General features: G+C 41.8%; 1 protein-coding gene and 1 long non-coding RNA gene across 6 annotated transcripts; one reads left to right on the forward strand and one right to left on the reverse strand.

The window, feature by feature from the left end:
* Positions 1-38278: 38278 nt before the first annotated feature.
* Positions 38279-216228, reverse strand: PLCL2 (phospholipase C like 2). Of its 5 annotated transcripts, XR_011527144.1 has the most exons (8): positions 215644-216228; positions 106688-109174; positions 103904-104107; positions 78653-78728; positions 74884-74952; positions 72858-72937; positions 55847-55956; positions 38279-39139 (listed from the first exon to the last, which is right to left on the reverse strand). XR_011527144.1 is itself a non-coding variant. In XM_008514215.2 (7 exons), exons 1-7 carry the CDS (start codon positions 215980-215982, stop codon positions 38960-38962), a joined length of 3465 nt encoding a protein of 1154 aa, XP_008512437.2. In that variant the 5' UTR covers positions 215983-216228; the 3' UTR covers positions 38279-38959. The 5 variants fall into 5 exon arrangements, 2 of the variants coding, with proteins under 2 accessions (XP_008512437.2, XP_008512439.2); XM_008514215.2 differs by lacking the exon at positions 72858-72937; XR_011527145.1 differs by lacking the exon at positions 72858-72937 and having other exon boundaries at positions 38757-39139; positions 75394-78728.
* LOC103547156 (uncharacterized) lies at positions 114273-118729 on the forward strand. Its single transcript, XR_543879.2, has 3 exons — positions 114273-114378; positions 117314-117533; positions 118475-118729. It is a non-coding gene; the product is annotated as an uncharacterized lncRNA (long non-coding RNA).
* Positions 216229-288358: the final 72130 nt, after the last annotated feature.

The following is a 288358-nucleotide window of genomic DNA, read 5'->3' on the forward strand; positions in this document are numbered from 1 at the left end:
ACAGAACCCACCCCGGCAATTTGACCCGGGAGCTCTGTCTCCATGTGGCCAGAGCCCTGTGCTGGGTGCTTTCCTCAACGACCTCGTTCAGTCCTCCCAGCAGGGCAGAGGGTGGTGCTCAGTAAGGACTGAGTCCAGCTTGAGTGACAGGCACCTCAACAGTAGCTCAAACCAGTGCTTCTCAAACTTTATTTTGCACACAAGTCACCCGAGGATCTTGTTAAAATGCAGACTCTGCGGGCCAGCCCGTGGTGTAGTGGTTAATTCAGTGTGCTCTGCTTCAGCGGCCCAGGTTCACAGGTTCCGATCCTGGGCACAGACCTATACCACTCACCAGCCATGCTGTGGCGGTGTCCCACATACAAAATAGAGGAAGATTGGCAGAGATGTTAGCTCAGGGAGAATCTTCCTCAAGACAACAAAAAGAGGAAGATTGGCAACAGATGTCATCAGGGCAAACATTCCTCAGCAAAATAAATAAATAAATAAATAAATGCAGACTGCTTCAGCGGGTGTAGGGTGGGGGCTGAAATCTGCACTTCTAACAAATTCCGAGGTGATACCAGTGCTGCTGATCAAGCATCAGAGGCTTAAATGAGATGTGGTTAATTTCTCTGCCAGGTAAATGATGTTCAAAGGGAAGCAGCCCTAGGCTTGTATATGTCTTTACGGTATCTTTTTGCTCTGCCATCCTCAATATCTAGTATCTTCCTACTAGCACAAGATGGCTGCCCAAGAACCAGCCATCACATTCATATTTCAGCCAGCAGGAAGGAGGAATAGTTGAAGAAGGGCACACTTACTTCCTTGAGACCCTCCCCAAAAGTTGCATATGACATTTCTGCTTATATCCCATTGTCCAGAACGTAGTCATATGCCCTAAGGAAGCCTGGAAAATGTCCTCACCATCCCAGGCAGCCATGCATGCAGCTACAACTTGGTGATGGTGGTGGGAAGTCTATTAGGATGGAAGAGATGAAGCACAGATACTGGGGAGAGCTGTTCTCACCCCACTGTGCAGATGAGGAAATTGAAGAACAAGGAGCTTAAGCAACTTGACAGAGGATGAAATGAGTGAATACACGAGCCCACAGTCATCATTAGCTGATGTTTTTATCCGTGAGTCTGTTTGCGGGGTTGAAAAATAAAACAAGCAACATGGGCATTGAGGAGCCTGAGAAACCGGCTCAACGGCCCGTCAGAGCGAATGTTTGGAGGAGGTGCCGGGAGATCCCAGGTTCCTAGGAGCATCGAAATGGTCAGCTGACATGGGTGGGGGGAGGAGGAGCCACCCCAGCCCAGGGCTTCCAGGTCCAAACTGCAGAGCCCCAGACCGAAGGAAACAAGATAAGGGGACATGGTTGTCTTTTTCTGAGTTCCCAGGAGGCCAGGTGCTGGGGTTCTGACGGGAATGCGACAGCTTGAGTTGCTTGTGGCCTGGGGCACGTCATGCCGTGTCAGTCAGGGTGGGCTGGGTTATGCTGCAGTAACAGACAACCTCAGAGGCATGAGACAGCAAGGGCTTGTCACTCATGCTCCTCACCTGGGGGCCAGGCTCATGGAGCCTCCACTCATGGCTGGGGGCCTGGAAGGAGACAGAGCGAATCATGTACTGGCTCTTACAGCTTCCACCCAGACAGGACACGCACCACGTCCACTCACACTTTAGGGGCCTAAGCGAGTCAGATGGTCACCTCTAACTTGAGGGAGGTGGGGTACTGGAAGGAGAACTGGGAAAGCTTTGTGAATGGCACAACCAACTACCACAGATGCACAGGGTGCCTTGCCTACTCTGGTAGCATCAGGGAAGACTTCTCGGAGGAGGAGGTACCAAAAACAAAATATATGCTGTACATAATGAGAAATGCATATATTATTACTGTTATCTTTGCTTGAAATAGAAGAACACAAAAAACTAGACTTACACTTCCTTCTCCTTCAAGCTCCCTGGGAAGGGAAGCGGCAATTATGATCAATCTCCATGTGCTGGATACTGTTCCAACTGGCGTGTCGCCCTCACGGAACCCCTGTGAGGGAGGAACTGTTATTGCAGATGAGGAAACTGGAGCTCAGAGAGGTAAATCAACTTGCCCACGGTCACACAGGATGTAAGCACAGAGCGCAGATTTGAACTTGGGTCTCTCTGACTCCAAGGTGTATGTGTTGCTTCACAAACCCCCACCTCTAACCCCTGGGGAACTCAGCTCCCAGCTTCATTCCACCCACCTGCTGCTGTCAGAAGGTTCCCTGGCTTCTTTTGAGTTTCAGAGACGCCAAAGACACCTCTGCTCAGGAGTCTGACCAGGGAATTTTCAAAGCCCCTCTCCCCAGAGGCAGAGCATCCTCAGCTCTCTCTCCAGGCCTTAGCCCTCCTGCTTCTCCCACAGCCAAGTAGCTCTGGCCAGAACAATCTAGAAACCACACACTGTGGACTTAGTAGGAATTGATTCATAAGGAATTCACTGAGTTATAAGAAATGAGTCTTTATGTTGATGTGAAGAATATTTAAAGAAAAAAGAAAGCCAAACTAAAAATCAAGTTATCATCAAATTTGCACTCTGGTTTTCCAGACTGTCCTATTTGTAGGATAAGAGGAGCCCCCACTGTGGTTGAGGGCCTACTGTGTGCCAGGACTGTGCTGTATGTGTTAACTCGTCCTCACCACGTCAAATCGGCAGGTGCCATTATTAGCCCACTTTCCAGAGGAGGAAGTAGAGCCAGGACAGGAATCCAGGTCGTCTGGCTCCTAACCACTGTACTGGCTCCCTGCCGGGAGGCCCGAGGAAGCCACAGCCTGACAGCCCCGGAGAGACCTGCGGAGGATCACAGAGGCCAGCAGTTAACGTCCCCCCGGGGGAAGGGTTCCCCGAGGTTAGGGACACCAGAGCGGGGACTTGAAGGAGGAGTAGCAGTTTGTCAGGTGGTCAAGGAAGAAAAAGATGTTCAGGCAGAAGACAAGGAAAGGATGAAGACCTGGAAGCTTGAGACAGGCCTGTCACATTATTGCATTATTCATCACATGAGGAGAAACAGCAGAAGGTGGTATCGCAGAGACGCAGAATCCAGAGGTGAAACTGACAGCATGGCATGTAGAGATGTTTGGGGCAGGAAGGGGAGGAGCCAAGAAGGACTCCCAGGGCCCTGCCTGGAGATGTAACATTATGTGATTTACTTGTTTGATAGCTGATTTTAACCATTCATTAATTCACTCACAGTGTGCCTTGCCTGGCAGAGGGGTTGAGGCAGCTCTCAAGGTCCCCTCATCAGAAACTCAAACAAGGGGCTGGCCTGGCAGCGCAGGGGTTAAGTACGCACGTTCCATTTCCTGGCCCCGGGTTCGCCGGTTTGGATCCCGGGTGTGGACATGGCACCACTTGGCAAGCCATGCTGTGGTAGGCGTCCCACATGTAAAGTAGAGGAAGACGGGCATGGATGTTAGCTCAGGGCCAGTCTTCCTCAGCAAAAAAGAGGAGGATTGGCAGCAGATGTTAGCTCAGGGCTAATCTTCCTCAAAAATAAAAGAAAAGAAAAGAAAAAAGGAAAAAAAGAAAGTCAAATAAATAGCAGAAGGAAATCCCTCCAAAACACGCACACCTGTGGAACCATGGACTCAAAGAGAAGTGACATGTCCAAGAGAAACAATCAGAGACACGTCCACATTCCTCACACTGTTGTCCATGTTGGAAAACATTCAGGTTCAGAGAAATGCCAGAGGCAAGGATGATTAGCGTTGATGACACATTTGTACAGTGAAATGCTTAAGTTATGTTAAAAACGTTAAATGATGTGGGAAATTTAACTGGAAAAATTCTGAGTGTTTCTATACAGTATGATTGCAATAATATGCCTAGAAAAAACTCTACAAGGAGATATATGAAAATATTCTCAGCTGTTTGGCCTGTGGGGTTATGGGTAATTTTTGGTTTTGCCTTTATTTTTCCATCCTTTGTTTTCAAAGACTTCAAAGTCTTTAGAATGTATGACTTTTATAATCATGAAGAAAATAAAAAATTTTTAAATTAAAAAGTGTTTTCTAAAACTGTTGCAATCTATTATTTGTGCTCTCAAAATAAATTCCTGGAGTCACAAAATATATAGCTGAGAGAAATGGAGGGAAGAGGGAAAAAAGAGGGCAGCAAAGAGAACAAAGCCAGGCATAAGAGTCCTCCACAGGACTGCCTGCCGCAAGGAACTAGAGAGAAGCCAGCTGTGAGCTTCCCAACAGCCAAAGCAATGAGAGAAACTCAGCTCACAGGGTCTTTCAGGTCAACACTAACAACACCGCCACAACGAACGCATGCCTTTTCCTGGAACTGAGATTCAAGAGAAACTGCCCCCCATAGAGAGAACAGTGGTGTGATGTGGATGCCAGCCATGACACACACAGCCGCTCTTCATTTCACTAGCCTGTGCATGTGAGGAGAGGAAGCTCTTGCTCAGGCAGAGCCGTGAGGTCTAATGTCCAGCTATCTTATGATCTGACTCCATGAGAGCTTGGGTCGCCCTCACCATTGTGAGACAAAGCCATGGAGTTACAGCACAAACAAAGGAAACTGCAATAAATTACTAGAAAACTGACTTCAACAGCACATTAAAAGGGTCACATACTATGATCAAGTTGGATTTATCCCTGGGATGCAAGGATGGTTCAATATACACAAATTTATCAATGTGTTGCATCACAGCTGCCTCAGTGTGGGTGGCCTGCCCTAACTCCCAGCACAGACCAGGTGCCAGGCAGGGCAGCCTCCCACAGCTGGCACAGTGGGACAGCACCAGGGCCCACAGTACTTCCAAGGGCCCACGAACATGTTTTCTTTTCTTTTTTTGGTGAGGAAGATTGGCCCTGAGCTAACACCTGTGCCAGTCTTCCTCTATTTTATATGTGGGATACTACCACAGCATGGTCTGATGAGCGTATGTCTGTGCCCGGGATCCGAACCTGCAAACCCTGTGCCGCCAAAGTGGAGAGAGCAATCTTAACAACTAAGCTACCGGGCCAGCCCTGATGTTTTCATTTCTTTTAAAATTGGAAGGGAAAAAAACTGAACCTTTAGGTCATGAAAATGTTTCAATATACAAATTAACATAGCTATCTTTATAGCAACACAATTGTCAACTACAATTTCTAACACGTTTTGTGGAGGAAGGGTCCACAAAGGCTGTAATGAGGCCCCAGGGCCAGGCTCTGTGTAGATGCTTTCCATCCGCGATTTAATCCAACACAGCACCCGCTGAGTGGGCGATGGATCACCCCAGTTTACAGATGAGCAAACTGAGCCAGACTGGTGTTAACTGACCTGCTCTGGGTCACCCAGGCAAGCGGCCCAGCCATTCTGGATGCAGTTTATCTGACGACAATCCTCGAGCTCTTTAGACCCCACAGAAGCAGTGGTCCCATGAGCTGACAGCTTGAATCCCTGTGGGATGCATGGGAGGTGACGGCAAGTGGCCAAGTCTCGGGGAGGTGGATCTGGGCACAGGAGAAGGGAGAGGAGGGAGCTGAGGGAGGGCCTGGGCTGGGTGGGCATGTGAAGAGGGCTGAGGTCCCCGTTACGAGTGAACAAGCCTTGGGTTGGGTTCAAAGTCCTTCAGCCTTGGGTGCCAGTGGCTGTTTGACCCTAGGCAAGTCACTTCACTGACCTGATGTCCTAAGCTGTAAACGCGTTGGGGTCGGCACCTCTGTTGTGAGGTCCTTATGTGGACAGAACTAGGCGGTGTAGCAGTGCCTGGCACAGGGCAGGCATCCCATAAATGCCATCTCCTCTTGATATGATGACCGCGTGCCAGAGCCAGAGCCCAGCTTCCTGGGGGTGAGCTCCCCTGCCCTCGCTCAGTCACGCGCAGCATCCCGATCATCGCGCTCATGTAGAGAACACGCTGCCATCTTGAACCTGTGCAGAGATGCTGGAAGGCTGCATAAAGGGTAGTCCACATGCAACTTCTCCCACCCATGGCAGCCACTTAAGGAATTCTTTTTCCATCGCTAAGTTACTTGACAAGTTCAGAAATACAGGTTTGGGGGGGTCTCTCCAATAGCTTCTTGAAACTAAAGTTTAAACAGAAGTCACTAAGGCACAGAGTGGCTGGAAGTCCGTCCATCCAGTCTCCGCATCCTGGGTGAAGCGGCCTCCTTTCCTAGCCTCCTCGCAGTTAGAGGCAGCCGCGGCTGGAGGTTCTGGCCAGAGCAACGGGAGTGCAAGGGAGGCGCGCCCTTTCCAGTCCTGGCTGCGAAGGTTATTCGCTTGTGCTGGGCCAAATGCAGAGGCTGCAGCGGAGGACTCAGAGGCCCCTGGAGATGGCGGTGTTCCGTTGGCGCCCCACTGTGTGCCCTCAGCATGCCCCTTTCCTGAACACGCCCGCTCACAGCACCTTGTTCCGGCCTGAGGGCTCTCGTGGGCTGCGGATCTCAGCCTCCCTGGGGCTTCCCTCAGCAGTGGTGGTGGAGGGAATGTGGTGGATGAAATGGACGCCCAGCTCCCACGTCCCTCAGGCGGGGTGACCCTGAGGCTGAAGCCTGTTGTAGTCTCCCAGGCCCCCAACAGGATGAGCCTGCCACCCACAGCCCGACAGCTCGTTCACACATTCTGGATTCGCTGCTTCTCCCTGCCTCGCCTTCCCAGACCCCATGGGGCTTCCTGGGGTCATCAGGATCTGCTTCTGGTTGGGGGTGGGGGTGGTGATGCAATCTGAGTCACAGCATCAGATGGAAAGAGAATCATAGCACCTGAAAGGCTCCCTGTGAACCCAAATGGACTGTGACAGGAGGGAGAAATAAACCTTGCGAGCAGGGTCAGCAGTCTCTTCTGAAAAGGGCGCAAGAGTTAGATCTGTAGGGTCTATGCTCCAACGGCTCAGCTCCAGGCCAGCACAGAAGCAGCCCGAGACCGGACATCAGTGATGGAGCCTGGCTGCGCCCACTGACACACTTCCCACAGCACGCATGGGCGAGGTGTGGCCTGTGGGCGGGCGTTTGCTGGCCTCTGCGTTAGAGCGTTATGCCACTCAGGTTTCGAGCTTAGTGTCACTGCAGCTAGTGTTAATTCCCTTAATTCTCGAGGTCCAATCTTCCCAGAAAAGGCGGTAGAATTGATTTTGCCCTTCCCAGCTATGCACAGAGGTGAGTTGGGATTTTCAGCAAGACGAAGACGTTTTTCTACTTATTGTGGTGATTAAATCTTCCTTTAAAACAAATTTGTATGAGTTTAAAAGATGAGTCAACTTAAATAAAAAGGGTAAGTTAATAATTGTATGAGGAGAGGAATAGTGGTAAAATCCTGAAGCCAGGAGGACGTCTGCTATCTGAGAAAGGCTGGAGGGAGCTGGAGAGTCGAGGAGGTTTGGGCCAGGAGAGGTGGGGAGAGCAGGCCTCTAGAAGCCTTAGGGGAGGGGGGGGGCAGCTCTTTCAAGTGCTCAGCTGGAGACCCAGGCACCTGCAGGAAGGCGTTTGATCAGAGGGTTTCCTGAGTCCTGGAGTCAGGGTTCATTTCTGACAGAGCGATGAGAGACGCCCAACTGGCTCACCAACGTGTGTGAGCAGCTCTTGTCGAAACAAACAGAAGCCAAAGCAAACAGCAGGTGCCCAGTTCGGCCGTAACTGGCTCCCATCTCCCCACCTAACCCAGCTGACGGGCTAGGGACAAGCCGGTCTCTTTTGGGTCTGGCACACTCCTGTTCTCAGCCTCTGCACTGTTACCAAGGTCCTCGTGTCTCAAATGAAGAAATGCCCTTCCTTTCTCGTCTCCTAGGAGGTAGGTAACGTCTTGTCCCTGCCCGTCGTAAGCCGCCTGTGTGTCCACCCAGGTCGGCGTTCACCTCCGCTGCCCGCAGCTCTGTCCTCTCGGAAAAGTCGTTCCGTGGACTCTTCCCAGCCCAGATTCTGCCCCTGGTTCTACAAACTTAGCTGCCATCATCTGTCTTTGGGGCTCCCGTTCTCAGTTCACCCAGGGCTAAGCTGCGGTGGAGGGTTCCCTGGCTTCAGGCCCTTAGTTTCTCAAAGTGCTAGGCAGACATCTGCTCTTTTATTAAAAATGATACGGTCTCCCTCCCTCCCCCATTTTATGTTGAGCCTCTAACTTATAACAAAACGTACTCAGGTGGGCCCTGCCCCACTCCTGGCCAATCAGACATCCCAGTGTTGGGACAGAAACTCCATTTTGAAAAAGTTCTTCAGGAGGTGCAGTGGTTAGAGTTCCACGAGCTCTGCTCTGGTGGCCCAGTTTGCAGATTCAGGTCCCATCGCAGACCTACTCCCCTCATCAGCCATGCTGTGCTGGCATCCCACGTACAAAATGGAGGAAGACTGGCACAGATGTTAGCTCAGGGCTAATCCTCCTCAAGCAAAAAAAGCATTCCTCCTGGACAACCTTTCTTTCTTATCGTTGGAAGGGTTTAAGGGAGTAGAGAAGAAAAGAAGGAAGGTGGGAGAGGAATCACGGAGAGGAAGGGCTGTGGGGCAGGGAACAGCACAGGGTGGCTGAAGGGGTCCGAGCTGAGGCCTCCTCGGGAGCAAAGTCTGTGCAGCAACGGAAGACACACGGGCCCTTCAGACAGCCGTCCGTAAATATGCATAGCTCCCTCCCCCATCTGCTTGGCTTCTGTAATTTCTCTCAGTCATGTTATATAGTTATATAGTTTTCTATTTAGAAGTTTCTTAACTGGCATTAGGTTTATTCCCAGGTATTTGATGTTTTTGATGTTATTATGAATGGTATCTTTTAAAAGTTGCATTTTCTAGTTTTCTTCTAGGACATAGAAATATAATTGACTTTTGTATATTGACCTTTGTAACCTCACTAAACTCCTCTATTGATTCTAATAATTTATCTGTATATTCTTTTGAATTTTTTGTGTACGAAAACGAAGCTTGACCCCCTCTTGCATACCACATACAAAAGTCAATTCCAGGTGGATTGTGGCTTTACGTGGAATGGCAAAGCAATGAAACTTCTAAGAGACAACACCGATATATTTATGACCTTGAAGTGAGGCAAAGATTCCTTAAGCAGAACCCAAAAGTACTGAAAACGAAGGGAAAGACTGAGAAACAGGACTCCATGAAAATTAAGACTGTCAGTTCTTCAAGATACACTTTAGGGAACACAAGTAAAGCCACAGAGTGGCAGAGGGTGTGTGCAAGACACACAATCCGGAGAGGGCTCATATTCAGGACACACAGAGAGAGCCTATAAACCAGCAAGAAAAAGGCAGGGCCTCCGGGAAAATGTATCTTGATCAGACACGTCACAAAAAGAACATCCAAATGGCCAATAAACACGAAAATGGCTCAAACTCACTAGTAACCAGAAAAACGCAAATTAAGACCACAGGAGAAGAACCTGTCCTACCATTGCGTGGTGTGAGGTGAGAGTAAGGACTGAGGGTCGACATACTATTTATCTAAATATTTACATGTTATCCATCAAGCTAGCAAAACTCTGGAAAAATATGTTTTATCCTTTTGCCCAAACAAATATTTCTTACTCATATATCTGTGAATAAAACTATAGTTTTTATATGACTGAAAGTCATTAAATATCAAAGATAACTGAATTTAATTAATATTTTTACATCTCTCTTAATGGGCCAGTGGTCTTTGAATGAGTAGTTAAATAAAGGGATCATAATTCATAAATGATTATATATTTATCCCATAAAAAGCTATTTTTCTTGCCTTCATTTCAGCAAAATTACTAATTATGTTGTTATAATCAAAATTTTCACACAATTTTTATTTAATTGACAATAACCTAAAGGACTAAAATATATTCAAGGTATATGCAATTTTATTAAATTTTTATCAAAAATTTAAATTAAAGCAAATGTTAAAATTATTTTTAGGTATGTTTTCAAAATTTGTTTCTTCAAAAAGTTTCAAAATTATCTATTAAAATTAAAGTCAAGGTAAAAATTATATGTTGAGTATCAAAATCCCTAACCAAAATTATTTTTAATTAAAGCCAAGAAATTTTAATTAAAAAATTTTAATTGAATCTTATTAAGTAATTTTTATAAATTAAATTTGCATCATTCCAGCATTCAGTGTCCACCTCATTGCCCATGTAAAGAACCGGAATCCCACATCATGCTTGTTATGTCAAAACCAGTTTTGCCCCCACAAAAACATCTGGCAATGTCTGGCGACATTTTTGATTGTCACGACTCAGGAGGGTGGTGCTATTGGCATCTAGTCGGTAGAGGCCAGAGACGCTGCTAAAAGTTCTATAATACACAGGACAGACACTAGCAATAAAGAGTGATCTGGCCCAAAATGTCAGTATTGCCGAGAGTGAGAAGCCTTGGTCTAGATTTACATACATGCAAATTTGAGAGGGTTAACGTTTGGTTAATACAGCCAAGGTTGCTCCTCTGCAGTCTGCGGTGGTGCGGACACTGCACTAACCCATGAGCCCTCCAGAACCACAAATCAGAACAGGAAGAAAAGCAAGAGCTGGATGCCCAACGTGACTGAGAAATGGAGCTCCATCATACAAGCCTCCACTGCACCCCTACTACTAGAGAAGATGTGCTTGACAGGTTCATTAATTTGCGTTTTCTCTCGCTCGGTGCTTCCTCCATTCTAATCCTCCTCCCTCCCAAAGCAGCTCTGGTCTCTGAGGTTGGCTGTGGCACAACTCACACACCTTCACAACATCTGCATGTAGTTGCATTTTGTTGAAGACGGAGGGCAAAACACGTAGAGAAATGGTTCCCTGAGGCCCTGACAGTCTCAGGAAGAGATGTGGGCTCTCTCAAATGTGGGACACACAGCAGAGCCCCGTCTTGTCCAGGCGTAAGGTTAGTGCTGCAACGTGCAGGCACCACACACCCACTAGAGCGGCTAAAACAAACAACACTGATTGTACCAAGTGCTGACAAAGTGTGGAACGACAGCCCTTCATGTGCACTGCTGGCGGGAGTGTACATTTTGTGTTAAACTTGCAATGCAAAAATATCAGTGAGGAAAAACATGCCATATTTACTGTATATTTCTTTGGAAACTGGCAATACCTGCTGAAGCTGAACATACATACACCCAGCAATTTTAATTCCAGGTAGATACCCAACAATGTGGATGAGCCTCACAAATATAATGAATACGTTCTTCTGCTAACAAAGGCAGTATGTGCTCTTTGTAGAAAATTCAGAAAATTAAAAGGGAAAAAATTCGTTATCTCCAACTCTCAGAGATAAATATTATTAACATTTTCATACAGTTTCCTTCAGGTTATTTAATGGATTTTTTAAAAAACTCTATATGTATATGTAGAAAATGTAGAAAAATCTCTTGCCTTAAAAGTATCTTTGTATATCATTTAATAATTTGCTATGACATAATGTTAACAGCTGTATAATATAATTTATCAGTCTCTTTTTTAACAGACATCGAAGTTGTTTCCAATTTTCTGCTATATATACGTCTTTCTGAACCTCTCTGATTATTTCCTGGCATACTTTTTACAAGTGACAGGGCTGGGTCAAAGAGTTATGAACGTTTTTAAACATTTAAAGTCCCTGATACATACTGTAAATTGCTTTTCCAAAATGCAGCTCACATTCCCTTCTGAGGCATATTAGATTGCCTTTTTCACAGCACTTGCTCCAACCCTGAGCATTATTGTTTTTTAATCTTTGCCCATTTCATAGATGAAAAATGGTCTCTTGTTTTAATTTACTTCCCTTTGATTACTAGTGATGTTAAATATATTTTTCTGATGTTTTATTATTCTATAGAAAATTTGGAAATCACTGTTCTGAAAAAGCATAGTCTAATATTGAAATTTAAACTTAAAACACAAAAATATTAACAACAGGAAAATATGTATATCACTGCATGGTTTTGCAAATCATTCTACAATAATTTCTGTCACTGCAAAGAAGCGTAAAATATTAAAACTGTAATTGATACAGTGAGCACATTGACACGTAGGATACAACAAAAACACAAGTTCACTTTTTTCTTTCCCCTATCTCTTTAAAATGTGTTTTTCTCCCCCTATCTCTTTAAATGTAATTGGGGGAAGTTTTTGCATTGCATGGGCTGAAAACTGCAGTGTTACTTCTCAGCCCGTTCTTAGGTCCGAGACAGTCTTACAATCACAACACAGGCTCAAGTTGCCAACTAGATCGCCCATAATCATGGAATAATCACAACTCCAGACTTGATTTAGAGTAAAATCTTCCCCTCCCCCAGCCAGCACAGCTCTGGGGGGACCGTGTGTGTGCGTGTGTGTGTGTGTGTGAACATTGCACCCTTCTTCCTCATCCTTCTTCTCTATCGGCTAAGGAAGTGGCTTTTGGCCTTTTCAGAGAGTTACATGGGACAGCAGATAGAGAAAGTTCTTGTCTGACACTGTCACGAGATGGTTTTTCACACTCTGACATTCTCTGGGGTCTGGCAAGTATTTAAAGCTAATTCTTTCATGAGCACATTCAAGGGTCTAGCAGATTCTCCTGATGGGTGCCACCAACTACAGCTCTGGCACGAGAGAACGGAAGTCATGTCCCTCCAGCTGCTGTCCCCTGCCCCCACTCCTGGTTTTTTGGTGGTCTCCTCAGCACAGACCTCTCTCTGTTGGAGCCCATTTGCCCCTTCTGGCTGTCCTCTGGGAGAGCTTCAGAGGACCTCCCTTTCTTAGGTGGCCCACCAGTAGCTCATGAGAACATGCAAATTCTTCACCCTGTTCTTGGTGGTCGTTCAGTTACTTCTCAAAATCAGCCTTTGACTCCCTCCCTCTCTCTCTGTCTAGTGACTCAGTTTGGTAGCCATATCCTCTAACCTTAAGATTCCTTAGTCTGTGCGAGAAAATAAATCAAATGTCCCCCCAGAACTGCACCATTTCAAGCTCACTGAAGACTCTTGGAAAATGGGTCCCAATTCTCCACCCCTCCCAATTAGCCACAGCTCTTTCCAATGTGACTTTGATGATTCTCCCTCCAAGAGGTGGAGTTCATTTTCCCTTCCTTGAATCTGGACTGGTGTAGTGACCTCACTTGGCCAATACAAAGCAGTGGAAGAAAGGATGTGCCTTTTCCAAGCCTAGACCTGAAGAGGCCTCGTACACTCATGCTTACTTTCTGGGACCCCTGCACAGTCTTGTGAACAAACCCAGTCTAGCTTTCTGGGGATGAGAGACAACATGGAGCAAAACTGAATCAGCTGATTCATCTCAGATTCATGAGAGAGCTCAGACAAAACCAGCAGATCTGATTTGCTGACCCGATGGTTAACTACATGTTTATAAACAGGATCATCCTAGACCAGCTAATCTGCATGTGAGCTAAATGAATGCTTATTAATCTTTTGAGGAACCTCTGTACTGTTTTCCATAGTGGCTGCACCAATTTACATTCACACCAACAGTGCACAAGCCTTCCCTCTTATCCACATCTTCGCCAAAACTTCTCTTATCTTCTGATGATAGCCATTCAAACAGGTGTGAGCTGATATCTCATGGCGGTTTTGATCTGCATTTCCCCGACGATTAGTGACATTGAGCACCTCTTCATGTATCTATTGGCCATCTGTGTGTTTTCTTTTGAGAAATGTCTATTCAGGTCCTTTGCCTATTTTTAAATTCAGGTTATTTGTGTTTTTGCTATTGAGTTGTTTGAGTTTCTTACACATTTTGCGTATTAACTCCTTATCAGATGTATCGATTACAAATATTTTCTCCCATTACATAGGTTGTCTCTTCGCTCTATTGATTGTTTCCTTTGTTGTGCAAAAGCTTTTTAGTTTGATGTAGTCCCACTTGTCCACATTTGCTTTTGTTGCCTGTGCTTTTGGGGTCACATCCAAAAAATCATTGCTCAGACCAATGTCAAGAAGCTTTTCCTAGAGCCAGCCCCATGGCCCCATGGTTAAGTTCACGCACTCTGCTTTGGTGGTCCAGGGTTTTGCTGGTTTGGATCCTGGGTGTGTACCTAGCACCGCTCATCAAGCCATGCTGAGGCGGCATCCCACACAGCAGAACTAGAAGGACCTACAACTAGAAGATACAATTATGTACTGAGGGGCTTTGGGGTGAAGAAGGGAAAAAAGAAAAAGATTAGCAACAGATGTTAGCTCGGGGCCAAGCTTTAAAAAAGAAGCTTTCTCCTTATGTTTTCTTCTAGTACTTTTACACTTTCTGGTCTTATGTTTAAGAGTTTAATCCATTTCGAGTTGATTTTTGTATATGATATGAGATAGGGATCCAATTTTTTCTGCATATGCATATCCAGTTTTTCTTTTCTTTTTCTCATTTTTAAAGATTGGCACCTGAGCTAACAACTGTTACCAATCTTTTTTTTTCTTTTCTGCTTTATCTCCCCAAACCCCCCAGAACATAGTTGTATATCTTAGTTGCACGTCTTTCTAGTTGTGGGATGCGGGACACTGCCTCAGTGTGGCCCGACGAGCGGTGCCATGTCTGCGCCCAGGATCCAAACCCTGGGCCGCTGTGCAGCAGAGTGCGCGAACTTAACCACTCGGCTATGGAGCCGGCCCCGCATATCCAGTTTTTCTAACACCATTTATTGAAAAGACTATCCTTTCCCCATTAATATGTTCTTGGTACCCTTGTCAAAGATCAGTTGACAGTAAAGGTGTGGATTTATATCTGGATTCTCTATTCTGTTCCATTCTTCTATATGTCTGTTTTGATGCCAATAACATATTGTTTTGATTGTTGTAGATTTGTAATATACTTTGAAATCAGGGAGTGTGATGCCTCCAGCTTTGTCCTTCTTCCTCAAGCTTGCTTTAGCTATTCGAGGTCTTTTGTGGTTCTATATGAATTTTAGGATTGTTTTTTCTATTTATGTGAAAAATGCCATTGGAATTTTGAGAGGGATTTCGTTGAATCTGTAGATTGAATCTTTGGAAATTTATAGTTAGTACGTTACGCTACCTCGGTCAAAACTTCCAACACAACATGTTGTTACATATCTAGAAATATGTTTGTTGGTTAAACTTTACTTTTAGCTTAATACAAGTAAGATTTAACTTATGAATGACAACGCCTGGTGGCTTCTGCCTCATTACTGTCATTGTAACTTGTGAATCAGGTGTCTAGAGTGGCCTTTGGACACCTGGAAAAGCTACTCTGTTTTTGGGAGGCCGAGAAATAACCTAAGAAGGAAGTTCATCCTTTCTCAAGTATTTCACACCTAATATCTCAGGTATGGGTACAACACGTTGTTTCATGTATGCAGAGCAGTTATGAATATCCTCGATTAACAGATGAGAAAACTGGGGCATAAAGAGATGAATCGACTTGGCCAAGGTCAAAGTGTGGGCCAGAGCCCAGGCTCTTGACTCTTGGCCAAAGTGTTTCTTGTTCCCCTCTCATTTCACCCCTGTGCCGATTCCAACTTTCTGGGTCAAGGACTTTGTGACCTTGAAATCTCTTAATCAAGAGAATACAATAAAAAACATAGACAGGTGCCTGGCTTGGGGCTTTCCTTAAGAAGTCTGGGCTAACCCTTGATTTAAAATCCCTCAAAGGCAAGGACTAGACATTCTCTTCTATAAACAGTAAACAAGCTGACTATAAAAGGAAAATTACAGTCACATGGGGTTATACAGCCTATTTATTTGAATTTCAGTTATTGTTATGAGAATTTATGGCATATTTATCATCATGAAAAGCATTTATCTTTGGGCAACTAGAGCAATAAGAAAGGCATAGCATTTAATTTTACCCACAACATTTCCTTTAATCCAATCTGACACCACAAAAAAGAATCACTTAGAATTTACTGGCTCAGGATAATTCCTAATTCTCAGATGGCAGCTGCCAGAAAAGCTAATTAATTCAGATTCACTGCTGGGCTTCATTTTTATTTGGATTTTTAAAAAAATGAATGAGGGTAACAGATCAATAGCATATGTGCAGCCTCGACTCACATTCTAAGATGTTGTCTGCCAGCTGGGTCCTGTGCCCTTCTGAGGCCACCTCCCCCTCTGGGAGGACAGTGTCTTTCAAATATTAGCGAGAGCCAAAGCCGTCTGGGTTGGGCTTGAGAACAGGGCAACCAGGGAAAATCTAAGCACTGAATTCAGACAGGTCTGGTCTTGTTTGTCACTTACTAACTGTGAGTAAGTTGATTCACCATTCTGAGCTTCAGTTTCCTCATCTGTGAAATGGGCACAATGCAATACTACCTACCGCACAGGCTGTTAAAGGGAATTAAGTCGCATAGTAGGTGATAGTTGGATGGTAAGAGCGTTGGTTGCATACAACACGCCCTGTTACACCAGGTCTTCAGCATAGATTATTGCCTTTCAGAAAAAGTTCATTCTTTTGTGCATTTGTTCACTTAATACTACTGAGCACCTATAATAGGGTCATGGCACTGGGTGCTGGGGACGCACTCATGAACAAGATGGACCAATCCTGGCCGTGATGGTGTTTACATTCTCACTGGGGGAGAGAGTCAGTGTACAAGTAAAAAACACATTTTTGGAAGACATAATTAAGATGATGAGCTGGAGAGTGAGGAATGGGATTGTGTGACCAAGGAAGGCCTCAGGGACATTCGGGTTGAGACTGGAATGATGAGAAGGAGCCAGTCTTGTGAAGTGCTGGGGAGAGGCAGAGAAAGAGCGTGTGCCCAGGCCCTGAGGGGGAGTGAGCAGGTTGTGTGGCCGGAGCGCACAAGGGAGGGAGACAGAACCTGAAAACTGAGGCTGGGGGTCGGGTGAGGCAGGGGCCAGATCATGTGGGACCTTCTAGTCAGGAGTTGGCACTTTTTTCTGTAAAGGACCAGAGAATAAATGTTGTAGGCTCTGTGGGTCATATGGGCTCTGTCACAGTTACTCAATTCTGCTGTTGTCGCTGAAAACGGCCATAGATAACATGTGAAGATTAGGCATGGCTGTGTTCCAATAACACTTTATTGACAAAAACAGACGCAAGCAGGACTTGGCCCACAGGCTGTAGTTTGCTGGCACAGAGTCTGAAGTCTTTCCAGGTACAATGGGTTACCATTAGAAGGCTTTAGGCAGGGGTATGACATGGTCCGACCATGTTTATGACTTCCATCTAGGGGTTCACACCAGTAATACGCTGAATTATAGAGGGCCCCCAGGTGGTCTGCTCAGAGTCCCCAGATGCATCCAAATGCTACTCAAGCCAGCCAGTGAGAGGAATTAAAAGAAGAGAGAGGAAGAGGAGGAGGAGCAGAAGGAGAAAAGAGGAAGCAGGAGAAGATGGGGAAGGGAAGGGAGAGGAAGTGGAGCGAGAGTGTGAAAGTGCACATTCCTGTGTTGACCAGGAGAGCTCTTTGGGTCTGGCTTCTTTCTCTCAGGGTGACACTCATGAGACACCTAGTGTGGTGAGATGCGGTATTCTGTTTCTTATCATTGCTCTAAGCTATTCCACTGTGTGAATATATCACAATTTATTTACACATTCTCCTGTTGGGTATGTAACAAGAAATATCTGGGTACCCAGGAACCCTCAAAGGTTTGCTTCAGGTGTCAGCACCCAGAGCTGGTCTCCCCAAGCCAGGCCTTGGGTCAGCATCTGGTGCTGGCTGGCTCTGGGGTCTCTGGAGTCCCCCTCGGGTTCTGTAGGTCCTAATAGACAAGGAAGAGCAGGCATGAGAGTGGGAGTTCCCCATAAGCCCTGCCAACCCGCCCCCTGTCCCCCGCCAGCCCCGCCTGCCACTCTTGGAACATGAGCTGACTGATTTCAGATAAATGAGCATCAACAATCTAGATTTGTGCACAGGTGGCAGTGTGCCAGTGATGGGGAAGCGGGTACTGTCAGTGTTTGGCTCATTTGTCCCCACTGGGCTGAATGTTACCAGACACCTGCTGGAATGATCATACCTGTTGCTAGAACATTGACATATTTCCATAAAAGCAGGAAAACAGCCCCACCCTAATTTCCCCCCTACCTCCCTCCTCCCTACTACCCAGGCCCTGCCTGGGGCTCCCTTGGATATCCCCTAGCCCTCCAGCCTGCCACAGCTCCTGTGCCCCAGCCTCTCTCACTCTGGCCAAAGCAGGCCTGGGCCTGGTGGGAGGGAGGGGTACCCTACTGGCGCTCACACCCCAGCCTGCAGACCCATGGCACCCAGCAGGCCCCCAAGGCTGGGGCCGCTCACATCCCCGCAGCATCCATAGTGCACTGTACCAGTTGTTAAGCATTTGGAAAACCACATCTGCCCTCAGGACCTATTTTCTCCCTCAGACAGTTGGAGTGAGAGTTTCTTTGACGGCTGACTTCGATCCTTGATGAAAGAGCTATGGAGAACAAGAGTAATAATCATCTTAATAGAGATGGGGATAAGGACAATAATAGCTAACGTTTACTGAGCCTCACGTTGTTCCCGGCACAGTTCTAAGCACGTTACATGGCCGAGCTCACGCAAGCGTCACAGTGGCATTCCGGGGTAGGTGCTGTGGGGACTTCTATTTCACAGACACTAAGGTCAATGCAACTGCCCAGGACCACACAGGCAGTCAACGGCCAAGCTGGGATTCAAACTCAGGCCATCTGTCTCCAACACCTAGAGAGCAAAAGAAAAGGAGAGAAGTGCATGCAGTGTTGCCGGGGCATTTGTTTCCCTGACCTTCCTGGACAGTAGAAACGGCGTGCAAAGACGGAGCCTACAACCTGAGCAGGGGTGGAGTAAAACACTTGGCCTTAGCCGCTTCTCTTCACCTACAGTTGTCTTTTATTCATGCATGCGTTCGTTCATTTGATAGCATTGGTTGAGTTTGAAAACGGTGTCAAGTATGAGACTTTGCCAGGCCCCGGTGATACCTTTGTTCTCAGTGGGAGTGGCAGTCAGCCAAGCACAGACAAGCAAGTGGCGATGTCTTACCACTGCCCAGCTCTGGGCAGATCCAGGTGCAGGCGGGAAGTTTGCCCTCCACCCCACCCCCTGTGGGAGTCCAGAGTCTCACACATCTGTCTTGGGCTTATGGCTGAGCTGGGACCTTGCAAGGGGCATGTCCACACAGAGGTCCTGTAGGGATTGAGCCTAATCTGGGGCACAGAGTTCTTCCCATCTTGCTGGGACTTGGGCCCTGGCTGGTTGCTGGTAGCAGTTGGGAAATATGGCCACTAATTCTTTGACATTCTTTGCATTGAGAGGTTGGGTCTATGTCACTTCCCCTTGAACCTGGTTGGGCTTGTGACTACTTCAAGGAATGGATTATGGCAGGAACACTGCTGTGTGACTTCTGAGACGAGGTTGTAAGGGCCATGCAGCTTCTGCCTTGTCATCTGGGAACACTCTCTATTGGAGCCTTGAGCAGTTCGACCTCCCTAAAACCAACATGTGGAAGAGGTCTCATGGAGGCACTCCAGTCAGCAGGCGAACTGAGCCCAACCATCCTCCACCCTAGCCCAGGAGCCAGGTGTGTATGAGGAAGCCATCTTGGAACTGGGTCCCCCAAAGCCCCAGTAGTTTGATACACCTAATCAACTGAATCACCCTCAACCATTTAAGTCATCCCAGCAGAGGCCCCTGACATCACAGAGGAGACGGAAATGCCTGCTGTGCCCTTCCAACTTCTTAACTCACAGAATCCACAAACAGAACAAACTGGTTGTTGTTTCAGCCACATACGGTTTGTGGAAGTTTGTTATGCAGCAATAGATAACTGGAAATCTGCCTGTATCAGTCAGGGTTCAACCAGAGAGACAGAATTAGGAGGAGATGTATATGAAGAAGTTTACTGCAAGGAATTGGCTGAAGCGATAGTGGAGGCTGGCCCGGCAAGTCTGAGATCTGTAGGGCAGACCTCAGGAAGGGCAGGCAGGAAGTGGGAGCAATAAAAATTCCAGATTTGAATCTCAAATACATCATCCCGCCTAATGCAAGGCGCCCAGAGTGACATGGTGGGGCAGAGAGAATGCCCAACCGCTGGGCTAGGGTTTGGGGGACGGAAGGGGTGGGAAGGATGTGTTCCCCATGGAAGGCATGCTGGAGGGCCGAATAAAGGGTAAGTAGAAGGTGGCCAGGTGTTCTGAGGGGTGGGAGACGGGGCAGAGAGAGAGACATGCCCGGAGAGGGTGCATCAGTATCTCGGCCAGTGCTGCTGGAGGAAAGGGTGCTCGAGAGAGGCTGGTGGGAGGCCGGGCAGGGGGTGCACCTCATGGAGAGTGATGCCTGAGAAGGCTTTTGGGCTTTATTCTGAAGGAGACACATACCACATGCTATTTTATATTGTTGTTTGATTTCACTGACATGCACAAATCTTGCCCTGCCTCATTTCCTCTCATGCAGCAATGTCAATGGGGAAAGTGGTTGGGAAATACAAATGGTGCCGGTAACAATCCATTGACATCGTCAAGTACCTCTGTGGTTTCCTGTCTTCTACACAGTCTCCAAAATGATGCATTTGGTTCTCCTGGGTCCTCTACTTTATCAACACCCTCTCCCCAGATGTCCTCATCAATTCCCTTGGCAATACATACCATGGATATATGCTAATGACTGCCGAGTCTGTCTTTCCAGTCTCACCTGTCCCCTACACTCCAAATTCACATATCCAGCTGCCTGCCTGACGTGTCCCCTTCGATGTTTTTAGTAGGATCCCAGTCTCAGCATGTCCAAGAAGGAGCTCTCGATCTCCCCAAAACGTGCTCTCTCCTTAGTCTTTCAGGTATCGTTCCTTCAGCCAGAGTCCTAAAGTTATCCCTGATTCCTCCTTTTTCTCATCCTACTCATCCAATCGCTTGGAAAGTCTATCACCAACATACATCTCCGTGCACCCTCCTCTCTCCATCTCTATTGCAACCTTTGTAATGGAGGCCACCATCCCCTCTCGCTGTGGATTGTTGCATCAGCACCCTGGCTGGTCTCTCTGCTAAACTCTTGCAACCCTCCACTGTTTCCTCCTCGGAGCAACAAAAGGGATCTTATAACATCATCTGAATCAGACCCTTAAAACCCTTCAATAGCTGCCCAGTCATATTTAGAATAAAACTCCTCTCATCCCCTTTGGCCTACAAAGGTCCCAAGTTATCAGGTTCCTGCCTCTCTCTGCAGACTCATCTAATGCCACTCTTCCCTTTGCTCTCATTCTCCAGCATACTGAGCTCCTCCCAGCCTCAGAGCCTTTGCACGTGTTCTTCTCTCTGCCTGCAATGCCATTTCTACCACTCTGCATATGAGTAAATCCAATCTGTTCAACATCACATTTTCAGAGAGACCCTGCCTTCCCTGACATCTGTATCTGGAGCAGAATCCCTCCTGCTGCTCTTGATGGTAACACTTGACTTGTTTCTGTAAGACTCCTGTTACAACTTGCACTTTATTTAGATGTCTGTTTCCTGTTGCCTGTCCCCCTTAGTAGCATTAGCTCATGTTCTCTTTCCCAGCACCTAGAACGGTGCCTGGCGCAGACATGTGCTCAGTGAATAAGTGTGGAATGGATGCAGACTGTGTAATGCCTTCCTTTGTTGCTGATGAGGAAGAACATGGATCCTGTCACCAGCACGCATTTATGAGAAATACTTTGTGAGAATTTTCTTCTTGCTGATACATTTCTTCCACAAGATGTGTTCCATCTAGGTCCAAGAAATATCCAAAGAGAGAGGGCTCCAAAAATTACTTAGGTGAAGAAGATAAAAAGCTCTTGGCCAGAGACGCTGGGGGAAGCTGCTGTGTGTGTGATCAGCCTTGAGGGGCTGGGCTGGACATACCAGGTCATTTATAAAGGTCTGTTATGTGACTACAGCGCTCAGCCCTGATCGATTACGTAAGTCAGCTCAGCTAAATCACCTGACGCCCTGGGGAGCACAAACGTCTCCTTGCTGAGCCCCAGCAGCAGGCCGTCTTGATCCTAGGATACAAAACCCTTTCTTCTGGACCGTTGTCCAGATTCACACTGGGCAGTGAGGAGTGGGATCCATTGCAAGGCAAAATCAATTTGAATCCAAAACTCTGGTCATGTGTCTGGGATAGTATCTGTTTTTCAGAAAGAAATGCCAATGACAACAAAGAGACTGTGAGATAGTTTAGGGAAGCATGGTGCTGTGAGGAGAGAGTTGATCAGAGTGTTGGGTGCTGGCAGGTCTGGGGCTTAATCCCTCTGGGGAAGTCACTCCACTTCTCTAGGCCAGAATTTCCTCCACTGGAAGCCAAATTTCCCTTTTCTTTTTCTTGGTGAGGAAGACTCCCCCTGAGCTAACATCTGTGCCAGTCTTCCTCTATTTTGTATGTGGGATGCTGCCACAACATGGCTGACGAACGGTGTAGGTCTGCACCCAGGATCCAACCTGTGAACCCTGGCTGCCAAAGCAGAGCTCGCAAACTTAGCCACTACACCATGCGGCTTGCCATCAAACTTCCCTTTTTAAATATTCACCGTCTTAAAAATGGAGGTATAATTTACATTTGCACTTCCCCCATGGTAGCCCCGAGTCACCTCTGAGGAACCCAACAGCTTCTGCAGTTGGTGGCTCCGGCCAGCCCTCTGTGTGGTTAGTCTGGTCTGCCTGAGGGCCCCTGGGGCTCCCTTCTCTGGCCACAGGCATGGGGACACCTGGAGAAGCTTTCTCTTACTCACTTGAGCCGACACTAAGATTTTCCGATCGTCAGAAAAATCCAGGATACCAAAGAGCATTTACTAATGATTTATCACAAATTATGGTGAGTATACATGGTATCGCACAAAAACTTATAATAAATTAATAACTATGAATGTCATATACTCTCACACAAATCCACTCAATTTTCCCAAAACTTTCCATTTTTCCAGTGAAAACTATTGGCGAATTTAAATACCTTTTGTATACTGTTGGTAGAATGAATTCATGTACCTGTTTTCATACAGATAATCAGGATATTATCTGGACTCTCACTACTCCAAATGTGATGTGTGAACGCACAGTGTGGGTATCACCTGGGAGCTTGTTATAAATGCAGCATCTCAGGCCCCATAGTCATATTTACATTTTACTCCTTGGATATTTTTTCTAAATACTTCTCTCTCTCTTACTGTCTTCACCACACTCTGTAGCCAAGTCTAGGGCAATTTTTGTACAGGTTCATTTTTGGAGAAAACTTGGCAGGTCACAGATAAGAAACTCTTTTGTGTTGTTGGACAAACATGCCAATGAAAAGCGCTCTCTATGTTTGCTTTATTAGGTGAATTTTTATCAGTGTTTTCTGGCTGTATTTTACCTGTCAACGTTATCTACCTTTTTCTGCTATATTCAGAAGCTGAACTTAACTTTCTTATACATAAAGTTCATGCCTCCTAGAGTTGTTTTCAGAGTCGATATAATTTACATGGTGGAAAGATATGTATACATGCTAAGCATATGTGGATTTTTATTTTTTAGACCAAAATCTCTACTTCTTGGTTAAGTGAGGTAGCAGACAATATGAAATTTGCTTCAATTACGTCATTTTTCAGAAATTATATTCTTCTATTTTATTACTAATAAAAATGCGCTATTAAAATTCTTAAGTGAAGACGGATGCAAGGTTTGAGAACTGAAGTTTGCCAGACAATAAGCCATGTCTACGTCTACTGCCTAGGCACCGGGCTCAGAACCACCAAGATGACAAACATCTAAGGCACATCCGACACGTGACATTGCTCTGACTAATACAGTCCAAATGGCCAACCTACACGTCCTGTGGAGTCCTTTCCATAGAAAACACAATTGCTAACAGGCATCATCTCAAAAATCAAACAAAATTATAAGAACAGAGTTGGAAAAGAACTGAAATTGGAACCGGAAGACCCAGGGTCGGGTATTACATGTGACCGTGGCTGGTTCCGTGGCCTTGAATATTCTCTCAACATCTCTGGCTTCAGTTTCTGCATTTTGAAAAAGATAGTGGATTTGATGACCCCAGAAGCCATCGCTAGGTCTGAAATACTATTGTGCCATCAAATTCCTTTGCCCAAGCCCGAAGGAGACACATTTTAACTCTTGATCTGCTCCTACAGAAACTGCAAAATTCCAAGATTCAAGTCTTATTGAGCTCCCCCAAGTCTTATGAACATGATTTCAATTTGCCTTTTTCATTTAATCAGTATTTGTATCATATTCATATGAATATTCATATTCATAGTAAATGCCATGAGCCAACAGCAGATGTGGGAGGGAAATTGCAGCAAGATCCCCCACCCCAACCCCACTCCAATCAGGATAATTCTTTTCCTTCTCTTACATGTCTCTGTTGATATGCTCTTTATATTGAAGGTAATTTTGAAGTAAATTGGAAAAGTGAAAAAGCAGCATTGCAAAACGACAGTGGCTTGCTAATATGAGCGTTATCACAACTCAGAGGTCTCCCGATGGTGTATGATTGCTACAGCCATTAATGATGCAAAACTTCTCGAGACAGGGGCTGCTGATTGCTCATGATGCCAAAAATACAGTATCCTGTGGGTTCTGAGAGATTTCTGCACGACTGGCCAGTATGTTGTTATTATTTTCTAATCTGAATTAGAATGTCTTCAGAAGTGACATTAATTTTCCAGTTGGCCACAGCCCTCACCACTCCCCATTATACTCCCATCCATTTCACACATTCATGTCACCAGCCTGGCTTCTGGGAGCATTTATGTTTACAGCTCTTGCCCATCCTGTGCCCGCCCCCCCCGCAATCATCATTTATCCCACCATCACGCTTCCCTTTAAATATTTCTGATTAACATTTACCCTCACTGACTCGTGAAGCTGTGACTGACCCACTATAAATTTCTGCAGTGGGCACCCTGTTAAGCCTGCATGAATCAGGCCTGGCCCATCTTGCATTTCAACTCTTCATTCTCCCTGTGTCCATTCCTCTGAATTTTTCCTTGTGGATATAAAATGTTGACACCAGTCCCCTTTTACTAAAGGGACCTTCTTAAAACATTCAAATCTGTCTTTCCAAGTTGCTAATGACAACATCCAGTTTATTTTCTTTTGTAGGGCCAATAAATGTCTGTCTGCCATATCAGCCGTTAACATAGCATCAAATGCAGTGAATTCTGGTTAAATATGTCTATGGACATAACAGAAGTATGTATATTCCAAAAATAACTTGCATCTAGCAAGTTATTGGAATATAATCACTTACCTAGTCACACACACACATTTTAAGACTAATGTACACAGCCACTTCATGGTCAAACTGATTTCCTCTTGGCTCAGCCCTCCTGTTGGCAATCTAACGATGGAGACCCCAGTAAGTTTACATACATTCAACTGTGAGATAGCGCTGGATAAAATGATTGTCATATGGGCCCCCGACCAATTCCTGGGCATCTCCTCCAGGCTGAGTCTGAACTACTGGCTCCACAATTATGACCCTCTGACAGTTGTGTGGTCTGAAGCAGGAACGGCACAGGAGAGCCTCCAGCTGGGAGCCTTCCCCTCCCACACCCAGGGCAGACATCAGTAATCGATCAATGACTCAAAAAGAGCCTTGATCAATTGGTAATATTTGCCTGGGCATGTGTTTTCAGAGAGGAGTAACTTCTGTTCACATTTCTCATCTAAATTATAATGTAATTTGTCTGAAAACTTCACACTACCCTAAATTTAAAAGCATTTGAGATAAAAGCTTGACTGCTAGTTCCTGTGTGTGCCCTACTGAGAAGCCTGCTACTAGTGGAAACCCTCCATCCTTTGAGTCAGTCCCTCATGCAGAGGAAAGACAAAGAGAACACACACTTGCATGGAAACCCTCCAAGCCATGCTGACCAAGCTAGTAGCTTTTCATTCATAAAAATTAACAGAGCACTATGGGCCTCCTGTCGATCGATGAAAAACATTGGTACAAAAGAGAAGAACCAAGTTAAACAAACAGAACAACTGAGCAGGGAGGAAATAATAGAGGGAAAAGAAAAGCACTTGTGAAGGATCTAAATAGAGTCCTAATTACAGTCACAATACAGAACAGATTGCCAAAAAAAATAAGCAATCATCAGAAAACAAGAAAGAGGTCTTGGAAATAAAAAACATTGAAGCCAACATCACAGAGATCAATGTAACAGCCAGACAGAAAAGACTCAAGAAAGCTCCTAAGACCTGGAACAAGAGCACAAAAGATGAACAAAATGAGGGAAAAAGTAAGAGATCCTGAGGATGGATCCAGGAGGTTTAACATCCGTCTAACAGGAATTCTGGAGAGAAAGGACAGACAGAATGGAGAGGTCATAATTAAATAAATAGTAGGAAAAATGTCCCGAGATAAAGACATGAGATTTTATAATGAAAGGGCCCAGCAATCATGAAGCAGGGCACTAAACACAATCTACATGCCGAAGACTCTCCAGCCTGTCTGCCTCACCTGTCGCCTGTCCAGGCCACCTGGTGTGTACGCTAGACTCCAACGGTCCCTCTGGTATCTCAGTTTAGATGTGTCCAAACAACGCCTTTTACTTTCTCCTCCAAACCTGCTTCTCCCCAAGCCTGTCCCCTTTCAGTTAACGACACACCATTCACCCCGTTGCCCAGATGAAAACCTAAGTGTCATACCTGATTTCATCTTCTCTCCTGCCGCGTCCAGTTAAGACCCCAAATCGGATCTCGTCTCCCCATCTCTACTGCGACACTCTCTTCCAAACTCCATCACTGCCTGCCTGCTTTACGGTCAGAGCTTCCTAGCTGGTCTTCCTTTTTCTACTCTTGACCCTCTATAAGCGCACATTTCACACACAGCCAGAATGATCTTTTAAAATAGAAATCAGATCGCATTACTCCCTAATTTACCTAGAAAAAGATCCAAGCTCCTTTGCCTCTCGGACGGGCCTCACCTTCTGCTGTCAGCTTTACTCACTAACTCTCCAGCCCCACTGGCTTATTTCTGTCCCCAGACACTCTGAGTCCACTCCCGCTTCTGTCCCTTGCGGTCATGTTCCCTTTACTGTGATGATCTTTCCCAGACCTCCGCATGGCTCCTTCTCAGTGTTCAGGGCTCTGCTCAAATGCACCTTCTCAGAGGGCCCTCCTCTGACCACCTCCTCTAAAGCACCCTCATCCTGCCTCTGTTTATCTTATCCCGTCTCCCTGTTCTATTTTCTTCTCGGTATTTGTCAATACACACAGGGATCTCATCTGCTTATTTGTTTATATTTTGTTTTCTATTTCTCGCATCAGAATGTAACCTCCACTAGAATAGGGAACTCACTGCTCTATTTCCAGCCTCTAGGGCTCCTGGTAATCAACCTCTACAATAAATATTTGTTGAATGAATGAATGAATGAACTTATATATATCATCACAACGTTTTAGAACACCAGAAATAAAAAAACAAATCCAAAAAGTGCCCAGGAAAATGAAATAGGTTACTTACAAAGGAATAAGAGTCAGAATGGTATCGGTCTTCTCATAAGCAATATTGGTACTGGAAGAAAATGTAGTGATATTTCCAAGTTCCAAGAGAAAATGGTTTAGAGGCGAGAATTCGAGACCCAGCCAAACTTTCAAACAAATAGGAGAACAAGCTCAAGAGTTTTTGAACTCAGAAAATTTGCCTTCCATAAATGCTCTCTGAAAGAATTACTCCCAGACATCCTCAGCTAAAAAACAAAAACAAAAAGCCCCCAAAATAAAGCACAGAACCCAAGAAAGAGCAATAGACAGTAAAACTAAGTCGGCATTGTAATAAAAACATTAATCGCAGAATTAAATCTGTGCAGCAGGCCTGGCAAGTAATCAGTCCAAATTGAAAACAAGAAGTCAGAGGGCTCAGAGCAAAAAAAATGTCTTCCAAAGAAAATAATCTATACAAATTATATGATTAAGAAACAGGGAAGATTTTACTGATAAGAGAAAAGCATAAAATAATAACAATAATATATCATGTTCCCTCTTCCACTCCTACACCCAATTGTTTTCCTCTTAGTTTTTAAGTTATAGTGTCCTTTTCAAAATATAAAATCAACTTTACTGAAGTATAATTTATATACATAAAGTGGACAGATTTCAAATATACAATTCAATGAGTTTTGACAAATATCTAGTACATGGTGACTACAACCAGTGTAACTACAATCAATCAAGATGTAGATTTATATCTAAATTTCATTTCCGTTACTCCAGAAAGTTCCCTTTGCAATCAACTCTCACCATAACCCACCCCACCGCAGGCAACCACTGACAGGATTTCTCATACTGTATCCCAGCTCTGCCTGTCCTAGAACTCTTTATGAATGGGTAGTCTTCAGGGCCTGGATTTATTCTCTCAGCATCAGGCTTTTAGAGTCACCGTTTTTTTTTTTGTTTTGAGGAAGATTAACCCTAAGCTAACATGTGCTGCCAATCCTCCTCTTTTTGCTGAGGAAGACTGGCCCTGAGGTAACATCCGTGCTCATGTTCCTTTACTTTATATGTGGGACGCCTGCCACAGCATGGCTTGATAAGCGGTGCGTAGGTCTGCACCCGGGATCCAGGATCCAAACCGGTGAACCCCAGGCCACCGAAGCAGGATGTGGGAACTTCACTGCTGCACCCCTGGGCCGGCCCAGAGTCAGCCACATTCGTTGCAGGTATGAGCAATCTAGTTCGCCTCACTATAGTTAGGAGCATTTGCTGTTGTTAGTGCTGTGGAGTCGAGCAACTCTGTGGACAGCAGAGTGGAATCCCGCCTGGGCTTTTTGCACCATCCTTCCATTCTGGTGCTACATCACGCGATGCTGCTATTCACAGGGTTTCCATGGTCAATGTTTCCAGAACTGGGGGGCAGGTCCTTCTTCCTAGTCTGTCTTAGTCTGGAAGCTCTGCTGAAACCTGTCCACCAAGGGTGAGCCTGCTGGTATTTGAAACACCAGTGGCGTAGCTTTCAGCATCACAGCAACTCGCAGCTGCCACATTATGACAACCAGCAGACGGGTGGTATGGTTCCCTGACCCGGAAACAAACCTGGGCCGAGGCAGTGAGAGCGCCGAATCTCAACCACTGGACCACCAGGACAGGCTTGGAGAGTTTTACATTTCATGAGAATAACACAATTTTGTTTATTCATTTTCTTGTTGATTGTCATTTGGGTAGTTTAAGTTTTTGAATATTATGAATAAAGGTGCTGTCAACATTCTTGTATGAGTCTTATGGGGGATATAAGGTTTCATTTCTCTTCAGAAAATCTAGGATTGGAATCACTAGTTCACAGGTTAGGTATATGTTTAACTATATAAAAAGATGTCCAACTGTTTTCAAAAATACATTTTACCTTTCTACAATAATGTATGAGAATTAGAGTTGCTCCATATTCTCATCAACATTTAGTATTGTCAATCTTTGTAATTTTAGCCATTTTAGTGGGTGTGGAGTGGTATCATGGTGTGGTTCAGATTTGCATTTCTGTAATGACTAATAATATTAAACATCTTTTCAAGTGCTTTTGGCCATTATGTTTTCTTTTTTTTTTTAAAGATTTTATTATTTCCTTTTTCTCCCCAAAGCCCCCCGGTACATAGTTGTATATTCTTCGTTGTGGATTCTTCCAGTTGTGGTATGTGGGACGCTGCCTCAGCGTGGTTTTGATGAGCAGTGCCATGTCCGTGCCCAGGATTCGAACCAACGAAACACTGGGCCGCCTGCAGTGGAGCGCGCAAACTTAACCACTCGGCCACGGGGCCAGCCCCCATTATGTTTTCTTTTATCTATTGTCCTTTATCCATGATTTTTATTATATTGTTTGCTTTATAACTATTGAGTTGGATGAGTTCTTTATATATTCTGGAAACAAGTCCTTTGTCAAATATAGTGTTGCAAATATTTTATCCCAGTCTGTGGCTTGACTTTTAATTCTCTTAACAGTGTCTTTTGAAGAGCAAAAGTTTATTTTAAACTCAAATTTATGGAATTTTTGTATTTATCTTGCCAGTTGTTTTCTATTTGCCCATCTATTTATTCTTTGTTCCTTTTCCCCTATTTTTCTTCTTTCTTCTGAGCATGTTTTATTGTTGTATTTCACCTCATTTATTGGCTTATTAGCTTTAACTCTTTGTTTTCTTATTCTAGTGGTTTCCTACTGCCTATATTTACATCAATAACTTATAACAGCCTACTTTTAAATGCTATTATACCCCTTCACATAAAGCATAAGAACCTCATAATAATATGCTTCCATTTCTCACTTCTAGGATTTTATGCTATTGTTGTCATACATTTTACTTTTACTTAGGCTATAAACCCCACACCGGATTATTATTTTTGAAACAACTATTTTCTTAAAGAGATTTAAATAAGAAAAAATCCTATATATTTATATACATAGTTATCATTTCCAGGACTCTTCATTCCTTGGTGCAGATCCATATTTCTATCTGGTATTATTTTCTTCTTCCTAAGGACTTCTTAAAAAACTGTGTCTTGTAGGGTGGGCCTGTTGGTAATGAATTGTTTTAGCATTGGTACGTATGAAAACATTTTTTTTTTTTAAAGATTTTATTTTTTCCTTTTTCTCCCCAAAGCCCCCCGGTACATAGTTGTGTATTCTTCGTTGTGGGTCCTTCTAGTTGTGGCGTGTGGGACGCTTCCTCATCATGGTTTGATGAGCAGTGCCATGTCCGCGCCCAGGATTCGAACTAACGAAACACTGGGCCGCCTGCAGCGGAGCGCGCGAACTCAACCACTCGGCCACGGGGCCAGCCCCTGAAAACATTTTTTATTTTGGCCTTTTTGAAATATATTTTTGCTGGGTACAGAAATCTAGGGAGACTGTTTTTCTTCTAGTCAGTACCCTAAAGATGTTGCTCCACTGACTTCTCACTTGCATTGCTGTCCTCTGCAAAATCTGCTCTCAGCCTTTTATTTGTTCTTCTGTATAAAATGTCTTTTTCTTTCTCTCTGCTTTTAAGAGTTTTCTCTTTCTCACTGTCGTTTTTGAGCAGTCTGATCACGATGTACCATGGCATAGTTTTCTTCATGTGTCTCATGCTTCGGATTTGTTGAGATTCCTGGATCTGTGGGTTTATAGTGCTCATCACCTGTGAAAAATGCTTGAATCTTACTTTTCCAAATATTTCTTCTGTCCCTCCCACTCTCTCCTCTCCTTTGGGTGCTCCAATTATGCGTGTATTAGACCGTTTGAAGCTGTCAGATAGCTCACCCTTTTCTCTCTGTGTTTTATTTTGGAGAGTTTCTGTTATTGCTGTATCTTCAAGTGCACTAATTTTTTCTTCTGCAAAGTCTAATCTGCCATGAAATCACATTCCTTGTATTTTTCATTTTGCTCTAGAAACTCAATTTTGGCCTTTTGTATGTCATCTGTGTAACTACTTAACTTTTTGAACATAAGGAATAGAGTTTTGTAGTAAGTGGTGTAATACTCTTGTCTGCTAATTCTAACATCTGTGTCAGTTCTGGGTTGATTTTGATTCATGGATTTTTTCTCCTCATTATTGGTCATATTTTTCTGCTTCTTTGTATGACAGGTGATTCTTTTTTTGGATACCAGATGTTGTAAATTTTACCTTTTTTGGGCCCTGGATCTTTTTATATTCTATAAACATTCTGGAGCTTTGTTCCGGGATGCAGTTCAGTTACTGGAAAAATTTGATCTTTTCAGGTCTTGCTTTTAATATTTTTAGGTGGGACCAGAGCAGCGTACAGCCTGGGGCTAATTCCTCCCCAGGGTCCTTCTGAGTACTCTCACCAACGTCCTGTGAATTAAGTGGATTTCCGGCCTGGCTGGTGGCAAGCAACACTATTGCTGGCCCTGTGAACACCACACACTGTTCTCTCTAACCCACACATTCTCAGTGGGGGGATGGTGCCCCCAAAGGGGCAACATTTAGCTTTGGGAGAATACTTTTTATGTTTACCTGTTTTTAGAGAAAGCAGAGATAGACATAAATTTATATATACATATGTATACATACAGACAATACAAAGCTATACAAATGTACATTAGTACCCGTGGTATTAAAATTTCATGAGAGCACGTGATTATGAAAAAAAAGGCTCACCTGACTCCATAGGGGGCTGACAATCTTAAAAAGGTTGAGAAATGCAGTTCTAATGATTCTGAGTGGTTTTTTTCCCCCGCCTCAGGCAGTTTCCTCACACAGCTGATCGGTACTCTGCTGAATGATGGAGGGTGACCCTCTGCAGATCTCTGTTCTTTCTCCGTGTAGCGCTCTCCCCTCCGGTACCCCGTCCTGCAGTCTGTTGCCACCTTGGTCTTCCAGGTCTCAGCTCCGTTTCCTTGACTCAGAGAGTCTGAGCTCTGCCTGACTTTTCTGTCCTTGCACCACGGCCTGGAAACTCTCAAGGCAATCAGCTGACGCAATCACAGGGCTCGCCTCGTTTGTTTCCCTTCTCTATGGCTGATGTCCAGGGTCTTGAAAACCATTGTTTCATACATATTTTCTGGCTTTGGGTTGTTTTATGCAGGAAGGCAAATCTGTTCCCCATTAGTGTATCTTGGCTGGAAGTGGAAGTTAGCGATATTCACCTTTGAATGACACAAGTTTGGTGGCACAGGATCACACGTCTCCTGCTAAGCAGGTTTAGTCACACTATTTCTGTAACGAATTTAATTCTTATGCAACTATAGTATTATAAAGGCTGGTTACTACTTTTTAATTTTAGAACTATCTTAGCCAAAGCATGGGAAATTTATAGTTACAGGACAGAATATCAATGCTATCCAGAGACCTTGCCAAAGCGACAAGTAGTGGTGTGGAGGTTGGGAGTGGCAAGTGGAGAAGTTGTGGAGGGCAACAATGGAGAGCGTTAATTTTCTAATCTAACGTGGTGGATCGAAGTAGCATAGTCAACAATTGATGTATCAAGAAACAGTTTAAATGTTTTACTAACAGCTATAAAGGTAAACTAACAGAACTAACATTAAAATGTTCCTAGTGGGGCTTACAAATGGAGGGAGGGCAAAGAGAAGGAGCAGTGAAACGAGCCGTGTTCTTCATCTTTCCCAGTGTGCAGTCACAGACCTTTTTAAATTTGATAAAGCAGAAGCAGAGGGATCAGCATATTCTCTCTAGCTGCACTGTCCTTTCTGGTAGCCACTAGCCACATGTGGCAACTCAGATATTGAAATGTGGCTGGTGTGACTGAGGAACCCCGAATTTTTACTTTATTAAATTTTTATTAATTAAAATTTAAGTTTATAGCCACTTGTAGCTGGTGGCTATCACATTATATAGTACATATATAGCTGTTTCTATCGTCATAGAAAGTTCTGCTGGACAGCACTGGTCTTGAGTTTGGAAGACAACTATCAGAAGATTCAAAACCAGAAATGATTAAGCATGCTAAGTTCTTGGTCGTGAGGCTGGGGGAAAGGGGAGGAGGGCCTTACTTCTCATATCATACCTCCTCTTGCCTTGGATATTTATCTATATCCTATTTTCTTGTATGTCCAGAATGCTCACCTCAACCTGTCATCTCAATGGCCATAACACTTCATTCCCAAAGAATTTTTATGATTTTTGGCTTAGAGTAAAAAATATTTTTAGAGGAGAAATATTTGTTCTTATGAATTCTAATAGTCATATTGAAACATATGTTGTTAAGTTGTTAATCTCTATTTTCTACTTAACATCTGTGGCTTTGAGAAAACATAAAATTACTCTTTTTCATAGAATGGAATGGGTATTCATCACCTTCCAGGCCACAGAGCTTTACTTCTTGAATACTCAGTTCTTGGATTTCTGCGATCCTTAAAGAGAGTCACACCTCTTCTTGGCAGTAAGTCAGAACTTCTCAGAGAGTGGCGAAGGGCATTTGTTGGTGGCATCTGAGCATCTCACGTAAGGAGGAGCTGCCGCACCGTCTCCCACTGGGAGCAGGAGACGGGCAGTGAGTGGCACATGCACTTTTTAATTGACATTCTTTAGTATCTTACCTTTTTGGTAACAACGAGCATGTATTTCTTTTGGTTAAGTAAAACCCATTCAAGGTGGATTAAAAACAATAAAACCAAATGTTTGGCACTAAGGTTTAGGAAAACACACCAAAATCCTTGACGAGGTGTACAGAAGCCTTCACAATGGGCTCCACACCCTCTCCCTTCATTCTCTGCATTCTGCTCTCACTGTCCTTCTTTGAGGTCCTCAGGTATGCCACCCTCTCTCCCACCACTGGCTTTTGCAACATGCTAGGTTCTCTGCCTAAATTGCCTGCATCGCTTCACTCTCCGCTGCCCATTTTTGCCTTTGGGTCTTAGCTCAAATACTAGTTTCTCAGGGAAACTTCTGTGGAAGCTTGTAGTTTCCAAAGACAGTCTTAGCAATATCTCCTATCCCATCTCCTCTTCTGCAATGTGACCTTGCTACTCCCCCACCAAGAGGAGGAGTTGATTTCCCCATCCCCCTGAATCTGGACAGACTTTGCGTCTTGCTGGGATAATAGAATGCAGCAAAAGCGACGTTATGGGACTCCAAGGATAAGCTCAAGAAGCCTCAAGCAGACTTGCAGCTTCCATATGGGGCTTCTGGAATGCTCACTCTTGGGATGACCCCTCTTGGAACCCAGTGCCCTGCTATAAGAAGTCCAAGCCACATGGAGAGACCAGGTGCAGACGCTCTGGTCAACAGCCCAACTGAGCCCGCTGCCAACAGCAATGTGACTGAGCCATCTTACATGTCCAGCCCAGCCAGATGACCGCAGCAGCCTCAGCCGACATCTGCCAGTAACTGCACAATAGACCCTAAGCAAGAACGATGAAGTGAGCCCAACCGACCCATAGAACCACGAGAGATAACAGATAACCGTTTCAAGTTCTGGGGGTTGTATTTCAGAGCAGTAGATGCTTAGTCCATCTTCCCAGGAGGGTGAGGCCCCCATTACACTCTCACAGCCCCACCTTTCAAGAACTAATGGTAGTAATACAATAAGTCCCCTGTAAGCCAGGCTCTGGTCCTAGTGCCTTACAAACACCATCTTATTCAGTCTTCACAAGAATCCTGTGAGGGGAAGCACCTTCATTTTTTTAATCCTCCTTAAGTTCCAGAGGCAAGGTAGGTTAAGAACACCTCCCGTCTTCCCATGGTTTGTACCCATGCCTGTATCGTTGTAATTGTGTGGATTAACATCTCCCCCTTTCCCCCAACTAGGCTGTGAGCTCCATGGGGGTTGGGACCATGTCTGTTTTTGTTTGTGGTAAATCCCGGAGCCTAAAATGTGCTCAATAAAATTAGAGTGAGTAAATCTCAGTGGCTTCTAGGGAGCTCACATTCAGCATGAAAGAATAAAATGCCAATTACCTCATTATTCTTTACGCCACGTAGTTTAGAGATGAAACGTGTATTTGGAATTCAGAAGAGTATCTAGATACAGAGCTTGGGCACACAGGCTTTGGAGGAAAGATCTGGGTTCAAATCCTGGCTTGAGTGCTCTGTGACCTTGGCTAAAGTCATCATTTCTTCACCTGTAATAGTGGATAAATATCTTGCTGGCTGTTGACAGGATGAAATGACATATGCAAAGTACCTTGAACAGAGTCCTCAGCATGCATCCCCGACAAAGAGTTCCACAGTCAAGCATAACGAGTAGAAAATTCTTCCAACTTATGGCAAATGTCTGCTCACATCAAACATTAGCTCAGACACGAGCACCCACTGAAAATCGTGGAGAGACATGTCCAGCTTGGGCATTCTCACTCACTGGGTGCAGCAGAGCTACGCTGTGACCGCACTAAAATTTGCATTTATCAATTTTTTTAACCCTTGATTAAAGATTCAACAAAGTCAAAAGATTCCATATGCTAAATGAGGCCACATGATGAAGACCACAAGCTGGAGGAGTTCCCCCTTCCACTGCTTGACAAGCCCTACTCCATGCAGGTGGATAGCATCCTCCCCAGCGTGTGGGACACCCAGCCTGAGAGGAACCCTACCCCCAGCCCTGGCTCCAGGGCCACCGCCTCCCCAAGATGGAGGAGATAGGCATTGCGGGTTTAGAGGCGTGCCTCCCCTCTTCAGAAGCCATAGCTGCTAAAAGCATAGACCAACACCTGCAACGGCTTAAGTAGCTGAGAGGATCGATATAACAAGCAGGTGCAAAGAGGAGGCAGAAGGTCCTTAGTGTGTCAGAGATGCCTGGGGTCTACTCCGTGGACAGGACAACACTTGTCAGGACATTAACACGAGTGCTGGAAAGCTGACACACTGACCAGCTGTCTGCCATAGTCACTGTGCACTTTTCTCCAGCTTTTGATTGTCCTCCGCTGAGCTTTAGCAGCCGTTAGCGTATACTTCATATACAGACATGTCCCCTAATTAGAAGTGATGCACAGTGTGACTAACAGACACGTTAATCAAGTTAGCAAGGCATTTTTTATATTTACAATGAGTACGTTAACTGGGTGCTGCCCCCATTTGAGGAATGTAGGCGACGGCAGGAAGCCAGCATGTTGCCCTCACTGTCACCACGCCCTATGAACCCAGGAGCAGCTCTCTCACTTTGATGTGGTAGCAGGGGTTATAACGAGGCCTTCACAGGTTCGATCCAGGGTGGGCCAGTTAGTCCTTTGCAAGAGAAAACTGTTCACAAAGGTCATAAATCATAATCCTGGCCCCAGCCTGTTTGATAAATGTTTTCCGTTTCCATTTGAATGTGGAAAAGCGAAGAGAATAGCTCAACCAGCCGCGAAGGTGTGCTGTGCTGATCTGGGTCCTCACCTTAATCGAAGGAAGGGGCGCCCACTGAAGGGTGATTTTTTAGCAAGGAAATGTGGAGCGAACCCTGGGCTGGGCCAGTGCCAACACTACCCCTGACAGACTTTGTGACATCGGACAACGCATGTTATTGTTCGTGTCTGCAACTTCTGCCTCTAGAAAAGAAGGTGTCAGACAGAATGATGTCACAGACTCCTCCAGTTCTAACGTCGCCGATGCCAACCCACTGTGAACAACAACAAATTACATGCACCTTGCTCTCATCATTCAAGTCACATATTAGATGACGCCTGCCATTATTATAAACGTAGCAATTTTTTCAATTTCATTATATTCTAAAAGTTATTTTTCATGATTTCTGGATTCTCACTTTAAACTGAATATGGCTATTTACTTGCCAGCTAAGTTCAAAGAACGCTAACAGTAACCTAAATTACACATCACTTTATTTCTCGTTCTACAAATCTACTTTTAATTCTTTGCTATTTTCTATTCTTTTTCTTTTCCACGTAGAGTTCATTTCAGAGCTAAGAGCCTAAGCTACGGGCTGGCTGTTCGGGGCTGTGTGTTAGGGAACCGTACTGTGTTCAAGTAAGAGATGGGTTTCATCTTCTAACTGGAATCACACCCAGCAAACAGCAGGGGAGATGCATACCTTAATTCAAGCACACTATCAGAATGCAAACGACAAGAAATGAACAAAGGAATTGTTTTTTAAGAGGATATTTAGGAGTCTGACCAGAAATAACTATATCAACTATGAGCACTCTTTAACTGTAAGGAAACAATTAATGAGATACCAAGTTGAAGATTAAATGCTGTCAAGTCAATTCCGACTCCCAGCACCCTGTGTCCCGCAGAGTGAACCCTGCCCGGGCTTTTTTCGCCATCCTCTTATTTATTGGCCCTATATCAGAGATATGCTCCGCTGCGATTCACAGGGTTTTATGGCCAATGTTTTCAGAAGTGGGTGGCCAGGTCCTTCTTCCTGGTCTATCTTAGTCTGGAAGCTCCACTGAAACCTGTCCACCATCGGTGAGCCTACTGGTATTTGAAATACCAGTGGCACAGCTTTCCGCATCACAGCAATTCGAAGCTGCCATAGTATGACGACCAACAGATGGGTGATGTGGTTCCCTAACTGGGAGAAGAACCCCGGCCACGGCAGTGAGAGCTGGACTACCAGGGCAGGCTAAGTTGAAGATTACGCATATTTATCTGGCTCACATACCTGGATCAATGGGAAGAAAATGGACAAATCAAAAAGAGGTTGTTGAAGATTTAGACAGCTTTCACTCTTCCAAAATTTGAAAGTGATTTTGGTTTGGGAGAAGCAGTAATTAGGCTGCAGTGTCCGGTATCTTTTCAAAAATACCATGAGGTTACGCTGATTTGGAAAATGAAAGCCTGGATTAAAAATGCAGCTGGCAATAGAAAGCTACATCTGCTTCAGCCCCTCCAGCTGCCTCTGACTCAGCGTGTGCCCTGTCTGAAGGCGCACCGCCACAGAGCGAGCCGAGAAGCAGAAAGGCGTGTCTGGGTTCGCGTTACCATCAGCTGCCATTATGTAAAGGTGTGGACACCTTACCAAAAGCAAAACTGTAAAGCTGGACAAGCAACTTAATTTTGACTAAGCTGTTCAACAAATAATTGGCTATTCTTAAGGGTAGAATATTTTGAAGTAGAAATTTTAAGTTAAACTTTCATTAAATGCATGTACTGCTATTGGAGAAATATCATAAAACATCTTTTTAATGTGAACACTACTTCATACAATGAAAAATTATTTACAATGTGTTGCTTCCAGATTGGCTGCTTTTACATCGTGTGTAGACCCAGTGTATGTCCTCGGCTGGGCGCTTCAGTCCAATTGCACGTTCCTCTTGTATGCGATAGCTCTCCAAGGTCCCTGGGGATTCAGGGAGTCTGTCCACGCACATTCTCCTTAGAAATTATGGCTCAGCAGGCATGCCACCAAAATCATCTATAACCCAGAGACTCTGGCAATCACACATTAAGTAAAATGCGTAGATTAGGTTTTTCTCCAATAAATACTAATTTGACAATACAATCCATTTCCATCTTAACAAGTTGTTTTCAGCCAGGAAAACGTTTGTTTTTCAATGGAACTAGAGTGAATAGTCTCTTGTTCACGCTGGAACTGAGTTATGATGTCTTTGTATACAAATATAGCATATTTTGGCCAGGAATATAATTTCTTGTTAAAGAGTTTATTTGCCTTCACACGTAGGATTGCTACATACATTCACAGTTTTAATAGACTGTAATTAGCTATTCCAGTTGTGCTTTAAAATCCCAAATATTATTTTCAATAGTGAGTGCAAAGCAAATGTCCCATTTGACTACAATTGGTCCTAGAGTTATAAACTCCATAATGATTTCTAGAAAGTTCCCTCATTCTCCAGTTTCGTCGTTTGCTTTTTCGGGGATGACTTCCAGGCTCCGGCGTGGCTTCTGACCGTCGGCATTTTCTGTGCCTGGTTTATTCAGCCCGCATGAAACAGCAGCAAAATGGATTTGTTTCAAGTTCTCCAAAGTCTCGTTCTTAGCATATTTCAAAAGATCCGCTTGTCCCTGTAACAAAACATGCAATTAAACAGTGTTAGATTCGACATGACTTATTGTGACAGTTTGACAATATAGGTCTTCCACTGAAATGGAAATATTTTGATGCTGCAAGAGGGCATATGTATTTCTTATTGGCACTGCATCCAAATAGGTCAATTTTAATAAAAACCGTGTTTGGCTTCCCAGTTTTCAACCCCATACTGCAAGAGTGTGTTGCCTTTTCAGTTCTTTCCATTTATAAATCTGAATAGAGTTCTGCGTGTGTGGACCATTCCTGTCAATCCTGTTTAAAATTACACCTTTCGCTAATTGTTTGCCCAATCTTGTTTTTTTCCTTTTAAGATTTGCTTTTTTTTAAACTTTTTATTCTGAAATAAGTATAAATTCACAGAAGGATGCGACTATAGTGCAGAGAGGTCTCGTGTGCCCTTTCCCAAATGTTCCCCAGCAGTTATATCTTACACAACTCTAGTACAATATCCGAACCAGGAAACCGATGGTGGGACTGTGTGTGTACAGCTCTGTCACTTCACCCCATGTGGAGATTCCTGTAACCACCACTGCAATCCTCACAAAGGGCTAGTCTACCATCACAAAGATCTCTGGTACTGACTCCAAAGTCACACACATCCCTTACCCCTCCACCACCATGAGCCCCTGACAACCCCGATCTGTTCTCCGTCTCTAATGAAGCAAGGTTTGGCATCACAGGCACACAGCAGGTCCTCACTGAGCACCTGCTAAAAGAAGGAATAAAGGAAAGGATTCTCTACTCTGGATGAACTCTCTTAGCCAAATTCTAATTTCTTTTATGGGGTGTGACCATCAACTTGACATGTATGCAACCTAACACGTATAAAGCATCAGACAACAGTGGGACGGACTGCAGCACAGTCATCGGGAGTCCGGAATTTGAGCTGATGATGGGCCAATGCAGAGTGTGTCAACCTCATCATTCTTGACACTTTGTCCAGAGAACTCTTTTGGTGGGGGGTGGGCAGTCTGTCTTGTGCATCTTAGGGTATATAGGAGTATCCCTGGCCTTTACCCACTAGATACCAGTACCACCCTGAGTTGTAACAACCAAAGTCTGCAGACATTGCCAAACGTGCCCTGGGGGTGAAACCGGCCCTGCTTGAGAAGCACGGGGCTAACAGATCAGTCAACGATTTCAAGCTTACTGGGTAGATGAGGTGCCGTGCCGCTTCACTGTCACAAATTCCAACATCCCTACTTTGCTTTTTGTTCTATTTTTCCTTCCGATAATTAACCTGCTTTCTACTGATGGATCGGTCTACTTAGACTTCTTCTGGCTACTTAAGACCTTTCTTTCTTTCTTATTCTCCTATTATTTTTTTTCCTTCCCTCAGGCTCTCAATTTACTCTCTTATTCTCTTTATGTCTCCTTCATGGTTTGGCTTTTCCTTGCCATATTTACATTCTTTTTTTTATTTTTTGAAGTGCCTCCCAATGTGCATCCCCTTTAAGTACACCTGCACAACAAAAGCTTGGGGCCAGCTGCAGAGGCTAACGGGCAGGGACTTACCTCAGCAGGCGACTGGACTATAATCCAAGCCCAGCAGCTGCTGAGACCAAATTGTAATGCAATTTTAAGCCACCACGAGGCCTGAATCCACAGAATGGTCTGCAGCTTACCACTTACCGCTTATGATTTTCCTTCTGTACAGAGACCTTGAATTAGTAAGTATAAATAGATATCCCACTGCTTAGTTTAACTGCAGGAGTTTCATTTTTATTCATTCTTACTAGTCACTGAACTCATATATTGAAATTTTACAAGTTGTGAGGTCTTTGTATATAAATACAGCATATTGTGCCAGGAATATAATTTCTTGTTAAAGAGTTTATTTGCCCTCGCATGTAGAATGACTACATACATTCATGGTTAATACATTGTAACTAGATATTCCATGTGAGCTTTAAAATTCCAAATAGTATTTTTTTAATTAATCAAATTTATTTTTTAGAGCAGTTTTAGGTTCACAGCAAAAGTGTGCAAAAAAATACAGCAAGTTCCCCATAACCTGTTCTCACACAGGCACAAGCTCCTCCACTGTTGACATCCTGACCCGTGGTGGTACATTTGTTACAACTGATGAACTTACACGGACACATCATTATCACCCAAAGTCCACAGTTCACATTAGGGTTTACTCTTGGTTTAGTACATTCTATGGGTTTGGACAAATGTATAGTGACAAGCATCCACCATTATAGTATCATATAGAATAGTTACACTGCCCTAAAAATCCTCTGTGCTCCACCATTTCCTCCTTTCCTTCCTTCTAATCTCTGACAACTACTGATCTTTTTATTGACTCCATAGTTTCGCCCTTTCCAGAATGTCATATCACTGGAATTATACAGTATGCGGCCTTTTCAGATTGGCTTCTTTCATTAGCATTTAAGGTTTCTCCACGTCTTCTATGACTTGATAGCTTATTTCCTTTTAGCACTGAATAATCATTGTCTGGGTGCACCACAGTTCATTTATCCACTCACCTACTGAAGGACGTCTTGGTTACTTCCAAGTTTGGGCAACTGTGAATAAAGCTGCTAGAAACACCCATATGCAGGATTTTGTGTGGACGTGAGTTTTCGATTCATTTAGTAGATTCAGTTCAGTTCATTTGGTAGGAGCACGATTGGCATATCATATGATTTAAGAGCATGTTTAGTTTTGTAAGAAACTGCTAAACTGTCTTCTGAAGTGACTACCATTTTGCATTCCCACCAGCAATGAATGAGAGTTCCTATTGTTCCACATTCTCAGTGTCGACAGTGTTCCAGGTTTTGGACGTTTCAACAGGTGCGTACTGGTATCTACTTGTTGTTGTAATTTGCACTTCTCTAATGACATTTGATGTTGAACGTCTTTTCATGTTTACTTGAAATCTGCATAACTTCTTTGGTGAAATGTCTGCTCAGATCTTTTGTCCCTTTTCTTGGGGGGGGGGGGTGAGGAAGAGTGGCCCTGAGCTAACATCTGTGCCAATCTTCCTCTACTTTGTATCTGGGACACTGTCACAGCATGGCCTGATGCGTGGTGTGTAGGTCCACGCCCAGGATCTGAACTTGCGAACCCCGGGCTGAAGAAGGGGAGCACATGAACTTAACCACTACACCTCTGGGCTGGCCCCTCTTTAATCAGGTTGTTCATGTTCTTATTGTTGAGTTTTAAGAGTTCTTTGTATATTTGAGATAACAGCCCATTATCAGATGTGCCTTTTGCAGAAATTTTCTCCCAGTGTGTGGCTTGTCTTCTTATTCTCTTGCCTTGTCCTTTGCAGAGCAAAAGTTTTTAATTGTATTGAAGTCCAACTTATGAATTCTTTCTTTCATGAATCATGTGCCTTTGGTGCTGTATCTAAAAAGTCACTGCCATACCCAAGGTCATCTAGGTTTTCTCCTATGTCATCTTCTAGGAGTTCCATGGTTTTGCATTTTACATTTAGGTCTATGATCTGTTTTTTGTTTGTTTTTTCGTTTTTAAAGATTGGCACCCAAGCTAACAACTGTGGCCAATCTTTTTTTTTTTCTTTCTGATTTTTCTCCGCAAATCCCCTCAGTACATAGTTGTATATTTTAGTTGTGGCATGTGGGACACTGCCTCGGCATGGCCTAATGAACAGTGCCATGTCTGCACCCAGGATCTGAACCAGCCTAACCCTGGGCGCCAAAGTGGAGCACGTGAACTTAACCAGTGGGCCACGGGGCTGGCCCCTATGATCTGTTTTGAGTTAATTTTTACGAAGGGTGGAGGTTCTGTGTCTAGATTCATTTTTTTGCATGTAGAGGTCCAGTTGTTCCAGCTCAGTTTGTTGAAAAAGCTCCATTGTATTTGCGCCATTGTATTGGTTTTGCTCCTTTGTCGAAGATCAGTTGACCTGTGGATGTATTTCTGGGCTCTCGATTCTGTTCCGTTGATCTATTTACCTGTTCTTTCCTCAATACCACACTGTCTTGATTGCTGTAGCTTTACAGTAAATCTTGAAGGCAGGTGGTGTCAGTTCTCTGACTTTGCTCTCCTTCAATCTTGCGGTGGCTGTTCCGGGTCTTTTGCATCTCCCTCGGAGCTTTAGAATCAGTTTGTCAATATGACTTGCTGGGATTTTGATTGGGGTCTCATCAAATCTACGTATCAAATTGGAAAGAAATGATATTTTGAAAATATTGAGTTTTCCTATTCATGAACATGAAATATTCCCCCATTTATTTAGTTCTTTGGCATCTTTCCTCACAGTTTCATAGTTTTCCTCATATAGATCTTGTACACATTTTGTTGGATTCATATCTAAGTACTTCATTTTTGGGAGTGCTAACATAAATGGTATTGTGTTGTTAATTTCAAATTCCACTTGTTCATTGCTGGTGTATAGGAAAGCAATTGACTTTTGTATATTAACCTTGTATCCTGCAAACTGGCTATGATTGCATATTAGCTCTGGGAGTTTTTTGCTAATTCTTTTGGAATTTCTATATAGTTGATCATGTCCATCTGTGAACAAAGACAGTTTTATTTCTTTCTTCCCATCTGTAAACTTTTTATTTCCTTTTCCTCTCCTATTGCATTAGCGAGGACTTCCAGTACAGTTTGAAAAGCGTGTTGACAGGAGACATCCTTGCCTTCTTCCAGATCCTAGCAGGAAAGCTTTGAGTTTTTCACCACAAGTCTGATGTTAGCTGTAGTTTTCTGTAGATGTTCTCTATCAAGTTGAAGAAGTTCTTCTCTATTCCTAGTTTGCTGAGAGTTTTCATCATGAATGGTTGTTGGATTTTGTCAAGTGCTTTTTCTACGTCCACTGAGATGACAGATAACAGAGTTCTTTACCTGATTGAATCTCACGTTTCCCAAGTCAGACAAGTCATATGGCATCTTGCACAGACCAGGCCTTCAGCCATCATGCAGGTGACACACAAAGAACCAAACTTTGGGGAGCGGCCACACTTTGTCCACGTCACTTTAATTTTGTTTTATGTATTTAAAACTACATGTCTGCCACGTCTTGGAGTTCTGGCATTTAGCGTGAGTGAAGAACAATTCTGAAAGGGGTGATGGTGTTGGCTGTAGCAGTGTTCACATCTCATTGCTTCAAAAGACTTCAAAAGAGCAAAGGCTATTTAAGATGCTGCCGCCCACTGACACAGGGTGTCTGGTTTTGAAGACTCCCACGAAATGGGCTTTGCAACGTTCAGTTGAGAAACTCAAACCCTATTTGGTTTCACATATTTCGTTTTGAATTTCATAACTTAGCCTATTTGATTTTTATCTTGAAAGATTTATAACAATCTTAGGTCAAAATATTTAAGGTTCTTACTTAGACTCAGAAAATAATCTTTAAAAGATGTCGCTCCGGGCAGGGCTGGATGCCAGTGGCTCTTGCTGAGAGTCTGGCAGGATGTACTCCTCTGGCTCTGCCTGCGGCTTACCTGGGATTGGATCAGAGGCTGGAGCAGCTGGGAACGGAGTGATGGCAGGGCCAAATGCAGAGCCAGAACCCCAGCCACACTCAACACTTGGCTAATCACTGAACTTTCTGTCTGACCACAAAAGACATCCTAGTTTTTAATATATTAAAAATATTTCAAGGCACACCTGTTAGTGCTACATAGTTTTTGAAACCAAAATTAGCAGTCACAATTCACTGCTTTTATTTAGACCTACAGCTAAAACAATAGGGATTCTATACTTTAGTTAATCTTTTCAAAGCTTTCTCATCAAAGTGAAAAACAGAGAAAAACAGAGTTGCCTTACTTCTGAGGTGAGTGACCCAGTGTGGCCACAAAGACTGCCCCGACCTTTGCCACCAACCTGTGCAGTGGCTGCATGGCTGAGAGCCAGAGAGCAAATACAGCCACCTGCTGTTCCCTGGGGGCCAGCAGACACTTTTCTTCCAAGTTACATGCAGTGGGAAGGAGAAGAAAGAGGAGGATACTCACACCATTTTGAGATTCTGAAGGAGGCACAGAAGTAGTCAAATACTTTTTGTTTTAGTGCAAACAGGAATGTAAATTACCTGTTTGTGGTTTGACGTCAGCATGTCTGGGGCCCATACTGACTTTTGGGTTTTTCTGGGGCCAAAGATCCCAACTCGAAAAGGTTCACTTGGAGGGGTGTGGACTAGGCTGCCTCCTTCCTGGCTTCCTTATCTACTCGGGACAATAGAGAGGAACACAGCAGACTTTAGGCACCTTTCTGATACCTTCTGCTCCCCCAGGAGATGAGACTGACTCTGGGATACAGGAAAGGTAGCAGATGCCTGGAGAGCACACAGGCCCAGCAGGAAGATAAACTGTTGCCCTGAGTGAGCCTAACACCAACCCACAAGCATGTGTCCTCATCTTTCCTGTCACCTGCAAGTCTCCAAGAGGCCTCAGGTACCCTCAGTGTCACTCTGAGATGACGGCACTGGGTCTAGGGTTCCTCTGCTATCTGAGCGTTTTCTGCAATGAAAACCAGAGACTTGAACCTGTAAAACCCTAACATAATCTCATGACTACGAAACAAAAGCCAAGTAGACAGGAAGTTAGTTTCTTCACTGGTTATTTATCAGGCATATTAATAGTATGTGGTCATAAACATGGTACCTTTAAGTAAATATTTTGTGGTTAGTCACTGTTTTGGGTGATGCGAGACTCATATAGAAACTAAATATATTTCAACCTAATATTCCGTAAGTACTCAGAATCACAGGCCAAATGCACAAACCTCCTTTAAGACTGCTATGGAAACTACTTAATATGTCCTATTTCTTACAATCACAATTCAAATTGGCACAGAAGGACTGCGAATGTAATTATAGTCCTAAATTTGAAAACACAGAGCCTACAATATGTCCAAAATTAGATGTGTAAGAAGGTGAACCAGCAAAGACTTCTGGGAACAGTGGTCACCATTTACTGAGTGACTAGTATGTGTCGTGCTGCATTAAGCCCTTTACAAAGATGGTCTCTTGAGAGTCTCTCAAGTTTGTGAGAAAGGTGAGATTACTATCCCCATTTTATAGACGAGGAAACTGAGTCTAGAGGACTAAGGGCCTCTCCCGAGGCAGAGGCTGCACAGGAAATTAGCCTTAATCCCCACGGCTTGCTTTCTGTGTGTGGGTTTTGTTTTCTTCTTGGATCAACTAAACCATAGGGCCCACACTATAGAGAGTGGAGCCCCACATGTTACATGAAACACTTTAAAGCAAAGTGCCCTCAGCATATTGCCAATGTGCGTTCACAGGTTTGAAGGGAGTGGAGTGTGAGGTGCAAACATGCTCGTCTCCTGGCAGCAGGAGGACTGCTCCCCTCTCCTCCGCCTCCCCCGCAGTGGGTTCAGGGGCGCTGACCAGGTGGCTTCTGGGGTCTGTGAGAGTGGGAAGAGCACTGTGAACACGGCTCCTAACCCTTGATTCTTCTCTTAATCCAAAGAGACATCTCAGTTGTACCATGTGGTGTCTTTGTTAGGCAAGGACGGTGGACTGACCTGAGGACTACCCTCGAGTCTTGATCCCCCCAACTTTTTGCCTCTATTTTGGCTATTGCATCACATTTACAGTTATTCTCCAATTTAACAATGGTTTTACTTAAAGGTTTGTACAAAAGTTAATAATTTAAAAATTTAAACATAAGATTCAATTTAATTTAAATTCAGAACGAATGTCTTTCATCTCAGAAATAATTTTATGCTTCATTCAACAAAGATGGAGAGGGTGGGGGACTCCTGGGCAGCTCCATGGAGGAGCTGGTTTCTGAGCTGTGCCTTGACCAGAAGATCAGGGACGGATGTCAGCCGGCCCAGGGGCTGTGGAGGACGCCGCCTTCCACACATGACGCCACGGCGCCAACAGATGACACCTTAGGGTCCTCACCACGGGTTAGTAGTGTAGTTTCTACATCACAAACACTTCTAAGTTCTGACTGTGACTACATCTTCCTCCGTTACAGACCTGGCCGTGAGAAGGGCTAAATTTCACCCTGGGGGTGAGAGCCGGCCCCTGCAGTGGGAGAGAGGGCTCACCAGAGGTGGGGTGAGGGTTTTAGGAGCAGCCATCAGCATCCCCAGCCTGGAAGTGAGCCAGACCTAAGTACAGATGGTAGGAGGTCAAGAGAGGGAGAGGGAGCAGGGCCTGAGGGGAGGAGAGTGTGGCCCCACTGCACGGAGAGGAAGTGGAGAGCTGGGGGCTGCTGAGAGACAGGCAGGCCAAGATCACGATTTGAAAGCTCCTGAAAACAGTACATGCATCAGCACTTCCTTCATATTACTGATCTTTTAAGCACGCCTTTTGCATAACTATATGTTAGCTGAGTAATCACAAATTCCACGTTAGTGGGACCCAAATGTCTGAAGTTTTACTGTGTTTTAAATGGATCAGAAAGCACAGCCAGCCTAATGACAAACACTATTGCAGTTTGATTTTCTGAGCCATTCTGAGTTTTCACACACAAAACGGAGAAATGGCTTTCAGTCAATTACAGCTTTTCAGGAAAACAGGCAAAATAATACATTCATCTATAATAAATAAAATAACTAAAGGATATTAGCATCAACAAAGAAACTGAGCTACACATAGACTACTATAGCAATTCTTGGAAGGAAACAAATGCTAGCCTTCAGGTCTTCCAGACAAGCACTTCACCTCAGGCGAAAACAAAGAAAATCAAGATTAATACCTTACGAGGTGCAAAAACTATCTGGCTTAATTATTTACTTTTGGCAGAAGACTTATGTTCCTAAAGAGAACAAATCTCTAATTCCTTTCAGGTTTTAGCTTTTAGCCTTATTTCTGAGGGAGGAGTGGCACAGAAGGGGAGAGCTGGTTGGGCAGCAATTCATCTGGAAAACATCTTGGGTTGTAATAAGCTTCATTTAAGTCTATGATATGACACAGGTGCTATAAAATCCAACATAATTTTGGTCTATTAACAGGAAGATAAATTCAAGTCTATGAGCAAAGTCAGACCAACAGGTCTCACTCTGCGTCTGAAGTGTGGGATAATTCTGGTCATTCCATCTTATGAAGGACACTGTCAAACTAGAGCCTTCAGAAGAGCGAGGGACCAGATGGGGAGGTGGCTAGGAGCCATCTCATCCTAGAGTCTGCAGAAGGGGCTGAGTGAGCCTGATCTGAATCGGGGATGTCTGGGAGAAGATACAATGGTGCCCAAGCATAGGAACGGCTGTTGACAGAGATGGAACAGAACGATTCTGCGCTGCTTTGAGGGCATTACTGTAACCAGAGGGTAGAAGTGAAGGTACAGAGAGGTCAAACAATATGTGTTGTACGACAGAACATAACACAACTGCATGACAATGGAGTGGGCTGGCAACCCAGCAGAAGCAGCAGGAAGTTGGACTTGATGACTTTGCTGACTTGTGAAGCCAAGCCTCACAATGCCCCACATCCCTCTGGGGGAAACTGCTTCATTCACAGATTCTGCCACTGTGGTAGATTATCTGCAAAGATGGCCACCAACAATTCCTTCATCCCTGTCCAGACACGCTGCCCCATCCATTAAGAGGTGGGGTCCATTTTCCCTTCCCTGGAATCTGGACTGGCCTTGATTTGCTTTGATCAACTAAACTTGGAGGAAGTGACGCTGTGCTAATTCTAGCTCTAGGCCTTAAGAAACCTGGCAGCTTCTGCTTTTGCTTTCTTAGGATCCAGCAGCCATATAAAGAAGCTTGGACTGGACTACTGAATGATGATGCACTATGTTGGGGGAGGGAGGGAGGAAGAGAAAGGAGAGAGAGGGGGGAGAGAGAGAGAAAGAGAGAGAGAGAAGAGAGAGTCCCAGCCATTCCAGCCGCCCCAGATGAGATGCTAGTCATGTGAGTGAAGCCTTCTTGGATGTTACAGGCCAAGCTGAGCTCCCAGCTGAACTGAGCCTTAGGAATGATCCTAGTCAACACCACATGGAGTGGAAAACCATCTGGCCAAGCCCAGCTAGCCCACAGTATTATAAGAAATAAGAAGTCATTGTTTCAAGCCACTAGTTTTGGCGCAGTTTCTTATACAGCACTAGATAACTGAAACAGCCAGTTAAGCTGGCAATATTTTGTGCTGTGTGACAGTACCTTCCTGGACACAGTGGACTGAAGCAGGGAGAGAATCCAACCCAAGGAGACTCAACACAAGAGAAGGCTTATAACGTCACGATCGCTGGTCTGAGCTAACAGGAACGGCTGAGCCAATCAGATTTCCCCTCTTTGGAATTTGAACTAGGAAATACGAATAGATTGAGCACTGGTGATAAAACCTTTAAGATACAGCCAGGGTCAGACCAAGGTAAGACCAGGTTAAAAAGCAGCAGAAACTATGGGTGAGCGGGAGGAGCCACTGGCAGAGGGTGAAGAATGGAGCCAATGACCACGGGCCCACAGAGAGAAGAGCTACCTGGGGTGCTGCTGGGCTCCTGCCGGCTTCCCAATCTGTGAGACTGGATTGCAGTTCCTAGTCTCTGAGTTCCCCAAGACCCCTGCCCCCCGACAATCCCTGTGTAAGCTGGCATCTCTCGCCCCCAAGCCTGTCAGCTAGCCTGAGTTCGTGTTCCGTATAACCAAAACAGACCAATTAAAACAGGACTCTGCTACTATGAAATTCTACCATTTTAGGAATGGTAATAAAGAGAAACAGTGAAAATTATCAGCAGCACAGTGAATATTTTAGCAAATGGAAAACAAAGGGAGAGTAACTTCTTGATTAAGCTGGTGGGTTGAAAATGCGTTACAGAATGTCCTTCCCACATTCCTGACGAAATGAGCAAAAAGAGTAAAATTGGCAAAAACAAAAACAAAAACCCACAAACAGCAGCCAAACAAAGAAAAGAGTACAACATAATTTAACAAACTTCTAAAACACACAGAATTCATACTAGCAATTCATACAAATCCTGAAAATGCTAAGAGCCAACCCAACTGAAGAGATGCAAACTAAGTGAGCGCCTTTCTTTCTTTCCCTGTTTGATGGAGCAGAGAGGTTATGGGAGAGAGTGTGGGAAGAGAGAGGTAACACAGGAAAGGTAGGAATGGGGCTGACACACAACTAGAAAACCAGACACAATATGTAAAACAATGACCTTCAGACAGGGCAAGACAGATCCCTGAGAGAAGGGAGGCACCACGAGGTCCAACTCACTGCCTGGAGAGACTGCAGGCTGCAGTGCAGGGCGGTGGAACCCAAGCAGAGCCCAAGGGCCCCACCGAGCTGAGGAGACAAGAGTTTGGAGTTGAGGGAGGCCAGGGTGGCTAGAATGTGAGGGGTGGAGTGGTGGGGCAGGGAGCTCTGAAACAGCTATTGTAAATGTGTTAGGTATGTTCAAGAAGGGAAAGGATATGATGAGCACAAAGAGGAGAAGAGTGGGAAATTGGAAATAAAAAATACACTGCATAGGATTAATGGTAGATTAGATGCTGTGGAAGATATAGCAACATTGCTTGAAGACACAACAATGGAAAGTATGAAAAATTTTAAAAATGACATAGAAAAAGGACCTAAAAACAAAGGAGTAGTGCATCTGTGACTTGTGGAATAATATCCAGCAGTATGTATGTATAATTGGAGTTGCAGAAGGGGAGGAGAGAAAGGGTAAGACAGAGAATTGCTTAACAGAAATAATGGCAGAAAATTTTGCAAATTTGATGAAAACTATAAACCTACATATCCAAGAATTTCAACAAATGGTAAGCAGAAGAAACATGAAGAAAACTACACCAAGGCCCATCGTAATTTTTTTAAAAAGCCAAACAAAAAGAAAAAACAAAAAAACTCCAAAACAAAAAGATACTCAACCTCTATACACTTACTACACTTGCTAAACGGACAATAGCAAATGTTGACAAGGTTGTGGAATAACTGGAACTCTTATAATGCCACTGGGGGGGGGGGATGTGAAATAGTTTGTAAAGCAGTTCAGCAATTTCTTATCAAGGCTGACACTCTTACCCTATGACCCAGCAATTCCACTCATAGGTATTTACCCAAGAAAAAGACACACGTATGTTCACACAAAGACTCACATGTATGTGATGGTTCACTGCAGTGTTACTCATAATTTCTAAAAACTGGAAACAATCCAAATGTCCATCAACTGGTGAATGTACCAACAAAGTGTGGTACATCCATGAAATAGAGTACTATTCATCACAAAAAGGAATGGATCACTGAAACACATCGACCAGATGAATCTCAAAAGCAGTATGGTAAAGGAAAGAGGCCAGGCACAAAGACCATGTACTATACATACCAGTCCATTTATATGACATTCTGGAACACGTGAAACTGCAGAGATAGAAACCACCTCAGTGGTCGGCAAGGTGGGGGAGTTCACTACAAAGGGGCACGAGGGAACTTCTGGGGTGAGGGAAATGCTCTATCAGCATTGTGGAGGGGTTGCATGACTGTATACATTTGTCAAATTTCATTGAATTGTGCAGTTAAAACTGGTGAATTTTATTTTATGTAAATTATACCTCAATAAAGTTGACCAAAAGAAAAGAGAGAATGATGCTGTCTAATGGGAATGAGGTCTTGAGGGTTGGCTTCTGAATTAAAGCAGCAATCAGAAGCCTGCGGGAAAGGGTTACACTCTCTCCCCAGTTACGCAACAGAAACCCTAGAATAGGTCATTGACAGATGCTGAGAAAGCTGGGTCCAAGTATCCAAACAAAGGCTCCTACAACCCCAGTGGATATTTCTCTTCTCTCTGCCATTCCCTCAGCCTACAGAAAAGTGTGGGTGACTTCTTGGACTGGTAGTAACAGTGAACCAATTTAAATATTGAACTTATACCAAGCAATATGGGAATTATAGTCTTGGGACCAAATGGGACTATTTAAGACAATGGAAAAAATAACAATATGCCTAACTCCCCATCCAGCAATATTAGAGAGTGCTAACATTCTCAACTTTCATAGCATAAGGGCAACCAACAAAGCTTCTAATTGAAATGTGTAGCTTTAAAAACAAAACCCAACAAAATGACTCCTACTAACATTTTCCATAATCTCTTTTCTTAACCTCAGAGAGATTTTATAGGAAATACTGCTTACAGTAAAAATTGTTCAGCAATTTAAATGAATTGCTAAATAGCTTCTTTATGGTTTACTTTTCTTCTGTTAAGTAAAGTGAAATTGAGTACTTTTTAAAAAATTAAAAAGAACAATTATAGTAGGATTCTATCTATTGACATACGTTATTTCATATCTGAGACACTAAAGCTTGTGAGATGTACCACTATTTTATATACAACTAAGAGAGAAAAATCACTGCCAATTTAACCAGGATACTATGCAAAGATGCCATTAATTATAAGATAGATACCAATTTCAAAAATACGAAAAAACGGAATGACTCAGAATCAATAAAATGTACCTCCATCCATCCATCCATCCATCCATCCATCCATCCATCCATATGCATATAGAAGGTTTCTGGAATAAGGTCACCTACATTTATTAACAGTAATTTCTCAGAGGGAGGATCCAAGGTCATTTAAAAACTTTTATCTTTTCTACATTAAAAAAGTTCTTTATAATGAAGATGCATTTACAAAAACAAATGAATGGTTTTTATTCACAGAAAAAAAAAGACTGGAAGCAAATATGCCAAGATGTTAGCAGTGAATCATTCTGGGTGTGGTGATCACGGATGACATTTCTTCTTTGTTCAGTTCTGCATTTTACAGCAAGTCTTAAAAATTGAAAAACCAAACAAAGCAAGAAAAGACTCAGAAAAACTGGATGCACATCCTTAGATTAAAGGAGTTTATGGCAGGGTCCCTCCTCTGGGGATGGCCAGTCATCCCTGGTTTGCTTGGGACTGTCCCAGTTCTCACACTGAAAGCCCCACGTCCTGGGGTGACTGGTCACCCTGCCTCCTTTCTCGTTCACATGAGTGGGGTGATACATAAGGAATGATATCTTTGATTTGATTCCAGAGCGGTGGTACTCGATTTTTTAGGGTGCCTCAGAATCCCCTGAGGAACGAGTTAAGCAGATTCTCGTGTTCCACCCCTGGAGCAGGAGGTCTGGGGTGGGGCTCAGGAGACTGTATTTTAAGCACCTGGGGTGCTCCAGAAGCTCAGCTCCAGGGCTCCCTCGGCACGCATTCCTGTCCTCTGCCTCCTCTCTCCATACCAAGCGTCGTCTGAAACCTCCCCAAGCCTCTGTGCCCACTAGCAGGGCACCTGCTGCCTGCCCCACACCACACACAGCCTTGCCCCGCTCCAAGCTCCACAAAGAAGCAGTGGTGAGAAGACTCAAGGATCCCATGCCGTCAGGAAAAGGCTGGGGGCTCGACTCAGACCCACGCTCACGTCCAAGACTCGGGGGGCACTGATTCTTCTAAAGGAAGTTTAAACCTGTGAAATACACAGTAGTGAAAAAAGCCCTTCTTGTATACAGAAGTGGCACACACATCTCTCCAACTCTTCCCTGTTCCTCGCTCAGGTTCTACCATACTCAAACACCATCTGAGGCAAATGTTACCCTGGAAATTTTAAAAAGATCGATTATCCTGTCCTATACATTTGTTTCCATATGGACATAAGTCTGAGGTGTTAATTCTCTCTCCTGGACGTAATTCAAAAGAAAATAGGTCTCCTAAGTGTAGCTATTTGGTTCAATTACTTATTTCTAAAATCTGGTCCATCACTTTATGTCAGCTGGTTTTCATCAATACGTGCGCCAGGCTCCCATTTTCATGGCTTTTGGCCCAGTGCTTCTCAAACTTCCATGTGCATAAGAATCCCCTGGGATCTTGTAAAAAATGCAGGTTCTGATTCAGCAGGTCTGGGGTGGGGCCTGGGAGTCTGCATTTCAAACAAGCTTCCAGGTGATGTCCAGGCTGCTGGTTCCCAGACCACAATGAGTAGCAAGGAGAGCTGACAGATCAAAGTTTGGTCCCTAAGTCCATTTTTGTCTATAATAAAATAAAAGCCAAACGAACATTTGTTCCTATCACAGGGACAAAAACTATAGCACTATTCTTTCCTGAGGTTTGCAGGAAATTTGTAGCGTCCCTTCCACCTCTGGTCGGGAGGGAGTCAGCAAGTTGTAAAGCCAAATTCTTCTTTCATTGTAAATTCTTATATCTGCTGTTTAGTGAACTGCAAACAATCTGAGCTAAATACCAAGCAGGAGATCTAGAGATTACAAAAAGTACATGTGTAGGAAGGGAAGTGTTTGAAGAAGTTAAGAAAATGATTTTAATTCTAAAAATGAGTAGGGGTTTAACATGAGAAAACACAAGCTGGCTAGCTTTGGAAGGGTGACTTTTATTAAATCGAATCAGAAAACTGTTGTCAGCTGTGGGGATGGGACTCTGAACTTGAAGGGGAACAGAGAAATTAAAAGAGGCAGCTGTGATTTTGTCTTCACAGTTTTGAACTCACCCGAGGAGAAAGTCTGGAGGGTGAATACGAGAGAGCAATTTTACATTTTGCTGTCCAAGATCCGGAGTGAAATAATGTTTCTCTGTTATTATTATTCAACTTCCCAAACACCGAGATGAAGAAAAGTAAGGATCATTGAGACGCAACTCAAGACAGTTTCAAAGTACATATGTAGCACTATTTTAAAACCCAGCATAGGGGCCGGCTCTGTGGCCAAGTGGTTAAGTTCGCGCGCTCCGCTGCGGCGGCCCAGGGTTCGGATCCTGGGTGCGGACATGGCACTGCTCGTCAGGCCACGTTGAGGTGGCGTCCCACATCCCACACTAGAAGGACCTGCAACTAAGATATACAACTATGTACGGGGTGGGGGTTTGGGGAGATAAAGCAGGAAAAAAAAAAAAAACCAAAGATTGGCAACAGTTGTTAGCCTAGGTGGCAATCTTTAAAGAGAAAAAAATAAAATAAAAAAAACCAAAACCCAGCATAGAGAAGAAGACAGGGAGAAAGCACAGCAAAAGGTCAACAGTGGTTGTCTCTGGAGGGTGGGACTAGGGTTACCTTTAGTTATGCTATTTTGACATTTTCCACAAGGAAAATATTACTTTTATAATAAAAGTTAATTTTTTTAATTGGTCATGCTGAGATAGATAGATAGATGGAAAGAAAGGAGAGAAGACGGGAAGGAGGGAGGCGGCGGGGCGGTAGTGGGAGAGAGAGAGAGAGCGCACAAGCAAGCGCGAGAGCAACAGAGAAACAAAGAAACAGATAGGTACAGATGACTTTTCCCTTGAAGGAAAATTTCTTTCAAATGGGAATTCCTTTACCTATTTCTTTTGATTATGTCCCACACAATTCTTTCCTATTTTATCCTGGGATCCTATTAATCATTCTACTTTAAAGTGTTAAATGAAATCTGAGTAACTAGAATCTTTAAATTCCCAATCATTCCCCTGTAATCAATATTTTCTATTTCACTTATAGCAGCCGGCATTTATGAACTCTACAATGCTTCAAGGAGGGAATGCAAGGTCGTTTCCCATCCCACCAGAATCTACCATGTGCCAACCATCAGAGTCCCCTGTTCTCCCTCCAAGCCCCCCACCCAGCTATCCCCACCCCCTGCCACCCAGTTATCCCCCCGCCCAGCTATTGTGCCTGCAGACTCTGGAGGGCAGAGTTCTCACAGATTTCTGTGACCACTCTCTAACCTCAAGAGCTGATGATGTACACTGCAGGATATGTTATCCCGACAGGAAGAAACAGGCTGAAAAAGACGGCAAAATCGCTAGCACGGGAAGCAGTTCGGCAGGATACCTTTAGGATGGTGATATTCCAGGTAAAGCTCTCCACTGCTTTCTGTAGCTTCCGCTCCTTCAGACCTTCTTTGGTGCCTATGCTGTGCAAGTGTTCATGGAATTCCATGGCTGAAAGAAACAGAAAGACAAAGCCTTTTACTTCCCCATCCAATCTGTGGTAATGAACTGGCAATATTTATTTTTCTAGGTATAGCTAAAACGATTCCAATCTCCAATGGAATTTTGTAAACATGCCTATTTAAGAATGTATTAATGGGGGAAACACTGAAAATCCACTGTCTCAACAGGCAGAAGTCATCTCAGAGGCCAGCGATGGTTCGTCATGGTTTTGAAGGGCGAACAGGGATCGTTCTCCTCGTTTGAGAGCTGAGGAATATGAGGCACAGAGAGCAACAGAGACTGAAGGCTGTGGAGAGAGCAGGAGGAAGAGCTCAGACTAGAACCCGGGTCTTTGGACTCCCAGCAGGCAGATTTCAGCTCTGCTGAGGACATGATGCTGGTAAATAGGGATGAAAAGAATGCATTTCGTGTCACAGTAAGAGTCAATCTGAGGTCAGACTCCAGGCCATTGTAAAGGCGAGAGGATGGGGAGAAAGACCATGAACTCTAAATGGCATTTGTATCCTGACTCTTTGCTATAATTTACATAATCAAATGAATATTCTCTACTGTGATTCAAAATAGTCTTTAATACGTTCCTCTGGCAGCAACACAGCAACAAAGCAGGAGTGAGATGATGGCCCTTTTACTGGTTTAATATCATTATAACTCATGGATTTCTTGCATATTCATTGTAGTCAATTATCTCGTCTCTGGCCAACGGGAACCCTTAAGCCAGGTTCCTACGTCCTTTTGAAATGACCAGATAGCCTTTGATATGTCCCTGGCTTTCCGGCACGAGATCCTCTAGACTCACCAAGTACGTTTCCCATCCCAGACATGGAACCAGGCATTTCTCCAAGGACCTCTGGATTCTGTGAGTGGGAACGACGTTTAAAGGCCAATATCCGGGTGCTAGGAGTGCTCACTATTACTGAGTTTTCACTGGACAGACCTCGGACACATGTATTTTTTTTAAAAAGGGAAGAATAAGATCTTGTTAATACTTCTAATTCAAATTTAAGTGTACAGGGTTTTTACATATTTCGAAAAAATTTTATGCTTATTTCTTATCTCTTAGGTAGAAAATCTTAATTCCTAACCATATCAACATCACTATCAATAGTAAGACTGCTGAATCCAACTTAAACTCTTTGCATTTTTTTTTTGGCCTTAGAGTATATCTCATTGAGAATATACAGTAAAAATACTGTGTTCTAAGGTCAGTGAGAAGAACTCTTTTCTCTGCTTGGTTATGTCACTAACAAAGTACAATCAGGTTCATTTGCTTCTTTCAATTTTTCATGCGGTGTGTGGGGTGAGGGGAGTGACTTCTGGATGTAATTTGTTTTATGATTATGACAAAACTTTACATGATTCCCAAGTCAAACCACATCTCAAGGTGCAGTCAGGTAAGTCTTGCTTCCTTCCTCTACCCTGATCCCTCCCTCCCCCTACAGATTTTTATCAGTTTTTAATTTATCTTTTTCTTTCTTTTTTATTGAGGAAGACTAGCCCTGAGCTAACATCTGCTGCCAATCCTCCTCTTTTTGCTGAGGAAGACTGGCCCTTAGCTAACACCCATGCCCATCTTCCTTTACTTTATATGTGGGAGGTCTGCCACAGCATGCCTTCACAAGCAGTGTGTAGGTCCCCACCTGGGATCCAGGCCGGGGAACCCTGGGCCGCCGAAGCAGAACATGTGAACTTAACTGCTGCACCACCAGGCTGGCCCCTTCTTTCTTTCCATTGTATTGTTTCCCCTTGAAAATATAAGCAAATGTATACACACATCCATAATCCTCCTCTCCTCGCACAAAAAGTAGCACACTGTGGACACTGTTTTGTACCTTGGTTTTTATTTTTTTCCTCTTGTAACTACAACATCACTCCACGTCAGTGTGTAGAGCTCTTCCTGACTCTTTTTTTGACAGCCACACAGACTCCACTGTGTGGATGAACCAGCGTTCATTTAACCAGTCCCCAGCTGAGGGACATCGGGTTGTTTCAAATCTTTTGCTATTACAAAGAAGGTGGAACAGTTGTAACTTTTACAAGACATTTCTTGTGTTCTTCTGTACACTTCTACTGTTCAGTTGGGCATTCCAGTTTCCAACTCCACTTCTGTGCAACACCATTTCAAAGCAACTCTTTACACAGTGATTGACAGCAACTTCATTCCATCGTGTCTTTAAACAGTAAGCAAAAGCTGACACACATATGATAAATATAGCAAGCTGCCAACTTAGTCTTTTTTCTTTTCTCTGTATTTTTTTCCTCACTGAATAGAACTATGGTCCTAATTCCTGTCACACTAATAAGGCTTAAGAACCTCACTGGTTTCAAGGAAGAACAGTAATTAGTAAAATTCATTACATTGTCTAGGAAACTACTACACCGACCACTCTACTTTTCTCCAACCTCTCTTTTGCCAGTGATGGTACCTAGAACATCTCAACTTGATTAACGAACCCCTCCCCTCCAGTGCTGGTGACCTGCCTCTAACAGTGAGCTGCATCCCGTTTCTAGTTCTGACTTTCACTGAATGTGCTAGAGCATTAAACCACACCCACACCCACACCCACACCCACCCACACACACAGTGCCCCTGCTCATATCTGGGAAACTCTGCAGTGTGACGCGATTACTCAGACCCACTTCCTAGAAGATGGCCCAGTGAGGCCCCAGTGGTAAGACCCTGATGTGCTGCCCTTTCTGTTAGGATTTAATACTGGACTTCAACAAGATCTGATTTCAGGACATGAATCATTAACACTCAGACTGTTTATACCTCTGGCAGTCAGGAGGGGCTATAGTCTTAGAAGTATCACCAAGGCTTGGGAGATGGAATTCATGACTGGAAAATGGGAAAGAAAAGAGACACAAGAGAAGTGGTAGGGGAGCAGCTCTCTGTCAACAAGAAGGTATACAACGATATGGTCTTCCAGGTGCATAGGAAAAGAAATTGGGAAGGGAAATGGAAGCAATATTAACGTGGGACCACACACTCCAACTGCTTGAGCAGACGCAGGCTATTCATGATGCTTTTTTTATTTCAAATTTAAAAACTGACACAACACTGCTGGGGGGATTTTTCACCACCCAGGCGTCAGCTTGGAAGCCTCACTCCACTAGAGGCAGACTGTTTCTCCTGCCTTGCTGAACGTTTGATCACCTTACTAGCTGATTACCTTACTAGGTAATGAGGCAATGACAGGATCTGCTTGCCTGGGCTTCATTCCAACTCACAAGTAAGAACCTTCAGGTCAGACAAGCATGCAAGAGCAGAAGAAGGGAGTGCTGAGCTTGGATGAATATCTATCCCAGATTTTAAGAAAGGAGCTTTCAGAAAGTTCAGAAGCCAGGGCCAGAGCCGGTGAAAGATAGGCTGCCTTGAGAAAGATTGAGGACTCGAGGGAAAAACAGTCAAGATGATAAAAAATGACATTGGTAAGGATGAATCAGGGAAACATTTAAAGAAACAAGTATAGCTGTCTAAAAAGATCATATTTTACATGTCTATTAAAAAGTGAGACTAGACAATTCTCTCTTATCTTCCCCCTCTTAAAATATCTGTAGTCCAATAAAAGTCCAAGGGGAAGTACAAAATGTATTATTAACGAAGTGCTTTAAAAAATGAGTACAAAAACGGTGGTAAGTTGAAAACTGGAAAAATTATGTTAAAAATATAAAACTCAAAATTTTAAAAAGTGACTAAGACTATCAGCCCCATTGTTATTGATTTCACTATATGGTTTGCTGCATAACACATCTGTTTCTTTAAAAAGATTTTTATATTATTAACTTACAGACTAATCTTTGCAAACATTCTGCTAATCCACTGATTCAAAGCATATGTTGATATTATTTTTCTGTGGTTTTCTTTGGTGAGGAACATTGGCCCTGAGCTAACATCTGCACCAATCTTCCTTTATTTTCTATGTGGGATGCTGTCACAGCATGGCTTGGTGAGTGGTGTGTAGGTCCATGCCCAGGATCTGAAACCGTGAAACCCAGGCCGACAAAGCAGAGTGCACAAACTTAACCACTACACCACTGGGCCAGCCACTGTTGATTTTGCATTTAAGGAAATAAAAGGATTTCCACCTTGGCCTGTACAGCATGGCTGTACTGTTCACTGCTCCCCTGTGACATGCAAAGTCCAGGGCAAGGACTAGGCGCACACAACCAAGAGGAGCACAGGCAACCTGCTAGACACTTTATGTTATTACACAAGAAACTTGGAGAGGCTACATAACTTTCCCACAGAAATGTTAAAGAAGGACTTGAATATTGGTTTGCCTGAGCCCCATGTCCCAAGGTTTCCCAACTACCATGCATTAGTCCCAGCCCTTAACACGAGCTCATGACAGGATTCTGTGTATCAAACAGTTATGCTGTGAGGTCGAACACTGTAAGGTCTCTGGGATAGGCCCTGAGCCAGTCCTAAGGGAAGACAGAGGAGAGAGAAGACTACGCATTTGAACTGGGTCAGTCCATACATAACAAGGAAATCTAATTATATATCTAAGATGCAAATTGCATTATTCTCTTGCTATTACATTACCAGGAAATCTACTGAAACGTGTCACAGAAGGTCTTTTCAGTTCTTTACATGAACAGTCAGTATAAAGAATTTGTCTGGGTTAGATGTTAAGTAACTTTCTCCCTATTTTCCAAATTATTTCAGTAAAGAAATATTAGCCCAAGGAAAAGGTCCTTATCTTATTAAGAAACTTAAAAACAGTATCTCTGTAAGTCATACCATTCTGTCTAAAGAGCAGAATGAGTTTTAAAGTAGCTGGTGAAAATTAGATAAGCAAAAATTTTAAGACTAAGTCACTACCTCCATTCACCCTCTACGAAGAAGTCAAGTTGTTTTTGTTTTAAAACCTCTTGTTCTTTCATTTCTGTTGGGGGGGGGGGCGTTTAGGAGCTAGAGGAAGGTGAAAAGATTGGGAGCTCCCACTGTGGGGGTGAGGATGGGGCGTTAGCCGGTGCTGGGAAGAGCCCTGGGTGGGCAAGGTGTGAATCTGTGACTGCGGAGGAACAGGCAGATGTGGTGGAGCCCGGGAGACCAGTCAGGAGTCTAGGAGGCTGTTACAGTACTCAAGAGAATTTTAAGAGCACGTGGTCTTGACTGTTAGAGAGTGTGTTAGAATGGTAACGTGACAAGGGATTTGGGGGAGCTTGTAAGAGGATCATGGGGACAGGTTCACAGAGAAGTCAAGAGGAGACAGGAGCGTGGATCTCGAACCTGTGTGCAACAGAATCACTGGAGGTGCACGTTTAAAATGCAGATTCCCTGCCTCTCCCCTGGGACTCTGATCCACAAGGTCTGGCACGGTCCCAGACATGGATATTTTTAGCAAGCACTCCAGAAGATTTCCATGCAAGAGGGCTACTAGGGGTCACTCAGGAACGCCAGACTCGGAGGATGGGGAGACAGCACCGAGAGACCGAAAGTCATGATGTCGAGCAGTGCTAGAGGGCATTTCAGAAAATCTAAGAATTATGATACTGCCAACTCTGTCTAACCTAAAAAAAGGCAGGATGAAAGGAGGGGAGCAGGCGAGAGAGACAGAGAGAGCAAGAGAAAGGCAGGGAGGCAAGAAAGTCAAGACTCTACTTTTTTTTTTGACAACTGGCCTAGCTCACATATACAAATATTTATTTATTTTGTTCATCTTGGACAAGATTTTTTTCCCATGTTTTCTAGTTTCACTTTCATTTAAAAGGATCTAACATGAAACTTAGCCAGGAATATTTACTTGAAGAAGTAATACTGAACTATTACCGAAGATTTCTTTAACATGCGGATTTTTCAGAATAATTTTATTTCTGTAATTAATAGTCAATATACATAATATTGAGATACCAAAAGTCTCATCATTTTGGATAATGAAAGTAATTCCTGATTCTTGAAGTTAACAACACTGATTAGTCAGTCAATAACATTTATTGACCACACATAGACAGCTGTGTTGAGACCCATTAAAACCCATTACTTAACTATGCTGAACATTCTGTAAAAAGCTACAGATTTCTAGAAGCATGGGGAGCTAAGTATGGGAACTAGTGCTTATATTATCAGCTCACTGACAACTCTTTCATAAAAAAATCTTTATAATTTTGTTCTGGAACACAATGGCTGAGTGGAGAGCTGTTAGTATAGAAAACAGGGCAACAGTATTAAAATGATGATGTGAGAATACACAGCAGATGCTGCTTTTTAAAATTTGATGTCAAAACAAATTCTGTAGGTGCAATATCAAATTAGGACTTTTGTTCCAGCAAACGCATTATATATGGGAGAATTAGTAAGCACAGAAGGACTTATATTCTAATGTAAAACTTGACAGAATAAATTACGAACAACTGGTAATTTAAGATTAGATTATTTAATCTTACAAAATAAACTAAAAATAATAAATCAGACAAGTTTAAATTTCTGAAAACCTGAGGAAACCCATCCTGTGTTTTCACTTAAGTGACTAGATAGAAAATGAGAAGACAGTAAATGCCTCCTATGATGGAGTTGATTGCCCCTGCACCTACTGTAAAATTGAAAGCAATTATATTAGAAAGTTACATAACAGGAAGACAGGAGTCCTCTACCGCTTCCTGTGATTGACCTTTGCCGTCCTCGGTGTCCTCACTGGAGTGACAGGAAAGCTGAACTCTATTAAAGAAAGGCTGTGTGCTTAGCTCCCGTCCTCAGCAGACGTGGACCACACAGAGCCTGGGATGCAGGGCAGCTGAGCAGCCAGCACGGCCCATCGTGACCTTGGGATGCAGGCGGGGCTCAGGACGCCTGCGCCCCCTACCACTGGGTTCAGAAACAAAACCTGGCCGCTTCTGGTGGCTATTGTTCTGGTCAGCTTACAGAGGGTAGTTCTAGCTCCCACCTTCTTATTAACTACACACCATTAACCCCGCTGACATGCGATTATCCCTTTGTAAATATTACACAAAGTATCTGACTTTTTCGCATGTTCCTAGTTTACTAATTATCAATGTGTCTTTTATCTCCCTATCTTGCCAATATTTCCACTGGGAAGGGGACTGTTCATTTACAGGGGTGCAGTGCCTAGAAGCAGCCCTCACAACAGGCTTTTAATAATGCCTGTTAAGGGGAGGCTTTATATTCTCAAAAGAACAAGAAGATGCAGGAGAACTACGGAAATCAGCATCTCCTGGGCAGGTAAACAGAACAGAACACTGCTGCTCTTACCCCTCAGCGAGCGGACACCAGTGAGGGCGGCCCCACGCAGGGCGCTTGGGCACTGTGGGAAGATGCGTACCGCTGCAGCTTGCTGTGGAACCTCCGTTTCTTCAGCTGTGGCATTAGGGGCTGACACGGAGGGTTTCCCAGCTCTAAAATACAACTATTTTTTGTTGATGAATTAAAGGTAAGAAAAACCTACATACTTCTGAAAATAATTAGAATTTTGCTGATCCTGAGAAAATTTCCTTTGGAGGACCATCTGCAGAATCAATATTCAGAAGTTTCTGAATTACAGATTTGAGCTAAGAGAACACGGCTCACGTGGCCCGGGCACTGCCTAGTGGACTCAGGGAGCGGCACCAGGCAGATGCTGGGAGATGCGAGAGGGAGGGGGGTTCTTGATTGTGTTGCTGCTGCTGCTGCTGCTGCTGCTTAGTGACAGAACCCCCACTGCGAAACAATCCTCAGGTTCAGAAATAGAAACCGGGCCGATAACAATGAGGGACTAGAAGCAGGATTGTTTTTCTTTCAAGAACAAGTTCCATTTCCCTGTATGTTTCCAGTATCTTCCAAACACTATGCTAACACACATTCATCATAAATTTGCATATTTTAGAGCCACATGTAGTTTTTTTACATCTTATTGAAGTTAGTTGTTTAACAAAAATAATTGTATTTTTTCTATTAGTCAGTGTCCCTGATACTAGTCTGATCTAAAGTAAACGGCATTTAACAGCCTCACATACAGCGTGGCCTTGCCCGTGTTTTCTCTAAAGGCGAAATGTCACATTTTGGGGCCACTACTAATGAGGCAGCGGAAGAAAGTAGGATTCCTTGATTGTACTATGACATTGCCACTCAAGTAAGATGAGGTGACAGTTAATTCTGGCCAACGAAATTGAAATCTTTCTAAGTTTTGGTAAATTTCATTTGAAAACCAATACTTAATAGTCCTCTGAGAAGTGTGACATGCTATATAACTGCAAAGCGCTGTAATATTTAACAGTCAAAATACAAAGTGTTTAAAGGCATGCAAGTTTGCAGTCTGTGAACATATTACACGAATCCAATGAAATGCACAGGAAGATGGATTAGAGCTCGGGGTGAATGGTGTCCAGAAGGCGGTGCACGGCCACGTCTCTTACTAGAGCTGGCTGGGCCTGCTGTGGTTGCTCTTTTGCCAAAAGGACTGTCTTTGAGCCTTGGCTGCTCTGGGCCAAAGAACTACAATTAGGTTCCTCCAACTCCATGGTCTCGAGTTCTGTTACCAGGGAAAAGCTGCGGCTTATTTTTCTCTTGGAACATTCACTAAGGAAAAAATTTGCTCAAATTCCTTTGCGGTAATGAACTTGAGAACTAAGGAAATAAATAGCAGGTCATCAAACAGTACAGAAAGGACAAATGGAAAACCTCTCCTAGGTGATTTCTACAAGAGTTTGGTTCTGTTCTGGTCTAAAGGGAATGGAAGACACAGGCCATGGGTCCATGGTGGGGACAGCACAAATCATTTAGCCTTTCAATTTACAGCTATAATGTTAAATTTTAAAAGTTGGTATGGCCACACAAAAGCGTATTATTTTATTTTTATGTCAAGAACTGTATTTTAAGAAGTTATTGCTTCTTTTGATGTCATCTCTCAAAAATCTAAACAGCTCAGATTTTTTATATTGGTAGGCGTTGGTTTCACATAATTTTCCAATTATTATTTCAAAATACTTTATAACAAATATTTTAAAGGTTTTTTTTTGAGAGGATTAAAGCTTTATAACAAAACAATGAAACGTAATGCTAATAGATTAAGTATCATGTTTTATTAAATTAACATAGGAGTGTACATTTTCCAAGATGCTATAACTCAATTAACTAAGGACATTAGTAAAACGGCATATAATGGAGTGTAGTGAAGAGAAATTTCTAATTCTATCAAGTTTCCTGCTTCCCATCACAGATAAGCTTAGAGGAAAACCAAACAGTCATAAAAATTAAATAAAAATTTAAAAATATGTGATACATACAATACTAAGATATGAAAATGAGGCTTTTGCTTCGAAGGAAAGGAGGGCTCAGTCAGAAACATGGCACCATTGCCTCTTCGATTAAAATGAATGCCATTTATTCTTGCCAAACGTAAAGCAGATGACTTTTCAAACATTCTGGTTGAGATTTTCTCTACCAATCTAAACGATATGAATCTAAAATATACCATGCAGTGCATGGCCAAAACTTTTTAGAAGCAAAAATAATTTTAAAAAGTACTCATAAGAGAGACATATTGATCTTAAACTGATATACTTAAAGATTAGGTTTTCAAATGAAAATTTACTTTGCTGTCTAAAAAGTTCTTTTACCACAAACACATCCAGTGCAAAAATATTTTTGTGTTCGCTGAAAACAGAAAACAAAAGCACAGGGTAAAATCTTTCAAATGGTGACAAAACAAATATATATTTATAATTTTAATTTATTTCAAATTTCCCAAATTAGGTGCAGTGAGTATTTCCTGAAAGACGGAATTCCATATAACACAGGTCTATGTGGGACCTCATTCAAGAGGTCAGTTTATCATTAGTATGAAAAGTACCTCAATACAACATGGCCTGTGTGTATCTTGTGGCATAACCTCAAAGTACCCTGAGAACAAAATATGGATATTTGATCATTTTTACAACTAATTTACCTATAGCACCTGTTAAAACATACAGTCTTTGTAAACTATACACTCTGCCCCAAAACTCCAAGGGTCTGAAGTTTGGGTTTGCCGCTGACACGTGGGTGTTGACACCATAATCCCCATGGAGACATGGAAATGCCTAATTACTTCCATAAAGTTCCAGTTGGTAGTCTCTTTTTCTTGGCCTTCTTCCCAAATAGTCTTGGCATTAACAAGAGCCAAATTATTTTAAGATGGATTTTGAGCTGTTAAGTCCCATTCCACATGAGGTGGAACAGATAAACCAGGTCTCTTAAATATATCCATGAAAGCCAGATGGATGACAAGATCCCTGAGATGCCAAATCCACAGCAGCATGGTTTGTGAATGAATGATATGAAGGAGGTTTTCCCTCCTCTGCCAACATGCTCCATCTGGGTGAATCCAGGTGAGCTGAAGTTGCATAACTCAAAGTCTTCTGTGGAATCTAATTACCATGCCACCATTCTAAACACTGGCCACGGGACTCACTTGGGGTGGGATCCTATGGGGAATAATGCATTTAGCAAGACCCTCCTTACTTCATTTCACTAAAAAATAAAGAGGCCTTCTTCACCTGACTATACTCAAAGATTAGTTTTTATACCCAGGACATCTTTGTTTGGATTGCTACTCTTCAGTCGGGTCTTTCCTCTCCACCTCAGTTTGGCATGATCACCGTAACACACCAGGCCCTCATGACTGGCCTGTCCACGTCTTTCTTCCTTTTTACAGCTCTTCTTATTTTCATTTTTGAATAGATAATACGTCATATGGCTTAACAATTTAAAAAGTAGAAATTGGTATAGAGAAATTATCTTTCCCTTCCCCATCTCCCCTCCCATCAGGCAACTGCTGTTACTCCCTCTTAGGCCTCCTTCCAGAGACAGTGCCCCGCTCACAAGCACACAGGGCTCTATTCTCCTGCTCCACCTTGTAAAATAAATATTAGCAAATAGCATACACTGTTTGCTTTGCCTTTTAAAACTATATACATATTTTTTTACCTATATCTATATATGAGATCTTCCTTATATATGTGTATATATGGTGTGTGTGTGTGCGCAGGTGAATATACATACACATATATACATTTCTTTATTCTTTTTTATGGCAGCATAATGTTCCATTATTTGGATCTACCATAATGTATTTATCAAGGGCCCTCCTATTGAACATTTAGGTCGTAACATTTAGGCTGTTCTCAATGGTACAAAGAGAATTCCATAAATACGCCTTTCCCCAAGTATGTGGTCATATCTGTAGAATAAACTCTGAAAAAACGGAATTGCAGGTCAAACTGCATATAGTTTTAATTCTGAAATTTACTGCCATTTGGCCTTCCCTAGGTGTGGACCCAATTTACATCCCCCAATAGTGTGACAGTTACCAGTTTCCCCTATATGATCACCAATCTATCATGACCTGCGTGTGATAGAACTGTGGCGTCTTTGATACAAATGTTTGGATCTGATGGTTGAAAAATGGCCTCTCCTTGAAATACCTCATTCACTCAACTTCCAGAAGATGAGCGTTCTCCTTCCACCCGTCCGGCTGCATCTTCACCCCCGTGCTTGTTCTTTCCCATCTCCCTGACACCTAAACACGAGAGGGCAGGGCTCCGTCTCCTCTACACGGTCTCTTCTTAGATGATCTGTCTCCAACCTTAAGAGACCACCTCTGCGCCTATGGATTCCAAATTCATTACCTCCAGTCTGGACCTCTCTCCTCAACTTTAGACTTGGAAGTCAGCAAGGCACGTCAAACTGACCATGCCCCAAACCAAACCCCTGATCCTCCCTCTCAAAGCCTCTCCTTCGCAGTCCTCCCCACCTCGTAAACAGCAGCGTCACCTTTCCAGCCACAAATCCTGCAGTCATACTAACTCCCCTCTTCCTTCCCTCCGACCCTGCATCCAATCTGTCAATAAATCCCAATAGCATGACCTTCAGAATATCCAGACTGTAACCCTTTCACATCACTTCCACCCAACCAGGCCAGACCAAGACACAGCCATTGATTGGGCTGGACTGTCGCAAAAGCCTCCTTCTGAACGGTCTTCCAGCATCCGCTCCTGCCCCGTCCCTCTCCGCAGGCTCTCTGACGTAGCCACTCCAGCTCAGACCCCCAGAAAGACCTCCCATCTCACTGAGAGCAGAACTACATCCTCACCATGTCTGGCCGGCCCCTTGTTAACTCTGGCTCCCCTCCTGTTGCTCACGGCACGGCAGCCATCCTGGCCTGCCAGTTCCTCTTCTGACGCAGCAAAGGCTCTCACCTCAAGGCCTCTGCCTCGGTGGCCCTCGTCCTGGGAGAATCCTTTCCCAGATATCTGAAAAGCTTGCTCTCCATCTCCAAACACGTCTGCACAAAGGTCACCCGTTCACCGAGGTCTTTGCTGAGCACTTTATTTAAAAGTGCCACCCTCCACTCCCACCCGGGCGCCCCATCCCCTTCTCTGCCTCATTGTTTCCAAAACACTCATCACTGTCTGATGCACTGTTTTATTTATTTGTTCTTTTGTTCCTTTTCGGTCTCCCACAGCTAGATTTCAGCTTCATGAAGGCAGGGACGTTGACTTTGTGTTCGTAACTGTATTCCTTGTAACCGGAACAGGTTTGCATCTTTTATAATCCAGGCTGAACATCTTTTCATTTCACTGTAGACTCTTTTGAAGCTCCCTTATTGTGAACTGTGTTCATATTCTTTGTAAAGACTACAAACGTTGCAGTTGCTGGCCTTCTCCTTCCTGATTGTAGGAGTTCCTTACATGTTACGGATATTAGCCCTTTCTGATATGCATTGCTAACATTTTTTTTCAGTTTGTAGTGGTTTTCTTTTAAAGATTTTATTTTTTCCTTTTTCTCCCAAAGCCCCCCGGTACATAGTTGTATATTTTTAGTTGTGGGTCCTTCTAGTTGTGGCATGTGGGACGCCGCCTCAGCATGGCCTGATGAGTGGTGGTGCAGTGCCATGTCCCTGCCCAGGATTCAAACCGGCGAAACCCCCGGCCAGCAAAGTGGAGCATGCAAACTTAACCACTCAGCCACGGGGCCGGCCCCTCAGTTTGTAGTTTTTGTTGAGGCTTTGCTTCTGATAGTTTTTGCCACACAGAATTCTTTTCATGCAGTCTAATACGTCAAGGTTTTTGGTTTAAGGCTGTATGAAAGCATCTGGGTTTGTGCTGTTTCTGTGCCTGCCTCCCCAGCCCCATGTGCTGCTTCCCCCATCTCCGTCTGAACGTCTTTGTCATAGCCACGGTTAGCATCGACCTTACTGCCCTGTGTGGGCTCTTCTCTCTGCCCAGAATTCCGGTCCCCACTTGCCTTGCTCCCTGACGAACCACTTTCTTGACTCAGTTCCTGTTCTAAAATTTGGTTCAACCACCACCCCGGACAGAGTCCATCACAGGGTGTGCTGTCATGGCCACATGGCAGGGCCCTCTCGCTACTGGGTGGAGTACCCCGGGCAGGGGGATCTCCTCATCTGCCTGTCTCCAACCCTTGACCTGGAGCCCAACAGGGCAGAAAATGAAGTCCCCAGCTTCTGTCAAACTGAGAGTAAGGACCTAATCAACGTCTAGTGAATAAATGAACAAATAAACGCAGCACTCCACGTTCAGTTCAATTCAACACATATTTACTGGGTGCCAGCTTTGCGCCGGGCACTGCTCTTGGCGTTTGGATGTGTTGTGAATAAACAGAGATCCCTGTCCTCAAGGAGTTTGCATTCTAGTTGGGAGAAGACACACAACAAGTGGGAACACAGTAAACTATGTGGTAGGTTAGAAGATGATGACTGCCGTGGGAAAAAGAAAAAGCAGAGCAGGGCCGGGGATCGGGGGAGCCGGGGTGCTTTCACGCTTAGAGGTTGAAGTAAAACATTCAGTTCTGAACTACAGACTCATAATCACATCCCAGCATTTTCTGTATTTCCTCCCAACCCGTTCTCCTTAGAGAACTCATCCACCCAAGGGACTCTTCCATTTGGGTGACACCAGTTCCACCTGTAGGCCTGACTCCATCCCAGCTTGACTACAGTTGCTTCAACAACTCACCAGTTATTTCCCTTTGACCTTCTGCCATGGTCGGAATGTTTGCATCCTCCCCAAATTCCTGTGTTGCAATCCTAATGCTAATGTGATGGTATAAGGAGGGGGCCTTGGGAGGTACTTAGATCATGAGGGGGGGGACTTCACAAATGGGATTAGTGTTCTTGTAGAAGAGACCCCAGAGAGCTCCCCAGCCCCTTCCAGCATGTGAGGACACAGCGAGAAAGCGGTGTCTGTGAACCAGGAAGTGGGCCCTCAGCGGCCACCACACTGAATCTGCCGGCACCATAATCTCAGACTTCCCAGCCTCCAGAACAGTGAGTGATAAATTTTTGCTGTTTATAAGATGTCCAGTCTGTAGTATCTTGTTAAAGCAGCCTGAATGGACTAAGACAGCATCCTACTGTGATCTCACGCTTCCACACCTGAAACAGCCCTTCACGAAAATCAACTTCCTCCTATTCTAAGTGTCAGGCGTCCACATTCCGTTGCTGGGAGTAGTATGTGAACATGGAGGGCAAAGGAGAGAGATGAGTCAATCAGTGAGTCCCAGGCCTGTTCTGAACTATTTAGTGACCCCACTGCCTATAGTAGTTTCCTAAAGTGTTCACGACGTTGACAGATAAAACCTGAAACAGGGGCTTTCTAACCAAACATTTTTGGGAAATGCTGCCTTAAACTGGGGGATATTTAGCAAGCTAATGTGGACTGAGAATCTCTAAAGTGGAATAAATTGTGTCATAAAGATTTGGTGAAGAAATCCTTTGCCCCATGGAGCAGGACTAGCATTTCTTGACTCAGGCTTTGGGCAACGTTGGCCTAGAAAATCAACCCCAAATAGTTTACCCTTGAATTAAAAGGCTTCCATCATTTGACCCAACCTGTATTTCCAACCCTATCTTCTGCTGCTTCCTGAAACAGACATTTCCTTTTAGCAGGACAACATACCTCATGGGCATGGAAAGCACACCTTGAGAATGAGGCTTCTACGCCCGGCCCGCCTAAAAAGCCCTTCCCTTCTGCTCTGCTCACAGGGAGCCTGCCCGACCTGCAGCCCCAGCTCAGGGCCCACCTCCTTCCCTACAGGCAGAACCCTCCAGGCTTGCTCCTTTCTTCAAACTTCATTTGTACCTACTACCTGCACCACATGCTTGGTGGGGTTTTATAATTTTCAGTGACAGCAGAGATCTTTCATTATTTTTTTACATCTCCAATAAGCAATTAGTACAACATCTTGCCATTGAACACATTCCACAAACGCATGACTGTGTTTTTCCTCTAATATGTTAACATGTGTAATGACATGTTTTTGACATGCCACTGACTATAATGAAAGAAGGCAGGTTAAAGTTGTTTTAAATTCCTTATTCCTAGAAGAAGATTTATCTCTAAATATTGTTAAAACATTCTTAGAATGCATTTATTCACTTTACCCACTAGAATCCCTTATTCCTATTATATTACAGGATTCGTAGAGCACAGAATTTGAGAGCTGGAAAAGCCTTAGAGATCATCTAGGCTATTCACTTCATTTTAGGATATTTATTAGGTTATATATAGAGAGATATAAAAAACCTTCTGGTATTTGTCTGAGAAAGATGATTTAATTTATTTGAGGACTTGACTTGAATTGTAGTTCTTCTCAGCTTTAATAAACAAGTATAATAGATTAATAATCAGAAAAATTTTTATGGGCAAGCCAGAGTTGAAAGCAGCCCAATTCCTCCCCAGCAGAGCACCTGCCGAGAGGACCCTGAGAGTTGCTATTTAAGAGAAAAGTGATGCTTTCAGAGACTCTGTGGGTTTACAAAGGAAGGAGGGAGGAAGAAGGGACAAAAAAACACAGCTCTGGGACTTGCTCACAGGATAAGTACCCCAGGAAGCTCAAGCATCCCCCCCGAATTTCCCTCCCCTTCATTCGCGGCCCTGGGGAAATTTCACCAGTGAAAGCTATATTAGGAAGAAGGAACACACTCCTTGAGAAAGACAACTTGGCTGCCCATTAATCCCTCAAGCCAGCACTCCCTGGAGTCTGAACGGGTCACCTGTCCCTCTGAGGGACAGAGGAAAGAGGCTCAGAGGTGAGCATGAACCCAGGAGGGGCCTTCTCTGCTCCACCCTCTAAAGAGAGGTTCACAAAACCTGACTGTGCTCACTCAAGTGCAAATTCCCGAGCCCCAGCCCCAAAGATGCAAGACTGGGGGTGAAGCAAAGAAAGTGCATTTTAAACAAGCGGCCGCAGGAGGTTCTGACCACACTTAGGAGAAACACTGTTAGGATGACAGTCGATGTGGGCATCTTAAAGCCAGAGGGGTGCCAGATACAGGAGATGTGGGTTGTGGTGAGACAGCGGGTTTCTGGAGACCTGCTGCTTGTTTTGAAGCTTTTGACCTGAGTTGGCCTAGTTGTCACCTTTGTGATCCTTCCCTCCAACCTCCCTTATCAGCCATGGATCCTCAGGGGGAATTAAAGGGAGGAGGGCAAGGTGCCGGCCATTGAAGACCTTGCTACTTCTTGGCTTCCCTTGGCTTCACTAACTGTTACTTAATTAAAGTGCGCAGGAGAGGATCTGGTGATTCAACACCCGTTCTTTAAGGAGAGGAAAGACGTCGAGGGTTCCAAAGGAGTTACGGGAGTGCAACTCAGGTTCGGAGGTCTCACCTTCAGCGGTCACTCTTCACCTTCAAAGTTAGGCATTCACTCTCCCCCTCGAAACCCATGCTGATGGGCTGCATTTTAGGTGTCCTGGACCACTCGAAGGGATTACTCAGTTCATCTTGGAATCTTTTTAAGTAACTGCAATCAAGCCATTCCAAAATGGCTGCTTAGGCAACTGATCCTAGGTCACTGCATTTTAGAACCCATGGGGCCAGCAGAGAGTCATACCATCTAACGTGACTTACAAGAAGGAAGATGAGGCAGGGAGGGGTCAAGAGACTAACCTAACATCACACAGCAAGACATGGTACCGGTGGCACAGAATATGGGTCTCTGGATCCCCACGGAAGAACCTCTTACTGTTCTGTAAAACAGAGCCGAGAAAACATCTTGACACAAATAGACAAACGTCACAGGCTCCCAGGTTTCCTTTTGCAAATATTTTCACACAGCACACTTGGAAAGGAAGTGCTTTCAGGATGAATCCTACAGATGATTTAATGTTTAATGTGTTGGGTAAGACAAGGATGTGAGCAAACCAAGTGATGGATGGTGGCACATTACTTATCTGGTAACCTCGGCTCCTAAGAACGCACCGAGATGCGAGGAGTTTGTAAAATAAGAAAGGTCTCTGAGCAAGCAAATCCAGGCCTTGTAGGTCTGGCCTGGCATTCTGCTTCTTCTCCCCATATGGGAGTGCATCAGGCTCTCATCTGCTGTGAGGTAGCATACATCTACCAATCTCGGTTACAGGGGAGATGCCAACTGCCCAGCAGACTCAAAGCAGCATGTCAGAAAGGAAAAAAACAGAGTGGTGTACAAATAGATGGCCGGGAAATACAGCACAAATTAGCAGTAGGAAGTGAAGGAATGAGAGGAGATGGAATTAAACTATTAAGTCTGATCTGAACAGGCAAAGCAAGGCCATCGAGAGTGCAGGTCAAGGATCCTCCAAAATGTAAAGGCTCCTGGAGGAATTGCTGCATTAAACCACAGAATAATAATAATGCCTCTCAAGATGACCCTGAGTCATCAGAATTTCCATTTACTTTCGGCAAACTAAATTTAAGAAAGCAGGGATGTATAGAATCCATCATAGAAAGTTTTCCATTAGGCTGATTAAAATGAAGGGTAATTAAAGCTTTCATTATCTGGACAGTTACCTAATATCCCAGTGTCCTCAGTAACTATACAAGCCTGCCATGCGTGAGAATCCTCAGAGCTTTTAGAAAGAAGCTGCTATTTAAATAGGCCTGGGGTGGGCTGGGTTTTCTCTCATTTAGAGCTTGATCTTCCCTCGTCATTCTGAGACTGCAAAAGCAATTCTCCTGCCAGAAGAGGAACCAGGCTCTTGCCCACCCAGGCACAGACATCATCTCTGCACTGGGCCTGCCCGCAAAGCCAGGGAGGCCGGCAGGGGGCCCGGCAGACCTCAGCTAACTCACCTAACACTGTCCCCAACCTTGTGGGTATGGCTCACGTCTTCTCAGGAAACATCCACAGTCAGGGATTCCCCAAGCAGCTTCCCATCCTTGATTCCTTCCTTCCTTTTTTTTTTTTTAATTTAGTAATTTAAATTAAATTTAGTAGTAATTTAACTTTTATCAGAATTATGTATGCACACAGTTGAAAGAGCCAAATAGTTGTCACCAATTCCCCCTCTCCAGAAGCAGCTACATTCAAACCCTTTAGCTGAGTTTGTTTCCTTTTTTAGTATTTATGTCCATATTTCTAAGTAACATGCTTATATTGTTTAGTTAGATTTTTTTTTCAAGCGTTATCTACTGAATTCCCCATATGGGATGAGAATATTGCTATTTTTAACCTCCCCACTGTCAGGACACAAGCAGGTTCTCGGCCATCTGGGGTCTAATTGCTTCTTAATCCAGGTTTCGGGCAGTTCTTCTCTTTTATCCCCACCTTTACGCCAACTTCCAGAGGCACCAGGTGCCACCATGTTCTGAGCTGGTCGGGGGTGGTCTGCAGCGCAAATCAGATGCCCGTCAGCCCCCCGCCCCCGCCGCCAGCTCCAGCTCTCCTCACTCAGCTAAGTCAATTAGCACTTATTCAGCTGGGTTTCAGTTTCCAAAATTTTGTTGCTCCCATTTTCTTTGTCCTTATGGGTTCATGCCTTAAAAAAACAACAGCAACCCTTACTGTCATTTCAATGAGGCTCAGAAGGGAGTGGAGATTAAGTGCAGGTGTTAATTCACCATCTTTGACAGGAAGTATGTCATTGATTTCTTTTTTCCTTTCCAGAGAACAAATTATTTTCCATTTAAAGTCCCCTGATGAAAACACCCAACTCACTGAAGCAGAGCAGCATGGTTTCCTTCCAGGTCCTCCTCCTCGCCTTTAGGAAGCAGATCAATTCAGTGACTAAAAAAGCAATTCAAATGCAAAGACAGGCTGCTGATTTTGGCCATTGAAAGAGAGAAAGAGATAGATATTAGAAAGTGGAAAAGACTGTTTTCCCCTGAAAGAATCTGGCTAATTTTTTATCAACTTTTTAAAAAAGAACTTCTATGAACTTTTATGATGCTTTTCCCTCTGCAGATTCCGTTTCAGCTCCCTTACAAGTACTCCTTACCAATCACCTCCTTCACTATATCTTGGAAGAACAAGCATTCGTTAGATTCAGGAGCATGTGTGCGTGTCAGCGTATTCGCCTGTGCTCAGCGATTTAACACACTCATTCGTGGATGGCCCTGCCATTTATCACTTATCTTTCTCATTCACATGGCAGCCCAGACCCACTCATCCCACATCACTCCTGCACCACCTCACATCCAATCAGTCCCTTCCGCTGGCACTACTGACCTCTGACTGCGAACAAACGCTCCCATACGCCGGCCGGTCCTTCGGCTCCTCTTCCACTTCCTCATCCCAAAGCTGCTGCTGTTCTCCTATGGCACTACTTCCTTGTCTAGCTTCTAATGGAAAACACTCCTTTCTTTCTCAGAATTTCTCTGAACGTCACAGTTTTCTGTATTAACTGGGAAGAAGAGGGGTCCTTCCCCCTTTCCAAGGTCAAGTGTTTCACAACTGTACTTGATTCCTGCCCTCCTCACTTCCTCCAGCCTCAGTCCCTGTCTTATCTGTTAAGGTCTCCTCTTCACCTCTTCACTGGATCTTTCATATTCCTAGGAACACGGTTTTCCTATTAAGATTTCCCTTTAACCCTTCAACCTTCTGTGCTGCCATATTCTCTTCTTAAGAGTGCGCTATGCAGGCTGCCCGAACTGCCCATCGCCTGGTTGTTCCCACTGGCCCCCAGATGCCTCTGGGTCATCTGCCGACTGGGTGGGGCCTCAGGTTCCCAGCCTACCTTGGCTGGCGGTCTTCACTTCTCAGCACTCCTCTCCTGCCTCACTCCCTCTTTCCAATAACAGTGGCATACACATTTCTACGGCAAAAAAATCAATTACATAGCCAGGAGTCCAAACCTGTCCGCACTGGGCGCACTTGTTAACATGGGCCTGGAGGTGGGAGCATAACTCTTTATTTTCACTTGTTTACATTAAGGTTTATCTAAGAAGAATATAAATTTGTGTTTAAAAGCTTGAAATACATCTAAAATAGTGCTCTCTCGCAGCACTTTGGTGACCTATATCTTCATTTTGTCACTGCAAGATTAAAGTTCTACAAGCAGCATAACAATTACTTATCAAAGCTAAAATCTTATGCAAACGTTTTTGAGCCCAATACAAATTAGCAATTCTTCCTGTGACTAATGACTATATGCTCTTACGATAACTGTAAACATGAGAAACAAAAGATCAAAGGACTCTAAAATAAGCACTCAGGATAACAGAGAGCTGTGTAGGCGCTCAGCTAACTGTGAAACCAAAAGATGATCGTTACATGCTTTTAAAGGTCTTTAAAACCAGAGCAACACGAACCCGGGGTTATTCTTTTTCCTCCTCCCAGCAAAATCCTTTATAGACAAGGCTCTTCAGCTTTTTAAATACAAGCAAAAACATCCCTTATTGAAATCAAAACAGAACAAGATAAAGCTGCACTATGCTAGAAATTACCAAATTTCATAAACCAATGAAGTTGCAAAGAATTGACAGTAACTCAAATTGTTAAATTAATCAACAGTTCTTTTTTTCCTGATAAATGTAGTTTCAAATTCTAATAGTCCCTAATTCTCATAGCAATACATGCATTTAATAGAACCGAATACTTAAAGGTCAGATCACATTTAGTCAGGTAATATTTGAGTGACTGCTTTGTGCAGAGTGTTAGAACAGATGTCAGAGGTAAAATACAGAGAGTAACTCAATATGCAATCCTGGTGCCATAGGATGTTACTATCCTGTCTGGAAGATGGAATACATTAATAAAATACACAGTAACTGAAGAAGCTCTATCAGTTGACCAAACACACGTGCGAAGGGCTAAATAAAATGGTTAGGTAACACAAATCCTGGAATCATAAAGGTCTCCTGGAAGACTGTTGAGACAAAAAGAAGAAAAGTACAGATTGGCAGAGAGGAGCGAGAGAGACGAGAGCGACGGCTTGTGAAAATCTAAGTAGGAACACTCAGGAACTCCGGAAGGGCAGTCCAAGGCCAGGCTGCATGGACACCATCACTTCCTTTCCTTCCTCAGTGCTCTCAGCAGCCTCCCAATCCAGTTCAGCCCATGACAACCCTCTGTACACAGCTATTACGATCATCACCTTAAAGCTCAATCTCTTTGCCATTCTGCTCAAAAACCAATGGCTCCCCTCTGCCTCCCAGGTGAGTTCAGCCTCCTGAGTAACACTCAGTAAGGACTCAGTACATGTGATTGTGTGTGATTACTTTCACATCTCCTGTTTGACTGGAACGTTCTACGAGGCAAAAACCAATCTTGCTTACTTTTTAACATTTTGGTCTGTAACAGCTCTTAAAAGTACCTTATGCATAGTATAAGTTCAAAACGTATTTATTAAATGAACAGATGAGTTAATTAATAAATTTTATAAAGTACTGGCAAGATGAGGGGAGCAGTTGGTAGATGACCTTGCACGGGAATTTAGAAGGTTATCTTTGACTCCACAGACTCTAGTAAGCTACTGATGTTGTACAGGGTGGAGACATGATAAAATGGTGTTTGAAGTAACTTGTTTTAGTTGTGGTTGTAGGGAATATTAGCCCAGAGAGGACTAGACATAGAAAAATCACTTCGCTAATAATATTTTGCTAACAAGATGAGGACTTTTTTCTGATTAGTCACTAATGTGCACATTCCTGCAATAAACACCAAAAAAGAAAATTGTCGCACGTATCCTTGTCTTTAATCTATTTTAAACAAGTTCATTTCTGAGATAAGAGATGATTGTTTTTTCAGGCTAGGTAATAGTTATTAGTCTCTTGATTTTAAAGAACAGAAACCTAAGACTTAGAAATGAAGGACAGGTACTCTTATTTATGAATTACAAATATTCTCCATATTAGAATCTTCCAAATTGACACAAACGAAGTTTAAAAATTGAAAGAACTCCATTTCATCTATTCTAATTACAATGCAGAACACGTGATTTTGTGGTTTTATCACTGCTAACGTTAGTTAGATGGTTGTGTATGTAAGCAGAATTTTATAATCTAGTATAACAATTGGATGTTCAATTAATGAATTCATCAGCATTTGAAAATGCCAGTGCATTTTGAAGTGTCAAGAGGTTGTAACTGATGCCCATTTTCCTTTCTAAGAACTCATTCATTCTCGGCTCAAGCCTCCCTTTTCCTACCATGAGCTGAGAGTCACGGGCGACGAGGGGAGTTTGGCGGCACAGGAAACACCGAGGAAAGAGATGGGTGCAGAGGTTCTCAGTCTTGCTGCCCATCAGAAACACCTGGGACATCAATTCTTAGGCCACACCCCAGACCGATGTCAATATATTTTAAATGCTCCCCCGAGCTGAGTTTGTTATTCAGGCTTGAGAACCAGTGAACTGGCATTTTCTTTAGCCATGGAAAAATAATTTTTATATCTGATTTTCTTGATATAGTATCAAAAAGATGAAATATTTAGAGGCAAAATATATGATGCTACTAATTTTAAAGAAAAGAAACAAGCTCGCACTTACCTGCCTTCTGACAATGTACAATCTTTTCGTACACAGCATCTGCATTTTCAATCAACGCCTTGAGGGACTGGATCATCTGCAAAGGGAACATCCAGACACGAGATGACACCTGACAACTGGACACCAGCCTACACACGTGCACCGGGCTCTTCCCCTAAAAACAGGCTGAGGTGATGAGGCAAAACGCTCTTTTATCTGACTTTCCACTACTTAAGTTCAAAAGTATATGTGAAAAATGATAAAATCATGCATCTCCCTGTAATGGTTTACACAAGGCTGTGAGTATGCTGTTTCCAGTGGAGTCAGGCTTGTACAACACTGAATTTGAACCTTGAACCAGCACCGAACTGAGTTCGTTTCAGTGTGAAAACCTTCAAATAAATATGTGTACACATCTGGTCTGTGTTTTAAATCATAAACACATTATGACATTTCGGTCATTCATTTTAACAAAATCTTGAACTTCTTCCTCTGATAGAAAGCTCCAACATCTACACACCTTACCATTTCAGCCGAAATGCCTTCATGTGAAAATTGGTTTAAAACTTACAATGAGGATTAAAAAACAGCATTTATTTGATACATCACTAAGGATAACACTCAAACTTGCATTTTTAATGTTCCTATCAAGGATTTTAAAACATTCTATTTTGAGTTCTTGTTCTAAATTGCACGTGCTTGTTTTAAGAGCCAAGCTTGAACAAGAAAAAGGATCAGGGCACAGCTGATCAATTATTTTACTCACCAAAATGTCAGGAAAAGATCTATCTGAAGTAATATTTTTGGCTCTAAAATCACTATGAAAATGGGATAACCAGATTCAGCTCTCATGACTCATATGGTACATTATGATGCTTGTCCTAAATGTAGATTCTAACTTTCTGTATTTAAACATCCAAATATTTTGCATTATGATATTACTCATCTATTTTACATGACCCTTCTATTTTAAATAACACCAATCTATCATTCTCCATTCCTTTAAATTCCGCTTTGTTTTTCTTTACAGCATTTATCACTAACTGTCATGGTAATTATTTTATAAAAACTAAATATACGTAGGTTGAATTTTTTTATATAACTCAAAGAACACCATATTTTGATCAGTTATATTAACTAAAGCCTAATCAACATGCCTCTTAAGAAGTGCACCAGTCTTAAAGTGAGTCTCACAGCATTTATCACCTTCCACTGTTCTCAGAAGAGTATAGTAAACACCGAGAGGTTTGAAGGCCAAAGCAGGTGTTCACTGAAGTCTTCATTCATGATTCATGGCAGGTCTACCATAGGCAGACCCTGAGGAGGAACTGGGGACACAGTGACCTACAGAATACAGCCCTTCTCTTCAAGAAGTCCATAGCCTAGCGGCAGAGCTTGCACAACGAAATTCAGTATTTGCACATTCATTCTTCAAGATCTGAGTCATTCCTGTAGATTAAAATACTCTATTTTACAGCTTGACATATTGAACAGGCAGTGATAAAAATGAATCGTTAAGAACTCGATTATACTGATATAAAGTCATTTGTACCATTACATAATTTGCATACTAAAAAGGTTCATAGCGTCATCAGTAACCTTTTTCAGTTTTGATGTCAAGCCAAATGAGAGATATGAAGCAAGGACTTATTCAAGCAAGGATGGTGGTTGTCACAGCTCAGTATCAAAGAATTGGCCAACAGTGCCTCCATCATTCAAACAGCAAAAAGGAAAAAAAAAACCACACAGGCAATGAAATGAACCTGGTCACGAAGCAAATGGGCAGGACAGGGGCAATACCAGAAGGCATGTAGGAGAACAAAACAGTGGCATTGAGCACAAGCTCACACACATAGACAACCAGCAGGGGAGAGGAAAGGCGGTCAAACAGATTCACACTAGGGGTGGTGTGGGGGAGAAAAAGCACAGATTTCCATGGGTTCAAATCCTGGCTCTGCTGTTCATTAGCTTTCTCATCTAGGACAAGATATTAAATGTCATGGAGTCATAACTTCCTACCTGTACAATGAGTTTAATAAAAGACAGTACCCTCGTAATGTTGTGCAGATTAAATGAAAGGATACTTGTGACTGTCACAATGAAAACACTTGCAAATGGACGGTGTCACAGCTCACTCCCCATTTATTCAGGGGGCCTGGCAGAGCATTTTCTGGTAGCCCAAAATAAGCTGAATGAGTATGGTTTCCTTTCATATGTTCACTGGCAATGTTTCAAACACCCAGTACTAATTTTAGTCTTACTTGGAAAGCCTGGTGTGATGAAGATCAGAGAAACAACAAAATGCATTGCTATTCTTAGAAGCATCTTCCAGCTTAAAAGTGTCAACAAAGGTTAGTTATGCACCTTCCAGCTGTAAAATACATGCAAGGCTTAAGAAATGCATATCCACCCCCAGGGTCTGGAGAGGGACACTCCCCTGCCTCCTGTGCTCTGTAATCCTGGGAGGATCAACCCTGTGTTCTTGGGACAATCATCTACTGAGAACCCCCTAATTGTGGGACCCTGAGCTAAGTGCTGAGAGGGAATAAAGAACAGTTGCTGACCCAGGACCATGAGTAAACAATAATCACAATAAAACATGGCTTTGCCATTATAGCCCACATGCTATCAGGTGTGACCAAGTTAAATACTCCTAAGCCATGGCAGGTTGGTGGGATATTTAATGGTGGGGTACTGGTGGTGTCACGGCATCCACGTCGATGCTCCATTTGTGGCTTGGGCTTTGATATGAAAGTTCTTCTCCCAACAATGGGAGTGAATACACACCCCCTCGCTTATGAGCAGTGGATAAAATATGAAGGTGGCTAATACACCAGGGTGGAGAACACAAACAGAGTGACAGCCATTCCCAGCAGGTGTGGAGGTACACAGCAGCAGGTATTTGCAGACTGTAGCAGAGGGGAGTTCGGAGGGCACCAGCCTAGGAGAAGGTAGGCACACAGTAAACAACCAGCAGAACAGAGACAAGGCAGGAAAAAAACACATCTAGACCTGAGTAGAGAGGATTCACTTCACCACACCTGTTACTAAATGTGTTCACCACCTCCTTTGGGAGGACCTGCCAGTTTATAGTTCATATCTTTTTATAGTTTTAGGGTATATATTTATAGTTTGGGTATGTATTTATAATTAAATTAATGTATGGTAAACAGTTTATAGTTCTTGTCCATAGCATGAGTTCATTAATCCTCAACTCTTGCAGTAATTACCTAAATCCTCCCTGAGTGAGAGAAGAGCCCCTCCCGGGGTTATTAAGGAAGCTCCCAGGAGAGCACTAGGTTAGGGGCCCAGCAACCTGAGACGCAGGGCCAGGCAATGCGCGTTCCATCTGCCTACCCAGCTGGCTGATGTCTTGCTTTCATTCATTCAGCTGACACCATGATTGAACGGAGAGAACACGGCACTGAGGATATAGCAGGGACAAAATGGGGGCGCCACTGGATCTAGTGGGAACCAATCTCTGTCTAGCTCTGCCACTTGATAACAAGCTGTGAGTATAAATAGTACAAGTGTTGGCTGAATGAATCAAAATGAAAGTAATTCAACGCCTCCTCTGCATCAGGTACGTACTTGGCGCTTTCTATTTCATTTAATGCTCAAAAAACCCACATAAGATGGGTACTTACGGTTTTAGCTTTACAGATGTGAACACTGAAGACCTGAGTTAAGCAACTTTCCCAAGGTCATCTGCTATTATGGACAAAGGAGGGGCTGTAACTAATAAAACAATGGAATTGGGGTTGTGTTTGAGCTCAAAGCCCCTGCTTTTTCCACAATACCACAATAGGTCTTGACATGAGTAGCAGTTGCCCAGACAAAGAACAAGAAAGGGCATTCCAACCAGAAAGATGTACAAGAGCAGAAGGGACTTAGGAACTCCCGGCAGGTACTACACACGGTACAGTAACATCACCTCAACTACTGACACTGAGCCAGAACTGTTTTTTAAATAATGTTTCTTTATAAAGCACTCGGGGAAAACATTTTTAAAAAATGACAACAAACAATTTACTTGGTTCCACTTAACAATTCATTATTATAAAAGATAAATCATTTATATTTAATAAGAAACTACTAGAATAAGCATCTCAGACTACGTGGGGCGCAAGTGCAAGAGATGAGTCAAAGGGAAAAACTGCCTTCAGTTATTTTCTCTGTATCTGTTACGTTAATATGTCAATATAACGCAAGGCCGGGTAGAGTGGTTGGTTTCATAAGCATTATTTGCATTAATGCAAATGCATTAATTTCATCGATCCCTTTTAAATGCATAGGTGTAAGTCTTGGCACAGCAATCAGACATCCTCCTGCCAGACCTAGTAACTTACCACGTGGACACCCATATTGTGTATGAAGTATAAGATGATTTTACATAGTTGTCGCTAATGGGTTTCATATTAGTGTCCAGTTACCAGTACCTCCTAAATTTCTGGAACCAATGCATTAGAAAAATCTCTGGATTTAACATAGCCCGGAAATCCATTTCATAAATTTGATCAACTCTAATAGAAGGTTTTAATACAGGGCTCAAGCAGATGTAAAGCAGGAAGCCTCAAATAAAGGCAAAATAAAAATTAAAATTCATATTTTATTAAGCTGGAAAGAAACCAGCAACGCCTTTCATAAGAATGCTCTGTTTTGAAAGTAACTCCTCATGTTAGTATAAGGCAAACTTCTCTGTTTATGGGTATGGTTATGAAGGACTATTACTATACTAATATATTTTATATTACTAGATTTCTATAGATTGCTTCTTTATTTTCTGCTCTGAAATTTGCATATCAAGTCAGAAAATTCTGTTTTCAGAATAAGCCAGTCTACGGTTTTATGTAAGGATCTCATGTCTGATTTCGAACAATACACTGAATCTCCTTTCATCCTAGGAGCACAGATTTTGATAATTATGAAAGTAATTTGCCAATAATCTTAAGTCCTTGGGTGAAAGAAGTTTAACCATAACAGTAATAACATCTTCCGAGTTCCAGATTTTTTCCCTTCATCTTGCTTTGGCCCTCAGTTTCAGATAGAAAATGCCCTGCTGTTAACTCCTTCCTTAAAACATGGCTGCTGCCTGTGCTTCATTGTAGCTGTTTCTAATGAAGGTATACAGTCTGAGAAGGGCTGAAGTTGTTAGAGAAGAGAATGGCTAGATAGCAAAAACGCCTTGTTCTTTTACATGGATTCTGTGACTATGTGATGCATACAAGCAAATACCTTCTCAAACTCAAACAATTGAGCATCATTCTCACACTTGCCAATGGACTTATAAAACTGATGCACCTGGCCCCCACCACTGAACACCCCCAGAGTTCTGAGGCCGTCTTGGAGATCCATGGCTGGCCTTGGTGGACAGTGAATGCCCAAGTGGCAGGTGTGGCTTCAGGTACCACCGGGCTCAGGAAAGACCCTGGGAGGATCGGACCAGAGCAGGACTTGCTCCTCAGGACTCCAGGATGAGTAATGAAACAGCAGACGTGAACCAAGGATCGAGGTCTTGAGAAGACAAACTAATTCAATCCAAAGGAGTCCTCTCCTCTAATCAGAATGATCTGTATGCAGCCTCTAAAGCTCAGCGTCAGTGGAGGACTGTCCCCCTCGTGCTACACGGGCATACAGAGCAAGCTGATTCACTCTGCTGAGAATGAGACAGAAAATAAGAACGAAATTCCCTCAGGAAGCAGTAACCTTTGGTGCTTTTTTTCTGTGCTCTTGAAAGTGACAGCTCTCTGACTTGACAGCACTATCTTTCTTGTTAACACTTTACAATAAGCATTACTACTATGTGGGTGAAGAATTTTAGAATCAAATGCAGGATCCAGGACTTCTAAACTGAAATTCAGAGCTAACATTTTCTTTCACTAAAGCTTCCAAGTATAGCAAAATGTCACAAAGTTGAAAGAAGGGAAGAGAAACCATTTACAAGGTTATTGTTGGAAAATGCAACATGGCTTTTAATACTTTAAAATAATATAAAAATCACACATTTGAACTGGGGTGCATAAGTTACATCTCTGTGGGGGTCTTTGCCCAGCTGCATGCTACAATTAAACCTAGCCCTCCTCTCCATCTCCCACAGGTGAGGGCTGTGGCCACACTCTACTGCGTGGGGGAGGGCAGGGACCTGGTTACTATCCAGGGGCCGCAGTGTGCCATGTCATTAGTGGCTGCGCTCACCCTCCCTTCCAGCGAGGTCACTATGAAAACATTTTCTGAATAACAAATCGTTTCCAGAGTAACTTGTCCTCATTTCCTCACGAAACCTCGCTTCCACTTCCACATTTTCCACTATGAAAACTACAGAAAAACATATATAATGCAAAAATTAAAGAAAGAACCTAAAGCTCTGCCAGATAAAAAGCAATACTGAATTATTAACAAACACGTAGGGAGGGGCATATTTGGGTGCTAGTGCATGGGGGACCCCATTGCAGGCTTGATGGGGAGGGGACAGAATACAAATCAATGTGAAATATGGTTACACTCTCTAGGCATTTCCATTCACCTTAGAGGAAAGAGGGAAATGTGGTTAGAGGAGTGAGGGGCCAAATTGGATGGGGTACAGAATTAGGATTTTAAGGAGAGACGCACTGTGATCAAAGTGGAATTTCAGAATTACGGGCAAAGTGTGAAGGAAGAAATGGAGGTGGGGGGCGGTGCTGGGCGTGAAAGTGGGTCGGTAAGCAGGCAAGGAGCCACTGCTATAGCAGAGATAAGGGAGGCCGCAGAGGGGCTGAGAAAAAGAGGATGGAATTGAGAGATGATGTGGGGAAGGACAGGGCAAGACTGACTGATTTGCTGTGGGCACAGAAGCAAGGGCCAAAGACACAGCGGGTGAACTGGGTAGATAAATCTGGAACACACCCTACAGTTATAAAGCATGTCACAGTTTACAAAGTGACTTCAATATGTTCACTCATTCAGGACGCGGAGTCCCACCTCAGCTGAGCTGAATCGGTGCTTACAACAGGGCAGTCTTGAGCAAATCTGCAGCAGCAACCAGAAACTGTACGAAAACTTGGTTCTGGCATTGAAAATTGGAAACGTTCTGCACAGAGGTAGTAGCTGAGATGAAAGAATGTTCATATCTCCAAGGGAGGAATTTTAAAGTTAAATCAGACCAAAACATCATAGTGATGCTCCAGGATCACTCAAATTAATGAGCAGAGAGAGCTAGTCTGAAAGACACAGAAGGAGAGGTCAAGGGGAAGGAACAGACAAGGATATTAGACATTTACAGATGTGTGAGGAGAATTTCTGGAAGGACGGTGGGTCTATGGTACGAGGAGCCCCGGATTCGGTCACCTGGTCATTGTGGAGAATACAATCGCAGTACTGACAGTTCTGCTAGAACGCGACACACGTGTCCCTAAAATCACTGCACTGTACAAAACTGTGCAACAAAAACCACGAGGGCTGCGGGAAAAATAAGGCTAGGGGCACAACATTCAAAAATTTTGCAGTGACATATTTAAAAAAGACAGGAACCGAATAAAAGTGATTGCACAGTTCTGCATATGTTAAATAGCTAAGGAACGCCAAACACCACAGTGAATGCGGCACTGGACCTTGAGAAAGATCCGAAGTTTGCTTGTGGAGGTGGGTATCAGAAGGGGTGCAGCTTGTGTGTGACTGTGAAGGGGCGGAAGGAGAGGGATCTGAACTCTGAGGACAGGCCGTAACACACGATGAGGATGGGCAGAGCTCCTAGCACTCTCAGGGAAGCGAGGGGGCTGGCAGGTGCTGAGGTGTGCATGTGCGCGTTCAGTTCACAGGTGCAGTCTTCTGCGCTCACTAGTGTTTCTTGTGGTCAAAACTGTGCACAAGAAAACACAAAATTCCCATGAGGTTAAAATTATTCCCTAACACATCAATCACACTCAAAGAAATCAGCATTTTCAAAACAAGTGTTATAGCAGAACTGACTATAAAAGGGAGAGTATATCAAAATCTTTCTGAAATTCTTTTTCAAGGTCTCCTGTGCAATTTTATTGTGAAGTATAGTGAAACTCTCAGTTTCTATCATATTCAGCCTAAGTATGGTTTTGGCATCATATAAGCCTGACACTGTACTCAAACTATTTTAATAATCATTTCTGGCCAGAGAAAAGATGCCAAGTACTATAGAAATCTGGAGCGAATTATGAGTTACGAGTGACCCAGGGTCCACGTGCAGGAAGCCAAGAATTCTCTAGCTTTTCAGTATGCTCGAACTTTTCATAAAGTTCCCTTCAGAGCTCGGGTGGAATGGACCTAAGGATGAACGTGGCTCTCCTGTTACATAACTTTTATCTAAACACTGGTACCATTGGCATCTCTTATGCACTGAATTTCAGATCAAATCCTGTAAAGTGACATGCCATCTCATCTGTAGGTAGCCGGCTGAATTTTCACAAGACAAAACGCCTCCTCTACCACAATCAACGTCTCCATCTATCGCTTCTCACTCTAAATTAATATATCATCAAATCTGCACACTTAGAAGGGCCTGCATTTCACAGACTAAACTTCAAGTTTAAATTAAACTGCAGTTTCTGACGTGAATCACCATGTAAACATAAGATAAAGACATTATGCTCATTATACACAGCATAATACGGGTTTCTCTTTTACTCACCTAAATACCATTTGGATTCAGTATAAAATTCATGAAAATAAATAGTGTCATGTAGTCAAAACAACCAATTTATTGCCCTAGGTTCTGTGGAGGGGTTTCCTCCTGTCAAAGCCAGGCCCCCCATGTTGTCATAGCAACAGCCCTTCTAAGCTGGGCAGCTCATGAGCCCGAGGAGCAGGGGACTGTCCCTTGTGCTGGGTGGCAGCTTGCCTCCAAAGCTTGCCATCGATCCCTGCCCTTTTTGAACGTGCCTATCATGGCCCTATGGAGATGGGGAGTCCATTCCTCCTCACTGTCTCCCAGGTGCTGTAGTGCTCAGTGCGCACGGCATGGACCAAATGTTTGCCCTCGTGGGTATTTCTGAGAGGCACTTCCAGCGTCAGCCACTAGAAGTCCTTAGTAACACACATTTCTTAGGCTGGAGGAGAGGAGAAAGGAGCAAAGACAAGAGAAAACACCACGAAGAGGAAATTGGGGGGCGGAGTGGGGAAGGAAGCACTATGTAGAGGAATAAAAGAAAGAAAAAGACAAAATCACAGAGGCAGAGCTTAGAGCAATTAAAACAGTATATGCACCGGGATGATGTATCTTATCGAAAACTGTATTTTTAAATCAGATAAGAAGTTTTTATTTTACGCAGACAACTGGATAAACTATAAAGCCACAACCAAACTTTCATTTGAAAGGAATTCACTCCTATTTCTCGATTGGGATTTAGCATTACCAGAAATCTCCCTATGTCTCCACACATATTTAAATAGACCAGGGGCTGGAGGAGCTCCACTGTGCAAAAGAGCTCAGGGGCAATAGCTGAGGGCTCTGGAAAAACAGCAGTTCCAACACACTAATGGGTTAGTTAGGAAGGCATTGTGTAGATTTTAAATGTTTATCCTACTACAAATTGTTGGCAAAGTTTTAAAACTTCTGAATAGTTTTAGTTTCAAGAAGTACACAGAATTTCAAAAAGTTGGAAAGATTTTGGTTTTCATCTTATACTGTTTCTGGTCCTGTACAACAAAATATTCGGAGAAAACAGAAATTGTTGAAAACTGAGTAATAAAACAGAACCTAAACTACCCTAAAAAGGAACGCCACTGCAATAATAAAACTATCCAGAAAAACTAAATACGAATTCCTGCCAGTTCCTGTGATGATGTATCATGCTGTGCTTCTGTGTGGAGAGCATGTATACAGTATGTTCACAGGCACTTACACTACAATAATCCTCTTACTTCTCCATTTATGATCAACCTTATGTGATCAGAAGCCTCGTTACGGAAGAACTCGGTGTGTTACACACCATCTTGTACATGATCACTGTGGGAAGACTTCTGCAACAGTCTCACACCAAACAGGCTCCTTACAGCACAAGATGAATCGCCGTGCACCACGGTGACCTCAAGGACACACCCCCCCCCCCCCATCCTCTCCGGGGCCTTCGGTCATGCCAGCTTCTCAACACTGTCAAATGCTTCTCCGCTTTCCCAAACTATAACAACAATGTGCTTACACGACACTCTCACACCATCTCAGATGGCACGAAATTTAAGCACAGCTTGTGCTCAAGTGTCCTCTATGGTTACGAGAGTAGAAAGGGGTATGAGTAAGGGAGGGCCTCAGCAACCTGGAAAGGAACTTTTTACCAGGCCTGTGGTCAGCCAGACGCAGTCCAGCAGGGATGTAATCTACAGGCAACCACTCACTCCTGCCTCCAGTAAACGCCTGGAAAGAGGGAAAGAAGGGCCAAGGTACCCCGGGAGTGTCTCCAAAGAGCTGATGAGAATGGCCTCAAACCTGGCCTGAACCATCCCTGCAGGAGGAAAGGGGAACTTGAGCTCATTAAACCCAATTATTCAATGAGCGAGCTATTTCCAGAGAACAGATTAGGAACTTCCGGATGCTACATTAACTCTTTCAAGTCACCAAGGACCATTTAGAGTTCTGACATGCTCGTTTAAAACTATTATTACTAAATTAATTAAATTTCAAAAGATACAATTTGAATTAAACATAGTACCGCTTTTATTACTGCCTACTTATATCCAGACTTTTCTCCAAGGGGAGCAAGGTGATTTAGAAACTCCTAATTAACAGAAGGTAATTCAATCATATAAAGTATCATTAGTTTCTCTCAGGCCTGTGGTAACTAAGTATAGATGTTAGTTAAGAGAGAAAAGCAGTGGGAGACTTCTCCGTAATAAAAAGCAGTATTTTTGAGCACAGTGAAGTGTCCACAGTATTCCAGGAATGGCAGAGCTAGAAGGAAGATGAGGATGCATTCGACCAGCTCCAGTGTTCACTGTAAAACCCAGGCATTCTTCCTGCTGTCGACCGCAGAACTCACGTGTTCCTGTATCTTCCCCTTTCAGAGTAAGAGACCACTCACCTAGCAAGGCAGTGGGAAACCTTACCTTCTCCTTTCACTCTGTAGTTTTGAACCTGCCTTTATGAAATGGAGGAAGCACGCTGCTGCTCTGAAGTTTGGGGTGAGGTTAAAGTATACTCATACCAAGGTCTTAAAGCTCCAAGAGCTGTGTGTCTCTAGCTTTTGAAAACTCATAATGACATGATAATGACCACTATTTATTGAGAACTTACTATATTCTGGGCTATTTACACGTAAAGTCATACCCTTTGAGGTGATGATACTATGCCCATTTTACAGACAAAGACATGGAGCTGCCCACAGTCACAGAGCAAGTGCCTGAGCAGGGACCACCTTGTCACCGAGGCTCATGTTCTTTGCTAGCACTGCCTCCTGAAAAAAATCTCATCTGCTTCCTAGGGTACAGCCAGGTTCCTCCTTCAGCCCCTGAATTCTAGTCACAGTGTCTCTGCATGAGAACAATTCTGCGCACATGTATTCACCTTTCCATGCATACCCGCCTGCATCGTCTCTGGGAATTCACAACTGTACTTACTGAGATGTGCCCTTGGCAAGATACACCGTGACACAGTTCTGTTGGGCGCCTGCTGCCCTGGGAGTCAGTTCACGACGGCAGGTGAGATAAAGACAAAGACAAGGATTTCCCAAGGTGGGATCAGAGCTGGTGGATATTATGTGTGTGTGTGTGTGGGGGGGGGGCTCCAGGTTTCTTCCCCCAGGAGCACAGGAGTGTGGTACCGCTCACTTAACAGGGCCAGTGAATGTTGGAGATGAGATGGATGGGACAACTGAGAGAAGGTGGCTGTCTGGTCGGCCCACTAGGGCCCCCTGCCCACCTACTAGTTCATAGACCATCCATCTATGAGCATGCTTAGGAAAATCATAAAGCACATATACAGTGATGCTTCCATCTCAGCGTGGCTTCAGTAAATCAAGCTGCTCTCCTGTCTGGCCACGTAAACAACTAGGAGCCCTTACTTCTTCCTTCTCTCCCCTCCACTCCTTAACTCTGCCATATTTTCTTCTTAGGGTCTACGAATCTAAGTAAGCAATTTCAGACAGAGCAAAGAATCCTTTGGCAAAGGATAAGGGAGACTTTGAGAGTCTGAACAAGAGGTAAATGATCTGGGGGAGCTGGGACTCTCATACCTTCCTCCAGCCTGTTCTAGTCCCAACCCCTCCTGCCTCGGGCCCCACCCTTCCCACAAGCATCTGGAGCTGTCCAAGTACCCCAGGCATCCTCCTCCTCCTGGACCAGCAAAGGCGCCATTCCCTGACTTAGGACGTGGGTGCTACCATCTAGTACTAATACTGGAGGGCAGCCGCTCCACCCTCCAGCCCCTCGCCAGCCCCCAAACCTAACCCTTTCAAGGAAGGCTACTTGTGATGAAATAAATCAGTCAAGTTTGGGGAATGTAGGCTCTGTTGTGAGAACACAGCGGTGAACAGGACATGCACTGTCCCTGGCATCCTGGAGCTCAGATTTGGGGCTGGGGGAGACATATACCTTAAGAAAAGGAATCAAACCAGTGAACGTATAATTACAAGCTGCAATGAGTGTAAGAAGGCAATGAACAGCATAAAGAGCAGCAGGGTGGGGGGATCCACATAGGGGCTTGGGAGCAGCTTCCCACTACCCCTGGCGGGGGGGGGGGGGGGGGGGGGGCAGGGGGGAGAGAGTTCACAGGTTTGATCTCCGCCCCCAGTCCCCTTTATAATCCCTGCCCTTCTGAGCCAGCTTTAAATAGAATGTGGTTAGCACAGGCCAGAGTTTATGATTTGAGAGAAGGCCCTCCTCCCTGCTAGGGGAGGGTGAAAGGAAACAAGGGGTTTTCAGAGAAGATGCAGAGCCTGCCTACTAACTCCACCCAATTCCCCTTTCTCCACCCAGCCCTTCCCCCTCCCTAACAAGAAATGCTCGAGCTGACTGAGAAAAGGAGAACAGCGGCATTAACTCAGTTCTTTGGCTCATTTTTAACGCCTTGTTACCAAGCAGCACAAGCATGATCTCACTGAATATGTGGGAAGTTAAGTTAGTTCTACACTTAATTGGATTATAACACAAAACTCTGGTTGATTGTCACCATCTTCTCCTGACATAGCACACCTGCCCAATGAGGACTATGAGAAATCAGAGTAAACTTCGATTTTCATTGCCTTTCCTCTGCTATTTCCGCCTCTTGTGTCTTTAGGTTCCTGACCGTGGATACTAACAAAATGCTAACAATTAACAAAATGTAACAGTTGGGGCCCACTGCTTTTTCCAAGACAGGAGGACTCAAGGATTACCGCACTGTCCTCCTACTGGGTTAACAAGTAGAATGATGTTCTTATGGATCAAAATACAAAAGGCACTGAGTACAATAGTTAAAGGAAGAAAGAAGAACCTTTAAGGTCATAATGTAAGCTGGCAAAAGTGAATTGCATCAAAATACTCTAAGGACTTTTTTTCCTGATCCTCTTTTCGAGGGTTGGCAAACCTTTCTGTAAAGGAGCAGGCCATTCCTAGTTTAAACTTTTAGACTTAGTTTCTGTTGCAGCTGCTCAGCTCTGCCGCTGTAGCGGGAAAGCAGTCACAGAGAATATATAACGGATGGGGCTGTGCTCCACTAAAGCTTCGTTTATGGATGCTGAGATTTGGATTTCTTATGATTTGCACGTCATGAAATATTATAATTACTATAATTTTCAATTATTTAACCTGTAAATGACATTCTTAGCTTGCAGACCATACAAAAACAGGTGGTGCCAAATTGGCCCACGGGCCACTGTTTCTCTGCTCCTATCTAACATGTCACATGATGCACCATTTGGTAACATTGGATTAAAAGTATTCAAGAGAATATAGCCTGATATGCTGCATGCACATGTAGAAAAGAACATGAAAAATCAAGCGCAGTTATTAGTATTTTAAAATGATGAACATATGTTATGATATATGTAGGCAAAGGAAAAATTTGGTTATAGAGAATCCTAACATTAATCAAAGACTTTCACAGACTCACAACAAAAATGGGGCTGAGTTTTAGGAAAATCAACTAAAAATTAGTAAGTACCATCTCAATTACATTTAGCTAAATATTCAAACAGCCATTTCTATTCACAAAGATAGATTTTTCTTTTTTTTTGCTTTTGGCACCAGATAAGTGATTTAAAAGCTAAAATTATTTTGTGTCATATAATGACATAAATGATGGTATAACTGCATTTGGTGACTCTCCAGTGTAGGAGTGCAACAATCATAAAGAAGACTAGAATGATCAACACCAATCTCAAAGAAAACACTTGCACGAAAGATTTCTATAAGTAGATAAAGGATCTCCTATATAAAATCTTCATATAAAAATCTATAACATTTAGCCCTAAAGATTTGGCTAATACTAAACATAGTACGGAAACAAATATTTTAAACTACTTAACGTGTTTTTTTAAGTTAATTGGTAATTAAGCTTGCACAGTTAAACTTAACTCTTAACACATCAGATTGTCCACCCACTCAGTTTACTGTGAGCGTAGTTTTCTTATGGTTCAGAATTTAAAATGCCTTAATTAAGTTAGAAAAGACTTTAAAACCATTATTAAGTGCTATTTTCATTCCTGACAAATTCATGTGGTAGTAAAATCAGATTTCTTGTATTAAAGGTGGTTATTTTAGCGGGGTGAGTGACATTAATTATTTCTCAGCAATCTGGGGGAATATAAGAGAACAGAATGAAAAACAGGAGCTGTTAAGTGTTATTTATAGGAATACGTCTAGCTGTGGAGAAAAATCACTACCTCCTTATTCAAACGGCTGTGGAAAAACACCTTGAAAATTTTTTTTTCCAGCTCATGACTAAAGACATAACATACAGGAAAAAAGGTCAGAAACGAGTACATCCTACCGTCCAAGAAAAGACGCCAGTGGGCGGCTCAAGTAAGTGTATACAATTACATTTTCTCCAAAACATCTGAAATACATGATTTTTCATATAAGCTGGTTATTTCAATAGCTTCATTTTTATGGAGTTGATTCCATCCAAATTATCCCATTTCTTAGAGAGTTATCTTCTAGAATGTGATTGTACTTCCCAATAGTCCGTGTCCACAAAAACAGAGGAGCTCATCATTGCATTTACAAACAAATTTGTATATCACCACTAACAATTTTATACAAGTATCTGACGCAATTTCAATCTTTTCAACTCAACTCCAAATTGGACTTGCAACACTGCCGAATTTGTAAATGGAAAAGCACACGCTGTTCTAAACCACACAAGAATGGGCAGCCATACATCAAGCTAATCCATGACGGATGGGTCCTGCATTTACAAAGTCAGGGCGAGACATCCAGAACATCAAGATTCTAAACAATAACATTATTTCACTGTAACTTACATGCTTTCTACGCTCTAATCTGAACATAAACAAGGAGACATAACGAAATATTAAAGGATTCATCCTTTTGATGAATCTTTGACAAAAACTACTTCTGAAAAGAAATCCACATGTGTGAGTCTTACTGGTTAACTGCAGCCAGCACTTTGAAGCCAGCACTGTTAAAATGATCACTCAGGCCAAAAAGCTCCATTTAACTGTCTGGAGAACATTCTGAACCCTACGCGGAGCCAGACACCAGGGTGAACCGCAGGCTCAGATAGCAAAGGCAGCCATCTTCCCAGGTGGAATACAGAACCACCACAGGCTTCACATCCCCAACTCGCCACCTGGTCAGAAATTGCCACTAACAGGAAAACTACGTTAAACAGTGCGGGTGCGTTTCCTGGGTCCTCCAGGGGGGTGTGGCCCGGAGAGTGCTGGTGTTTCAGCGTGAAGCCTATACTTGGGGAGCTGTGAGGTTTTTATCCCAGGTCTCAGCAAGCTTACAGTGATGAAGATGAACAGGTTCGTTTCTCTTTCAGAGTAGCCAGCACACGCTGGCACGGCCCCTCTACGGGTCAAGGAGACAGACAGCTCTCCTCTGGGTCCCAGGGAAGAGCGAAGCCAGAGGGCTCCCAACGCAAGAGGAGAAGCAGGCTGCATGCACTAGTGGCGATGAAGTGCACGTTCTAGGTCAGCCAATCTTCATTCTTGTGAATCTGGAAGGATTTGGCACTCACAAGCTGCATAAAGACAGACACATTATCATACACTGAAAGCCAATTAGGCTCTTTGTTTCTTTGATCATTGCTTTTCTGTTTGAAAAGGATTTCCACAAAAGAGGACAATTGCATCCACAAAACTAGATGTAGGGATGATACTACTTTGTGGACACTACAAAAATAATAACAAACTTGAAGATGTCAAACTGGTTCTGGATGCTGTAAAAAATCTTTTTGTAAAGGGCTGTGTAGTTTTGATAGTGTTTGATGCATGTTTCAACATCAAATAAAAAATTTCCATTCTGGAAAACTTCAATTACTAGAGGAACACATGGAGGAGGTACACGTCATTAAAGTTATTTCTCCCCCTTTTTTCTCTCTTAGCAATCATGAGGCTTAACATACATCCTTCATCACTGCAAACACACGAAAGGGATGCCCCTGTTCCAAGAGGCTCCAGGAAGAACGTTATTCACTTAGCAATAATAGTCAAGGTACCAGAGAGCAATTTGGCTCTATTTCTCTTGATGCTTCTCATATAATCACTTTAGCCAGTCTAGCTCTTAGAGCTGTCACATCATACTACTGACTCTACCTTCTCGCTCTTCTCTCAAACACGCAGGTCTTTCCCAAGGTAGTATTTCAGGAAGTCTGTCTTCACAGCAGTCCAGAGATGAATTGCGGTGGGGAAGGAATGCTGCAGGCTGAGTGGCTACAGCAGTAACAGAGGTGTAATGCGGATGGTGTAAGGCTATCTTTTTCCCACATATGTTGCCATGTTTTATAAACCATTTTGCCCTGGGGGCTTTCCACCTATTCAAACAGCAAGTTTCAGAGCCTGGGTGAAGAGCAGCTATCTTGTAAAAACAAAGACACTTCTCAGTTTTAAAGGTCAAATTAATTTTGGGGGGGGGGGTTCCCACTAAAACGAAAGGCTCGAAAGTCAGGATTTGTCAAGGAGAAACTATTTTTTTAAATTATTTTAACATATCAAGAAACAACCTGTAGATCAGAGAGCTCCGTCCCTTAGGGTGGAGGAGACTGCCCTTCCACCTACCAGGCTGGGCCAAGGTTTCCAGCTCTGGGACAGGAGGAGGGAGGGAGCAGGGGAGGAAACGTCGGAAGTCCACCTCTTGCCGTCCTGAGTGGCTGGAGACGGAGCTGGGAAATTCCTCCATGGCCCAGACCAACCTCAAGGTGAATGGGAAGTGAAGGGGGGAGAATGGTGAGGTTTAGAAAGACGTTCGTCAGCAGGGACACAGAAGGAAGACTTCTGCAACCACTCCCCTCTAGGCAACCAGTAGCCACTCTGCAGAGGAGCAGAAGGAAGGAGAGGAAGTCTGAGAGACCGAGCAATTTACCTAAAGAGCTGAGCATTTAAAGTCCAAAATGGATAACGTAAATTAAAGCGGTAGATCAAGTTTACCAAACTGAACTAAAATTTAGTACTACCCACCTCCCCCCAAGAGAGATAGGAAAGCTACATTTTCTTTACCATCTAAGTTGAGTGCGAAGTCTGAACTCAACTCTTTCACAGAGGCATAAAGTGAGGAGGGGCTGAACGCAAATGACAGCCATGGAAATGGAAAGACAGCCAGCACTGCCTCCTCCTCTCAATTAAAGTTTATTCATTCAAAGTCTACTGGAGACAAAAAGTTTACTGAAAAAACTAGGATAAGGAAGCTAAACACTTCCTCACAGCTTTGAAAAGCCGCCAGCACACATCGTGACTGACCAACAGAACTGCGTATGTTATTTATAGAACAAGTACAGAATTTCAAAGATGTATACAGTCCTTTTGTTTTTAATTTGCTGTAGAGGTCTTTGACAGAAAGAACTTAGCAAACGCCTTTTAGCCACTGCAGAAACATAAACAAAATACTTCCGGTAAGGAAGTGAATGTATCAAAAATAAACTTAGAAGGAATTTACAAAAGCAAAATCCAATATTCAATGTGGAATTTGGTGGGAACATAAGAAGTAATCCCTGTGCTCTTGCATAAGATGAAAAAAGACTATAATACTTCAATGATCTTAGTTTCATCAAAAATGCAATAGTGTTCTTTTGCATAAAGCACAGGTTTAGAAAGAAGTTCCCTAACTTTTCTGGAGCTTTAGGTTTCAGATATAGTTTAAACATATTTTCCATCAAATTCGGTGAAATCAAGGGTTTGAAAAATAAGCAATCTTGCTCTTCCCCTTTAAAAAGCAATAAAAAGGCTCTAAGCAGAGAGGTCAAACAGCTGAGACGCCACCAGATGCCTGGTCCCAACCACTGTACTATCAGTTCCCCGGGTGGTTTGGTTCAAGTGACATCTATCCAGGAATAGAAGAGATGCCCACAGCAGGCTCCCATTTCTCATTGACCAGTATGGTTGGACAGCATCCTAGTAATTGTTTCCTGGCTTACTTAGAAGTTTCAAATCTGACTGTTAGTCTATCAGATGATAGAGTGGCTTGCTTAATATCATCTTATCATTCTTTGTCTGAAGACACCACCTGACAACATGCTGAACTCCATTAAGGTTCTCATCTCTCTCCTCCCAGAGACTCTGGAGCTGGGTATGAAATTTAACTGATAAAAACCGCTGTATGATGAAGTCTCTTTCAAGGGGATTGCCAGCCACCAGAATGCTACTCTTTCCCCAAGTGTTCATTGCTTAGTATCTGGTATGTGTGTGTACGTGTGTAAGAAGACTTCCAAATATGTGTTCCTCGACGGTTTCTGTGGAGCATGTGAAACTAGAAAACTGGATTAGAAATAGTCTTATAACCACCACCATGTGCACACCCTGCAGCGCTATCTTCCAGAGTTTCCAAACCTCCCTGCATCTGATGGCTGAGTGGCAGCTGCTACATCTGATCTGATAATACACGTCACTCTGTCATGCGCTGTATCTTTTAAACATTTCTTTTCCCCTTCATTGGCAGCTTGAACCATTTTGGCTCTGCCGTATGGTTCTGATGACTCCAGAGAAATCGTTTTAGGGAACGTCACTGGCTGGACCTCCCCCATCACCGAATTAGCCACAGCCTTTGCGTTTCTGATCTTCCCTCTGCAGCAGGACGACACCCACCTTTCCCCAATCTTTTTTCTCTTTTTTTTAGCTCAGTCTTATCTCAAAGCATAATATTCTATCTGCCCTTTTTTTATAGTTATAAAAGTTGAGAAAGATGACACCTCCAATTAAAAGAAACTTTTAATGTCACGTTCTGAGGCAGTAGAGGGATAAAAGGAGCCACAAAGGAGAAGGGGATCAATAGTAACCTTATTACAGATCATCTCTGGCTCGGTCCAGACTGGCAGACTCCATTAATTACAAAGTGTGATTTATCTCTTCATGGCATTAAGCAGTGGCAAGACAAAGCACATGAAGCCATACCAACAACATACAGCAGAGCGCTCCTGATGCCATGCTGACTGCCCACCTGTCTGTGGGAGAAAAAAAACTTGATTTCACACATTTTATCTAAAGAAGCTTGTGTGGTTTTTTTGAGAAATATTTAAAGTAATGAGTTAGAAGGGACTACTCAGTAACTTATATAAAAACATTCACAGAGAGCAAATAACATCTTCTTAGACAAGCATCTTGTTCCTCCCTTTTAACACTAAAAAATACTTTTCTCTACTGGATAAGTGGATTCCCCAGAGTATGCTTTCTTAATTAAAAGGGAAGGCAATTAAAATCAAGATTTTTGCAAAGCTGTAAAAGATCAAAACAAATTAGTTTCAAATAGAAAGTAGAGTAAAGGAACTGCAATGCTAAGAATGAATCATGTGTCATCTCCTCTGAACAGACGGGGGCTGTCTGAGAGTCCACCGCTGTGCAGGTGAACAGCCAAACTGCCGGGAACAGAGTCGGGCATCATTCCTTTACTTTTACAAAACTCTTCTCTCCTTTCCCTTCCCTACGACTTCATCTTCAATTTAATTACAACTGAAGCATATTCCATAGAAGAGAAAAATTGTAGCAAAATCAAGGAAAAAACATTTGTTGCTTTTAAAAAATTTTTATCATGGGGCCAGCCTGGTGGCTTAGCGGTTAAGCTTGCATGCTCCGTTTTGGCGGCCCAAGGTTCGGCGGTTTGGATCCCAGGCGCGGACCTACGCACCGCTTATCAAGCCATGCTGTGGCAGGCGTCCCACATATAAAACAGAGGAGGATAGGCACAGATGTTAGCTCGGGGCCAGTCTTCCTCAGCAAAAAGAGAAGGATTGGAGGTGGATGTTGGCTCAGGGCCAACCTTCCTCAAAAACAAAATTTATTGTGATAAAAACACAACATGAGAGCTACCCTCTTAATGAATTTTAAGCATTGAATACATTCCTGTTGACTAACGGCACAATGCTGTACACAGATCTCTAGAGCTTACTCATCTTACTTAACAGAAACTTTATACCTGTTGATTAATAAACCCCATCTCCCCCTCCTCTAACCCTGTAACTACCATTCCAGTCTTTGATTTTATGAATTTGACTATTTTAGAACCTCATATAAGTGAAAGCATGTAGTACTTGTCTTTCTGTGTTTAGCTTATTTCACTTATAATACTGTCCTCTAAGTTCAATGAAAAAACGTTTAAAGAGAACTTTCTTTTTATGCAATACTACACAAAATAATAAAATTCCCAATGTTTTTTCTCAGAGGAAGAATGTTGACTCCTTGCTCTCCATATGTTAGCAGAGATTTCATAAAAATTTTAAAAATTCAATTCTAGAACAGATGGTCAATCTGAAACTAATAAAGATATCTAGAGAGCTGAATTATTACTTTTACCAACTCTAAAAGGATGGTGAAAATCAATTTAGTTTAAAAGGATGATGAATTAGTTTGCTTACACTGACAGGAGAGGGGGGATACAGTACTGAAATGCCAGCGCACTTAAGAGTGCTGCGTATTACAAAGAGCATCCAGTTAATCACTGGAATCTCGCAAACTCAGCTTACGTAATCCTTATTTTCTCCCGCCAGCCTTTAATTATATGAGAGAACAAGCTCAATTTTGATCTCTGATTGTGAACAGTGGATGCATTCAAGTTCACTTACGTAAATTTTAAGTAAAAACTTTAAATTTCCTGTTTTCTGAAGTAATAACATAAAAGATATGTTCAGATACTTATAATCAGATTTCGTTGAGCGGAATTTGATCTATGATTATAATCTCCCTTATTTTAAGATCATTGAAACTGCCTTTTAATAGACACCAAAGTATGCAAAATGAATTGTTTTCCACCTTCATGGGAAGCAAGAATCAGAAACAAGGTACCTATGATTTCAAGAGCCCCACACAAACAACTTTAGATTATCATTATTGAAGATATCCAGGCTTCAGCCGTATATCAACATCATTCATTATTCATCAGCATCATATCATTCATCAACATGAACCATATATTGATCATTCATCGACAACCACACACAGCTAATTTTCCTGATCTGGATTGCAGAAAAAAACTGCACAGAGAGTCTACTTGGGATCTAACCCTGGTTCTGCCATTAATCTGATGTACCACAGGGCTTCCATTTTCTTATCTGCAAAATGAAGGTGCTCCACAGGTGGTGCCCGAGCTCGCCTTCACTCCATCCCTCCCATGGCCCATAATGCCTAATTCTGAGCACGACCCTTTATCGCTCAAAAATGTGCAAGAACTCCCACAATCCAAACTTGGACTTCCCAGAATATGTGCTTCCCATTTCTGAGTGTGTTTCACACTGTGAATTCAGCCTGCAACAGCACCCTTCTTACCTTTACCTGTTGAAGTCTGACTCATTCTTAAAGGTCTAGCTCAAAGGCCAAAGATTCCTTGAAGTCTTCCTAATTTCTAAACCTGAAACTGACCATTCTCTCCCATGAACATCCAAATAGTTTGTTTACATGTTTTTAAAAATCTGTCTATCTATTAATAATCCAGTATCTTACTATCTATGGATACATTTCATCTCTTCTATTAAATTGTAAACTCCTCAATGGAAGAAAAGTCTTATTTGTCTGACAATATGTGGTCATTCCCACTCTCTATACCAGTCCCGTTCTCATTTTTAACAGCCCCCTGCCCCCAATCTGCCTAATCTAAGAAGATGTCTGTACTTCTCTTCTTCCTCTATTCCTGAACGGCTCTGATACCTACTTTCCTGAGTTAGGTCCCAGGCTCGAACCTCACCACTTTCAGGACCCAAGTGGGTACCACAAATAGCGTAAAACCACAAGTGGGCAGCTTTAAAGATGTGTTTGCTGGGTGGGAATCACAGGAGCCATCAGAACAACCTAGGGGCCATGGGCAGGGTGACCATATAACTAATTACCTGAACAGAGACACTTTTAAGGGTTAAAGGGAGAATTAATAATTACGCTGGGACAACAAGTGTATCAATAGGGTCTGTGCCAGGAAAGTTGGGATGTGCAGCCATCCCACGCATGAGCACCCTTTTCCAGCCTCCATACTAGATTAAGTGTTCGCATCCCCATCATCAATTCCTTCTCTGCACTCTCCCTTCTCACAAAGAAACTGGCATATTTCTGACATACCAGTTTATTAATAAGAACGTAGACACTGAAAAGTAATCACAATCTTGATAGCATAAGTATCTACCTGTAGACTTAGGAAATATCACGGTCCTGCCCTCACCGGAGGGAAAGCTTCAGCAGTGTGGACAGGCAGCGACACGGGAGTTCTGGAGGAGAGTTCTCAAACTACCCTTACTTCTCATTTGGAGTCTTCAAGTCATAAGTGGGAAGTCAACAAAGTGAAATAAGATCTTATTTCTAAGGTTAGTCTTGGGTTAAGCTCAACATAACATTACAAAAATAAAGAGCTATATTTAAAGTTACAGGCTGTCCAAGACCTCAGTACATTTCCCATAAATATTTAACCTACTCCTTTAGCTAGCTTTAGTAAATTAATTGTCACAGGTGAGAAACCATTAGGTCACTAAAAAAAGGACTGAAAATATTACAAGAGTTATAATATTGCTGTAGCAAAGGGATAACTTTAAAAATTCAAATTATAATAATTTAATTTTAAATATTTTATAGCTTAGTTTATCAGAAGGAATTAGAAACAGAACAAATCAATAAAGCTAGCAGTATAATGCAGCACAGTTATTTCAATTGAACATTAGTAAGAGTAATTTCACAATTTAAAAAATTTAAACAAGCTAATACATTCTGTCTTATGACTTCCACAACAACACACATTGTTAAGTTATATGCAAACAAGAGTTACATATAAAGTTATATACAAATAAGAGGTACGTAATAAGTGTCACCATCTACCAGTCCAGGAAGAGGAAGGGGCAGGGAACCAAGCAACACTGAGCGATTCCTGTGTCAAATACTGTGGCGGGTGACGTGGAGGCTGTTGGTATCCATGAGGCTCTCTAACGCAGACCCTGGGAACCTAGCCACGATCACACTCCTGCTCTGGATTGGCTCTCAGCCCCCGAGCTAGGTCCTGGGTACTAACCCTTGTCCAGACTATTCTGTTATCACCTACATGGGGCACCACCACCCCTCTCTCAGGAAGTTCTTGTTTCCATGAAGAAATGTCACTGAGTAAGTGCTACACAATCAGTGCAACACTGAAGAGGGTAGGTCATGTTAGATTTTGGTCAATAAAATAGGTCTGCAAAATGATTTTCTTTGTGGCTTAAGCTTAAAAAGCGTTTACAAATATCAGCTAGTTACTCTGGCTTCCCTCATAAAACTTAAAGAACTGGGAACTAACTAGGTGGCCTGGGTCACAGAACGCAAGAGCTCTTCAAACTTTTTTGTTTTTGCCTCCTTTTCCTATCTTTCCCTCTTTTTCCCCAAAGGAATCTCACTGTAAGCTTCCTGTTGATTTAACTCCCTAGCTGCCTCCAGTAACTTCTAGTCGACTGGACGGCTCCCTGAGGTCAGGGGCCATTCACGCTCATCTCTGCGGCCCCTCAGCACCCAGCACGGTGCTTCCCCCAGTGGGTATCAGATATATTTGCCCCTGCTCTTCCTTCTTTCTGCAGGTTGACTGTTGCTCTCTGTAGTCTGCCCACAGTGTCCTGATTAATTTTGTTCAAACCAGTATTTCCCCAAATTATTTCACCATGGAACCATGTGACATTTACCAACATCCTAAGAAACCAAGGTTCCTCAGAACAGACTGTGGGAGATGCTGACCTAAAGCGCCTCTTCTTTTCCTTGAATTGCACAAATCCTCTGAAGTGCAGCTTTCCGAGCAAGTTACAAAACAGCCAAAAATATTTCTAAGGCGTAGGATGCAATCCCATTTTGTCTTTGACCACGGCAGGCTACACCAGAAGAAGCCTAGTGTTTTGCGGTCTTAGCTCGTGCTGTTAGTGTGGAGGAGGTGGTGGGTGAGGCCTCTTACCCCTGAGCACCCGAGCGGTCACAGTCGATGGCCTGGCCCATCTGGGAGGGGTGTGCCCAACACCTCCCTTAACCCTGACAGGCTGGAGGGTAACCGCCAGCGCTCACACCGAGTTCTGACAGCTTTATCTACGTTGTGAGCTTGAAATGGGTGTTGTTCATCCACTAAACGCTCCCTTGCAGTTATAATAAATCAAAAGGTACAATAAGAGCAGGATGCGATTAAGAAAATGCAAGATACACCTTAAGTACAAATATGTAATATTCTAGGTGTCCTGAGGATACCTCATGATTGTTAAGATGATTACAAACTGAGGTGCCTCAAAGCAGCTGCCGTTAGGAAGGAAATCATGGCACAGTAGAGAATCACATGATGGAAGCATCTGCCCCTTATAGTACTTGAATTTATTTTTTTAAAAAAATCAAATTTCTCATCTTTACCAGTTTCAAAAATGAAAAAAAATAAAAATGAGTGAATCAATGGTTGGTTGCAGGGGAAGATAAAAACTCTTTGCTACATATATGTGGAAAGTAGTGTATCCTTTAGAAATCAATTCAGATATAGTTCTTGAAAAGCTAACTACTGTTTAATCCAGCTGAGGCACGCGTCTCTGAATCCTGGTTTCTAAAACAACAACAAACACTAAACTCTTTCAAATGCAGCAAGGTTGGGGGATAATTTCCCCAGCACAGGTGAATGAAGGATGAAGGGGGAAAGCACACTCTGCAAGAGCTCCTGAGGACGCCCAGTGGATGGTCCTCGGATGCCTCTCTCGCTCGCTACATCAAAGTACAAAGAACTACTCACCATGTCGTAAGTTGTCACAATCTTCTTCAGAACCTCAGGCACGATGCCCTGAAGCTCCATGGTGGGATACTGCTCGCTGAGATTCAGGACCACGAGGGGTGTGTTATCAGGCCCCAGAAAGCGGGGAGACACCGCCAACATGCACTGCATGAGATTGGCCACGGAGGAGAGGCCACACAGCTCCTTGAATGACACCACTGCATTCTGTTAAAGGGCAAGAAAGGAGACACTCTGTAATTAACTGGGGGCTTTAATTTCTCATGGGTGTGATATTTAATATACTCGGCTATACCTGAACCGCCTGGTACAACAGTTGTTAGCAATGTTATGACAGAACTGGCTAATGATTATTTCATCCTAGGAAAAACGGCTATTCTCCAAAGTCAATATAGTTATAGATATTTGTAATACCAATTTATCAAAAGTGCAGAAAATGCAAATAAGTTAAATTCTTCCAAAGGGCAAAGCCTCTTTTCAAAGTTCACAGCAAGTGCTAATGCTGATATGCAATTATGAGCAAACGGAAAAGAATGGCTTCTGTATTCAAGAAAGGTAAAGATGAAGAAAAAAAATCAAACCAGGTTTAAAATAAGTCTCAAATATGCCAGCCATCCAAAAGGGAAAAGAATATTTGTGAGGCAGAAACTTGAATCTCTCTCACCTGGATGCCTGCTGGTTCCAAATCTAGAGGAATTCTGAGGAGGCTGTGCGTTACCGGGGCCGTCTGCCCAGTGGAGACCAGGGTTCCCACGGTCTCCCTATGAGTGTCTCCACTGATTTCAACGTTTCTCCCCCTTTCTTTTTCCCTAGTCACCAGAGGTATGCCATCAAACATCCATTAAAGACAACACTTCACCCGGTGAACGGCCAGAGCTAGCATTCTTTCAGCACGGCCTGATGCTGAGCTCCGGCTGGCGTATGCATCAGACCTAACCTCATCTAACCTGCTCAGCCAGCCCGGCACAGGTGAGGAAACCGAGCCTCGCTACGACCTCTGTGTGTCACTCGTCTAAGGTCACACAGCTGCTAAGTGAAGGAGTCAAAATTTTACCTGAAATCTGTTGATGTTGAGACCTAGGCTTTTAACCATTATGCTATAATAACAGGTAAATTCTCGTTAAAATAGGAGCCAGGCGTATTATTCCAGGCACACAGGTCCAACCTGGGCTGAGCCAGGCGGCGAGAGTGGAGGGATTCAGGCCCTCCAAGCCCTGTGCCTTCTGCTGTCAGATACCCTGGTTGTGGGAAATGAGTAGCACTTTAGGTTTAAAGTTAAACATTTTCTTTTTATTAATATTGCTTTAAACATGGACATCAAACTGTAAGTCATTTTGCTCAAAATCACTTCGATGCTGACTGCTTATAACAGTAAGTCACTGCCGTGATGTCTAAAGAGGGGTCTCGCATGCACTCCATCACACCTCCGTTTGATTTTCTTCACAGCACCTGCTTGCATCTGCAGTCGTCCTATTTGTTTATTCATCTGCTTAGGCTCTGTTTCTCCTCCCCACTGCTCACCCCCAACCAGAGTCATCTGTTGGTTCACTGCTGCATCCTCACAGCCCAGACCGCCTGTGCATGGCACGGCAGGTGCTCATTAACAGAGCCACCAACCCCTCTGTTGGGTTCAGCGCAGACACGAGGCTCTGGAAAGATGATGCTCAAGTTCCGGAGGATCCTCAAGGGAACTCTGTGTCACATGCACACAGCAGCCGCTGGGCACAGGACAACGTGGCCTGCTCAGAGCTGAGGGTTTACCAAACCATTCTCACCCTCAGAACAGGAAAAGCCCTTCCCGTTTCTGTTATGCATTTACTATGAGAGAAAGAGAATAAAATATCTCTGTTGTGGGAAGGTCTTCTTATTAACGGAGTATCCATCGAATCCGCAGAGGAATGAGCTATGTTGAATTCTCTGAGTCAGATTTTTACTCGCTGGTGGCAGTCCTCTCATAATATTTATGTGTTTTTACATATATAATCAGCTAACGTTATATGATTATATATATATATTTTTAATAAACTCACACTGAGCAGCTGTCACTCCGACAGCACTTCTCACACTGGGACAGGCTAGGGCCGGTATCTCTGGGGGGTGGGCCCTTGATGCCTAGGTCTGTATCACTTGTGGGCTGTCGAATACTGCTAGACATGTGGATGATGCTTAATTACACACATAATTCCTAACGGATTGCTTTAAGCCATTATACAGTTCAGAGGTAATTATTATCTTAGACCTCTAATAAATACTGACACCACATCTTTTACTTAAACAATTAAATAGCTGTCTTCTAAAGCCAAGAGGAGGCTCCATGTAAACACGCTGGCTCCTTTAAGGGCTTGCTATTTTCCCAGCATTGTAGCTCCCTGAGAAAGGACTAAAATATGCCCCTTTTATTTTGATAGGCCATTAATTTGTGTTCCAGCTGAGGAATATTCAGAAATACCAGAGATTCCCCTGTACATTATTAGAGAAAATGAGGAACTGTTAAGCAGTCATTAACAAGCACCAGGATGTGGCATGTGAGACAGCAGCAAGACTGGTTTAGTATAACACATTATCAGCATTTTTGTATTTATCAATACCAACTGTGGTTTTGGAAATTTAAATGATAAAAAAAAGAGAGACGACTAGTAAAATTCTAATAACCAATTGGAATGTACAAATTATTTAAAATCAAACATACTATTGTAAAAAAAAAAAACCCCTCCAATATATTCATAAACTATGCACATGCACTAAGAAGGAAAACCGCTGAGTAAATACTTAACCACAAGAACGTACCTGCATGTTCTCTCTCAGATCTGTGGCATCGCGTATAGGGGGCTGGGCATTCTTGAACACCTCATCTACAGTTTTAATCCACAATGTTCTCAAAGATGCATATTCCCTGGATTTCTTCCCTTTTCTCACAGAGAGCCCCCTTTTATGAGGTTTCCCTCCTCCTCTTCGGTTAGTAATAGCCACATGGACAAACAGAGAAGCGTGTGCTAGGACCTCTCCAGTCAATGACTGGAGGGGGACGTGGCGGTAGCCCGTTTGTAAACACTCAAAGGGAATGGTGTACTGACCAATAAATTCGTCCCCAATGTAGTCATCATCTAGTACTACAAAGCGCACCATGGCCAGTTCAGGCAGGTTGATCTGAAATTCAAAGCTTTCATCAAAAATGGGAGCGTCTCCATTCTGGTGCACTGTTTTTGTCCTTTGTTCTGCACAGTCGGCAGGGATCCCGTGAATTTCAACATAGACATAAGGATCCACCACGTCCCCTTTGGCACCGGACCCTTTGGGTTTGGGAAAGTTCTGCCCGCTGATGATTTTAATGTGAAGAAGTTGAGGCGAGACTCCTGGGACAGAGTCCTTCGTATTGGCGCTGAAGAAAGAAACTTCCTCCCTCATGATAGCTGGCCGAAGGACATAGCCACAGTTTCCATTCTGCCTAAACCAGCCAATATTCAGGTCCATCATCAGGCCCGGGGTCTGAAAATTCATGGCTACGATCTGACAGCCACATTTCCAAAAATCTTGAGGGTTCATATTACTAGAGTCAATTCTCATTGGACTGGGAAAAACCCTAGCAAGAAAACGTTTGTTGTAATTCACAAAGTCCCCTGGATTTTCATTGGCATATTTGCTGGCAAGCACTTCATTAAATGAACAGACTTCCCAGTACTTCTGAACCTGAAATGACACCTGAAATTCTTTGAACTGAACGGACTTGCAGATGCTCACCAGTTCAGACAGTTCTTTACAGAGCTGAAGCCGCTTCACAGGCACGTTGTTGGGCTGCTCCACGTTCTCTTTGCCCACCCTCTGAGACATTTCAGCTCCTTCGTCTTCATCAGTAACATCTCCTTCGACTCCAGAGCAATTTGAGGACAGCTTTTTTGCTTTAATTAGTATCTTCCCTTTCAGGACATCTGGGGATGGCAGATAAGATTCCTCAACATTAGGTGATGTTGTATAGAGCTTGTCACCTAAAATTTTCTTCATGTGTTGAACCATTACCTTTTGTTGTTTAATAGAACAGTGATTTTCTAAACACAAGATAAGAGGATACTCTGAAGCAAAGAATGCATACTTGTTAATAATATCAATGACACTGCGGAAGACTATCTGAGACGTCATGGTGTGGCCCGTGTAAATCACAGGTTCGTTATCTGGCCCATCCCATACATCTAATTCAACACTCCGGCAACCCATTTTAAGAGCTCGAATGTATCCTGTGATATCAGAGGGACCTCGGAACTGATCCTCTATTAAGTATGTATTATGAGATGAGTTTATAAAGTAATGAGACAAAGGTTGCTTCATATCCTGACAGACCTTCTTATGTTCCGGATCAAATATATAACAGTCAGGTGACATAAGGTAATTAGTGAACCCGTCTATGGAGAGCCAGCCCTTTTCCTGACCCTCTTTGGATGGCTCATATTTGTGAATAATTTCAAGGCTTATTTCCTCATTTATATGTGCCACACCCTGTTCTGCCTCAAGAAACATCATAAGGTCCTTGGTATCAAGGAATTCTTTATTGCTTGAAAACTGAACTAAAAGGAAATAAATTTCAGGTCTGGTACAAAGCTCATGGAAAACCTCGACAAATTCTTCCTTTGTGACTTCAGTACCAGCTTTGTCCTTGGATTTGTGCAATTCTTTGAACTTAAGCTCGATTTTGCTGGTTTTTAAGCCTGGATTGAGGTTTCTGATACACTGCACAGCATTACACAGAGTTATATGTCCAAGGTTATCTACATCAATTTCACTAAACATTTGTGAAACCCAAGAAGTCCTCATGTTGTCTTGGCTACTTTCTAACATATCAAGTGTATGTTTTCCATAAGAAATTAGGTACCGCAGTCCCGTAACCCAGATGTTCGCAACGTCTGCAGAGTTGGCAACCAAATCAAGTGACTCATAATTCTCTCCGTATATGACCGAAAACGCACAATCTTCAGATATCTGGTCAGAAATGCCATTGCTGCGGAAAATGTCTGTATTTTTTCCTGTTCTCACTTCCTTGATGGATTTAATATCAATCTTGGCTTTCTCAGAATCCTTTTTAGATGGTTCCCACCTCAGGCTCTGCATGTCGGCATCCAGTAAAAAATACCTATGGTAAATTCTAGAGTTGGAGCGAACCTTTTTGAGTTCTGAACCCTCAACCATTGAGTTGATGCAATCACTTGCACTGCTGATTTTCTTCTCCGTTGGCATGCTGCTGAAAGAGACTGTCTTCTTCCGTTCTCTTTTCTGTTTTGTACCATCCTAGGAGAAAAAAATTAGTGTATTAGAATAACATGAACATTGGTTTCTATGTTCAAGATGAGAAATCAAAATTTAACTTCCTTGAAAAAAAATCATACTATTAGGATTTCCTATTGTATGTCCTATAACGAATGATACTCATTCGCTTCTAAAGCTAAGTAGCTTAGAATTTATAGCTTAATACAAACAGGTAAAAAAATCATTATTGAATAACTGTAAGCCATGAGTGTCAGGAGACACAATTTCAGTAACATTCAATAAAATCTTGTATAGAGAACAGGCTACACAATTTGCAGGGCTCAGGGAAAAATGAAAATGCAGGACTCCTTGTTCAAAAGTTATTAAGAATTTCAAGGGGCCGGCCCGGTGGCCGAGTGGTTAAGTTCTCGCGCTCCGCTGCGGTGGCCCAGGGTTTCACTGGTTCGGATCCTGGGCGCGGACATGGCACTGCTCATCAGGTCATGTTGAGGCAGTGTCCCACATGCCACAACTAGAAGGACCCACAACTAAAAATATACAACTATCTACTGGCGGAATTTGGGGAGAAAAAGAAAAACAAAACAGATTGGCGAGTTGTTAGCTCAGGAGCCAATATTTAAAAAAAAAAAAACACGGGAATTTCAAGAAGGTGACAGAAGAACCTTAAGCCAAGTGCGGGGCCCTTCTGAATGTTGGGCCTGTATAACCGCACAGGTCATACACCCACGAAGCAGGCCCTGCCTGCAAACACAGCTCCTACACAAGTGTTTCTCCAAGGATTGTCACTCAACCACTTGCCTCAGAATCACCTGGGTTACCTGGCTAAAGCACAGACTCCTGGGCTCATGGAATCAGAGCTTTAGTGGGTGGTGACCAGGAATTTGCATTCTAGGCAACACTCCAGGTGATGTGGATGTACAGTAGTTTGAAAACCACTTCCTGACCACTTGGACTCACTAAGATGCCTGGGCTATTTCTGGAAACTATATACATATACCAAATGACCAGAAACAGCTAAGTACGAACCATTAAATTGTGTGTTCAGTGAGTAGAGACTGGAATTCCAGCAGAAATTCCTGGCTCTTAGTCATGGTCCTAAATACTTCAGACAGATACCATTGTACTGTTGACCATTGCAGTTGTATGAAGTCTAGGTGGGAGGCCTAGATTCCAGCTGAAGGTGCTTCTAAAATCTCAGAGTTGGATTTCTTAAAGCCTGCTACCAGCCACCAAGTCCATGCTTAGAACAGTGTCACCAGGTCCTTCCAATATTGACAGATGACTAACACCAAGTGAAAACCTTCAGGCAGCATCTATTTCTAAAGAAGTCTGCATCACCAATAACGCAGTCCTCAACTTTGCTGCACAACATAGCAGGTGCCCACCTTAAGGAGCTGACGCCACATCTGTGCACGGATTTAGGTTCTTTCCCGGCACAGATGTCTTTATTATTACAAAAGAAACTGCTCAAATATCTCACAATATCTTTCACAATTTTAACCTAAAACATGATATTGCCTTTCGGGAGGAGTGTGAAATTTGTGATAAATTTTCAGTAAGTCATTATATTCATAAATTAGGGATAGAGATGGAGTTTGGGATTCTATAACTTTCATGGCAATAAAGAAAAGAGCATGCAAAATATTATACAAAGGTGATTCTAACTTTCCTGCTCTGGAGAGAATCTATTTTGAATAAAATCTCTATACTTTAAAAGGCGATTATGCTGCTCTCTATGTACGAAATTTAAAACCACTTTTACTTTTTGACTACCTATACTTCCAAAGCAATTTGCAGAAGGTAATTAAATTTAAACTTTAAATCATGTGGGTATCATTTCCCTGAAAGTTTCAAAATGAACCACAGAGACTTTCGTGATCTGAATGCCAAGATAAAACACAAAAGCCACCAGCCAGAGTATTTCTTTACAACCATATCCTCAAAACAATAAGATGCAAAAGATGTAAAAACTGTGGTAATTGTATCCATAAGATATACTGCATTGTAGCTGTCCCAAGTCCCTAAAGCATAGATCGTATTCCTTCTATCCAAGCGAGTCGGCATGAAATTAAACGTCAGCCATGCACAAGGGCACGAAACAAATGTATAAATTCCCTGTTTTTCAGAATGAAGGTTGTCTTTACCTTTAAAAACACATATTTACCTTTAATAATGACAACATACTAATTAAGGGAATTTTATAATCTTTATAAATTATATCTCAAAGTGCCCCTAGTGAAAATAAGTCACAAAGGTAAATGGACGTGCCTACCCATTAAAAAAATGTATAGCATTTTCTCAACACTGTAATCTTTTATTCTGTCACTTTTAACGTATTGATTAATATTCGACTACCACTTTCTAATTTATTATACCTGATATGTTTCAAATTCATAGATCTCTTTGTTATTGAGAGGGAAAAGCCGAATCGAAAGCAGGTTAATAACACACATATGTGCTCACACACCCACATCTGTGGGACAGGCGGCAGCTTAAATATCATACTTGTGGCTTTTTAAACATCGTTAAACATTGCCTTGCTTTTCACGAGCCAGTCCAGGCTTTGATTGGTGACTTCTGATCACTGACTGCAGACACATGAACATGACAGTCACCCAACCACAGGCTGCTGTAAAGACAGCAGGGACTCTCCTGACCAGAGACTTCCCGTCTCTTCTTCCCCCTCTTCGGCTGTTGCCTAGAACCATCTGTCCTCTCATAGTACACCGAGGCCTGAATGAAAAGGTCTGTTTCTCCTTCCTCACTAGCAGATAAAGCTATTAGAAAACATTGATAGAGGAGTGTGCTTGCTTAGAGACCACAAAGGAGGACAGGTGTGAGCTTCCACTAATCCCTGGATGGACCAGAATCACTGGCTGGAAGCAACAGTGGATGTAAAGGCAAGCTGGTCCCCTGCAGCCAAGAGGCAAGGAACAGGAGGCCAGAAGCACTTGTGTGGAGGGAAGGAGAACTGAGGTTCAATAGCAGGAGCTCCAGGACCCCAACTTGCCTGACTCCCGGAATCTTTATCCCCCTCCTGTTCATTTCTACCTGTCTTTCTCTTTTTAGCCCAGTAGTGATCAAGTACTTGCATAAGCTAAGACGCTGGTCAGTAGCAGAGTTGGAATCTATTTAACTGTATTGCCCTTAGTGTCAATTACTTTAAATTTAATAACGAAAACTGTGATCAAACTATTTGTGTTATACATATAGTTTTTTTAACTAAAAGAAAACTAAATGCATATAACTTACATGCACCAATCACCTAAAACCAGAGGAAAAAACACAAGTTTCTGCTGAGATAGAGGTGCCTCAAAATATTTTTAAAAATAATATAAATTATGTTTCAGAGCTGGCTCTTAAACTGTAAGTACTCATCACCTAAAGCTTCTGAGTGGTGAAAACAACAAAATGCAAGCTTGCTCCACTGTGCATTTCTGCTACTCCCTTAGCTCTTATTAACATCCAAGCAGGAACACAAAACGAAAGTCCAGTCTGGAAGGAAACCAGCTTCCAAAAGAACCCACCTCCATATCAAGCCTGAAATTGTGAATTCTAGATAAAAAAAATTATAAAATTTTGAACTGGAAAAAAGATTAAAGATTCATTTATACATTTAACCAAGATTTATTTACAGATGAACAATTTTGTACCAGGAATGATTTAAGAAAGCAATGAACTAGAAAGAGGCTAAGCAAACTTTTTTGCACCACAGCAAATTCAGGAAGAATAAAAATGTTTATAGAACTTACATGTAACATTAAAAATGGACATAGCCATATTGAGCCCCATGGAAAGACATACATATTTCTAACAGACTGCTTACTTTATTTAACAGAAGCTTGCCACTACCTTTTGGCTAACAATATTATCATCTGGGATATTTAAGAGGTAATAGCAATTTCATAAATGGGCGTGGGCAGTTTCATAAATGCTCATCCTGAAATGAGGTAACGAATAGGTGGCCTCATTTCTTCTGCTGGCAAAGTGCTTGGCATTGATCCACTCAATCGAGCTCACATGGAGAAGAGGAAGCCAATCTGAGGGGTTGGAGCCTCGTCTCAGGGCACACGGTTAGCATCCTGCTGGAGGAGAATGGCCTCCAGTGTCCTAATGCATTCCTCTCGTATTTCAAATTTGATTGGCTTCCATTTTCTGTTAGATTATTTCTCAACAAAAACCAGGAGAAAATGATGACCCAGTATCCAGATTCCAGACACTGGCAACACTAGTGACGGCGTCGAGGCAGTGATGCTGGGGCGGGGGGAGCATCGCAGATGGGGAAGAGGATGTGCTGTGAGAACAAAGCAGCTGTTTATCCTTCTGGATTATTTTGAGTCAAGTTATTTAATTTGACTTATAAATAACATTAAAGTAGGGTATGAGATCTTTATGTTTATTGAAGGGGGTCTATGATTAAAGAGAGCCGAGAAACACTGAGTTAAAGAAATTTCTATCCTTAACAAAACAACATCAAACAAAACACCCCCAGAAAGGACCTGAGGCCGTTGGAGCGAACACCGCAAGGCCTGCCCTTTCTTCAGCTTAGTGCCAACAACTCTGAATGGCAAGAAGTCATGCCGGGCACATCGGGGTCACCTTGCAAGAGCTGTCATACATCTTTACAACTTTGATGTGCTCTCCAAGATGAGCAAAAAGGAAAAAAAAATGGATCTGGAGCAAAAACGGTCACTGTGAAGGTCGTTTTATAAAATCAGATGAATAGAAAAAGAATCAAATAAGTTGGAGAAAATCGAGGTATGGTCAAATGCTGCCTCCCACTCACAAGGCACAGCCCTTTATTACAAGTAACAGAAAGCTCCTTGGCCCGTGGATGCCTCTCCTCATGCGCCTCCTCCTCCATGACGCCCACTACTATATTCTAAAAGCTCGCCCAGCCCAAGTTTGGCAAGACTCTATGAGGGCACAGATCTGCTAACGGCTTCAGAACCTGTGGGTGACTTGAAAGTCACAAATGTGGGCCCGTACAGTTCAGATGATAGCTTAGAACGCAGAAATCCAAAAAAGAATGTCACTCCCACTCTAACAAGAAAAAGCCAGACTATAAAATCATATCTTTTCTTGTATCCATCAGAGAACTGTGGTCACAAGGTAACCAAGGGAACTGAATTCCAAGAGTGACAAGCCCTTCCAGGGAAAGACAGGACGTAGAAACTGTTCCATGTCTGGCAGACCATGGGAGGAAGAGGCCACCATGGAAGCAGGTAAGAAGAAATCAGCCAAAATTTTAAGGAGTTCTGGAAGCCGAGTGTGGGCTAGCACATCAGTTTAGAGTAACTGGGAGCCCCGGATGCAGGCAGAGTTTGTACTCACTTGTAGCCTTCTTCATGAGTGCGCCTGAGAAAGACTGGGGACAGAGCAGGAGAAAGGGTCCTTCTCCAGGGCACAGGCCTGCAGCAGGTGACAGCTGCCACTGGGGAGAGCATCAAACTCTGCCTACTTCCCCAACCACTCTCTCACATGAAGCAAACACCTTAAGCCACTGGGGGAAGGGTAGAAGCAAAATCCATCTACCTCTACAGCCAGGCAAAGATCTACTGCCCCAAGAGATGGAAGAACCTCTTAGACTCAGGAGCCTGCACCATGCAAAGCAGAACTGTGCTACCACCAGGAGAGAGGCAGAAAACTATCTCCTGCCCAAACTCACCACAGATCCAGGCAGAGTTTGGCTGCCTTGGGGAGCAGGGCAGAAATGCTGGGAAGGTCCCGCCCCCGAGACCCAGGTGCAGAGGGCTGCCTAAGATTGAAACTAGACCAGGAGGACTAAGAATTCCCCGACTCTACCAGAAGCCTAGCACCAAGTAGCAAGCCGTGTACCACGGAGGAGGGGCAAGACCATGGAAAGAGACCCATTTCTAACACAGGCATTCGCAGATGAAAGCTAAGGGTAGAACAGGAACAATGGGTAAACACTCCAGGACCCTAGCCCCCACCCAAACACAAGGTTATGGTGGCCCTCTGGTTGAGGAATCTGAAGTCAGTGGTATACTGAAAGTAACAATAGTAATTCAAAACACAAACCCAGCTCAATTATTGACTAGACTGACTCAACTTCCTCAACACCAATGACTTGGAAGAAGAAGAGGCGTGTTCATGTCTGAGCATAAATATTACTTACCTTAGCCTCTATTAAATATGATGTCTAGCATTCAACGAAAATTACAGGACACACACACACACACACACACACACACACACACACATGCACACAAACACACACAACATAAGGAAAAAAACCATCATCATGAGATAAAGCAATCAACAGAGCCAGACTCTGAAGTGACCTAGATGTTGGAACTATTGGACAGGGACTTTAAAACAACTATTATTGGGGGCTGGCTCAGTGGTGTAGTGCTTAAGTTCACACACTCTGCTTTGGTGGCCCAGAGTTTGTAGGTTCCAATCCTGGGCACAGACCTAGCACTGCTCATCAAGCCACACTGTGGCAGCATCCCACACAAACCAGAGGAAGAATTGGCACAGATATTAGCTCACTGACAATCTTCCTCAAGAAAAAGGAGGAAGGTTGGCAACAAATGTTAGCTCAGCAGCAATCTTCCTCAAGCAAGAAGAGGAAGATTGGCAACAGATGTTAGCTCAAGGGAAATCTTCCTCACAAAAAAACACACTACAAAAAACAAAAAAACAACTATTATTAATATATAAAAAAAGGTCTAGTGAGGAAAGTGGACAATATTCATGACCAAATGGCCTATTTCAGCAGACAGATGGAAAGTACAAAAAACAGTCCAGTGGAAATGCTATTTAAAAACCCCACATATCAGAGATAACGAATTCCTGTGATAGGCTTATAAGCAGACGGAACACAGCCAAAGAAAGACTCAGTGAACTTGAAGAGAGGTCAACAGAAATTATCTGAACTAAAACACAAAGAGATAAAAGAGTGAAAAAACACAAAACAGGGCATCCCACAGCTGTTGTGTAACATACAGGAAAATAGAGTCCCAGTAGGAAAAGAGGGAGAGAGAATATGGCAGAAGAAGTATTTAAAGAAATAATGTCCTAGAATTTTCCAAAATTAGACTCAAGAAACTCAAGCAGGATCACACACACACATACACCCCTACATGTATCATAGTCAAACTGCTGAAAAACAAACACAAGGAGAAAAGCTTTAAGGTAGCCAGACTAAAACAGAAAGTTACATGCAGAGGAACACGGATAAGAACTATAGTCCAGATGGATTATAGGTGATGCACCTACATCTAACCACCGGTTGTCTACTTGACCCAGCTTGCAAATGTACTACATATAATAAATAGTTTTATGGGAAAAGTTATTCCCTTTTTAACAGACGATTCCTTTTTCCCCTGTTCCTAAATTTCCCCATGCTTCCACAGACAAAGGTGCCCCTAATCTAGATGTAAGTCTTCAAGGGGTCACAGCTGGGTTTCAGAGGCCCCACAAGACTGTGATTGGATTCTGAAAGTAATTTGCAAACCCATCCCTCTTGCTTTAAAAGTCATGAATCATGGCCTTATTAACTCAACTTTAGAAGGCAAAGAAAAAGATTATCATTTCCTAAGAAAGAATGTCAGCCTTAAATGTTAAAGGCAAAGGATAAATGTTTTACAGGGTCATAAAGGAAATTTTAAGGCAATCCTAACGAGAAATGACAAAGTGACAGACAGGACAGAGAAAGGAAACTATATAATTTATGGATATAGGTAATAGAATTTTACTAATAAAAACAGCAAAATCAATCAATCATAGAAAGAGCTCTTATTTACAGCTGTGAAATGGTTTTCTTTATTCCAAGGTAGAACAAAATAATCCAATAGTTTATAAACTTTCTAGCTTAGAAATCACCCACAGAAATACTATGGGCCACAGGATGTGAGCTAGCACTGCATAACTATGCCTCAGTCTTTCCACCTGTAAAATACAGATCAAAAAAATTCCTACACCCTCCAGACGCTATGTACAGTTCCTACTTCATAGGGTTGTTATAATGATAAGTTGAGTTTGTATTTGGCAAGTGCTCTAAATGCTGCCTGAAATTTTGTACATTAGACCCTGTTCAGTAAACACATTTCAGGCTGAAATTATTTCTCCATGAACGAAAAGTAAAAGGAAATACTATTATAAAGGTCTAAGTGCAATACTCTGATCACTTAGGGTTTGTTGAAAGTCAGTCCCATCCCAGAAGAAACGGAATGAACGTCACTCTCTGTGGGTCTTGTTTAACTGCGGCCCTTACTTAATACTACCAGAGAACTCTGGAGCACAACCAAACAGATGTGACGCCCAAGATATACCGGGAAACTGTCAAAGATGGCCTGATGCCCTCTCAAAATAAAGCTTCATAAGGGTGTTTCCTCACATCTATAGGGAACAAGTAAGTAAAGCATTTCTTAAAGTCTTTGTTAATTTTATATCCCATCAATTTAGTTAAAATTACAATTTAACTCATGTATAAGTATCCATATATAAAAATAAAAATTTAAAGCAATGATCTCCATAGTATTTTTGTCTAAAAAATAACCAAATGACTTCACTCAAAGCACTTTCTGATCAGAATTATTCAGATGATTCCTTCTACTTCATACTACCATGCTATTTCTCACAGTGTTCAAAACAACTATACATAAGGAAAACAAATTTCCAATTCCTGTAAAATGAAGTTTTCAAGGCCAGGTTAAAGCTTCCAAATCATTTGATGTAATGGGTTACACCTGCTTTTAAAACAATGGGATCTTTAATTATGAAATTTGAGGACTGTAATGGAACATAATATATTCATGACAACACTCTTTTGGCGAAACATTTTCACTACTACTGAAATATGTACTCAGAGTAAATTTACAAAACCATAACGTACATCTGTGTCCAATGTCAAGTGCAATAAAATTCGTTGGTTTTCTTCAGTAATGAAAAACTTAATGGTGAGCACTGAGCTCCTATAAACTACACTAGCACTACTTTATATTCCAGTGAAAATATTGATGCTAATGAACTGTAATTTATGATCTATAATAATGGTACTTAAGTGGCCCACTTTGGTGTGAAAACTGTCAGTGTTTCTCACCTGTGTGTATGGTAACTCCTTATTCAGCACATTATAAAGCCTGTTGACTTCCTATACTACAGAGCTATTGCAAGATGTGGTTACATAACTTTAATTGTTAATAACTGTCTGGTAAATCATACTGAATTTTAAAAGCTATGCAAGTCACATCACATACTATGAATTCTTACCTATAAATATGAACAACTCTAAGAGTAACTTCTCAATCATAACTTTTCCCCCTAAATTGTGCTCTTTCTTCACTATTTCAGGATATCTTAGGAGGAAGAATTTACTTTTCTCGTTTTTTTAATCCTTAAATCTGTCATCGCATGGCATTGAGGGAAAAATGATGACAATCCAGGGGTAGTCAGAAGTCAGAATGAAGCTTCCATAGAGATCCAGATGCTGGCAAAGCCGCTGCCTTGGGCCACAGACACCAAAGAAAAGGAAGAATACTAGCTCTTTCAGTCAGAAATTTTAACATTTCCACAATTATTTTAAAATTAAAAATTTTTAAGGAAAAATGCTTCACTGACAATTTATTATGCAATCATATTATTATTATTGTCTTTCTATCTTGTCCTGCAGGGAAAACAACTTCTTCCTGGGGCATTTTTTAATGCAATGGTTTATTTGCATATGAAATTAGTATGCGTGTATAAGAACAATTAGACCAGGAAAACGAAAAAAAAAAACCACAAAATAATGAATCATAAAAAAGGGAACAGCTTTATACAAAATATTCTTTTAAGTTTCAAGCCATTCATGAGGCTGTACTAGTCCAGCCCTCAATGTTGTCTCTTCTCCTACTAATACATATTTATAGTCTCTACCCTATAATTTAACACTTAATTATAGTCTTATTCAGTTCTTTAATTGTTTCATGTGGGTTAGCCTTATCTCCTCAAGTAGAAAGTGAACTTTCTGAGGAGATGGGCCATGTCTTACATTCTACAACCCCTGGCTGGACCGATGCTGGCAGTCAGAACAGTAACCCCTTTTGATGAAGTGATAATTTAAATGATAAAGGAGTCAATCCAACAGGAGAATATAACATTTGTAAATATTTATGTACCCAACATAGGAGCACCTAAATACATAAAGCACATATTAACAGACCTAAAGGGAGAAATAGCAATATAATAATTGTAGGGGACTTTAACACCCCACTTTCATCAATGGATTGATCATCCAGATAGAAAATCAGTAAGGAAACACTAGCCTTAAACAATGTTAGACCAGATGGACTTAACAGACATATATACAATATTCTGTCCAAAAGCCAACAGAATACACATTTTTCTGAAGTGCACATGGAACGTTCTCCAGGACAGATCATATGTTAGGCCACAGGACAAATCTTACTAAATTTAAGAAGACCGAAATCACATCAAGCACCATTTCCAACCACAGTAGTATGAACAAGAAGAAACCTGGAAATTCACAATTGTGTGGAGACTAAACAATGCAGTATTAAACAACCAATGGGTCAAAGAAGAAATAAAAAAATACCTTGAGACAAACGAAAATGGAAATACAACATACCAAAAGATATGGGATGCAGCAAAAGCAGTTTTAACAGTTCATAGCGATAAATGCCTACATGAAGAAATAAGAAAGACCTCAAATACACAACCTAATTTTACAGCTCAAGAAACTAGAAAAAGAACAAACTAAAGCCCAAAGTTAGAAGGAAGGAAACAGCAAAGATTAGAGTGGAAAGAAACGAAATAGAGACTAAAAAGACAATAGAAAAGATCAATGAAACTAAAAGCTAGCTTTTTGAAAAGATAAACAAAACAGACAACCCTTTAGCTAGACTCACCAAGAAAAAAAGAGAGAGGACTCTAATAAACAAAAGCAGAAATCAAAGAGGAGACATTACAACTGGTACTAGAGAAATACAAAGGAAGAGTCTGAGGAGGACTGATGTTAATTCTTCTTTAAGTGTTTGGTAGAATTCACCAGTGAAGCTGTCTGCTTCCAGGCTTTTCTTTGTTGAGAGGTTTTCACAACAATTTTAAAGCACTTACTTTTTAGCAAAGTGCTTTCCATACACATCACATGCTGCTATTATTGAGATGCCTCTAAGATGTGTTATTTACTTATTATACATTATATACATGTGCTAGCTACTAACAGATTGTGTACACAGGAAAACATCCACAAAACTAAACTGAAGGTCTAGTATTTTCTTCCAGCCTCATCCAGCACGGCAACTACAGCTCTCAACCATGAGCCCCACGCTCAATGCTATGGCCCAGAGGGCTTCACAGGCCCCTCCTTGGCTTGGAGCTCTCAGTCAAAAAAACCTTGCAGGTCTTCTCCACGGATCCTGAGTCTCCACCTCAGAGAGCTGGTCCCAGCTGGGGTGGATGCTCCATGCCATCCCTTTCTTCTTGTTCTTCACCCAAACAGCCCTCTGGCCAGGTCCCTCAGACCCCCTAACTCCTGGTGCACTCTACCACTCACTCTGCTCTGCCTTCCAGGAAGAAGAAATAACAAGAGCAAAGACCCCGAGGCTCAAGCGAACTTGAGTACTCCAGTGCTAAATGGAGACCAGGGTGGCTGAAGGGTAGTTAGCTGGGTGAGACTGGAAGGAGAGGAAACCACAGAGAGAGGCAGAGACCAGATCCTGCAGAATCTTATGGGAAGGCATTTGGATTTCATTCTAAGGGCAACTCCATGAAGGACAGTGTCGTGATCTGATTTACCCTTTTAATACAGTGCCAAGTGGAGAGTGGATTAGAAGGGGGTAAGAGTGGAGGCAGGGAGATAGTTAAGAGAAAACTACAGTACCCCAAACATGGGATGATGATAGTTGGGACCACAGTCGTGACAGCCAAGGTGATGAGAGGTGGATGGCTTCAACATAATTTAAATGATAGAGCTGACAATATTTGCTGATGGACTGGATGCAGCACATGAGAGAAATGGAGAAATTAAGATAATTGTCAAGTTTCTGGCTTGATTAAATGGTGCCAGTTATTTAGATGGGGAAGGTTAAGGAATAGATTTTTGGGGGGAAATCAGTACTTTTGTTTTGAATGCGGTAATTTGGAGATGCCTCTAGACATTCAATTGGGGATGTCAAGTAGGCAGTTAAATTTACGAATCTGGAAATCAGGAGAGAGGTCAAGTCTACAGATATAAATTTCGAAGCCATGGTACATTGGTGGCCACATGAGCTTACCTAGTGAAGGAGGAGAGAGGGAAAGAGAAGACGGGCTGGGCTTGAATCTGGTGCTTCCAATATTTTAGGCTGGGTAGAGAAAGAAAGACCAGCAAAAGAAGCAAGAAAGTAGAAGCCAGAGATGTAATAGTGACTCCAGAAGATTGTGGTGTTACAGCAGCCAAGAATAAAGTGTTTACATAATAATAGAGTAGTCAAGAATGCCTCTGAGAGGTCAGGTCAGAAAAGTGAAGTATGCTTAATATTAGCATAGTCTCTCCAGCCTTCTTATGGTTGCTGTTTGCATGATACATCTTTTCCCGTCCTTTTGCTCTCAACCTATTTGCATCTTTGAATCAAAGTGTAGACAGCATACAGTTGGATCTTTTAAAAAGAAATACAGTCTGACAATCTCTGTCTTCGATTGGATTATTTAATCCTTTCACATTTAATGTTATTGTTGATATAGCTGGATTCACATCTGCTACTTTACTTTTTCTTTTCTATATGTCTCACGTCTTTTCGTTCCCTTATTCCTTCTTTAATGTATCCTTTGATGTTAAGTTAGTGAGGTATGTTTGAGATGTGGCAGGACAGAGTTCTTTGGTGACCCTGGCAGGAGCAGTCTCCGGGTAGTAAAAACTGACAAAAGGCCTTCTGGAGCGAGCTGGAGACTAAAAGGGAAATGAGGAATGGAGACAGTGGGCGTAGTTAACTCTCTGGAGAAGGAGCCAGGGAAAGGAATTGGTAGGTAGTGGGAGAGAGAGAGTGTTTTTCTGTTTATTCAGATTAAAGATATCAGAGCAGGTTTCTATGCTGAAGGAATCTGTCCAGTAAAGAACGGGAAATTAATGATACAGGAGAAAAGGAACAGATCTCTGAAAGAACAAAATCCTTGGGAAAGCACGAGGAAATGGGATCGTCATTCGCTTTCCCCAGGGCGTGACTTTTGAGCTGGATCCTGATGGAAAATGAAAGGGAAGGGAAGGCTAATCAGAGGGAACAGCATATGCAAAGACATGAGAGAGGAAAGAGCCTACACTGTTTGAAGCAGCTCCTGGGGCCCAGGGGCAGGGAAAGGGGAGGCTGGATATGAACCCTGCGGGCCACACTGCGGAGTGAGGCCACCAGCCTCTGTGGGAGAGGAGTCAGTATCTCCTCTGAGAGTCCTCTGCAGCCTTGGGAGGGCATGTTCCTGAGCCATAGACAGAAAAAATCAAATATATACACAACTGATAATCATGTGCATTTTTCCTGTGTGCAAATACAACTCACCACTTGTTTTAAAAGGTCAACAAATGAAAAAGGCCTCATTTGTTTTACCACTTTAGGAATCACCAGCCCATTCATGTAGGTATTTATTTTGTTTCTGCCTTAACTGTCTAATGAAACTGAGCTATATAATGTTTAAATGTTATACAGTTTATCGACCCTCTGAATGAATGAATGAACTCAAAGATTACCACTTGAAGGATTACCATTTTAAACACTAGAGAGAAACCTGTATACTTTTTCTGTGTGTGCGTGTGTGTGAGGAAGATTGACCCTAAGCTAACATCCGTTACCAATCTTCCTCTTTTTGCTGAGGAAGATTAGCCTTGAGATAACATCTGTGTCAATATTCCTCTACCTTTGTATGTGGGATGCCGCTACAGTATGGCTTGATGAGCGGTGCATAGGTCCACGCCCGGTATCCAAACCCATGAACCCCACGCTGCTGAAGCAGAGTGCATGAACTACACCACCAGGCTGGCCCCGAAACCTGTATATTTTTAAAATAACTTTTCAAAACAGTTACAATTATCTCAAAGCATTTAGCACACATTTTTACAATCCAATTTTTTTTAATTATTGAAAAATTTAAAAAATTATAGTCAGTTCCAAACCTACTGCTTTTCTACTTAGAAGTGTTATGTGCAAATAAAGATTTTCTAAAACAAACATCTGCTGAAGGGGCACAGATATTCACAATCTTTGTATCTACTCGACTTACAGCAACAACATACACACACTTTGTCACGCCCACAGTAAGCCCCTTTTTCTTTTTTAAAGCCACATTTGTGTTAAGAAATCAATAAAAAGGCCAATGCCTACGTGGCAGGAATCCGTAAAACCTGAGCAACTGATCTAGAGCCTTTGCAAAATAGAGCAATGCCAACTTGGATGCAGCAGGTCCGGTTGTGCCATTTTCCTGAATCATTGTATACCCTTTGAAAACCACAAGTCCCTTCCAAATTAATTAGCTCATCAAACTGAAATGAAAAGCAGTTTTAAAACCAGCGAAATCTCATCATTAATGCATTTTTAAACTGTCTATGCTGACGGTGACTAAAGCAATTTAACTGCTTCGATGAAATGTTGTGTCACCATTTCCAGCCCTCATTGCTCTAAGTCCTAACTATCGAGAGAAAACTACAAGCACCAAATGTGCAATTAATTCCATGCAGCAGGTACAAAACTCATTCTAAACACAGCTTCCTGAACCTAGCTCATGTTTGAAATAATACAACACAGAACACATTATTAATAGGGGTCTCTAGCCATTTGGTGTAGAATAAAAACCAAGCAGCTCAGGCAATCCTACAAAGTACACACTGTAAACTTCAGTTTTGAGAGTTGGAACTAGAAGTGCTTTTTATTAATATGCTTCAGGATCCTGGTGTGAGAATGAAATATAGGCACTTACAAGGCATGCTTAGATTTCATCTAAAGGTATTAAAATGTAAGCTTAAAATGCCACATTTAATTATACTGTATTTTATTTCATTAAGCTTATCCAGGAGTAAAAACAAGGACTAATTCTGAGTCTACTTGCCAACTAATCACCAAAAGCCCTTACTAAGCAGGATGCCGTCCTCATTCCAAGAATCAGGCTGCTATACCAACTACCACTTCTAACCAGCACTTTGATCTCTGAGAGTTTCGAAGCTGACCTTTCGGTCCATTATGCAACTCTGCAGTGACTCGCTAAGGCCCCAGCTTCTCGTGAAGGGCAGAGGAGCCCTTCGGAGAGAGAGAGCACTGGGGAATGAAGTGGTGCCCCAGCAGAAGGCTCTAAGGAGAGCAGGCAAGACACAAGGCCCCTGGCACCCAGAGACTACAAGGATGTCTGGAACTACCAGCAACTGGTGGACTGCATTCCCCCAATGTAGAGTGACATCTAAACTGGGACACTTCTGGAAATGAAAGTGGGAACTACTAACAAATACGCCACGATAACAGGGACTGTCCTGGGCAAACTGAAATGTATGGTCACCCTACTTGAAAGTGACCTTATTAATAACGTGTTAAGTCCTGGCAAGGGGAAGACACTGGAGATTCAGGTACAACCAAAGTCTAATCTCAGCTAATTCCCACTCTGACTGGCAGGCAGGCAGGCTGCCAGTTTGGTCTGTCCAGACACTTCCAAATTGCAGGCCTCACAGTGTCCAGTCTGAGAGCCCATGCTACCCAGGCTGGGAACCCATCTCTACCTGTTGGCGAGGTCTGGCTTAGTCTTGCTGCCTTGACCCAGGGGACAGGTGTACCTTGGAGCACAGTACCTTGGAGTACCTAGGGCCTAGTGCTTATGGTTGCTCCTTATTTATTTCCTGAAGCTGCTGTAGTTCTCCCCACCCTCTGTCCCTTTGCGGGGATAGACCCTTAGCCCAATCTCCAGCCTGCCTGGCTAGAACTGAGTCCTTGCCCAGCTCGCAGCTGGAGCTCCCCTTTCATCCACATGGACCTTCTTGGGATCCCAATGAGACCACTTGCTTGGCTGTGTAGAATCCTGCTCTCCCACAACTCCCATGAGGTGGAGCCCTGCAGGCACTGGCCTGGGCTCACCACACACCCTTGGACATTGCCATTCAGATTCCCATTCTCAACTCATGCCTCTCCCACAGTCTCGCCTTCCTGCAAATCTCGAGGCAATGCCTATGCAGCCCAGAAGAGGGGAAGTGATACCCAGATGGGGGTTATGATCTGCGGATGTGATTAACAGACATGTAGGTGAGCACCATGGAGAGCAGGCAATGGTAGGGAGCCCCTCACAAAGGGGATACAGTTGTCAGAAGGGATACTGGAGGCAGAGTGTGCATTCTCAGAGCTGGAGCAAGGAAGCGAGGTGCGAGGCAGGGCAAAGGTGTGATAGCTGGGCTATTCCAATTGACCATCTTAACAGCCCATGGACGACTTCTTCTGGGGATCAAATCATTTCCCCCTCCCTCCCAAAATATGCTTGTGTATTGTAGCTCTCATTTTATCAAAACATGAATGTATTACACACATATAACATTATCGCTGTCATATGAGTCACCTTTGACAATATAGGACTCTCTATCCCACAGTCACCTCAAAACTCAACTCTCCAAGTTCAGAAATCCTTTGTAAGGTTGCTGAGATGAGTCTGTGGCTCATGGCATTTAAGAAATGCATCTAAAAATTAGATTAGCAAAAAGTTTATCTTTTAATCTGATTTGATGCATCTCCCTTCCTCCCCTAACCCAAATATGATATAAAATTCACTTGGGTTTACTGGAAATCATAACGGCAACACAGAAATCACATTTTGTCCTTTGGAAAGAGCTGGAGTTTTAGCTGAACCATGTTTATTTCAATTATAAATTTGTTTTTCAAGTAATTTAGTTGTCTTTTTAAAAGCATTACTGTAGAGCAGTTTTTAATTTAATAAGACTAAAACTTGAGACCAAAGGCTTTTCAAAATTAGATGGGACTAGGAATATGGGAAAACCAACTGTCTACATGGCCTGCATCAGCTCCCTCTGAGCAGTCTTGGCTCCTGTGGTCCACTACCACGAGACAAAACAGGAAGTGCCCTTGATTTAGACAATGTAATGGATTTTCTCTATGAATTAATTTTATGAATTAAGGGAGAAAGAAGAAAACTTCAAAAAGAATGAAGAGAATGAAGTGTGGAGCATAACTAGAATAATCCACGATTGCTCGCAGTGCTCAGGAAGACTATCAGGATCTCATTCATTCTCACTTGTCACGTACCTAAGCTTTAGGCCACATGGTAACTACAACCCACCTCGCCTGCAGTGGTTCCCATGGAAAGGGGAGGTGGGCTGACCTTTCCTGAGCTACTCTTACACACAGGCACTTTATAAACGTTATGTCTGGATCCTCACCTCTGGGAGGCAGGACCTATCATCTCCACTTCAGAGGTTACACGGTTTGCCCAAGCATATCGGGTCCTTCTCCAAATCTGCTCTGCCCTGCATGGCCAGAGAGCTGGCCCTTGAGGCAGATTTCCTCAGATCCCAAGTCAGCTGGAGGCTCTGGCAGAGGACTGGCGGCTGGCCAGGAGGAAGGGCGAAGCCCGGTGGTGTTCCCTCCTCCCCTCTCTGCAGGGGCGAGGATGGTGAGGCTGCATCCCCTCTGAGGTTCCCATGGCCCCTGGGCTCTGGGACCAATCTGCTCCCCGTCTCTCCATCCTGCAGGTAGGGATGGTATTCCGCTGTTGCCAGTTTCTGGGCGGCTTTACCAATCCCCCGTTTGGCTCAGGGTTCTTTCAGCACCTGTAACAATTCCCTAGATTAAATTCTAAAAAAAAATACTGCTTTTCGGATTGGACCCTGAGTGATTCATGGCTTAAAGATGTAGCTGCTAAGTGCACAGCCAGGTCCTGAAGGTGGCTTGGCCTGGTCCTTGCACTGCCTTGGCTGGCCCACTCTGCCAGTCAGAGCTGAGTTCTCCCAGATCCCCCGTTACTGGCTGTGTGACCTTGGGAAAGTCAATAAACCTCCTGAAACCTCAGCTGCTAACTTTATAAAATGAGGAAAGTAATTACTTGCCCTTAATTACTTTCAAGGGCTTAGTAAGGCACGGATGAGGTAACAAACGTGAAAGCACTGTGGGCTGACTTAACCAAGACTTTGACGTTACAAGTCCTCAAGTCTTACTTACTGGGACTACTGGACAGTGAAAAAGGAGTTCACCTGAAATTAAGCCCCAAATTAACCTCATGGATCTAAATGGTTAAAAGTTACATAAAGCTGCCTTCTAAGTGCTCACTGCGAGCTTACAAACACTTCCCTCTCTTAGAACAAAAGGGAAGTCGGTTGGCCATGATCTCTAAGGCTTCCACAGGTACCTGTCTGAGCTCCACGGCTGAGGGCTGACTTCTGCACCACCGCTTCCGGCGTACCTAACCCCGGACTATGAGGACTGTGCCTGCTTCCTAGGATTGTTGCTGAGTGTTAAACAAGATAATGCAGAAATGCCTACTGAAGTTCTTGATGCTCTCAATAAACGTCAGATGCAGTTAATGTGGTTGATCTTATCACCACTATTAGTATTAGCTGCAGCATCATTCTCTCCTATAACGAGCATTTTACAAGGGTTTGATCAGAGCTTTCTCTTCTGCCTATATCATTCGCAGACAAGCGGCAACCTCAGTGACGCTCCCGGACATCTTTATGTACTTAAAGCAGTCATCACTACACGTTTATGGCTTCCCCCACCTTTCCTTTCTTTTATTTCTGTTCTAAGCACCTGGGAAGTTTGTTTTCAGTATTATAATTTTTTTTTTATCATACTGTGAAAGAAGAAACTGTGCTATCTAGCCACGTATTTACATAACAATGGACCAATTAAAGGGCTAATAAGAAATCACATACTCAGATTTCCTATCCTGCTATAATTTGATTGCTATTGTTTGTTGCATTATAACCATGAGTATTTATGGGGAAAACACTGCATTATCTTTGGGTAGATGGATACTTTCCCTTAGTGATAGCATTGGAGGGAAGCAGAGACAGTGTCTAGATCAGTGGTGCCCAAAAAGTAGGAGAGTCACATACGTAACTGAAAATTTTCTAGTAGCCACCTTGAAAAATGTAAAAAGAAACAGATGAAATGAACTTTAATAATTTATTTAACCCAAAATACTAGCATTTCAACATGCACTTAGTATAAAAATTAAGCTATTTTGCCTTCTTTTTTCATACTAAGTCTTTGAAATCCAGCATAGTGTACACTGACAGCACATCTCAATTCTGACAAACCACACCGTGGGGCTCAGTAACTACAGGGCTAACATATCAGACAGCGCAGGTCTAGACGACAAGCTCCGTAAGGGTAGCGACTTGTCATATTTTATTTCCAGATCCCCCCTGACATTTCTAGTGTGGCGCTTTGCCCAAAGCAAGAACTTAGCAAATTTCATCTTTGAACTTGGGAATGAAGGGCTGTCACTCAGAAATGTAAGCACGGCCAATATAAGTTTTTTGGAAGAAACAACATTTTGTGGGTCTTATACTTTAAAAATTACAAAGGAACACCATTGCTAAAAAATCCCACAACGTTCACTCACCCTCATATCACCCCAAAAGTCACACTATATATAAAAAGAAAGAAAGGTTAACTGTCCTCCAAAAAACAAAAAAAAAGGAAGGAAGAGAGAGAGAAATCAAAAAGGGCCCCAATTAGATCCCCGTAATAAATGACCATAATGAATCATCCAATACTATTTAAATGACCTCATATGTCTGATATCATGTTAGAAGCTGGAATGTATGCTAGGACACAGGCATAACTTGAAAAAGAATTAAAAACTAATATTGCAACCAGGTAATCTATGAAAATGATGAGTATCTTTTTTTTTCTCAGTATTACCAAAAGCATATTTTACTTGAAAGTTTAGAGGCTGAATAAATGTAAACTACAGCTGGCTTCCACCTAGTTGATACAAATCAACTTGCTCAGTGAGGATAACCACTGAAAAATAATCTGTAGTTCCTGAAGGCCGCAAAATTAGACTGTTTATAGAACAATATATAGACATAGTCAAAGGAAAGATGAAGTTCCTTTCAACCTGTGGTAGAGAAATTATCAATGTCAAGTTCCTTTTGACTCCCAATGCTGTTGTCTGCTGAAAGACGACCCAGGCTGCGGCCACTCGTGGTCAGCAACGGCTCTTCACAAAACTCAAGAGGCATGCTGTTCCCCTCAAGAAAGGAAAAGGTCAGTCTCGACAAAAGTTGTATGAAATTGCAAAATACTTGGTGTACCTTCACTAAGACTGTGAAACGAATTTCTAAGGAAAAGTCAACTCGCACAAGGCACTTACTTGGAAGGGCGCTGTCTCCCTTACGGTGATAGAGTTGGTTTGTGCTAGTTCTGAATACACTTGAACCAAATGGATTCAAAGGAAAAGGCATCTCAATGTATCTGGCTCTCTGTTAATGGTCCTGTCTACCGGGGAAGGCGGAACTGAGGTGAGTTGACCAAAGGCAATACAACCATGTGGAGGAGAAGCTCCATGGCTGCAGGAGTTGCCTTTTTTACCATTAGCGAAAAATCCTCCTTTAACTAAAACTTGATTTATTCAACTTAGTAGAATTTCTATCAGGTTCCAGGCTTGACAAATCCATGGTTCTATGGTTTCTAGTAAAATATCCATGTTCAGCTAGTCCTTTCCATTTTCATCACCAAAGTTCTTACAAAACATACAGCTAATAGCTTCATTTATTTGGCTAAGAACTGGTATAGCATATTTACTTCTTAAATTATTACATTTACTTTTAATTTTCAATCTGATTGAAAGTTATTTGTGCTGTCCTTACTTGAAAATAAACAGTGTTTTTTAAAATTTTCATAATGGCAACTTTGGAACATTTAAACTTTAAGGGAAAAGAAGTGGAGAACACACCAATAAAAATTTATATCATTACTTTTTAAAAGATATTTTTAGGCTTATCAGTTTACTTTCTTCCAGAGGCAGCATGTGCCTTTTTAGTCATTTAAAAAATTGCTGACATCTTTGAATGCTATTTTGCGTCAATTTTTCACATATTGTCCAATTATAAACACAGATCTTTAAATTGCTGGATGGCCACTTGAGTGGAGCCTGTGTTAATAAATGTCACATATTTTTCAGTTATTTGATAATGTTGATGACAAATTTCATATTGCTGACAACCTGTTACTTGCTGAAATAATTAGTTTTCTACCTTAACTTCTGACTTCCACTCACTCAGTAAATATTTACTGACGGTCTGCCATGTGCCAGACATTGCTGGGCCCTGGGTTTACCAGGCAGACACAGCAGTCCTGGCCTTCCAGGGGCTCACAGAGCGGAGGGGCTGCTGTGTCTGTCTTTGAAACCTTTCCTGCCAGCTGGCCTTTCTAGATTTCAGCAAATGTGGGAGGATGAAGAACACTGGCATTAACACCTGACAGACCTGGGTCTGAATTTTGGCTCTGCCTGCTAGTCGCTGATGACCTTAGGCTACTAAATTCGTCCTCTCTTAGCCTCAATTTTCTCACCCATTACAGAAGGATAATAATTTATTCTATAGGGTTGTGAGAGTCATATGAAATAATGGAGGTAAAGGGAAAGAATCTGGCACTCAGAGGCCCCATAAATGTCAGACTCCCTCCTCTCATTCCCCTTAAAAACACACAGCTTTCATACTAAATGGGCACTCTATTTTTAAAGCAAAGAGACAGATGAACTGTAAATCTTAAACATGTATTGGTATATCAAACATTCGGGAGTTACACGTAATAAGGGCTCTTGGTAACCTGAGGGTCTCTCACCAGCTTGATCCCCAATCCGGAGCTGCTCTGACAGGTGACCCCTTTTTGCTCAATTGATAGGTTATCATTTGCTCTTCCTCCATTAGAGCTTTAAAAACAGTTCTATCATGTCCATAATGGGAGCTAAAGAAGCCCCAGGGGTGTGCTCCTTCCATCTGTGGGGTGATTCACACTAGAAGAAGAACTGTAGGGTCAGGAAGGAACTGAACAATTACCGTGTGCCAGGCCCAGTGCTAGGTGAATCACATGCATTATCTCATATAAACCTCACAACCCCTCCAAGATGCAGACATTATTATCTTCTACCTTCCATGAAGAAACCCAGTACTCAAGGAGGCTAACAAAGCTGTCCACAGTGACACAGATACAAGTAGCCCAACACCATTTCTCATAACCTCTGGTGTGCAGGGTCATTACACTCCTCGGCTTGGTGGAATGGCTGGCTGCTCCCTACAGCCTCCTCTGCTTGTTCCTGTTGGCTGGACAAGATCTCCATCCTGCAGATTGGAATTCCCTATGTCTGGGCTCCACTGGCTGCTCCTATCAAATCTCCAAGGTCATTCAGACTCATGGACAGCTCATGATGTCATGGTTCCATGGATCATCTCATTTTTTTGTTCTCCTTCTCCTGGTACCTCCTTGGGGCTGCCAGGAATGTTGAACTGTCCCTCAATGTGGATGACCAACTTTGTCTCTTTTGCAAAGCCCTCAGAAGTTGCCACTGGAAACAAGCATACACTCCCCATGCCTAAGTCTCATCTCTTCCTACTAGGAGTCAGGGTAGCCCAGCTACGCCCCCCGACTCAGCGTGAGTCAACAGAAAGCGAGAGGTGGCCTTCCAGGGCTCTGTAGAACAGCTGTTATCACTCCTCTGGGCAGTGCCCAAGCACAGGTAACCGAGAGGCAACAACCTAAATCCTTTCATATATCCCCTTTGTGGAGCCAGAAGCACATGGAGGACACAAATGAAGCGCAGACAAAGCCATATGACTCTCAGTTCCCTAAGAAAATAAACTAAAAGTGACACTGGATTAGAGTAATAAGCCAAAAGTCTCCCTTACCTTTACCCTTTGATATTTCGATGTGTGTAATAATGGAATATTACACTCATTAAGTATATTAACTTCAGGCATAAGACAGCCCATTTTTATGCTTTCTATTTTGGCTTCTAGTTTAGCTCAATTCAATAACCAATTATTGAGCATCATCAGCCAGGTACTGTGGAAGTGCTAAAAAGGCTTACAGTCGAGAGGAGATGGCAGAAATAACCATTTCAAAAGTACGTGATTAGAAGCTAATATAGAAGCATGCTCAGGGAGCCACCATTCCCAGCCAAAAGGTTCAGAGAAGGCTTCCTAGGGACTCCTGAGCCTTAAAATAACTGAGACACACAAAGATCAAGTTACTGCATCCTCCACTGAAGAGAAAAAGTAATTAAAGGAATTCCATGAAAAGTTCTTGGCAAATGATACAATCCTACAACCAAAAATCAGGAATGAACCTACTTAAATTTGTACTTCCCCAAAGCAATCAATTTTAGTTTCTTTAAATATTCTATTTATGCCTGAAATTGCTAGGGATGGGTCTGATTCTTAAACCACAACCCTTAACTCATAACCCTTTTTTTTTTTTCCCTACTGGTGACATCCTCTTCTGACTTCCCATGTCAGTTATGAGTTATCATTACTCTCATTTTCTAACTTATGGAGATCAGAAGTTGAAAAGATTATCCAAAGAGGTGAACCCTAAAAAGATTCACACAGAAACCACAAACTCTAACACTCCTGTTCACAGAGAAATCCTAATGGTCAAAGAACTAGGAAAATAATTTATTATTTAATAAAACTTTATTTTCCTCAAATTTCAGAACTTTACAACCAATTACAAGTCTACTAAACAAAATCAATAGGTGGAATAGAAAGGAAGCACCAGTGAAAACAACTTGTGGTAAGTTACTTTTATTCTTAGAATTATTTGGCCCTTATTTCTTCTTTAAAAAAAATCGTAATCTTAAAAAACAAATTCGCTCTGTTTATATAATTTCCCATTTCTTTTAAAAATAAATATCAACACCTGTCAACGGGGGCTTACTATTAAATTTTGCATATTAGAAAAGAAATACCCTTCATACATTCAAGAATGAAAAGACATAATAACATGTCTTTTGGTAGAAACCGTAGAATTATCCCATTTCCTGTCTTGGTTGTAAATAACAATTTACCTAAATGGCTGAAAGTAAATAGCTTTCATATTTTGACTAAGTGTCTTCGCAATACGTAGTTTGCTACTGACCTACAATGAGGTATAAAATCATTACATTTGACAATAAGACTCTGAAGCACAATGGAAGCCTTAAACACATTCCACATTCATTAAGGAACAAGAATTTGCTCAAATGGTATCTTATATATGTTTTGGAATACTTTTCCAGATAAAGTAGAAAAAGTCTTTACAATGAGAATTTCTTTGCCCCTATTAAAATCACCTCAGTTTAAATTAGTCATTAGTAGCAGTACAAAACGAATGAGTCAGTGGGGGACAGTTCTGGCCACCTCGTGTGGGAGGAGCATACAGACACTGAAGCCCTTATCCCATATGCGCCATTTTATTCCCACAGGACTCGTTTAGCTCTGCTTTGAACCATGGCCACAAATCACAGACTTTTAAACTTGGTTGGGCATTTTATAAACCCAAAGGAGAGCGGATTAGAGACTGTGTCTGAATCGTGTCAAGTCAAACCCCAACCAAACCAAGAAGCATCCTTCAACAGCAGCTGTGCTAGATGTGTGCACCACTGGAAGGCAATACGCTCTCTCGAGATAGCTGTGTGGGAGGGAGGAGAGCTAAGGGACTTTTCCCCCCAAACATTCTCTAATATATGCTTTATGTCACCCTTAAATTAAGACAAAAAAATTAAAGACACTAAAAAATATGCCACTGCCATGGAAAAACAACTCAAAGCAAAGGCCCACTAATGGTAGATTAACAGATTAGTATTTACACAGAAGGCAAAAATGTATGTAGATATGGGTGAAGACAATTATACAGAAATAAAAATATGCGCAGGGATTAAAGTAAGTTTATTTTTGTCCTTAACTAGGGAGGAATAGATTTCATCTTTAGAAATCTCCTCTATGGCTTTCTTCTTTTTGCTTTTTAATGTTCTGGTAAGAAAACACACAGCTGTAGGACAGCTTCTGTCCTTTGAGTAAAGGAAAGAGAAGAAAACCTGGTAACGGAGCAGGGGTGGTCAACGCTGTTAATAAAGGGAGTCACTTCCCCTGCGCCAAGGGGCTCATGGGTAAGAGGGGGAAGAGAGGACACGATTGCTAGACCCTCAACACTGGATTAAACCAGGCAGGTCCAGGCAACATCCCGTCCCAGGCTCTGCTTCTGACACTTGCTTTTCAATTCAAAATGGCTGGAAAACCCTCTGCCCAGAAGTGTGCATTTCTGTCTTGGCTTTGGGCCACATTCCTGGGTTTTGATAAATGTGGTAGGTGCCAACTGCTGCATTTCTGATGATAAACAACATCCCCTCCACCCAGAAACACATACACTCCAAAGCAGGAAAAGAAAACAAAAGTGGTAAACCGTGCAAATACTGCAGCTCAGGAGCCCTCATGCAGTCCTCAGGGGGACAAACAATAGCTCCTAAAACTTGCAAACGCCTAAACAAACTGGTAAAACGAAAAAGAGGATAGAGGCCAGATGAAGAAAAAGAGGCACCAATGGAGAAGTGGTCTTAATTTTACAGTTAGGGGAATGATACACGTGGTAGATCCACTTCAATCTGACAGATTCAAGAAGCACCTCCCAGGGGCCGGGCACTTTTCTCGTGTACTCTAGGTTTTTGGACATGAAGCAAATGCATTCTCTGCCTCAGATGTCCCTCTTCATAGGGATGAAACTATTAACCAGAAAACATACTTTAAGAAGTGCAATCCTTGCCTACTTCACAGAATCTGAAAAGGCATGTGGTTATACCATAAGATAAAGGAGGATAACTTGGGGTGAAGAAAATAGAACATCTAAAGGAAGCTTTAAGATAAGATGTCACCACACACCTGAGGTGAATAAACTGCTTTAGTCAGCTATTAAATTTTTGTGACAGAAAAGTCACAAATGGCAAGACACAGGGTTACACATCTTTTACTGTCCAACAAAATTAAGCAAAGTCCCTGCTGAGACCAACTTTCAGAAACTAAATTCAAGATGCAGCTCACCACATGGTTCACGTACACAGAGCACTATGAGATACAGTGGACAGCAATTACTTCTCTACCTAGGAAAGAGAATCCCAAAGGAGTGAAAGCTAACATTAAATTCACCTTTAAGTACAGTCTCTGGACAGACTGCAAACAAAATATAAAGCTTTCAGAAGATGTACCTACATTTGAACCAAATGACCAAATCACAGAAAACTTCATTACTGTTTGGAACCTCATATAGTGCCCCAAAGATATATATATTTCAATATAATACAGAACCTACTCATTTCTCATAGACCATGAAAATGAAGATGGATTCACAATTTTAGTTACGAGATTACTACTGGCTTTCTTTTTCCAAACCCTCAATATAAAACTTTAAAGTATGTTATTATTTTTAAAAATCTGATACAAAATTTGCTTAAATTAAAATAGAAAGTGAACTGGAGGGGAAACATGCTTTTTTTTCACTTTGGCTACTTGATCAGTATATTATCAATATAATATATATTATTCAAATAAACATATTTCCAACAAATTATGACAATTATAGTTGAGTGGTTTGATAAATTCTACTTTTTCAAAGTTGTAGCTCAAATTAAACCAAATTGCAAACAGAGTTCACATATGCAAAACACCCTGGAGGGAAAGGGGAACATATCCATAGGAACTAACAGAACCAAGAGTTCACGGCTTAGACTTAATTGAGGCTTTTAATCACAAAAGAAATGTGGCTTGTGCCTCCTATAACATATAAGTCACATGATAAGGTGATTTTGAAATATTAGTCAAATTCAGAGATTCCTAGTTGGCTCATGATGGTCCAGAGGCAGTCCATCCCAAAGTAAACAAGGCAACCGCCAAAACAAATTGCTGATGCTGTGAAAGAGCAAACATTCCAAAAACACGACTGCACCATTCCCTAGAATTGTCTTTTCTGGACAATTACTCTCTTTGGGTGAGTATCTCTGCATCAGCTAAACATTCTAACAGAACAGCAACACTGACCAAAAGAAAATTACACACAAATTTTCCTCTGCTTTGGCAAAGGGCAAGATGTGCTTTCCTCTCTGCCAGCAAAACTTCCTAATGCGAAAAGAGTCATTTTCAATAAGTTTCCAACATTTAAAATTGTTGCTAGGATTCTGGGCTTGTTGCATTGACACAATGTCGTCTGGCATCTGAGCGTGCCAATGCCTCTATGGCGAGAAAACTAATGAGCTTGTAAGAATGTCCTTACATCATTACATCCCCAAGAACACTGGCTGCCAGTGCTTCTCCACAGTTAGAACATTTTCCTCCCTTTTAGTGGTGATATCTAGGCCAGATCCAAACTCACTGAACTGCAAAAGAAATGAAGGCAGGCTCCTGCCCACCCACTTTTCTACAACCCATTATACCATTTTCCTTTCTCTCTCCTCTCTCATCTTACTGGACTAAGAGTTCCTAAGTGGCAGCTAACTGTGAGTAATAAGAAAAACGACGTTTCAGGCTGCTGTCACTGGCCCCCAGAGCAAAGCAGCATTAACCAATCCGTGAGTGTTGATGAGATGAGGCTCACTGATAAAGAAGTCACAAATAATTTTCAATCTGTTTTGTGGCCATTCATTTTAAACCATCAAATGTTTGTAGCCTTTTTTTTGGTTAACTACCCTCTTATCAATAATAAAAGAGGTAGGAAGGATTTTCACTTATTTTTCTGTCCTCTAACCACATTCCAAATACAAAAAGAAAAGCAAAGTTTCAGACTGTCCAGAAACTGGATAATCAGCTCAAAACAATAATGTAGTGGCTGAATAGATTCCGAACATATATATCAAACATAGTGCAAGGACTGCTGGAGGCTCCAGTGAGTTCTACTCCATTAACACTGCAAAGTGCAGGGTACTGAGGGGGATACAATACAGAACATGACACAGGCCCTGTCCTCCAGAAGCTTTCAATACAGGGACTGGAAGAAAGATATAAGTGGTGAGTATCATAAGAGACGTTTATGAAAGGGCTGTGATGTTCTGAATACAGGGAGCATAGGGTCCTGGGGAGGCAACTGAGCTTGTTGTCTATTGGATAATGGATCTGAATGGGGAAAAATGGAAGGAATTGGCAAGAGAGGACATCTCAGGTGAAAGGAACATCCTAAGAGCGGAAATGCTCTCGGGGTGTCTGTGAAGGGCAGCTAGCTTGGAGTGGCCTGAGTGCAGGCTGTGGGAGGGGAACAGTGAGAGCTGAGGCTACAGAGGTGAGCTGAGGCAAACCACAGGAAACGTGGATGCCAGCCAAGGAGTAAGTACTTACAGCACTATGTTCTAGGATACACTAGTTTGAAGTCATTCCCCTCTAATCAGAGGGAAAAGGAAATACAAATCATAATGTAAAGTGATGTGAAATAAATCACTCAATAAATACATTCAATGGCTATTCCATTGCCCTAGCACAGTGCCTTGAACGTGGATGACTTCAATATTTTTTAAATGAATAATGGCCATTATGTATGAGGATCAGTACTAAGATACTAAACACTATGGGGCTACCAAGATGAACAAATGTGGATTCTGCCCTTAAGGTGTTTCCATATCTCTCTCTCTCTCTATATATATATGGGCCCCAGTTGAGGACCAGGAGTCTGGGACTCTGGCTGGTACCAAGGAGGGTAACCTTCTAGAAGGGAGTAATCTATGGTAAGCCCCCTCCCCCAAGTGCTACCCCAGTGTGGACCAATGGAAGACTCAAAGTTCAAGAAGTAGCTGAAGACTGAAAGAAATAAGCCCCACAAATAAGGACAACATTCTCCTCTCTCTCCCCTCTTCTTCCACTCTCTCTTGAGGGAGAAAGGCTTACCTAATGACTGTCCTTCCTTTAAGAGATGACAATGTTCCATGAGAATTGTGGTGATGGTTAATTTTATGTGGCAACTTCGGTAGACTATGGTGTACAGCTGTTTGGTCAGACACGAGTCTAGATGTGGTTGTAGAGGTATTTTTTAGATGTGATTAACATTTACAATCCATTGACTTTAAGTAAAGCGGATTAGCTTGCATCATGTGGCTAGGCCCCATCCAATCACTGAAAGCCTTAAGAGCAAAGACTGAGGTTTCTGGAGAAGAAAGGATTCTGCCTCCAGAAGGCAGCACAGAAAATCTGCCTGAGTCTCCAGCTTTCAGGCTCAAGGCTTCAACACCAGCTCGCCTGACTCTCCAGCCTGTTGTTGGCTTGCTCTATGGATTGAAAACATGCCAGCCCTGACAATCACTGGAATCAATTCCTTAAAATCAATCTCTCATTTTCTCTCTCTCTAAATACACACACACACATACATATACACATATACATATGCACACACACCCAAACCCTATTACACACTCATACTCTGTTGATTCTGTTTCTCTGACTCATACAATTGTGATCTGGACCATGGCCTCTTTTATAACCATCCCCCTTTTCCTCAATAGCTGTTTGAGATATCCACTGTGTTCCCTTGCCCATTTCTTTCTCAGAGCTAAGCACCAGGCTGAGCAAGCTTCAACTCTTTCTTCTCCTGTCAGTTCATTCTAAAATGGGACTTGAGGCACTGTCAGGTACTGTCTGTTCCAGCCAACCTAATACAGTCTCCCACCAGCAGCTCAGCTACACCAGACTTGAGCCAAGGAGAGCCAGGCCTCCTGAAAGACTGGCAGCAGCCTTCTGACTGGCAAGTGGGGTTTTGAAGAGGCTAGCTGCCTCAAGGCTAGAGAATGGTGCCCTGGACAAACTTTGCCCCAACCACTCAGAGCACCTCAGTTCAACAGCTTCCTTTTCCCAATTCAGCCATCCTGAACTTCTGCCCAACCAGTCTCTACCTGTTCAGTTAAGGGCACATCCTCCCAGCCTACTCCTACCCCCAGCCACCTGGAGGAACCTCCATGGTATGACTCCAGGGTGTGCCTGTGTCCGATCATCACATGGCCTAGAAGCCCTGTCAACAAGGCCTCCCAACCTGGGCCTCTCAGACGTTTCTGCCAGTGTGAATATTCAAGAGAGCTACATCCTCTGGACTGTATAATTTGGAAGTCTGGTCCTTCACAGGAGTCCAAAACTATTATAATGAAAGCTCCCGATAAGCTGCTATTGTGCTCCACACCAGGTATTTCAAAGCAGCCGAACCCACCACCTAGAAGAGCACGGGCCTGAACTCAGAGCGATTCTATGCTTCACTGAGCTCTGCCTTGAATAAGTGAGTGAGGAACAAAATCTTAGCCTCAATCTCTCCTGATTACTCAGGAAAGGCCGCTGGGACTTCGCTGGGGAGCTGGCCTCAAACAGGCCCTGTGAAAAGTCTGTGTTTATCCAGAGTCCGTCTTTCTACCTCTGCCCTAGTGTAATCTGAGGCTCGGGGGAAGGACAAGTCTTGTTCTTTGAGACCTTTCAGAGGAAGGCAGGACTCTAGGAGCCCAGGCTGGGACTCTCCATGCCTCACTGCCCATTCTGGATGAGCCAGACCTGAAGCAAGCACCTTTCTTCCACTGGAGCAGACCTCCTCACGTCAGAAATCTGTAATCGAGGAAAAAGGGCCAGCACCGGAAGTGGAACCAGATGGAAGCAGAAGCCTCTGGAGGAACTCTAAGTGCCTCAGCCTCAGACTTCAGCCCTTTCCCTCTCCAGACACTTAAGAGTTTCGTGAGGACAATTTTCGAGACTATTCAATAAGCACCTATTCTGCAAAGTGAGACATAACTGCATTTTCAGAGGTTATTAAACCTCTGGGCTATTGGGCCAAGACTCTAGACTTAGATTTCACTTAGCAGATGGTACAAGGCACAGAGAGATAACCGCGACCCAAAACAGGAACTCTTAATAGTAGCAGCAGGAGAGGAACAAAGTACTGTGGGAACTCAGGGGCAGGAGGGGTCAGGTCCATCCGGGTGACAACAGTCTGGAGCTCTCAAGAGCACCTGACCTGCATGTCCAGCTGCCTCCCAGACATTTCTTCTCGGTGATCTCAAAGGCACCTCAATCTCAGCATGCAGCAAACTGGACCAAGCTGGTCCTCTGGTGATGTTCCCACCTCAGCAAGGGTTTCACCATCCACAGGCCAGGAGCCCAGGAGCACCTGCGGCAAAACTCCCTTCTGTTCTTCCTGTTTACGTTCTCTCCTAAATCCGGATCAAACCCGTTGACTTGTTTCCTCTCCACCACCATTACTGTGTCTCCAGCTTCCCCCAATGGCCTCCTAGCATGCTACTGCACTGAGTCCTGCCCTCTAACCCATTGTCCACTGCAGCCATGGGATATGATCTAGATGCCCGCCTGCTTAAAACTCTTCCACGTTTTCCCTTCCCTGTCTGGATAGAGACAACACTGCTTAAGGTGGCCCACAAGGCCCTGCAAGGACTGGCCCCTACCTCCCAAGTCCCAGCTCATGTTGTGTCTCCCTCTCCCCACCACTCTCTGGGATACTTTCCGAGCTCCATCATTTACTGGGCCTCTGCCTATGCTGTTCCATTTGCCTAGAATGCTCTTTCCTCTTCTCCCTTCTTTGCTTAGTTTAACTTCTATTCAGTTTTCAGATTTCAGAACAATTGTTCTTCCTACATCTTAGTAATTATGTCTAATTCTCCTGTTAGAAGTTCCCTCATTTCCATGTACCTCTCCCATCCAACACTTGTCATTGACTCTCCCACCAGACTCCAAGCTCCTTGCAAGCAGAGACCTAACTGTTGCTACTCCCTAGTGGCTAGCACAGGGTTGGAATTTGGCAGACCCTAAAGAAAAATTTGCTGAATGAATGAGTATACAAAACTTACAAGCCCAACGTCACAAGAGAACAGTGACAGCAGCAGCAGCTGAGCTGAGACTCTTGTCACTCCCACGTGACTCTTCCTGACCACACAGTAGGGCTCTCAGTGTTTTCAGAAAGAATACCCTTTAAAACTCATGTTTTTCTTTTCACCATCTTAAGCATAATTTTAAAATGCTTAAGGGATACAGAAATTCCTGGTAATTTACATAGTTAAAAAAAATTCAGTAAATCTGGGTAACTTTCAATATTATAACTTTTTTGTTCTTTATTTCAAACATTTTCATTGACTAACTACAATGTTTGAGCACAGTGCTAGGTATTAAGAATATAAAAATGAACATAACACATTTCCTGCCCTTCGGAGCCCTGGTATCCAGGTTCAAATTCCTGACCAGCCACTTAGGAGCGTCACATTAAAAAAAACTGTTTAAACTTCTCAGGCTTCAGTTAACTCACTTGCAGCATGGGGATACAATAATACTACGCCATAGGTTATTGCAAGGCTTGATGTTCTGTGTGTCAATATTATTGTCAGAGGGCCTTCTGAGTACTTTTGTGGGCATCTGCTGGAGATGCAAAGTTAAATAAGACTGCTCTCTGCTTTCAAAGAATTCACAGTCAAAAGGGCAAGTAAATGATTAGTAAACTAATAATTTTAACATAGAGTCATAAATGCTGTACCCAGGGATGTACAAGTTGCTGGCATAGGCTCAGAACACGCAATTTTATTATCTGATTTTATTATCTATCCATGAATTAATTCAGGAATTACTAATACACAATTTACTCTTCTCTCAGGATGAGCTATTTTTTCATCTTCATGATTATGATGGTCTGTTACTTTTTCAAAGTTTGATAAGATACATTGCCTTGAACACTTATTTATGTGTATATGTATACACACGTATGTGTGCGTATAAAGACACATATTCTTTACTTTTTACGGCTGGATCCAATTATCTTTAGAAGTCAAGAAGAGGGAGATTTCTCTCATTCGCTAAATTTTTTTCCGTTTAGAAAGGCCCTAGTAATTCCTTTTCGTGTCAGTTGCTCTTGGTTTTATTTTTCAAAGCAATTTTAATTGCTCTTGTTCTCTTGATATTTGAGTTTCATTGCACAAAATTTTTACAATATCAAGTTTCATCAGTAGTAGGCACTGCCACAGTGCAGGGTAAGGATTATGAAAATATCAACGAGTATATCCATTCCTCTAATTCGCTTCACTAATTATTTATAGTTAGGTTATTAAAAATAATTGACTCTGAATTATTAGTATTGAAGAAATATAATAGCACAATAATCAAACATGAAAGGTCCTTGGGGAAACAAGAAGATCCAAGATGGGGCTCCTCCTGATGGCAGAGAATCCAGAGGACTTAACATTTGGGTCGTGAGGCACGCCAGTAGCTAAGGTCTACCATCAGTCAAGGATGGAGACGCCTCATGTGGGCCACACTGATCAGTGTGTCTATACTAGCTTAGCTCTCCATTTCAAGATGAAATGAACCTACCATAAAATTTTGAAACAAAAGTCTTTTAAAATAATCTCCTCTCTAACATCCCTTCCCCTTCTTCCTTCACTCGATGTTCTACTCCCTATACATCATCTGCTGCAAAAGCAAAGTGTCTACTTATCCCTGTGGTCAGAGCCACTCTTGCCTGTCCCTGGGCTTCCACGCTCCCTGAGCTGACCCATGAACACACAGATCTCGGACCCTTCCTGCAGAACTGCCACTCACCTCACTCATCAGTGCCAGATTCCTCCTGACAGGAGCTGAGACACTGGGCACCCTGGAGCACTACAAACATCAGAGGGCTTGGCTCCTGCCAAGCAGACCCCTTATTCACTTGGTGGTGGCCCTCTGCTGGGTCTCTACAAAGGCTGTCTCAGGCCTTTTCCCCTCACCTTTTCCCCTCACCATCTTTACCCATCTTGGGCAATGGATGACTCTGCTCCCTACATTCCTGAGAAGGTCAAGACTCTTATATTTCCTACAGGGAGGTTTCAGACACTCTTTATTCTCCTCCTCCTCCCTCCATATTCCACTACCCTCAGTCTCATCCAATTTGTCCCCTACTTCATCTGGAAAACAGAAGGCATCAGATGGGAATGCTTCCTCAGCTTCTGGTGCTCCTTCTTCAGTTCCTTCTGGTTGGAAACTATCCCTCTCTGGGCTCAGGCTAATGCCCCCATCTGCACTCTGGACCCTCTTTCTTTCACACAGCCTTCAAAGGGACATCACTCCACCAGTTACCCTCCAGCCAAATCTTCAGCCTTTGCCCTGCTGTTGGCATTTTCCCTCAGCATTAAACTTCGTCAAATCCTTTTCATATTAAAACAAAGCAACATAGAACAAAAAACTTTTCCCCTACCTCATGTCCCACTACATTTCCACTTTACGTTGACTTGTCTATCTCCTCCAGTAGATGACGCTCTTTGAGGGCAGGGACCATGTCTTATTCTTCGTTATATTTCATTGCCCAGCATGGCCTGGCACATGGTAGGTGCTGGCACAAGTATGTGCTGAATGAAAACATGAGTGAATGGAATATAGGGACATACGCAGTGGAAAGGTCTTTGGATTTGATGCAAGAACACCAGCCTCTAGTCCCAGCCTCAGCATTTGCTAGTGCGTAACCAGTCCCTAAATTTCCAATGGCTTCAAGTGTGCAGAGAGAAAGTTCTGCCAAGACCATCTCTAAGGCCCCTTCTAGTATTAACCTTCTATGACTCTAGTACCTTAAAGCATGAGATGATTTCATGTTTTAAACGTTAGAAGGCTATCCTAAGGAAAGTGGCAGGCTTTCCATCTCCACTGAAACAAGAGGACATACACTTTAATAGCGAGTATTCCACTTAGAAAACATTGTTTTTTTAATTCCAAGAATGTTAGACCCTGGCATATGTTACTAACAGAAACTTTTGTATTTCACTGAATATAGATGATTGGACTGTTTGAAATCTTATTTAATTTTCTTAGCCTGTTAAGTACTCAAACTGTGATGTCCAACAATGAATCAGTAAGTAGTTACTGAAATTATCCTCCACATAATGATGGTCACCAGAGGAGACAGAGAAGGGGATGAGATAAGGAGCTTAAAGTGCAGTTAGGAAAATAAGACTAAAATATGTTTTGTTTTTTAAAGATTGGCACCTGAGCTAACATCTGTTGCCAATCTTCTTTTTCTTCTTCTTCTTCTCCACAAAGCCCCCCAGTACCTAGTTGTATGTTCTCGTTGTAGGTCCTTCTGGTTGTGCTATATGGGATGCTGCCTCAGCACAGCTTGATAAGCGGTGCTAGGTCCACGCCCAGGATCTGACTGGCGGAACCCTGGGCCACCAAAGTGGAGCGTGTGAACTTAACCACTCGGCCACAGGGCTGGCCCCTAAAATATGTTTTAAGAAATGGTAGAATACGGAAATGCTTCAGCAAAGGTTTCTGAGAGAAGGTGAGGTTTATGCCCAGGGGACTGTTTATCTATCCATATTTAAGACATATATGAGTACTATTCGATTAAAGTATAGGGTACTGACTTTAGATGTTGTAGATTCAGAGAGATTTTGGTGGTCCTTGAAAGCAAGGTAGGACTTTGAATGGAGTGAAGCAGCCAGTTCCCATAAGGAGGACAATGCAACTAAAGGCGTGAATAAGAGAATGTAACTGAACAAATGTCAAGTGGGAGGAAGCAAGGAAGCGGAAGACAGAGGGGGAGGCAAATGCTGAGGGTCCTGAGAGTCAGGTTAAGGAGCCAAAACCAATGTCAAAGTAAATAAGGAATGGCTGGATGATTAGCACCTTGATTAAAGCAGAGTTTAGAAAGCGCCATCAGGCAGCGATGACCCGGAGGAGGAATTAAGGGTCAGAAGGCCAGGCAAGGTGAGACAGAGCAGGTTGGTGGCACCGTGCTGGGAGAACTGACATAAATCAGCACATGACTCCAAAAAGGGTAATGGAGTGGGTTAACTTAAGAGAGACTTCCAGATTTTTCAGCTAAATCACTGGTAAAGGTGGTGCCATTTACAGAGATCTGAATAATGATGGTGATTTGTTGAAACAAAGAATTTTTATGAATTAACTAGTTTTATGGAGAAGATGACTTTCTTTTCATCCAAAGAATCACAGGTTCTCAAGTCGGAAAGGACATTATAGTGGGACATCTAATTGAAAAAGTTCTGAACACAGATGGGATACAGTACTGACGGTCAGGTAAGGGTTCAAGGAGAGGACTATGCTGAAGAAGCCGTTAGTATAGAGGTGATATCTACCGCTTATGAGAGCTCTCTGAGGGAGAAAATATTGCTAGCGGGGAGTATGGCCCTGAGGGCAGAGCCGTGATGAATGTCCACTGTCAGACAGCAGAAGGAAAAGGAACCAGCAAAGCAAGCTGAGAAGAACTGGCTATAAAGGTAGGAGAAGAATTGTGATGGATAATGTGAGAAAAATCAGGAGGGAAAAAAATCCTTGTGAAGAGCAGAGTCAGCAACATGAGTGCTGTGGAAAGGCCAAAGCGAGAAATAATGAACAAGAGATCTTTGGATTTTGCAATATAAAGATCAAGGGCAGCACTAAAGAAAGTTGTTCAGTAGATTGGTGGAAATGAAAATCAGTTTGGAGAGGCTAGGGGATAGTGGGTATGAACCACTTGTTCAATATGTTTCATAGTAAAAAGGAGCAAAAGAGAATAGGAGTCAAAAGGCACATAATACTACGATAGACAGGCTAGGCGTGTGGTTGAATTCAGAAGGATGGATGGAAGATCCTAGACAGACTGAGGATAAACGTGGGAGCAAGAGCTGAGGAAGGTAAGAGTGATGCCATCAGGCCCCAGGTGCAGGGGCTGGCCACGGAGCAGAGCTGGGGAGCCCCTTTCTCTGCATTTGGATGGGAAGCTGGAAGGACACATATAAAGCCAAAGATGGGCTGAGGTGCTGAGGAGGCCAAATGTAGAAGGTAAGCTTTGGTAGTGGAAAACAGACTGCAAAGACATCCAATGCCACTAAGGGGGAAGGGAGTGGGGGTGAAAGGCCTACAGTAGTCATAGTATCTACCCATGGGGGCAAAGCTAACAGGAACCAGAAGCCTCATCTGGCGGCGCCTTCAAAAACCTAGCTTTCATCACTGTCCCCAACAACACAGGTGTGCACTCTGAAGAGTTTATTGAACAAATACTTATTGGAAACAAATCACCAGCTTAGAGGTTAGAGGCGTGGAACAGAGTAAGACAAAAACTAATGCATTAGTTTAAAAGTAATTCAAAGGGGAAGTCTTGGCAAAGTTACCCACAGTGACCTTACTTTCATAATTACCTACAATTTTAATGGTTTATTGTTCACCCTTTTCTAAGGTTGGTTTTTAGTTCAAGTTTTATGGTCGCTGGGCATTTAAAGAAAGGATGACAGAACCACTCAATAAATATAAATGCCACTGAATGAAAATTATAGCTTAATATTATGTGAATTAACAGGTATTTTAAAATTCATCAGGTACATTAAACGAAAATGAGAAGTCAACTCAAAACTCAAATACCTGCACTGGGCTTTTTAACTTTATATGATACATATGACCCATCATAAATGACAGATTCTCCTAAGCCTTACTTCTGTGTCTACTATTTAAGACACAATGGTGTAAACATTACAATTTGTATTATGTTTCCTAAGAACTCTTAAAGGTTTTTCTAAAGTTTGCACTAATGTTATTAATTTTACTCAACGAATTCCTTTCTTAGACAAGTTAAACATCCACCTTGGGATGATCTGACCTGCATAGGACAAACGTCTGTGGATTTAGCACTACCTCACTGAGGTAAAAAATGGCCAAATTCTAATTATTTGGACTTCTAGCAAATTAATTATCATGCTACCACCTATTAAAATAACAACATGAATGTTGTGTACCTGCAAAAAAGACAATTTCAGAGGACAAGCTCTTCAGGGGCAGCGAAGCTGTCTATTTTACATGCTTACTACACTGCGAGGCATACGACCACACACAGAAAGGAAATACATAAGTAGTATCTGATGACAGTGATATCATTTTCTACCTTTTAAAATTTATTTTTATTAAGATTTGTTTAAAGTAATTCATGTTTATTGAAAAAGTTCAAAATTATAGTAATACATTAAGCGAAGTCATCGTGTTCTGCCCCTCGCTCACAGACAGGCAATAACTATTTCATCTGTTATTTCTCCAAAGAATTTTTAATGCAGGTGTGTGTGTGTGTGTGTGAATGTGTACACACACATCCCATTTTTTTCCAAAAATGGGATCATGATATACATAGTATTTTGCAACTTGTTTCATTCACTTAACAATATATCTTGGAAATTTTTTCATGTCATTATACATAAAGTTCCCCTTTCTTATTTTTTATTTATTAATTTAATTTTTTTTTTTGATGAGGAAGATTGGCCCTGGGCTAACATCTGCTGCCAATCTTACTCTTTTCGCTTAAGGAAGATTGTCCCTAAGCTAACGTCTGTGCCAATCTTCCCCTATTTTGTATGTGGGACACTGCCAGAGCATGGTTTGATGAGCAGTGCGTAGGTCTGTGCTCAGGATGTGAACCCACGAACCCCAGGCCACCGAAGCAGAGTGCACAAACTTAATCACCACACCACTGGGCCAGCTCCATCCCTTTCTTTTTAAGGATTGTATAATATTCCCTTTTTTAGGTATTACACAATTTATTTGACCAATTCCATACTGATGGATATTAGGATTTTTTTTTCAACTTTTTTACTATTATAAACAATACTCACTAAAATCCTTCTGTACTTTTATAGGAATTGCCACAGGATTAATTCATAGCAGAGAACTTTTTGGGTCAAAGAACATTAAGACTCAAAATTTTTACACATAGCTAGATGGCTCATCACAAGTTGCCTAACACAACTGCCAGAGATAAGAATGCCTACCTCCCCCAAGCACTCTCCAACACAAAATGCGTCTGTCTTTTTACTCTTTATCCATTGATACCAGTTTAAGTTAACCTTCATTGAGTATACTTTAGATTAAATCACCATAATCATTTAAAGTGCTTCTGCTTTTATAATTAGATACTATTCCGATATTAAATTTTAGCATTCACCTGATTTTAGGTTACATACATTCGAGAAAAAAGAAGTTATCTGGCTAAAGATGCTTCCAAAGACATACATTTTATTATTAAATAAATCATCATCATAAAAATTTAGAAAAAATAGCCAAATATAAAGAATAAAGTGAGATTATCTATACTATCATTCAAGAGATAACTGTTAAAAAATAACCTTTGGGGCCAGCCTGGTGGCGCAGCAGGTAAGTTCGTACGTTATGCTTTGGTGACTTGGGGTTCACTGGTTTGGATCCCAGGTGCGGACCTACACACCGCTCATCAAGCCATGCTGTGGCAGGCGTCCCACATATAAAATAGAGGAAGATGGGCACAGATGTTAGCTCAGGGCCAGTCTTCCTCAGCAAAAAGAGGAGGTTTGGCAGCAGATGTTAGCTCAGGGCTACTCTTGCTCAAAAAAAAAATAATAATAACCTTTTATTCTATGCATATATTTAAAGTACATATATTATTTTTCTCAAAGTGTAATCATACCATATGCTATTTTATATCCTGCTTTATTAAATAAAGATATCAGCAATAATTCTCCCCAGAATCTTAGATATTCTTTTAACAACATGATTTTTAAAGCCCACATAATATCTCTTCATTTATTTAACTGTTACTACCGGAGATTTACTTCTGATTTTTCAATATTACAAATTGTGCAGAAAAGCATTTTTGACTGCATCTCTGAGTATTCCACTAGCTTAGAAAGATTCCTAAAAGTGGTTAGACCAGGCTCTTTATTGTAAAATAATGAACACTATCTTTGCAATATCAAGTCCTTAGGTTTCCGTTATCTGTTAGTTACAGCCTCATCTGCATAGCTGACTCGTCACTTCCTAGGATATGACAGGTACCATGATTGGACTGAACTTTATATTTGTAAAACCAGAAATGTGTCCTTTCTTATTTTTTGCAAAATCGTTCATGACTTTGAGTAGCAGCATATTTGACTGACAAAGCAGTAATCATGGAAAGAGACTTTACCACACTTCTCAGAAATCATCAAATTAAGGACGTTATTAGCAAGGATGTCAAACACAAGATCAAAACCAGAAATTATTAGTTTTTATACACATCAGTAATAAGCAAATAGAAAAACTTAAATAGAAATAAATCCCATTCAAAATAATAATTAAGAATGCCTGTTATGCAAGACTGTTATAAAAAAATATAAAACTTTACTGAAGGATATAAATTAATTAAAGAAGAGACACATCTTGTCCCTGGATGGGAAGACTCCATATGACAACAATGTCATTTTTCCTTAAATTAGTTTATAAATTCAATTCTCTTACAAATATCAAATGGAATTTGCAAGGAATTTGACATGCTGATACAAAACACTAAAGCAAATGAATAAGCATACAAGAGAGTTGAGGCAATCCTAAAAAAAGAAAGAACAAAGGACTTGCCTCACCAGACATCAAAATAACACTGCGAAGAGACAGTAATTAAAACAGCAGGACACCAGCTCGGGAATAGATGGCCAGACTAACAGAACAGAACACAAGCTGCACAACAGTCCACCGAATATGAGGGAATTCAAAATATAACAAAAGTGGCGTTCCAAATCATGGGAAGAGGACTAACTGCTCAACAAACGGTGTTGAAACAACTGGCTGTTCATTTGCAAAAAAGCACAAAATAAAAAATAACAAAATCTCTTCTTCACACAAGTCACACACACACACACATAAATGTTACAGAGTAATTAAAAACCTAAACCAAAAGTAACATATAAGCAGGATCGACTATGTAATTTACGGGGCCCAGCGCAAAATGAAAGTGCAGGACTTTCAAGATGGCAACAGCAGGGAGTTAAACAAGTGTAACTCTCCACTTTGGGGAGGGAGATGAAGGGGCTTCTGAGTACAAAGAGAGAGAAATTTGACTACATCTAAATTTAAAACTCCTGCTTCAGGGGCCGGCCCGGTGGCACAGTGGTGAAGTTTGGGCTCTCCGCTCCAGCGGCCCAGGGCTTGCAGGCCCAGATCCTGGGCACAGACCTAGCATTGCTCGTCAAGCCACACTGCGGCAGCGTCCCACATAAAGTAGAGGAAGATTGGCACAGATGTTAGCTCAGCAGCAATTTTCCTCAGGAAAACAAAAAACAAAATCTTCTGCTGGACAAAAGATACCATACACAAAGTTTAAAGACGCGCCACAGAGAAAGAAAACATTTACAACACATATGAGACAGAAGATTAATATCCAAAGTATTTAAAGAATGCCCACCAATCAGTAAGAAAAAGATAAATTAACCAATATTTTTAAAATGGAAAAAAGATATGCAAGAATTTGCAGAAGAGGAAATTAAAGTACAATAAAACATGAAAATCTGTTCAGCCTCTCGAATACTCACACAAATGCAAATTAAAACAAGGAGTTTGATTGAACCACAAATAAAGTTTGATGATATCAAGTGTTGGCCAGTGGACAAGGAACCTGCTGACAAGAGAGTTCACCGGCACCTTTGAGGCGCAATTTGCAGTAACAAAATGGCAAACAAGGGCCGGCCCGGTGGCGCAGCGTAAGTGTGTACGTTCCACTTCTCGGTGGCCCCGGGTTTGCCAGTTCGTCCCGGGTGCAGACGTGGCACCGCTTGGCACACCATGCTGTGGTAGGTGTCCCACATATAAAATATAGGAAGATGAGCATGGATGTTAGCTCAGGGCCAGTCTTCCTCAGCAAAAAGAGGAGGATTGGCACCAGATGTTAGCTCAGGGCTAATCTTCCTCAAAAAAAAAAGGCAAACAGGCGCACCTTCTACCTAGCAATCCTCTCTCTTGTTTACTACCCTAGAGGAGAGCTTCCCACATGTATGTTCACAAGATGTCATATCCTGGGATTTTACTGCTGAACCATTCATAACAGCAAAAATTAGGAAAAACTTAAATGACCATCAGAGGAATGGTTAAATAGACTATGATGTATATGTTATTTATTATACACGCATAGGATAAATGCTCTGCAGCAGTTCAAAAGAAAGGTGTAGAACCCTATGCATACAGACATAAAACGCGCTCCAACATAGATATTTTTTTAAGGGAAAAAAATTAAGTTACAGAAAAATAAACATAGTATGCTACTATTACGTTGCTAGATTTTTTTTTTTTTTAAGAAACCACACATCCAAACTATATATATATATATATATATAACACACACACACACTATATATATCCTTTTATTTCGAATAGGAACATACAAGAATATACAAAATACACAGAAGACCTAGAAAGCCCGGAACAATACCCACCCAATCAGTAACAGCAGCTTCCTCTCTAGGGTGGTGATCAAAGGAAATTTTAGCCAAACCTATAGTGTGTGAGGTATTTTTTTTACAATGACATATATTCACCAATTATTTAATAATTACCAATAACTTTTATAACATGTAAGGATAAATACTGCCTACTTTGAAGATGGGTTTTACCCTACAACGCTCCACTTGGACAGCACGAAACAGTTTCAAAGCTCCCATGCTAAGAAAGTTTCTTCCATCTTAGAGCAGAAGAAAGGAAACCCAAATATTTTCCTGAGACTTCTCTACAGCACACCGATTTCTCGTTTCCCCCTACATATTAGCAGAATTACTTATGAAGTGACTTTAACTTCCCAATTCCACACAACAATTTGCACTGCCTGAACTGCCTTTTATGGTTTATGGCAAACTATGATATTCCAATTGGCCTAAAGACACCACGGAGCAAGGCCATCTCTACAGCAAACACAGAAATTATTTATGTGTCTTCATGAAACAGTAGATTATTTCAAATAATCATTCAGACTTTAAATGAAAATTTCAGTATGTGCAAACTCTGAGATCTGCAACCCGGTACCTAAGCACGATGATATTTTCAAGTTCACGGAACAGGGAATTTGTTCTTTATTCATTCTCAACTGAATAGAGTTTCAAAGCGATGTTGAGAATTTTCCTCAGTAGATATCAAATTCATTGACTCACTATACATTACGTGTAACTCTAACTGAATGTGTCATGTCCCTCTAAAGTCCCTTCCATTACACCATATGAAATCAGTGAATGAATTACTAACAAGATCTTTTTTTAATAGTAGCCTTGTTGAGATATAATTCACATACCATACAATTTATCTATGCGAAGTGTATAATCCAATGACTTTTAGGACACTCAGAGTTATGCAACCATCACCATAATCAATTTCAGAACATTTTCATCATCCTAAAAATAAATCCTGCACCCATCAGCAGTCACTCTTCTTGCCCTCCAAGCCCCTAATCTACTTTATGTCTCCATAGATTTGCCCCCTGGACATCTCATATAAATGGAATCATAAATACGTGGCCTTTTGAAACTGGCTGCTTTTACTTAGCATAATGTTTTCAAGGTTCATGCATGTTATAGCATATATCAGTACTTCATTTCTTTTTATTGCCAAACAATATTTCATGGTACAGATGTATCACATTTTATTTATGCATTCACCAGTTGATGGATATTTGGATTGTTTCCACTTTTTGGGTATTATGAATAATGCTGCTATGAACATTCATGTGTAAGTCAAAATACTCTTTTTAAAAAGCTGAACAATTCTAAGTAAATGTGTGCTGGATGATTTGGAAAGTAGAACAATTAAAATACATGTTTTTCTTTATTCATCCCTAATAAGTAATTTTTAATGAATCAAAAAGAGACATTTTATAAACAAATGGGACTTCATCAGACTAAAGAGCTTCTGCAGGGTAAAGGAAACAAGGAAGAAAAAATGACAACCCACCAACTGGGAGAAAATATTTGCAAATCATATATCAACAAGGGGTTAATTTCCAAAATATATAAAGAACTCATACAACTCAACAACAAAAAAATAAACCACCTGATCGAAAAATAGGCAGAGAATGTGAACAGACATTTTTCCAAAGAAGATATACAGATAGCCAATAGGCACATGAAAAGATGTTCAACATTACTAATCATCAGGGAAACACAAATCGAAACTACAATGAGATATCGTCTTACACCTGTTAGAACAGCTATAATCACCAAGACAAAAAACAACAAATGCTGGAGAAGATGTGGAGAAAAGGGAACCCTCATACACTGCTGGTGGGAATGCAAACTGGTGCAGCCACTATGGAAAACAGTATGGAGATTTCTCAAAAAATTAAAAATATAAGTACCATACGACCCAGCTATCCCACTAGTGGGTATTTACTGAAAGAAGTTGAAATCAACAATTCAAAGAGACTTTTGTACCCCTATGTTCATTGCAGCATTGTTCACTATAACCAAGACATGAAAGCAACCCAAGTGCCCACTGACTGATAAATGGATAAAGAAGATGTGGTATATATTAACAATGGAATACTACTCAGCCATAAAAAAGACAAAATCGTCCCATTTGCAACAACATGGATGGAACTTGAGGGTATTATGTTAAGTGAAATAAGCCAGACAGAGAAAGGCAAACACTGTATGATTTCACTCATATGTGGAAGATAAACAACACAAGGATAAAGAGAACAGACTAGTGGTTACCAGAGGGGAAGCAGATTGGGGGGTGGGCATAAGGGGTAAAGGGGCACATATATACGGTGACTGACAAATAATAATGTACAACTGAAATTTGACAATGTTATAAACCACTATGATCTCAATTTAAAAAAATACAAAAAAATTAGTAGCCATTTTAGGGCCAGCCCTGGTGGCCTTGGTTAAGTTTGGAGCACTCCACTTTGGCGGCCAGGGTTCAGTTCCTGGGCATGGACCTACACCACTCATCTGTCAGTGGCCATGCTGTGGCAGCGGCTCACATATAAAAAGAGGAAGATTGGCAGCAGATGTTAGCTTGGGGCAAATCTTCCTCAGCAAAAAAAAAAAAAAAGTCAGAGTCACTTTATAAAAATAATGAACAGGAAACAATTATTGATATCATACTAACTATAATTAACTTCCAAATTAACCTTCTCTTAAATGCTAAATTTTAAGAAATGAGTTTTTGTAACTGGAGAAATACTCTTGATCAGTAATTAATTTATTAATTAGAATTTCCTGAAGAGAAAGGAATGAAAGAGCTGTCTGGAAAGGCGTGGGGGGCAGGGGGAGGAGGCTTTAAATCTTGCCAGTCACTGGGGTAACTGAATATTTTCATGGCAAAGTATTTTGCACTCTGACTTGGAGTGAATTTTTATAATTACATAGCATGACAAAATAATTGAAGACAAAACTATTGAAAATCAGAGGATATTCTGGTTTTAAAACAGTTCTTCCCCATGGATGTAACGAATTGCCTTTCAAAAGTACAAAATACCAAAAAGCTCAGACATATCCATCCAAAGGCTTTGCAGATGGGCCTTGATTTCTGACTGTCTCAATAAACATGGTTACTTCCTCAATCCCCTTTACTGAGTGTGGTTCTAGGCACGGAGGCACCCTCCCTTCTCCTGAGGAACTCACATCTTAATCCCACAAAGGTGAGAGTTTGAGAAAGTCTTTAATTTACGGCTCTTTTAGCAATTTTGTTTGCGCTCCCATACAAAATAATGATGACTCATAGGAATAAATCTTTACTCTTAAATTCATTCACTTACTCTTCTTACTTGGGAAAATTAATATAAAAGAAAGGCTCTACCTGATTATTATCTGATTCAAAGGCAAAAGAAAAAACTACTAATCACTTAAAAATATTTGAAATAAAATTGTTTATGACAGGACTTACACCTTGTTCTACATTTCTGACGAGCTGCATAGAGTCCCTACGGAAGCAGAGGGAAGAGCCACACTGGATCCCATGTACAGACCAGAGAGGCAAAACGCAACCCCAAAATCAAAACCAAAACCAGCGAAAATCAGTCCACCATTAAGTCTATTCCAGAAGTTTCTATGTAAGTCAGTTGTCTGCAACTCTAAATTCCTCCTCTCATAAAAATTATAATGTGAATATTGCTTATAATCTCAGATCTAGTCAGAAAAGCTCTTTGAATACATGTAGCTGAAATAATGTACACAGACAACATAAAAAGGGGAAATAACTGTTGAAATACTAGAAATTAAGCCAAACAGAAAATAATTTAAATTCAATAAGAAATAATTTTAAACCCTGATTTTGATCCTCTTACTCAATATCACACACAAAGAAAAGCAGTGTTAACTGAAGGAAAAGCTGGCGAACAGGAGGCGAGCTCCCTGCCTCCTCCTCTTTGCTTCTTATTCCCTCTACTTCAACCACCTTTCCCCTTCTTCTCTTCTCTCCAAATCCTGCCAGTTTTCAATCTCCAGGTTAATCTCCCTATTTCGACGAAGGCCATCTCAGTCTGAAAGGATCTTGACGGAGACGAGAAGCCTGCTGCTCCTACCCGTTTACTCCCTTCCTCTGGTGAATAACATTTACGGACCAGCACGGCTTCTGCTCTTGCTCATCAGTAAAAGCTATCTGTTGGCTAACAAAGGGATCCCACGTGAGGGGGGAAGAAAGGAAAGGACCTGAAGCTCTTCTGAGGTAACTGGAGAAGAGCTCTAAGAGAAAGAGAAAGGAGGGGAATGTAGAAAAGATGTGCATCGTCAGCCTGTAGGGGATGCAGGGAAGTGATGGGTAAACAGCGATGGGTCAGAAGATGCCCACTCCTTTCATGAAGTGGAACCGCAGGCTCAGGGTCTACCAGTTTGCTCTGGATGGGTGGCTATATGAATGCTGCTGATGTCAGTACCTATGCATACTCATTAACTGTTTACTGAGCATCTACTATACGGAGGGTACCACTGGATACCCTAATCCAAAATTGAGGAATTTTTCCTGCTCAGAGTTTACAGTCTATGGTGGGGAGAGAAAGGACACAAACTGTAGTAAATCCAGAATATATTAAGAACCACAGGAAACACGTTGCTATAGGAACACAAAGGAAGAGAGGGAGACTGGAAGAGAGCCAAAAAAAACATCCATTCATTCAAAAAACATTTATGGAGTGCCTAACATGCACCAGGCAATGTCCATAGTGCTCTAGATATATAGCGAATAAAAGAGACAAAAACTTTAGCCCTTGTGGCACTTATAATAAACAACAACACAATACTTAAAAATACAAGTAAAGTATATGACATGTAAGATGATGGTAAGTACTATGGAGAAAAATAAATAAAGCAAGAAAGAGGAAAACAAGTGCCAGTGTGTGTGTGTGTGTGTGTGTGTGTGAGAGAGAGACAGAGAGAGAGAGAGAGACAGAGACAGAGAGAGAGAGAGGCAGAGAGAGAGATTGGATAAAGCCTCACTGAGAATATGACATCTGAGAAAAGACCCTGAAGGAGGTGGGACCGAGCACACAAACATCTGCAAGAAGAGAGTCCCAGGCGAAAGGCATCTGTAAGCACAGCAACGCGCCTGGTACAGGAACAGCAAGAAGGCGGGGTGCTGAGCAGATGGCGATGAGGAGAACAGTGGTGGCCGATCACGTAATAACTCATGGGCCAGAGTATGGGCTTACGCTTTGATTCTACATGAGCTGGGTTTTAGGGAAAAGAGTAACATGATCTGACTTACACCACAACATCTGGCGCTGTAATAATCCAGGCTAAAGATGACGTTGGCTTGGACCAAGGTGACAGCAGTGGAGGGTAATAAGAAGTAGTCAGATGCCGGACATGTTCTGAGGGGGAGCTGATAGGACTTTCTAATGGACTAGACGCAAGATGCAGGCGGAAAAGAGGTGCTGTGCTAGTCTGCTAGGGCCGTAACAAATCCTACAGACTGGTGGCTTAACCGACAGAAATTCCTGTCTCACGGTTCCGGGAGCTGGAAGGCTGAGATCAAGGTGCTGACAGGGTTGTTTCTTCTCGGGCTTCCCTCCTTACCTTGTAGAGAGCCGTCTTCTCCGTCTGCCTTCACGTGGTCTTCTTAAATTTCCTCTTCTTATAAAGACACCAGTCCTACAGGATTAGGGCCCATCCCAATGACCCCATTTAACCTGAATTCCCTCTCTAAAGACCCTGTCCCCAAATACAGTCACAGGGTAGTCGAGACTTCAATAGATGAATTTTGAGCACACAATTCATCCCGTAACAGGTTTCAAGGATGACTACAAGGTTTTTGGCCTGACCAAGTAGAAAGATAGAGAGCCATCTGAGCTCACCGTTGAACGATGGGTAGGCTTCTGACGCTTGGAGAAGGGCATTAGAAGTACAAATTATTATGGTAAAAAGATCAACTGGCATGTATTGAGTGCTTATTACGTGTAAGGCACCACACCAAGCACATACTTCATCTAATCCTTACAACAACACTACACTGTCAGGATTACCATCGCCATTGACAAATCAGGAAGCCTAGGCTTAAGAAGGTTACACCGCATGCCCAAAGTCACACAGCTAGAAAGTGGAATAAAAGAGGTTTGGATCCAGGTACTCTGACTGCAGCAGTCACGCCCTTAACCACTGTCCACGGCTCCTCTGCCACAGAAGCCACGAGTTGAAGGCATGAAATCATAAACACAATCAAAACTAATCTTAAGCATGATACCCAAGTGATCATCAAGTTCAACTCTATCCTTTTACAGAAGTAAGCACGGATCCAAAAAGTGAGTAAATTATCTGTCCAATTCAAGCTACCTAGAACAGATCTTAATTAGAATATTCTTTATTTTATAATACTAAAAAGATAGAAACAACCTAAATGTAATTGGTTAGAAAATGACGGAATAACCTTACAATAAAACACCATGCAACCATTAAAACAATGATGTCGAGCTACCCTGATTACATGGATAGGGATCTGTGTTATAGCAAGTTTTTTTAAAGGCAAGTAATAAAATAATATTTTGGAATAATCTTTTTAAGATATATATATTATATGTATATGAAAAAGTCTAGATGAATATACACTAAAAAGGGGAGACAGTAAGAAAGTGGATAATTTTCACTTTCTTTTTTAAACCTTTATACTATGTCTGATTTTTTCTATAGTAAATATGCACTGTTTATAAAATCAGAAAAACAATAATGCTGTTGCCAATCTAGAAAGATTTTTTTTTTAAGCTATTTCCTTTATACTTTGCTGCCCAAACCCCTCCCCAGCTCCGGCCCTCAGGACAGGCTGCATTCGAGCTTCTGGGCGCTCCTTCCTGTGGGGGCTCTGACTGCACCCAAAGCTTCCAATTGGGCAACAGAAGCGCTGGGGAGCGGGGGCAGAGGGTGAGTGTCCTCACAGCTGATAACTCACTTAGACTCAGAGAATCCACTTTTCACAAATGAAGTGTCTCATCTCAAGAAGTGCAAGCATATTATTCAGCTGGTATTTTTAATAATACCAAATCTGTCAAGATTGTCATATATGTCAAGTCATTTATGTCAGGATTTTAAAATAAGGTGCTGATAATAATGTTGGAAAGGAGGAGGCAGACAAGGGCATGAAAGAGAGAGCAAGGGAAATGCTCACGGGCAAGCCAACCAAAAAGCAGCGGTAACATCATATTTACTCCTTATTAATTCAAGCTAGCTGGACAGCAAACTATTACTGAGCTCGTTGTCCTTTGCCTGGCACCATGCTCTGCCCTACAGTGATAAAGAGAAGGAAGCCATGGCCCCTCAAAGACCACTCCAGTTTTCTAACACGTGGTTGGCAACCCCATAACGAACTCCTGTCCCCTTCTAAGAGGAGGTGCCCAAATGAAGGTGAAGTCATCTGGGAACACTGCTCTTTTTACCGGTTTTGTTTACAGTTTCTTTTATTCTTTGCTATTGAGGTGGTGGAGAGGAGGGATGGGATAAAATGAGGAAGAAAAAGGCACAGTGAGAAGACAGGTGGCAAAAAGATGCAAGGAAGCAGCAGAAGTACTGAGAAGAAATACTGAATTTAGAAGAAGAGTTGTCCGAAAAAGAGGATAGAATGACCCAGAAGAAGGGGAAAGTGGCATGTGTAATAGAGCCAGGTTGACTCGAAAGGCAAGGAGGGAAGACAAGGAGGGAAGCGCAAGCACTCCAGGAACAGCACCCCGAGGCTCGGCTGTGTCTGGGTCCTGAGAATGACGTCAGTGCGCCCCAGGGAGGGAAGGATGACTCCTCTCCCTCCGGGCGTGTTTTCTGGCCTGCCAGAGGGACAATGTGCGGGAAAGACCCTATGGAACCCTTCACCTGACCACCTTCCTTCCCTCCCTCCGCTACCCTGGCTGCAGGAAAGCTGGTTCAGCCTGACAGGGTAGGAGCTCAGCTTCTCTAAAGAAACCAAAGAGCTGCTTTCCCCTAAATACTCACAGAATCTGCTCACATGCATTTGCACAAGAGAACAAGGTACTCTGCCCGGCAGATTCTCACCTGAGATTCCTAGAGAGACTGAACTGGCCCACAGGACAAGCAGGCTTCCGTCCGGGGCCAAAGCTATTAACTCATCTAGACTCAGAGCAACTTCTCCACGATCGTTTCACGCAGTCACTTACTTCCTCCTCCAATCCATGTACTCCACTCTTTGCCCTCGCCTTCGCTTCTTTGAGAACGAGCAGATTCCATTTAACAAGCTTTTTACTTGACTACATACTTTGCTAAACATTAGGGCTAATAAGATAAGGACGGTCCTTGCTCTTAAGAGGTTTACAATCCATGGGGGACACACAAACAGATACTTTCAGTGGAGCACGGCAAATCTGTGTTTTTCAAACTTTTTTATTGGGACCCTGAATAAAATGTACAGTTTACCCTGCAACCCTATGTACACTTACACACAAACATGTGAAATAGTATTTTTCTCTTCTAGTCTATTCTCATCAGTTTTATTTAATTTTTTTAAAAAATGGGTCACAGTTATAGCTTGAGAAACAGAGAGGGTGCTGTGGGAGGACAGAGGGGCCCTCAGCCCAGCCAGGGTAGAGAAGCCCTTATGGAGATGAAGTCTGTGCTGGGGACAATCGAAGCGAGCTAAGCAAAGACAGGAAGATATTCTGGGCAGAGGAAACGTCCTGAAACGCGGAAGCAAAATATGCACAGTGAGTTCGTGGACTTCCTAGCATCAGATGTTGTCAGAGCATAGCCTGTGACGGGGGAGGGACAATGGACAGGGTGCTGAGCAGACAAGAGCCAGGAGAAGAGGGGTCTTGAGTGTCACGGTGAAGTGCTGTAGACCGTGCTGCCGGGGCCCGGGGCTTGGTTGAGGGGTTTTTAACAGGGAATAATCTGATTTGCCTTTTCCAGAAATCACTCTGCCTATGAGACAACTAAATTTAAGGAAGGTAAAAACAAAAGAAAAAGGAATAGTTAAGAGGCTAATGCAACAGTGGAATTGAGAGGTAATGGGGTTTTTAACAGGTTACGAGTGAAGGGGACGTAGCACATCCCAGTGATAAAGTCAGCAGGCAAGAGAGAGAAACACGCGACCACGAGCAGGCTGCAAGGAGCTACGACTATGAGTGTGGCCAGCACAGTGGAGAGAGGAGCAGGAGGTCGGGTGCAAAACCCTGGGCAGCCCCCTCCTCTCAGCCCTGGGAAAAGGCCGGGGAGGCCACAAAGGAGACTCAAAGCTGCAGGAAGGTCAGAAGCAAACCTACAGGGCACCCACACAGGAGCCAAGGGACAGGAGTGTGAAGAGGACTGTGGGCCCACAAAAGCAAAGGCAGCCGCAGTATTTGCACCAGCTCTGTTGCAGCGGCTATCTCTCACCAAGCATTGCCCGTGGGCTGGCACGGTGCGTTGCAGACTTTATTATATACATTATATTCTTTATCACATTTGATTTTATTTTTTTGAGGAAGATTAGCCCTGAGCTAACATCTGCCACCAATCCTCCTCTTTTTTTTTTATTGAGGAAAATTGGGCCTGAGCTAACATCTGTGCCCATCTTCCTCTACTTTATAAGTGGGACGCCTGCCACAGCATGGTTTAACAAGTGGTGCCATGTCTGCACCCAGGATCCGAACCGGCGAACCCTGGGCTGCTGAAGTGGAGTGAGCAAACTTGACCACTATGCCACGGGGCTGGCCCCTTGATCTTTGTAATAAAAGAAGCTATTATCATCCCATTTTATAACGTAAGGCTCAGAGGGGTTAAGTAACTTGTCTGATGTCACTCGATTAGTTTGTAGCAGAGCCAAGATTCAAATCCCCACCCACGTCATGCCAAAGCCTATTGTAAAAGGACTAAACTTTACAATATAGAACTTAGCTGTGGCCTTTGCAAAGGTAAACACAAGATTACATTGTTGTGGGAACACAGGGACAGACAGAGTAAGAAGAGACAGCTGGCTCCTCTTGCAATAAAATTGACAAGGAGAGAAACTAAACCGAGCATGTGGTCCCTAAAAGAGGACTGGATAGTTTAGGATGTGAGAGAGGCGACCATGTTCAGAAGCTGCAAGAAAAGCTACTTAAGAGAAAGCATTTGAAGATGAGGCAAGGGACCAGAGGGACAGTGGCACAGGAGGTGCTGGCCCACTGGAGGGACATCTCAACCCTGAGGCTGGAGGGAGGGCAGGGAAGGAGGGTTCAGCTGAGGTGCTTTGCATATGAAAGTAATCCAGAAGTTCCCTGTCTTCCTGTCATTTAATGAGTCCTTCCCTTATCCACTACAGTTTCCCTCAAGCACACTCATTTGGGTGGGGTTTTTTTGTTTTTGAGGGTTTTTTTGGTGAGGAAGATTGGCCCTCAACCGACATCTGTTGCCAATCCTCCTCTTTTTGCTTGAGGAAGATTACCACTGAGCTAACATATGTGTCAATCTTCCTCTATTTTATGTGGGACGCTGCCACAACATGGCTTGATGAACTGTGTGTAGGTCCACACCCGGGATCCGAACCTGTGAACCCTGGGCCACCAAAGCATAGCCCATGAACTTAATCACCTCACCACTGGGCTGGCCCCTCATTTTGGGTTTTGAATGCCACTCTCAATTATGGAATATTTTGTTTTTATAGTATGAATCTCTTTCTTTAGACCTGAAGGCCTCAGGTACCACCCACCACCCACATGCTTGGGTATTCCCCCCCTCTGCTCCCCGACTGTCCTGCAGAATGGGAACCACCTCTCAGTTTCTTCTCCTTCTATAATGTCTGGAAGCAAACATTTTTCTGAGGTTTTCTAAAATATGTTATTTGCAGGGAAACAGATGGGGTGAAAATAACAAAAGTATCACCCCAACCAAAGCTGCCCCCAATATTCTGTATAATATAAACAGAACAAGACCCTGGACTTTCATATTCAGAAACTCTACAATTCTATCACCATTTTTGTCCCACCAAGGTCTAATCCATCTTTATCTGTTTTATTCTAGAAATAACTAGGTTTTGATGATTTCACCCAGTTTTAATAATCTGCATGCACTTATCTGGTAATTTTCTCATTTATTTTTATTTATTTTTTTACTTCTTTTTTTTTTTTAAGGTATGCGTTTTTTTGGTGAGGAAGAATGGCCCTGAGCTAACATGGGTTGCCAATCTTCCTCTTTTGTTTTTTCTCCCCGAAGCCCCAGTATACAGTTGTATATCCTAGTTGTATGTCCTTCTACTTCCTCTATGTGGGATGCCACCACAGCATGGCTTGATAAGCGGTGCATAGGTCCACACCCAAGATCTGAACTGGCAAACCCCAGGCCGCCGAAGCAGAGCACGCAAACTTAACCACTTAGCCACAGGGCCAGCCCCTTTTCTCATTTTTGTGGTCTGCCTTGTTTACTGATGTGTGTCTAGCATAACAGACACCCACAAACATCTGTGGAATGAAAGGATGCTCTCGTTGGACCTAGTCTCTGAAGATCACCTCTTTAGAGGCAGGACAATATAATCGTGCACTCTGGCAAAGCTAAGTGCTAGAAACAGATCTCAAACCCATGATTTAGCCTCATTAGTTCCATGTCCCAATAAACTCAACCAACAGACTTTTCTAAAATAAGCATTTAAAAAAAAAATCCAGTCTAAAGACTTGTGTTTGTTTCTAAATCAACAGACCTAGAAACTCTGGAAGACTAAACACTAGTAGTTTGGATCTATCCAAATTCCAAGAGCTATTAGACTGTTGCTCTACAAGAAAGCGCGACAAGAAAGAGCACGTGGACCACTCTCTCTGGGTGCTATCTTCCGCGAAAACTTTATTTTCAACATTTGCACAAGCACGTGTGGGCCTTGGCTGATTTTCAGGAAGCCAAAACATAAAGCTTGGATTCACAGTATTCCTAGAAATGTCTATATTTAGACAGAGACACGGTTAGATGATTCAAACTATACAGCTAGCTGTTAGAAGCTTTTTAATTGGATAAAAGTTAGATACGGGACTGATATCCTCCCTCAAAGACTTGAATAAATTTTCCTCACATTTCTGAATTCTTTTGCTCTAATTTTTAGAGCGACAGTGGGCTGCCTCTCTTTGTTTCAGGCACAAATATGGAAGCAGTAAACTGCACGTAATTCCTTGATCTAAAGAACTCATGCCGGGGTGGGGTATTAACAAAAGGAGAAGAGGTACGGGGAGAAGAGGCCATGAAGACATCTTTTGTTTCAGGCGTTTCCAAGGAGGCATCCAGCTACTACCGTTCCTGGCATCAGTCTTGTTAAAATGCTTCTAAATGCTACCTTTGCACCACATATGCAACAAAAAATGGGTTACTATTTCCTGGTTTCACATAGAAATGTGCTCAGACAAGGGCCAATCAAAACCGGTGAGGATAAAGACCGTTACGGGCTCTTCCGCAAGAGGACAGCTTTCTCTGAGGCTGTGGCTCCCCCTTCTACCGGTCAGTCAACTCCGCCTGCAGATGAAACATTAGCTGGACAGAGTCTGAGGGTGGCTAGGCTTCTTGTATTTCTTTCCAAAAGCTTTTTTTGTTTTCTAGAATACCTCTTCTTCCCTCTATTAGCAATGATCATTTAAATGATCATTGAATGTTGACTCCAATTCTAAGGTCTAATTACTATTTTATAGTCCTTTAAAAACGCATTAAAGGGTATTTTATATAGTGCAGAAACAGTTCATCTAAGTCTAATTAACCAAAGCTTTATAAAATCATCAAACCTTTTTTAAAAAACAGATCCAAACATGATTAATTGCTTGCCCAGGATAAGCAAAACAATGTTTTTGGCAGGAGATTTATAATTCGCTCCAGTCAAGTAATTAATAAAAATTTATTTAACAGTGAATTAACACAACTACATTATATAGGCAGTTATGCTTGAAAGCAGTACTAAAAATGATGTAAGACAAGTAAATTTTAATATGGAACATCAAAGTACACATCAATTGCCACCTTTCAGGCCAATTTTTCACAAAGTAATTTCTATCGCATTATCAAAAAAATCCGATATAAAACTGAAACCTGTTACCCAAAGTTAATGCAAGTACAACATTCTCTGCTCCAGCCTGAGTCTGTGACATGGCTCTGTGGTCTTTTGCTTGATCCGTACTGTCAGTGTTAATAAAAAAGGAAGTAACTTTAAAAATCAGCAATGTGAGAGGGAAACTGAACCACACGGGAGGAAAACACACGCCACTAATTTCTAGCCGAGTGTATAACCTGTAGTCATTAAAACACGTAGTCAAGTAAGGGTTTTGCAACAGGCTTTGTCGATTTTCCACAGCAGGGGGGTGTTTCCTGTGAACAGGTCAACTGTCCACTGAAGGCCACAACCTGCAAATCTTGCATAGCCAGGCCAGCCTAGAGGGGCAGGTGGAGATTTTAGGAAAGAAACATCCTGTTCTTTGATTTACGCCATTAGCACTGCAAATAACTAAATTTAACAACCGTTACTGCTTCGCCATAGAAGTACTATATGATTCCTGCCATTCGCCGGGAACCAGTGGAGAGCCACTGCAGATCAGAAACACCCACCCAGATCCTCAAGCCTATCCTCAGGTCTCAGTTCACTGATTACGTTTTCAATATAACCAATCTAGTTAGTGACTTTCAGTGCTGTGAAATTTATGAAATTGTATTTCCACTGAAATTTACGTAAAGGGTTCCTTCCAGTAGCCTATTACTGCCCTGAAGACAACTATCTGAGCTGAAAGTAGACTATAGAAAAGTCACACATAAATCCTGATCTGACCAATCTTACCTTGTCTGCATTGATGACACCAGTGGTTCTCAACCAGCGACTATATATATGCCCCCGAGGGGACACTTTGCAGCGTCTGAGAGGACATTTTTTAATTGTCATGACTTGAGGGGACTGGGGGAGGGGTACAACTGTCATCTAGTCATTAGAGACCAGGGATGTTGCTGAACATCCTATAATACAAAGGCCAGCCCCTCACAACAAAGAATGATCCAGCCCAAAATGTCAGTAGTGCTGAGGCTGGAAACCCTGAACTATAAAGATAAGATTTAAGGGTTAATACCGACACCTGGACAACACCAGAAAATCTGTGCCATAATAAAAAACAGTATGTTTTCCAATGCTCATTCTTTTCCTGATCTCTGATATGCAAAGAGTAGTCAATTAAAGCCTTGCTTTTTGAAAAAACATTGCATAGTCTGCTGATAAAAATGCATTTACAAAGTCATATACTCAACATAATTAATATTCATAGCTTTTAAAAAGAAAGACCCAATCACCTCAAAAATAACTCTCCAGGGATCAACTTTCTGTTCTTTCAGAAATGCAATTACACTTATATTTTTCATAAATTCATGTAAAATGATAGACACAACATATGCTTGCCTGCTCACTTTTCTTTCTTTCTTTTTTGTTTAAACAAGTTGGCAAAAACACAGAGAACAGACAAACCACAGAGTTTATCAAACAGATACACATGGAACTCTGGGTGGCCTGAAAGCCACTGAACCCCACCTAAGTAACGCAAACAGCATTTACTGGGAAGCCAGGCGTCACTGGAGAGCCAATGGTACAGGCTGAAGTGGACAATACAGCCCCTGGGAGCCAAGCACACACAAGCAGTCCCGTCGCCAGACTCGACTCTACATTTCTCCTAAACATGCAGAACAGGGCAGCGCTTTCTCAGGAGAAATCAATCAAGCTCCAGAATGTAAATTAAAAAAATTTATACTTCCATTAAGAACCCAAATTATTTCTAAAAGTTTAGGAAATGTTTATCTTGCTGCCAAAACGATAAATGTCAGGGACTGTGGCATTTCATTTCCTAAGATTCCTTGAGTCATTGCTTTAGTGCTGTGTGTGGGTCAAGACTCTACAATCTTTCATCTTGCTCTGATTTTCCTCCACCATAGTCAAGAAAATGGGTTGTCTTGAACGTTCTGCGTATAAAGGAACCTAAGAACACACAAAAATTAGAGCCACCATCCACCTGAAAAGTCATTCTGATGTTAATTAGCATTTCAAAGAGGAAGGATAAATTTGAGCTTTAAGTGAAACGCAGGTTGCAACCATGTAAACCATGGGCAATATTTCATGACTTGAACTTTCTCAAACACTCCCAATTTCAAACATTCTATTCTTTTGACCATGTATAACATCAAAGGGCTCAGAAATCTCAATATTTCTACATCTAACCTCTGAGACTGCCTCCCCACACAAATTGCATGAACATTCTTTGTTAGACGAGGTGTCCCGATTTTTGGTTTCAGAAAAAAAATTTTCTTTAATTAGTGGGAACCAAAAAGGTAGATTTCTACAACACACCTTACACCAGAAAAATCCTGATTAATTAAACATTTAAGGTAGAAAATAAGTGTGAATATTTATACAAATCCCAATATTTATATAACCCAGGGTTGAAGGACTTTCTCAACACTAAAATAAAGGCAGACAGCACAAACAAAACATTCTTCAGGGCTCAGATGAGCAGCCGCTTCCTCCAGGAAAGCTCTCCCGCCTCTTCCCGCCTCTCTCCCTTGGACTGAGAGGGAGCTCCTGAGCACGCCCTGCCTCAGCAATCACAGCACCGCAGCACTCTACTGGAGTGATGGGGTTAACAGTGGGTCACCCGTTAGCAGGCATCTCAAGCCACCTTTATCACTGCTCCACCTTTTCAGAGGCCCAAAATTCTGTGCACACCCAACAGCTCCCTCCCTTATTCACACACCAGGTCCTTCGAGGTCCACAACACCAACACTTCTTTTACACACGCTCAGCTACTCCATGATACAAACACCTGGGGGCAGTTGCCTGGGAGCACAAGATACTGGGCAGATGCACCGAAGCTGCACATTTTATAGACAATTTTTGTGGTTCTTGGGTCTTTATTGTTTCTCTTCAAGCCTTATCAAATGGGGTTTTTGTTGTTGTTGTTTTGGAAATAGAGATCCTACTTAGTTCCTTCTATTCTTTTTTCTAGGACAAATTATTAATCATATCAACAGAACACATTATAATAGGACAGCTCTCACACACTGAGAAGAGAATTTAAAAAATCGTTCCTTCATTCTAGCACCTTTCATGGGTAATAATCAATAGATGAAAAGCAACCTAAACATCCCTTATGAAGAAACTGATTAAATAAATTATACATCAATACAATGGAGTACTGTGTGGCCGTAAGAACGAGAAAGTCTTTATATACCGACTTGGAAAAGGTCAGGAAATAGTGTAAAGTGAAAAGAAGCAAAGTGATGAACACTACGATAATGCTGTGTGTGTAACAGAAGCGGGCACATGCATCTGTGTGCTGGCTCATGCACCACGCGTCTCTGCGAGAAGACACTTAAGGGAGGGAAACTGAGTGGCCAGGGCCGGGGTGGAGAGAAGGAGTTTTCCCTGGATAAGCTTTTACCATTCAGCCTTGTAAGTATATGACATATTTCAATGACAGCTTAACTTCGGATTTTTATGTAACTAAGTAGTATGTTTGACGAAATTCTGCATATGAGATGCACAAAGCTAATTTTAATAGCTCCCTTTTCCCTCAGGAAAACCTTACGATTTCCAGTGCTCTTGAACAAGGCTGCCAAGTGGCAGGAGTAGCACCGCCGTCCTTGCCAGGCCATTTAAGGTCTGTCTCGGGGAGGGCTGCTGCCTTCTCTCTTCCGTCTGCTCCGCTCCTCTTCCTCAGTCCTTCACCCTAGAACGTCCTCAGCAGCAGCCACTGCAAAACGCGCCCGCTCTCTAACAATACTTAGATTAGATACTTTCAACCGCCATTTTCTCGGAGGCAGTGTGAAACGAGGATGGTTTCTTCCCAGCAAGCGGTGCTGAAATGAGCCTTAAAGGAAAAGCAAAACTAGGAATTTGTACAGCCAAACAGCATTAACTACAAATTCTGCTTTTGTGGCCCACACTACTATAAAAAATGAAAGACTAAACTAAAGAAAAGATAAATGGATAGACTAAAGAAAACAAGAAAAGGAAAAAAAAGAGAGGAAACACTTCACTCCAGTGGGTTTTTCCTTTCCCTCCGACTGGGCACGGCCCACGTGGCAGTATGAACTGAGTGGGCTGACTTCCTCTGGATGAGTACTGGCTTACAAACTCTGTCTACAGCTAAGAAGTTGTAACTCATGCCTTACATTTGTTTTTCCTACATCTTAAAGATATGTGCAAGAGAGTAATATGTCCTAGAGCTCCTCTATTTCCCAGTGCCGACCAGGAATCATGCTCTCCTCACATGACCCAGCATATGGTTATGCAGAGAAGGCCCTTTCCCAAAGGAGAATTGCAATGGAGAGAAAATTCAGTAGAAATTCCAAAGTAATGATAACCACTAGACATCTTACTTCCTGTCTTCATACCAATAAGAAAATAAGTACCTCCAAAACAAAGCTGCTAAATGTAATTACCAAGTTTTTAAAAAAGACACCATTAATTCAACATCATCCAAAATATGGGAGAGAAATAACAAATATTCCAAAAATTTTTAAATGAGAAGAAAAAGTTCAGTCCAGTTGTCTTATGAAACCATTAACTAAAATAATATTCATAAGTTGTTATTACCAAAAAAAGGATGCTACTAACATGACAGAAAGCTAGAGTTTGAAGACTTAGTCCTTGAGATATCACACACACTCACAGCTGATACTACACAAACCATAGAGGAGAAGGATTATCAAATCTAGACCTGACAAAGATATATATAAAAATCCAGATTCAACTAAAAATTAAGTGAGAGCTTATTCTATTTCAGAACTTACTCTATGTCTTGCACCTTACAAAGCTCTTTCATGTCCAATATCTCATCGAATCCTTAAAATAGCTTTGTCAGGTAGGTATTACCATTATTCTCATTTTGCAAAGGGAGAAACTGAACTTTAACACCAGAGACTTGCCTGGGGTCACTCAGGTAATCAGTGGCAGCAACAGGCCTGGAAGCTGGACTCTCAGACTCTGAGAGCAATGCCTTTCCTGTATAAATATCATTTGTGAGGTTTTCTTTTCTATTCCTGAATGTCAACAGATGCTAATTGAACTGCATTTTGACAGAACACTGATAATGCAATCAGGTTATTTTATCTGCTGATACAGAAAGCCTGTATTTAAATTGTTTTTATCGGAACAGACTTTTATGTGCTTTTTTCTAAGGGAGAGAAGCAAATGAGGAGGGAAGAGAAAGAAAAACTAAAAAGAGCTCAAGTAAGAAATAATAAGTATCGTTTAATGGTTCTTCTTCTATTTCATATATCTTTTTCTAAAGTCAAGTCAATTAAATTTAGCCACTAGTTTTTGCGATGACATAGCCAGGCATGGATCTAAGTACAAAGTAGGTCCCTATCCTCAAAAATTTCATAATCTAGTAGAAGACCCAGACCTGCACGTAAAAATTACCAAATAATTTCATGAGTATTAGAGTAAAAAAAAGAAAAGGCAATACAGAGGAAGATGGGAATGCATCCTCCTGGGGCTTGGGGAGCAAGCGCTCTGCTGAGGTCGTGACATCCTGTGGAGGAATGAGAACTGGCAGGATGGAGAGAATTTGAAGCTCAAGCATTAATGTCAAGATATGGGCCCTACCCTACCTCCTGCATTTATAGAGGAAAAAGTACAGACTGACTTGACTAGAATATACATCTCAGAAAATGGGGTAATCAACTGTTCAATGGAGGTGGGCAAAAAGGGGATAAAGATGACTCCAAGCTTTCATGGTCAGGTCATAAAAACACTGCCATTAATGACATAGGAGCTATTAGGGAAGAAGCAGACTTAGGGAGAAAATCATGAATAAATTTGGGACACGCTGGACTTCAGGCGCTATAAGACAGTTCCATGAGGCATAAGAAAGCAAGGGACTCAGGTTTAGGAGAAAGAATGGGGTTCAGAGACCTGAGAAGCGGCCCCTCAGGGAGTTTATGCAAGTATCACTTGCTTACTACTCTAGGCTCAATTTCTTAGAAATGTCCAGAAGCTGAAGAAGGCTGTGTCCAAAGGAAAAAAAACACTGAATTGTGGTAAAGGTTCTAGGAGTTTAAGAAAACACTACACTATAGCTCTTTTATTTATAGCAGCTCTGATCAAAACAAAGAGAGATGATGAGCAAAGGTCCTATTCATATGTTTGTTGGACTATAGATCCACAGATAGAATAAATAACAATTAGGGGACTTTCAAACACAGCTGTTCCCAACACTGGCTCTGCACGAGTGGAGGACGGGCTATTGTCTTCTCTCAGCCACAAGTATTCATGCACTTGGAGCGCTCCCTCAAATCTGGGTGTTGTTCCATCTACTCTTGAAATCTTGCCCGTCTTCAGAATGAGAGAAACAAAAATAGGAACCCATGAGGTTACTTCCTCAAGTTAAATGGAGAAATAATCAAAAGCATACTCTAACCCACATTACACATTTTTTAGACTAAAAGAAAAGGGAAGAAACTAGGCGCCTTTATCACAGAAGAGCACTGTTCTGGGTTCTGAGAGTGAAGGGACACCAGGCACATTCCGGCTGGAAGAAGACTCTAAACTAAGAGCCATGTGACTCTTCTGCATCCTTGAGCAAGTCACCTCCCACCATATTTCTCCATCTGTAGAGAGGGCCTCCGCCTTCCTGGGAGTTGCTGAGAGTCTGTGTGAGGTGCCGTGCAGGCCTTACTCAGGGAGTCTAGGGAAAAGCCTGGAACCAAAGCCCAGGACGTCGGGTTGCTTGTTAAGCATCACACAGCAGCCAACATGTGCAGGCGCGGTCCGCTTGCTCCTTTTGCATTCCAGCATGGTGGACTCGCCCTACACTCCAGTAGTTCCTATGTCAGCAAGTAGCCAGCATTCTCCTCTTTCAGTTTGGGGAGAACTAGGCTTCCCCAGTCCTCCAAGACTTGGGGACTTCCTCCTGCCTAGTACAGGAGACTGGTGGGGGGAGGAAGGGTTTGCTATCTTTGGTCAGAAAAACAACACATCAGTGGCCCCCAGAGAAGGAGAAAATGCTGGCAGATGTGTCTGAGCACAGAGAAATCAGAAGCACAAGAGCCAAGGCTGCAGGTCAATAGGGTGAGATTTGAGAGGCCTTTTTCAAAAGTTGAGACTGACTACAAAGTGAGTCTGCGTCCCAACGTGACTACCAGGGTGTCTGATGACTTTCCCAGGATGCTCCGATTCTTGCCTGTCTTCTCAGGAGCCTTTTCAGGATTTGAAAACATGGTATCTTTAGGGAGATAATGCCACAACGGTACAGGAGCCTTTTCAGGATTTGAAAACACGGTATCTTTAGGGAGATAACGCCACAACGGTACACTAAACCTTGATTTGCGGGAACCTACAAATCTCAATTCCAGCAGTATCTAGATGCCTCGAGGCAAGTCTTGGTGAAGGCAGTTTCTCTCCTGCTCCCGTGGTCCCATCCCCTCTGTCTTCTTAAGCTCCTTGCTTTCCTAGGTGTCCTCCCCCACGCCCTTGCTTAGCAGCACCATCTCCACCTCTCCTGGCTCCTTACCCTCGGCATTTAGTGCTCAAACCTCTCCCATCTTTTCATTTTAAACCTGTGCTCAAAATCCAACTCTCTCCAGCAACAATCCCCCCAAACCATTCACAGCTAACCTTGAGGCAACTTCTAAACTCCAGCCTCTACGTTTTCACCTTCTGCTCACTCCTCAAACTGTTACTCCACTGAAACGGATTTTTGCCCAGATCACCCACAACCTCCAAGATACAAAATGCGATGCTTGTTTCTGGGTCTTCACCTTATTTGGTGATAGTAATGACGATGTCACCCACTGTTTACTGAACACTTCTTATATGCCCGGTATGATACTCCCTCCTGTCGTACTTTATCTAGTCTTCACTACAAGTTGATGTAGTAGGTTTGACAATTGTACCCCTTTTATAAATTGCACCTTTGAGAAGTAAAGCAACATGAACCCAATGTCACACAACCTGAGAGCAAGGCAGTTAGGACTCCAACCAGACAAGCTTAGCTCCAGAGTCCAGCCCCTCAGCCACTACAGCTTGCTACTTCCTCTCTGCAGCATCGGACTGCAGCCATTCGCCTAGCTCCAAGCTCTCTCCTACCTCCTTCTCGGTCTCCATTTTGGAGTTGCTCTTTGTCTATATACCCTGAAACACTGATGTCCCCAGGGTTCTTTCCTTGGCTCCTATCCCTGAGGTGCTCTCATCCAGTTCCCGGCCTCAGTTATTATGCACAGGAATCAAAATCTGTCTCTCCAGCCAATCTACGGACTGGTCACTCCAACTGGTCCATTGTCACCTCCACAGATGCCTCAGGTTTCAATGTGTCCAGCAGGACTTCAGCTCCTTTACCATATTTGAGTTAAACGCACTTCCTGTTGCTCTCTCAGCATCCCATACAGCCTCTCTCCTTGCACTAACCACCCTGTGTTGTAGTCACGGGGTCTCTGTCTACCTATCCCGTGTATTGTCCTTGTCTCCCCAGTGCCTAACACTGGGGCTAAGATGTTGTACGTGCTCATTCAGGAACTATGAAATTAATTAATGTAGAGTGTTTGGTTGGTCAGATGACCTCCCTAGACCTCAGTTTCCTCACCTGGAAAATGACGGAGTTGGATCAGAGGAAGGGAGGTGTGTTACATCCCGCAAGCTGCCCTTCGACAAAAGGTCTGCAGTCAAATAAGTGGAGACACACTGCATGTTCTCCTCTTGGCAATTCACATTAGATAGCATATTAAAAGCTCTCACAATCTTTTATTGTTGTTTAAATAAGGATCTCCCAAACTTATTTGACCACAGAATCTTCTCTCCTGGAGTTTCTCAGACCCTCCAGAGTGAATGGTGCTCCATGGGGTGCATGCTTTGGTGAACAGTAGCCAGTGACTCTCAATGGGGGACAATTTTTTCTTTGTTTTTAGGAAGAGTGGCCCTGAGCTAACATCTGTTGCTAACATCTCTTTTTTTTTCCTCCCCAAAGCCCCAGTATATAGTTGTATATCCTAGTTGTAGGTCATTCTAGCTCTTGTATGTGAGATGCCACCATAGCATGGCTTGATGAGCAGTGTGTAGGTCCACGCCCAGAATCTGAACTGGTGAACCCTAGGTGGCTGAAGCAAAGAGTGCAAACTTAACCACTCACCCACGAGGCCAGCTTCAATGGGGGGCAATTTTGCTGCCAAAGGATATATGGCAAAATCTGGAGACATTTTTAGTTGTTACAAAGGGGCAGAAGGAAGGGGAGGAGGTGCTATTGACATCCAATGTGTAGAGATCAGGAATGCTGTTCAACATCCTGCAATGTACAAGACAGCCCCCACAACAAAGAATTATCATCCCAAAATGTCAATATGCCCCAAATGTGGCCAAGATGAGAAACTCTGAACTAGACTGATCTTTATTATCAAGGTCCCTTCCAGCTCCAAAACTGCTGATGCTAGCAAGCCACAAAAACTTATCAAGATGCTCCAGATGTAGATAATGGGATATCCCAGTGAGAACAGAGACTGAGAAAAGATGTATTCCTTTTAACTTCCAAAGAGGGTTTGACCAGAATGTTCACTAACCACTCTTGGCCGTTTTCATTTTGTCTTCAATTGTTTATTTTCTAAGTTTATTTTCAATTTTTTCATTTTATCAATATTTCATTTGTATTATATTTGTCATATTACATTATGGGGCAATAACTGGAAAAAATTCACTTTGTTTGATTACTACTAAACAAATAAAGCAAAATTAAAGGGAAATGTGATAGCTGACACCTTATTGCATAATCAAATGTCTTGCAAACATTCTGTGAAGGGTTTACGCCATTCTTTCTTAAAGAATAACTTTAAAGTGCTAAAAGGGATAATGACTTTAACATTTCATTTTAGCTAAAAAAAAAAAAAAAATTGTGTCCAAATTTCATTTGTTTCAGAAAAGAAGGAAAAGAAAAATGAATTGCTTTAATTTTACATACCTCAAGAAATGTACAATAACTACCGAAGAGGAATTGCAAATTGATTTTCTTCAGCTGTTCTCCCCATTCTTCCCTCACCTTAAAAAGTTTTTGATTATAAATTATTTTATTTGCTAGTACGAAAATCTGATCACTATAGTAAAAATAGTTTCATCTCTAAGCAGTTTCAGAGAGCATTTTTTTAAAACATTCTTTAATTTGTTCTTCCAAAGAACATCTTTGCAGTTAAGTAATGATATCACAGTAATAATAAAGTTAACAACAGCTAACATTTGCTGAGCACTTGGGAAGTGCCAGGCAAGTGTTTTTCATACATGATCTCATTCGAACACTTAGAGGAACACCTAGAAGTAGATACTACTATTAATCCCATTTTACAGAGGAGGAAACTGGAGTCCAAGAAAGGGAATTATTCCCCAAAGTGCCACCGCTAGAAACCTAGTAGCAGAGAAGGCCCTCACATTTGGGTGATTCTGGAGTATCTGATATTATGAATAATGGGCCATTTTTTGTTTGTGAGCAATTTAAAGCTACTTAAACCGAAACGCCAGCTATCATGAAGAATTAGCAAAAGACTTAATTCTGATGAGCACGCCCCTCACATGGAGAAGTCCTCGGGAGGGTAATCTAAAGAAAATAACTTTCATTGTTTTCATGCAGACACTCTCCCTGCAAATCGTTAGCATTTGAGACATTTAGTTTATAGAAGTGTGAGTCAATGTGGCCCACTCCTTTGTTCTGTGAACAGTCCCCCAGGAAGCAGACTGGGCTGCTTTAGATAACATCTGGTGGTTCCTCAAAAAATTAAACACAGTTACCATATGACTTATCAATCCCCATCTAAGTATACGGCCAAAGAGAAATGAAAACATGCCCACACAAAAACTTGTACACAAATGTTCAAAGCAGTATTATTCATAATAGCCAAAAGGTGAAAAACCCACATGTCCACCAGCTGATGAGTGGACAAACAAAATGTGGGAGATCTATACAACAGAATATTATTCAGCCGTAAAAAAGAATGAAGTACTGATACTACATATTATAACATAGAGGAACCTTGAAAACATCCTGCTGAGTAAAATACAGCCAATTGCAAAAGAACACATACTGCATGATTTCATTTATATGAACTGTTCAGAATGGGCAATTCAAAGAGAGAGAAAGCAAATTAGTGGTGACCAGGGGCTGGGAGTGACTGCTAATGGGCATGCTGTCTCTTTCTGGGGAGATTAAAATGTTGTGGAATTAGATAGTGGTGATGGTTGGACAACTGTGAACATACTCATTTATATATACACTAATATATATGTACACTTTAAAAGGGTGAATTTTATGGTATGTGAATTACATCTCAATAAAAAAAGCACATTGGACAACTGCAATAAAAAAATGAACAATAAAGTTCATGTTTATAACTTGAATTGGCTAAGATAAATACGTGTGCCCATAGATTCCGGAACTTTAAGTAGACATGCTGATTAGTCATAATGACTTAGGTCACTCACATTAAAAAAAAAAACCTGTGTTCTGTAAATTTAAATTCCATACATACCTGAAGTAAAGCTAAATAAAATCTGAAATTCTGACCTGGAAGTATCTTCTAACACCTAGTATCATGGTTACTCCCAAGCACTGACTTACACTGAAAAACGCTGACAAACTACACTCCACCTGACTGCCGGAAACAGTGGCCCTTGAACAGGTGAGGAGGAAATCTATCGTCCTCCATTTTCCGGGCCAATGTGTCTGAACTGGCACAATCAGAGGTTGACTGTAGGCTGTGGAAAAGTGAGTTTGCTGACACAGCTGACAGTTCCAATGCCTAGAATGCGAAAATCCTAGACTTCTAATTTAGATCCTACTGTTTGTGTTAAAGATGATATAGCCATGTGCCACTTAATGACGGGCACACGTTCTGAGAAATGTGTTGCTAGGCAATTTCATGGCTGTGTGAACATCATAGAGTGCACTTACACAAACCTAGATGGTATAGCCTACTACACGCCTAGGCTATATGGTACTAATCTTATCGGACCACCATCATATATGCAGTCTGTGACTGACAGAAACATTGTTATGTGGCATGTGACTGTATATGACCTAAGAGCATTCTGTATTCATTTAAATACTAGGGAAAAAATTTGTTCTGACAGGTCCAACTGGAAGCCACTGAAAGAGGGTCCTAAAGGATACGGTTTTTAGTACTTGTGAAGTAAGCCAAAATAACTAAGGATAAAACCCAGAAAGCTTTCCTGTAACTCCATTATTTCACTTAACTCAATTTAAAGGTCTAGATAATTCAAGTCATATACTTCTTCACTCCATAGTCTTCTTCTAAAAGCCCCTGTGTTTATTCACTCATTCTACACATGTTTCTTGAGCACCTGGTGCTAGGGGTAGTCAATAAAAACAGAGATTTTCCCTGCATCAGAAAGTTCTCAGACCAGTGGGCAACACAATCATCAAGCAAAGGATAACACATATAAATGTGTGTAATGATTACTATTTATTTAGAAGTTAGATGAATTCTGGGAAAGTTGAATTTTATAGTAACTGTTAGGATTCTCCAAGCTTTATCTTATTTATTATCAGGCAAGGGATTCTTATTTTATTAAAATAAGATATTAGATTTTAAAGTTTTATTACATTAACTTGGGAAAATCAATAAAATTGCTCTAGATATGTCTACAAATTCTAGAAGGTTCTAGTATAGTATTAAGAAAGTATAGTATTAAGAAAAGCAAACGTTGGAGCCAGCCCTGATGGCCTAATAGTTAAAGTTTGGCACACTCCTCTTTGGCGGCCCAGGTCCAGTTCCCAGGTGTGGAACCACATCACGCATCTGTCAGTGGCCAAGCTGTGGCAGTGGCTCACATAGAAGAACTAGAAGGACCTACAACTAGAATATACAACTATGTACTGGGGCTTTGGGAGGAAAAAAAAGAAAGAGAGAGAGAGAGAGGAAGATTGGCAATAGATGTTAGCTCAGGGGGAATCTTTCCTTGCAAAGAAAAGAAAACATTGAAATATCAAATGCATAAGTAATAAAGAATTTATCTGTTTACATATTTCAGTAAAAAAAATTCATCAAGAAAGGCTGAGAGGGGCTGACCCAGTGGCATAGTGGTTAAAGTTCGCACACTCCTTTTGGCGGCCCAAGGTTTGCAGGTTTGGATTCCAGGTGTGGACCTACACACTGCTCATCAAGCCACGCTGTGGTGGTGTCCCACATACAAAATAGAGGAAGACTGGCACAGATATCAGCTCAGGGCTAATCTTCCTCAAGCAAAAAGAGCAAGATTGGCAATGGATGTTAGCTCAGGGCCAATCTTCCTCACCAAAAAAATAATTAATTAATTAATTAATTAATTAATAAAAGAAAAAGAAAGGTTGAGAGTTAGATGTTAAATTAACCAGTTACAGTTTGACATTAATGGCAGCCTATAAAGCCAAAGGCAGCTGGTTAAGTGACATTAGTGAAAATGGCAGAGTAGAGAACTCCAAAAGTACATTCTTCCACAAAAGCATTTTGTCAAAATCAACTTTTTTAGAATTATGGAAATAACCAAAAGGTTGCAGCAACCAGGGAACACATAATCAATAAAAAACAGCTGAATCTCAGTACAAACAGCCAACTTCACAGTATTATAACTCACCCTGATCCCATCCCCCACTCCCCAGCTCAGTGGGGGGCCTTGAAGACAATTTCCCACATTCCCAGATATCAATACAGATCCCATTACCAGAGGGAGCTAGAACACAGCTTATTCTGAAAGAAATGAGGTTGTTTGTTTTGATCTGTCTAGCAGCTCAGCTCAAAGGGCTTAGCTTAATCTCTCCTAACTTGGAACTCTACCTGCGTTGAGGTGGCTATCCAGGGGGCTTTTGTTAAAAACACTTAAAAGCAAATAAATTAGTTGCTGCTGCCTGGGGCAATGGATAACAGTTGAGGTAAATAATAAACTAACCAAAAGGCTTGGGAAGAAAGGCTGGGGAATGAGATGCTTTGGCAAATAAGGACTTTGAAAAGAGCAGATATATTCCTGGGGATCTAGACAATCACATGCATGCATGGGGCTAAGTACATGGTCAGGAAGGCCCTGAGAGAGCCCCACACTCTCACTTCTGGCTGACCTTCAGATTCTGAGCAAGCAGGAAGTGAAGGCTAAGGCAGAGTTGTAAATTTCTGTCCAATCACTAGTTGATCACTAAACTAACAGAGTAGAGACATCAGTGGCCACACATAACAAGAATACAGACTTGACAAAATTGGTACAGAAAAGTCACTAAACAAACAACAACTAGTAAAACAAGCAGCAGCAAACCCTGGGGAGTGGAAAGAACCTGATTTCCAGAGTTGCCACATTATAATATCAAAAATGTCCAGTTTTCTACAAAAAATTACACAGCATGTAAAGAAACAAGAAAGTATGGCCCATATACATGAAAAAAAAGCAATTAATAGAAACCGTCTCTGAGGAAGCCGTCCCACTGGACTTACTAGACAAAAACTTTAAAACAACTATTTTAAATACGCTCAAAGAGCTAAAGGGAACCAGGTACAAAGAACTAAAGGAAGTCATGAGAGTGATGTCTCATCAAGTAGAGATTATCAATAAATACATAGAAATGATTTCTTTTTTAAAAAGGAGCCAAATAGAAATTCTGGATTTCAGAGCTACGATAACCGAAATGAAATTTTCACCAGAGACGCTCAATGGCAGATTTAAGCAGGCAGAAGAAAGAATCAGCAAACTTGAAGATAGGTCAATGGATATTATCTAGTCTGAGGAGCAGAAAGGAAAAAAGAATGAAAAAAATTGAAGGTCTCAGAGACCTCTGGGTCACCATCAATCATACCAGCATATGCATAATGGGAATCCCAGAACAAGAGCAAAGAGAGGAAGGAGCAGAAAGAATATTTGATGAAATAATGGCTGAAAACTCTCCCAAATTTGATGATAAATAAGAACTGACATTTACTTAAGGGCAAAACTAACAGAAGTGGTTGAGTGAGGCAACTAAATTTAACCCCATGCCACTGGGTGCTTCTGACACAGGAAGAGAGACAGTTGAACAGAACAGAATTCCTTGTGAACTGTGGTGGGCTCTATCAGCACTATAGGCTTAAGAAATAAGAGGACGCAGGAGACACAAACCCAGGCCTCCATCCAGGCAGCCATGGGCACCCTCACCAGCCTTTAGACTTCTCTCTTGCTGTGCTCCCGTTCCTTTCACAGCTGTGAGATGCTAACTCCCTGGTTTTCCCCACTCCTCGCTGCCAGATCACCAGATGTGACACCCTCTCCTGCAGACCAGCTGCCTGCCTCTACCCCCAACTCCAAATCACCAGGTGGTGAGCAGCCACTGTGATGGACCGAGGTCTGCAAGGAGCAAGGGGCTGAGAGGCCCACCCGAGATATGCAGGGAGTCTGACTGCCCTGATGGTCAGAGAGTCCAACACAAATCACCTTTCAATCACTTGCTGGAGGAAGGGGATGGGAGCTGAGCTTATTTTGAGCACTTACAATATTTTATTATACTTAGTGATCTTTGAAATTCATTCTTAGAGATTGCTATATTTTAAATATTTATTATAGACAGGTTACTGTTTTCTTCAACGAATCCTTTTTCACTTTGTCCAACAGGTATCAATAGGGAAATTAGGGTTCCATTTTGCAAAATTTTGCCTCCAGAAGCTCTGTTTGTTGACAGTATTAATGGATGCCTTGACGGAGGGGGGATGCGGGAGAGGGTGTCTTAAATTAAACCCCATAACTTTGATGCTCCCTTCTGAGGCAGCACATTTAGCTGTCTCTAAAAGATTTTTTTTTCTAAAATCTAATATTTTCATTTTAATTATTGTGAGCTAAGAAAGGATTCTGTGTCCGTTCACAGATGGAATGTTTCATTTGCCTGTTGCCAATTATGATTTTTCTATTGACAGAAATATACCTGCAGGATATATTTCAATAGCACCTAATATCATAGTTTCTAAACCCTCTGTTAAACATAATAGACTGTTAACAAATACGTGCATAGGAAGATTAATTTCTCAAATTTGGGCTCCTTCATAGCTATATTTGGTGGAATTATAAGATCTTAGGAAGTAGTATTTTATGAGAGTTAAGAGACAATGCATTATTAAAGAAAGTTCCAACCAGTTAGAAAAACACGAAGAAATTTCAAATCTTTGACGTTACCATTTTTAGACCTTCATAAAATTTCAGAATTATTTTAAAGTTTTGAAGGGGGTTATATGCTTAAAATAGGTTTGACTTAGCATTTCTATTACAAATTCTAAATCGCAGTGCTGAATTCTGAATAGTAAAATTCTGCCTAAGTTTTAATATAACAAAAACTGCAGAGCCAAATTCTTCTAGCAGAAAAGTTCTCCTTTGCAGGAATTAATTTTAAAAGTTCATAACTATTAAAAAGCATAAATTTTCCTCCACCCCACCACAGATTAAAAATAGTTTTTGTTGTATCACATTCTTTTTAAATAAGTGCAAGCAACTCTCCCTCTCTTTTTTTGTCCTGCTAAAAATACATATAATTCAACCAACCCACTAAAATCAAAAGCATCTTCAACTTTCTTTTTCCCATAGCTACCAAACAGCTTCTCAGATGAGGTTCTTCCACACAGCGACCTTAATATTTCCTGTGTCCTCACTAAAAACAACAATGCTTCTATTTGGATCCTTCTTAATCAAATTCTTTCTTGATGAATTCCTAATTCATAGAAAGGGGCAGTGGTAAAGATCATGCTAAAATGATTTGCACCTGTCTTTAGAAAACATTTTTGCACTTGCATATTAAAATGAATAGTGATGTTCTGGGAATTCAGAACCTTGTTCTCTCAAAGTCTGCCATATTTTTATTGCACATTTTTCTAAAACACAGCCTGCAACACATCTCCTGTTTTTCTCATCCACATCCTCACCCAGCCTTTGAAGAATCCTGAAAGGCTGGTGAAATTGGATCTCCTCTTAGGGAAATCCAGATGCCGTTTTCCTCAAAAGATTGTTCTCAGCTCATGCGTTCGATGATCTTACCACTCACTAGATATCTCATCAGCTTGCCAAGGATGGGTGTGAGAGTCACCAATTCGCACTTCTCCATCAAGCACGCAAATCACACTGCCAATATATAAGTCCCTTCACCCCTGTGGTCACTATATGTAAAGCTTTCTTATATGATAAAGACAGATGATTAAATTAAAACTAAGACAAACTACTTAGCACTAATTATTTAAAAGGGAGACTCTCTACAAAGGCAACTTTATTCTGGAATAGTCCATTTTAAAAGACATGATGAAAATAGCTGACTAGCATCTCTCTACCTACCAGGGAGCAGTTACCTGTTGCTATAGACACACACACTTAGAAGAAGCCGAGCTTCTGGTCCTCTGACCTTGGAAAAACTTAACCATACGGGCCAGATCCACAAATAGGATAAAACACGTAATGCTTAAAGACGCTTCTAAGTCAAAAGGTTAGGGACCTTTTTTTTATGGCTTTGATCTATTCTGTACTTCTGTATGAAATTCCTAATTCAAAGTTTAATTGAAGGTGAGATATAATTTTAATGGCAGTTACCATACTAAATTTCTTCCAAATGGAAGAACTATAAAAACTATAAATGTGGAATAACCAAAACATGTTTATAGATTATGATTTTGGCTGAGGAATTACTATTTAAAATGTTTTATTGTATTCTCATTTAGTAGCGGTTATAACACAGTGGTTATCAATACAGTAAACCTCTACTTATTCATAATATTTGAGGAACCGGGTGACCTCCAAATGAGAAGTAAATAAAAACACCACACAGGCACTTCCAGTCCTGCATTCTGTGAGCATGTGCTCCCTGGAAGGCTGGCCCTCTCTACCCCCACCGATGGCCAGGCCAGCATGCCAGAGCCACCTAAAGGGCTCAGAGCTTGCTTTCTTCCTTTCTCTCTCTCTAATTTACATATGGGCTTTCTAATTTTTTGGTAATCTTTTGAGTTGTTCAGACTCTCAAAAATTAGAAGTTTATCATACAATCATATGAAATAATAAAATTAACTTATATTTATGTGAACTACCCTAGGAATTAAAACAACGCTAGTTTCATATCCTCTATAAAAAAAAGAAAAGCATACAAGGATTAACTCTTTATCTAATAAATGCAGTTTTAAAAAGTTAAATGCTCTTATAAAGCCAAGCAGTAACCTCCTCACTAGCCTTCTAAACAATAAGCCTTTCTGCAATCTGGACTCCATAAGCAAGTGGCTCAAATATCTGTTGTCACATTTACGTGCTACAATATGGAAGATTTTTTACTGACAATAAAGTAACTAAACTACAAAGAGTACCAATAACAGAACAGTATGGACAAATTTCAATCTGCTGAAAAACACATAGGCTCTGTGTCTCCTTGATTTTTCACCCTCAGAGGCATTGAGGAAAAAAGCTGGGTTGACAAGAGCATCCACTGGTGATTAAGTTTTACATAGATGCTATATATGTGGTACATAGCAGGGTACGAGCTATTTTATAATTTGCCTGAATGAATTTTCAATTGCGTTGCTCATTCTTATGCCACAGCTTCCAGAAACACTAGTTCGAAGTCCATGTTCGTAGCATCTTTGCGATGAGGATCCTCAGGAAAGTGCACTTATTCATGGGCTGCCACCTGAGGTGACCCTTCCTCACTCTGATGGAAGCACTTTCAGGAAAAGAGGTGCCCCCTCAAAGAGACTCCAAAAAAGGGCAGTCATAAGAAGTACGTATTTTCTGTAAGCCAACTACACAAACCACAGAACCAGTACCCTAAAGGAAGGCTAAATATTAAGAGCTAAGCATCTAACTCAAAAAGTCAGAAAAATAGCAAAAGAAACGCAAAGAAAGAATTACAAGGATACAGGAAATAATAAAGATAAAAGTAGAAATTAATGAAACAGAAAAGGGACACAACAGAGCAATAGAGAAGATCAACAAAACCACAAGTTGGTTTTTTAAGAAAGATCGCGAAACTGATAAACCACTGGCAAGCCTGATCAAGAAAAAAGAAAGAACAAACAAGCAATACTAGTGAGAAAGAGGATACAACTACACATGCAGTGGATGGTAAAAAGCCGAGAGGATATGATGCACATTATGTCAATAAATTTGAAAACTTAGGCAAAGTAGACAAAGTCCTAAAACTTACAACCAAACAGTGTAAAAATAATGCAGTGCCTGCACTCCAAACTTAGTATATAAAGGCACTGTGAAAGCTCAGGAAAACAAAACAGAAGAAAACACGCCACAGAACCTCGACTGCACTATTTCCTATTACATTGTTATTTAGTAACTTAAATCTGGCTCCAAATGAGTGAATTCAGGTTTTTTGTTCAAAGGAGTAAGACTAAAAATTTTAACTATTTCATATCTAAGTATCATGATTTGTAAGTGCTCTAAATTTAAGAATGATGTCCGTATCTTTTAAAATGATTTCCTTAATCCAGAGTTTTCCAATAGTATTGCTGTTTAACTTTGGGGATTAGTTAATACAAGTTTACATATGTTGCCAAGTGGGAAGTGATTAGGATTTAATAACTTTCTGAAAGTTAACTGAATGACCCTTGTACTTCTATATTTAATATTAACTTTGAGCTGCCATATAACTGCCTTCTTCCAGTACTGCATAAGAACAAGAACAATAAAGTCAAAGCATGGCATAGCTAGACAAGAGTTCAACCCCTCAGTTTACAGATGAGAAAACTGAGACCCAACGAGGGGAAGTAACTTGCCCAGGTTGTTAGCTTAGCTTAGTCTTTTTGCTCCAGCACAGAAAGTTGTGATAATTCTGTACTCTGTGGAACATAATTCCGCCCCATTCCTTCACCATAAGGATAATACAAAGCTATTGCTAAAAGCCCAATGTGCATTTCTCTGTGGAATACTGTTTAGAATCTGTATAGCTATTAGTGTTAAGGGGAGTTTTCATGCATTATCTAAAAAGACTATTTTCTGAACAAAAATATTCTATTGTTTTAACATTTCTCTCCTTTCATCTTCCTCGTTTAAATTCCTTGTTGACTGTGAAGTTCATGGTGACAATCTGCTCTTCCTTATAATAACCTAGCACAGTCTCATGGCCCTATTTTAGTTTCTCAGATTAGGAGTACAAACAAAGACTTGCAGAACAGTCCTCCTGAGATTGCGCAGCTATACAAAAGATATATGTCAGACAGCAACACATACAGGCACAAAAAGACTATTCAGGTAAGCATCCACATTTTTTTCTACATAATAGTCAATGTTCAAATTATGAGATACTGGAATGATTCACATAAGACAATAGAAATTTGGCATTATAGAATCAAATTATCAAGATGCAATTTCCTCTTGTGCATAAATTCCCAAGATGACTACTACAGTGTCCCTCACAATACATTCTCTTCTTCAGTGTGACCCTGCCACTCTCCCACCAAGAAGTGGAGTCCCACTCCCCTCTCCTTGAACCTGGGCTGGCCTATGATTCGAGTGTAACACAAGAAAGCAGCAGAATTGACTCAGTGTGACGTCTGAGGCTAGGTTGGAAGAGGCCATGCAGCTTCCACCCGGTTCTTTTGAGAGGCTTGCTCTGGGGGACATTCAACTACCTGAGACCATCATGTTGGAATGGCCACATGTAGGCACTCAGCTGAGCCCAACCTTCCCATTATCCCTACAGAGGTGCTCAACATGGGAGTGAGGAAGCCATACAGGAAGTCGACTGTCCAGCCTCAGCCCCAGTTGTTTGAGTCGCCCAGTCATTCGAGTTTTCCCAGGTGAGGCCATGGACATGGGGAGCAAAGGCTAGCCAACTCTGATGTGTCCAGTCCAAACTACTAACCCAAAGAATCTATGATCATAATAAAATGCTTATTGTTCCATGCTGCTAAGTTTAAGTTTGTTATAAAGTCATAGATAACCAGAAGGGCATGTTTTGGCTACAAAAAAAGAAAAAAAACCTAAAAATGCTACATTAATGCTGAGCCTTGTTATAGGACCAATTCTTAATTTATTAGCTAGGTAGTCAGATAGACCAGAAGGCTAAACAGACCCTTGAGACCTGACACTGCTGGAAGGAAGATCAATCCACTGGCACACAGAGGATGTATGTCCTTAACAAAATGGGACTGAGCCTGTGCACATCCGGATTGTGAAGGACAGAAAAGGGCTAAGTACCAGGAAAAGGCAGGCCAGGGAAGGAAAAGCCTTTTATAGCATAGCTATCTCATTCTCCAGTCACTGCCGGGCAACCTACTAAGGAAACTATGAGTCTCCAAGGGGCTCATAAGACAAAGAACACAGGCAAGGGGAGGGGAGAGAGAAAGAACACACAAGTTGTTACTTCACCCTTTGAGGTACAGGATGACACACAGCTAATCCACGACCACAAAAGAGAGAAGAGAGCCTAAATATAATTTACCAAATAGACTACAACACTAAAGAGGAAAAATCAAGTATTTGAATTATCTTTACCTTTTATTCTTCAAAAGTTTGTTGATAACATATTTATATTTTAAGTCTCTTTAAGTAATCTGTGTCAAAATAATTCCAAACCTTCGTCGTCAACTATTTGGATTTTTCCTCTAAATAAAAAGATTAGAGTTATCTGAGCACATTCATTTGATGCCACAATACCACTGACTCTCTATACGGATGGTATTAACTTTCTTCTTTTAGACTGTTCTCTTTAACGTACTGGATGCTCTTGGCAGTAAGTTATTCCTGGAGTTTTGGCAGGAACAAATTCGAATGCCAAGCTGCAGAATATAGTTTTCCATCAGAAATAGTTCCGGGAGAGACTACTTCCCTCTTGACCATTGCTCCACCCTATGGACCATTTTCTTATGTCAATGCTTCAGGAAAGACACTTTCAGTAGATGCATGAATTACTCACTACGGAAACCCATCAGCTGCAGCAAAACCGAGAACCCAACAAGGGATAGTACATTTTCTTGATCAAAACAAGTGAGAAACAACTAGCTTAAAAGCAAAACATTTGGTTATTCATTGTTTTTAAAAGCTGAGTAATCTTTTATTCTATATTCCTCATCCTTCCTCAAATTTGTCTTTTCCCTAGGATGGCAGGTTTGCTGGGTCAATTGAACCTCTGTTAATTGTGGTGCTATAATATTAAAGTGGGCTACAGTCAAAAAACAAACGAGCCAAAACTTTCAGTCAGATCAAAACATGGAATGCTTTTCAAGATTAGGCCCTTATGAAGCATGCTTTGATTTAATTAATTAAAAATAACAGAAACTTGAGCAGAGCATTTTAGACACTCATGAATCACTTCCTGAGGTATAAGCCAGTGGGGGCTGGATTTTCTTCACGATATTTACTCCATCCCATGCTTCTAAATGGAAACGGAATGGGGTGTCCCTCTTTTTCTCTCTGTTCCTCTTGCCTCTCCTCTCTCCCTTTTGCAAAGCTGTGAGTGGTAGATGGGTGGGCACAGGACAAGCATCACTCTTTCCCCTGAGTGAAACCTGGCTTGACCAAATAATGTCAAAATAACCTTTTCAGAAATAATCCGTTTTCCATAATTCAAATGATGAATTTAAAAGGAAACACTGCATAAACAGACTAAATCAATGAGAAGCAATTTCCTAATGACAGAGATGAAACACTATCTGAATAAAAAGAGGAAAATCATAAAATTAAAGGAAAAATATTAGTCAGTGAAGCAAAGAAATGTGCCTATACAACCAGAGAATAAATCTAAACCACAGGGAAGTAACTTTCCAGCGCCATAAAAACCCATGAATTGTGGAGCATGGATAATTCTAAGGAAGGAAATATGTACTAAAAAATTCAGAGATACAGGTTGACTTTCTCTATGTCAGGTTTGGGCTATCTATTAGCATAAAGCTAATGTGTGGACATTATTACTCCGAACGCTCACTTTAAAAATAAGAAAAACAAGGTGAGAATAAATGTGAAGATTTCAATGAAGTCTAACGCAAACCTCTAGGCCTAGAATCAAAAGCACTAACCTCTGCGAGGGAAGAATGCGCACTAACGTTATGCATTGTTTGGTTTATGTTAATTTCCTTCACCACAATGTAAAAGATGTGTTTTTGTTGATTTATTCTAAGATTCTCTACTGCAGCTTTATAAGCAGATAAAAACTTTTGTTCCCCTAAATTGAAAATACTGTTCTACAATTTTTTCTTAAAGATTTTATTTTTTTCCTGTTTCTCCCCAAAGCCCCCCAGTACATAGTTGCATATTCTTCGTTGTGGGTCCTTCTAGCTGCGGCATGTGGGACGCTGCCTCCGCGTGGTTTGACAAGCAGTGCCATGTCCGCGCCCAGGATTCGAACCAATGAAACACTGGGCCGCCTGCAGCGGAGCGCACGAACTTAACCACTCGGCCACAGGGCCGGTCCCTTGTTCTACAATTTTAAGTGATATTTTATTAATTTATCTTTACATCTTTAAACCTCACGTATCCTCTAAATCCTGTAACAGGAAGACTCTAACAAACTCCTTAAGAATTTTTAATCATTCATTTCTACTTTAGTGTAATTTCATGAAAAGTAAGAGTTATGAAACTCTATTCAAAAAAATAAAGATACATATTTTAATCCAGTAAAATTGGACCACCGAGGGAAAAATATTTGAAAATTCTAATTTAATTTATTGTGGAAGTACACTAATATTTTAATTAATAAGCTCATAATTAAATTCAACATATTAATTTTAATGATGGGGCAACTCAAGGAATATAGTTCTTGAAAACTCATCTTTCTCCTAGATATTAGTGTTTAAGAAAATTAAATTGAATTAGTATGCTTCTCCCTAACTCCACCTCTCACTGTTATATATATTTCTCCACGTACAATGCACTTTATTATCCTCATGAAAACTTGATAGACTATATTAAGATCTGTGTTATAAAGTTACCTTAATTTTCTCTCCAACAACTTCCTCCCCTCCTCAAAACTAAAACAATTTCTTAAAAGGAATGGCATATAGCAAAAGCTACACATTAAACAAGAAGAAAGAAAAAGATGAACATCGATGAAATACAGTTGAATTGCATTTTGTAGTTGCCAAACTTAAAAGATTATAACAATACATACCATGGTTGCTAAAGATTCCTAGTATCAGAGGAATCTGGTAAGTCATACATCATACAGTATCGAAGAAAATATTTTAAGAAGAAAAACACTATGGAGGGGTTAGGTTAACACTTTACTCTCTGTATTTGAATAATCTGAGACAAGAGTCTTCTTTTACTTTTTTTACAACAGGAACAAAATTTACAAGCAGATGTTTTCTACTTTCACAAAATCATGAATCTCTAAATCTAGCACCTCGAGCATCCTATTCAAAATGATTCTGAGTTTTGTTTGTTTCTTTAGCAACATGCTGTCATAAACATGACTTCATGAAAGCTAAGTTTTATATATAAATATATTTATATATTCAAACTCTATTAGGTAACTGGATTTAATTTCCTTTTCTCAAAACAAGGTCATTTCACATTTCACAAAGTCTCTGACTAAATTTAAACATTTGTTTTCCTTACAGCCAAATTTAAAATGATATTACTTCAAGCAAATGTATTAGAAAGCAGTAAACCATTAAAATATTAATTTATTTTTTTTACCAGTCATAACAGAATCCCAGCAATAATCTGACAACATAATTAAGAAAAGTTTTACACCAAATCCCATACTAGGCAGTGATCCTACACTCTAAGTGGTAGACATTAGTAAGCCCCCAAGAAGAGTCTTAGAGGCTAAGGGATTTGCACACCCTACTACCAAAATTTCACCTAATGAGTAAGAAGTGCCTCAGTAGGGAGAGAAGGGCTGGGCTTTCTAATTAAAAGGAAGAGGAGAGGACTTCTGGAACAGAGCACAGAATACAAAACTAAAGGGATGGTAAAGTGACCGCAGTCCACGAAGCCCAGTCTGGCTAGAACACGGGGCTGGTGAGAAGCAGGAAAGGATCCTGGAGAAACACCAAGGACAGATGGGGAGTGTCCTGGAAACCAAGATGAAGGTCAGGGCTCCTGCCTAAAAGCAAAGGCCATCACAGAACTGTTGAGCAAAAAATTTTACAAAGTAGTGTTAAAGGAGTATTAATCTGGAAACTATGTGGAAAAGGATTTGGAGAAAAAGGAGAGGAACAAGGAGGAAAGGAGGTTAAGTCTTGTAATGACCTAAGGACATGGAGACAAGAGCCTGGTACCAGCATCAGAAACGCTGGGACAGATGTGGGGGACGAGGAGAACATGCTCAGGTGGTAGGAGGAGGCCATCATCCAACACCAATGCCTCAAAAAGGGTTTGTTTGCTTGGACAGTTGATTTGGTTTGGTTAGGAAGCACATTTTTATAGCTCTAAGATTCATCCCACAGCATTAGTTATTTAGCATTATGTATTAATATTTTTTAAAGCAAAGAAAGCAGAATAACTCAAAGAAAGCTGAATAACTAAGAAAGCAGAATAACCCAGAGGAGAGCACCTGGTCTCACAGGCAGGAGCCCACAAAGCTATTTTTGGCTTTTTGAGCAACGTGGCTCATCACCTCATACAACCAAATAGGTCTCGGTTCCCTTCAAAGAAAAAGGGTCGAGCAAACTATACAACTCACGGAGTGTTCCGGGCGGGGGGAGACAAACTCAGTCTGTGAAATAAAGCGTTCAGAGTAAAACTACCATACAAATGTTAACTACTAACAAGTAATATTTTCTAAATGACACCAAGGGGACCTTCAATTTTACCAGACTGGAGGCATTTATTGTTTTGATGAGGGTGCCAATGTCCAAACACATCAATACCAAAATTCACCACTTTACCTACTTGCGATCATCCTCCTGTATCTGTTTTTAGCTTCTAAGGTTGAAGATCAGTTACAATTGTGATACGATGTTGAAACACTATATGGCTATTTAAAAAAATCGACAACCAAAATATCTCCATAAATTCAAATCCAAACCAAATATTTAAAACAAAAATAATTCAATAGTCACATTAAACCAGTGGGCTCATTTTGAGGTCATTTTGCATGAAAATTGATCAGAAGGAATACCTAACAGTTATGGAGACAGTTCAGGTTTCCTCTTGTCCACCCAAGTCGCGATCCCACAAACTCTGAGAGTCCAGCACTGACAAATAACAGAAGTGAAGTTTACAGGTTATTAGCTACTTGGGGAAGGAGGTTCTCAACTTGCGGTTCTTGAAGACCAGGGTTTGTTCAGAAGAAAACATAGTCTAATATATGAGTTAGAGTTAAATTTCCTAGAACTAGGGAGACAAATTAAGTGAATTCTGAAGATATTCTGGAATATTCTTTTTCTGCTCCGTAGTTCTGAATGGTCTCCCTACTCTCCCATTAAGCTATGACATTTTTAAAAATTATGTGAATATAAAATAAAAAATGTATTAATGCAAAATAATAGTGAAGACTTTGGAGCCTGACAGATGTGTGTTCAAATCAGAGTTGTGCCTATTCTAACTAATAATGGGGATAATACCTCCATCACCCTCTCGGATTCTTTATATATTTTGAAGATAGAGCCAAAAGGATTTGTTGCTAGATTGAATGTGGTGTATGAGAGAAAGAGAAGAGTCGGAGACTCCAAGGCCTGAACAGCAAGAAGGCTGCCCTCAAACTGAGACAGGGAAGGCCACAGATGGAAAGGGAAAAGGAGAGTTGTGTTTGAGACATGATGAGTAGAGAGATCTAGCAGGCAGTTGGATATTGGAGCCTGGATATAGAGAAGAGATACTGGGCTGGGTATATATTTGGGAGTGGTTGACATATAGATGGCACTTAAAGCCATGAGATAGGATGAGATCATCAAAGGAGTGTGAACAGACCAAAAAGAACAGATAGCAAAAGCCTGAGATCACATTTTGAGGTCAAAGAGAAGAGAAAGAATCAGCAAAGGGGACTGAAAAGATTGATTATTGAGGTAGGTAAACCAGGAGAGTAGGGAGCCCCGGAAACCAAGTGAAGTAAGTGTATCAAGATGAGGAATGATCAACCACGTCAAATGCTACTGATGGGTAAAGGCAAGCAAGGACTGAGAACTGACTGAGGGATTTAAGAACCTGCTGACCTTGACAAGAGGCAGCTCTGGTGAATAGTGATGGTAAGAACCTGAACGGTGTGGGTTTAAGAAAAAATGGGAGCAAGGAATTGGAAAGAGTGAACATAGACAATTCTTCAAGAAGTTTTGCAGCCAAGGGAGGGAAAGAAATTGGCCGGTAGCCAGCGGAGAAGTTCTCATAAAGAGAACACAGAAGAAATATCAGAACATTTGACGCTGATGGGAACGATCTGGCAGATAGTGAAACTGACTCTATAGGATGGGAGAAGAACTGCTGTGTGAATGAACTGAGTACGAAAGACGGGTTGAGATCTTCCGCCTCAACGAAGAGACAGGCTCTGAGTAGGACCCGGGCTAATTCATCTTGGTAACACTACGGAAAGCACAGTATGTGGGCACAAGGCTGATAAATGGGTAGATACCACAGTGGGCCGTGACCAAACAACAATAATGCTAATCAGTCAGACCAATCCTACTGTTTCCTAGGGATGGGGGGGAAGACCCCTCAAAGAGGAAAGAAAGCACCCTGAACTCTAAATTTCCTAATCATCTCGAAGAGACGGCGTTTAACCCAAGATAGGCTGTTTTAAACCAGAAAAAGGAGAGTTATTTTTGACATATTCCTGCTTTTTGCTGAACAGGAATGGGAACTCCAGAGCCATATTAAATCAGATAGAGAATATAAAGGAAGTTACAGAACATGACAGAAGCACATCTGAGTTGTAGTGTGCAAATTTCAACCCCAGGACACATAAAAGTTAATATCCTTCTTCCTAATCTTCCTCATAGTCATTTTCTGCCTAGTGCACCTTAACTCAACGATCCCAAAAGATATTTAATAAGAAAATAGTAGCAGTAAGAATAACAATAATGACATATAAAACCAAACTCTGTGCTAAACGCTGTAATGCACTCATTCTCATTAAATTAGGACAGCAGCCCTCTGAAGGAAGCACAACTATTATCATCCCTTTCACAGATGAGAAAGCTACACATAGAGCGGTTATGTTACTCGCCCAACAGAGTAAGTGGCAGAGTTAGAATTCAAACCCAGGTCCTTGCTATCAAGAAACAGCAAAAACCTATATCTTGATAGTATACATTTTAAGTTATCACATCAAGAACTCAGCCCAAGAACATCAACGTGGGTAACAATTGTTTAAATGTATTAAACAAAAACATAAAAATAATGATCTCTTCAGCTGGCAAAATACTTCGACTTTTACCCAAGTTCTTTTACCCAAGTTTTACCCAAGCAAGTAGATAACACAAGCCTTTCTAGATTGCTCCTGGGACTCAGTGATAAACATGGTCTGCCCTCTGGGATGTCATCATATACTAATGTTACTTTTACAATAAAAGGAAAGCTGCAGAGAAGGCTGAAGCATACTTTGTTCCAAAGACCTAGTTGACTTAGATGTGACAATGCTTATCACACATCACTATAATTTTCTAATTTAGGTATAATCAGAAAACAAACACTAAGTTGATATACTATATATTTCCCATAGTCTCTGCTACCATCACATTTTTATTAATTTCATTTTCATCTGAAAAAACAAGCGATTTTTAAGCCCAATATCAAAAATGCCTAATGGACCACAACCTAGGACGCAGCCTCAGTCCCCAATACCTCCTCCCTGAGGCTGCCCACTTCCGAGACAGCCGACGTTCATCACGCCACCAGACATGCTGTGCTGTGCCATTCACGGGTCTTTGCTCATGAGGTTCCAGGTTCCCTGGAAGTTCTCCACCAAGCAGTAGATACCACTGGTGTCCTGGCCAAATTCCCAACCGCTCTGAATGTTGGTTGCTAACATCTCTCAGCTAACCCTGGGATGTTATGTCCCCCTGCCCACAGGCAACGACTAACTGACATGGGGAAGATTACAACAGACTTAAGAGACACATCAGCCAATTGCAATATGTGGGACCTGATCTGGACCCTAAATCAAACAAGCCATATTTCTTGAGAGCTATGAGTTTTAAAGGCAATTGCATAACTGAACACTGATTGGATATTTGATGATATTACAGAATTATTGTTAATTTTTAGGTATAATAAAGATATTATGGTTTGTATGAATATATTTATGGATAATATGGTATCTCAGACTTGCTTTAAAATAATACAGGATGGGGATAAGTGGGTAGGAGTACAGAGGAAACAAGACTGGCCATGAGCTGGTAACTGCTGAAGCTGGATGATGAGTATATGAGCGTTCACTATACCATTCGCTCTATTTGCGTCTACTTTCCATAGAAAATAGAGAGAACCCACGAAAAGGAGACGGGGAGTTAAATATACAATAGGAATGTCAACCTGATAGTGCCAAATCAGCCCACAAAACTAAGTTTTCACCTATATTTTGCTTAAACATTATTTGGAATAAAATATTGGAATTAATAGATATCATCAGAATAAAAAATGTAGTGAAGATTCACTAAATGTGTCATGAAATAAACTGAACTGAGATACACTGAAGGGAATTCATACTCATTTCTTTCACGTAGTCACTACGAAGGTAGGTAAAGAAAACAGCCAATTCCATCTGAAGGGTACGACTCCTGAAATGCTAAGTTTAGACTTCTGATATTCTGTAAGTCAGTACAAAAGCTGTCACTAATCCTTCCTCAATGCTGTGCTTTACATGTATGACCTCGATCAATTCTCACAAAAATCCAGTGACGTCGATCCCGTTATTACACCTATTTTAGAGATGAGGAAACTATGGCTAGTAGATGATCCCAGCCTGGATTCACACCCAAGCCAGCTGACCCCAAAGCCTAAGCAATAAGCTCCTCGTTCCCAAGCAGCTCTGGGGAACCAGCACCATCAACGCCCTAAGGCCTTGCTGTAGAGTTAACTAAGCAACAACACGTTGGCAAAAAGTCCCAATAGTGGTAGACGCTTCAAGCACCAGCCGAAAAAAATATATGGATGATGCACCACTGGCATCTCTGGGCTGGCTTTCTGGTAGTCACAGCTTTGCGGTAAGCTGTGCACTTCTTCTCCAGGGTTCTCATGACCCACAACACACATGACAGGCTTGTCTGGTTAACAGTCAGTCCTGTGAGGCTGTGTCTTTCCTAGGTGACAAGCCTACCCAAGAACTAAACTCATCATCTAGGCCCTTTTTAACATAATCACCAAATAAGTAGCCATCTTTTCAGACTATCATGAAAACCACATAAAAATTTAAAATTATAAACTGACAAGCTTTTAAAGTATAATCATTAGTAAAACCCACAATTTCAAAATTTCCTTTCAAGGGACAAGAGCTTAGATTAAATACAGAAATAGCAAGGAAGATAAGGAACCAAAAACTAAACTTGCGTGGTCAAACTCATTTTCAGACAACAGCATGTGAAAATAATTCATGTGAGTTGCCAAAGAAAGGAAACAGGATCCAGAAGTTAAAAGGATGGTCTCTTCCTTCAAGTCTGCAACAGAAGTAAGAAAGAAAAAAACACCCGCAGCTTTCTCCAAGCCTGCAACCACATGGCTGTGTTTTAGACTGGGTGGAGCAGGGAGTAAATAAACACAGTTTCTATTTTTACTTGCTTTTCCTGGCCACTCTGAAATTTCCAAGTCACAAATTATTGCCTGTTATCTTTTAAAGTAGATTGTTACTCAAAGAATTCATAGAAAACTTCTCAGAATCAGGAGGAGACATACAAGTTCCTATATAAAGCTAATTTATTTTAGAAAATAATTTACGTTAAAAGTATGATGTATTCATAAAATAAACTAGAAAGAATGCTTAAATATTTTCCATTGCATATACTCAAAATAGTAAATCTTCTCAAACTCTATAGAATGTTAATTACTGATGTTACTACAGTATATTGCTAATTTTAAAAATAAATTTTATTAAAATTTTGAAAATGAACTTCTTTGCAAAAATTAACAATACAATAAATCTAAATTGAAGATACAAGTTACATATTAACTAAGGCAGAATTCTCTCCAAAATTTAAATTCACAATATGCTCAATGACTTCTCTTAACTTTACTGGAGAATAATAGATTGGAAGAAAAAGAACATATTTCTTTGTAGATTCCACTTCTTTCTCATACATTTTAGAAAGAAAATCAGGGGATGGTCTGCACACCTCAGGGCCAACCTATCCACTGGACAGCAGGCACAATGCTTAAGGCCCACCGTATTTTTAAAGGCCCACAAAAATGTTTTAATTTCTCGTAAAATCAGAAAAAAATAAAAGAACTTTTAGGTTGAATAAAATGTTTTATATGTAATATTAACAGACTTGTCTTTATACCAATACAGTTGTAAAATACAATTTCTTGGTTTTTTTAAATAGAGGAAGGGGCCTATAAAGAGAAAAAGGCCCAGGTTCATGGAAGTCAATACGCAGCCCTGAGGCATCTCAGTGCTTCCTGTCCCAGAGGCCTCTCGGGAGATCCGGATCCTGCTTCTCAAAGCAGAAGATGGTTAGTGGAGCCTTGGCTGGGCCCTCGGAGTGATGGGCACCTGTCAGAAACTACTCCATCTGCAGAGGCTCCCTCCCGGCCCGCCTTCCTCCCTGCAGTCTCCCCTTGAGACAGGGGCACAGAACTAACAGGCCCCCTGTATGTTCCCAACATTCTAAGGAGCCTTTAAGAGTAAGCTGGAGCTCCTGCAACAGCACAGGATTGCTCTGAATCAACTGTTCAGTTGCTTTTTTTATTTTAGATGCCTCTGGAAATCTGACGAGACCGTCTCAGAAACATATGCACAACCCACAAAATTTTGCATACAATGAATTTCATCACTGGAAATTCACTTCCTTCACATAGAAGATTTTAAAATTTTGTAAATAATACTCCTCTCATTTTAAATGCAAAAATTAACTGGCTGCTTCCAAAAATTTTTAAAATAAACCTGAACAGTGTAGATAAAACAGAAAGTACACTACACACCAAAAGAAAATGTCAGTTAGAAGGCAGCAACTTTGGTTTGATACAGAAGTTGAAATTGGTCCTGGTCTTGGACAGTCAGTCAGCTTCGACTTCTGGCTTTTGTTTTAATGATAAAAGGCCTAGAGTGCCAAGTGAAATCACAGCCCACTTTGCCACCAGGCAAGGACAGGCATGTGCGAAGGAGTGTGAAAATCCCCCAAACCTCTTCCAGTTCCATTCACTTCAGATCACTCCCTGTGCCCACACACCCCGGGGCCTTCTGTGGCAAGGAGAGCACCACCGATGCTGTGCATGTCCTGAAGGAAAGCATTCAGCCCATTTCAATGTAAGGCTGTCAGGACGAAAATAACCTTCAAAAGCATTCTGTCGTTTTTGCTAGAGTCTATGGGCTTCCGCCTGCAGGAGACTGCCACAGCTGTGTCACTGACTCTGGCCAGCAGATGTACTTGGTTATCCGCTTCCAGGACAGCAACTGGGCAAAAGGGCTCCTGGTTTTTCAGCAGCATCCATCATAAAGATGGCAAAGCCTCGAGCTGAAAGACGGACTCACTCAAGGGGCCAGACAGCCACCAAATAAGCCAACCCATCAGTAAACTCCTCCCCTTGAAAACAGGGTTCTCCCTTCGTTAAAATGCACATGTGCGAGCCCACACACACACTTTGCTCACATTTGTCCTCGGTGTTAACCAAATGAATTCCACAGTCTGCTCCCATTTTTCTGTCAAGATCTCTGAAAAAGGTCAAGGAGTCACAGTCACAGCCCTGGCTCTGGCCAACCTGACAACTTCACAGGCAGTCAGTGTGTCAAATGTTCTTCAGAATTACTGGCCGGAAGGTTTGACAAAACTGAGCGGGGACACAGAAAGCTACAAGTCTCACGACATGTGGGCCTTTTATCACCAAAGCAGCAAAGCCAGACTAGCTGCCGCACATCCAGATGCTCCCTCTTTCACAGCATCAAGGTGTTCTTACCATCACAGTTCTACAATTCAAAGACATCTGTGGCCACTGCACTTTCCAAAAACAGATCACTAAAGACAAATTCTTTGAAATGCCACACACACATAACAGATGAAAACCATCAGCTGGTTGTAATGAAGAATGCCCACGGGCTCATCCAAGTGCAGACTGAAGGGACCTTTCCTGCCAAAATCTGCTTTCAAATATTAGAAGAAATGTCAGCAACCTTGAGTGTGTGGGGCCACGTTAAAGAAACTGCTTCAATTCCTTTCTTCTAGACTCAGCCACAAACCAACCTGAGCGCTTCCCAGAAATAAAGCTTCCCCAGGCCTCTCCCACCAGGTGTGGCTTCTCCCACCCGGCCACATGATACACAAGCTTGCTGAACTTCCCCAGCTCCGTCCTCTCACACGTGAGCGCCCACGGCCGGGCAAACCAGAACTCCTACCAATTCTACACTTGCATTGGCAAGGCCCTTGCTGGACAACCAGCAGAGGGGTTTCGTGTCTCACCATATTCGGGGATGAAAGTAAAATTAAAGGGTTGAAGCTCCAACGTACTGTGCTGTTTAGCATTTTCCAGTATAAGAAGAGACAGATGTCCACGATCATGTGGCAGGACAGGCCTGCTTTAGTGCCATCAAAGGGGGACTACACAAGTTCCATTACACTAAGGTCACTCCAATGGTGACTTCCAGACCACGCAGAGTATCATTCCAGCCCACCACATACTCACCTGTAGCAAATGCCTAAGTAATACCGTCAACACAACAAAAACTATCTTTTCAGAGAAACAAACTTTAAAGTAACAGGATAGAAATGGGGAAAAAACGGTAAATCCTGGATCTCAGAATAAGAACTACTGCCTTTGTTTAAAGATGATTAGACTCCAAACTGAAACCTTAAAAGAAAATGAATTCTTCACATGGATACTCCTTTTCAAAATGCTTAAAAATTGTCCCCTTTTGGCTCACGAATATGCCCATTCCTAATTTATAACACCTTTCCTCTAAGAAACGAATGTTTCTGAGCTAGATACCAATTAAATTTTGCTTTGCCATATTAAGTGAACCAAGGCATGGCAAAGAATGCTAGGAGACTCTCAAAGATTAATGGAGGCTGAGGGTAGAGGCAGATGAATACCTAGATACTTGTATGATTCCCTCCAGACCACTTCAGAATGAAAATTAGAGAGAAAGTTACACTTAAGAGTTGAATCATTTTTAATTCAATTCAGCCCATGTTCTTGCGATGGAAACTATGTACTTACTTAATTTTAATAGCAACATATATCTGAACTGATCATTACTTTTTTTAAAAAAAAAAGATAAATGCAAGCATTTTTCTTATGAAAGAGCTTGCTATAATTTCTTAAGTTTTCCAACTCCATTAAAAAAAAATAAATATTCTGTTTTTCATGCAGACTGATCTTAGACCATAAAGAAAGGAGAATGGATGGTGGTGCCATTTGCCAAACTAAATAGCTCCAGAAAAGGACCAGATAGGAGGCTGGGAGGAGGATAAGAAAGGGAAGGTTGGCTCTGAACATGCTGCAGTGAGACGTCTGGGTGACATGCTAGAGGGATGCTGAGTGGACATCAGAGAGCAAATCTGAGCTAGAGACATCTACTCGAGAGCCACCAGTGAATACCTAGTTGATTGCAACTATGGCTGTAGAAAAGCTGTCCAGGATGACGCCTGGAATAAGCGTGGTATGGTGAGTCCCAAAGACCCTCGCTAGTGAGAGAGGGAGGAGGAGTAATGGAAGAGAAGGAAATGGAGCCAGAGATCACAGACACGCTTTAAAGATACCGCCAAAGAGAGAAATAAAGAGGGAGGAGGGAAGGTTCGTGCTATCTTTCCTGTTTTCTAAGAACCTGAGCATATTTACATGCTGATCGGGGAGACATAAGCACAGAAGTTAAAGATACAGGAAAGAGAGGATGGGATCCGGAGCACAGGAACAATGGGAAAGAGAGACAGCCCCCTATGGTAACAGAAGGAGGACCAGTGTACAAGTCTCAAGGCAAAGGCTGAGAAGTTTCCCTAAGAAGCAGCAGATAAGATCATGTGCTAAGGATGGTGGGGAGGAGGTGACAGGATGGACATCCACTTATTTCCTTGCCAACAGTCACCCATCCGTGTGGGCACTGCCCCGAGTCAGGAATGCAGGCTTGGACCGTGGAAGGGACGCTTTCCCTCTGCGAAGGTCCCTGGCCCAGAGGTCAGCCTGTGACCCTGTCCTCATCAGCACCAGCTCCACCCTGGGTCGCATGACCATGGGAAAAGGACGGCCCCAGCACAGCTGGCATGACACAGCCTCCACATTCTGAAGGTCTTCAGTCCCCCAGGAGCAGCACCTTCCACGTAGCTCTTGAAAGCAACAGGTGGCCTCCAGAATGACCAGGCACGATGCTGTTGCTTTCTTGGAATGACAAATAGGTCTGATTTGCTAAATAAATTTAGTGCATAAGCATAGTAGGGTTTTTTTATCTTCAAGGACGTACAGATGCTCTGCCTTACCAGAACAAGCAGTGCAGCAGTTAATTTTCCTACATAATAGTGGCCCAGAGACACATGATCAAGGCGTTAAAACTTCAGTTCCTTTCACAGCAGCAAAACAACTCTTTGGTTTCTCAACCAGCCACACAGTGCACCACCTCAAATGCGAGCTGCCCTGAGATTACATTTTGATGATACTGGATTCCTATTTTTGTGTCTTGTTAATTAAGTGGGCGAGGAATGAAGTGTCACTTTCCCAATTTACCGTATAAAATGTGTGAAGGTACCTGAGTAGCATGCAGAGTGAAAGGCGGACTGGACGACAGGGCAAGAGACGTGGGCCCAAAGCTCAATCTTGCTAACCTTTTGTGCGACCAGGTGTAATTTTGCATGCATGGGCCTCAACTTTTCTGCCTAGAAATGGGGGCTACCGATGATGTCTACGGCACAAGATAGTTGTGAGGGTAAACTGAGTTGATATTGTTAAAAGTGCTTGGTAGAGATTAAAGAACTACGCAAATATGAAGTGTTATTGGCTTACGAATGAACTTTCCCAGATTTTCTGGAGTTACGAAGTATTATTACCACCATCATTTTATGTTTTCATAACATCTTGTTTTAAGAGTTTTAAACCTCTTTCAAATCATTAGGATAATCAGCCTAATAAAATAAGCAGATCAACCTATAGCTTTATTTCAATTTATAGAGAATACAGTGAGATAGAGAGTTTAACTGATTTTCCTAAAAGTGAATATACAAACTAGATATAAAGTTCAGATATTCTGTCTTCAATTGGACACTCTCAAAGAGAAAAAAAAAGTGTAATTCATAATTTCATTAATTAAAAATTTTATCATCTTTTCAACTCCACCGAAAAATATTAAAAATACAGAAAGAACTGTATTTAAATTATTATTATTATTGCTTTAATAATTCCTGAATTCTTCTCTGAATTTTTACCTTTGTCCAGAAAAAAATGAAGGTTTTTTTCTTTAGTATCAGAGTCACTGCTACCTCATAACAGCACCTTTCAAGACTCTGAGATTAAGACCTCACTGGCTCGGTTCTGGTAGTGACTAAAACAATCATCCAAACCACCAGTTCACGGTGCTGAAAAATAATAAAAATGATGAATTGAGGGAGAAGGCACAGGGCTGAGGTTGTTTCAGTTTGAAACGGTAAGTAAACCAAAGGCAGAGTGAACCAAATTAAAAATATGAAACCAAAACATGATATTCAAATAAGGTGGAGCAGGGAGTACTGAAAACAACATTTTAAAGTATGGACGATAAGAGAGGGGGAAAAGATTAAATGTGACCTTTAAGATAGGATAGAGTTGTTTGTCAGGGTTTTTTGGGGAGAAAAAGAGGTAGTTTAATAGATTTATTAGCAAGCTTTCAGGAACAGCACAGAAGTGACCCATGTAAAGGATCGAATCCACAGTAAAATAGCAAAAACTGAATCACTCAGACAAATTGATGCTCCCAAGGTTTTCCTTACCACATCAGTCACGCAAACAGACTTACCCAGGAGCCCAAAAGACATATACGAAGTCTGGCAGACAAGAATTCATGCACCTCTTACAGCAAAAAGAGGAGGAAGCAGAGTCCTCCCGATACACTTAACATTTCAACCAAGCAGAGGTACAAACCCTAAATCAGAGCCCGCAAGGCTCAACCTGCAGCTCCTGGTCTCCACGGGCCAGCTCCCGGACCGCTGGCTCTGGAGTCCAGGTCTCGGGTTTGAACTCTGCAGAGGACCCAGGGAACTCAGGGTCCCTGCCTGATTGAGGCTCTTTTGTTGTTGGTTTTAAACATGACCCCAATGGTCTGTTCTGTTCAGATACAGCAGAAAAGCCTAAGGCTAAATCAACAGTCCTCTCTACATATGAAATTGGTCCTCCCGTGAATGCAAATGATTGACTGCTCCTCTTCACTCTTGAGATGTCGCATCCAGTTCCGTTCTCACATCCATAAGCCAGGCTAACCTGTCTGCTGCTGCTATTGTTTGCAGAGTGGCCACAGCTCCACAGCATGTCTGGGGCCAAGCTCCAATCCACGACTGACGTGAATTAGCCCCTGGAGCCGTGTTATGGAGGGCATCCTTCGGAAAGTGACATCCACGGCTCACTACACCTTTCCTTATACCTCTGTTCTCCTCTCCACCACCTTTAAAGCCTGATAAATGTGCCCCAGTGTCCCTGGCACACTACAGTGTGCCCCCAGTGGATTACAGGCCTGCCAAGATATTGATCTCTGTAACCCCCTACCTTCCATCCCTACCCTGGCGAGAGTGGGGCTGGACCTCTAGCCACAAGCAATTTCTTCAAACTTAGCTGTACAACTGCATCATTTTCTATCTGGAGCTGGGTGTGGAAAAGGTTGAAAGCACTCTTTTGGAGCATAATTTATGGATCTAATGGCTCCTAGAGTGTTCCTAGGAATGGATGGTGGGCTGGAGAGTTGCCAAATCCTACCTGGGGACACGAGCTTCATCACGCCCTGTTATTCCGGTGACATCTTCTAAGCCACCTTCCTCCTTGTTTTACCTTGCTGTCTGGCAACCAGTAATGGAAAGAAGCACTGAGGTCAGGGCGCGGCCAGAGAGAGGACACTTCTCCTGGCCTGTGAAGCCCGGCGCCCAGCAGAGCCCGATTTGCCCTGTTTCTCCTACTTTGTTTCACTTTCTTGCTTCCAGGCCCCTCAGGGCAGATTCATCAAATGGCAGCTATTCTTTGGGACAAAAGTGCTGTTTAACTATTTAAAAATATTCTTCAACAATATTTCCTTCTCTAACAAGGAAGATGGGTGAGCAGATCCGGCTACTTACACTGCAGGAAAGGGAACCTCTCTGATTCTTCACTTGGTAAATATTACAGAGCACTGAATTTTCACAAAAAGATTGGAGACTTTCTCCCCCAAAGAATGCTAAACTTCATTTCTACTATGCCTCCCACTCACAAATAAGTAGATTAAACTACCTATTAAAGATATATGTATTAATAAGTGGTCCCAATCACTATCAGGAAAACTAGGGAACACTTTTCTCCTGCCAAACTGTGGGTACTCCTCCAGCCTCTAGAGACCAGAGTTTCCAAAGCCTCGGCCTCCCAACCAGAGCACGTCTTTTCCTGGGTGCCCACGAGCTTCTCTGCTGGAAGATCCACTCATCTTAATTTGGAAGAGAAAAAAACTGACCTAAAAGAATAAACACAAATAGTGATGATCTGGTAAGAGAGCAACCACATTGAGGGGGAAAAGAGAACACACCAAGTAACTAAGACTATGAATATGCAACACTGGTATTTTCGTGTTACTGCTTTGCAGACAATAAAATATACTTTATAGATGCTTTGGGAGTTCAATGGTCATTCCTCCTGACCACAAGGGTCTGTGTGGTGGGAGGAAAATGCTATAGTGTTCAGAAAGTAGATGTTCACCCAAAGGTCATGACATACCAACCCAGTCTGTCAGCCCACCATAATGAGGTGCACTGAAGCATCACTAGGATGGGTCTCTCCCTCCCCACATAAATTACCTGTACAAACAGATACCTGTCTGGCAAGTGTCAATTTACAATCTTCTAGGAGTAAACAGCATTTTTACTACACGCTGCCACCTGAGCACAAGATGAGGTGGTTAAAGGAAACGTGAGGACACATTTCAGCAAAGTTTGAAATGGACAATGAAAAGTATAAAAGTTTGTACAATGTACAAAACCTCTCTCTAGAAACAGTGCTCATGCCTCAAATTAGTTCTTTCTAAAAAATATTCTTCCTGGGGCGGTTCTTCCTCCATGATACAGAATGTCATGTGTACACAGATGTCTTTTCTCTTGTGAGGGATGGAAAACAGCTGAGATGGAGCCAGAAACAGTGGCTGCACAGTGATGATTAATCCAGGTAGAAGAAAGCTCCAGTAACGAACCCAGAGCCTTTCTGATAACTGACACAACATATTCTTTTACTTGGGTCAAAAATACATCCTAATGGTGCAACATTAGTACACAGGGCAGACCGTCATTTTCACATATAAACCTGTTTCTCCCACTCTGACTAAGGAATTGTTCTCCTTCATCAGTATTTTTCATCCTTTCAGAAAAAGGGCAGGAAGGAAAGCTCCACTGAGGTAGCTGAAAGTTTAACCCTATCCCCTGCACCCCACCGGCCACAGGATCACCAATGGTCACTTTCAGGATTCTGGAGCTGCTCGTTCTCTCCTATCTAACAGAGCTATCTGGGCAAAGACCCGATATACGAGAAATGTTTCACAGATGTTCTTAACCCCAGCTACACCTTAAAATTTCCCAAGGCGCTTTAGGAAATCCCCAGAAATTCTGATTTAATTGGACTGGAGTGGATCTGCACATTAGTACGGTTTAGAGTTCAGTGTGTCCTACAAAGACTCATCTGAAGATCCGGTGTTTTCCCCCCGAAGGAATATTTCAATGGGACAAGATAAGTGATCAGTAGAGCTAAACCTCTGTGCTGACCACCTGGGACCCTAGGTATACTGCTACCTAGCAGTAATCAAATGACTCTCACTTTTGTCCACAGACCTGGATAACTGGTTTCTGTTCGTTAACTACTTCTGAGACCAAAAGGCGCTATCTAGAAAACTGTCATGCAGAGAACAGGTGCTCCACAAATGAGTGGTTCTCAAAGTGTTGTATGAGCAGCACACTTTTGAAGATTAAACCTTTTGAGCATGCTCGAAGGAATTAAAATGCTCAAAACTACACTAAACAAAGCATAAAAACTCCCAACAATCACAACAACGGTGTAAGACGACTCCAGTGACCAACACACCCTTCACTCCTGTGTCAACTTCCCACCCGGACCCAGCCCCTCACGTGTTCTCAATCAAGTCCAGGAAAGGTAGTCTTCGTGCTACTCCAGCCAGTGGGCCCTCTCTCCACCCACACTCCACACAGTCGCTCAGCTGATGACTCTATCGGGTCTCATCACGGCACAGGCACGCCACGGCAGCAGAAAGTCATTTCACAGGTTGATGGACCTACAGCAGCAAACTGTGAAAGGCACTGTCCTAAATGGTGCAGGGTGAAGTAGCCAATTGCTATCTGCATTTGATTGATTTTCACAATTTAATTGTTTAAATCAACTTATTTATGAAAATATGACATACCTCCAGAAAGATCATGAGTATAGACAGCTCACTGGATTTTTACAAAGTTCCCACTCATAGAACCACCCCAGATCCAGCAACCAAAAATTACTGGCACCCAGCAGGCCCCGTGGTTCCACCTTCCAGTCCTTAGCCTCAGATGTCCACTATCCTGACTTCTTTCACCACAACTTAGTTTGCCTGTTTCTGAACTTTATATGAATGGAATCATATAACATGTTTTCTTTTGTGTCTGGTTTCCTTCCCTCAACATTATGCTCCAGAGATTGGAGTGGTGCATGCAGCAGTCATGCGCTCTTTTTCTTCGACTGTCTGTCTGTCTTTTTTCTTCATGGCATTCCATTATACGATATGCTATTTCATAAGACAGGCGTTTGCAGTGTTTCCAGTTTGGAACCGTTATAGTTAATGCTACTACGAACATTCTCGTATGTACCTTTTGATACGCAAAGGTACTAATATCTGTTGAGTATATAGCTAGTAAGAAAGACAGTGTGGTATCAACACAAGGACAAGCAAATAGACAGATGTAACAAGAGACCCCAGAAACAGACCCACACAATACTGTCACTTGATTTACGACAAAGGGCCAAGGCAGTGTAGTGGGGACAAACGGTATTTTCAAATAAATGGTGCTGAATTAATTAATTCGATATTTATATGGAAAGAAAATTATGACCCCTACCTCACACCATACACAAAAAATAAATTCCAGGTAGACTGTAGCTCTAAATGTGAAAAAATAAAGGTTGTAGAAGTTAAATAAATACATATCTTCATGGTCTTAAGCTAAGTAAAGACTTCTTAAACAGGACACAAAAATTAAGACAGTGAAAAGACAAGTCACATACTAGAAGACATTTTCAATATAGATATCACACAAAAGACATATCCAGAAAATGTAAAGAAGTCCCACAAATAAATTTTTAAAAAATAAAAACCCAATTTTTTAAAATGGGCAAAAGACTTGAACAGGCATTTTACAAAGAATATCCAAATGGCCAAGAAAACATATGAAAAGGTGCCGAACATCAGTTGCCAGGGAAATGCAACCTAGAAGCCCCAGCAAGGTATCATTACATAACCATCACCAAGGGCTACAATTAAAAAACAAAAAAACACTGACAATACCAAGTGATAGAAAGCATTTCGAGGAACTAGAACATGGTGGGTGTGTAAATTGGTTTAACCAGTTAGAAAAACCACATGATAATATCTACCAAAGCTGAAGATATACATATCCTCCGTCATAGCAATTCTACTTCTATCATTATTTTTAACGTATAGAAAAACATTTACAAGAATATACATAAACCAGAGGAAGCCTTGAAAGAGGAGACATCTCTTTCAACAAACCGTCAAACACTCCAAAGATAAACACATCCTTAAAACCGGTATTACATCAGGAATTCTGTTAGTTCCAACATGAAAACATCTGAATAATTCTATTGGTATTTAATATAATCTATTAGCATGGATTGACAGAAATAAAAATCTAAGCCACTGGCTGCATTTCCTTCAAGAATAAACATTAAACCATATTAACTATTTGAAAAATTACATCTACTATGCCCACAGGATATCAGAGCTCAGGGAAGATGAAAAATAAAAGGTAGCGGGCAACCATATGGAAAGAGTCAAATGGCTTACGAGTCTAACGGTAGCTGCAAACGAGGTTACTTATCCCTCTGTGGCCATACTAATTGGTCAAGAGCAACAGAGGCTTCATCAGCAAAGCTCATAAAAAACAGCCAAGCCCTTCCCGGGCGTTTTCAATTTAGAGAGCGGACACCTGCTGTCCATCAGCCTGTCTCTCATGAGACAGGAACCGTGTCAACCCACCACTATACTATTTGATTTCCTCTTCATCTTTACTATTTATAAACAGTCTTCAGAGTATACACATGCACATGTATAGCATGCGTACACATGCAGCTATCTATAGCAAAAAACAAATTCTCAAAAATAGCTGTTTGGAAGACCACATCTTGTTCTATTAATACTCACTTACTGCAGTATTACATAACAATTTTTTTCCAATTCTGTTATGTTAATATGCAAATAAATGAACTCAACCATAGCTGGGAGCTAAATGTACTAATCAGTATGGCTTTGTATATCTCTAACTACAAAAGAATTTTACATGATCTCTTTCTATTCTAAAAGTCCCACGAATCTACATTGTTAATCACTTTTAAATTTAGCTGTTCGGTTTCTGGGATGTTAATATCTGCTACTTTCAAATCAGTATATTTTAGCATACTCCAAGAAGATACCTGAATACTGATTTCAGAGTAATGTATTCTAAGTATTAACATATTCTGAAATTTTATAATTATTTGATAATTCCAAAACAATAACAGAGATAGATACTATCAGAAGAAGCTCACCTGAAAACAAACTGTTACCTGCTTTACCTTCCAGGACCCTAAAAATTATGTAACTATAAATCAGCTTTTTATTAAAAAAGAAACAAAAGTGGAAAATGACCCCCTTCCTAGGGAGTTTTGAAATCCATTAAAGGATAGCGGAGAGGAAAAGGAGAAAATTCTAGTTTGTGGATCAGACAGAAACCAAAGGCACAGACGGTGAACAGGACTTCGGCCATGGCTTTCTGTTGCTTAGGTATATGTTGACTTCATCCCAACATTCAGCCACAAAAGACCAAACTTTCCTAATTAAAAATCAGTCGTCTATTTTAGGACTGGTAGAAACCGCTAAGACCAAAGAGCCAGAATGGGTTGGGCAAGTAGGAAAAAAAAGGAAACAGTCAAAGACTCATTTCAGAAGGTGAAGTGGAAAGAGGGTGACGGAGCAGTTCAAAGCGTGGGCTTCCAACTCACTCCAGCCTGGTCTGAATGCTGGCTTTGCCTCTTACGAACTCTGTGTCCTTGTCGGAAATGCCTGAACCTTGAGGAATGGGTTTCCCTATCTATAACACAGGAATGATAATGTCTCCTTATAGGCCGTGGGGAGACGTGTGAGATCATGCATACAAAGCATTTCTGAGTACCTCTTCTACACTCAATTCTTGAGTTGTAAGGAAAGGTAGAATTTCTAACATCACAGGACAAAATATGCTGAGGGATTAAAGAACCTCTTCGACGACTCTGCCTATTAGTACTCTATAGTCCTTACATATTTTCTTTTTTATTAATCCTACAGCTCTCCCAATGAATATCTTTTGACAATCCAATATTGATGATGATAAAAGTTTAAGTAACTTAGTTCCTTAAAAATAAAGAAAAATTAAGCAAAAACTATAGATATCACTTAAAGAAACGGAATACCAGAAAAGAGATTAAATGCTTTAATAAACAGTGAAGCTCTCTTGCCATGCTTTTCAAATTTTGATAGCAGAACACAAATCAAAAGAAATTTTCAAAGGTCTATTCTTATTTCAGAGGCAAAAAGGGGACAGATCATTTATATCAGCATCCTGCAGAACAATTCTAGAACCAACCAAATTCTTCGATCCAACTTTAAATGAAGGCTTTTTCTTCCGTTTGATTGTTTCCAAAATTATGTACATGAAATAAATTTCTTCTTTGAAGTACACAACCCATTGAGTTTTATATTTCAACCAAAACCTAAGACGTCACATCACTCATGTCCACTTATTCATCCATTCGCATATTTATTCAACAAATACATACTTAAATACGTGCTTTCCACAAGACATTGAACGACGTGTTTTCATAAATTCAAGGTGAATAAGACGAAGTTGCCTATGAGGCAGAAGAAACGAGGCTGTATAGAGATAAGAGGCAGACCAGTGGCTGGAAGGCAGAGAAAGAAGCAATTCAGACTGAGAGGTGATGAACTGAGGCAGACCCTGGAGATGCCTGAGAGGAGGGAGGCATTCCAAGCTGAGAAGAGAGAGATGTACACGTAAAGCCTAAGTTCAGGCATAGACAGCAGTCCCATGGGCTCCAGCATGGGTCGTAACAAAGACTCTGTGAAAAGCAGGTAAGGAAGGTGACCGTATTATTTATCATCCAAACCAGGATGCCTTTGAGAGTGAAAAGAGGCACTATTAATAATTTTGTCAGGTCAAAAGGTATAAATCTGGACTGTCCTGGGCAAATCAAGACATGGGTGCTTGGCTCAATGAAACTGATGCTCAATACGCTCTGATCAGTTAGCTGGGGCTATTTAGATACGTGCCCAGTCGTACCGAGGCATCAGATTTAGAAGGGCACCAAAACAAATCATTCTTGAAAGCATCTTTAGACTACATCTGAAAAATGTCTCTGGGTTCATTCTGCATATTTCAAAAGAAAAAACTACCCAAATGGGCATGGCAGTGTTAGTGATCTCCAACTCAAATGGAGCTAAATGACTTTGCTCATCTTAGGATAAAGTCTAAATAAGAGAAACTAAAAAGCAGAAAACCAAACATACTAGGTACCACTTACTGAGTGCTTATTATATGCCACACACTGCTCTGAATATTCCACACAAATCAGCTCATTTAATCTTCACAACAACACTGTGAGGGGTGATTTTATTCTTTCCATTTCAGAGATGGGGTAACTAGACACACACACTTAAATATCTTGCCCAAGGCCCACAGAAAGGAAGAGAGGGAGCCAGAATCTGATGCAAGCACCTAACTCCATGCCCTCAATTTTTCCCACTACTGTTCTGCCTGCTGAATAATCCAGACATGCAACATGTGGCCTGAGTGCAGCCTGAGACCCCAGGGTACAGCCCAGCTGAGATTATTAGCTAGAACACACTCTACATAATTACCCCTGCTATATGACCAAGCACTAGTGGCCAGCAGGGCCTAGTCACCTGCCCTCCTCTGCCACTTGGAAATAGGCAGGTGCCAAGTGTCCTGCCAGTAGGCTGGACCATTTGCATAATAGTCGCTAAAGCTCAATGTAATTAATTATATACTGTGAGCACCCTAAAGCTATGGAATTATTCTAACACAGAAAAATAGGTACTACTGAAACCTCCCTGGTGGTTCTGACTTGTTTGAATCACTGCTAACACTCTTATGCCAAGCACAACCGTCTCGAGTCACCATTATTATCAGTAGAAAAAAATTGGTCGGGCAGCTTGCAAACACACAGTTTCAGATCTTATGGCCCACTAGTAAAAATATTTGAATATTCCCTGCACTACAGAATCCCATTAATATAAAATAAAAAGATAGTAAATTAATCCAGAGGTCTGGTAGATGAGTAGGTAACGAAAGCCAAAACTTAGTATTAATCAAGAGTAGAGCAACTATTCTCGGACGTATATGTATAGAACAAAGGCTTAAGAGAAAATAGGAATGTTCGCACCACATTTATATCTGCTTTTAGGCTGTAAATAACATTGCCCTATTTTGTTGCATACTGAGGCACAGGGAACTTAAGCATTAAAAGAAAAAGAGAACAGTCTAGTTTAGACCCCTCGCAGAGCACACGGAACCATAAAAGGAACTGAACAGATTCTGGGAGAGAGTATTCTAAGAAAATAACTCAAGTGGCCAAAATCAGCAATTAAAAAAATAAACAATTTCCTGTCAGTTGTCTATTTGGATTTGGCAAAAAAAACAACTCAAATCAAACATAAGGAGGAGAGGTTGGAAGACAGGGAAGGGAAAAAGCAAGAGGGGGCAAGTAATTTTTAGGGTTTGAACATTAATACCCTCTGATCACTTTTGAAAAGTGAACTCTGAATTGTGACAAAAGCTCTTTGAGTGGCTGAGACAAGTCACCGTGCCCCAGCCTTTCAACAGTTACCCCGTGTGGCCTAAAATGCATTAGCACAAAGTGAAGCGGAGAGTCACGGATTGGCCATTAGATTTTCCTGACCTAAATGATCTAGGCTGCCTATCTACCCAGACAAATTCACTCTGTGATCCAGCTGCTGTTTGTTTAATATTTATGCCATGCCCACAAGTTTGCTGGAATGCAGTTGTCTTCCTCCCCCATTCAAAAAAAAAAGTCTAGAGTCAAATGCAGATATTATTTTTAAGATCCAATTCAAAAAATGGTTATTGAGAGCTAGTTATCTGTGCAGAACTGCCAATCACAGCCCAGCGCTTGCCTGCAAGGAGTCTAGTTTATTTAAACCACAGGCCAATATCCATACTTACGTTTTTATTATTTTGTTTAAATACGTACAATAGATGTGAAAGGCCTGCTTGCTCCCACCTTGGGGTGGGACAGCATCAAGACATAGGGATATATGTTGGTGTAAAGATAGTAAAAGTGTTTCTCTTACACACCATGATACTGTGATAATGACAATAATGATATTAAGAAAAATAAGGGGGGCCAGCCTGGTGGCGCAGCGGTTAAGTTCGCACATCCTGCTTCTCGGCGGCCCGGGATTCGCCAGTTCGGATCCCGGGTGCGGACACGGCACCGCTTGGCACGCCATGCTGTGGTAGGCGTCCCACATATAAAGTAGAGGAAGATGGACATAGATGTTAGCTCTGGGTCAGTCTTCCTCAGCAAAAAGAGGAGGACTGGCAGTAGTTAGCTCAGGGCTAATCTTCCTCAAAAAAAAAAAGAAAGAAAGAAAAATAAGGGCTGCCACCTTGGGTAAGGTCCAACCACTGGTCCCAGTGAAGCTAGAGGCTCTGGTCAAGCGGTCACAACAGGTGACTAGACAGCTGCCTGGCAGAATTCTCTGTCAACTTCTTCTGCCAGCAGAAATAGAGATTCTTTCCCCCTCCGATATCCCCTACATTTAAAGGGGAAAATCAAATCCAGTGTTCCAAACCACTAAGGGTGCCTTAACTGTATAGAAAATTTTAACCTGCCAGTGTAATTCGGGGGGCAGTGGAGCGCAGCCATACCCACGTGGGATACAACAACCAGCCCCAGCACCCTGAGCAAGTAGTTAACCTCTCTGAACTCTGGTTTTCTTCAGCCTCCTTGGTTGGGACACGACCAAGTCAGAGAATTATGTTAAGCACTTTTCATGTGTTTTACACATAGCAAATGATTAATAAATGGTGGCTGCTGTAATTACTTTTAAATACCAAAATAATACAATGGCTATATTTCCTACTTATTAAAAAAGTACCCAAGATCAATGGTTGCCATGGTCTGGCGATGGGGGAGGGGAGACTACAAAGGGACTAGGGGAATTTTTTGAGGTGATGCAACTGTCCTATATCTCGATGGCGGTGATGGTGACATGACTGAGTGTCTTTGTCAAATGTCATGGAACTGGACACCAGCAAGAGAGAATGTTAATTTATGCAAATTATACCACATTTTTAAAAGTACCAACCACAATACTCAATTAGTTTTGATTAAAATAAACCATCCCAACTAATAGACATTTTAACTTCATTTATTTCTAAAATTAAAACGAAATCTGAGGCCTAAAATAGTACTTCATCCTTTTAGACTCAGCTCTTGAATTAAAGGATCGAGCTATCTGTAAAAAATGGATGCCATGTGAACAATTAACCAAACTGCTTCAAAATAAAGTATGGATTGTATTGAACGGTGTGATGAAATGAAATATGGAAAGAGAAAATGAAAGTGATGTTTTCGTTTACTAGATTACTTAAGATGACAAGCATAACGGTTCCTTCCCCAAAAATCTAGTAATAGGCCTTTATAAATAATCTACAAAGTGTAACATATTTTCAATTGGTTAAGGAAAGGGAGAAAAGTCTGGTGATGAGTTCCCTGCTTTATTATCTTCTCAATGTATCTGTAAAAGATTCTACAAGGCTGCTCACTCTGAATTTTCACCAACACTGTTACCCTAACCAAGGAGCTCTTTTAATACAGATCTGTGCATCTATTCTGGCAGAAAATGTAGTTTTACAACAATTTCTTAGTCAACACCATATTTACAAAACAGATGGAGTTCCCAAGAAATGATTTTAAATGAGAATCATAATTCTGGTCAGCCTACAGCGCATTTCTGTGTATGTCCTGGACCTCAGCAATGGTCCTCTTTCTTTGCCCACCGTGTATCACAGGGAGGCTGCTATTTCTCCCTCTGATTTGCGGATCCCCACCTAAGAGGGATGTCAAGACTATAACAAAGATGGAAGCTAAGAAACAGGCATAGCTCAGGAGCCCAACTTTTTCAACAAATGCACCCCATGAATACTGGCCCCAGTTCCTTAGCCAGCCTTTACTCCCTACCAACCCCTCAAGTCCACAATGATCACCTTGCTTACTGATCTATTCCTGCCTCTACCTGAGATCGCCTGCTGCCTTCATCCCTGATATTCAAAGAGAACATGAAGAAATCAAAGAACGACATCAGGATGGCTTTTTCACATGGGCTTCTGCTAAGCTGTTTATTATTTTTTAACAAAAGTGAAATTTAATTTCTGCCATTCATGTGATAAAAATGTCTGTGCGCTATTCACTGCTTTACGAAATTTGATGTTCAAGTAAAAGATCTCTTTCTTCTATTAGGATATTGTCTTGATGCTGTTATGTCTTTGGGAAATACCACGCTAAATTTCTAAAATCTTGATCCTTCAAGGCACGAATTCAAGGGGAAACATACCAAGTAGTTAGCTATTTCATACTGCATACCCACTTCCTATAATCCAGGCTTGATCAATTTCAACACTATTTCCCTAGTTTTAAAGGGTGTTTAAGTAAAGGCAAATTGAACATAGAGACTAGAAAATGAAGTCTGTCAAGTCATCTGAGGAGGTACAAAACAATGAACAAGATATTAGACTGGTAAATCCAAAACCACCCGTTTTAGAAATTAACAGAACAGTAATGAGAAAACATGTACTTTCTTATCATTTCTTCATTCATTCAGGAAGTAATCTATTGAGCCCCGACTACGTTCCTGGCAATGTGCACGAAGGGATACAATTGTGAACAAGAAGTCAACTGCCCTCATTAGACAGGAGGAGCCAGCCCTGGTGGCCTAGTGGTTATGTTCAGTGCGCTCCCCTGCAGCGACCCGGGTTTGGTTCCCAGGCAGAAACCTACACCACTTGCCAGTGGCCATGAAAATAGAGGAAGATTGGCAACAGATGTTAGCTCAGGGCAAATCTTCCTCAGCAAAAAAAAGAAAGAAAGAAAGAAAAGTGACAAAGATACCTTTGAAAGTTTCAAAATTCAAAAATCAGCAATATCTGAGTAATTAATCATTTCCCTATGTGCTTCCAGAATCTTCAATGAAGAAATGATATCTACCAGCAAGTTCTCAATTCCACATGTCAGAAATATTGGCAAATCACCCTTCTTCCTAATCTTCCATGAATGTAAAATTAAAACAGATGCTGTTGTAATTAAGTAAAGTTACACTGTGAATTCCACTATGGACACGAAAAAGTTTGAATTGCTTTTTAAATGGTGCAAAACAGGCCCTCCAAAAAATTGGGGGAAAGGAGTTAAAATGAGGTAGGCTGGTATCTTCTTTGGAACTTTTACATCAAATTTCATTAACACCACAATGCAAAATCACCACAAATATCTAGTAACCAATGAAAATGATATGACACATAATTCTGTCAAAAGGACTGAATACCATGCACAGTTGAAAGCAACTTCCATGGAAACATAAGCTACAGAGTAAAAGAAAATATAAGTCACTAGGAGTTAGGTATGCAGCAAAAATAGACTACTTTCCTTAGACAGACTCTAAACGCTGGTGCAGGTAGTTAACGTACTTGATCTCTAAGATCTTCAATTGTCCCCTTGCCCAGACATAAACTGTGCAAACAGATGACAAAGCGAAAAGCAGTTTCACAACTGCCTGTTACACAGAGTAACAAGGTGGTATATTTCGTGAGATTACTGCAGAAGTTGGTAACACCATGAGACACTTACACAGTACTTGGAAGATTTCTCTAGGTCTAATCGAATTTCAAATACCACCAGTGCCAGCTCTCTTCGCTGTGGCCCATTCTGCCCTCTCTCCCACCAGTTATCAGCCACAGGAAGGGTGGGTGCAGCCCCATCAATGTGCTTTGCTGCTCACTGTCCCGGTAACTCCTTGATTTTCAGAACACAACATTTTCATATTTGCTCCAAACTTGAGCAGAATGAGCTAGTCTTACCTAAGGCTCTGCTCTTCTTAGCTCATCAACTATTTTTTCACTTCATGTCACGCGAAATATTTTTACACTGCAGACCAAAACGTAATATTAGAATGAAATCACCACAAACTCAGGAGTTCCTAATATTACTTCTTGAGTTTATAATGCACAAAACCATGGCTGACTTTCTTCTGCTAAATAACACCATGCAAAAGATACCAAAATCAAGCAAACTGCCCAAAAGAACTTCCACAGAACTGGAGGCCTGCCTACTGCAGCAAGCCAAAGATTAAATCGTGCAGAACTGTAATCTCTCAGCGCTTTTGCGTCTAAGAAAGCGGAAATCTGCATTTACGGTCAGAAACCTACTCCATTTCTCCGTGTGACTTGAGTGACCAGAGACTTTGCACCCTGGAAGTATAACCGTTTGCAAGAGGCAAGTATATACACATCAGAAGAAACCTATTAAATAATCTCTGTTCACCACCGGGGATTTTCACATAATCACTGTCTTTAACATACAACAGAAACCTTACAGGGAGTCTGTCACCAGCCTAGGCTACCACAGAAGAGCTTGCCATGCCCAGGCAGGTACAGGCCATAATTCCAGGACAATCCTGGGAGATGTGACAGCCCCAAGTTCAACTGGGGATGCCTGAGCACAGCTCCCCCTGCACATTAAAGATCACCTCTCCATTCTTTCCAAATGCCATTTGCATCCAGTCCCTGCTCAACCACCCCAAGCACCCGTGCACCAGTGGTTCCCGTTAGCCTTGGGCTCCTCTTGCAACCCCCTCCTTCCACCACCACTCCCCTCTTGGGGAAAGAGACCCCAAGGACGGCTTGGGGTGGGTGATGAGCGCCCTTCTCCCACCTACCTTGATGATGCTGCTCCGGCGGGGCAGGCCGCCCGGTTTGCTCTCCCGGGGGAGGGGGCAGGCGGCCGGGCTGGGGGTCGGGGCGAGCGCAGCGCCGTGAGGTCCCCTGGCTGGGCTGGCCCGGGCTTCGTCCCCGGACACGCCGAGGCTGCAGTCTCCGTTGGAAACCCCGCCGCTGTCATAGCGCGCCCGCCCGTGGCCGAGGCGACCTCCCCCGCCGCCGCTGCCGCCGCCGCCTTCCCCGGCTCCGGCTTTCAGGGCGCTCTTGGCGCCAACGGCCGGGCCGGGGGAGGTGGGCAGGGCCCCGCCGGCGGCGCCCCCCCGGTCACACTCCGCCATGGGCGCCCCGCGACCCGCCTGCACAAAGCCGCGTCCCCGCGTCCCCGCCGCCGCCTCGGGCCGCCGCGCGGCCCCTCCTCCTCCTCTCCTCCTCCCGCCGCCGCCGCCTCGGCCGCTTCTTCCGCTTTTTTTTTTTTTTTTTTTTAATTTAGATGTGATGTTTGTTTCGAGCTCGCCTCGCGCACGGTTGAAGTCGTGGCGGCAGAATTATCGGCAGATTCCTGCAGGGGAGACAAGAGAGAGGCACGAGTCACTCGGGCGGCAGCGGAGCCGGGCTCCCGGCACCTGGGGAAGGAAAACACGCCCCGACACACGCGCCGCTGCGGGCGCCAAAAATAACCGCGCGGCCCGGCGCCCACCGGGGCCACGGGCGCCACCTCCGGGGCTGCAGGCACCCACCCCGAGGTAACGGGGCGCCCCCTCAGAGGCTCGGGGCGCCCACCCCGGTGGCTCGGGGCGCCCACCCCGGAGATTGGAGCACCCAGCACGCGCGAACCGGGCGCCCAGCCCCGGGGCCGCTGCCCACCTCGGGCTCAGGGCGAGGGCGAGCGGCCAGCGCCCCGAGGCTCTCTGGCCTCGCGGAGGCGCCTCCCGAGGGTCTCGCGGTCCCGGGCGGACGGGAGGCGACGCTGGGGTCTCCCCAGCCCCAACTCCCCCGAGGTCGTCGCGTGCCGGGCCCCGCCACGTCCTCGCAGGGTCCCGGCTGAGGCCTGCGGCGCCGGGAGGAAGCGCACGGCGGGCAGGGGCGGCCGGGCCGTGACAGCCGCCGTGCGGCCCGGGGCAGCTCCTGAAGGGGGCAGCCCAGACTCACCACCCTCGCCCGCGGCTGCCTCCTCCCGGGCTCGGCGCTGCCCCCTACAGGCCGCGGGGACCCTCCCCGGCCGCCCCCCGACCCACCGCGAGCCGCCCGGGCGTCCGCTCCAGGTCGCCGCCGTCGCGGCTGCTCTCGCCGAGGCCGGGTCATCGGGCCGCGGAACCTCGCTGCGGAGCGGACGGCGACGGGCGGCGGCCGCCGGTCCTGGATACCCGCCACCCTCCAGAGCTGCGGCAACTGCCAATCACCCGCCCGGCGCCCCGAGGGGCAACTACCAAGCAGGCCGTGGGGCCCGGAGTGAAGGTCCCGGGGCTCGGCCGCTGCGCCTGCCTCCGAACCCCCGCCTGGTTCGCGGGACTCGCTCCCCTCCCACACAGCTCGGGGAAAGGCCATTCGGACGTTCCCCTCTGGGCTTCCCCAGGGGGCCAGACCCATGTCACGTACAGAAACCAATTCCGTTCCCTTGGGCTCCTGAACTGGGTGAACTGATTCAACTGGTAGCAAGGATGCTGGGACAGGGTGGGGGGGTGAGGAGCAGAGGATCTCGGCAGAGCCTATTTTGTGCCCTCTGAGTCGTCCTCCAGGGATTTATCACTGTCGTCCCTCCTTCCTGCTGTCCTTCCCGATCCCGTCGCCAGGGATGCCGGCTGGTCCAGCCTTCTGTGGGCCCCGCCCTAGGTCACACTCATCTTTGGGTGCAGGATACTACTTGGATCACTGCAGCTGGTCCCTGCCCTCTCTGGTCCTCCCCCTCCACCCACTGCTTCAAGTAGAAGGACCGACCTAAAAATCAACCCTGATCATGGCGCTCCCCGGCGCAAATACTTCGCGCGGTCTCCATCCGTCGAGCCAGAGAGGGCCCACACTCCGCAGCCTGGTAGCCGAGGCCCCACCCAGCCTGGCCCCACCCACCTCTCCATCCCGGGTTTCCTGGCTCCAGCCTGCAGCCCTTCTCTAGCACCCCAGCTCTTCTCCCACTAGTGTGTTTCCTTTTCCAGGAATGCTCTTCCCGCAGGGTGCTAAGAAGAAACTGATAGTCCGCTGGGGGTGAATTTAAAGACCTTGCTTTCATTAGCATGATGTTGTAGCAAACTGCCCAGTAGCCTCTGAGAAGAGGGCCTTTACACGCATATACATACCCGCTCTTGCCTCTGAAGCAACTTCAAATACCTTCATGTTATTCTTGGGGGCGTTTTAATTCTTCTGATCCACTGGATTCTTGTTTTTGTAACCCATTAGATAAGCTTTTATCCATCTCTTGCCAACCTGGGCCTACATGCTAACAGAAATATTTTCACATCGGATGGACAACAATGTTTTAATATTTTATTCACTCCCATCCCTATTCTTTCTTTCTTGGTTCAAAAATTTTTTCTGTCTCGTGATAGTTTTGCAGAAAAATATATTCAAATAATTCAAATCAGGTTCTTAACCTGCCTGATGGAATTTGTAGTCATAGTAGCCTGTGGATATGCTGTGGAGGAGGAAAGGAAGAATTCTCGGCCTTTATTCTTAAAGTTCTCTAATTTTAATATTTTGAATAAACGCCTGGAGGTATTTCTGCCCTTTCCCACATTTACCAATCACTGGTAAAATGCTGTGAGACTCATTTATCCTGCAACTCGTACCATGAGTTTTCCGGGGTGAGTGGCGATATATAGAGATTTAAATCTCCAGGATGCTTTTCATAAAACCACCATCCAATTCGCCTAATGCTCTCCAAAATGAGCACCTATCCATCTCACTCTGGACTCCCAACAGGTCAAACCAGGGAGACTTCGTTGAAATAGACTTGGCATTTAAATTAAAACGTTTCCCAGAGCATCTTGGCAGACCTGTAACTAATGATGCCAGAAGCCCAAGGCCTGTGCCAGGTTCCTTTTTATCCCCCTAAGTGCTTGTCTCCCACAAGCCGCTGGTCACACGCCTGGGGATGATATAGCTGTACTTCTGCATCACACAAACAGCCAGACTGAAGGTACCATTTCTCCTATCTGGTGATGGGAAGTAGCATGTTCCTCTGACATGTGCAATTCTCAGCTCCCAAAGGCTTTGTAATAGCTAAACTCAGATTTTTTCCATCACAGACAGCATAGTAAGCAATTGTTTCTCCTCCTTCCTGCTTGTCTCTCTGCAGTTACTAAGTGATTGCTTTCCATTTCTCCTTTTCTGTGAGCAACGTTATTGAAGAAATTGTAAATATTTTGCCAAAATTCTTGCTGAAGTGTTTTCATGGCATTGTAAAATTCATAGAAGTTAGAGTCAGAAAAAGAGCCAAAATCTCATAGTCATTCCTCAGCAAGTACTGTCTAGTGGTTCCTTCAGACTCGTTTTCAGAGCAGAGCAATAGAGATAGACACAACATTAATAAAATGCTCATTGTGGATAACTCCACGGTGCTTATGCCAATTTATTATATCTATATACTAACGGTTAGATGCCGATGAATAATTTGTTCATAATGTTTAAAGTCAGTAGATAGCTTTAAAATCTCATCATCTTGTCATGCGAGCAATGCATAGCTTTATCTCTTTTAAGTTTTCTTCATATTTCAATCCGTCTCAGTTTCTAATCCTCGTTGTCACCCTTCACCAAACTGTCTTTATTTGTTTGTGTCTTTAATTCAATACCTAGAACATGAGCTATGCTGGCTCCCTGGTCCATAATAACCTTCCTTCGGCCTCCCAAAATAACACTGACAGACACTGTTTACTGACTTCTTGCTGTCATTTATACCCTTGTAGATTATGAATTCATATCTAGTTTCCCATTTGCAGGCTCTAACATTACAATTCTCTAAATTTTTCTGACTCACTGCGCACTTGGCCTGCAGATTATTTTTTCCCTCAATGTATTATGACAATTTTCGTTTCCCAAATCTCAATCTCATTTTATTTCCTGTATTTCTCTAAAGATGCAGTTCAACCTCTGAGCCTTCATATTCGACTGCTCCCCATATACTTAATGTGAGAGCTAACTAGAGCAGAAAGCAGACCAAAACGCGTTAAGGAAATATAGATTATATCAAGGTATGGGTCCACACTGGCAAACCATTTGCTTTCTGGGTTAATCCAACATGTTGATTTTAATCTATAATGCTCCTAAGGCTTGGATTCTGTTTATTTTATCATGATACTCAACAGGAAATATGTAGTGATTGCCTTTCTTCCTGGGCATCAATGAGGCAAGTTAGACCTGCCAAAAGCTTTCATTTTCATATTCTTCCTCTCCTCTGACACTAAAGATCCTTCGCCCATTTTCCTTAGAACCATCTTCTACAAGTGTATATGGCTGCCAAGAAGTTAGGCACTCAGGGAATTACATTGACGCCTTCCAACCACTGAGGAACCACTGCATGGATTCGTTAAATTGTTCTCAGTGACTATTGAGTTAGGTAGCACTTTAAGGGAATCTATTGATTACCAGGGATTCAATAAGATTATTCTATCAGCAAAGACAACAATATGATTTGCTCTAAAAATTAGTTATCACACTACTTCTGCAAACTCTCATGTGTTTGATTGTATTTCTACTATTATTTTATTACAAGAGTCCTTGCATACTCAAATGCCTCTAGGAGCCAGGTAGGTAATGTAACGAGTAAAGCTGGAAGGATTTGTTTTATAATAGTATCATAATTTATAGTTTTTCAACAGTGATATACTTGCATATCAAATACAGAGGAATACTCTTTCTAATTCATCTTTGGTCTTCCAATTTTGAAAGAGCCTTAGATATAAGAAATATTTCACTTTCCTCTTAACTCTAAGAAAGACAGTGTGAACATAGTGATAAATAGCAATTGACACTTAGCCAAGTGGGGGGCAGCAATATGGGGTGGTAGGGACTCAGATAAGCTGGTGAGGACTCTTACTGCAGCCCTGAGGGAATCCTGGCCCAATGCTGCCTGGATCATCCTCTTTTTCCAGAGAAGCCAAAACTCTGGACTATAAAACTTGCTGTTGTTCTAGTTCACTCTCTTAAGAGAAGGACACCCGTGAAGTGAGGTCTCCACATAGTGTTCTTTACCAGGTCTACAGGCCTATTTCTTCCTATCCTACCTCCTGAGTGCATGATAAGGAAAGCACAGCAAATGCCTTCCAAATTTTACATTTATTTGGGCTCATCAATCTTATTTTCAAGGACAGATTTATTTTAATGAGTTGAAGAAGTCTGGTGATCATATCATTTACCATCCCAATGTGTGATGTATGGCTCCAGACCTACTTCCCTTATCTACCCCCTCCCACCTCCCAACCCCAGAACTATTTCATCTCTGAAATCTGAAACTCAAAGACCCATTGTCTAAGCAAAAACTCTGCCCTTTCATCAGTCCCATTCCCTTACTTCCTCCAAACCCACCTGCCAGCCTTAGCAAGGCCGGTACTTCCCCCGCCCCATTCCACACTCTCTGTCCATCAGCTCTCCCGGCTATACATTTTTTCCTTACCCAACCAGTCATGACCAAGACTTTCAACCACATTCTCACCAGCACCCTAGACCTTTCACATCATTCTCCTTCAGTTGTTCCCACCTTGCCAATCTACTGCTTTGCGTAAATCCAACCATGACTTTCTCCATACGTGCCCCCAGGCTGCCACTCTGCTGGAGAAAAAAAATTCATATAGCCATGCTGATCAGACAAATACATGATTTCTGTGTTCAGTGGGGACTTGGGTGCTCTTAGGCAATATTTTATCATTTGCTAATTGTCTCTAATTTCCATTCTCAAAACTATTCCTCTCTAAATCCGAAGTGACCCACTTCCCTTCCATCTCAGTAGTAGTCCCACAATTCTACTTCACACAGACAATAAAATACGTCAGGAAATAAGTGGCTTTAACTCTTCCTCAATCCCATTTATCCTTACCTTGCCCACCACTCCTGCGTCTTAGGCCAACCCCAAATCAGAAACCATCTGTGAATGTCTTCCGTGATTATTGGACTCTTCCGTTCCGATGTGATTGTTGTTTTGGGGGGACCTCCTTTGGTTAGAAGGTGGAGTGGGGTGTTCTCTGAAGGAGTGGCCAATCTCAACGTCAATCATACAAGGAAAAGAATCTGTGATTTGGAAGGCAGCCAAGACCAAAGAGGGAGGAAATGCTTTCCTCCTTCTGGGCCACCTTCTCTTGGGCCTGGCGTCTAAGGTCTTCGTGCTTGCTCCAGGGCAGTGAGGAGGAGAATAAGGCCAACAAGAGCCAGGAGCGGAAGGAGCTGTCTTCCTCAGAAACCCCATAAGGCTGGGCCTGTAGGTTCTGAAGGGAGGGACATTGTGTTGCCAATTTACAGTTGCTTCTTGTAGCGTGATTCTCCCAAGCTGTTAGTAAAGAGGCGTTAGGTATTAGAGCTCCTCCCAGCTGTACCATTGTGGATAAAGGGATGGATGGTCTGTGAAAGAAAGAGACCTCCTTTCCCCACCACCAAAGCCAGTGTGATGACTGCAGCAGCCATTAGTGAGCTTCCAGGAAGAAAAGTAAATCCTTTAGGTGAAGAGACAGGTGGTGCCACCGAGAGCTTCTCTCTCCTTTGCAAATCTGGCAGAACTGGGCTGTTCTTCTGCCTCTCCCGCTTGCTTACTCACATCTCTTTATCCTTTTCTCTCTCCATTAGCTGCTTTCCTTTCACATACAGATACATTCTGGACACGCCTTCCTAAAAATTTTTCAGTTACCAGCCTATTGTAACTGGCTTCCTTCCTCTTCTACTGAGACTGCCCTCCCAAATGTCATGGCTGACATCGTAATTAACAAACCCTATGGCTACTTTTTAATCTCTGTCTTTCTTGACCTTTGTGGAACATTTGATATTGCTACCTCTCCTTATATCATTGGAACTCATTCTTCCCCTGCTGAGCTTCTTGGCCTGATTGTGCCACAGGAATCTCGAACTCAACACGCCTTAGGTTTGATTCGCTGAATCTGTACTCTGTACATCTATTCTCCTAGACTCCATATTTCTTTTTGTGGTACTCTACCCACACAGTAGCCTTACCGAAGCACTCAACATCAGCCTCAACTCCCTGCACTCCCTTTTCTATTAAGGCATCGTTAACCACGTAAATCAACCTAGAAATGTCTCTCAAAGCCACTCCCTCCAGAGTGGCCTGGTTTACTGTCTTGTCATACTTGGCTTGGACTTTGGCAGTGGCCTCCTAACCCTGCCTGACTCCAGTCCCTCTCATCTTTAATCTATTTCTCAAACCACCGTCAGAATTATCCTGGGGATCATTTCTCAATCTAAGAGTCTCCAACAGTTCCACTTCAAGACAGACTTCAGGGGCCGGCCCGGTGGCACAGCAGTCAAGCTCACACGTTCCGCTTTGGAGGCTTGGGGTTTGCCGGTTCGGATCCCGGGTACGGACAGGGCACTGCTTGGCAAGCCATGCTGTGGGAGGCATCCCACATATAAAGTAGAGGAAGATGGGCATGGATGTTAGCTCAGGGGCCAGTCTTCCTCAGCAAAAAGAGGAGGATTGGCAGCAGATGTTAGCTCAGGGCTAATCTTCCTCAAAAGAAAAAAAAAAAAGAGACAGACTTCATTCTCCTTAGCAGATACACACAGCTGATCATAACCTGGTCCCCAGCTTCCCTTCTAACCCATCTCCTACCCAGATACATTCCCTATGTGCTAGTCACACTGACCAACTTCCCTGAAAGGCTGTGCATTCTCACCCTCTGTGTGTTTGCTCACGGTGTTTGCTAGGTTTAGAGTTCCTCTTTCTCTCTCTCCATTGGAAGAACTTAAAGGCATCCTTCAAGAAAACACAAATGTTTCTTCCTTTGATAAGATGTTCCTGACTCCAGAAGACATACTGAGTTGATCCTCTAGGCTCTTAAAGCACTTAGTACATACCTCTACTCCAGCCTGCATTTTACTATATTATAATTATTTATGAATCTTTTCCCCTTATGAGTTTGAGTTCAACAGAGTACAACTTACAAGTCTTTTCTCCATACTAACTGAGCTCATTGGAAATGACAATACTTAGGATTCACCTTCAAACTCCCTACACCAGCCCAGGACCTGACATATAATAGATCCTCAAAAAATTTGTTGCTTTTAGTAGCCTTTTTCAAAAATTCATCTTTGTCCCTCATATGCTTACAAAATCCTTTGTTATTTCATAAGGCTTCTTTCTCTGGATATGCTGAGTATGTTTTATTCTATGCCTTCCAACTTTTCTTCCTATTTTTCCTTATTATCGGATACAAATAAATTCATTCATGTAGCTAGCCTCTGTTAAGTACGTATCTACTTTGTGTAAAGGACTGTATTTGATGCTATGGGGGAAGATGACTGGGAGTTTGGGATAGGAGCAAGATTTATTTTCCATTGTGTGTACATTACAGTTCCAATTTTAAAAGTAGTTAAAAATAATAAATGAAAGGAATAGTCCCAGCCCTGCCGTGGGTCGGGAAAAGTTGTGACCTAGCTCTGAGAGGTAGGATGTAGCAAAATCTGACCAGACCAGAAACATTACCCTTTCACCTTGGCTCGCCACACAACTCCTTTCTTAATTAGTTAGAGATTCCCACCATTAGCAGTACACAACACAAGAGAGGACAAAAATCTCCAGACGGCTCCTGCTAAACCGTACAAATTACCTGGCAAGAGGAAGCTTCCCTAGACAGCTCCCGCTTATGCACATTAGCAAAAAATTAGCCAAATGTCACCTTGTCCTTTTTGGCAGAGGCATATGGAGGCCACATAAGAGAGAAAAGACAGGTTAATCTTGTACCCAGAAGATGGAGGACAAGGCTCAGGACACTAGCCACCCCCTCCCCAAGCCACCACCTTCACCCCTGGCCCTAACCACTACAAAAAAAAAAAACACAACCCAACAAATAAGCAAAACAGAGAGAGGGGGCTTATGGCAAGTGAAGACAGACTGGGAGCCACGTGTTGTGGTTTTATAATCTGGCTTGGTGGCTGCCTGGGTACAGAGTAGCACCTAAGAGAGGGGTTGGGATGGGAGTAACACTTGAGTGAACCTAGCCCTTGAAGGCAATGATGTAGCTGGCTTGCTGAACAGGGGTCGGAAGGTCATTCTGGGGGAAGCCAGAAAGCACAAACTAAGACACATTCAAGTTCCTCTCCTCATCACCAGTCCCTTTGCAAACACTTCTGGCATTATCAAACCTTAGTTAAGACACATTGTGGAGGGAGCCTTAAATGATCTTTTAAAATCGTGTGATCATGCAGAGGATCTTGAGCTCAACTGGGACTAGCACAAGAACAAGAGGAAGTGGATAAGCTGCAGCCACAAGAATTAGAGGTCCCACGGAGAGGAAATCTTCCTTGGGCTGCCATCAGGCACTGGTTTGCATTAGCAATGGAGCCTTGGAATTTCCTTTTCACAAGAACCGTTGAGAGCAGGGTAGGCAATTATCCACCAGGATGGTATGGGCCCCTCCAGCCTGAAGGCAAAAGGTCAGGATGAATGATTCTTTTGACCTGCTGATTCTGGGTATTTAATCACATATTTTTTTTAACTTTCTTTAAAGTCAAATTAGATGTTGTGATTTTTCTTTGGTTGGTTGGTTGGTTTTTGCTTTTTGTTGGTGTTTTTTTCCAGTTCTCGGTACTCTTGTTTCAGTGGAATCACTATTTGGTGTGATGTCATGAAATGTTTCAGTCCTCTTCCAACCACATGTACCTCTCACTGGAGTGTCCATTCCTCTATCATTTGCTGTCTTGAATTTGAATACCTTTGTAATCACATATTCCCGTAGTCTGAGTTCAAGTGTTTAACATAATCGATCCATTTTTCCTACCTTCTAAATTCGGTTTCCTGGTTTCTCTTTATCACCGAGCCAAAGATCCCAGGACAATCTCTCCTCTGGGTAGAGTCTCTACTTGGTGAATTACAAAATGGCCCTTTTCCTAACATAGTAACTTCTTTGATGCAGAGGACTTGCTGTGTTTGTAACAGGGGCAATTAAAGTGCCTAATGGAGTGCAATGTTAATGCCATTAGAGTATGTGGAGTAATTTTAAATCACCCTCAATCTCCACTTCCGATAATGGGTCCCTTGGTTTTTAACTCTATGTTGTGTCCACAATAAAATTTTTTTATCACCATGTTCTCCGGTGTCAAAACAGCCTTATTGCTTCCATAAACACTGCACATTGAACCATCTCTATGTTCTTTAATCCATCTGTCTCCCTACGAAGGCTGTATTAGTCTACACTGACTTTTCAGCCATAAAAATGATCCCAACCATCTCTGCTCTGCCTCTCTTTTCTTTTTAAACACACAGCTTAAATTTTAAGTCTTTCATAAGCCCTTTTCTCTGCAGTGGTGTGTAAACACTTCATTCCAACAGTCTACTGTTCTCACTCTTACTGGTAGGGAGATTCAAACCTTCTGTCTAATCTGGGATGTTAGGGAGCAGCCCGGCCGTGTGACCCAGCCCCCAGCCCCGACATGCTGTGGCTGGACGCTCTGATAAGAACCGTTGCCATTTGGTCTCTGCTTGAAATAAGACAAATCCTTTAAACCTTGGGGATTTCATTTTCCTCCTTGGTCACACAGGGATAAAAACACTGACCTACCTCGGGACCTGCCTCCCGGGGTGGATGCAGACCAGCATTTGCAAGCGTTAAAGAATGGTATGAATGCTGATTGAAAAGGCAGCAATTTGAGCTCACAAATAATTTCCCCAAAAGGTCAATTAGACCCACAAGATTTCTCTGGTACACACAGGAAGTCTCAGCCTCATCTACATTTAATGTACTTTCCTTCTCACTGGTCCCCATAAAGGTGAGTTTGGGGTGCAATAAATATTTCACAGTAAAAATTTCCACGCCCCCAAATTCCAAAGCCTCCATCAGTGGCTCCTTTATTTTCATTTTGAATATAGTGAAATGCCTGCACAATCACAAAATATGGATATTTGTTGGGACATACAGACTACATTACCATTGTAGTGTTATTGACAACTGATTCCTGTACAGTATGTTGACTCGGGGACTGTGTGACTGCCCGCTAATTCAGCCATCAGCACACAGCGTGCTGTAATAACATTTCAGTTTCTCTAGTGCGTCTCACTAACTAATAATTCTGAAGAGAAAGAAATATAAAACAACGAGGGGACAGAAATTGTGTCCTTCTAAATTGTGATCTCATCAAGAAAAAAGAGAGGGGGCCAGCCCAGTGGCGTAGTGGTTAAGTTCACATGCTCCACTTTGGCTGCTCAGTGTTTGTGGGTTCAGATCCCAGGCACAGACTTACACACGGCTCATTAAGCCATGCTGTGGCATCGTCCCATATACAAAGTAGAGGAAGATAGGCATGGATGTTAGCTCAGGGACCATCTTCCTCACAAAAAAAAAGAAAAGAAAAGAAAAAGAAAAAAGAGAGAAGCTAGCCCAGCAGTCAGAGACTGTAATGGAAAACCATCCATCAATCCAGAAAGGTAGACGAGTAATGGGGCTCATAGGTTTGGAATAGGATTATTCCCATGTATCAAAATGAAAGAAAGCAGTAGGAAAATTAGGGTGTTCCTCGTGTGGCTGGCTGAGTCCTACCTGTTTCTGGCATGAGTGGGTGGAGGGCAGGAACCAAATACTTATCAGTTCATTTCCCTGGGCAAGTCCATATCATTTCAGGCCTCAGAGTGGGGCATGAGGGCATCTTGGGATAAACAGCACATCCGAGAAGTGGCCCCACATCCCTGTCCAGACTTGAACACAGGCCCTTCAGGGGCAAGTAAACAGGGGCTCTGGGGTGGGCCTACTTTGAGATTCAAGCTTCATGGATTTATTTCATCAAGACTCCATCTCCAGGATCTGGAGATAGGATTTCTGTGGGTGTAGTTTCAGCCTGCGGCAGCAGCTACACTAAAAAACAAATGAGGTCAATTTGAGGAATGAGAGGAATGAGGCAAAGAGAAGCAAGATGCACAGAGCCTGCCTATCTCCTTCTGAGCCAACAGCTTCCCTCAATGGGTGAGAGGGAAGGAGGAGGGCCATGGTGAGACCAGGAAGAGGGGCAGGTTGGACATATTCATTCCCACTCTACAGATGAGGCTAGAGGCACATCCAAAGTTAGGTAACTTGCCCAGGACCAAGTATGGCTCCAAAGTCCATTAATTAACCACTATGCAATTCTGAGGGGGGAAAAAGCCAGGATGCCCTCCTTGAAAGTCCACCCCAAGAGGAATGGGTAGCTATGGGGACACATCTATATTTCTGTATTATTTTTAGCAGATTGAGACCCAATTCAGTCATCCCGGTTGGCTATTCCTTTGCCAAGGTCACATAGACCTGGAGAGTTCACCAAGCATCCCCTTCCGAGTTCACTGTACAAAGAGACAGAGAACACTTCGCAGTGTTCAACCAGCCCTGCCATCTTGGTGTAGCCTTGAGGGTTGACCGTGCAGCTCACTGGTGAATCAGTGAGCACTAATTATGCACCAGGCACTATTTCAAGGGCTTCTCATGCCTCACTTCACTTAGCCCCCACAGAAACTCTGATAAATAGCTACTGTTGTTTTCTCCACTCTACAGCTGAGAGAACTAAGAAGGCTCAGAAAGGTGAAGCCACTTGCCTAAGGTCAAACCAGAGGTAAGAGACAAGGCAATCTCAAGGTCAAATCTTCAGGATGCTCCCGTGGATTTTAACCGTGTCCTGCCCTGTGACAGCTCTACGTCCCAGGATTTATTCAGAGGGTTAAACTACCTCCTTCACTCCTCAAGAGAAGGGCTGTTTTTGAAGGTAACTGAATTTTGCATCTCCAGGATAAAGAGTGCCTGGCTAAGACAGAGAGAGCATGGCAGAAAGAATCAGAAACCTAAAATCCCAGATGTGTGGGAGCGAGCCCTGTCCTTTGTGTGTTAAGAGGTTGGGGAAGATTAGGATTTGGGGGTTGTGTGGGAGGAAGGGATGGTAGGGGCAGCGCTTACTTTTGCTCCTGCTGCTGCTCCAGGCAAAAGTCCTGGTGGGGCCTGAGCTGAGTCCCATCTGTTGGACACCTGACCACAAGCTCCACTGGAAGTAATAAAAGAACACTTGACATTAAGTGAAGTAGATGTGAGAAGAGAACTTTGAGCAGTGATTTCACCCTGGGGGTGGGGAAGAGCTAACCAGAGGACTTCCCCAAAGCTGCCTGGCTTGGAAGCGGAGCTCATTTAGATGATGGAATGGCTTTTCTAGAAAGTCCCACAAATCATTTCCAGTCAGCTTGTGATAAAAAAAAAAAAAAGTGAGTTCAGCAAAGTCACAGAATATAAGGAACAAGCAGGACCCACTACATAATTTGTGGCAGCCCACTGCAAAATGAAAATGTAGGACATTTGTTCAGAAATCATTAAGAATTTTTAAGACAGTGACCACAGAGCATGAAACCAAGTACAGGGCCCCTCTGAGAGCAGGACCCTGTGCTACCGCCTGGGTTGAAATATCCTTGAAGCCTGTCCCTGATGAAAGCATATATAAGAGAAGCTGGCCACGTGCAAGAAGAAACTCATAGAAATATAACTATAAATGTGGATCTCAGGACTAAAGGAATATGGCAGGATCTGTGGACAAATAGAAGAGAACTTGTATAGCTGAAAAATGTAAGGATTAAAGCAGAGCTAAAAGACATACGGAAAATATTGAATCATTGGGCAAAGGATTGTAAAGATTCTTCCTAGCTATACAAATTAATCATATTTTGGAACAGAAAAGTCCACTTAGTTAACGCAAAAAATAATAGCATGAAATCTATGAAACCATATTCTCACACCCAACATAACAATACAGTTATAATTAAGTAGGGAAAATAGAATTCTACAGAAACAAATCATATGGAAATTAAAGTTCAAAATACCATATTAACTTAAACAGAGGAAAGCTAAAGTAATAAAAATATTTTTTTAAGTAGCAAGCATATAAGTACAACACATCATAATTAATGAGATGCTGGCAGAAGTGTACTAAGAAAAAAACATATCTTTCTAAATGTATGCTAATAATGAAATGAGAATAGAAACATCATAAATTAATTCTGTGCCTAAAGAACTTTAAAATGGAATAATGTAATGAACCAAAACAAAGTAGGAAAACAAAAGCATAAAAGAAATTTTAAAAATAAACGAGGGATAATAGAAATAAACCAACACAACAGTGGTTTGCATTTTGTTAAAACAGACAAAACTGATAAACCATTGGCCCAATGAAAAGGAGACATTACAAATTAATACAATCAGGTAACAGACAAAATAGCATAGATTTTATTAAATGTTAAAGAGCATTGTTCTTAACTATACATGTACAGCTAATTGCTTTAATAATCATGCTCAAATATTTCTCACAAACATCTAATAAAAAATATATGCAGGTGCCCACCCGGTGGCATAGCGGTTAAGTTCGCACCTTCCGCTTTGGTGGCCCAGGGTTTGCCAGTTCGTATCCCGGGTGTGGACATGGCACCATGTTGTGGTAGGTAGCTCATATATAAAAAAAGTAGAGGAAGATGGGCAGGGATGTTAGCTCAGGGCCAGTCTTCCTCAGAAAAAAGAGGAGGATTAGCCACAGATGTTAGCTCAGGGCTAATCTTCCTCAAAAAAAAAAAAAAAATATATATATATATATATATGTGCAATAAGAAATAGCAAAACATTATTAATTCATGATATATAAATGGGAAAAGTTAGTCGTTATGACCCTGATGCCTTAACTGGAGAATTTTCTAACCTTTTAAAGAATAAATAATCCCTTATACTACTTAAATTACTGCAATATATATTTTTTTATAGGATGATATGTTTCCTTTGGGAACAATATTTCCTAAGTAAATTTGTTGACCTTTGTCAGGGCTAGGTAATCTCATTAATGAAACAAAGATGGAAAGATAACCTTAAGCAAAATCTTAGCAAGCAAAATATAATAGATTAAAAAATTATCCAATATGAAAAAAGCAGGATTTATTCCAAGAATGTAAAGTTGGTATATTATAGCAAAATATTTAACAAAATTAATCCTTAAAAAATAAGCACAGTGGATTACTGCCTGACTGTAATAAAGCATAGATACTTTAATAGTAAAAGCCAAATACAAATGCTAGCGCAATGTTGAACAAGAAAAAAAAAGGTTTATAAATACAGAGAGGAATGACATTTAAATTTCTGTTTTTGCAAATTAAGCTATATCTAAAAAGTAGAAATGAACAACGCTTAAGCATATAAAAGATAAGAGAAGATCAGAGGAATTGAGAAGAAAGTCACAAAATTCAATGGCATTCCTTTATACTGATGTCACATGAGTAGAAAATACAAAAAGAATGCCCATTAAAACAGTGAGAAAAGGTTAACGATGTCAACTCAGAAAAAATTGGTTAAAAAAAATTGTGAAACGCAGATGGAAAAAGTAAAGGAATATATAATAAATAAAGCAGAAATCAGGTATTCAGGAAGCATAAAATTAGAAAAGATGACAATATTTTTAAGTTAATAAAAAGATCTAATGCTCTACAAAGTCAAAGTTCCCGTAATATAATATGCAGAGCTCTCTAAACGGATGGTGCACACCATCTGATACACAAAAAATCAGTATACCAAATACTATTTTAAAGGTATGATTGCACTAATGTTAAATTTCCAGTATATTTTAAATTATTAAAATAATTATAAAAAACACAGGAATTAGGTATAAACAATTAGGAAAAATTAATCAATCTAATTGAAAATCCAGAAATAAATTCAAGGCGTTAAATCAGTGCCGTCCAAAAGAAATAGAATGTGAGCCATATACGTAATTTAAAATTTCCTAATAGCCACATTTTTAAAGTACAGAGACAGATGAAATTAATTTTAATAATGTTTTATTTAATCCAATATATCAAAAATATCATTTCAACATGTAATCAACATAAAAATTATTAATGATATATATTACATTCTTATGTTCATATTAATCTGCGAGATCCCGTGTGTATTTTACACCTACGGCACATAGCAATTCGGACCTTCCACATTTCATGTGGCCACTGGCTACTGGATTGAACAAGACAACATAGATAACGATAATGTTTGACAAATTATATATATAAATACATATATTTTTATGTATACATATAAATGACTCTAAAGACAAAAATGATTTATATAATGTTATAAACCAATGTTACTGCAATAAAAAAATTAATTAAAAAAAGAAAAAAGATGAATACACGTTTCTTAGTTCTTTCAGGCTGCTATTACAAAAGGCCACAGATTGGGTTGCTTATATATAACGGAAATTTGTTTCTCACAGTTCTGGAGGCAGGGAAGTTCAAGATCAAGGTGCCAGCAAGGTCACCTTCTGATGAGAACCCTCTTCCTGATTCCCAGCAGTGCTTTCTCGCTGTGTCCTCACGTGGTGGAAGGGTCGAGGGAGCTCTGTGGGACCTCTTTTATAAGAGCACTAATCCTGTTCATGAGGGCTCCACCCTCATGATTTAAGCATCGCCCAAAGGGCCTGCCTACTAACACTATCACATCGGGAGTCACGATTCCCACCTGTGAATTTGGTGGGGAAACAAAACTTTCAGACCTAAGCAACAAGTATTATCATGGTAGCACTACTTTCATATCAGTACATTGGAAGCATCCAATTAGCACTAAGCAGGGACCAGGCTAAGAAGATGGTGTGAAATCAATAAAATAAAATGTTCTGTAACAAGTCTATAGATACCATCAATGCACAAAAAAGTGAAACTGTAAAATTGCATAAAGTGAACAGAGGCCAAACAAAACAATATGTAATGTTCTTTACAACTATGTTAAAAAGCATTTTTGTGCAACAATAAAGAAAATACCTGAATTGTCAGGAAGGCAATATTAATATTGTCATAATAGTATAATGTGTGACCATGTTCAAAGTGGTTTTGCATTAATCATATTTCAACGGATGTAAGGTCTCTTTTCTTATAAAGATACTTCTGTTTATGAAGGAAGGAAAGGAAATTCTACGCTATATTGCAACATGACCACAATAGTTGCCAAATTTTGGTTATATAGTGCAATTGTACCACATGTTTGACTTGGGGACATTCAGATATACTTACTTACATCTCTCTTTGATGTAATGTTAAATGCTGTCCTGGGCTTCCAGGAGAGAACTAAGCCCCAATGTCCTAAGACATTCATTCACAGTAGTAATGGATTCGCTTCCATCTGGAATTATTAGTTATGTAGCATCCTCGGGAGAACTGAGAAAATAGTCACTCCAATCATTTTTATGTCTGTGCTTCAGAAAAGGAATCCTGGTAAATTTACCAAAAACCACTGATTGTACACTTAAAATGGGTGAATTATAGAGTGTGTAAATTATACTTCAATAAAGTTGTTTTTTAAAAAAAATCATTAGGCTATTGAAAGAGCAAGTGGTTTCCTTTGAAAGAAAACCAGACATCTAGACCACGGAACAGCATTATCTTATAGAACTTTCTGCAGTGATGGAAATGTTCTATGTCTGCACTGTCCAATACAGTAGCCATTGGCCATGTGTAGCTATTCACCACTTGAAATTTGCCTAGTTTGATGGAGGAGCTGAATTTTTAATTTTATTTAATTTTAGTTAACAAATTTAAATAGCCACCTGTGGCTAGGGGCTACCATATTGGACAGTGGGGACACAGTTAATGTAAGGACTACACCTAAACTAGGCTCACCAAGAAAAGAGCTGACCTCTGGGAATGTTTTCAGGAAAACATTGACTATAGCAGAGTCCTAGAGTCGTTTTCACCAAAGGCAAATTCTGTACCCCTGACCCTTCCTCAGAAGACATAATTCCAACTCAACTCATTCCTACCTCCACCCACCCCTCACCAAGAGCCCTTGATAGAGAATTTAAATCCCAACAAAACTGCTTTATATTTCAGTTTGGAAAACACTTCCTTCATAGATGAGAAATTAAGATCGAAAAACCTTCACAACTGGGCTGTTTCATTTCTTAGACTCCAGAGGCTCAATGCCCAAACTCTATGGGCCTTTCAAAGGCTACAGAAAATGGCTCAGATTCAAATTAAGTGAATTAGTGGCTCAAAAATATGAAAAGAGAAAAACAAACACAAAGGTAATGTTCACAGCAAAATTGTTGAAATCCTCTTAAATTTCAACAGAAAAATGGTCATCCATTGGAGGTCTCAAATGACAACATAAGAGGCCTCTCAGCTTCTTCTTATTCTTTTTAGGACACTTTCCACATTTTACTTACATTTTATTACTAATTTTAATCTCAAAGTTATATATCCATTCACCATTTCTTTGTGTTGGTTTTACTTAAACTTGAATGCACAGTGAACAAAGACTGTGCACAAATATTTAACACGTCTGGAATATATAACACATAAAAGCTGCTTTTAACAGAAATCCAGCTCCCCTCCACCTTTTGTTTTATAAATACAGATATCAAAACAATCCTGAGCATATTTTTAATTCTACCTGTGACTCTTCAAAGATTAACGCAGTTAGTAGCAGTATGCATCATACCTACTATTTTTTTTTTTACCATTTAAACTGTAGATCTCTCGCTAAGCAAGGAAGGATTACACAAAAGTCCATCCTTCTTGGGTCTAATTTTTGGAGATGTGTATTTTCTGACACTTCTTACCATATTTATGTCTTGTAAGCCCAAACATTCTGAGTACTCTGGGTTTATGCTTAAATTCTGCCTTGATAAGGGGGAAACTGCGCTTCATTTTCTCCCCTTTGTCTGAAAACATAATGGGTGTACACATATCAGATAGATTCTTATGACTGTCCAGGTCACGTTTACCGGCTGGGATTCATTTACTGCCTTGGTCAGCAGTTTGTGCCATGACTCTTAATCCCACCATTAACACACATAGAAGGTATGTTGATTTAAGCAAATTTGTGACACACTAAAATTAATCATTGTATATTTGTCATTCTGGTAGCTATAAAATGTCATATTTCCTTTGGATGTCATTATATTTCTTACCTTTTAAAGTCTATCTTTAATACTACCTAAATCTGGCCATTTTTCCGACATTAGTAGGCTTCATGCATCTAACATTCCACTGGAATTATTTATTCAATTCATATTTTGTTACAAAAAAACTAGTAGAGGAGCTTCTGAGTATTTAGGTACATATTCGGCTTTGTAGCTATTGTCAGAATTGTCAGTGGAGGCTTCTGGACTTGTGGTTGATGGAGCCAGTCCTATGGCTCCATCTCCATGTCAAATGTTCCCCTTGATGCATTATTTTGTCACTCCTACAGATTTTTATTAACTTTTCAAAGCACATACAGGGTTTAATATGTCCTAGACATGTATTAATTCATATAATTCCCCACAACAACCTTGTGAATTAAACGCTATTATTATCATTCTCATTTTACAGATGTGGAAATTAAGGCACAGAGAGGTTAAGTGACTTGTCCAAGATCACACAGCTAGCAAGTGGCAGAGCCGGGATTTGAACCTGCCTCCAGAGTATGTCCACTTACCCATTGTGCTATGCTATTCCCTACCACTCAGTGTACAGGGATCCCACTAATCAGTTCCAGATTCCCAGTGTGACTCTAGGTCTGACGAGATGTAAGAGTCCACAGGGGAGAAGCCTGGAGATGGCAGAGGCACCTATAAGGTTCTGGTGTCCACATACCGACAGACTGGTGGGCCTACAGGTTGTGAGGGACTTGCTGGACGTAGAGCAATTCCAATGCCCTCTGTGAAGCATCTTTCTCCAGCCTGGGTCAGGAGCTGCCAATAAACCTGAGCTCAGCACCCTCTGCCATCTCACCCACAAACCAGCTGTAGCCCCAGTTACACCCCTTTGGTAAAACTCAAACAATTATGCCTTTGCCCTCTAAAATTCTTTTTCTCTGTCTAAATACCGCACATTTGGGGACTTGAACAGGATAAAGGTTGCCAGAGAGGAGATGATACATGAACTTCTGAATAATTTTGCTTATATCAGTGAACAGGCCAGGGCATCATCAGACCCTGGAGCCTTTCCCAAGGAAATTAATGATCACCCGGAATCAAACGGAAACAAACCAAGGCCAAAGAGCAGTAAATCAAGCCCCAGATGAACACACACTCCGAAAGTTCAGCCTTGGATCCTACATCAAACGATAGTCAGTGTTTTGAAAAACAGGAGAAAACTGGAGGTGGGGTGGAGTGGGGGAGGGGGTTGATAGCATGACTTCATGAAAAGGATTTCATTCACATCAACTCAAATACAAATAAAAGGCCCCCTGTGAAGAAGTTGAGTGCAGAAGTATTTATCAAAACTGTTGACAGCCAAGGACCCCTCATTCTGTGTTCTACAAAATTCTGTCAAAAATTGAATGGCTTCTCATTCATATGGTCATTCCCTAGCGTTTATTCCCCGGGAAACTGACTCTAAGATGGAGACAAACGTGTAGAAGTTTTGTTAGGAATATTGTCAGGATCGGTACCTGCACAAAGGAAGGGAAAGAAGCAGGGTTGGGCAGAGGGAGATGTTGGGTTGTGCTGTAGTCACAATTAGAGGCCTCAGCCAGCCCCATGGGGAGTTCTGGATCTGGGACGGCCCTTCAGAGTTCTCCCAGGTTGGGGCAAGCAAGGAGGCCAAGATTTGGACTCTCCCACTGATCAGTTCTTAGATGTCGGCTACCCTGGAAAGATGGTATGACCTTCGGTGAAGCAGCTCTTTGCACCCACGGGCAATTCTGAAGAGGGTTGAGGGCCATCTGCTAACAGCACTCCAGCATCAGGGAAATAGGTCCCTCAGTCCCAAAGGCAGATCTGGATGATGTATGGCAGTATCCACCACCTTTGTTTAACAAGTACTTGGTGAACATCAGCTATGTGCCAGGCGCTAGGCTTGGGTTTGGGGGGACATGACGATGAACAAGAAATATATGATTCTTTTCCTTGAGGATTTCCCAGTGTCCAAAATAAGAAAGCTTCATTCTGTCATGAGGGCACATTGAAAACTTTTGACTTAAAAAGAACTAAGAGCCAGTCTGCTCTTGTTTGACATCAAAACCAATTTGTTTCCCCTTTCTCCATTTTGGAGTGGAGCCTTGAGAGTTCTTTTAAAAAGGATACTAGTCTGTGTCTTTTGAAGCTCATTTGGATGGCTTGACTTTTTATTGGGATCAAAGAATCATGGAATTTTAGACCTAGAAGACACATTAGAGATCATCTGGTGTAACCCATCTCCCAAAGTTGGAGACATCCTTTTCTACAGCATCTCAGACACATGGTGATTCAGCTTCACTTGCATACCACCAAGGATAGAGAACTCACCATCCAGAGAGGAAGCCCATTCCGTTGTTGGATAACTTCAGTCGTTACTAATGACCTCCATCCATTAATCCTAGTTCTGCTATCTTGAGAAATACCAAATATCAGTAGTCCTTTAGGTATCAGAAGACACCCACTCATCCTCGTCTTCTCTACTCCAGGTTAAATACGCCCACTTCCTCTGACCGTATCTCATAGGGTTCTATCTTTTCGGTATCTTCCTAGTCTTTGCCCCATGTCCATCTCCCTATCACTGCTTGACTTAGTTCAGCTCTTAGCCTCACACTGTTGTTCCCAACTTGCTCTAAACTGCCCTCCCAGAATCTATTATATTATAGGCCAGAATCGTCTTTTTAAAATACAGATCTGCTAGCCACTCCCCCTCCCACACACACTACAGTCTGTCTGAATCCAAGATCTCCATCTCTAACATGGCACGAAGGCCCTTCAAGATGGGCTCTTACCTATGGGTTGGGCCTCAATTTCCACCACATCCAGTGTGCCCCCTATGATCAAAACACCCTCTTTTCTTTGTGCATGTTCGTCTCCCTTCCTGCTGTGCCTGTTCTCTTTTGTCTTTCTAGTGAACTCTTAATTGATCCACAAAACCCAGTTCAAAGTCAGGTTATCCTAAAGCAGTTCCCTTCTCTGTGCTTCTACAGAACTGTTCCACCCTCTCTTTTACCATTTATCACATTGCTCAGTAATTATCAGGTGTGAGTCTACCTTCCCAATTAGAATGTAAGCCTTTGAGAGCAAGAAATTCTAGTCTATTCTTGGCATACTATAATTGAGTACATGAGTGAATGAATGAATGAATAAGCAAATGGATATAAAATACTTTTCAAAACTTTCATCAGCATAATAATCTCCCTCTGAGTTGTTAATATTTCTCTTAACCACCCCAGGATGTCTTCACCCTTTGACTATGCCATTAAGTTTTTGAAACTGAGAACAAAAATTTGTATTTTTCCCTGTAAAGTTCTTTCGGTAGATTTCGCCTGTCACAATAAAGCCCAATTTTAATTCTGTTACTTGTTATGTTAGCTAGTCCTGTCTCAGTTTTGTACCATTTATACCACTTTTATACCAGAGAAGGAGTAATTTTATGTCTTCAAATGTCTTTCCTCTACCAGCCTCTTTCCAGATGCCAACACAATGAGTTATATCCCCATGGTGCTGCTAGAGAAAGTCCAGTCATCTCGTCTTGGCATCAGTGAAGACTAGGAAATCCATGCATCCTTTCTTCATGATAGGACAGTGGGTCTATCACTAAAGGTCTGTATTTGTTTTAAAGAAGAAGTTCTAATGTGACTAGGGATGTAAATTAGTGACAACTTGCTTGATTTTCAAAACACAGATTTCAAAATCTTATCTTTTTTCTTGAGCCCATGCTCAAAAAAGTGGGTGACATACACACTGGTGACATGAGTCATATCTTGAACTAATGAAGGAAAGAGAAAAATATAGCTCATTATTGTATTACTGAATTCTTAATAAGTATTGTATTCCTCCCTAAAACCATAATGCAGTTGCTGTCCCACTTTAGTTTTACAAGCTATGTATTCGGAGAGAAAACGTTTTGCTCTTAACATTACTCTAAAAAGATAGGTCATGGGCAAGCCCCCGTGGCCTAGTGGTTCAGTTCAGCACGCTCCATTTCAGCAGCCTAGGTTTGGTTTCTTGGTGCAGATCTATACCACTCTGTTAGCAGCCATGTTGTGCTGGTGGCCCGCATACTAAAAAATAGAGGAAGATTGGCACAGATGTTAGCTTAGGGTGAATCTTCCTCAGGAAGAAAAAAAAAAAAAGATAGGTCTGTGTTATTTAGTCCCTCCCTATGAAAAAATGATAGAGTTAAGTTATAGATTAAATCTTTCCCCCTTATGAAGTTTAGGTTATATCTCTTAGTTTAACATGGAAAACCTTATTCTCTTTTAGCAGCTTAAAAGTGAGGTCCCTCTGAAAAGATTCTGATCATTCTTTCCATTGTTAAGTGCATGCCAGGATCACTATACTAAAGTCTGGGTATGTGAAATGGGAAAATGAGGCTCATTTGTAAGATCTAAGAGGATCTTCAAAGGGGAAAAAAATAGATGATTTCTCCTCACTTTTCCAATTCCAGTGCTGAAACCACAGTTGATGTTCAAAAAGAAGTGGCCACCTGAGGAATTCAAGCAGCCTGGCCCTGCTGGCTTAAAACATGGAGCCGCAACCCAATCCTGCATCTTCCCAAAAATTCCTTGACCCGTTCATAATGAGAACCAAAAATGTTATACTCAATGGGAAAAATCTGGGAATGAGGATACACAGAGGAATGAAATTTTAAAACTTCCAAATCCAATTGGAATGTACAGATTAAAAGACATAAAATTCATCCCCATCATGGGCCTCACAAATATTTTTCATTGACCTTTTCATCATGATAGACTTTTAAAATCCCCAAAGAAAGTTGAAAGGTCAACATACCGTCTAGTATATCTTCATGCATATTCTGACTTTGAATGAGTCAATTTAACCTTGTTTTCTACTTGCTAAAGAATCTTGTTGACCTAGTCTAAGGTTATTGTAACCCTCAGCCCCCAGTAGTCATTTCCACTCAGGTAAAAAGTGAGATTAAAGTACTGCTCCCTGAATTAGAACGCTTTAAGAAAGCTTAGTGCTAAATTCAGAAGATGTCAGTAACCTGGTTGTTCAAATTATATTCAAGTTTTTCCAAATAAGCTGGTTAAGAACCTGAGGATGAGGCAGCAACTCACCGCCTTACTGAAAAAACTAGATGATGGCCCTTCAGCAGTGAGACATTCATAAAGTCCAAAGCAAGTATTACTCATTCCCCACTTCTGACTCATGCACGTTTTCAGAAATAATCCTTCTTTAAATGTTGCTGCAATGGGAAATATGAAGAGCAAAGTTGTTTTGGCACAATTTCACTCTTGTTTTGTTGAGTTATGGACTGTTTAGTTTCACGCTTTTGATCTTGTACATTCTGGATGATATATTTGCACACATAACATCTCTATATACATTAGAAATAGACCTGCTGTGACAGCTCCTATGACTTAAAAATTCTTTACACAGCTACTCACAGGAATTTCTTTTATAGTAATGTATTACTTTCCACCGTGAAAATACTTAATGTTATCAAAGTAAAATAAATTTTGTATAATATACATAGTAATATCGTTTATGTGAGAGTATGACATTGCAGTTATGCATAAGGAAAAGTTGATAAGAAGTAAACGTTTTCATATAGTTAATTTTACTTTTGTAAATAAAAAGAGAAATGGATTTATAAATGTTACTACTTTTAGGACATATCTTCCCAACAATAGTAAAAGAGAGAAGACTGTTTCTGTCAGTCTAGCTCAAGGGTATTCATTTCTGGGAAATGTTTCCAAACCATTTCGGTCTGCCACAATTGTTCCCTCCTCTGAAGTTCAATGGAAACTTACTGTTGTTTCACTCATCTTGGCCCTTAACTATATCCTGTCTTGTATTTTTAAATATGGACTTTACAGTCAGTCAGAGATGGGCTTGAGTCCCATCTTGGTCTTCATCAATAAAATGGAGCAATCATACTTTCCACCAAGGGTTGTTGTGAGGATTAATATGCATGCAAAGCATTTAATGCAGGGCCAGCACATGATAAGAGATATAAAACCAACAGCTATTATTACGATTTGACAGTTATATGTGTTATATACCTGCTGAACTATATAGAGATGAAGCATAATGATACTCACAACTTACTTACAAATGGTTCAAGGAAAGAAAAAGATATACATAGAGAGAGAGAACAAAATCTTAACAACTAGTGATATTGAAGAGTATACAGATGTTCATTGTACTTTTTTCCAAATTTTCCATAGATTTGAATTTTTTAAAAGAAAAAACAAAAGAGGGAAATGTAAATTAGTTTGTATCCTATCCTTGCTTAAATGCTGAAAAGAAGTTACTTGTGCACATTCATGTTTTCAGTCTTGCAATGACCGTTTAATCACGTGGACACACCACACTTCATGGTGCACATAAAAGCTCATTGTCACAGATGGGTCCCCAGTCAATCTTTCCATTTATCTGTTTTATTCATCATTTCATGCTCTCACCTCATCAGCTCTCCAATCTTATCCATCCTCCAGCTCTTAAACATTTGCTTCTGACATGACTCCTGTTTTGATAACCCATTTAGTTTCTCTTTCTGGCTTGTTGAGATCCTATTTCATGATTTTGTTGAGTCTTTAATTATTCTTAACTTAAAATGCACCTAAAGACTCCAAGAAAAAACTGTTAAAACTAGTGAATGAATTCAGTAAAGCATCAGGATTCAAAATCAATTTGCAGAAATTTAGTGCATTTCTATACACTAGTAGTGAACTATCAGAAAGAGAAATTAAGAAAGCTATCCCATTTACAATTGCACCAGAAAGAATAAAATAAATTTAACCAAAGAGGTGAAAAACTTATATCTTGAAAACTAAAAGACATTGTTGAAAAATATTGAAGAAGACACAAATAAACCCGTGCTCATGGATTGGAAGAATTAATACGGTTAAAAATGTCCATACTACCCAAAACAGTCTCCAGACTAAATGCAATCCCTATCAAAAGTCCAATGGCATTTGTTACACAAATTAAAAAAACTCTAAAATTTGTATGGAACCACAAAAGAACCTGAATAACCAAAGCAATCTTGAGAAAGAAGAGCAAAGCTAGAGGCAACACACCTCCTGATTTCAAATATGTTACAAAGCTATAGTAATCAAAACAGTACAGTGCCAGCATAAAAACAGACACACAGATGAATGGAAAAGAATAGAAAGCCCAGAAATAAACCCATACATACATGGTCAATTAATTTGTGACAAAGAAGCCAAGAATATACAATGGGGAATGGATAGTCTCTTCAATAAATGGTGCTTGGAAAACTGGACAGCCACATGCAAAAGGATGAAACTGGACTACTGCCTTACACCATACACAAAAATTAAAGCAAAATAGATTAAAGACCTGAATGTAACGCCTGAAACCATAAAACTCCCAGAAGAAAACATAGGTGGCAAGCTCCTTGATATCAGTCATGGTGATAATTTTTTGGATCTTACACCAAAAGCAAAGGCAACAAAAGCAAAAATAAACAAGTGGGACTAAATCAAAGGACAACAAAGGATACTATCAACAAAATTAAAAGGAAAGGTATTGAATGAGGGAAAATATTTTCAAATCATATATCTGATAAGGGGTTAATATCAAAAACATATAAAGAACTCATACAACTCAATATCAAAAAAGCAAACAATTTGATTTAAAAGTGGACAGAGGAACTGAATAGACATATTTCCAAAGAAAAATATACAGATGGCCAACAGATACATGAGAAGATGTGCAGTATCACTAACCCTCAGGGAAATGCGAATCAAAACTACAATGAGATATCACCTTACACCTGTTAGAATGGCTATTATCAAAGAGACAAGAGGGGCCGGCCCGGTGGCACAGCGGTTAAGCTTGCACGTTCTGCTTCAGCAGCCCGGGGTTTGCTGGTTTGGATCCCGGGTGTGGACATGGCACCGCTTGGCACACCATGCTGTGGTAGGTGTCCCATGTATAAAGTGGAGGAAGATGGGCACAGATGTTAGCTCAGGGCCAGTCTTCTTTAGCAAAAAGAGGAGGATTGGCAGCAGATGTTAGCTCAGGGCTGATACTACTCAAAAAAAAAAAAAAAAAGAAAAAAGACAAGAAATAACAAATGCTAAGTAGGATGTGGAGAAAAGGGAACCCTTTTGTGCTGATGGTGGGAATGTAAACTAGTGCAGGCACTATGGAAAACAGTATGGAGGTTCCTCAAAAAATTAAAAATAGAACTACCATATGATCCAGCAATTCCACTTCTGGTATTTATCTGAAGAAAATGAAAGTATAAATTTGAAAAGATATATGCAACTGCATGTTAATTGCAGCATTATTTACAATAGTCAAGATATGGCAACAACCTAAATGTCCATCAATGGACAAATGCATGAAGAAAATGTGGTGTGTATATATATATATATATATATATATATATATACAATGGAATATTATTCAGCCATAAAAAGAATGAAATCTTGCCATATGCAAACAACATGGATGGAACTTGAGGGCAATATGCTAAGTGAAATAAGTCAGAGAAAGACAAATACTGTATGATCTCACTTATATGTGGAATTTTAGAAAAAGCTCATAGATAAAGAGAACAGACTGGTGGTTGTCAGAGGTCGGGGGTAAGTGGGTGGGCAAAATGGGTGAAGGGGGTCAAATGGTACAAACTTCCAGTTATAAAATAAATAAATCATAAGGATGTAATGTACAGCATGACGACTACTAATAATATGTATTGTATATTGAAAGTTGCTAAGAGAGTAGATCTTAAAAGTTCTCATCACAAGAAAAAAATTGTTACTATATATGGTGATGGATATTAACTAGACTTACTGTGGTGATTATTTCACAACATATACAAATATCAAATCATTATGTTGTATACCTGAAACTAATATAATGTTGTATGTTTTTACACTTTAATAAAAAAATTTTATGCAACAAATAAATGCATATTTGTGGTAAAATATAAAATTCAAGTTACACTGAAATGTAGAGAGGAAAACAAGTAAAAGTCAACTTCTTCTCCACTTCACGGTCCTACCTTTCAAAACAACCATTTTTAATAGTTTAGCATATATCCTCTCACATTCAAAGATATAGGTACAATTTCTATTTTTGTTAATTTTTTAAATTGTATTATATTATCTATTTTTTCATGTCTTATTACATTGGCTTGAACCTCTAGAACAACATAAATTAGCAATGATAACAAATATCCTTAAATTATTCCTGATTCTCCCCTTTTACACTCAAATTCTCAGATTTAAATTATATTTCTTTTGATAGTCTTTCCCAAAATAAACTCTTGTTAATGGGCCTAGCCTAACTTATCTACAGGTAAGAGAAATCAACCAATTAGATTCTTAATTCCTTAAAGGCAAGAACTATTTTTTACTCTCTGTATTTCCTTTTAGACGTATCCATGCATGTTTGCTGTTCCCTCTTGTTGGGTGAAAGGACTGAATAAAAAATACCTTTTTCTAGAAGTGGAGTCAGTTTTACCACAGATTAGCTCTGATGTACTAGGAACGTATCATGATTATTCTGCGAACATTATTGTTGGAGGCTGACAACTGAAATTGAACAACTTCCAGACAAACATACGTCAAGCAGGTCTTGTAATTTTAGGACTGCTGTGACTAACAATTAGGCAAATGCAAGCAATAATTTGTCTAAATAAATTTGGCAATTGAAAGCTAACAAGACTTGCTCTGCAGGTCTTTAATGTCATTTGTAAAATCCAATAAAACCTACTATGAAATACCCATTTCTGGGGCTGAAATTGAGGAGTGAGTTAATATTGGCAGAAAGAATGATTGATGAAAGTAGGACATCTTTACAGTAGGCCAGAATGCACCCATAACAATGTCTTCTCCTGGCAAATTTAGAAAAAGAGTGAGTTGACCACATGAGCATAATACTCAGTGTGTCAAGTGACAGAGATATGATCTTCCTCAAGAGAAAACTGCAGTTATTGAATCTCCCTGTATTTCGCTATAAGGAGGATGACTGGATTGGAGCCATTGAACTTGCTTTCCTATAATCACTCAGCTCCCAAACACCTCCACAAATGGCTTCTTCTCTTACAGGTCTCTAATTTTCCATCAGATTTCATTTTAATCTGGTCTCTGAATCAAGAATGCATTCAATTATATGCTTGAAAGTCAGAGTTCATATCAACTCATCACCTTATTAAAAACCACTCATAGGGCCAATGCCAGATGATGAGAATATTCCTCAGCCAATTATTTCAATTAATTAATTGATTGGTTGTTTTATTCATCAAACATTTTCAAATGCCTTCTATGTACCAGTTCCTATGCTAGGGATGGCAATAAAAATTTAAGCAGGCCAGAGTCCTTGCTATCAAGAATTTCAGGGGCCAGCCCTGTGGTGTAGTGGTTAAGTTTGCATGCTCCACTTTGGTAGCCTGGGGTTCACAGGTTCAGATCCTGGGTGTGGACCTACACGCTGGTCATCAAGATATGCTGTGGCGGCATCCCACATACAAAACAGAGGAACATTGTCACACATGTTTGCTCAGGGCCAATCTTCCCCACCAAAAAAAAAAAGAAAGAAAGAAAGAAAAAAGAAAAAGAATTTCATAATCTCTACTTCTTCTGTTGAGAAATTTAAAAAATTACATTTCAATCTAATTTTGTGACTTAGCTCATATTATGTATTTCCATAGTAATGATCACAATTAAAAGATATCAAGCAGTAACAGATTTAAGTCTGTTAAAATCCATTTAATCTAACCGTACCAATGGAAGTCAGCTCTTCTAAAGGGCTTCTTCCATATGTAGTCCCTGTTTTCCCATTCCCCCCAAGAGATAAGTCCTGAAAATCATTACAAAGAATGCACTTAGGATATAACCTAAGTAATCAGTTACAGTAGTCTTCCCTGACAAATGTTCTTATGCTGACAACTAAGCATGACACAATAGCTAAGACATCAAAAAAGTTGAAAGTCTCTGGGCTCGCAGAAGCACAGAATGGATGCTTGTATATTATCTTCGTGGAGTTCTTCTGGAACAAAACTACATGACAATACTCAGAAAGCAGTTTCACTGGTTTATTAACTACATGTTTTTAGCAGCCCAGTAAACCTGACACTCACCGACAAAGCTGAATTTCTTTCAAAGCCAACATGGCCCTAGGATGCAGTCAGTAGGAGTATAAGTAATAGGAGCTAGAAGGTATTTAATCAAATGGTGTCAACATATGCCAGCTTGTTTGCAGAATAGTATGTCCAGGTCTGCACCAAAGTAAACCAAGTCCTTTATTTTTTTCTTTAAAGCATGCATTTTAGAATACGAACTTACACTTATAACGTATAGTTAAAAGACTATGTCATTTTGTCAACTTAGATAAATTAAACTCTCTGCCTCTCTGGTATTGTTGATTAAGACCAATCCTTTTTTCTTTACATTTTATAAAGAATATATTTTCTTCAGTTTTTTCCAGTAAACTTCATAATTATGTTCTTCCATGATAGCCATGATTTCACAGTCATCAAGTTACAATTTTTAGTGTTTTGTTAATGACTTTCCTCCTATGATGACTCTTTAGTGACTTTCCTCTATGATGTCTGCCAGCATGCAAAAAGGGGGAATTTATAAGGAAAATGTTATGGAAGCTCATTGATCATTTCTTGTTACTAAGCCTGCAATCCCAGTGGCTGGCACACAATGAAAGAAATAGCATTTAAATGGGAGTCCAGACCCTAAATTTATACCATCAGATCTTATAGTTGAACTACTAGGATGCATATATTACAATAAGAAGGGAAAGAAATAAAAATCTTAGATCCATTTATGGTTGAAAAAGAAAACCCTTATTAAATATAGACAAAGGGTACATTATGGAGTGTCTAAATACAGCGCTTTGTTGTTAGATTCAACTGGTTGAGAACTCTTCTCTCTCTCAAATACTCACAAGTCTCATCTCTCTCAGAAAAACACTTCATTTGCTGCCCTCTGGTCTTCCCTCTATTTTCTTTGCAACCTTCTCAAGGGAAGAGCCTCATTTCCCTCACTCAGTTCCCCATTTGGCTCCCCCACTGTATCAGTCAGGGCTCTAGCAGAGGAACAGACCCAGTAGGATATCGATAGATAGAGAGATAGATAAAATACATATGCACACATATATAATGAATGTATATATTATATATAATATGATATATACAAGGAGGTATATATTATGATATATTATATAGTATGATATATCCCATGTTTATATATATCCTACTATACAATAATATACATAATATAGTATATAATATAACATATATAAAGAGAGAGATTATATATATATATATATATATAATCTCATAGATATGTAAGAGAAAGAGATTTCAAGGAATTGGCTTATGCAATTATGGGGACTGGCAAATCCAAAATCTGTAGGGCAACCTGGCTGGCTGGATTTCTTCTTTAGGGAAACCTCAGTTTTGTTCTTAAAGTCTTGACTGGATGAAGACCATCCAGATTATCAAAGATATTCTCTTTTACTTAAAGTCCATTGATTGTACATATACAAAATACCTTTAGAGCAACACCTAGGTTACTGTTTAATTGAATAGCTTGGTACTATAGCCTAGCCAAGCTGACACATAAAACTAACCATCACACCCACCAGTTGTTGAGATTTCCCTCAAAGGTCAGCAATGCCTTTGATGCCCTGGCTGCTAAATCCAGAGCCCCTTTGCTGGAGCTCATTCTCTGTTGCACTTGACAGGGTTCACTACCCCCGCTTTTAAAATGGCCCCCTCACCAGAACACAGACCACCCTATTCCTAGTTAAATGTTCCTCTCCATTTCCAATCTAGTCCCTTTTAAAGAAACACCATGTTTCTTGAGAGCAATTTTAACCCTATGGGGATTTTATGACATGCTAATTATTTCAAGAGTGACAATATGTAGATGAGATGTTTGCTAAATCTGTATTAACCAGAGCCCCAGGAACATCAGGAAATCTAAGTCCAAATGTTACATTTCATAGATGGAGAAATAACAGCCAGAACACTCCATTCCCCTAACATTGAGCACAGTAAATTGTCTTCAATAAAAGATATGACTCCCAAACATTATCATTATGATAAATGGTATCACAAATAGAGAAAGCAAGGAAAAAGGGTGATAGAATTAAAAAAAGAAAGAATCTTAATCTGTTGATCAACCATCATTGCACCTTGATTCAAAACCCAAATCATTCGGCAAATGATGCTGTGATAACTACATATCCATATGTAAAACAATGAAGCAGAACCCTTACCTTACACCAAGTACAAAATTCACTCAAAATGGATCAAAGACCTAAATGTACGAGCAAAACTATAAAAGTATTAAGATAAAATTGAGTAAATATTTGTGACTTTGAATTTGGTAATGTTTTCTTAGATATGACACTAAAAGCACAAATGACAAAAGAAAAAAATACATAAATGGGACTTCATCAAAATTTAAAACTGTTGTTCTTCAAAGGACACTATCAAGAAAGTGAAAAGACAACCCAGGGAATGGGAGACAATATTTGCAAACTGTATGTCTGATAAGGGACTTGCATCCAGAATATAGAAAGTACTCTCACAACTCAACACGAAAAGACAAATAACCCAATTTAAAAAAGGGAAAAGGATTTGAATATGCATTTCTCCTGTGAAAGGCCAATCAGCACATGAAAAGATGCTCGAAATTATTATTCACTGGGGAAAGGAAAATCAAACCTTACTGAGATACTACTTTACCCCCACGAGGATGACTAAAATAAAAAAGATAGAAAATAACAAGTGTTGGCAAGGATGTGGAAAAATTGGAACCCTCACACGCTGCTAGTGGGATTGTAAAGTGGTGCAATTGATTTGGGAAACAGTTTGATAGTTTCCTGAAATGTTAATCATAGAGTTACCATATGACCCAGCAATTCCACTCCTATGCATGTACCCAAGAAGACTGAAGACATATGTCTACATGAAAATTTATAGACAAATGTTCATGGCAGCAGTATTCATAATAGCCAAAAGGTGGAAACAATCCAAATACCCCACTGATGGATGGATAAACAAAATATGGTATGTCCATGCAATGGAATGTTATTCAGCCATAAAGAAGAATGAAGCACTGATACATGCCCCACTGTGGAAGAACCTTGAAAACATTATGCTAAGTGAAAGAAGCCAGTCACAAAGGGCAACATCTTGTATGATTCCATTTATATAAAATGTCCAGAACAGGAAAGTCTGTAGAGATAGGAAGTAGATTAGTGGTTGCTGGGGCTGTGGGGAAAGAGGAGTGGGGAGTGACAGCTACTGGGTATGGAGTTTCTTCCTGGGGCGATGAAAAGGTTCTGAAATTAGATGGTGGCAATGACTGTATAACTCTGAAAATGTACTGAAAACCACTGTATGTTCTAGAAGGGTGTATATTCTAAAAGCATGAATTTTATGGTAAGTGAATTCTGTCTCAATAAAGCTGTTTTTTTTTTTTTAATCTAGGTCAATGAGTCTTGCTAACATTTTTGTTCTTGTGGTGTCTTTTCAATTATTAGACTTGTGTATGAAATGAGAATTCACTCTCTGGAAAACCACTGAAGTTTGCCAAATTAAAATACAAAGAAAATAACTGATATTTTCTTTTAAGAGGTAAATGATTAATTCCAGGTTTTTAAGGTAGAAGAAATGAGTTTTCCCTTTGACAATGAACAGTTTTATAATACGGTGATACTACTTAGCATAATTGCAACATTTAGAATTTACAACTTCATTTAACTTGCATATTTTCTTTCCTCTGCCTCTTGGACTCAAAAAAATGAGAGCCTAATATCAGGTATAACTTAAAGTGTTACATCAGAAGATTGCATACGTTGGAGAGGAAACATTTCTTTGATGTGAACTTAGGTTTAAAGCGATTGAAATGTCCTGAAGGGTTTCAATTCTCTACCAGATAACTCAGCCTATTTTTCATTATCATCCTCTAAGAAACTTTTTTAGACTTTCTTTTCCCTAATTGCCAGTCTCCCTCATGAAATTTTAATCCTACAGATATACTATATAACTTCCAAACCAATTTTCACTCCCTTTGGAGAAATATCACCCCTGTTGAAAATGTGTAGTCGACCTTTAAAATTCTTGTGTGTACTTGAGTGTACATATTTTATTTTCCTTACTCTAAACAGAATTTAGAATTCTTTTGGCAACTCAAATTTAACATGTACAAATTTAAATAGATAAAATGTTATTTTTATAAATTCAACTGAATAAGAATAATTTGGAAAAAAACATGTAAATTATTTTTGGATATGCTAAGTTCAGATAAAATATTAGGCAGCCTTCAAAATTATTTTTTCTGAGACTATCCACTGACATTGGAATCTACTTATGCTATTGAGTGGGGAAAAAAGCAGCATGCAGGACTATATTCAGAATACTTTATAAGTTTTCTAAAACGCATACATATGTGAGTACAAATGACTGGAAAATATTCATTAAAATGCTAATGTTTGTCTCTGAGCGCATAGATTGTAGTTGACTTTTAGTTTCAACTTTATATATACCCAAAGTTTCCAAGTTTTCTATTAGAGATCGCATTACTATTATAGTTGGGGGGAAAAGTGGTTAACAACAAAATATTTACTGAAAATAAATAAATAAATAAATTGGGGAAAATAAATAAATTGGGGAAAAGATGTAAGAAGGTCTATTTTATAATACTTGAAGTAAGGTATTTATGTAGCTTTTTGGCGGGAAAAGTTTTGTTTTTGTTTTTGTTTACATGCCCTAGACAGAGGTACACTATTTCCAGTTCCTGGTCTTGCTAGCATTTTCAAAGCATTCTCAATGAAAGCATTAATCCTTAACAAAAGACATGTTGACAAGGGTCTAGGCTCCTAGCAACTGTCCTTCTGTAGAACCAACTCTAATGTATTGCAAGGTTACAGGGGAATCATTCAGCAATCAAATGTTTGCTGACGAGCTTTTTAAAGAGAGTGAATCCAGCAAACAACTAAAAGTCGTTATGCACTTGATTTCAACACAGGCTATTTAAGTAATGACTCACATTTGAATATCAGCAAGTTTGGGGGCTACTGAAGGAAAGATACTTTGAATATCATTTGGAAAAACAGTTTGCAGAGTGCTCTTATTTGATGTTCAAAACATCATCTGTGTGTCACTTGATATCATTCCTAGTCTTCATGGGTACACACGAGGCAGGCGAAAGAACTGGTACTCCAACCCAAGTCTTTGACTCCAAGCTTCTTTGCTTCTTTGGACCGTTCTTTCTTGCTGAATGACATCGGTGAGTATTTTAAGCATGAATAAAGTAAGTGAAGCAATTAACCATGACTTACAACTTTACCGACCACGGCTTGCTCAGAGTTCAAATGTACCCCACTCTCTCCTCTGCTCTCGTGGTCCCCTTTGGCCGCACAGAAAGGGCCACTGGTGGCACAGGGGGAGGTTTGCAGTTCTCTCAGGAAAGGTTCATCCAGAATACTATCACCAGTGTGGAGAGTTTGCCTCAAACCATTATGGGTCCTCTCCAACAGTACTTTCAGGATTTGGGGGCAGGGCAGAATGGAGTGAGGGGCAAGTGGATGAGACCACAGGGTTTCAAGAGGCTACTCTCAGACTGTGTTCTGGGTGTATATGCCGCTTGTGGAATCTCCACATGGAAGCATTGAAAAGCATCGCAGATGGAGGAAGGAACTTAGTAAGGAATGTGCTGCAACGCACACTACTTGACTATTATCTTCTAGGTCAGTTCCTTTCACCAACCCAAGCCTGAATATGCTCAGGACATAAGCCAAAACACAAAGAATCCCAATTTACATTTTTACTGGTGGCTTGGCTAAATTTATATTTTAAGGAAAAAATAGCTTAAATTAAAAATTACGTACTCTGTTTTGGTTTTAAAAAGATATATTATTTAATAAAAATCCATAAAATTCATATGTAAGCATATAAATTAATCATATAAAACAATTCAATGAAACAATACAAATGTTGTGGGCTATATCTATTGTCCTTCTAACAGAGCAACAGATCTCACAAATATTCATGATCAGCCTGCTAAATTAGAGATGAGTCACTTCCAAAGTCTTCATCTCAATTCCTTTGCCTAGTAAAATAACAGATCATGATTTAGTGTTTTGATGTTGCTATAAATTTAGGTTAAAAAATACAAAAACATATCAGTGCTTAACTATACCTATATGTATACAACTGACATAAACAATCAATTTATTTTTGACAAAGGTGCCACAGTAATTCAATGGAGAAAGAATAGTTCTTTAAACAAGTGATGTTGGAACAACTGGTCATCCATATGGAAGAAGCTGAATTTCAACCATTATCTCACACCATAGACAAAAATTAACTCAAAATGGATTATAGACCTAAATGTAAAAGCTAAAACCATAAAATGTTTAGAAGAAGGATTCCAGGAGTTGGGGTGGGGAAAGATTTTTTAAGAAATAGATTTTAACCATAAAAGAAAAAAGTGAGAAACCATAGTCCATCAAAATTAAGAACTTCTGCTCCTCAAAAGACACCATTAAGGAAATGCAAAGATAAGATGCAGACTGAGAGATAACATTGGCATTACATATATCTAACAAATATCTTGTATCCAAAATATGTAAAGAACTCTTACAACTCAATAATAAGCAACCCAGTGGGAGTAAAGAAGGGAGTAAAGAAGACTAGAATAGCCATTTCAAAAAGAAGTAACACAAATGGCCAAAGAGCTCAGAAATAAAAGATACTCAACATCATTGGTCACCAAGGAAATGCAAATTGAAATCACAATGAGATACCACTACACCTTCACTAGAATTAGTGACAGTAAAAAGACTGACAATACCAAATGTTGGTGAGGATATAGAGAAACTGGAACCCTCATACTTTGTCAGTGGGTATGTAAAATGGTACAACCACCTTGGAAAGTAATTCAGTAGTTTCCTATAAAGTTAAATGTTTACCTACCCTATAACTCAGCAATTGCATTTCTAGGCATTTGTCTGAGAGCAATGAAAACATATATCCACAAAAAGAAATGTATGTGAATGTGTATGGCAGCTTTACTCATAATAGGCCAAACTGGAAGCAACCCAAATGTTCATCATAAATGAGAAGGTAAACAAATTGTGGTATCTTCATACAATGGAATAATATTCAGTAATTAAAAGAAACAAAATACACCACAACAACATGGATGACTCTCAAAACTATTATGCGAACAACACAAAAGACTGTACACTGTATAATCTATTCATATAAACTTCTAAACCTTCAAAACTTATCTATGGTGATAGAACAGTGGTTGCCAAGGGCAGAGATGGGGGAGAAGGGGAAGCTGTGCGTGACTGCAAAGAGGCAGGATGGAACTACACTGAGTATGGAAACATTCAAATCATGGCTGTGCTGTGAGGTGATACACACATGTATACATTTGTCAAAACCCCTCAAACAACATACTTTAAATCTGTGCATTTCAATGTAAGTTAATTATGCCTCAATAAGTTGAGTAATAACAAATTTTTAAAATACTTAGGTGCTTTCTAAAAATAAAACCTGTATCACTCCATCACTCAAAAACAAGAATATTCCTTTCGTTGAAGAAACTGGCTACAGTCTGTGAGTCTTTCTGTCAAGGCACATATGGGGATGTAGGATTTCACCTAGTCAAGACTGCATGGGTTTATATCAAACCCACCCTCTGAAGACTGTGGGAACCTATTCTCTCTCTCTCTGTCTCTCTCTCTGTCTCCCCATAAGTTTCCTTAAGCAACAAAGAGTCAAAGATGGTTTATGGACAGTTCTACCGACATGGAGATAGACTGCAAGTTTTGAACTTTCAATTTACAGTTTTAAAATAATTTGATTTTGAGGCCTGTGTTTTGTCTGGATCATAATAGGTACTCCACAACTATTGTTGAATGAATGAGTAATTAAATAAATGAATGAGTGAATTCTCCTCCTTCACTTACTATAAAATAAACATTTTATCAGATGTGGTCCAAAATTTTATACCTGGCCTTAATATCCCTTGCCACATACTATATGGAACCATATGATAAACAGAAAACAAAAAAAAAAAACTGAGGGTGATCAAAAGGTAATGTATATGATTTGAGCAGGAAAAATCAGAGGCAGCCTGTAAGAGCATATTCTCTCTCCTTGGCCCTAACAGTTGTTTACTCTCAAATGCCTCTCGCTTAAAAAGAAAAAAAGGTTTAACTATTTTTTCTAATTAAAAAGTAATATAGTAGTACATGTAATTCTGGCTTTGCTCTCGGATGGGCAGGGGGGCATGATAGCTATAAAAATTTGAATATGGACCATGGATTAGATAACAGTTTTGTATCAATGTTAAACTTCTTGATTTCAATAATTTTACTGTAGTTATGTAAGAGGATGTCCTTGGTCTTAGAAAATAAATGCTGAAATACTTAAGGATAAAGAGAAAAAAATCTAACATGCTCATTGTAAACAATGTATAAAATATAGGAAAATATAAAGAATATAAAAGTCACCCACAATCCCAATACCCTGAAAAAAGACATGATCTTGGAGATATACATGTTTTCATTTTTCATTTAAGTATGTTCCTACATCATTAAATATTCATGATTCTCAACAGTTGCATAGTGCCATGGTCTGTTTTACCGACTACTTATTATTGCACATTTAGTTGTTTCAACTTCTTCACTATTGTAATTACACCACTATAACATGTTGTACTTTAGTTTGTCCTAAGAGATTATTATTTCTATAGGATGTCGAGTGTGAGGTGGTTAGTCCAAGAAGGAGTATCTCCTTTTTCCTGAATCACAGGTCTAATGAATCGACTGATTACATTGGTCAGAGACCGGTGGCAACTTGAAAGAGCCATTGGTCTGGTGTCTGCCTGAGGCCCCCAGAGAAACATGGTGGCTCTCCACTCAGGTCTCACACACCCCACCCCTTCCTTCCCAGGAATGAATCTGCCCTGCTAACCACAGAGAGGCACTTGCTGCACTTCTGTCATCATCAGCTTTCTCTGTTCAAAACTCATTTTATGTCTGTGTGGAGGAGAATGGGTTCTCATTGGATTTTGTCATCCCTTTTTAACTCCACAGCAAGAGGTACATATGTACTAGCATTGGCTATGGAAAGCTCTAGCCCCATTCTGTCTAACAGAATTTTCTGTGGTAATGGAAGTGTTCTTTACCTGTGCTGTTCAATCCAGTAGCCAACAGCCATATACAGCTAGTGAGCATTCGAAATGTGGCTAGTGTGAGGGAGGAATCAAATTTTCCATTCCATTTAACTTTAAGAAATTTGAATTTAAATATCCATATGTGGTAAGTGGCTATTGTACTGGACAAGGAAGCAGTATAGCCCTTGTTACTTACAGTGTGGTCCCCGGACCAGCAGCATCAGCACCACCTGGAAGCCTGTTAGAAATGTGCAGCCCCCGGCCCCGCCTCAGACCTACTGAATGAGAAGCTGCATTTAACAAGATCCCAGGGGACTCCTGTGCACATTAAAGTTTGAGTAACGGATGCAGGCCAAAAAGCTACTAATGTTACCTTCTGAAGTGAGGCATGAGACTGGGGGCTGTGGAGGGTGGACTAGGGCAAGAAGACTTGGAGTTTGTCCTCTATACATCTGTACTGTTTGACTTTGAGCCAACAAACATGTACTACTTTTGAAATTTATAAAACAATAAGGATAAAAAGGATGGTGGAACTGTCATACAGGCTGTATATTCGTTAATTCCACTGTTTAGTGAAATAGTGCATATTAAGTAAATTGAATGCCTTCTCCTGACGGGCAGAACAGACTTGTGGTCAAGAAGGAAAATTTCTTGAAGGTAAGGCTTAGGTCCTTTCCACTCACCTCTCCTAGTCCCAGGCAAAGTCTGCCACATTTTATAAAAAATTAACTAATTACATGTCTCAACATCCCATTGCCTGCCATAAAAGCATCCAAGAGTGGTTAATGAAATTCTCCTTCTCTGAGCCAACAAGCTAACCACCAGAATTGGTTTGTATCCAGCAAATGGATATTGCCTACAGATTTAACAGAAGTCAGTATTTATGTAAACTCGGAGTTTACAAAGTTTTTCAGCTAGAGAACATATTTCCTTTCCATGTATGTAAATCCATTAGGAGAAAATATTCCAGGAAAAACTTATTTTAAAATCCAGGATTATTTTTGTTTGGGGTAGAAGTTGAGAGAAAAATATTAAAAATTTATCAATATGATCCTTTTAAAAATCCTCATCAGAAAAACATATTAGTTATATCAAATAATAAAGAGATTTCTTCAGTTGTAAATTATATCCCAATGGCCTTCAAACTCTTCTTGACCATAACCCACAGTATGAAAACAATTTTATGCAGACATTCATACCGACACACATAACAGAAACGAAAGTTCACTCCTACCCTAAGATGCACTCTGATGTTCTCTATTTTATTGTATATTATTTTATATATTCTATTCTATTTCAATATTTTGAAATTGTTTGTTATAACTCACAATACTGACTTCACAACATATTAATAGATCAAGACCTACAGCTTGAAAAATACTTTTCAGGTAGGAGAGGAAAAAGGGGCGAAGGGAGGGAGAGTGTCTGATTGAGGGAGACTGATCGATTGATTCGAGAAAGAGAAAAAGAAACATAAGATATCCAAGAGATAGGGGGAAATGATGGAAAACAGCAGAAGTTGGAGAGTGAGAGGAAAAGGGATCCCACTTCCTACAATCTGTCCTGTCCTGGTCAACACCTGCAGATTCTAATGTGCACCTCTCTCACCCCAAAGGCTTACCCAAATCCCCCTACTCAGGGCCGTTATCTCTTTCCAGCATCCCCCATTCCCTTATTCTGCTGCCTATTACCTTTTAATCATCTGAAAGCATGTTTTTTGCTCTAAGATCCCAAAGTCCTTTCATGGGGGTCCTGACTGGCTTCCTCCATTTCTGATCCTCTTTCTCCATCCTTCTACTGATGGCTCTTTCTCTATTTTTTCCCCTTCCCTTGGGCGTCTAACCCTCTCTTTTCCCTGATTTCTTCTTCTCCCTCTCTCCTGGTTGTGCCTCTCCCCTGTAACTGCCCAATACAAGATCAGCATAAAACACTATGAGTTTAAAAACTCAACTGCACAAGTACTATGGAAGGTCAACTGTTCAAATGAAAACTACCACAGTTTCTCAAACTGTGAGGGCTCCCAGACCCTGGAAAAACCTCTGAAGACCACCACGGTGGCTTGGCTCCCATTTTAAGACATACTAACCTGGGAGTTCTGTTGTCTATGATTATGAAAAGAGCTGACATGATCCTATGAAGCAATAGTGGACGAATGTGGTATTCAAGAGAAAGGACAAACGGGAGAAGATCCTGCGAACGACAGCTTATGGAAAGAAGGATGTGACGACACAGCGGGTAGACTGGGTGAGTGGGAGTCTGCTAGCAGTTAGGAGGCTGGACTGGTGCTCAGTCCCAGAACAGGAAGGATCTAAATTACCTATAGCAACAGAAAGGAAGAAAGGAGAGAAGAGTTTCCAAGGAACCACCTCAAGTTAGTGTCTTGGCATCCTGAGCCTGGGCCAGATTTTACAGATTTGCAAAGGCGTGAGAATCCTCTTAAAGCTTTTCTGAAGGTGTCCCTGAACCCACTCTCAATAGCTCTTGCAAACTCAGAGTAGGCAGATGAAAATTAAATTACTCAAAAGGAGAAAAAGGCATAGGAGAGTTTTTGATGATGCAGAGCTGAAGCCTGGTTCACATTCAGCCAGGAACAGCTTGCCAGCCTTGGCTGCTAATCCATTTTCTTCATCCCTAAGACAGGAAATTACATGAGGCCCAAAATACGCTTCCCTACAACTCTATGACTGAGCGCAGCTGTTCTGACAGAATTTCCTGTGTCCAGGCTCTGTGCATGAAGATCTGTGCATCGCCAACACGTTTGCTGAGCACCTACTCGGCACAAGGAGCATTGTTAGGTCTGTGTTCAGTCTTACGTGTGAGCAGGTGGCAAGCAGAGGACAGGTTGCCTCTGGGCCGCCGTACAAATGTAGTCGCCTCTGACCTCTTGCCAAATTCCCTGAGCATTGTTATTGCCTAGATCAGTTCTCGCTCTCCTCCTCAGGCCCTGGGAGGACTCCTTCTGCCCTCAACCCTATGCTACACCCTAAAACCGCACTCTTTCACTTTAGGCATTTGATATCGGCAGGAGTGCTGACTCATCAAAGTGTGTGTGTATGTATTTCAGGAGCTTAAGAACAGCAGGTAACAAATAAAGACTTTTAAACACATCTAGAAGATGTGTGAGGGTGTTTATGGTTCATAAAGTGCTCTCCTGGACTCTCTCTTTTTCCTGAGCTTTTTGATCACTTGCCTTGATCTTGGGTTAACACGCTGTAAATAATGTGTTTTCTTAACAACAAAAAGAAAGGAAAGGAAGAAAGAAAGAAAGAAAGAAAGAAAGAAAGAAAGAAAGAAAGAAAGAAAGAAAGAAAGAAAAGGAAGATTGTAAAACATGAAGACAGAAACAGAACTTCCTTATTTCCCAGAGTGGAAAACACCTTTTTTAATTTTAAATGCCTGGCAGAGGAAGTATGGTTGCAAATGTTACCCGCACTAAACCAGATTAATTTTCCATTCAAGAAGAAAAGTAAGCAACTTGGGCTAAAGGAGGCAAATTGCATGGTCCTATTATTTAGCACGTTTGAAATGAAAGCCAATACCGCTATTGAAGTGCTGGCTGATGGAGCTTTCTCTTCCTCTCTGTAACGCCCGCCCACGGGTTGCCTGGCAACCAAATTACATTGCTGAGAACACTCCCCAGCAATAACTGACCCTGCATTTTAATTTTTGTGCTGACGCTTAAGTGGGGTAAATAAATAAATAATTGCGATCTCCCCGAAACAGTATTCATTTTTACCAACGGGCAGCATGCGTAGACGATTATAGGATGGCAAGAAGAGCGAAACAAAAAATTAATAAAGCCTTTCTCTTTTTAGGAAGATTTTGTTTAAAAAGTACGAAAAATCTGGGTAGGCTAGTGGGAAAAAAATTAGTAAAAACGGTTGTAGGGAGGTAAGAACGGAAGATGAACTTAGCCAGAAAAAATCCTAACATCTATAGTAATATAAAGAATAACATGTTAATTTTTATTGTCCCTTAATTGGAATAGAGTTTCAAAAATAAGAAACAATACTAAATGTGGTATGCATCAAAGGATCTGGGATGGCCACACACAACCGTAGCATAGCCCTCCCTTTTCACACATAGTGGAAATAATAATTTACACGCATAGCAGGAAAGGGGGGCAGGTTTGAGTGGGAGGTTTCACATCAACACGTAGTTGCTGCTTTGTGTTTTGAATAAAAGAGTTTGAATCAAACTTGTTATAAGTAACTCCTCACAGTCTCTATTGTCCTTTGTTCACAACTTTTAAAAATGTGCCTTCATGTAGCTATTTAAGTGTTCCTAATTTTCGGGCTACCGATGATCATTTTTACCGTTTCTGAAAATCAACCTTTTTGCTCATCCTGAAGATGAAAGTGCAGCAGGCCTCTTATCACTTCGATATGTAGTAAGATTGTTGCTTGGAAACTTAAATTCTTACCTGAAAACACTCTTTTAAGTACTTAGCAAAACAAACAAAGGAAGAACTTAAGGTTCAAGTTTTGGCTTTCTTACTTATCAGTTGTGGGACCCAATTAGTGTCTGGTCTTATTTCTTCATTGGTCAATGGGACACCATTAATAATGATCTCATTGGGCAGCTGTGAGCTAGGCGAGATGCTGTCATATGTTAAGTACTCAATTTCAGCCATTGTTATTACTGGCCATGTAGTGTGGTATTATGAGTGTAGTGGAGGCTGTGATATGCTGCCAGATCCCCCTTTGGGAATGAAGAAGTTATTCTCCTAGCTTCCCAAGGGCTGAGTCCCATCCTCTACTTTACTTCCTCCAAGTATCTCAGCTTTCAGAGAGTCATGAATGAGACTGGGTCAATCTAGAACACTCCTCACCACCATAACTAGTCAGCTCCTTCCCATGTCTCCAATGGCTGGGATCTATAATCCTCAAGCTTTAACTAAGAAATCTTTTCTCCAAACACAAGCTTACTCAGATACTTGATGTATAAAGTATCCAAAATCAGGACTTCTCTGATTTTAGGAGCAGAAACTGGGAATAGGTGGGGAAAGGAGGGGAAAGTTGGAAGCTTCTGCCTCTTGGTCAAGTCTCTAAGACGTCTCTTTGAAAAACCTGAACCAGAGTTAAGATTTTTAAATGTCACACAGCCTTTACATTCAGTCTTGATGATGTGATTTGAAGGGTGAGAGGTAAACCCTGACTTTAATCAGGCTGGAAACAAGTAAGAAACAAGAGACAATTAGAGACGGGTAAATTTTTTGTCACTGTAAATAAATGCAGTAGGAATCCAGAAAAAGGTAACATGCCTACAGGCTGGAATAATCAGAAAGGGCTTCGAGGAGGAAGCAGATCTTGGCTGTATCTTGAAAAATGAGTAAAATTTAGCAAAGCAGAGGGCAACAGTGAGGTCATCCTGGATAACAGCAGTGGCCAAAGCTCAGAAGAGAAATGAGTATTGGCTCTTTCAGTCCAGTAAATAGTGCATTTCTTCCTTTAGGAGCTAAGGATGCACTTGGAAAATGAGAAAATAAGGTTGAAACAGTATGGTGGATGAGGTTTGTGGAGGGACACAAAGAAGTGGAGTTTGGACTTCTTGTTCCGGTGAAAGGGGGTTCCCTGAGCAGTCTTGTCAAGCTGAAGGAGGTCTATTTTGTCTGACTGCCACACCCAGGGTGAAGCACAGAAGGGAGAACTAGGTGGAAGGCACCCGGGCAAGAGGCTCTCGCCTTCACCTTTGGGCACCATGGCCCAGCCTGATGAGGGTCTGGCAGTAGTTGACATGCTGAATTTGAGTGCAATGACATTTTCTCGTGCTTGTGAAAATCAGTCAGATCACATACAAAGGGCTATGTCATTCCTTCCTGGAATTTTTTCTTTAATATTGTTATGTTTCTTACTCTCCAATGCTCTACTGACACAGGTCTCATTCCTACAGAGTTAAAGAGGCAGGAACAAGTGAGAGGTGAACTAGAAACCTGCATATATGGTTATCTCTGGGGCTGGGCCCTCCCTGGCTTCTGCCTCAGTGAGCGAAAAAGACCTTTAACGATTCTGCCCAAGTGATCTGGAATAACCCTAGAACTCCCCTCATTTTATGGCATCCAACAAATGAGTGCATGGAGAGATGTGGGTGCCATAAAACTATGTGTGGAGTTTTTCAATCCCGCATATGCTTGTTCAGTTCTTTAGATTAGAATTGAATGACATATACTGATGACTTACCACATGCTAGGTTGTTTGCATGGATCTCATTTAATCCTGTGAGGTAGGTATTTGCACGCCCATTTTGCAGACAACTGGCATTTTGTAGGTTTTATTCAACAAAATAATGGAATATTTCTCAGGATTTTTATTTTAAAACCAACAAGTAATTTCTTCTTTTCTTTACCTCAGTAAATGTTAACAGTAGGTTTAGACAAGAGGGCTTGACTTTACGCTTAATTGTAGAACAGCTGTTCAATAACTGGGCACTTTCTCCATGAACGGTACTAAACCAGGGACTCTGGGGAAAAAAGCAAAGCCTGGCGGATGCAATCAGTGACCCCAAATTGCTTGCTCTGGAGTTAGACAAATATGCAATGCACGGAAGAACATTAAATAGCAGTTCAAGCAGGTGTGTGATAGAAACCAATGAAGCTACATCCAAAATTCCAAATTAACAAGTATTTCCTAAACCCCAAACATCTAAAGCAGGTAAGCCATCTTTGCCTACATTTCTGCCTTTTCTCTTACCTGGTGAGTCAAAACCTATTACGTTTTCCTTTTTATTGCCTCTCTTTCTATTTCCCCTTTCATTGACCTATTTCAGGTCCTTCTCATCTCGTGCATGGATTTTTCCCACAACCTCTGGGCTGGTATCCCAGCAAAGATGGCTGGTTCTTCCAGTCCAGCTTTCTAACCCCTGCCAGACTCACCTTGGTGAAATACTACTTGCATGATTGTGTTTCTCGGCTCATAATCCTTCTTTGCTTCCATTGTCTGCAGGATAAGGTCTAATCATCCTGGACTGGCATTCAAGTCCTTCCAAAAATCTGACCCCAGACCCATTTCCAATCTATCTGCCCACTAATATTTTTAGTTCATCTAGAGTACCTGCTCCCTGTTCTCCCGGCACACTGTACCCATTTTTGTCTCCTTGACTCAGTTCTTCTTGTGTCTCCTGTCATGTCAAGGTCAAGCATCACATCCTTTATCAAGCCCACTCTGGTCTCACAGAATATCACTGGGTTTTTCTCACATACCTCCATGGACTGCTATTTAGTGATCTTCTGTGTACTTAGTATCTATCCAACTCCATGGCAAGCAATTTTGGATCAGTGACTGCATCTGCCAGACTTTGCTCCCCCCCAGGACCCCCAGTTTAGCACTGCACATCAAGTAAGTGCCTAGTTATTTAACAGCTGTTTGACAAAAAAAAGTAGTCAAACTTTATTGTCTAAAAGTAAACTTACCCTTTACATTTCCTAATTTTTGTATTCAATTCTGCAACATCCTTATTGCATGAGTTCTGGATTTTGCCATCTCTAGGTATCTCAATTACAATCTGCAACTCTTAAAGTAAAAAACTTACACTGTAAGCCAGTGCTGTCCAATGGAATGTTCTGTATCTATATCTGTATCTGTGCTGTCCACTTGGTTAACCCCTAGCCACTTGTGGCTACTGAGCACTTGGAATGTGTCTAATACAATTGAATTTTTAATTTTATTTCATTTTCATGAATATAAATAGCTACATGGGGCTGGCGTAAATCGAATTAAACAGTATGGGTCTAAGTATTCCCAGAGAAAAGAAGATAGACGGTATTGGCTCCAGAGCTTTTCAACAACCACTCTAAACTGTAAATAATCCATAGGAGTATTGAGTGGTGATGTCACAAGGTTTCCAGCGCTTCTTACCCACATCACAGTTTCAGTTAAGTCTATACCTACTGGCTGTCTGTTGACCAAACATTCCTATTTTTATGGTCCATCTGGAATTCCAGAAGCACAGCTCAGGTGATCTCACAGAGAGACAGAATAAAAGTCTCCCACAAGACATCCCCTAATAAGCAGAGGTGGTCTCAGGAAACCAGCTCAAACCTAAGGGTCCCCCTTGAAGTATTCTGCCAACGCCCCTATCTCTGTCATTGTGTGTTTTCCTATTTTAGTTTTAAGGAAATATTTTATGAAAAAATAACACAATTACCTATCATTATGAATGTTAATGGAGGGCATACATGGCAAAAATAAATGAAGTTCACACATCAGCCCTATCTTAGATGAATACGCTCATCCTCATCAAACTATACCAGTCAATATGTGGTCAAGTTGGCTAATGTCAACCTCGGCCCTTAACAAAAACAACAGGTAACATTTATTGAATGTTGACAATCCCTGGAAGCAATTTATATGTATTACATTAGGTGACACACTTCTTTGAGGCAGGTGCTATTATCATCCCCATTTTACATTTTACAGAGGTGGAAATTGAGGCACAGAAAGCCCACAGGGTATGCCCACATTAATGCAGCTAGCACTTAGCAGAGCCAGGATCTGCACCCAGGTATTCTAACTCCAATGCCTATGCTCTTAACCACTCTGCTCTTCTCCTGCTGAGCCCAGAGTGAGGTATTCGTATTCATTCATTCAAACTCAATATATAATGACCACTGACTGCTTATGTGTGTCGGGCACTGTGCTAGCTGCAGAGCAGAAAAGCTGTGACCTCCCTCACGGAGCTATAGTCTACAACTCAAGAACTCAGTCCTAGTGCTTGGTCATCCACCACCCGGTTTGCTCCGAGGACATCATCACCTACCTGACAGGGAAAGATTACCAAGGAACAAGACCATTCAACAGAAGGACGCATGTCGGGTGAGAGTTAGAAATCTATTTCTCACGATATCGGACTTAGAGCTGAGTCTTAAAGAAAGAATTAAACCCCTAATATAATTAAAAGGCAAGCCCAGAGCCTTTTCAAGGCTATCCAACAAAACCACAACTTCTCTCAAGAGACAGCCCTCCCCAACCCTGGAGTGGCCCACCTGGGGTGTTCTCTCTCTTAGGAATATCCTCCCCCACTTCTCTACCTTGCTAGCTCCTTCTTAGCCATCACTCATAATTTTGCTACTCAAAGCGTAGCAGCAGCAGCATCACCTGGGAGCTTGTTGGAGATGCAGACTCTCAGGCCCCGCCCAGACCCGCTGAATCAGGACCCGCAGTTTAGCAAGATCTTCAGGTGATTCTTATGCCCATTTGCAGTCTGAGAGCAGCAAGGTAAGACACAGCTCGGCACTGGCACTGGCACTGGCACTGGCACTGGCACTTCCTTGAGCCCCTGGCTTCAGTGAGAGTCTTCTCCAGGGAGTGCCCACGATACCCTGGTCTTCAGTCCACCACTTGTTGACCCTCTGCCTCCTCCCTGGATTCCCGGAGGGCAGCTATGGTGTCTTATTTCCCTTGGTGTCTCCAGTGCATATAACAATGTCGAGTAAAGGTCAGTTGAACAAATGAATGAGTGGCTCTGAAGAAATGTGAAGGAACTCTGAAAAGTTAGCCTCATGTTGCCAGGAGCCTATCTGGAACCACATACTTGGCATTTCTCCCTCCCAGCTGCTTGGTTGCCCCCTGGATGGGAGAACGACTTCTCTGGGGGCACCTAACTTAGCCTTCAGGCCTGAGCCACAGCTGGGGGTTCTCTGAGCCTTCTGCTTTCAGCCACCTAGTCACAGGACCCAGCAGGAAAGCCCCGGCAAACAAGGGCGGGCCCTCTGCTGCTGAGCGCAGTCACCTCAACAAAAGCGGGGCACTTCCTGTGGGACCCAACCCAGTCTGGCATCCCGCCCCACAGTGGGTTCCCTGGGGCGTAGGACGCTAAGGCCTTTCCCCCCGTTGCTTGGGTTTCTGCAGGCGCTGAGGGCACGCCCTGCTCCCAGGGCAGTTCAGAACCTCAGAGTCAACAGATGTTGGGCCGCCTCAAAGTTAACTCCATTTTAGTCTTCAGAGATCCTGCAAACAGCAGAAGGGGGCTCTGTGTTTGCTTCTTGATTTTCTCAGAGACTGACTGCCCCCTAATTAGCCTTGTGTGCTGACTTGGGGAAGTGTCTTTATTCCCAGGGAACTTGGAAAAGGGGCTTTACCCCTTAATACTGTCTTTCTTTTGTAAGTAGTTTGTTTTGTTTTGTTTTGTTTTTTTAAAGCATTTTCGGTAGCTGCATGAGGTTGGGTAATGCCCAAGGCTTTGCCAACCTCATTGTGATATTTTTTGCACTTGTAACATATGCGACCACAGATGCTGCCACAGCATCACGTGCCTCCCTCCCCCTAGCTGGGAGGGAGACACGCCTTTCGTTTTCCTCTGGCCACTGGGCTCTGCCTTTTCCTTTTCCTGCTTAAATTACTGAGCGCTCGGAACTAAAGGGAGCATAGGAAAGAAGAAGAAATCGCCTACTTATTAAAAAAACTTAGTAAAACACATTGCTTTTTCACTTTTTAAACTTTAAGAAGCACTTTAATTTTTATGTGATACTTTTACATGCTCATTGTAGAAAATTTGGAAAATAAAGAGAAGCATAAATTACCCATAATGCCACAATACAGGGAGAATCATTCTTAATATTTGGTAAATTTCTCAGTAAGCATCCACAGCCCTGGAATAATTAATGTCAGTTTAGATGGATGATGACTAGGGATTAGCTGTCATCCACCTTCCAGCCCCCAATTCTACTTCAGAAACTTTGTAACAATATAAACATACATTTTATGCAGTTTAGAATTTTGGTTGTTAGTCATAACACTACGGGTGGGTTTGTTGTATTTATATAGTTGAGCTAAAACTATATGCAATTTTGTATGCTAATTATTATTATTTTGCTTAAAAGAATACCAAGAGTGTTCTCCTATGTTAACGTTTTTTTCGATTTTCTACTTTGTCAACAGGTTTAAATGAGACGAGAAATTATTGGAAGTTAGAAGTTTACTAATCTGTTATAATAAGGTTTAAATGAGATAATATATATGCAAAGTGCTTGGAGGGGGGCCCAGCATATAGTAAACTCTGTGTAAATGGAAGGTATGGCCATAGATTATTACTAAAATCTCATTTTAATGCCAGTATAATATTTCATTCTAAGTAGTATATATAACCATCCTTTTATCGTCCTGAGCTTATTTCTAATTCCTCCCATTTAAAATGGCAGCACTACAGCAGACATTTTTGAATATAACTTCTTGCTCATTTTTAAAAATCTTATTTCTTTAAAATGGATGTCTACATTGGAGGATATGAACATTTTAATATATAGTAAAAAAAAAGTAAAGTAAAAAAGAACATTTTAATATATAGTAAAAAAGCTTTTTACTATATATTGGCAAATGACTTCCCAGTGATTGTACTAAATTTCCCACCAGCCATGAGTGGGATTACCTGTCTTTCTACAGCCTCACTAGCAGTGAATTTTCTTGTTTTTAAATATGCCAATTTGGTAGGTGAAAAGTAGATTTTGTTATTCTTTCACTTTGCATTTTTAAAAATTACCATGAAATCGAAATATGTTTTCATATTCATTAACCACTTGTATTGCCTCTTCTATGAACTATCTCTTCAAAATCCTTACAGTAAAACATGTTTTATCAATCAAATACTCTAATGGTTTGGGTGTTCTTTGTGTGTGAGCTGTTTCTCATACCAAAACTCATCAGAAACACAATCACTTTCTATACATAACTGGAAAGGCTAGCAGTGCGACCATTTGGGATTTTATTAGAGATATATTTAAATTTAAACACACAACTAATAAATATTTGGCAAAGGCCCACTACATATACCCATACAGTGATCTTTAACACAGATTCTGTCCAGGATTAATTAGTGGGCGAGAAAGGGGTGGGCAATAGCCGGAGCCTAGGCAGCTGGATGCATCTGGCAGCCCTTCTTATCTGTGCTCGGCCCCAAGTTAGCATCTGGGCCCATGCCAGGCAGAGACACTCAGAACACAGCGGTAACACATGCAGCTCCCCCAGCTGGCATCCTGTGATTTGGCTCATCCACAAGAGTGGGAGATGATGGAGCATGTGGTATGGGCAGAGGCTGCCACTTCACACCCCCATCTCTCACCATCTCCATTTTACAGATGAGGAATTCAGGCCTTGAAGAGGTTAAGTAAGTTGCTGAAGGTCACAGAGTAAGTGGTAGAGCAAGGATTCAAGCGTGGGCCTAGAGGACCCCAAAGTGGATGCTGTCAGCCACCAAACCACAAAGCTTCCCTGAAAAACAGGGTCTTCAAACATGAGAATGTCAAAAGTTCATATTCTTAAATAAACTTTTATGAGCAAGGCAACTTACTAATTTTTATCCTCAGAGGAAAATAACCATCTCCAGGAAAGGAGCCCAATTTCCCTGTGAACTCCCCAAGGAAGGATGGAAGGATCCCTGGAGCATCACCTGCCTGGGTCCGTTATTTCCAAGAGAGAAACTGAGGTCAAGGGTCCTCCTGGCTCCCAGGGAGGAACTTAATCTCACTGTGACTCAGTTTCCTCTTCTGAAAAAGGGAACCACTCCAACCTCCCTCAGGGAGATTGTGAAGCTGCTGAGAGTTGTTATTCCTTGGGTAGGGAAAATAGCTATGGACTATCAGATCCCAAGAACTGGTTCCTAGATATGGTATAGCATCTGTCATTCACACAATGCCTGCTGATTAATGATGACTGAAATTATTGTGAAAGTCATTTGCAAGTACAAAACAGGATCTGCACAAGTCTTGCCAAAAGTTCCGCATATCAATTCCAGCAAAGTTATAACCACCAGAGTAGGCCTTTTTCCCACCAGCCCTTCAATCCGTGTGCAGTACAAGGGCATGAAATAGCATTACCTATAAGCCACCAGTTACAAACAATGACTTGTGCTCTACTGCCCCCATGAAAGGCATATTTAACTTATTCATAGCCTGATTTCTTTTAAGGCTGACCTAATTTCTGGAAGGTACCAATCCATGATGCCATGTTAATTCATATGATTGATGCAATATATCTCTCTCCTCTAGTACTTGGAGAACTATGAAAATAATCATACCTCTGAGCTACAGAAATGTTTTCTCAATATGTTCTGTAAAAGAACTCAATGCTATTTGTCAGAAAGCGGTTGAGATATACACATGAGTCTGTCTCTGAATCCTAAACAGGAGAGAAAGGCAAACTGTGTCATGGTGGACCCCACGACTTCAGACAGTGCTGTTTTTAATTTTCAACTTGCGTCTAAACTTGGGAGCCAATTTGACTACCTGGGGTGTCTAAAGCAGTTAGCCAGGTTTGCTTCTGCAAAGCAAGCTGAAGTTAACTGCTTTTGCTTGAATTAAATAAACGCTGGCAGTGCTATCAGGACCTGGCATGGCCAGGTGGCAGTCACCACACCTTGCCAGTTACCAATCAGCATTCAACAGCTGAGCTTGATCAAACACCAAATGCCCTTGACCCTGCCTTCTGATCATCTGTTGGTTATAAATAGATGCTGGGTGTCAAGAAAAGAGAGCAAAGGACTTGATACCAGCAATTTAGGAAATCCATCTGACAGCAACATAACCTGCTTAATATATTGAGGTAGTTTCAGGAATCCTTGAGAATGGGAGAACATAAAGTCTAATAATTGATCGTTCCAATATTGAGGTCCCTGCAGCAAGAAATGATGGGTGCTTTTATGAAATGAAGGCTAGGGTATTTCCAGATACATATGTAGTCATATTGAAAACATGATGTATCAGTGTTTGAAGTCCCCTGGGTTTGACAGATATCAACTGTTAGGGTTTGCTTAAGAAATAGGAGAGCATATCCAAAATTCAGTGCCGTGCTCTTCTCATACCAAAAGATTTGCAGACGTGAAAATTGCAATGGCTCACCATTCTGCTTCACATAATGCATCTGAACCCATTTGTCAAATTTCGTAATAGAGCTAAAGACTGAGATAAGATCATTTTGTTGACTCAGATGTAGACTGGGCATTTCTAAAAAAAAGCATTGGGAAGAGACGTTACATGCCTCAATATCCATATTTTTCAAAGACAAAAGACAGGGGGTGGGGAAAAAAGCAGATAATGATGCTTTTAGAAACAAAATTGAGATTACCTTAGATCTGCTGGATGAGATGGGAACCAGAGATTCTGAAGGAAATGCAAACATAGCCCAGCAAGAAAGGAAAGAGCAAAAGGTGGGATAAAAAACAAGGCAAAAGAAAATAGCTGAGTCTAACCTCCAGAGAGATTTTCATTAAACCACCATGCTGTTACACAGGGCTTCGCTTTAAAGGTTAAGGCGCACACACCAGCAGGCCCAGGCGCCTCTTCTGCATTCGCTCTCATGCAGGACAGCTGGGTATGTCTTTCACTGGTGACAACTGGGGCGGGAGAGCGTGTGGAAAGAACCAGCAACTGTGGGCTTGGCGGGAGTCCACAAAGCCGAGGGCGGCCGGCTGGGCAGGGCCTAGCATTGCTGAGCCTCTTCTCCATCTGCCAAGAGAGTGCCACCTGAGCAGAGGCCTGCGGGGACCAGAGAAGTGGTTCCAGCCACGGAGCTCAGAGGACCCTCTTTCAAAGTCAAAATCAGTGCTGAGGACTCCCATATGCGAGTAGTCATTCTTTGAGTGGTCTGAGTGGTCAAAAGACTGAAAGCCACTAGGGGTTCACAAAGCTTTTAAAAATAGTTTGTATTTGGTTCTCACCACTCCATCTATATAGATTTGGGAACAAGTCATAAAACAATCTGTGAAACAAGTTATTTTTTCAGTCTACAGATGGACTGGAGGTCCCCTGGCCACGCTGAAGCACAGACAGAGAACATTTGATCATGTAATATGACTCCAGGGCTGACCACTTGATTAGAAATTGTATTATTTATGTTTCTCTGGGACTTCTGTGGCATTGGAGGTTTGAAACCACTTTCTACGGTGGCCAGTTCTGTGATTTTAAGTGCACTGATCTTCTTTTTCTATATGTGCCTCCATGGTGAGATTTGGAAAAAACTAGTTTATCAGTTTTCTTTTTTTTTTTTCTGAGGAAGATTAGCCCTGAGCTAACATCCACCGCTGATCTTCCTGTTTTTGCTGAGGAAGATTGGCCCCAAGCTAACATCCGTGCCTATCTTCCTCTACTTTACATGTGGGACACCAGTCACAGCATGGCTAGATAAATGGTGCATCGGTTCATGCCCAGGATATAAATCAGCAAACCCCAGGCCACTGAAGCGAAGCAGAAAAACTTAGCCGCTATGCCACTGGGCCAGCCCCAGTTTATCAGTTTTATTGATTGCTTTTCATTACTCAATCAAACTAATCTCAGTCCAAATTTGGAAGATTCCTTTTTCCTTTCTCTCACACAGATCTTTCTTTTCTAGAAGGTTCTGTACATATTGACCCCAGGTCTCAGGTCACTGTTTACTCACTGAGAATGTGAGAAAACCAATGTTATCTCAGCAATGAAGGTATTTCTCTCACAATCTGGTGCTCGAAAAGCAAATCGAGAAACTGTGATAAACAGTAATTGGCAGAGTTTTCGGTTTCGGAAAAATTCCCATAATTGTGCAAACGTCTCTCAGAAGGTAGACTTGTGAAGTGTTGGGGGGCTACAGCCCCCACACACTGGGGTAGGCCTCCTGTTAAGGCTGGTTTTCCACAATTCAGATTCTCTGAGGAGAACCCACTCAAATCTATGACCAAACATTTTTTACTTTGAAGACCATTCTAATTCACAGTGCAAGCTGCTAGGCTATCAAAGAGAATAACAGAATGCTGGCGTTGGAAAGAACCTTGGGGAAGTCCACGCCTCATATTTTATTTTATTTCTTTATTTATTTTTAAAGATTGGCCCTGAGCTAACATCTGTTGCCAATCTTCTTTTTTCCTTTTTCCTCTTCTTCTCTCTAAAGCCCCCTAGTACACAGCTGTATATTCTAGTTGTAGGTCCTTCTGGCTTTGCTATGTGGGATGCCCCCTCAGCACAGCTTGATGAGAGGTACTAGGTCCGTGCTCAGGGTCCAAACTGGTGAAGCCCTGGGCAGACAAAGCGGAGCACACAAACGTAACCACTTAGCCATGGGGCTGGCCCCTGCACCTCATATTTTATACACCAGGGAACGGAAACCTGAGTTTTCAGAGCCCAGAACAGATACTGATCATACCATTTCTCAGCTGTTTTCCATGAAGGCCTTAATGGTATATGAGCCAGGTTCCACCTTTAATGTCTAAAATGGAGAAACCCTTGTTACCTAAAAGCCACTAAGATGGGCCTTCTTTGGTATAATCCACACTTTGTGCCACACACTTTGCGTTGTCGATGAGGAGTGATGACTTTGCCAGAACTGCTATTCAAGTCCCCAGGGCCTCTTGGTGGCTTATCAAACCAGGACCAGCAGTGGAATGGCATCTGATTTTTCCATTCTAAGTTCTATCCCCATTTTCTACCCATTCTCAAAAACTTTGAAGTCATCTAAAATGGAGACCCTTGGCTAAGATTTCACTGTGGGTGGGATCACCAATGAGGCCAACCAAGTCGCTTTGCTGATCTTGACATTCCTCTTGTCTTGCTCTGCAAACTGAAGGCTGACAAAACTGAGTGTGACTGAAACAGATTACTTCATGGGTATTAAGGAGTGTGTATCAGTCAGGTTAATCAGAAAATCAGAACTAGTAAGAGATAGATATTAAGAGATTTATTGCAAGGAATTGGCTCATGTCGTTGTGAGAGCTGGCTGGGCAAGTATGAAAGCCACAGGGTGGGCTGTCAGGAGGGGCTGGCGTGGGCTCGAGCTGCAGTTCACAGGTGACATTTCTTCTTGAGGGAAACCTCAGTGCTGCTTTTAAGGCTTTTTTATCGATTCAAGCCCACCCAGATTATTGAGGATATTCTTCTTACTTAAGGTCAACTGATTATCGTTTTTAATCACATCTACAAAATACCTTCATAGCAATATCTAGACTAGTGTGATTGAACAACGGGGGATTATGGCCTAGTTAAGCTGATATAACACTGACCTCAGAGAGGGCCACTGTTCTGTCTTCCCTATGGAATATTCCCGTATTGAAGGAGACTCACAGTGTCCCCAGCTGTTCTTACCACTGTGTCACGCACAAAGTTAACAACAAATAAGTATTTATTGAATGAATGAATGAATGAATGAATGAAGGGGTGAATGAGAGCATGATGTAGGGTTATGGCGTACAGGACCCAGGCATATTCTGGGGAGTGGAGAGGGAGGAGGGCAATAGGCCAAATCACACTGGCCCCAGGACTCAGGCAGAGCCCCAGGAGTGTCGGTGATTATCAAGTTTGAGGTTGGAGCACGTCACCTCCAACAATTTTATATGCACAAAGGAAGTAAACTTTGCACCAAGGACCTCATCAAAAGGGAAAAATTCATAAAAGACAAACAAATACGCCTGTGGAGAAGGGTAGACGCTCTTCAGTCGATGGGAAGTCAGGGCAGGAGGGCAGCTGTGAGGAGGAACTGCCAAGGTTCTTCATCACCTCCTCTACCCAAGCTTTTCCCCTGCTGTCCCATGTCCTCTCCCGGCCAGAAAGCCCAAAGCAATGGAACTCGAGGCTGTGAACCCTACGGGCTGGGAGGAATCTCAGCTCTCCCACCCACTGGCTATCTGTAGGACTTGGGGAACGGTACTTTCTTCCATGATCCTCAGTTTCCTCGCCTGTAAAATGGTCAATGGTCTTAATAATGTCTAATTCTCTGGACCATGGAAGGATTATAGTATATGTTGAGAGCACTGGTGGATTTACCGTGAAGCTAATGAAGATTAAGCTTCAGGGCTCCTCACGTGCACACAGGCCCCTCCAAGGCTCAGTACATCCCCCAGGGATGTGAGAGGAAAGAGCAGCCCAGCAGGGTGCAGGAGTGTGAGGTGCCACCGAGGCTTGGAGTTACCCTCTGTGCCCTGGTGATAGACCTGGGGCTACCAGCACCACCTCCACGGCCAACTGACTGCAGCAACCACGTGCCCCTTGAGAACTAATTGAGTGAGTTACTTTGTGGGGAAGGGCAGGCACACAGTTTTCAAAAATGTTAACTCCTACTATTGTTAAGAAGCTTTACACATTATTTGAGTCAGTCCAGGGTAAATAGTAGATGCTAAGATTGACGTAAGGCTCTGTAGATGCTCTCAGGAGCTGAATTCTGTGCTGCCTGGGTATTCATTTTCCTATTAAAATGAGCTATTTTTATTGATCTTCAAAGTGTATTCTTTTAATCAGGATATAAGGGGTAAACATAATGAGTTTGTTGGCTTAGTGTTAAAAATAAAACGTGATCTTGATTATCCTAGCCATCTTTCTCCCCATTTTATTTCTAGATCCCACAGACTAGTTTGTGGACAGCAAGAAAGTGAGAGTGGAGTTGAGCGGGCAGGATAAATAGGCGAAGTGAACAAATCAAGCCAAGAGCATTTAAGACGAAGCTCAGTCAATGCTCATCTCTTCCAACAGCTAGCTGCCAACCCTTTTTCCCAGCTGAATGAAGATTTCAGATTTTTGCCTCCAATTACTGGAAAAATTATGGGAGAAGGTCTAGCCCCATTTATTAGAACTTGACTAGACTGCCCCCATTATTGTCAGCAAGGCCTATTGGTCCAACTACATTGAACGCCTTCCAGAAATTATGAAACATGCCACTCTTCCACTATTATGATTCCAAGTGCTATGGGAACATTTGAAAAAGCATAAGCTGTCTCAATCGGTGGGAGACAACAGCAAGGAAAATTAAAAGTTAAGGGGCAATGGTCAATTTCCAACTATCATAATCCAAAATGGTCTAACACTGTGGTGTGTATTGTGAAGCTCTGTACTTGTGGGCAATGGAAAAAACCATAATGGGTTAAAGTAATAATACTTGCTGTCGCAAAAGATAAATCTCATTAGCTTAACTCAACAAAGGTCTGTTTCTTTCTCTCAAGTCTTACGTAGGTCAGATGGTCCCATTCCAACTCGTAGCTCTGCCATCTGGAACCTGTGGTCTTCAAGAGCGTGGGGTTATTTGTCCACACTTTTTCCAGGCAATTCTGCTTTTAAATGGTCTGCTCCCACCATAGGTCCTGTCCCCTTAAGTACAAGAGAGAAACTAAAGCACAACATATAGATGCAAAGGCACCTCGCCTGGGCTGCATCAACGGCATCCTCCCTGACCTTGCTGCTTTCCTCACACTCTACCTCTTACAGCCTATTCATCACACAGCAGCCAGATGATCTTTGTAAAATGGAAGTCAGAGCACGCTGTCTGCTCAAAACCCTGCAATGACTCTATTTCACTCAGTAAAACTGCAAACTCCTCACTGTGGTGGTCTACAGGGCCCTGCATGCTCTGGCCCCTGTCTGCTCCTTAGACCTCTTCTCCTTGCTCCACCGCCAGCTCACTCACTCTGCTTCCGCCACTTGGAGCTCCCCGCTGCTCTTCAAATGCACCAGGCACACGCTTACCTGGGGACTTTCTACTACTCCTATTTCCTCTGCCTGGACTCTCTTTCTCCAGCCACCCATATGGTTCAATCCTTCTCTTCCTGAAGGTCTCGGCTGAGGTAAACGTCATTCTATTAGACAGGCCTTCAGGACGTTTCCCTCCTCCCCCCGCCCCCCACACACCTTATTAAATAGCCCCCTCTTCTCCCGCTTGGACTCTTTTTTTTTTTCCTTCCAAGCTACTCAAATTTTCTGCAAAGTTTGATGGTGGCTTGCTCTTTCCTTCCTTCCTTCCTTCCCTCCTTCCTTCCTTCCCTCCCTCTCCCCTGCCTTTCTTCCTTCCTTTATTTCTTTTTGCTCTCTTTCTCTGTGACAGCTCTGTTGATATATAATTCATATACCATACAATTCAGCCATTTGAAGTGCACAGTTCAATGGTGTTTTAGTATATTCAGAGCTGTGCAACTGTCGCCACAATCAATTATAGAACATTTTCATCATCTCAAATAGAAACCCTGTCCCCTTTAGTTAATACTCTCAAATCCTCCCAACCCCCTCCAGCCCTAAGCTCAGTCCTAAGCAACTACTAATCTACTTTATGTCTCTCTCCATTTGCTGATTCTGGACATTGCATATAAATGAAATCATATAATGTGTGGTCTTTGGTTTCTGGCTTCTTTCACTTAGCATAACGTTTTCAAGGTTCCTCCCCGTTGCCACATGTATCAGTACTTCATTCCTTTTTATACCTGAATAAATATTCCATTGTATGGATATACTACATTTTGTTTATCCATTCATCAGTTGATGGACATTTGGGTGTTTCCATCATTTGGCTCTTAAGAATAATACTCTTATGAATATTCATATATAAGTTTTTGTGTGGACATGTTTTCATTTCTCTTGGATATGTATATCTAGGAGTAGAATTGCTGGGTCAAAAGGTAACTCTATGTTTAATCATTTGAAGAACCACTAGACTCTTTTCCAAAGTGCCTACACCATTTTACATTCCCACGAGCAATGTACAAAGCTTCTGATTTTTCCACAACCTCTGATACATGTCATTGTCTGACTTTTGATTATAGCTATCCTGATGCATGTGAAGTGGCCTGTCTATGTGGTTTTAATTTGCATTTTCCTGATGGCTAATGACATTGAGCTTCTTTTCATGTACTTATCGTCCATTTGTAGATTTTTTTTTTTAGAAATGCCTATTCATATCCTTTATCCATTTTTAATTGGGTTATTTGTCTTATTATTCACTCATGAGAGTTCTTTATATATTCCAGAAGTAAGTCACTTATCAGGTATATGATTTGCAAATATTTTCTCTCATTCTGTGGGTGTCTTTTCACTTTCTTGATGGTGTCCTTTGAAGCCCAAAACTCTTAAATTTTAACAAAGTACAATTTATGCATTTTTTCTTTTGTTCCTTGTGCTTTTGGTGTGACATCCAAGAATCTATTTCCGTCGGCAAAACCAAGGTCAAGAAGATTATGTTGTTATGTGCCATCAAGTCAACTCCAACTCCTAGTGACTCGATGAACGAGTGATGTCCACAATATCCTAGCCTCAACAACCCTACTCAGCTCCTGTAAACCCATGTCTATGGCTCCCTTTATAGAATCAATCAATCTCATATTTGGTCTTCCAATTTTTCTACCGCCTTCTACTTTTCCCAGTATTATTGTCTTTTCCAAAGAATCCTACCTTCTTATGATGTGCACAAATTCGGACAGCCTCAGTTTTATCATTTTGCCTCCAGCGATAGCTCAGGCTTAATTTGCTCTAGGACCCACTGGTTCATCTCTCCGACAGTCCAGACTATTCATGGAGCTCTCCTCCAACACCATATTTTAAATGAATAAATTTTTTTCCTGTCAGCCTTCTTTACTGTCCAGCCTTTGCACCCAAACATAGTAGTTGGGAATACAAGGGTGTGGATAATCCCGGCCTTAGACGCTAATGACACTTTCTTACACTTGACCATCTTTCCTAATTCTTTCATTACTGCCCTTCCAAGTCTCAGTCTTCTCTTGATTTCTTGGCTGCAGTCTCCATTTAAATTGATGGCTGAACCAAGGTAAACAAAATCTTTGACAATTTCAGTGTTTTCATTATCTACATTAAAGCTGTGCGGTTCTTCTGCAGTCATGATTTTTGTCTTCTTGATGTTCAAGTGCGGTCCTGCTTTGGCACTTTATTCTTTAAAAAAATCTCGAAAGCTTTCCTTTAAATCTTCAAGAAGATTTACCCTTATGTTTTCTTCTAACAATTTTATAGTTTTGACTTTACATTTCAGTCTTTGATCTATTTTGAGTAAATTTTTGTATACAAGGGGAGTTAAAGATTCAGATTCACGGGCCAGCCCCATGGCTGAATGGTTAAGGTCATGCACCCCGCTTTGGCAGCCCAGGGTTTTGCTGGTCCGGATCCTGGGCGCAGACATGGTACCACTCATCAGGCTATGCTGAGGTGGTGTCCCACATAGCACAGCCAGAGGTGCTCACAACTAGAATATACAACTATGTACTGGGGGTGGTTTGGGGAGAAGAAGAAGAAAAAAAAGGGATTGGCAAGAGTCGTTAGTTCAGGTGCCAGTCTTTAAAAAAGATTCAGATTCAGTCTCTTGCATACGGCTATTCAGTTGACCTGTAAGTTTATCCTATGCCAGTACCACACTGTCTGATTACGGTTGCTTTATAGAAAGTTTTGACATTGGGAAGTGAGTCTTCCAACTTTGTGCTTCTTTTTCTAGATTATTTTGACTATTCAGGGCCCTTGCATTTCCATATGAATTTTAGGATCAGCTTGCAAATTTCTCCAAAGAAGTCAGTTGGAATTCTGATAGGGAGTGCACTGAGTCTGTGGATTAATTTGGGGACTATTGCCATCTTCATAATATTAAGTCTCCCAATCCATGGACATGAGATGTCTTTCCATTTATTCAGATTTTCTCTAACTTCTTTCAACAATGTTTTGCAGTTTCCAGAGCTTATGTTTTGTAATTCTTTTGTTAAGTTTATTCATAAGTGTTTTATTCTGTTTGATGCTATTGTAAATGAAACGGTTTTCTTAATTTTTCAGGTTGTTCATTGCAAGTGTAGAGAAATACAATTGATTTTTGTATGTCTTGTATCCTGCAACCTTGCTAAACTCCTTTATTAGTTTGTATCAAGTTTTAGTGTATTCTTTAGGATTTTCTATATACAAGATCATATCATTTGCAAATAGTGATAGTTTTCTTTCTTTCTTTCCAATATGATGCCTTTTATTTCATTTTCTTGCTCCTGTTAGTGTCGACCTTTCTTACTTCACTTTATTTCTTCTCAGTAGAACTTACCATTACTAATCATATTGGATGCTTATCTGTTTATAACTGCCCTCACTAGTATGTAGGCTCCTAGAAGGCAGACCCTTTCTCTATTCTATTCACTGACTTCCCAGGCTTTCTGGAACAGAGCCTGACACATAGTAGATGCTCAATAAATACCTACATTCTCTATGAGCTTGTAGAGTGAATCCTCCAAAGGGACATCCTCCTTATTTCAGCATGCTCTCAACACTCATGACCCAGCACTGTCTGGAGATGAGGCCACAGGTAAGTGGGAGCAGTTCAGGGCATCCAGGGCCACTGTACCAAGATGCACACCTTTTCAGGAATCAGTACAAGACATTGCAAAAACCAAGCAACAAATACCAACAACAAAATCCCTTTCCATCTTTAACTACTCACAGCAAATGAGCTGTATCTCAGGCTCCAAGATGGGGTCACCCAGATCCTTTACTGCTTCCCTGACCATGGTGGCTGTGTGTTTTCCGACCACATGACAACCTAAGGCAGAGGGAACTCTTGTGGCCACAAAGCAGTGGCAGGAGCTAAGGAGCCTTTTGAATATCACACATAGTAAGAGTCTCCAGGATGAGGACTCATTTAAGAGTTGCTACAGCTGCTGTATTGGACAGATCCCACCTGCACAAAGACCTGTCCACATGCCTCCCCATCATCTCTCCTGCCCTCAAACTCTCCTTGTCCAGTGTTTATATTATTTAACCTGAACAATCTTTTATCAGTTTTTTAAAAAGTTATTAGGTAGAGCAATGAATAGTGACAGGAGGAGGCTTCTGTAAGGCCAGAAAGAGGAACAGCTAGCCGGTAACAAAGAATGAGTGGCTTGGGCTCCGTGACACAAAGTAAGATATTTGGAATCAAGGCTGGCAGCCAGCGGCCACCCAGGGAGATGGGCCGTTGGTGAGACCACATCCCTCCTCTCCCAGCCACCCAAATCCAGGCAACTGGGGGAGAGGGCGGCGACAGGGATTCTTCTGACTCTGCTTCACTGATGAAAAGAAGATGACTCGTTTCAGGTAATCTGACAAAGCAAAGTCAAGATTATTAGACAAAGTTTTGGAGAGATTTGCAGATATTTAGGGTATGTAAATAATTGTTCTCTCAAAAGGTCTTCCCTGGGTTCTGGCTTCACTTGACTCAGAGTAAGTTCAGGAAAAGTAAGTGTAATTTCCATGCCAAATATGAGAAAAAAGAAAGGGAAATCAGAGTATTCCTAAGGAAATGGAGGAAGACAAGAATTGACAGAATACATGTGAGAAGGCCTTTCATGGGGTGGTTTTTGTATGTTGACGGGTTTTGTCTATTTTACCAATAGCTTGCAATTGAATTATAGAAAAAATATTGGGGTCTTAAAATCTTAAAATTGAACATATTATGTAAGCTATTATGCTTAAAATGTCAGGCTCGGGGCCGGCCTGGTGGCACAGCAGTTAAGTTCACACATTTTACTTCAGCGGCCTGGGATTTGCCAGTTCGGATCCCCAGTGCAGACCTACACACAGCATGTCAAGCCATGCTGTGGCAGGCATCCCGCATATAAAATAGAGGAAGATGAGCAAGGATGTTAGCTCAGGGCCAGTCTTCCTCAGAAAAAAGAGGAGGATTGGTGGCAGATGTTAGCTCAGGGCTGATCTTCCTCAAAATAATAAAAAAATAAAATTTAAAATGTCAGGCTCAAATTTTATGATTAAGAGAAGAGATCTAAAGTAATAACTAATGCACATGGCGCTTAATATGTGCCAGGTACTGTTGTTCAATTGGTCCTCCCAGTGACCCTCAGAGGCAGGTGCTATTTGTCAATCCCCTTTTCCAGATGAGGAAGTCGAGGCAAGCGATGGTTGAGCAAGTTGCCCAAGTCCTCACAGTCAGTCTGGCAGGGCCTAAATTTGGACTTAGGCCATCTAATTCTAAAATCTGGGCTATTGCTGCAATTTATTTCCTATGCCATTATAGTTTATGATAAGTATTGTGCCCAATCTAAAATCTCTTAGTATGCAGGCTATATCCATTTTCAGAGGGAGAAGTCTCAACCAAACAAATGTCTCAGCTCATGGGCTGCTGAGAATTTGCCCACAAGGTATACTTGTATGTAGACCAAAGACCAAGATATACGTAACAAATATGTTCATTATAGGATTTTTTTTCTTTTTGGTAATAGCCAAAATCTCAGGAGAATCTAAGTATCCATTAATATAGAATTGGCTAAGTAAAGATAGAATATTCTACAGCCATGAATAAGAACAAGAAAGACTGGTCTACGGTGATGTAGACACTTTGGAAGATGTGGAAAAATGCATTTGTATAAATAATAAAGAATGTGCATATAATTGTATGAAAGGACATAGAAGAAAATAACTGCGGTGAATATTGGGATTATGATAAGGGAGAAAATAAAACAATGTGAATATACTTAATGCTATTGAACTGTACACTTAAAAGTGCTTATGGTAAATTTTATGTTTTGTGTATTTTACCACAATAAAAAATAAAATAAAAGAAGAATAGACATTTACTTCTCATCTCAGATCTTTCTACTCTATTTGATCTCTATACATATTACTTTTATTTCCACAAATAGTCCAGTAAATAAAAGGAAATGCATAAAAAAAAAGTTACGAGTAGTCAGAGGGACTTAAGGTCGCTTATCATCTGCAGCCAGCTATATTTGTATTAGGGTCCCACACGAGGAGCTCTAAGAGTCAATAATACTTCAATTTATGTGCAACTTCAAGGGACCATGTGGTCATCTGAAAGTTCCTAAATAAATTTCCCAGCTCCCTGGAAATGTCACATCCCACCAAAGAGAGTTTTATTGAATGTGGTCTGTGTGAAAACAACATCGGGCTCAGCACCCACCTGACATGTTTTCCTGCAATTTGTTTCAGATTATCTTGTTTTTAAGAACAGGTAGTTCCTCTGTAATTTCAGACTGTCCTTCTGAGAACACATTATCCTGGTGTCCTCTCTCTTCTTGACCATGCAATTTCTTCATAACCTTTTATGGCTTTTGTTTTGTCTCTGCTTACGCCTTCAAAAAGTGAGCCAGCATGTAAAAATGCACAGGGAGTATGCCGAACATTGTAAATTATATGTGTCAAGGTTAAAGATAAAACTTAGGCAAGTATCTAACAGAAAACAGTACCACTTAGTTTTACTTTGGTCGTCCCTATCTTTACATGAAAATATTGACTGAGCCTGAGTCTCTAAGACTCCATCCCTACCTCACAGGTTTTAAGATCCCAGGAGTAAAGAAATCTCAATTTCTGGAAGAGACTCTGAAGGTCTCCTGGTTTCCGGTCCCCACAGGGGCCAGACAAGTAAGTAAAGAGTGACACTGGCTGGGTAGGGGATGGGGAATCCTGGGGAGAGTGTGTCCCATCCAAAGAGAGCCCTGTCTCTCAACTCCAGCCCACAAGTACCTTATAAGACCCAGTATCGCAAGAACATCTCTTCTGATTTTTCAAGAGAAGCTGGAAATCTAGACTTGCATGTAAAAGGTTCCAATTTTTTAAATGTTGGCAATTAATTTAAAAAATTTGAAAGCACTGTGAGGGCCAAACAAAACATGTCTCTTGGCTGAACTGAGAGGGGACCTCAAATGGAATCCAACTCTCTCATTTTCTGGGAGAGGCCCAGGGGAAGTAAAGTCACTGGCCTAGAGTTCCAGGGCTGGTTTGGGGAAGAAACTGCGATGAGGTACAGTGTCTTCCAATCCCATCCTCTTTCCTCAGCATTTCAGTCTGTCTAATCAGGCAGCAGACTAATTTTGGACAAGCATATGACAAGTCTTCCACCCCAACACACGTGTCAGCAAACCTTCAACCTGATGGGCTGGACCTTAACCACAGGGAGAAGACCCAGCTGACAAACCATGCCCACTCTCTTCTTAATTCCGGCTATAGTCTAGCTCTCAACCTTTTTGGGTAGATATGGGGAAGAAAAGGCAAGGTTGACGATTTTACCCCCAGACAGTCTGTGGGAGGAATGGGAAAGTCTGCACTTTCTGGTAGAAATTTTTTAAAATCGCTAGTTACAAATGTGCATTGCTTGGGAAGCCCTTTTACTCGGCTTCCCAGAAAGCAGATAGAAGGTCTCTATCCCCTGCTCCATGGTGACTTTATAGTTCTCTGCCAAGAACTTGTGTTTCCCATGGCATGAGAGGAAATGAATCTGTTGGCTAAGAGCATGGACTCTGGAGCCACATGGCCTGGGTTCAAATCCACATCCTGGAAATGACCAGCCGTATGATCTTGGACAAAGCATGGGACTTCTCTGTGCCTCTATCCACTCATCTGTAAAACGGCAACAATGTCTGCACTTTCTTATCAGAGAGTTGCAAGGACTGAATGTATTGATATGCATAAAGCACGTGGCAAGCACAGCGTATGTCAGCTGAACCGTGGAGGCACCGGGGAGCTTTCAAAAAATACTGATGCTTGAGTCCAACCCCCAGGGATTCTGGTTGAACTGGTCGGAAGTGAGGCCTTGGCATCAGAGTTTTTAAGTCTCCCCAGGTGATTCCAATGGGCAGCCAAGATTGAGAACCTCTGACAGGAGTGCTTATTAAAGAAATGATGGTCCTCTGAGTGACTGATTTTTTTTTTTTGTCTTAAAACAATAGACATTTATTGTCTCACAGTTCTAGAGTCTAGAAGTCCAAAATCAAGTGTCAGCAGAATCGCGCTCCCTCCAAAACCTGTCAGGAAGAGCCCTTTTCTGCTTAATCCTAGCTTACAGTGGTGGCTTCGATCCTTACGGTTCCTTGGTTCGCAGCTGCATCTCTGAATAACTGATTGCTAAAGAAGTTAAGATCCTCTCTTCTTCATTTAAGCACGTATTTTGCAGCCTCTTTATGAAGTTCCTCTAGTGGGCATTTTTCAAGAGTATTCAGCATGGAAGGCCACAAGCTCCCGGGCAAATTTGAAAGAAGGTGAAATGCTCCTGTGAGCCTCTCCCCACCTCTGCTGCGCTCCTTCCACACCTCTGCCCCTGGCTTCAGGATACTCAGGCGGCCCCTGGAGGTTCTGATTCATCTGGCTGGTGAAAGATGCACCGGCGAGAATTCTCATAAGGCGAATAGGCATGCATGTTTAAGACAGGGATTGGCAAGTCCAGATAATCTTTCATGGTGGAATAAACCTGGAGAGGTGTGGGGTGTTGGGATGAATACTGGAGAGTTGAGGGGCACGTCTTCTCCATCTCCTTGAGAACCTTACTAACACCAATTCCCCAAGCCAACAGGAGAATAGGGGCTTCTACCGTGGCTCGCCAGCATCCAAAGATGGTGCCTCTGAAATTCATCTCATCTGAGATGCTGACAGACTGAGTAATAAATACTACGGATATGGTGAATTATTATCAATTGAGTGTGTTGCATCCTAAAGATGCAAAACAATATGCTCTCAAATAAAACTGGGATCATTTTCACTTCAGTCTATCACAGGAGGCTTGTTGGTAAGTTATCTTTCCCAACATCTTCAGTTTTGTTGATGATCAGAAACTCTAATGCCCCTGGGTTGGGGGATGGAGGGAGACAGGGAGGGCTAAGACTTCTGTGTGACAGAATGTCTGCCCTGAAAGGGGAAATTTAGGAGGAAGGCTTTTAAACCAACTGAAACCTTGATGAGGGGGTGGCAGCATCTGTGGTTTGAAGCACAGATTAACCAAGTTCCTCTGTGAGTGCGTCTGGTATTTTTTATAAGCCTCCACGTTTCCCGGGGGCTTCGGATCATATTAGTAAGCAATCTACCCAACACATTTGTTCTCACGATACGAATTTGAATCCAAAGGCTTCTGTGGTGATTCTGGAATTTGCCACTAGAAAAATGAGGAAGTTAGTTGATCGAAGGTAGGTTCGTTCTTTACACATCTCCAACTGGAAGCATCATAAAGGTCCCCGTACTCCAGCCACTGAGCTGTGGGGCTTGTTCTGAGAGGCCTAGACCACCGGTCACTACCATTCCCTTTCTCTGTCCTGAGCTGTCAAGATTTCTGGAAACGCAGGAAAAATAACAACAAAAAGTACAATAACTAATATTTGCATTTTGCTGACTATCCTAAGCCCTAAGCCCCTCCATAAACTAACAGGTCTAATCCTTACAACAACCCTATGAAGTAGGTAACCCTATTTTTCAAATGAGGAAGCAGACACAGAGAGGTTACTGACATAAGGAAAGTCACACAGCTAGGATCAGCAGAGCTTGGACTAAAATTCAGCCCGTCCAGTTCCAGCTACACTGCCCTCCCAGAGAGTGCCTAGCCTGGCATAAAAAACTTTTGTTAGATTGTACGGTTAGGGACACTGTTTCTAAATCCCACTTCCCCTTTCTAAGCTCCTAATAAGTCCCACCCTTCTGCCGCGTCCCTCTCAGCTCTTCCTCGAGGGAGAACATTTAAGCTGTTTCCCAGGAGATTCCTCAACCGCCCTCATCTCACATTGCCCCCTTCTACTCACAGTTCCTCTTTCTCTCGAGTTTCAGAGAACAAGGGTTTCCCCATTCCAAGACAAACACTCCTGCTGTGCTTTAAATCTCTGCTTCCATCGTTTCTTTTTTATTTTATTTTTTTTATATTCTGATTTCTGTGTAGACTACACATTGTCCACTACCCTAAGACTGATTACCATCCATCACTGTACACATGTGCCGTCTTACTCCTTTTGCCCTCCCCCTCTCTCCTCCCTCTCTGGTAACCACCAATCTAATCTTGATATCTATGTGTTTGTCGCTGTTGTTGTTGCTATCTTCCACTTATGAGTAGAATCATATGGTATTTGGCTTTCTTTGTCTGTCTTATTTCTCTTAGCGTAATACCCTCAAGGTCCATCCATGTTGTTGCAGATGACAAGATTTCATCTTTTTTATGGCTGAGTAGTATTCCATTGTGTATATATACTACATCTTCTTTATCCATTTGTCCCTTGATGGGCACCTAGGTTGCTTCCAAGTCTTGGCTATTATGACTAATGCTGCAATGAACATAGGGGTGCAAACATCTTTTTGGATTAGTGTTTTCATGTATTAATAAATACCCAGAAGTGGAAGAACTGGATCATATAGTAGTTCTATTCTTAATTTTTTGAGGAATCTCCATACTGTTTTCCATAGTGTCTGTACCAGTTTACATTCCCACCAGCAGTCTATGAGCATTCCCTTCTCTCTACATCCTCTCCAATACTTATTTCTTGTCTTGTTAATTATAGCCACTCTGACAGGCGTGAGGTGATATCTCGTTGTAGTTTTGATTTGCGCTTCCCTAATAATTAATCATGTTGAATGTCCTCTTATGTGCCTGTTGGCCATCCATATATCTTCTTTGGAAAAAATGTCTGTTCAGATCCTTTGCCCATTTCTTGATTGGGTTGTTTGTTTTTGGTTGTTAAGTTCTTTATATATTTTGGATATTAATCCCTTAGTAGATAAATGGTTTGCAAATATCTTCACCCATTTGTTAGATTGTCTTTTCATTTTGTTGATGGTTTCCTTTGCTGCACAGAAGCTTTTTAGTTTGATGTAGTCCCATTTGTTTATTTTTTCTTTTGTTTCCCTTGTCTGAGGAGACATGTTCAAAAAGATACTAAGACCAATGTTGAAGAGAGTACTGCCTATGTTTTCTTCTAGGTGTTTTATGGTTTCAAGTATTACTGTCAAGTATTTAACCATTTTGAGTTGATTTTTGTGTATGATGGAGGATGATGTTCTACTTTCATTCTTTTGTACATGGCTATCCAGTTTTCCCAACACGATTTATTGAAGAGATTTTCCTTTCTCCATTGTATGTTCTTGGCTCCCTTGTCAAAAATTAGCTGTTGGAGATGTGTGCGTTTATTTCTGGGCTCTTGATTCTGTCCCATTCATCTGTGTGTCTGTGCTTGTGCCAGTGCCATGCTGTTTGATTACTATAGCTTTGTCATTTCTTTTTGGAACAGCAACATTTCTCAAGTTCTGTATATTGTTTCTCCCTCTCCTTCCCTAATGCCTACAAAATGTAACCATCTGAAAAAGTGCAGGTGCACGGGCTCAGAGCCAGGTTATATGGGTTTGAATCTTGGACCTGGACTTTCTTTCTGTGTGATTTTGGGCAAGTGACTTAACCTCTCTGTGCCATCTGTAACTTGAGGATAACAGGAATACCCATCCAATGGGATTGCTAGGGAGATTAAAATGAATTAATCCAAACAAGTGCTTAGGACAGTGCCAGGCACATAGTAAGTGCTCTAAAGGTCACTATATTATTTTTATCTCCTAATTGGATATACCTTTTTGGCCCCTTTGCTCTGTGCAGTTACCTTCCCACTTCCTTCTTTGATCTCAGTGACCAGGTCGCTCTCCAACTCAAAATCCTTCCATGGCTCCCCATCGTCTACCCAATGAGATGAGATAGGTTGGTGCTCAAGTCCCATCCCTTCCTCCACCTGGAATGCTTCCTCCCACCTTCCCTGCCTGCCAATCCCTACTCATCCTTCAAGGCGCAGGTTCCATGATGCCTCCAACAAGAAATCTTGTGAGATCGCCCCCTCAGAAGACCTTGCTTCCTTTTGGGGCCGCTGGGTGTCTACCACGCTCCAGCACTTCTCAAGCACGACTGTCTACTACACACGTGTCTTCTCTCGTCTAGCATCCGCGGAGTTTCTTCTTTTCTCCCTATAATTACTTCTATAGCCAGGTTACACGGAGTGGTCACCAGGTGCTAAATGCTGATATACGCACATTGTCTTAGCTGAGCCCTCAGAAAACGGTGGGAGACAGCATCCTCGTTTACAGAGGAGGCCTGGAGAACTTCGTAACTTACCCAAAGTCACACAGCCAGTAAGCGGCAGAGCCCAGACTCCAAGTCAGGCCGCTGATTATCATGTTCTGCAGCTGCTTGACTCACTTTGTATCTCCCTCAGCCCTCACGCCAAAGAAGCGTGCTGCTCCACACTTCAGCAGGTGCTCAGTTATAACAGCAACTGGATAATCGTAACACGACAGCTCGTTTGAGTGCTGCCTCTGTGCCTGGCACCTCTCTAAGCACTTTATGTCTATCAACCAACGCAAGCTTCACAAGGACCATTTGAAGTAGGTACAATTTTTATCCCCATTTTATAGATGAGGAAACTGAGGCACAGAGGGTTAAATAACTTCTCCAGTGGCAGACCTGGAATGCAAACCCAGAACGTCTGGCCCCAGAGTCCATGCATTTAAGCCACATGCCGCCTCCTAGTGTGTTTATTTTGAATGAATGGATTTAAATGAGGAAAAAATAAAGAAAAAGCTATATCATGAAAATATAAGACTTAATAAACCTGCATTTTATAGACATCTCCTAAACCAGATGAGAGGAACTGAACTGTAACATTTAGCCACACATCTTATTCTGAGGACAGGCAGGTCAGCAGATGAGGGCATGGTGCCAACACCCACAGAGAACCTGGAAGAGAGCAAGAAGCATCAAGTGGTGCCTTCCAGCCACAGTTCCCTGCTTCTTCCACCTTCGCAGCCATGGAAACTCACTTGGGTGGCCCTGGGCTCTTGACTGGTCCGGTTTTACCGCCTCAGGGAGAAATCAAGACGGGCCTGCTGGCTCCCAGGCCTGCTACCCAGCTCAGGCTCTGTGCCGGGAATGCCAGCACTGAATGCCTTCGTGAATCCTGTGTGCACGTGCCAGTGTGCCCACATATGCAAACTCCCACGCAACCTCCAGCCACCTGCCCGAGAGATGTGGAGTCAAGGTCACCACTGGACAGGGCTAGCTAAACACCTCTCTTGGGCTTCCTTCAGGAATGAGCAAAGGTGCAAACGGAGGGGAAGCAAGAAACAGACAGGCCCTGGCTTTCCTTTCCTAGCACTTGCTCTGGACTCCTTGACCCAGTCAAATGCTCACAGCTCTAGTTATCTTATCCATATGCATGAAAACTGCTTGCTTTGCTGATACTGAAGCATCTTGTTCTTTCCTTATCAGAATACTTATCCCCCTTCACTGTAATTGCTCTTTTAATGGTAATTTACCAACAAATGTAAGTAAGCTCCATAAGGGCAAGAATCATGCCTGCTTGTTCATCTCTATAACCCGAGGTTCACTACCAATCCAGCAGATATTCAAATATCTGTTGAATAAATGCATGAGTAGGTAATGAATATGCGATCATGTCAATAGAACTAGTCAACAGACTTGCTTCCTCGTAGCCAGTTTTTCTCTCTGAAACTTGAGTTCCATAGTGGTTAGGTGGGATTACGTGACTTGTTCTGGCCAGTGAGTTATGAATGGAAATGGCATGTCATTTCTGGTCTGGGGCATTAATTGTTGGCACAAGACCCACAGAGCTCTCTTTTCTTCTGCCATGGCAATTGACAATTTTCCAGTTGGTGGGTTTTTTCTCAACCTGGACCCTGTGTCAGACACATAGTATGAGTAAGAAATAAACCCTTGTTGGGGCTGGTCCCGTGGCCGAGTGGTTAAGTTCGCGCGCTCCGCTGCAGGCGGCCCAGTGTTTCGTTGGTTCGAATCCTGGCGCGGACATGGCACTGCTCATCAGACCACGCTGAGGCAGCGTCCCACATGCCACAACTGGAAGAACCCACAACGAAGAATACACAACTATGTACCGGGGGGCTTTGGGGAGAAAATGGAAAAAATAAAATCTTTAAAAAAAAAAAAAAAAAAAAGAAATAAACCCTTGTTGTTCAAAGCCATCAAGGCTCGGGGGTTATTTGTTATTGCAGCAAAGCAATCTGGATAGTCTCTTCATACGAGTTTGTCAGGGGCCTAAAGAGGACCTA

The sequence above is a fragment of the Equus przewalskii genome, chromosome 15 (assembly GCF_037783145.1).
Source record: "Equus przewalskii isolate Varuska chromosome 15, EquPr2, whole genome shotgun sequence".
In the NCBI taxonomy this organism is placed as follows: Eukaryota; Metazoa; Chordata; class Mammalia; order Perissodactyla; family Equidae; genus Equus; species Equus przewalskii.

Excerpts from the sequence above, each read along its gene's own strand:
- PLCL2 (XM_008514215.2), bottom strand. The coding sequence starts at position 215,982 with ATGGCGGAGTGTGACCGGGGGGGCGCCGCCGGCGGGGCCCTGCCCACC. Across the intron at positions 104,108-106,687 it reads ATCTGAGAGAGAACATGCAG|AATGCAGTGGTGTCATTCAA; the intron begins GTACGTTCTTGT and ends GCCCTTTAACAG. Across the intron at positions 78,729-103,903 it reads TTGTGACAACTTACGACATG|ATGATCCAGTCCCTCAAGGC; the intron begins GTGAGTAGTTCT and ends TTCCCTTTGCAG.